The sequence below is a fragment of the Esox lucius genome, chromosome 23, assembly GCF_011004845.1.
Source record: "Esox lucius isolate fEsoLuc1 chromosome 23, fEsoLuc1.pri, whole genome shotgun sequence".
Lineage (NCBI taxonomy): Eukaryota > Metazoa > Chordata > Actinopteri > Esociformes > Esocidae > Esox > Esox lucius.
The window spans coordinates 18,433,854-18,648,779 of record NC_047591.1 but is presented as its reverse complement, the minus strand read 5'-3'; the positions used below and the strand labels follow the sequence as shown (position 1 = coordinate 18,648,779).

At 47.4% G+C, this 214,926-nt stretch overlaps 3 protein-coding genes across 11 annotated transcripts; 1 reads left to right on the top strand and 2 right to left on the bottom strand.

Annotated features, from left to right (window-relative positions):
• Nucleotides 1-696: 696 nt before the first annotated feature.
• Nucleotides 697-7,966, bottom strand: LOC105020319 (zinc finger protein 2 homolog). Its single transcript, XM_010887254.5, has 7 exons — nucleotides 7,777-7,966; nucleotides 7,203-7,405; nucleotides 6,873-6,965; nucleotides 4,239-4,334; nucleotides 3,623-3,733; nucleotides 2,837-2,960; nucleotides 697-2,689 (listed from the first exon to the last, which is right to left on the bottom strand). The coding sequence occupies exons 1-7, from the start codon at nucleotides 7,817-7,819 to the stop codon at nucleotides 1,233-1,235; spliced, it is 2,127 nt and encodes a 708-aa protein (XP_010885556.1). The 5' UTR covers nucleotides 7,820-7,966; the 3' UTR covers nucleotides 697-1,232.
• A 160-nt stretch (nucleotides 7,967-8,126) lies between these two features.
• nav3 (neuron navigator 3) lies at nucleotides 8,127-150,281 on the bottom strand. 9 transcript variants are annotated; one of them, XM_013140172.3, is made up of 43 exons: nucleotides 149,763-150,281; nucleotides 111,963-112,080; nucleotides 111,170-111,222; nucleotides 101,845-101,917; nucleotides 98,223-98,397; nucleotides 88,329-88,400; nucleotides 83,944-84,086; nucleotides 75,890-76,952; nucleotides 72,321-72,436; nucleotides 63,754-63,862; nucleotides 57,937-58,338; nucleotides 56,109-56,228; nucleotides 38,565-38,691; nucleotides 37,839-38,130; nucleotides 36,570-37,269; nucleotides 35,198-35,638; nucleotides 34,648-34,689; nucleotides 32,574-32,731; nucleotides 32,198-32,386; nucleotides 31,672-31,724; nucleotides 30,514-30,534; nucleotides 29,920-29,943; nucleotides 28,990-29,013; nucleotides 28,676-28,753; nucleotides 25,222-25,305; nucleotides 23,321-23,432; nucleotides 22,983-23,104; nucleotides 22,763-22,783; nucleotides 21,521-21,544; nucleotides 20,797-20,969; nucleotides 19,369-19,534; nucleotides 18,094-18,277; nucleotides 17,149-17,246; nucleotides 16,921-17,016; nucleotides 16,519-16,687; nucleotides 15,977-16,212; nucleotides 15,654-15,808; nucleotides 15,173-15,244; nucleotides 14,413-14,609; nucleotides 13,965-14,083; nucleotides 13,630-13,833; nucleotides 8,989-12,663; nucleotides 8,127-8,583 (listed from the first exon to the last, which is right to left on the bottom strand). In XM_013140172.3, the coding sequence occupies exons 1-42, from the start codon at nucleotides 150,018-150,020 to the stop codon at nucleotides 12,544-12,546; spliced, it is 7,203 nt and encodes a 2,400-aa protein (XP_012995626.2). In that variant the 5' UTR covers nucleotides 150,021-150,281; the 3' UTR covers nucleotides 8,127-8,583; nucleotides 8,989-12,543. The 9 variants fall into 9 exon arrangements, with proteins under 9 accessions (XP_012995626.2, XP_012995628.2, XP_012995633.2 ...); XM_013140174.3 differs by having other exon boundaries at nucleotides 19,381-19,534; XM_013140179.3 differs by having other exon boundaries at nucleotides 58,108-58,338.
• On the top strand, nucleotides 92,926-93,798 carry LOC105020421 (chymotrypsin B-like). Its single transcript, XM_010887435.4, has one exon. It carries the CDS (start codon nucleotides 92,926-92,928, stop codon nucleotides 93,712-93,714), a length of 789 nt encoding a protein of 262 aa, XP_010885737.1. The 3' UTR covers nucleotides 93,715-93,798.
• Nucleotides 150,282-214,926: the final 64,645 nt, after the last annotated feature.

Below are 214,926 nucleotides of genomic sequence, written 5' to 3'. Positions count from 1 at the left end.
GGGTGTTAGTCCGCAATCTTTCAGTCAATGGACATTTTGAGGGATAACATTGGTCCGAATACGGGATAATTTCCTGGAGTCCAAGTCGTTTACAGTAGATATATGGTGGCATGTAACTTCTCATAACCTTTGTTTTAGCAATTAGCTAAATAAAATCAAGTTATAAAGAGTTTATTGCTATCAGTATTCATACTTAATTATTGACAACTTCAGTAGGAAACGTGGTTAAAGTTTTTTTATTGTCACCTCCAGAGGTAGCGTCCAGGCTATAGCCTGTTGCTTGCGTAAAGTCCATGCCTCCCCAAATCAGCCACTGACTGTAGAATGGTTTCAATCGCCAGGGTCGAAACCTCCGCTGGATTCTTCTGCATTTTCATTGTCTATGAATTATTAACTCATGCTTCCTGGCTTAACGGACCCTGTCTCTGAGTCAGTGGATCTACATTTGTAGCTCAGCTTTGAAACCCCGTTTAACAGCAGATGCTGGGAATACCTATTTGGGAAATTCTGGTTGACTGGACAAAGAATACATTCATATGTGATGGTGAAAACATGAAACTTCTCAAATCAGTACTTTGTCATTAGATGGACATTCTGCTACTTCATGACTTTAGCAGGGGGCCTGAGTTCTAAGAAAATGAATGTCCATGGTGTTACATTACCTGAATACCAAGTCAAGATAAAAAGTAAGGAAAATAATGTATAAGCTTATTTTATTCCAATGTTGTGAACTAGGTATGTTAAACATTTTATTCCCTCTAAACAGGGTGATATTTTAAGGGATGTTCAGTCACAGCATCCATAGCTCCGTCTATGGTATTGGGAATCGTTGCATCCATTATTTTTGTCTAGTAAGAGGGTTGTTACAAGGCTGTTTCTCCAAATAAAATACATTGATATTAGCTGGGATTCATTCAAACCCGCCACAGCAAAGTTTATGCGGTGTCTTCAATGTACAATGTGTCATTACATGCCCACACACTTCTAATCCTGAAAAGTGACAAAGCTGTGAGAAGGTCTGACCCAGTTATTATAGGGTTATACATTTAAAAAAAAAATCCATTTAGGACATTTGTTTTAAGTTAATCATGAGTTAATTTTACCACCTGTTTTATTGGATTAATCCTAAATAATTTCCATCATAAATGTAGCCCATAAACATGACAAAAATAAATTAATGTACTGTACATGACAATATTTCAAATAGCTAATTACAAGGCATCTGTCCTTTATTACACACTCTTCCCTATGTGTGTGCGCAAGTGCCTTTTGAGCCGCGTCGATGTGGAGAAGCACTTTTTGCACAGCAAACAGGAGTACGGGCGCTCTCCGGTGTGTGTCCGGAGATGCATGGTCAGGTCTGACGAACACCTAAATCTCCGTTCACACGATGAGCAGGGGTACGGTCTCTCCCCGGTGTGTATCCGTCTGTGGAGGAGTAGCTCGCCAGAGGTAAGGAAGGTCTTCCCACACTGAGCGCACTGGTGTGGCCTCTCCCCTGTGTGCATCAGGTTGTGTCTTACGATTGAAGTAGACTTGGCAAACGTCTTCCCACAGTGCGTGCACGAGAACGGCCGCTCCCCTGTGTGGGTGTTCAGGTGTTCACTCTGGGCACGTCTGGTTTTGAAGCTCTTCGGACACAGATGGCAGGAGTACGGCCTAAAATCACTGTGGCTCCGCTGATGTCTGACCAGCTCCCCATGCGTAAGGAAGGCCTTGTGACAAACAGCGCAGAGGTACGGTCTCTCTCCCGTGTGTATTCTCTCGTGCCTGGTCAGGCCGGCCAGCTGAGTGAAGCTCTTCTCGCAGAAGGAGCACTGGAAAGGCCTCTGCCCGTTGTGAATCAGCTTGTGCCTGTTCAGTATCTGTAACTGTGTGAAGCTTTTGCCACACTCCAGACAGGGATACGGCCGCTCCTTGGTGTGGACCTGCCGGTGTTTGTTCAGCAGCCACACGTGAGTGAAGCCCTTGCCGCACTCGGCACAGGGGAAAGGCCTCTCGCCGGTGTGCTTCATCTGGTGCCTCCTCAGGTCCGACGGGCGGCCGTAGACCTTCTCGCACTGGGAGCACTTGTACTGGCGCTTCACCGCGTGTGTCTGCCGGTGCTTCAGTCGCTCCAGTATGGTGTAAAAGCAAGCCCCACATTTCTGGCACCTGTACTGCCCGTTCGCCTCGCCGCTTGGCTCCTCTGGCTGCGCCGCCGACTGCGAATCGGCGCCCCGGCCACAAGGCGTCCTCGTGAAGTGCAGCGTCAGTAGGCCCAGCTGGGTGAACCCCTTGCCACACTGTGGGCAGCGGTAGGGCCGTTCCCCGGTGTGTATCCGCTCATGCCTTGTCAGATCCCAGGAGTTTTTGAAACCCTTGTCGCACTCCTTGCAGGTGTACGGACGCTCGCCCGTGTGTATGCGCTGGTGCCTGGTCACGTCCGACGAGCGCGTGAAGGTCTTTCCGCACTCGTGGCACGAGTGCGCCCCGGGTTCTGGACTGGGGTGAATCGGGAAAGGCTTAGGGAATTCAGGACGGGGGAACTTCTTCCGCGGTGGGGCTTGCTTCTCTTCAGCTTTCTGAAGCTTGCAGTACTCCTCCGGGTGATTTCGTTCTATGTGCTCGAGGAGGTAGGACTCCTGCATGTGAAAGAACGGGCACTGGGAGCAGGCGAAGACCTGGGAAGACATCTCAATGGTGTGACCTGAAGGGAGACAACATGAGATGCAATGGTGACAAATAGTGAGACTGGGCCGGCAAAAACCCTTAGTGGTTGTTTTTGTAGTGCATGTGTACCTTAACCTCCACAGGTCTATGTCACAGAGAAAGACATTCGATTTTTTGCGCTTACTCTGAGTGCCCAAATTCTCAAGACATTTGTGGTGTTGCAGCAGGGATTTCAAGTCCTCTGGTTGAGAGAGGGCCTGCAAACACTCATCCAGGACAGAGGGAGCAGAGCTGAGCCATGACACTGTCTACATGGGAAGAGACAGAAATCAGTGAGGGACAAGGAACAGGAATGTTTTTTTTTTCCTATGCTAAAATGTTGCAGAAAACATCCCACTCTGCACCATATTAAAACACTAGGCCAATTTCGCGAAAAAGCATAGACCCCTCTGACTAGCAACTCCATTAGCAGAATGGCAGCATATATTGGGTTATCTTACCCTAGAAGATATAGCTTCAGCCTCCTTTAACTGAATCAGTGTAATATTGCCATCTTGGTGAGCGGTTGGTATTATTTTCTCAGTACACACAATACAAAGACTGGGGATGACTTTAACGCCACTGCAGGTGACCTAGAGGGGTGTGTTGGTATTGATGGCCAAACGAGGCTTCTTTAAAGTTATTTTAGCAGCATGACATTATGCTGGCACCACTCTGATTTTCTTTTTCAAAATAAAAGCATAATTGACATTTATATTGCAATCTAGTTTTAACAAGAACAATATTTGTTACAAACATTAAACATAACATGTACAGACTAGATCAATATTGATATTGCCTTATATCAATTCATATTGCCTTATACATTTCAATGACGGCTTTTATTTTGAAAAAAAAAATCTGAGTTAGTGCTGCTAGCACATGTTCCTGCTGCCAGAAGACCGGTAATGAAGCCTCATTTGGCCATCACCTGTCCGAGGTCTGGTACTGGCAATAGCTTCTCCAGTTTAGAGAGGAACTCCCACACCAGTAGTTGCATATCTGTGTCATAGGTGTCCCCATATTCAGCCGGAAACACCACCTGCAAGTGAGACAGATGGAGATGTACAGTCATGGCCATAATGTAAGTGTTGGCACCGTTGCACTCAAATAATGCACCATTAATTAAAAAAATCTATTTATGGTTAATTAAAAAAAAATCTGTTGGTACGCATTTGTCTGGTTCTAATATTATGCCTAGAGTGTTAATAGTTTTGTCAATGCCATTTCTGTTCATTTTCTGATTCAAAATGATATTAGATTATGGATCAAAAACAAAGGTTCTGTAATTTTAACAATGAAATAAACAATTGTACTTTGTCTCTAAAGATAAGTTGTACTTCACCAATGTCAGTTATTTGAAGGAAGTGCAGGTGCACAAATGTTCTCTTATATATCACTCTAGGCTTAGTTCTGCATTTCCACCAATAACGCAAAAAAGACTGAGGGAAGGGTAACTGATTTCAGGAAAGCACCCATTGTATTTGTTAACTTAACAGAAGCAAGTAGCTAGAGAGCTACAAGAGAAGACTGACACACACACACACCCTGAAGAAATGTTCTCTCTCCGCTGGGTCTTTCAGCAAAGTCTGGATGAGCTCCAGAAAAATGGCCTCCTCTGCATCCACCTCAGCATCTCCACTCTGAAATAAAACAGCACTCCGTGAGGAAGGAAGTCACAGAATTAGGATTTGAATAGTATATCTATGGGAACAGTGACCCATAGTGACACAAACCTAAAAAGAAGAGGGAGCAACACATCTTTTTGACTCAGAAAGATGCATTTTTTTGCAGGGAGCAACACATCTTTTTGCTCAGAAAGATGCATTTTACACAGATATTCTTTTACACAAAATAGTGTAAAAGTATCAATGACAACCTCTCTTTCATTAAACCTTTATTAAGCTAGGTAAGTCAACTGAGAACAAATTATAATGTTCAACGCCAACCTCGCCAAAGGTATTATACTGCGGTATTATAAGTGGACATCCCACAGAAACACACAAATATTAGAAATGAAATCGTCTAACCAAATAAACAAGTAGACTATACATATCCAGTACAACTACACACTCACCTAAAGGATTATTAGGAACACCATACTAATACTGTGTTTGACCCCCTTTCGCCTTCAGAACTGCCTTAATTCTACGTGGCATTGATTCAACAAGGTGCTGAAAGCATTCTTTAGAAATGTTGGCACATATTGATAGGACAGCATCTTGCAGTTGATGGAGATTTGTGGGATGCACATCCAGGGCACGAAGCTCCCGTTCCACCACATCCCAAAGATGTTCTATTGGGTTGAGATCTGGTGACTGTGGGGGCCATTTCAGTACAGTGAACTCATTGTCATGTTCAAGAAACCAATTTGAAATGATTTGAGCTTTGTGACATGGTGCATTATCCTGCTGGAAGTAGCCATCAGAGGATGGGTACATGGTGGTCATAAAGGGATGGACATGGTCAGACACAATGCTCAGGTAGGCCGTGGCATTTAAACAATGCCCAATTGGCACTAAGGGGCCTAAAGTGTGCCAAGAAAACATCCCCCACACCATTACACCACCACCACCACCAGCCTGCACAGTGGTAACAAGGCATGATGGATCCATGTTCTCATTCTGTTTACGCCAAATTCTGACTCTACCATCGGAATGTCTCAAACAGAAACCGAGACTCATCAGACCAGGCAACATTCTTCCAGTCTTCAACTGTCCAATTTTGGTGAGCTCGTGCAAATTGTAGCCTCTTTTTCCTATTTGTAGATGAGTGGTACCCGGTGGGGTCTTCTGCTGTTGTAGCCCATCCGCCTCAAGGTTGTGCGTGTTGTGGCTTCACAAATGCTTTGCTGCATACCTCGGTTGTAACGAGTGGTTATTTCAGTCAAAGTTGCTCTTCTATCAGCTTGAATCAGTTGGCCCATTCTCCTCTGACCTCTAGTATCAACAAGGCATTTTCACCCACAGGACTGCCGCATACTGGATGTTTTTCCCTTTTCACACCATTCTTTGTAAACCCTAGAAATGGTTGTGTGTGAAAATCCTAGTAACTGAGCAGATTGTGAAATACTCAGACCGGCCCATCTGGGACCAACAACTATGCCACGCTCAAAATTGCTTAAATCACCTTTCTTTCCCATTCTGACATTCAGTTTGGAGTTCAGGAGATTGTCTTGACCAGGACCACACCCCTAAATGCATTGAAGCAACTGCCATGTGATTGGTTGATTAGATAATTGCATTAGTGAGAAATTGAACAGGTGTTCCTAATAATCCTTTAGGTGAGTGTAGAGTGAGACACATGCATTTAATCAAAAGCAGCTTTTGTCATGTATCTTTGAAGGACTGAGTGTGACGAAGGGGATCAAGGTGTACAGTATTTTGTAATATGTTCCAAGGCTGTTTCTCCAAATAAAATGCATTGATATTGGCTGGGATTCATTCAAACCCACCACAGCAAAGTTCATGCAGTGTCTTCAATGTACAGTGTGTCATTCCATGCCCACACACTTCTAATCCTGACCAGTGACAACAGCTGTGAGAAGGGCTGACCCAGTTATTATATTGGGTTGTATTTAACCAAAAGCAGCTTTTGTCATTTACCTTTAAAGGACTGAGTGTGACGAAGCGGGTCAAGGTTCATGGTATTTTGTAATATCTTCCGGTCAGTGACGCCAGTGAACTCATGAGTGTCGGCCACAGAGCTACAACACAGTAAGTTACTACCTGAGTAGCAGATGTTCAAGAGAGAGCGCTACCGTGGGGGGCGGGGGGCTTGAATCTGACTTGTGTATGTATCCAGGGCCAGTTAACCAGAGTGGAAAGGTCACAGTGATGGGTGTCGGAGGAGGCAGAGGGGCAGTGGTGGATTACATCTCATTTATTGAGGAGCTTCTTAGTGGAAAACGTTTAGATCATGTCAGTGTCCTAGTTACATATTTTCCTACTGAAATAAAACATTTGATGTAAAATGTAATTTCTCTAAAATGTAACCCATTATTAGGGCCAGGGGCCCATATGTAGAAAAAAAACCTCAAGGTCGTAGTGTAGCTCTAGGATCATTTTAGCCTTTTATATTAAAATGAATAACATTTCATGGGCAAAGTGGAGCTGATTCTAGATCAGCACTAAGAAGTTTGACTTCTTAACAGCGATCCTCCACTAGGTTTTGTCACTTACCCCTGTGTGTCCAGGTGGGTGAATTCTGTCCAGGTGGGGTTGGACAATCTGGATATCAGCTGTCTGGTCAGCGGCACACAATTCCAGTATCACCTGAAAATAACAGCATAAGAACACAAAACTGGACCCATCAAACCATAACTATAGATAAAACACCAGTACAGAAACAAACCATAATAAATTCGGACCACCGGCAGCAGCTTTATGAACGCAGAACAAAGATACAATTAGCTCAAAGCCCATTGTCGATGAAAGGGGTTACCTGTCAACAGCCACCTTAACATAGATTACAATGAGTTTCTGCAACAGGTCGTTGCAAGTGTTACTAACCCTCGTCCGAAGCCTCAAAAGGAGCGTGGCCCTCTGTTTCTCATTCAGCAGATCTGGAACAGTAGCTGTAACAAGGGTGACAAACTCCTCCAACTTCTCATAATCCAAGACATCTCTTCGTTGCGCTACTTGCCACATGGCCGCAGAGACCAGCCTCAGCGGTGGAATCAACAAGCGCAAAGAAGATAACGGGAGAAAGACATCTATGGGCAAACATAGGTCAGTGAGTTTTAGAGGAGAGGGGGCAGCCAACCTAATGTTAAGTGATTTTTTTGTGAGTAATGCTTAACTAGGAGGCATAACGTGACATTGCATTGCCGCAGAATCTAACTACCAGTAATATGTAGATTAAACGAGAATCAGTAGCTAGACGGCCCAACAATTAATTCGATATACCCACCCACTAGCCAGTCTACAGAACGAGACAGCATAAATAGCTCCAAGGTGAGCTAGCTAGCTGCTGACGTTAACGGTTAAATAACGTTACATACAGTCAGCAGCAAGCTAACATTAGGTAGCTAATACATTACTGTACAGCGAACTTATCCTAACTAGGCGCTCATTTAAAACAAACCTGCATTCTCCAAAGGTTTTGTCATGACACAGGTTTCCATCATAAAACAAAAATGACTATTAACTTATAATATAACTTCCCTTTTCTCTCATCTTCCGGGAAAGTTTTCTTCCTCTGTATCGGTTCCTTCAGTGGGAAAGAGCGCTACAGTGCCACCTATCGCCAACAGATGATAGGTGGGCTCTCAGATGTAACCATTTACACTTCATGAACAATAAAATTAGACACTTTGAATTGACCATAATATGTTAATGTATAATATATCTGTATGGGATGCCAATTGCGATTACATATAATTAACCAGTATTCACAATTCAGAATGTCACATGAACAATGACAAATTAATAACATTTGAGCTTTGATTTACAGATGTTTATTTTCAACTTGTAGTGTACACCAACTTACAGACAAGACAAAATCCAACACATTAAGGTAAATTCTGAATGTGTAAATTAGAGATTAGATTCAAATTGAGGACACCACAAATCCAAAATTGGAGATTCAGTTGAATATTTGTTCAAGAGACATTGAATACAGTATCAATCATGGTGTTTATATTGTTCAGTTAAGATGTCTTCTGTCATGTCTCTTACATCCCACCACACCCACGTTTTAGATAGAACACAGCACACTTATTACACCAGAGTAATCATCGTCACATTAACATGCAGATCTTTAATTAAAACACCCATCTGTTTTTCAATGTAATCTAGGCGAGTGAACTCTTGTTAAATATGAATCGTTGCAGCATTTCAGCCAACAGAGCACCCATGTCTTGGCTGAAGGGACAGGACGTAAGTCAAAATCCTGCAAGGGTGATGTTCCAAAATTAATGACCAAGAACATTCCACGTTCAGTCACACACGCTCTTGCCCTAATTTCAGCAAACAGGATACCTGCTGTATATAGACTAAGATACCGTACTATAGATTAATTACTGTATCCTTCATGGATTTACGGCAATGTAGAAAACGAAATACTTGTTGATTAATTCAGACCAAGTTTGATGTAACAAGAATTGGTCTAGTGTTTAAGATTCATAGGCATTTTTATAATGCAATCTAGTCATCTGTAACACCGGCCATGACAACCCAATTACCAATTTTCTCTGCATGACAAAAAAACAACCGTAAATCAAGAATACTTCCCCTTTAATACAACTACGACTGTTTAGCATAATGTTACGATTTTTGCAATAGTACAAGAACTTACCATTTTAGTTAGGGTACAATTAAATACATGACGAGGAAAAATGCGATGTCAAACACCACAAACAGCCAAAAGTCAAACCAGTATGAGTGTTTTGGTAATGATACCAACGCGCCCTTCTTCTCCAAGCTCTCCTCCGAACCCATTTTCAGGAAGTGCGGTGGGACAGAAAAACCTTTGGAAAAATAGTTTTCAGTACTCTCTGGTGTCTTTGTCCACACCAGAAATACCAATGATAGAAATAGGATTAGTTATAAACAATCAATCACAAAATATTTTAGCCAAGGAGTTAGCTGTCCTAGAGGGATAAGAGTGGTAAAACAGCACTTCCTTATGCTGACGGTTTGTGACGTACCACGAAAAATTGTGTTAGTGCCATCTACAGTTCTGGAGTGTGAACTCGTTACATTTTGTTAGCATTTACCCACTTGTTTCTTTAATTTAAAATAGAGCTTATTTAAGATTTTTTTATAGAATTGTTACACTTTATCTGACAGGAAAGCATAAAGAGTAGAGAGTTATTGCTGGATTGCTGGACCCACAATGCAGCAGTCCATGTGAACTGGAGAAAGTCACTAAGACCACTGGGACCGCCCTGAATCACCCACTATTGTTTGGTAAAATGTGTATACATTCTCAGCATCATTCTGGTTCTGTGGGACAGCCCTGGTACCAATGTTTAAAACCTCTGCATCTTTGTCTAAACCGTAGTCAACTTTAACCTACAGACCAATAATGGAGTGTTCCAGATACTTCAATAAGCCTCTCCACACTGATAGTTAATGTCAAATGTAAGAATTAGTGTCAAACGCTAAGTCAACTTTGCCCTGTTGGTCAGGTCAGTGACTGTGTAAATAGTTTTATGTCTTGAGTAATGTGTGGGCTTCTACATTTGTTTTAGATATTTCACATTTCTGTATTAAAAGAAGATATGTGGAAGTAGATTGTGATTTGACCTTTCAACCCATTAGATAAAACAATGAACACTGACACAAGGGAGAACAGGACGCACATTATGTTAGCTCGAGTGACACCAAATACCATTTATTAGGGCTTTACAAAGACTACAAAATCCCTCCAGATGATTTAAATCGCGGTCTCTGTCTATTTACACGATATGTTACATACAAATGTACAAAATATAAAACATTTAAGGACAAATGTTTCACCAAAAAGAAACTCTGCTCTCAAAGTAGTAAATGCTATGTTTTCAACTAAGATGTAATTGCAATAAAGGGGAAATCTGTCAGTGATTAGTATCACAACGCCATACATGTATATTGTTTTGGGTGTGAAGTCTTTTGGTTAACTAGGCAACTGATTATGTACCAGGGGAGCAGGGAGAAGTGTGCATGATCATGAATGGATTTCCGAGTGGAGCTGTTTTACCGAAAGTGTGTGTGTGTGCGCAAAGGTGTGTTACGCACTATGTTAAGAAACAGATTTATGGCACATAGACCAACAACAATGCATGCAAAAAAATTTAAATAAGTAGGTAGTGGATCTGTTATAGCCATGTGAATACAACATGAGACTCTGGGATTGTCCTGAGGTTGTGACAACATTGTCTGCAGAAAATGGTCTCTGAACGATTTAACTGACCAGTAGCACCTGTCATGAGTAATTGGAAAAAGCAGGAAAAACAGGCGAACAGTACCTCAGATTAGGGTCAATAAAAAAAAAATGATTCTAGCTTAGGTTGAATTTAAGTTTGTTCAGAAAAATAACTACGGAATACTTTGTGAAGTGATTTTTTTGTCTGTTGATGGGATATGATGACTGAACAAAATACAGGGAAGGGACTAAATTATCTGATTTGTTTTTCTTGATGAATGTAATGGTTTGCTCCCCAATTCAGTGATTTAGTTGACAATAATATAGAGTTAAAAAAAAAAAAGTATTATACTGTACATTGTATGCCTTCTGCATAGGCAAGACAACCAATCAACACAAGACATACGTACATCTGTTTCGGACAGCTTGTTGGTTTTTGCATTTCTCTTTTGTATTTTTTTTTCTTTTCTTCAGTTGCAACGTACAATAATTCTCAGCGAGTTAAGCTTAATGTAACATCAACAGGGCAGAATGCATCTCTGATTCACTGTGCAATACTTTATTATTTACATCCCCCACCCTCCCCCCAACCCCAAACTGTGCAAAACCAACCCACTCATTAATGGAGGAAGGACAATCAAAATCCAAAATGGCTTCTGTCCCTATCACACGCTGTAATGTAAAAGTAAAAGTCTGCTTTAAATGCCCCCCCCCCCCCCTTAGAAAGCTTAAAACATGCTCCTTAGGCTATAAAATCAAAAGGGTCGAGTTGTGCTCATGACTGTTCAAGTGAACCCAGCTCAACTGGGTAAAAGCAACAACAACAAAAAAATGACCACCCCTTTGAACTTTCATACAAAAAAAAAAAGGTTTGTCAGTTCCGCCTGTGAATACAGTACGACAACCATTATGCTTGTACAATATCACTATCAGAAGTGAAAGTGGATGGATTTGGGCAACGTACATTTTGAGTACTTTTGAGCGATGTCGGTCTGAAAGCAATTTTATAACTCTGCCTTGCCATATCAAGATTAAAGAAGCAGCTGAGATGTTATGTGGACAGCTCCTTCAGAACGGTTATGTGTCAGGGAAGCAGTTGATCCCGTCAATTTCCTATCCAGTCAGGATTGTCACCAGGGAGCCGGAGACCGAAGTAACACACCCACTGTTCCATAGAGCTCTGCGCATTTAAGGCAGTGAGAGAAGCACCCTTGTCAGGCCTGTTCCGTTCTTTACCTGGCCCTTGTATTTCAGTAGCCGTCACTTACTTTAGCACCACTCAGTTGGTACAGTGCCGTGGATTTGCTAAGGAGAGGTGCGAACGGCTGGTCTGCTTATGTGAAAAGCCTAGAACGAGTGGTCTCCACTATGTTTGAGAATTTGTACTGACTGGTTGCAGTGCTCACGGCAGTAAATCAAACCAAACGGTCACATTGGCACTTTTCCATTGTTTCACAGTAGCGGTTAGTTGGATGACACACACTGCTCTTTTTGTGCTTGTTGGCAAGCGGGTGACAAGGGTCTTGGCGAAGCCTGTAAACCAGAGACAGGTTTAACCCCGGGACCAGCACCATATGGTTTGACTGAGGTCAGAATTTGGCCGGCGGACTGTGTGCCTTTTTTTTTTTTTTGGATCAGCACCTTGGTAAACAAAACCAGAATTTGGCCCTTGTAAACATCTGTAGTTAGTACAACAACCTTAAATTAAGAAAAATAAAATTCCAGTTTTGTGGTGTAGAACTACAAACATAAATGGCTCTTCACTGTATGCAGCCTACATTTCAGTGGAAATGGAGCGCCACTTCCAGTGGAAGAAGCGTAGGACTGTGTCTCACCCACCAAACCCCCGAAATCAACACCCATCACCCATCTCGCCTTGTCCTGCGGGCTGCCTGGACGCGATCCAGCCGCCACATCCCTCGCCGACGCCGCGCTAAAAAGTGCTCTTGTCCGCCCCTCCGGTCGGAGGTCTCTCGCTCCGATTCTCGTCCCTGAGCTCCTCGTCTAGAGCGCAGACTCGAGCGAGGAGTCCAGCTGGTCGTCGTGGTGACTGGTGCTGTCGCTGTCACAGCTCTGCGCGCTGGAGTAGTTGGCTGCTTCCTGCAGCCTCATCAGCATGTTCATCTGTGTAACGCCGCAAACACACAACCAACAGCGACAGTCTGGTTAACCGAAAATTGCCAGTGGAAAAATAATGGCGCATTAGACAGGAGAATGCCACCAGAGGCCGTCACCAGGACATTTCGTCGGCTCTATCCCTGAGACGGACACCAGGGGGCCTGAGAGAGTCAGAGGGATTTCAAAAGCTCACATTGACTTCCCATATAAGATTCGGTTTGAGACTAAAAGAGTAAAACAGCCAATGCTCTTGGCCCATGTGGACCAGTCCTACCCATATGAAAAGCAGTTGACACATTTTCTGTGTAATGGTACTACCGGGTCGGTAGGGAGCAGAACGGACACGGATGAGCAGCTCGGTGCAGGCCTTCACCTGTTTATTAGCCAGTAACGTGTCGAGGATTAAGTGGCAGGCAGAGAAAGCCCGCTCCTATGCCACTCCTTGGGAATCGCCTGCTGCACGGTTATTGCCGATAAAGTGGAATTAAAAGGTAGTCAACCAAGCAAAGAGCTGTTGAGTTCTCAGAGGTAAATGGGTTGCGCGTCTTCATCTTACAAGGTCTTTTGCCGTCACATTTGCCCTTGGCATCCTTGGAAACTAGCCTACACCTTTACTCGATAATATCCTCTTTTTATACCTAAACAATATACAGGCAGATCAACCAACTACGTCTTATTAAGCTTGTGTTAAGGAAACAGTGATGAGTAGTGAAGTACTTTTTTATGTTACTTTATATTCAAATGTTTCTAACATTAACTATGAAAATAGTTATTAGGGTTCAATCTTCATTGACAGAGTGTGCTGGATCCAACCCATTTCTCAAACAGTTTTAGACCCCTAAAGGGAGCTCTGTCCTAAGACTGTACCTGAAAAGTGGGTTGCGGACAGCCACATTATAATTTAATGTTGCTCCAGAACGTCACTGAAGGGAAGTTAATACATTTCTCGGCTTTGTTTAAGTTTCTCCTTACCAGCGGGTCTCCTTCTGTGTCGCTCTGGGACACTTGTTTGGAGGAGGCGCCCTCCTTGCAGGAGGTGTAGCCGTCGTAGCCCACGTCCTCGGGCCGCAGCTGGAGCAGGGACTGGCCTTCGTGCTGCAAAAATGCTGAGCTCCAGGGGTAGGTGTCGTTCACCCACTTGGACGGGTCCTCCCACGCCGCCCTCTTGCCGTACAGCTGTAACGGAGGCCGCAAAACACGAAATGACCGGGGCGAAGGGAGTAATCAGCGAATTTGATGATGATGGGGGGGCGGGGAGGGCAACGTCCAACCTGCACGGTTCCGCTTTGTCCTTTGTCAGTACCCACCTGAAGGCCTTCTCTGACGGCTTCCAGCAGGTAGGGAACCAGGGAGTAGTTCCACAGGTCAGTGAACCACACCCGTGATCCTTCAGCATCCATTGGGCAGGACAGGAAGAGCCGTGGACCTGTGGACAGGACACCACATATTTACTTACAGTAGAATTACATTTAGTGCCCTTTGACGTGGCCAGTTTGGGCAAAGCGATAACATCCTGTGATGAGTGGTTGTGAGCCCATGGTGATCCTACCTTAATCAATAATGTTACAAGGGACAATTAGTCACCTGGGTTTTTATGTTGTGATTGTATGCAACCTCTATGTGCTTCAAATATTTTTTAGACATGACCCTCTTGAAAAAGAGAGCGGTGTAATAAAAATATACCGCAAATAAGCGGTATATAGGCACCCTCTATTAGACTGGGCCTATATAGAGTGAGCGTGTGCAACATCTAACCAATGGTGACGTCCGAGGAGCTGTGGGCCTCCAGGAAGCCATTGAGGTGCTGCCACGTCTTGGGGATCCAGTCAATGATCTTGAAAAGGTCATTGCTGCGCATGTTCCTGTCGATCTCCGTCTCGATCAGCTTCCTGCGGAGAAAGCGTCCCAGGAAGCCCTTGACTGGCTCCGTGTGATTGGCACACAGCACCCATCTGGAGACAGGAGAGGTGGGTAACAAGAGACAACGTGTAAGACGTCCCAACGCACACAAATGTAGGCTACACGACTACTGTAGATGTAATACAATTATTTGAAATGGTTTATTGTTTAACCTATCAAAATAAATAATTATACCTAGATCCAATTGTTTCAGATCTGTGTGTGTTCTGAGGGGGTCATGGGTCTATTTGGAACGCAGCAATTTCATACAGTTTTGGCCCAACGATAGTTATGATGTTCTGGGCCATCCTCAAATTTAACTTTAAGAAACACAGTAAATAATGCGATTCAAGAGCATCTCTATTCCCGTTTTTTTTTTTTTTCCCCCACAATGTTCTAATTGGTACTATTTTAATATTAATGCATTTAAAAAAAAATATGGTCACCATATCTGCGACATATTTTTTTTTTTACTTTATTTTTTTAAACACATTTTTCTTGCTTGAATAAGCTGTTCTTCTGTCATTAATATTAAACTATAACATATTATATGTTCAGAACAAAAGAGAAAATGAACAATGAATCATAGTTTGAGTGTTGGCGAGGTGACACATACCTGAAATTGTGGTGAAGCTCAAGGTTGGGAGAGGAAGACACTCCCTGATTCATGGTTCCAATAACATATGGGCTAAACAAAATACATTTGCCAATCAATAATATGGTAAAGAACAGGGGATATTTGTCAGTTTGCACACACGGTTCAATTGAGATGCGGCTTCCGCTTTCAACTCGAACCCTCCGAGCTGGAGAGATGCGAGTTCACCGCCCGGGTAGCAATAACATCTAACTGCTCAGGGATTGTACATCAGAATTTGATTTGCATTACCGTGTACTGATTACAGCTCGAAAATTGTTGTTGGTACAGAATCAGTGTTCACCTCCAAATCCCATTATAGCCTACTGAATTATAACTGCCGCATTTGAATAAGACAATTACAGTCACAATCATTACCACCATTACTGTCATCATCATTACCGTCATTATCATCATCATCCCACAGCTGAACCCGTCACCCGTGCCTTTTGATGACACTCACCATTTGTGGTACTTGCAGTTGAGGAATCCATTGAAGATGTCACTGAGCGAGCCAATGTGGTGGAGGTTGTCAAGTATGACCACGGTCGGCAACTCCGTCTCGCTCTCCTCTGAGCTGCATTGCTCCGCCAGGCTGGAGAGGTACTGACGCAGGTCCTGCGCAGAAACAACACGCAGCTGAAACACGTGGCCATTGTTCGGTAACCGAGCGCCACGTTGCGCACGACGACCACCGTCCTTTACTGACATCCCTTGGTCTATCTATTGACGAGGTATGTGAAGCGCCAACTGTCCAAAAAAAAAAAATCCTATTAGTCCCTTTACCTTGCTGGATTTCTGGTCCACGTTGAAGCTAGCTACATTGCGCTCCGTGACCTCTCGACCAGACTTGGCGATGATGAACTCCGCGAGCTTGCTAGCCAGGAAGGACTTCCCGGTTCCACTTGGGCCCGACAGGATAATGCGCCGGTGCTCCATAAGCAAGTTGAGGTACCTCTGAATGATGGGCTTGGGGATGAGGGTGTCAAATACCACGCCGTCTATGCTGTTCTCCTTCACACCTGCACAACGTCAGACGTAGCGGTCTGATAAGACCAGGAGCTGATAGAGGAAAACATGGTAATAGCGGCCTATGGATCGGATCATTCCGTTCTAAAACAAGGCTTTTATTCACACTGCGTTAGGAAATGGCAAATAAAATACGAACAATTCAAGTCATCATGACGGACATCTTCACTGCTTATATTTGCTTAACATGCTGGGAAAGGTTGATGTCCGAGGTGGGTGAATGTATCGACCAATGAGGATTAAACTTTTAAACGCGTACAGTAACGCGAAACACAAAAGGCGTGGCACCAGTACGGGACCTTTGAGGTTGACATTGATGACGTTGCTGTCCCCCACCAGGTAGCCGCAGGGCAGCAGCTCAGGCACTTCGGAGGCATGGGTCCGGATCACGTCACCCATCCTGTAGCAAACTATGCTGTCCGAGCTGAGGCCCAGACTGGTCAGCGGGTCCACCCGGAACACGTACTCCTGGAGACAGCCGGGCGGGATTTTACCAGAAAAAGTGTCATGCATTCAACGGGACGCATCCTGGTAAACGTTTCTAATGTTCACACAGGCCTTTACGGCAACATTCATGACTTTATAATGTGTATGATGAGAAATCCTATTCGTAAATGTGGTGATAGACGTGTCATTTGGCCTGTGGGCTTCCTTTATGCGATGTCCTGGTTAGTGGAGGTGGTGGGGCGGGGGCGGGTTACCTTGAATAATCGTCGGATTACTCCATCAAGCACATCCCATTTTGTTTTGCCGCTCACGCCGATGGAACCAATGAGGTACTCCTGGCCTTGCATACCCTGAGAGTACGACGGGGGATTTAGTGAAACGCAGGGCGACAGAGACATTAGCAAACGAGAGACACAGTTTGCTGCACCGAAGCATCAGGTGATTAGAACGATGTGATATCTTTAGGTATTTTCGTGACTTACCTTGGTCTTATTTGAGCCGTTGTTCACCGTGACCACAATGCGAACACTGCGTCCCTCTTTGCGTAAATTGCCCTCATAGCCGTCATCTAGGAGAATATCTGTGGGCGCACACAACTACATACGTCAATGAAGGAAAACAACTCGAAAATAGTGCTGCAATAAAAACCCACATGTTTTTTACAACACAGAGGCTACAGTAAATATAGAGTGGCATTGCAAAGTATTAACGCCCTCTGCCTGTTTGCAAGACGTGGTTGTCAGGTGGAAGAAGTTATTAGAACCAAACTATTTTCCCATATTTCTCTTTATTTACATTGAGTCTTGGGCACGAAGGAGGTATTATTTTGTATCCAACCGGCTTGCTGGAACACAGGCTCTGTGCAGGGGTGATAACAGCTGTATGACACTCATCATCCCACGCACCCCCCTAAACCCCCCCCCCCACCCCAACTAATTTCCTCATCAATTAAACCTCTGCAAATCTTAGTGTGTACGGTGCTTTCTACTTTAATCATAGGAGAGGCAAAGAGACCAAACGAAGACTGAACGACACTCCTCCACGAGAGAAGGCTGGACTTGGAGAAGTGTTGTGATACCCCTCGAAATTAACAGACGCAACCCCCACAACGCTGTCCTTCTCTTCAAGGAGTTCCATTCTGATGTCCGATCGAGGGCAGCGAACGTGTGACTTCAGCTTGAGGATGTGTTCATTGACAAATGTCCCGCATGGACCTTCATCCAATAGGATTTGTCCTTGAAAGAGAATTCTGACTTCCTTAAAACGGGATGAAAGAGACGGAAATAGAAATGGGAGGCGGATGCTAATGACCTAAAATGTGTCAAAGCTCTTGCGTGGTGAGCCTCTCCCGGTTGGAAGCAAACCCATGTCTGACACACTGAAGTGCAACTGTCCAGGAATAGTGCAGCACGAACACGCAGGCTCACCTGACATGATGGTGTCTGTGATGTTCAGGTTGTTGAGGGACAGGCCTAAAGACTGGCGCGAGGAGGACGAGGAAGTGCTGGAGGCCTCCGAAGGCGGGCGGCCCGCATTGGCGGGCGTGGCGGCCGGAGTTGTGCTCCCAGTCTTCAGCCGGTCGTTCTCCGCTTTCAGCAGCTCGATCTCGTTCTGCCCGATGAGAGAGAACAACAAACGTCAGGGGGGGGATGTACTTGGGATGTCACCGTAACCCGGCGGATCGTTTCTCAAAGCACAGAAATATAATTTGTTGAACAGTTAATGTTTGTTATGGAGGACCGAAGTGCCTGTCTAGCAAAGATGTTTCCAGAGTTCTACCTCATTGTGTAGGGCGAGGCCACCTGTTGAGAGGGGAAGGCCTCACGACAAAGGAGAGATTCAAAAACTCATCCCTACCAGATGTAAAATGGGTAAAAAGCGATTGAGAGAATTTAGCGATTTCCTTTTACTCAGACGGCCATAGTTACCGTGCCGGATTAGTATTAACCTCATTATTGCCTGAAAGAGTTCCTTTAATCTTACCAGAGCTCTTTGTGCCTGGGTGTTCACAAATCTAAACCCCAGATAAAAGGCTTGCATAGATTATCTCAACTGAGGAGAGAGCACTCACGTCTCCAGTTGTTGCCGTTTTGTCATGGGAATTGACATTAAGGGCCGAGCCAATATCCCCCTGGTCTCTGTCAAACGTGTCAGTATTGGTTAATAAGTAACAACTGTTAAGACAACTCTGCCTTTGACTGTGGTTCAGTCCCATATTAAGTAGGCCTTTTCTTGCTGGCTGTGTTGTCAAGAGCTACGCCCAAAGAGTGACTGGGTGAATGGCACGGCCATCCACCACCCCAATAAGTGGGCCGGTAACTTGGCGGTTTGGTGGCTTCTGAAACCCCTGGTGAGAGCGGGAGACGTGGGGTCTCCCCATGACCCCACGGTGACCCCTGGCACGGCACGAAAGAACCAGAACAATCCCCAAAGGCTGTGTGCAGTGTGCAGTGTGCAGTGTGCAGTGTGCAGTGTGCAGTGTGCAGTGTCACGGCTCAGTGGCCACTGGGGGGGGGGGGAAAGCCCCCCCTGGGTTTGACCCAATAAACTCTCTTGAAATATGCTCTCATTCAGTAATTTTAGGTTAGGGTTAAATTCTTATGAAAACATGCATAGAGCAAAAGCATTAGGTATATGTCAGCTTTAACAGTCACATCAGTGGTCCCCCACGGTTTGGGTTGTGCATTCGTTTGGCTGGCTACCTGGTTCCTCACCTGCATGCGGTTCATGGCCTCTCGGATCTGGTCCAAGTGGTGGGCGGAGCTAAGAGCCTCCAGGCGGATGTCTGTCAGCTTCAGCTCTTTCTCCCTCAGCTCGTTCTTCAGCTGAAGGATGATCTCCGCCTCCGCCTCTGTGCACTCGCACAACCTGCGGGGGGGGGGGGGGGGGGGGGGGGGGGGTCGCACAGGGGTCACAGGACTATAAATACTACACGCAGGGATAGAGCAAGAAGGGGAGTGCAGGCACAGGAAGCTTCCACAGAATGAGCCGAGGGACCTCTCGGCCAGAGGGAAACAACTCGCCTGCACAGGCAAACCAAAACAGATCCATTCCACTCCGTTGAAAAACATTTGGGCTTAAATACTTCGAAACACACACACACACACACACACAAACAGTTGGTAAGAGGTCCCAATGGGATCAGAAAGGAGCTTTGTAGATAAGTGAATCCTCCATTTCGGGAATTTTCCAGTTGGCACACCGAACCGAGACCCAGATGGCGTCTGTCTGCGGTCTCACTGCCGCGGCTACTATGGAAATCACTCCTTTCTATCAAACCCAGGCACTAGACGTCAGGATACCGTTTGAAAACGGGGAAATTGACTTCGGGGAGCACCATTTTCCAGCGGCTGCAGAACAGCCTGTCACGTGTCCCCACAAGGAACGGGGGGAGGGGGGGGAGAACCAACCAGCCGGCTGGCCCACACACAGCAGATGTGAATGAGACCACCACGCTTATGTCCCTGTCTGGAAGATGCATGGCTGGCTGAGGACATTAGCAAGACGCTTCTGCACATGGCCAATTTTCTGGCAGCAAGCAGTAAGCCCATAAATATGACGTGATTCCTTTGAGTTCTACTTGCGCGCTGAGTCCCTTTTATATATTTGCGTGTGTGCAGTTCACTTTCTCGTTTACTGCTTATTTGTGTCGTGGGACGATTAGGGGCGTTCATAAAGAAAAATAATGTGTCCCAAATCACGCCCTCCTCACAATGCTTTAAGTAGTGCACAACGTTTGACCAGAGGCTGCTTCGCAAAAACCAAGGGCATTATATATTGACTAGGGGGCGATTTGGGACACACACGGAGAGGAAAAGCAAGCTGAGGTTTGATGGTATTAAGAGGAGATGCATGATGAAAGCAGTCCACAACCCACCAGCATGCCACACAGTGCCTGTTACCGAGATCTGTGTTTGTAGACCACGTGGCCAGCTAGTCTTTTCTTTGGTATCCAAATGGGGGAGGATGTGCTATCGCAAAAGCACTTGCTACTGTTAACAGAAAGGCAGAGAGGACAGCTGAAACGTCTAAGGGAAGATAAAAAAAAATAAAAAGTGCGCCAAGAAATGAGTGACGGTGATGTGCGTTTAACATGTAGACTTAGATGTGGTTTGCTCGGATATACTCACTCGGTTGTGGAGCCTGAGGACAGTAGCGTGGGGATGCTGCCCTGCCTGTTGGCGTGTTGTAGCTTGGGGGAGGAAGGCAGCGACGAGTCCGTCATCTCTTCGATGTCGTCGTGGGGGGATTGAGGCTTGTTGCTCTTCTTCTTACTGAACGCCTGCTTGAATGAGCTCCGCAACTGCAGGAGAAACGCCAGAAGGTCAACACAGCAGATCTCTCTAATTTACAGTACACACACACTGTGTCGTTTCGGGGCCAGGTCAGTGCTGTTCTTAGGCAACAGTCACCATCTGAGAGAGGGAAAGCAATGCAACTCAGTCAAGGGGCGAGAGAGGGATCCAATCAAGGGCGAGAGAGGGATCCAATCAAGGGCGAGAGAGGGATCCAATCAAAGGCGAGAGAGGGATCCAATCAAGGGCGAGAGAGGGATCCAATCAAAGGCGAGAGAGGGATCCAATCAAGGGCGACTGCATGGAAAAGGAATGAGGGATGCAGGGAATGAGCCAGACTTTTTAAGGTCCTGGAACTAGGAACAAACAGGCAGTCAAAATGGAGGATGGGATGGGGGGGGGGGGGGGGGGGGGGGGGCAGTTTCCATGCCGAGTGGTTGTGGGGAGGGGGCGCGGAGGGGGGCGCTGAGGAACTGAGGAGGAAAGGGCTAAAGGAAGACGGGGGGACAGAGGGTAGGGGAAGTCACCACAGAACACGCACGGTAAAAGTTCAACTGACCTGTGCTGGGATGGAATCGGCCACCTAAAGACAGAACACACTCACTGTTACCTCTCAGACACGCAGCCTTCACTTCTGCACTGGAGTCAGGGCCACTGCTGTCTTTGAACGCACAACCTGTGACTGGTTTTTCATTCACCTTCAAATTAACCACGCAGCTGTTAATACCTAAAGAATATAATTTATAAACGCATCGGGAGCTTTGTCAAACTGTCGTTCTCCCGAGAGCCTCACGCGGATTTAACTGCAAATGTCACCAGCGTTTTTTTTTGGCAGTTGTACTAAGACCTAAGATGCCTCACACGTTCGATCAGCAGCCTTTTCTGTGGGCCTGGACCACTTCCCCGCTATGTCAAGTGACATTTAGACGGGAGCCACAATGGAGGGGGCAGTAGGAGACATTTTGTGTCATGTACAATTTGAAGAACGGCTCTAGGGAGGGGAATCTCCGCTCTGTGTGTGTCAATGACCCAACCCTATGCGCTTTGAGAGGCACCCTTCAGCCCCATCACATGCTCTTTCGTAACCTCTGAGCCACACACTCCGAGTCCATCAGGCCACAGGGTTACTGAGGAAGAATTTACATGGAAATGAATCATTAAGAGACGCGTATGAAATGAGGTGATTTGTATTTATGAGCGCGGTTTGAGCCCTGCTTCAGCTCAGTGCCTGGGAAAGATTGGACGAGAGAATTCAGCAGTTGTATAAATGCGGGTCATACTGCATGCATGCTTCATTGTGGTCCCGCAAAACTCTAATTCCCAGAAAGCATTGAGGTCAGACTGTATACTCTTAACTTGTTCTGTGCTGATGGCCATTACATGAATGTTCGAGCCTTTTTAAATCAATAAAACATAATGACAAACAGTAGCCCAGAACAGCAGGAAACTGGCACACAGTATTACCATTGACTACTGGCAGGGTCAGATTTTGTTCGGGGGGGGGGGGGGGGGGGGGGGACTGTAAACTAAAGGAGAGGGGAAGAAAGGATTGTATTATTATGGACTGTATGCTTTATCCAGGGGTAACTATGGAAACTACCCCGGACAGCACTGACATATGCTCAGATGAGTGTCCATCCCTTTTCCTTTCCTCATACCCAGTATTACCAACCATTTTGAACAGGTCACTGAGTAAAGACGAAACATGTGGTTTCTAATGCCAAAAACAAATGCCCCTAATTGCATGTATTTCTCTCAGTCATTCACGCAGACAGACATGCGGGAGGGTATACATATTCACCTTGTTTCCTCTCTCCTTCCCCTGCCAGAGGGTTAGGGTGAGGTAGAGCGTGAGAAAAGGGGGTGAAATCACAAGTCACAGTTACGACAATGCATGAGTGCTCAGTAGGAAGGGGGGGTTCAGAGGTCAGAGTGAAGTGCAACCGCCCCGAAGCGACTACGTAAGCCGAGGAGACCCCCCCCCCCCCCCCCCCGTGTCCCGCTGGATCCGTTCCCCTTACCCAGCTTTTCTTTTTCTTCTTCTTGTCTTCTATGTCCTTGGCGCTGCCCAGGGACGAGTGACTGGCGGCGCTGTTGATGCTGGACACGCTCTCCGACGAGTGCTGCCGCCGAATCCGCAGGTCTGTAGACACAAGCACAATGCGCCGTTCAAATCCTCCGTCTGACCCCCCCGCCCCAAGCCACCCCCCCGCCCAAGCCCTCACTCCCCCGAAGTGGGCGAGAAAAGTCTAAAGTGGCACGCTAGGTTAGATGCAGGTAGATGAGGGGGAGGGGGGGGGGGCATGAGGAGCGGTGGTTGCCCACGCTAACGCTAGCGTCATGGGTTCTCCTCCGCTACCTTTGTGCAGGTGGTCGGGGCCGTTCAGGGCCACTTGGATGGCCGTCTGGGCATCCGTGTTCTGGGCCTTCAGCGCCTCGATGGTCTCTCTCAGCTCGGCGAGCTCAGACTCCTGTCGGAGGAGAAGCGGCGTGGTGAAAACACAAATCAGCACAACGGCCACCGACAACACAAACTTGCGCAACTGAAGACAGCGGCATGAAGTGCCCAGATTATAGACACAGGACACAGAGGCTAGACATTACAAACATGCTTCAGGAGACGATAAGGTGGATCTTGAATGTACTGTAACTTTTTCAACATTGAGCCCAGTGAAAGAGAACAGGCTTGTTTGCTTTGCCTGTAAATCATTGCATTAAACTGACCTTGATTATGAATACCCTCTCCTAGTTCTCGTTTAAAAACTAAATGGCAGTTGGAGGTACACAGTCAAATATTCTTCCCTAAAACGCATACAGATAGAGATAAGCCATAAGCAGGTTCAAGAAGACAAGGTCTGACATTTGTGCTTCACTTTTTGCCTCTCCTGCTTAAGATAAACACTGGCAAATCTCTACTCTATTAGGGCTGGTTTACATTAAGAGAAAATAAAAACACTAGATAGAGTTGTTTGCATAATCATTACCATAGCGTTTGAATTTAAACCGATATGTTCGAGGCATACCACACAGGATTTTGGCCGTCAATCTTCTTCGAGGTTTCTCGGGAAAATATAGCGTAACGTAAACAAGCCCTTAAATATATCTGATCAGATGAAATCTCCTAGTCATCTAAATCCACTGTGGGCTTGTGATGAGGCTTCGGAGTTAATTAAAAGTTGGGAGGGCGCAGGCAGCTTGCTCAACAAAGACATCCCTCAAGAATCTCTCTTGTCTAATTTATTGAGGATTAGGGCTGCCACAAGCCCTATGACATTATGAGTAAGGTTTACAAGTGGACCATTCACATTTCATTATAAGGGCGGCTTTTCATTTACAACACATGCACTATTCTTTTACAAACCTTGGTTTCCAAAGGCCACCTTACCTGAAGCCCCAGCAATGTGTCCTTGCCAAGATCTCTAAGTATCTGGTATTTTCAAGATATACTCTTGGAAATGTAGCTTAAACCAAAGGTATTCAAACTCGGGGTCCCAACCCCAAGGAGGGTGGTTAAATTGATAAAAAAATATTTTCAGAAAATGTAATGTGTATATGCATAGGACTGTAACCATCTTGTTGAGAAAGGTGTCTTATTATCAAGATGTCTTATTTTATTTAAAGATTAACTTGAACATAGAATAGATACTCTTACAGAAACATAATCAGATTAGGGTAACACATTTTAAAAAGCTGCTGTCTGCCCAGCAATTAAAATTGGCACTTCAATTAATGGCAACCAGATGTGCATATAGGAAAAAACATTTGTTATGGCTATGTTAGGTACATTTCCTAGGAGGGATATTTGACAAGTCTACTTGGTGGGAATTTCACGAGTAAAAATGTATGTAGGCAACAGCTGATTCAGTTAGCTAGCCAGTAGCACATGTTTTCAGAAACAAAAGCCAAATGGTCAGATTTGTCATTACAGTCTGTGTTCTTGCTGTTATAAGCTCAGGTCACTCAACCAGGAAGTCTGGAATCCTTATGCGCTGGAAAAAAACACTCTTTGGCATTCTACCTCGATTATGCTCACAAGCACCCGAGCAGCCACAAGGAGTTGCTAAAGCACAATGAAGCATGGCAACGATATTCAATTACCAACAGTGCCGAGACGGTGCTGGCCAACTGAAGTGTCAGCGGGACGCCAATCCACAACGGCAGCAGACATTTCAGAGACAGTGAAATGCAAAAGCCCGATACAAACGTTCATATGTACATACCTGGAAGCTGTTACCCACAACACCATGAAAAGACACATACCTTTTGCTCAGCTGTCATGGTAAGGCTGGTCAGACGACAGGTCATGTTCCCCAGGCTCTTCTCAAAGGCTGCCACCAGGTGAGCCTGCCAACACAGAAAACACATTCAACACAGACCAACACAGATGGCATAAAACACAAGTTCAGTCCAGAGTGGAAAATCTATTGTTATTCCTACGTAAATATGAAGTATAGTAGTTGGCGCATCCAGAGGGTATAGGCAATTTGATATCCCTTTGTGCTTTACAGGTTGCCACTGTTTTCTAATGTTTCATCACTTTCATCGGGGACTAAGCTCTGACAGAAAATTGAGTCATTCCTGTCGAGCCACCAGCTCTTGCCTGGCGGTACCATCTCCGTTATTTTTCAATATCAGAAAATGTCCCGACCTCCTATTTGCAGCCTGCACTTGATCACTGCAGTGCCGCCCCTGCTACAGTACATGCTACAGCTAATCATTCCCCCGCTGGTCCACAGTGATAGCTTTGAAGTGGGTTTTGAACTGTAAGTAAACATGAAGACACTCCCAGGAGACACAATGTGCCGAACTTGTAAGAACAAGAGCCCGCAGGGGCTGCCATGCCTTCTGGAAGACTCTGCAGCGCCGTGGATGCGGGAGCTACAGTATTACGCCGGCTCTTTCCAAAGCCTTTATTTTCACTGCGGATCAAACTGCAGACAGCGGCCACGGTTCACCCCGCAGACTGTGGTTACAATCCCTTTCCAAAACCAGCGGGTGTTGAGAACCCGGGACAAAAGACAGCCCGTGAATCCAGGCGTCACGAGCACATGGTCAGGGAAGGCTTAGCGTCTCTTTAATGGCGTGTGCCAAATATTTAACAGCATTACACCCTCCGCTTTACGCCAAGCGTGTTGGAAGCGACGCGCTGTGAAAATGCGGCTGCAACATGAGGGACAGCGCATTTCTGTGGGACTTAAATCCTCACCTGAAAATACAGGACTACAACGCGCGTGTGAATGAAAGAGAAACGTGTGGGGGGGGGGGCTTGATGCGCCACCTTGATCCGCCCGCCGCCTATCGCGTTGCGGCCCGGACACCTGCCAGGACCGGTGAGTGACGCGCAGCGTTGGACTTGCTCCCAACCGGGGCTGCGGATCAGCAACACACCAGTCACCACAAAACCACACCAAAATGCCATACCGGCCTGCACCTCCCCCCCGCGGCTGAATTCCAAACAACCTTTGGAAAATGTCAGTCACAAGATCCCCCCTCCCCTCCCCCCCACGAATCATCCTTCACCATCCTGTGACGTGGTGCCCACCTGTCCGCCGGGCGGGAAGCGCTGCGCTGCCACCCAAGTGTCCCTCGGCCGGGACGCCTGTGCGATGCGGGGCCCCCGGCAGTCCTTACTCCGGCGACCCCCGCGCCGAGGCCTCGGATGTGAGCCGGGATAGCGGTTGAGGGTCGGCCAGACCAGTGAGCCGGCCAGAGAACTGCCATGGACGCTACCGGGGCCCGGCGTCGGCGGCATCCCGGGAGCCCTCTCTGTTCTACCCATCCACAATCGCTCACCAACACGCACACGCGCGAACAGGCTGACACACAACTGCACAATTTCTTTAGTCCCGGTCTGCACAAACGGCTAGATATACTAATTGCCAAATTGCTAAGAGGGAGGTGAAGTAGCGGTACAGGGGAGGGGTTTGTTGAGAGAGGAGGGTGATGCAGATGGGAGAGAGAGAAAGAGAATTAAGGTGGTTGGGTGGGTAGAGTGCAGAGGTATCAACCCACCTCTTAAACCCACTTTAATGACATTCAATGAAAGGAATGTAATCCTTTCCGGAGGAAAGAAAAAAATACAACTTCAAAAGTGCAATGCCAAGCCAAGTTTGGCGCTACTTGTTCAGTTTTTTAATCCTTTTTCCCAGGACGCTAGTTTTGCTAACACTGCTTTGTTCTGATCAAAGAGAACCCAAACAAACATCGATCAACGCATACTGAAAGTCACAGAGCTTATCTGACTTTGCGTGAATGTACACCTACTTCTGTGTTCCTGAGGTGGCGGCCATTACAGCTGAAGGTCAGGTCAGACATTACCGTATTCAGTGCCAAGCTGAAGGTGACACAATGACCTGTCCTACATTAAAGACATTCCCTCAAAAGATTAAAATATCTCACAGAGAGCGTACTAAACAAACGTCTCACACACAGAACATGACCTCAATTAGCAGACTCCGCAGCTTAAGGCTTCATCTCATTGTCCAATGACAAAAACAGGGCCCAGTTTTAAATGGCATTCAAATGTATTCAGCCATTCAAGAGAACTGGCCTGCAAAACATATTCACCCGCTAAAGATAACTCTGTCAGAGAAATCAGCCTACAGCGCCTAACCTTGAGAGGAACACACTGGCTTAATGAAGGCGGGTGAGAATTTCTGGAGCACTGGAGGGGTGGAGTTGACACATCGCGTCCCTGTGCTCAGTACCGACAATGGACTGTGGATACCAGACACCATTCAGTACCAGATTGCATTTCTGCCTTCACACCCTCTAATGGTCCCCAGCAAAGGTGTTAACCAACCGCGCGCGCACACAAACAGAAAGACACAACCACCATACAACTTATTTCAGTATTCCACTGGAATTAAATTCCAGAGCACACTGATTCTTATGTACAAAAATCTCATATCTAAAAAAATTTTAAACAAAAAGTTAGCCCCAATTTCATATACGAAACCCTGAAACTTTTCTAAAAAGCCTCTCCCGTCCGTCTGAGTCACACAGCGAACAAAGAAGCCACTTGGATCTCCAGCGTTTCTCCACAGTGTGGTGCTTTTGTGCCTGGAGACGTAGAACTCAGCGATCAAAGCCAGAGACCCTGGTAAAGGCCCTGTCAACCTCACACTTAATCAGGCGCTCCATGCAGAGGCAGAAGGCAGCCTCCTTTTCTCCAGAGACCTGACAGGCTCTCTGTCATTCTGTACCATGCACTCTAACGTGCTTGTGAGCTCTCTCCTTCCCTTCTCTTCAGCTATCTGTTTTGTAGAATCTGCATTTGCTACACACCTAACTGAACAGAACTAAAATGCCCCCCCCCCCCACACACACACACACACACACACACTCGACAAGCTCTCTACCTTTCTAAATCTCTGTAGTGTTGAATAAGCATCTATCTGTACTAGGCCGCTCCAATGTGTGAGGCCCTATCGCAGGACAATTCCTGGCAAACAAGCTGCTTCTTCATTTGTGAAAAACCAATAAGCAAATAAACCTAGACCTCAACCAATTTCGTCAGAGGCAGACAGACGCACACAGAGAAGCTTAAGACGCTGAAATCGGCGAGAGAAAGGGAATTAGTGAGCGTCTAGCCCAGATTTACATCCAACGGATTGGCAAAGGCGCCGTTTCCTCTGAACCTCGGTGAAGGACTGGGACGCAAGTGAACAAAGACCCGACCGCGCGCGTTCGTTGGCGTAAGAAAGGAACTCACATTGGCGGACAGCTGAGACGTTAGGGTCGCAACCTTTTCCTGGGAGGCGTCCAGCTCTCGTCGTAGCTTCCTGATTTGCTGTTAGGGTGGCAAAAATAAGAAAACACTTCACCACGATCACATTTCATAAGGCTGGACTGATAAATAAATACAGCAACTGAACAAGTCTCTCCCTCTATACAATTTGCTGACAAACATCTGGTTGATCAGGTGCAGAGTAAACATCCATTTGAAGACAAATGTATCCGTCTCATTGCCACAGTATAAAATAAACAACGTGGGGAATGTAAGTGTGAATGTAAATGGGAGATTACCGTTGTATTTTGGCCTGTTTGACCCTTGATTGAAAAGAGAAGAATACAATTAACTCTATGTTGCATGCTGACTCCAAACAGCAGACAATGGGAGAGAGTGGTTATGGTGAGACCTCAGCATGTTTCCTCATGGTTAGCAGTTTAAAACCATTAGGAGTTGAGCCATATGGCGATCTCCCACACATTAACTACAACACAGTCTTGGACAAATCGCTCAGTGGTTAGGAGGACAAGTGCTCGAGCACAGGAACACAATAAACCTGACAAGCATAATTCAATAAGAAATTACAATTAAAAGGCTGACACATGCTCACAAGTAATGACACAATATACCTGTCAGCTAAAAGGCAAGTTGTAATGTAATGTTAAAACATAAAAACAAAAGAATCGAAATGACAGAAAGCCTTGCGATAACTGAACAGCGTGTGGTCTGTAAAGAAATGGAAAGACAGAAGGTCCAAACAGAACAATAAGACACCGTACTATCGTGTCTCTGCATCGGGGGACTCTAATTGTGTGCCAAAGATAAAGTTTAGGTGCTGTTGGGTTAAGTTAAGGTGCCTTAGCTGTCCATGACAAGCAATGCAACAGGGTCAAACAGATCCTTCCAGGACACCAAGTCCAAAGTAATACACACAGTATAGGTGTTGTATTAAGGTTTTGTGCTCAGGTTGGCCACTAAGTTACCAACCGGATTGTGACCTAAATGGATGAATACTGCATATCATTGCGTGTGCTTTGATTGTTGTCTTTCATTAAGGAGCTCCAACTGACAGACGGGTGGACAGATGGACAGGCAGACAGACATGGAAAGCAGACAGGCGAACAAACAGCCAGCCAGCCAAGTGGACAGGCGAACAAACAGCCAGCCAGCCAAGTGGACAGGCGAACAGAGTAATTTTGTACCTCACAAAGCAAAAAATGGCTTACCTCAGAATGGGCCTTTTCCTCTGTCTGTTTGGGAGAAAAAGACACTTGTTAAGACGCGCTGGAATGAACCAGACCCTTTGAACAATGATTCACTTCTGACAGCTTATTGATACTATGTCCAGATGAAGCCTCAGCCTTCCACGGAATAAACAGAGCTCCTTCCCCTAACCTCCCTTTCTCATCAATGGCTGGACCGTACTCTGAGGAGTTGTGTGTGAGGGTGAGTAAGCCTTCTGAAGGACAATGACGCCGCATGAACCAAAAGGCCACAGGGTGAAATCGCAAAGGCTCGGTCTGGTTGCATCCCATTCGTTGGTTGACTCCGGTTAGACATTTAGGCACATTTAAACAATGTTTTACTTGGCCTGCTAGGGCAATATGTAGTTTATGTGGCGGGGATAACAAACTCGTAATACTCTGTGAACTATATATATATAGGTAACATTGCGCACGTTGGTGTTTCTTTTCTTTTTCCTCACACCGACCAAAAACCTGTGACCATCTGCCACATTGAACAATCGTCAGACCATGTGGTGCGAATACAAACACATTTGTCTGTGGGTGTGGAGAGATCCTAGCTGACAGCATCTTTACCTTGGCCAGAAAGGAAAGCACCTGGAAGTAAGAAAACGTGGGTTCAAGCAGTAGCAAATGGTAACCATGGCCAGTCAACACTTTGCCTTGAAACAGGGGGCCAAACCTTTGTGTAAGCCAAGGATTCTCATTGGTTATCATCTATGGCCTCTCGATAAAACAAAACAAAAAACTAAAAGAAAATCATCAATCTTTGCTAGTTTGAATTGATGAATAGCATTATAAAAACTTTGGGAATATGTGTAATGGTATTATAATCAGATTTTACTAAGAGTTTCAGGATTAGAGTTTATTAGAGTTGTGTATATTAGAGTTGTGTATATTAAGGCAGATTGCAGCAAAATGCTCCAAATGTTCCAATGAAAAATGAAAGTGTTCATCAGAATATTTCCTGGTGTCACAACATTCTGAGGCTACAGAATAAGACCCAGATGTTGTGTCATAACGGATGAGATGGAAACAAAACTGATGAACAGATAATGCCACAGATGAGAAGAAATGATATTTATGGCAAACAGAAAAGTACAGGATAAAATTCAAATCATAACTGAACAAAATCTAAAATGATAGCAACATACAGTATGGTAACAGTAATAATTAAACATGATTAAAATATAAACACACACACACACGTCACCATGGCATGCTGTCTTTCTGCCCTAGAAGGAAACCATTCTAAACAGATCTCTCTAATCCCAAAAATGATAAACTTTCTACAATTTTCTGCTGGGGAGGAAAGAAGTACACCAAAGAAATCAATCCTCCAAAATGTTTCAGTCTTCTCAATAAGATTGACTACTGGAGTATTGCCTATCGCAAAAAAAAACAACAACACCTTCAAACAGCTCAAATTTGTCCTAAATTACCTTTGGAGCACAGTCAAATATGGACACTGAAATTCCTTCCTCTCTCCTATATACAAGATGCAGGTTGTGAAATTGATTCAGTCTGCTATAAACAGGATTGCAGAGAGGTGAAATAGAGAACTCTCCATTATGTTCTGCAGTCCACCACTGACCTAGATATAATGTTGTCCCTTAAAATCCTTCGGGCTAACGTCACCAATCAACCGGGACCAAACACACACACACAAACTACCCATGGCTGCCATCATTTCCTAAACGTCTGTGTGTTTTGGGAGAATGTAACGCCACATACCGCGGAATACAGAGAGGAGGTGCTGGAGACTAGCGACAGTGAGGACCCATGGACTGGAGAGAGAGGGAGAGAGAGAGATAGGAAACATTAATCAGAGACGGTTTCATTCAGAGAGATTAAAGATAGGAAACATTAATCAGGGACGCTTTCATTCAGAGAGATTAAAGATAGGAAACATTAATCAGGGACGCTTTCATTCAGAGAGACTGGACAATTTGCACACACGTCTGTCTGGGTGGCATTGGCAGGAAGCGGTCCTTATATTAAAGATGCATTCTGGGATTTGGGCAATGACAACTTCTTTTTTGAACCTCTCGTCTTTGGTTTGGATGCGTAACATTGTGTTTATACGTGCGCAATCATAACGAGCAGAATCAGTGCTACAGCTCATTTAAAAAAGACACTGGCAGGGTTTGACTGCGAGTTGTTTTCCGATGACACGGGCGCACTTCGGTACAAACACCGCCTCTTTCACAACCAGTGAGCCAATCGAGCGAGCCACGCCGGACCGGGGGCCTGGGCCTACCTTCGTCGGTGCTGTCCCTGAAGGAGCCGGAGCGGCTCATGCCTCGGGGCCGGTCCTCCAGGGACGTGGCACTGCCCCCCAGGTGGCCTTCCCCATACAGGTCGTAGGTGTCCTGGGCGGGGATGCTGTTGGAACGGCTCATGCTGCTGGAGCCGGGCAGGTTGTATGGCGACAGGTTGGTTGGGCTCACTGGAGGGAGAAAACGTGCGTTCAGGTTAACATGAACAACAACCCGTATACAATCAACTCCCCCCGCACGCGCACGGACACACAACATTCCCCACTTCTTGATGTCATCAAACCGCTGGCCGATTCCTGGCCAGCTGCCGTGACAGGTTTTTAGTGGAGCGACAAAGCTCTGTGGCGGTTTGCTTACGCAGGTTGGAGTAGTGGTACTGGCCAGTGGTGGGGCATACAACCCCAGGGGGGGACAGGGGCGACTGGCTGCCCGTGTCCTGTAGTCCCCCAGTGGAGTGAGACCGCAGCCACTCCTTCCCCTCCTCGTGGGTCGCCTGTCTGGACGATGGAGGGTACCTGGAGAGGAGGAGGCACAGGTAGCTGTGTCAGCGTGGGCACGTGCTGAACAACGCGTCTACACTGTCCACATGCGATAGAAGGACCCGTTTCTATCGGCAAATACACACACACAAACTCATGCAGTCAGGTACACACAGTGCTGGGTCTGGACTGGAATAGGCATCCGTTATCTGTAGGTCTTGGTTGCCGGAACACTATATTTTTTTGGGCCAATATTATAAAGAAGCTGCTAGAACTCGAGCAGAGTCAAACGTGAGGCGGTCCGGAAGGTTCCGGTGCAAGTCAACGTTAGGCGCGCGCGCATTCAGACAGAGCCATCCATCCGCTATCCATCCACCTATGGCGAGAAGGCATGCACGCACACGTCCATCAAAGTCCAAAACGGTTTGAAGACACAGAGACTTTGCTCTGAATGCTTTCCTCGTCCCTGGCGGTTTCTAGCGCTGGGCGGTGTAGCCAAAGTGCTTGATAAGCAGTCTGTTTAATCCTAGAAATAAAATAATTGAGTTCATTCTCGTCCTTTCAACACTGACTGTCTGAAAAGCTGAAACCAGACCTCCGTTTGGCCCCACGCATTCTGATTCCCTGACTCTGCGGTCTGTCAGGATAAGGTACGCCGATTTACATCTAACACCGGGAGCTGGAACTTAATTTACGCGTCATGGGCAGTTGTCTGCATGTTCAACAAAAATGGAAACGGCTATTTTACATGTAACTGTCCGTTGACTTAAAATTTCATTTTAAGAGAAAGAACGCTTCAACCAGAGACTGAGTATGTGTTAATGTGCACATAAAAACAGAGCATCGGACGCATAAATTATATGGCCATTATTTTTCGCCATTCTCTGTTTTAAAAAGATAATTTGTTGCTTTAAAATCCCCTGAGCTCAAAACAAAGACAGGGACAAGAAATGCAAACCACGTCTGAACTGCTGACCGGCTTCTGAGATCAATTGAAACTTCTAAACGGGAAATGACTCAAATCCACCTGCTGTGAAAGAAAACTTTTAAATATAAATATTTCCTTTCAACTGTAAATTTCTGTGGTGAATTTAAAAGGTCGAAGAACTCCTACTCAACAAAGAGATTCACTCTCTGTTCCAGTCTTACAAAGAGATTGGGAGTCTGGCTTTTTGCCGACAGAGTAATTGGGTAGAAAAAGCCATTTGTTTCATGGCAGTGTGTACAGTGATGGATAAAAGATAGGAACTGGGTCCCAAATTACCCCATATTCCATTGCACTGTACTTTTGAGCAGAGCCCTACATACTCTGCAGGAATGTAGGGCACCACATGGACAACAGGAAGGCATTTGGGATGCAGGCAGGGTATCTTTCTAGTTTTGAGGAGATAGATGTGATTTCAGTCATTAGATAGGACAGGAGTAATGGAAACCTGATTCAAAATGGCTATCCGGCCTTGCCCTGCAGTTCGTGACAATGAGGTGGAAAAGGAACGTAGCTCAGCAGTAGCTACTCAAGAGTTCACACAGGACACTTGTCAATTCACACACCTATAATATCTGAAATATTGTTGAGTCCTAAGAGACTATTTGCAGACAGAAAAAAGCAAGCATACTTGCTAACTATCAAGAGTAAAAAGAGAGAATGCAGGGTTGTGATTTTGTTTTTAGCAAAAGATTGAATGTTGAATAAACTGTCCTGTGTTATTCAGCCATAAACATTAACACAGTAAGGGATAATATATATATATATATATTTTTTTTTTTTTTTTCACACATACCGGAGATATTGACGCAGCTAACACTGAGATAAATGTCACACAAAATGCGACACAGATTATCTAAACTGATGTGTGACTGGTCACAAATGTGATTCTGTCAGTTAAAAAATACATTTGTGTAAGTGAAATGTGAGACTGACAAAACAAACAAAAAATGTGCGTGATGAGTACCTTAGTCCCTTTTTGGGGAGTGTATTTCTGTCAAGAGGCATGCTGTTAAAACACAGAAAACAAGGACATTAGGATGACTTCAAACACATTGATCACACATTTTCTAAGCTGAGAGGACAATCCCTACAACGGGTAAAAGTAAGGTCACCCAAGATACACGACTGAAAGAAAAACTCAATTATCAGGGCACACTTTGAAAAAACGCCAAACCCGGGTTAGTTCCATACTCTCCCTGTACACAACAATCTGTGAGCATCGTCATGACAACAGTGAACCTACACTGAAACGATAAGGTGAGTATTACAGACGTGAAATCAAGCGGGCGTGAGCCCGAGGTGGCTGGTGCCACGGGAGACAGGGCAGGGAGACCAGACTCATCACAGTGGACGGAGCATGGCGACCCCCCCCCCCCCCCCCCTCCCACGAGGTCCCCTTCGATCCGGTCCAGACCACGTCTCCTCCCGTCAGCCGACCCCCCCCCCCCCCCCCCCCCCCCCCCCCCCCCCCCCCCCCCCCCCCCCCCCCCCCCCCCCCCCGCAACGGCACTCACCCCTCGGAGAGCGTGGACTTGACACTGCCGGTGCGTGTGACTTTGGGGCCGTGGTGGTGCCCGAGCGGCAGGTCGATGGACTCGGAGCTGGTGTGAAGGCTGGTCAGGCTCTGGCAGCTCAGTGTGTCCTTGCTACCGGAGCACGCCGAGGAGCTGCTGAGGTTGGCGGGCCAGGGCCGGGCGCCGGAGGGCAACGAGAGGCCGGACGCCGGGCTGGAGGCCAGCGATTCCGTGCCCAGGTCGGGGGCCTTACCGTACAGCGGGCTGCTGCCACCGCTCTGCCCACCGGCGCTGCCCAGGCTCCCTGTGCCAGAGGAAGGGGAGTCCAGGCTGGCTTGGCGAGCCAACGTGCCGTGAGGGCTGCCCAGCGCTGATGGGCACTTGCCCGAGTCGGGCGTGCCCGGGGTACTGGCCTTGCTGCTAGCCTTGGTGCCAAACAACCTGGTACAGAGAGACGGCTCCAGTCACTCCCAAACATGATAGTCATAGATGCAGATAATGTAATCACAGACACCGACAGCATGGTTGCAGACACCGATAATATAATCACAGACACAGACAGTATGGTCACAGACATGGTATAATGTTTTTCAGATGCACCGCTATTTGCATTCCATGCATGTAATGTGCCAATCTGTGTGGACACGGAACCACGGACTCCATCATAACACACATGTTGTGCACAGTCCTTTCCTGTGTGCACCCGGCGCCTCGACAGGTCAGGTGGTGGCGAGTCCGGACGCGCATTGTGAGCACACCTAACTAATTAGACAGCGGTTTGCACACAGAATAGCTTTCTCCCTGTCGGCTCTAATCAAGTCAAGTGGATCAGTTTAGCCTGAGCTGAATAGAAAATCATCTGCTTTTGTCTCCATCCAGAGAAATGACGTCAGTGTCTGTAATGATTCCTATGTAACAGCAGGGGGCAACCCAGTCTTTTCTTCTTCAGCTTTGAAGCCCATCGAACAACCTCCGAAACAGGATATGATCGAGGAGCTGTCAAATGTCCATTTTCTGGGTCTTATTACCTAAAAGGTAATGTGGTACTGGCCTTGATGAGATTTTGGAATGATAATACTGTGCAGCTTCAAAATAAGTTGAAACGCTGCCTCCAGGTCTGTCAAGACCAATGAGGAAGAAAGGATCTATCTGTCAGAAGGATCCTTGAGCTGAGAAACTATATTGGGCCTCGCAAACAACACTTCATTATTCTGTCGTGGCCTGGAGCACGCAGTCATAACAGCAGCAGGTGAAACAACAAAACTACCCACCTCTACCTTAACAGTGGATGGAAAAATGGCAGCAGCTCTTGCCGGGCTTTCTCAAGTGTTCGTGCGTTCGCGTGGAAAACGAGAGGGAGCGTTTCACTGACCTGCGGAAGGTGGGCGAGGCGATGTCCGGGTACTTGGACCCCGGCTGTCTGAGGCCCGACTGGCACGTGGAAGTGGGACTGGACTTGGGCGAGGTGGATAAGCCCGCGGGGTCCTGGTCGGACACGGCCACCTTCTCCTTGTCCGTCTGGTTGACGGTGATGGGGCTGGAGCGGCCCGAGCCCACCTTCCCGCCATCCCTCCGCTTGGCGCCCGTGGCGGCGGCCCCTCCAGCGGACGACTTGCCGCTGACGCTGGAGTCGATGCTGCTGGAGCTGGAGCGGTGCCCGCCGCGCCCCACCACACCCCCGCCAGAGGACTTGGCCGGCCGGGGCAAGGAGCGGTACTGGAGGGGCACCTTGGAGTCCCCGCAGCCCAGCAGCACCGCGTCGTCCTGCGGCTGGGAGCCGTCCAGGCTGGTTTTGCGGGCCCCGCCGATCCCAGTCCCTTTGCCGATACCTGAGGACTTGGGCACCTTCCCCAGGGTGGCGGAGCCGCTGGACGTGATGAGGGCCCCAGAGGGGCTGGACATTTTCTTGAAGCCAAACGAGCCGGTGGCTGGGGGGCGTGCGATGCCGGAAGGTGGTTTCTTGCCCTCGTCACCACTGCTCTTGCCAGCATCAGAGGGAGAGCGCTGGATGCCTGTGGAGGTCTTGGACGGGGCTTTGCCCTTTTCCGAGGCCTTGGCATCATCCGTTTTACCTGTCGATACAAAGGCACGACGTCAACATGTTGGCAAACACCTTGGCCTCCGCAAGCTGGGCTATTGAATAATTTAAATAATGGCACTCATCTTAGTCATCACCTGTGGGGCCAGAGGGTAGCAGGGCCAAATGACTGTGTACATTTGGCCAACATTTTACACTTTTTAGATAGTTCAGGGAATAATGACCAAGCCAAACAACAATAAGACGTGCTGAGCTAATCAAATTATTGAGCTAACCAAATTATTTGGCCAAAAGTATAACAGAAAATGAAATTAAATACATGGCTAATACATGAATGAAAGCTGCATAGAGTGAATTACAACCAGGCAGTTTGATTGAACGCATGGCCATTCTGAGAAAAAGTCTTAGTAATATCTAAAACACCATATATCCTCAGATGTGGATAAAAACTTTACAGGATCACACTTCTTTCAAGTAATCACAGATCGGTGCTTGTGTCGAGAAGTAGGAAGGATGCAATTTTGAAGAACTGAAACAATGATGTGGTGGGAAAAAACAACACAGGCAAAGTCCGAAGTAGACATGAAATCTAAAGTTTCGTACCAGGGGTTTTGAGGGTGGCGCTGGCTCCTTTCGTCCGGGGGGGGGTGATGCCCACCTGGGGGGTCATGCCTCTCCTCCAGGAGCCAGTCTGGGACATCGGCAGGCCTGTCTTTTGTCCGGGTTCCTCGCCGTACTGCCCCGCTGGTGAAGATGAAGAGGAGGAGGAAGGCTTGTACTTTGAGCCGGCCTCCATGCTGACATCCAGTTCCTCGTCCACCTTCTTCAGGTCCTCAGCTCCAGCCCAACTGCTGCTCACCTCATGTTCTGTATGCTTCTGTGTATCTGCCTGGGTCTGTTCGACACACACACACACACACACACACACACACACACACACACAGTGTGTAAGCAACCCACCTGACAGATGGCGAAGACTCCCTCACTAGCCACACCAAGGCTCTCTTTAGAGCTCAATCTGTCGGTGCACAGATATTTTCTATTTTTACCGTGCTGTCTGACAACCACACAAGTGGCTTGGAGGTGTGGCTTTGGCAAGGAATGTATGGATAAACTTCATTTGTATTAATTTAAAGCACTTCCATAACCCTTTTCTGGGACATGGCTACCTTAATAACTGACCCTCCAGGGGGTATAGGGTACCTGGGTCTCTAAATAACTGACCCTCCAGGGGGTATAGGGTACCTGGGTCTCTAAATAACTGACCCTCCAGGGGGTATAGGGTACCTGGGTCTCTAAATAACTGACCCTCCAGGGGGTATAGGGTACCTGTGCTCCTTTGTTTTTGCGTGGTGAGGAACTGGCGGTGGTGTAGGAAGGCGTATTCAGGTCATCTGTGCTGATGTTGTCTAAAGTGTCACTGACACCACTGCTGACTGAACTGCTGTCATCCCAGCTACGAGAGAGAGAGAGAGAGGGGGGGGGGGGGGGTGTCAGAAATGAGGTGTGGATGCCAAAACCGCGTCCATTTTCCTCCACCACATAAATCTTTTTTACCATTCCGCCACGCAAAAACCACTGTCCGGTCCTCTGTCAGTCCCACCCCCAGGTAATAGTCTTCTGCAACATTCATCTCCACAGGAGGTAACAGAAAGGGGTTTACAGACCAATATCTCAAACAATCCCAACATGGAGTGAAACTGCAGCCTTCCCCTATTACTGCAGATGTATTACGCACATTTTCAGAAATTACAATTCAGAAGAAAGGAAACTCCATCCCATTTTCTAGATTTAAACCTGAAATGTGCACACAAGTGCTCTACCTGGGCCCATTTTTATCAGCGAATGAAACCCTTGAGATTATCTGGAAACAAACCAGCGGTTTTCCTTTTCACCTCCTTTTACCAGCGTGGACATGATCATTTATCTTCTAATTAGTACATTGAGCTGCGGTGGCTCTCTTTAAATCTTCATTAGAGTAAACTTGACCTCTGGGTATTTGGTTTTTTGGGGGGTAGAATCTTGGGATCATTTTTCAATACTACTCTGACCACAGGCTCTTTTAGAATCTGTAGGTGTAAGACTTCAAAACTGATCTCTAATGTATAGGGCCACTGTTGGTAAGAAGTCCTATCATAATGTCAGGATGTTGAAGAAGATTTTATCGTTTGCCTTTGTCCTCATGTAATCAGAGGCAAAATATCCACAGGAGAGTTTCAAGCTGTAAACTCAACTTTCACGTATGCCATGGGGTCCAATACAAAGCAGGACCAATTTAGTCAGCTCACTTTGATGAAAATACTATATACAGTATTTTCTGGTTTATTAACAGAATTCATGTGTGTTTTGGAGTCTTTAATCAATTAGACTATGCACATTTCAAGATGAACTTTCTAGTAAAGTTATATTAGCACCTTTTGGTTAGCTGGGTAACTCCTCTATCCTGGTTTGTAGTATACCACACTGGTAAATATGGTATAAAGCCAGATGTACTATATATGGTTAAGGCCAGTACTAGGTGAGAGGAGATTAAACAGACGGGTGCCTAAAGAAAGATGGGTGATAACCACTTTGCTGTGGACATTGCGGTGGAAGCCAAAGGAAAATCAGAATGGACAAGGGATAAAGTACATTTATGCAGAAATACCATTTTGTTCAACATTCTGGCTTGTTGAGTCCCTCGCATATTTTCTCAGTCGACGTTTCGGACTGATTAGCTGCGGCGTAACCATGGTAACACCAAAGTTTAGGCGACCGTGTGTGACCGTGGCCTTAGCAGTGAGCGGGATTATAACATCACGTCAATTATTTCACGAGTTCGCTAAAACCAGGGCCTGACCGCTATCCTTTAAAATAGTACACAACAGCCACATAGACCAACCGGTGACCCTGTCTGCAAACACGCTGGGCAATTACCACAACTAATAAATCACCAAATAACACACAGGATTTCTCTTTTGTCTGTGTCTCGTGAACGCAGGCACCCAAACACAGACACAAACAGACACGATTACTGGTTGCTATGCCAATGCGTGTTTGTACATCTCCAGACATAATTAACACCGGGAATCCAAACACCTCCCTAAGCTTAAAACGGAGTCCCAGAGGAGAGCGCTGTCAATTTCAACCATAATAACGGCAGCCACACAGACATGCAGTGGTCAATACAGAGAGATTAAAGGATATAACCTGCTCCAGGGTTCTGGTGCATTCCAGTCGTCACGTAATCACGTGTGACTGAGCCAATGCTTGTCCACAGCCATACATTGGAGGGGACATTATTTCAGAAATGACTGGCAATGCCTCAAAACAAGAGAGAGTCAGTTCACGTTGCAAGCTAATTCAATTTTAAGCAACGAGCGATCATCAACTCTCCCCCGACACATTGTGTCATCCAAGGCAAACACGAAACCCGAAAGACAGCCCTCAAAATGAGACAAGACGAGCCATGTGAAAAAGGCCACAACATGAGATGGGAGAGACGTGTGGGCTCCGCTCTGACAGATAGAACAGCATGGACGAGTGTTGCCTTAAACTAGGCCTGTATTGATTTTTCAAACCTATGTTATGTTTTCCAAGGGGATGGAGCACTATTCATACCAGTGTTGTATAATACCAAGCGTTTTTAAATAGTGCTCACAGTTGGTTATACATCAAACAACATTATCCCCTTTGCTAAGAGAGTCTTGTCTCAAAAACAGACATGGATATTGCTAACAGCGTTTGAAAGGGCACATGTTTTTAATGCTGTTAGAACCATTTTCCATTGAAGCACATTTTTTGGCTGTGCAAATGTAATCCATGACATTACATGAGAACTCTCAGTTTGTCAATCTTTTTGGAGTACAGGCACCTGACTATCTTTATTTGATAATTCATTAAAATGTAACTATCAATACCCCATCCGCCGTGAAGAATCTCCGGGTTTAACTTCGTGTCATTGTCCAGAGATGTTCAGACACCTATTTTCAGAAGAGATGGAATGAGATCCCATTTCACGATAGGCTATGCTTCATTTGTCATAGGCTATGAAATGTTTTATTTTGCCATTCACTGTGAAAGCCTGTGCGTACACTTGCATCAAATCAATCTGAGTGGTTACTTCATCTGAGCAGCTACTCTGACATCAAACATGAAGCTGTCAGTTCCGCCCAAGAGCTGCAATGCCCTGATCTCAAGCCAATGTCAAATGGTGCTTGAAAGTGAACGGGCTATGCATGTTTCCACCAATAGTCTACTACTGACAGACAGAAATCCATAGCCTCAGAAGAGCTGATGGGATTCCTGCCATCATTTTCTCTTATCTGCACTCAACTGGCTCTTGTTGACACTGTGACTTGTGTCTGGATGATTTCCTGTCAAGCTTTAGCCTCTCTAAGTACTCGTGGTGGCGAACAGTGACTTCTCTCCCAGAATGCAACGGGAAATGGTGAACCACTGTCGATGGCACTGAGGATCAAGGGCGCACACTGGGCTAGAGCACGGGTTTCCATGGTGACAGCAGCTCTTGTCAGGTCACCGTATGTTATTACTGAGACATGCCCCTATGAAGGTAAAATAACCTGCACCTCATCCTGTCCTGCTCATGACAACTCTAAAACCCGAGGGAAATGTGATGTCACGTCCCATTCGTAAACCTCTCCAGACCAGACATCCTTGGACGTCAGTAGGCACAAACTGATGTTCCATAGTCACAAAATCTCTTTTGGCAGTTTGGGTTAGATATTAGGTTAACAGTATGGTTCAGATTAGGTTTAAGGTTCAGGTTATATTCTTAAAATAAAGTTTTAAGAATATAAACTGTACAAACAGGAGTGGTTCATCATTGCAAACATAGAAGACAGTGGCGAACCCTTATTGTTCTTTGAATTTTATTTTTACTGGGGGCAATTTAATCAGACTGGTGCACTACAGAGGACTAGCCTGGTGACATTGGTCATCCCAGGGTCAGGGGAATTGGCACCAAAGGCAGTGTTTTGGGAAGTGGTGAGAGCCCTGTCCCTGGGTGACTCAAATCTACCTGATGATCAATACATTTGGATGACTGCAGAGGCAACCGCGGCAGAATACTAAGAGAGCTCCTTAGATTTCAGCAAACTGTTATTTACAAAAAAAATATATTGTTTTATTTGTTTGGTATATTTTCAGGCCGTTTTCAACACAGATTTTGAAAAATACATTAGAAAAACACTGAGAATTTCAGGATGAAAATATGATACTGCTGTACAGTGTAAAGATCGCCTTAGTCATCAACAGAAGGGAAGTGTTAAATAGGCAGCTGGTCTTTTAAGATTGTTGATAAGGCCTCATTCCTGATATGCAAAGGAAATTGGTTCTTTTATCTGATATTCACTAAGCAATATTATTCTCAATTCCCCTCCAAATTGCATTCCACCCCTTTGATAACACCATTGGTGGCCCTATCTACAGTATTTTGGAAGATTGAGTATAGAGTGGGGAGCCTCCTGTTAAAAAGGGATTGCTTTTATATACCGTATCCAAATTTCAGTCAAAATTATCACAAATTGATAAGGATCATTTTCAAGGAAATTATATGAACATCATGTGAGATAGACTAGCACGGCCATCTGCTAGTCATGAATGATTTTCTATCCACGTGATACTGTTCAGATATTGAAACAGCTACTTCTTCATTTACAGCCCATGCTCTTATTGGTAATAACTAGAAATAAAACCGATGGCTGCTATTAAAACCTTCATATTCTTCTGAGGTAAATACATCTCTCACTCTCAGCAGTAAAGCAACGGGTACAATGCTCTCTTCCCTCCTGCGGTGGTCTTCTAAGCACAATGCTGACAATCCTCCCGTAACAGAAAGATAATAATTAGTCTACAAAGCGCTGGAATATAATCCTGCTATTTTCCACCCCGATGTTGTCACGTTGAAAACTTGTTGATTATCAGAGACTCGGGGCTAATCTGTATCGGCATTCTTTTCTGTGGTGGTAAGCTTCTACAATTGCTTTAATGAAATTACCCACTCTAATGTAATTCAGGAAGATTGTTCTTGGCCAGAAGCATTGGAGTACTTTACAACAAGACCAAAGGAAAATCGAGCACGAGATTAAGAGGAATTCCCTGATATTATGAGGAGAACTCTTAGAACAAAGGTTACTTAAAAGGGGTAGGATTAAAGTGTCATTACATGGTAAAGATTCACAGGGGACAACAGGGAATTAATTGCTTGTTTGCGTCGACCAACAAACAGACCAACCCTTCCCCAAACCGTGCACAGGAGATAAACATCATCATCAAATATACAAAAACACAGGTGCTGGCGATGTGCTACTTAAATGCGGTTAAACGCCTCCTCCTTCTCAGCTGACGCCGGCTGAATACCAGTCCGGTAGAACCGCAGCAGAACGGCCGCAGGTACTTGGAGGGCTGTCCTGACACCATGCCTGCATCGGCTGAATAGTTTTCCGCATCCCAGGGCACCGTCCCCTGACTGAATCATCTATGATTGCTCTGACAGGCCTCGGATACCTCAGAACTGTGCATGAGACGCCCCCACTAGGGGCCTGGTTGTAACTAGGGGCCTGGTTGTAACTAGGGGCCGCAGAAAGATTCCAACAGCTGCGATACAGCATACATACACCAGGTAGGCAGAGCCGGCGAAACATGCTATTATAATAAACCATGAGCCACATACGCGTAATAACGTGGGACATGTTGCCGGCTGCTGAGCCACGATCGACCACGGAAGAAAATCGGAAAATGAGCTTTAGGAGCGTCACAGTCCACACGGAAGACGCAGAAGTGTTTTATTTCTCATCTTTGATGCATATTAGATGAACCGGGTTTAATGGCAGCACTAGTGTCTAGAGTGGCTGCTTGGGTTTTCAGACTAGGCACGTTGGCACGTACGTTCGTGCCATAGAGCGCAATGAAATGGCTCCTCCCAACCATGCAAACAGACACCATGCAATATTTAAAACTGTGTGTGTTGCGCCGCAAAGAGGAAAGAAGTCCCATGCGATTTCCATGCCATTTACGGCACGTGAAATGGATGACGGTAAGGACTTGGTTACACACAGGAGCGGAACAGAGGAAAGGAGGAATCCATGTATTTTCAGAGTGTTCTGTGGTGCCGTGGTGGCACTGGCATAGATTTGCAAAACTCTGGCCCCAGACTCCCACGCATCACCCAGACTCACAATAACCACCCGATGGAATGCCACAATGGAGTATTCCCTCCGCATTTCTCAACCCAAGGACAAGTTGATGTCAGTTTCGTCCATTTGGACTAGACGGCGCTTTCATTTCGATTCTTTTGTAAAGAGTCCTCCCCAGTACATCAGAGGAAAAGTACTACAAGACAGCATCACTTAGCATTTATCAACAGAAAGACAAGCTAATGTCAAGTTCTCCCATACAGTTCTTTTATTACCGGTCTTTTGCAAAGAACTGTGTGCTGAGCAGCCACAGAGTCCTGATGAGAGGGGGAGCATGCATGGAGGGTTTAATGCAAAATTTATCCTGATCCAAAAGTGACTTAAAATGTACAATTCAAGAACCTCACAGTTTCCTCAGACAAATCACGGGAATGTTCGAAAATAACACCAAAGAGTGAAGTCGTTCCTTTCAAGGTGACACCTTCTCACTTGACACTATGAAAAACATTAATGAAAAATCTTTGACATGCACTCCACCAAATGAAAAAAAGAAGAGGAAAACTTTGAAAACGGTTTGTGGTAAAGTGGAGTGTGACAGGGGCATGCCATGAAGGGGCTGCTCTGAAAGAAACTGTCAAGTGATCCAGCCTCGTTTGTCCATCCTATAATCCCAGCCTAATGCCACTGAGCCTAGAGGCTTTAGCAATTACACATTATAAAAAAAACTTGCCCGTGCTCTCCTAATCAATGTTCCCCCATCTCTTAGCCAACAAGCTACTCAAGCTAAGCCCCCCTTGACTCAGAGAGAAGTCTACAAAGCCAAACTGTAAACTGTCCCATCATTCCCTGCTGATCTGGGAGTGCACACCCAAGAAACTGCAATCAAATGTGTGCGTGTGAGAGAAGAGGGGGGCTGTAATGTGTTTGAGCCAGCGAAGTTTCACTCACCTCTCTGAGCTGTATGGATCATGGCTGTCTCTTTCCTGCTGTTAGGAAACGTTTGTCCTCCTGGTTCTATGTGGCTCTCCTTCCCTGCCTGGGTACCGCGCCCTAACTACACGCAGGAGCCCAGCCCACCTGCACTGCCTGTCTGCGTAGCTAGCTGTGACACGACTGCACTCCAAGAGAGAGAGAGAGAGAGAGAGAGAGAGAGAGAGAGAGAGAGGAGGGACGGCTACCTCACCACTCAACACAACCCCTCCTCTCCTTCCTCACCTCCTCTTACCCTCCCTCCTGTCACGACCGGCCTGCCACCCACTCGATCATCAAGAGGCATCCCCAGATATCACAGCCCGGGTCAGACCGCAAGGGGTTAATAGCAGCGGGATGGAGAGAGACAGGGGGATCCAACTAGAGGCATCGGGATGAAAGGCAACAACACCTCCTCGTTACCACAAAATGTGTGATGTTAGTGTATAAAGTCTTGAGTGGAACCAAGTTCCTGCATAATGTGCAATCCAGGCAGGCTTTCATCTTTACATATAATTCATAAGGCTTGTTGGGTAACCATGGAGTGGGATGGGGGTTTTGCCCCATAGGAGTCGTTAACAAAATTTGTTTTAGGGGGACGTGTGATTGACACTGTTTCGATACATTGCGATTTTAAGCAATTCTGGGCCTTAAAAAGAGGGCTATCTTTTTGATACCCACATTCGACCAACATGACACTTGTCACTCTCAGTGGAATCCAATTCAACAGTGCCTCAAACTCATTTAAATAGAATGACTTGCCTTGAGGAAATAGACATTGTCACTGATTCTCGGTCTGGCTTAGTTGCTGCTGCAATGCAGAGAGCTTTGGCCAGCCAGCCGTGCCAGTTGGTGGCCAACCAGATAGGCGAACACATGTTTGGACATGTCACAGAGACTATTCGGTGTTCGGCAGCCTCTGGTCAGAAGATTACAAACTGGAACAGTCAGAGAATGCAGAAAACCACTCTGCATTTCCTGCCGAAACAAGACAACAGATAATGTATCGCTTGCTCTCACATTCAAAAAGCCATTGAGCCGCTACTTTCGTCTAACCCCAAGGCTTGGCAACCAGCCTGGCACACACAGAGCAGCTGGCATCGTCTGGTTGGCTGGGGGTGGATGAGGGTGGCGTGTCGGTCACCCACTTATTTACCCCAGCTGTCTGTGGCACACTGGTCGACCCCACCGCTGCCAAGTTCCCATCCTTCATAACACTGCTCAGCAGACTCCACAGGAAGCCCCCAGTCCCACAGCCCCGCATCTGGCCCACAGGAGTGGCACCCTGGGTCAGCCCAACCTGGACCCACTGTTTCTCTGGAAAGATTTGTACCAAATTCTTCCCCAGCAGATCCGGGAGGTGCGTGCCTGTGTCCGTATTACACCAGTCGAATCCAATTCTCCAAAGTATCAACAAAGTGAACTGATTAAAATAAAATGAATAATTTCATTAATTCCCAATAAACCTTAATAGCCATGGCCACCCAGGAAATAGGGCTACAAGGACTGGGTGGGTTCTGCACTTGGGAGTTTTACTTCCAACATGACAGATGTGTCCTAAAGCCTAATGTTTTTGATTAGCTGATTCAGAGGGGTTTTAGAAAGTGGCTGAATGCTATGAGAGCAGAATTCGCCTGGGATTAATGCTTGTCCCCCACTGTAAACCTAATCGTAACACAATCTGTACGCAGTCAAACAATCGCGAGGAAATGTCTCCCGTTCAGGGCACATTTGACTTCAGTGCATCTTTCACTAAAGCAAAACTGCTTACAATGTGGCGGTAACTGGGGATCAACAGTGTATTTCCACAGACCAGTCTGGCGTCAATGCATTTCCTTCGTCTTGGCTACAGATGTGTTAACGGTGAATGAGGTGGACGGCGGCACCGCATGACATCATACAATTTATCCAGAGTCACCTTCAGTCTTCATATATGGTCATTCTTCTGTAGCATCTGGCAATATCTTGTTAATGGAATTCCCGGCGTGTGTTCTTTGATCAGAACCACAGGGGCCGATTGTTGATTAATAAAACTTTTATGGCTGTTATTTTGCAGTGACATGCATCGTTTATTATGGGTTTACTTTATGACTCACGACGGAGCCCGGGCAGAGCAACGTCCAATTGAATTAGCAATAATGTGACCTTCATTAATTCTTATGGGAAAGTTGTCATCAACACTTGAGTCGGATCGTCAATACAATCATCGTCCGGTAATTTCCAGGATGGTCGTGTAATCCGACACCAGCAACTTCATATTGCGCAGAACTGCAAAGAGAAAAAGCGGTCCACAACAAGCCTGTTTCATCAACCAATCATGCTTTCCAATGGCTAACTTTAAATCCCACAGGGATATACGTTGCAGTAGTTTTAACAGTTTCTAGCTTTAGAAACTCCAGTGACCGTTGTTTAATGAGCAACAACAGAATTTATTTGTTGTGATGAATCTATATTTGGCCATCCATGGTCGTGTGCATGAGTCCATTCTATGGATGTGACAGTCCAGTTATGGACACCAGCCCTACATGGATGTGACAGTCCAGGAATGGACACCAGCCCTACATGGATGTGACAGTCCAGGAATGGACACCAGCCCTACATGGATGTGACAGTCCAGGAATGGACACCAGCCCTACATGGATGTGACAGTCCAGGAATGGACACCAGCCCTACATGGATGTTACAGTCCAGGAATGGACACCGGCCCTACATGGATGTGACAGTCCAGAAATGGACACCAGCCCTACAAGGTTAATGTTTATGGCTGCAAACACAGGTAGCTCCCGGGGATGATGTTTGTGACTGCGGCCATATTGTTTATCATGACTCTGTATTGATCGGAGTCACAGAGTAGCTGCCTTCCATTCAATATCCAGCCCTTCTGAATGATGTGCCGTCACAGCCCTATTCTCTGTGGATGTATCATTTGTCCCAAAACGACGACCATCTCTGATACACTGGGTCAGCCATGTTGAAAAACAGGTTTTTGCCTCCCACAGTTGTCCGTAGGATGTTATGTATTGCTTCTAAATGGCTGTAAGGTGAAGTTGCCCCTGAATGGGGAAAGGAAGCTGATCATGGAAGCATTTTACTCCCATGCCAATTTTCCATAATCCATAACCAAAGACAGCAGATAAAAAGCATATCTTCCTGGACATCAGGCTCTGCTCTTCACAGGACTGCATGATGGATGTCGGCTGTCAGTGATTCGGAAATTCACAGGGATTTTTGAAAGATGAGACATTGAGGATGATAAATACTGTGATAACGTAATACAAGCAAGCCAAGTCCAATACACTTCAAATATCCATATATAATAAAAGTCAGTAACGATGTTTACAAAGACCATAATTGATCTCAAGTTACATTTAGGTTCTGAACAGAATGAGCATCTTTCATTTATCGCGAAGAAAAGGAGCAGATGAACATGCTCCTGAATGCACTCATGACAATTTTTTTAACACAAATGACCATGTCATTCTGTTGAGAAAGCCTAACACTGTAGGGTTGTGGGGGGGTGCATGGTTGTGATCCAAACAAAACGACAACAAATGTGCCACCTGTAAATATCTACACAGCTAGAGAAGCTAGAGTGTCACACTACAGTTCAAAACTCATCTTTCACAAGGTTGTCAAGAGGTCTGTGACCTCTTCACAACGTTGGTCACAACCCTCAAAACACAACCCTCAAAACACCCTTGGTCAAGTAAAAAAATAATAATATGTCCTATGTGGCTCCTACTACACCTTTTCCAGGAATATTCTAAATGTTGCTAAAGTTATATGTTGCTGAAAGTTTCCAGATGTACAATGTACAATGCACCAGACATCAACTGTTTAATGTCTGGAGTCCAACAGGGACAGCCCTATCTTTTTCGGGGCCCAATGGTTGGGGGCTCCCTAGTTGTTGGTCAAACATTCTAAACATTTGCCTATGCAGCGTAGAGAGAATGTTGCTCGTTCAAAGCACATTATACAAGGTTTTGCCATGGGCCGAAATAGAACACATTTGTAACACATTTAATGCAATCTTTCACATTTTGCCATAGGGAGGAGCAAAACAAAAATGTTATAAAAATGTTGCACATTTTGGCATGAGGCAAAACATTTAGAATAACATTTTAAAATACATGTCCCCAAAAAATATTTTTCCACTGGGCGGAAATAAATACTTTTTGCCCAATATGGTATTTGAACATGATTATGTTCAAATAGCTGGCTAATGTCAGCTAAAGAAGTGATATATAAGAAAATCTGCCACATTTCGACCTTGCCTGCGTTGCTGGGCAAACGCTTAAGACTACACCCCAACTACTGTTATAACTACTGGGTCAAACTGTTCCCTTTAAATGACAAAACGTACCATGACAAAGATCTTATTTTCATATTCTATCTGCAAGAAACAAACATTTGCAAGTGTGTAAATGAAATAAGATGCATGGAGTCTCGTCATTGTTGACATCTAGCCCACCAAAATGTCAAACAAACAAACAACGGGTCGACTCCTGGAGGGGGAGCCCCCCCCCCCAAAGGCTGGCACATGGGGCAACATTTGACACATCAAACAGTTTGGGCGGCTTCTCTTGCTTTTATGAGATTTATGGGCCTGGCAGGGGGTCTCGGAGGAGAGTGTGTGTTGGTGATTCCACTACGTTAGGGGGAAGACTACTATCTGACAGACAGTCACAGAAAGAAGATGGGGAATAAAGGCGTATTTAGAAACTCTATCCCAGTCTGATCAGATGCAGTCATGGTACTGTTTTGCATTGCTCAGGAGTTACAAAAATACAGATTTCCCGCCCACAGGGGGTTTGAGTAAAAAAAAAATATATATATATTTTATTTATACAGGTTTATTTATATTTTGGAAGCCATGCCCGCCTAATCAATGTTCCCCCATCTCCTCCAGCGTCTCCAAACTTCAAAAATAATGCATAAGACTATTGTTGCACATTCTGCCAGCGAGAAATTCTTTATGTGGCCCCTCTAAACAGTTTGACGTTAAAATGATCCTGACACCCTGAGTGTAAGTAATGGTAGCTGTGGATGCTGCTGAACACACCTCCGTTAGAAAACGCATATGTTCTCATGCATGACTGGAAATCCTGTATGTTCTTCACTGAAAACATGTATGAATAAGTCTTGAATCTAACCCCAACCTTACATAAGCCCTCTGAGTCATTCCTATCCCGTTTGAACCCAACGCCCCCAAAAAGACAACACACACACACACACACACAAGCCTGTGCATGCACACTCGGTCATAGGGGTTCACACGTCCGGAAAGCAGACGACCGTGTCCGGCGTCTCAGCCCACAACCCCTTTCACCCCAGGCTCCGATCCAAGGATTCCAGCCAGGGGCAGGTGGACGGACGACCCCCAGGGCACGGGACCCCTCTCGGAGAAAGCCACCCATCTGCCGCACCCGCCGAGCGCCAGGCGTGGGTGAGCGCACTGCTGATCCTCTGGGGTGTGTTTGACTGAGCTACCCGTCAGGTTTTGTCAACAGCCCACGACGGCAAACGGTGGTGGGCAGAGGCACCCTTGACCTACCACATTGGCAGGGTCAGAAACAAATCCTTGACTTTCTGATTGGGTCAGATGCCAGCTGTAGAGTGACACACTATGACACACAGCACACTGTGCACTGATATCCTAAACTAATAAATCCTCGCCACATAAGATACTCTCACCAGGACTCGCAGTAAGAGAAAGTAGGTCCTTAGAGCGTTGAATCTGATGAATTATTAAGGCCTTAAAACGTTTGGTCAACAGGGACATGACAGGCCCATCCACCCGGGGAAGAAATTGGAAATATTACTGATTAATGATGAGCAGTTTGCCGGAAGAAAGGCAGAGAAACTTGAATCATGGCCAGGCGCATACGAAACTACAGAAGAAACTGAGCTTCAAAATGAAACAGTTTCCCTTTGAGCCATAGTAAACAAATAGATAATTAGGGTGTGCAACGGGAAAACAATCCATTTTTCACTTCTAACACACACACACACACACAGAGCAGGATTTCCATGTGTAGAATGCAAAAACTTGAATGCAAATGTTCTGATACAGCAGGAAGTTTTGGGAAAAGACAAGGGACATAGCAGTATTTTAATGCAGGAGCATAAAGTCCAACAAATAAACAACTTTAGATTGTAAGCAAGGACACTTCTCATTGAAGCGGTGTCCTTTAGTGCCCATGGACGGCACCAACAGCACAACACTAATATAACTTGCTTTGTCAATGACTCCGTGGAAAGCCAACCCTAAAATTCCCATACTGCTTACTTCAGCACGGCAGAGCCAGGAAGTGTTAACTGAACAACTCCCTCCAGTCTCCTTTGAGTGACAGCACGGATCACTGTCTGCTCTTTAACAACACCAACAAACACACACACACACACGCAACACACACGCCTATCCCCAAAAGCTTTCTTTTCAAACTGAAAACCATAGAGCCTACTGCCATCACCAGTTCGGCCCGGTCCTGCCTGGTTCCCTGGGTCGGCAGTGGAGGGAGACAGTCTCAGATAGGGAGACGCTAAAAGCAGAGCCCTTTACTTATTCATGCCTCTGCTGAGAAAGGGGAGGCTGTCCGTGTCAAAACATACCCCTGTGCGCCTAAGAGTCCCTGGCTGACAGTAGCGCAACGAGCACTCATTTATGTTGCATGATTCTGGATATTTTTAGAGATGGGCTTTTAGCCCGGACCAGAATTCACTATTGTGCAATAACGAGGCAGGCTAAGAAATCCAGGAAATGTGAACGGAGGAGGTCAAGTTAGTTGATATGGGACGACCAGAGACCCCAGTGTTTGGCTGGTTATTGTGTTATATCATGTACAGACTGGCGATGCCGTGTTCCGTCAGCTGGCCGGGAACCTATTCGGGACAGCGGAACGTCAGATTAGAAGCACCAGAACCAATTCTGCACCCGTGGTTCCATCTAAGGTTCCACTGAAAATGCTGAAGGCCAACATGCGCCACCTTTTCAGAATTGTTGTCTTCTTAGGGAGTAACAAAGGCTAGGGGGGAATTAATTCTCTGTGGCTCGGAGATTGACGTTTGTCTTTCACGTGAATCCCCTAGCGATGAACCGGAGGTTCCTTTTCGGCGGCCGTCTCATTGGACGACTTAGGGCATGAACACAGATCGCTTTTCATAAACTGAAGGTCTGAAGTGAGGCAGTGAAAGACTTCTCAATACTGCAGAAACAGCAGAATGAGGCTTAACCGGCAACACATTAATGGGCATCTTTGTCTTCCAAAGCCACGGTTTGCACGGCAGTAACATGGGAGACATCATTATTTCAGATCGGTTCTCCTCTTTCCATCGTTATTGTCTAAGGGGCTCTTTTTTGAAGACGAGAATGTTATCGTAATGAGGTGGGCCAAAGTAACATGTATGTTTAGGATGACAGCAGATAAATATGTATTAATTCTTACGATTGTAATCCATACAGGTTCCAAATGTTGTTTTACTTTTGCTCTATGGGAAATATTGTCATCTTATAATACTTTGTCAAAACTAATAGATATATATGTTAGTTATATTTACGCATTTGTTCCCAGATTCACAGAGACTGCATTCACATTGGTAAGCGCTGCAAAATGTCGGTTTCAGATCCAAAATTGTGAACGACGAAAGCAGATGCTCTCTGAGGCAGCATCGCTGAAAGATATCGCCAACAGCATTGAATAGATTCAAACGCATCCGCTCTGACTGCGCAGCCTACTGTAAAAAACACCACAAAAACACCACAGCACTAAAAGCAAACCCACACCAGATGGTCCCTTCCTTCAAATCTCACCGTTCATTTCCAAATTAGACGACTTTGGCTTCCATAGTCTGCGCTCCGAACGCAACTTTAAGAGGCTCCCAGGGGACTCTTTGGGTAGCGGACATAACCATGAAAGGTAACGAGCCCCAGTGGGGCTCTTTATGCAAAAAGCTTTACAGTACCTTCTTCAGTTCTTTCTCGATCTGCTTCTCTGCCAGTCTCTGCTTCTCTGCCAGTCATGCCTTTACTCAGCTGGGTGAAGGCATGTGTACCTTCTCAATCAAGGCTTGTAATTGGTGGGGAAGATGAGGTACCTTGTGAAGGGACTTACTTAGGATAGAATAGTGCTAGTCAGTATCCCTGTACCCATCTTATGCACATTGCTGGACAAAAAAAGGCCTTTTAAAGCAGATTCTCTACTAAAATGTATAATTTATCCTGCACTGTGCTTAGTCAGTCCAATTAGTTTAATAACCAAGTCCAACAGAGTAAAATAAGACTTTAAATGTATAGATAGGTTTCTGATGTTAAATTCTAAACCACTGGTGTATACAAACAAACCTTTGATTTTGCTTTCGAATTATCAATTTCACAGAGTAAACTGCCTGTCTTGCTGCACTTTGGAGCCTGCACGTTCAGTTGGGTCGTTGGCTGGTGAATGTGTTCTCCTCCCTGCATGTAGATATTGGCGGGTACTTCCTGATTCAATGAACACTGCGATAAAAACCTCAACTGCATGGTGAGTTATACATTGGCGTGAACTGATTGGCTAGAGTTGATATGGTGACCATGACGACAGCAGGGACAGGTTAACACCCCAACTCACACCATAAGGGCAATGGGATCTTTAGTGACCAAAGGTCGGCGCCCTACACAAGGTTCTCACTGCCCTGGGCCATTTGGGTTGGCATCAGATATAGTGCAAAAGGGGATGTTGATCGAACGGGAGACATCTTGGGTCAAAGTCAAACTGGGGCATAAAGAAATAGGGAGTTATGCCAGTTAGAGGGCAAGAGAGAGAGGAAAGTGCACCAAAGCCTTGCTCAGTGTGCAGACAGCTTAGTGAGAGGTTTCCAAATGACTTTCCTTTCAGTAGCCGGTCATATGTCAGTGGTACTGAGAGGCGTTGGGCTCTACTATTACAGACTGACATGCACTGGATGAATTCAAAATGGCACCCTATATTCTACACAGTGCAAAACATCTGACCTGAACCATGGTCCAAATCAGTGCATTACATAGTGAATAGAGAGCAATTTGGGACGCAGCTTCTGACAGGTGGAAAGCATAGAGTGCTGGGATTTAGCCTCCCTCCTTTGGGCAAATATAATCCTTCCATAGGAGATGACTCCAGAAAGATCCGTATCTGGGCTGCTTCCCAAGTCTATGGGATCAGAGACTACATTTCCCCTTTGTCCTTGAGGTGCCAAACTACGCTTTTCCAGCAAAGTCACGCCGCCATCTGAAAGTTTGGTATGGATTAATCGAGGACAGCGTACAAGAGTGTGACTGTCAAGTAGGACTGGATTCAAGTAGAATTTGAAAGATGTCAGATACTCTAACTGTTGGCACGTCCACCACATTTAGTGTTTAGGGACTATTCTACCGGTTCATTGAGTCAAGTGCAACGAAACCATGTCTGGAAGCGGTGTGGGTGGGATAGTGGGATAGTCCAGTGGAGTCCAGGGGAAAACGGCAAAGTAAATTGTGTCATCTGGACATCTGATGCTTTGGATTCGCTTGGATCAAACAGCCAGTTCATGTCCAGATCAGAACTGACCATCAGACAGGAAGACACCGAATCAAGGCGACTAGCGTGGGGCTCACACCACGCCCTCCATCCGTCGCAGATCTGACGTGACTCACCCTTCAGACTGCCAAGGGGGAATCTCGCACCCTCAAACAAATGTTTGATAATCAGGTTCAGAAGCACAAAGGAAGACCCAGCCACCAAAAGCATAAAGAAATGATTACATTTATATTACTGAAATGAATCATACACTCAAACCAAAGATTTCATTAGAAGTTCGAAAAAGGTTCTACCTCAAAATCTGTGGATTCCCGACGGTCTGATAATTGAATGAGTCACGGAGTACCCAGCAGAGCACTAAATCCAATTTAAATCCATTTCTCCAACTTCCCGCAGAGCAGAAAGGACCGGCACATTCACACAAAGTTCTGTCAAAATGCCTACGTACATCCATGCCACCTCATCTCAGCCATCGCTTATTTTCCGGGCTTTTCTGATCGCCCGTCATCCAAATCAGAGCTTGACGGAAATAAAATCAGTGACACATTTCTCTTTCACCTCATTTGCGGCAACTTCTGTCTCTTTGTCAGGGCCACTAGAGTGTGTGTCACTTCAGGCCAAGGGCATTCTCTTACAACACACACCTATTGGTTATTCAGAGCGACATCCTGTTAACTGAGACGCGACTTACATCCAGTGCATTCAACCACATCTCACAGGAAACAAAAGTAAAACCATCCCGGTAAAAAGAAACCATCAAAGAAATCAGTTCCCTCTATCAGAGAGAATTGTATCCACAAAGGACTGCAAGGCTGGGTTTGTCTCCAGTCCAAGCAATGACAACTCCAACAAGCAATAAAAGGTTTTCACATCAGTTGATACATGGCCTACAGCGCAGGTGTTCCGTGGAGGGGCGAGTTCCGTGGAGGGCCGAGTGTCTGCTGGTTTTCACTCTCACCTTGTACTTGATTGGTTAATTAGGTCGCTAATTGGTTAGTTTCTACCCCCACCTGGTTGTTTAGGTCTGAAATGTGAACAAATTTATAGGAAAAACAAAGAACCTGCAGACACATGGCCCTCTGTGGAACCAGTTTGACACCCTTGGACAGGGTTGGAGAACCAGGTGTGATCTCAGCTGATCTAGGATCGGCTCCCCTTCCCGAAGACCAACTTTACCAGGACTGGGGGAAATTGGCCCCTAAAGAACCCAGAAAAACAGGATGACCCCAGGCCCTTACCTGTCTGCGTCCCCATGCAGCTCTTTGACCCCTCTCTGGGTGACCTCCCGTGATGCGGTCGGGTCAGGGGCGCGGGCAGCATTCCGCGAGTATAAGTGAAGGCCGCCATCTGTAAGATACCTGCGAAAAGAAGAAACAAGATCACTGAGCTGTGGATGCGAGTGTTCAGGGTCGGTGAGAGTGTGCGTTGTGGGAGTGTGTGCGCGCGTCTGGGGAATGTATGTGCGTGTCCGGGATGTGTGCGCGCGGCTGGGGAGTGTGTGCACATTAGCAGCGTTGTAATCAGATATGGATGAAAGGACTTGAAGTACATTAAATTAAAGCTAATTAGGATCATAACTGAGCGAATTACTTTTTTTTTTTTTATCCCAAGGTGCAGTAAACATTTAACACTCAGAGCTCTGCCACGGCACCTACTCAATCACAGTCACTATCTTTGGTTCCTGTGGTGTTTAGTAAACAAATATTCCCTTGCATGTTGCCAACATGACAAAATACACTCTGTGGCCAATTTATTAGGTACACTCCAGATTCATGGAAATGGATGTTTCATCCAGACTGTGAAGCCACATGACTGTGGCTGGCTATGTAAAGCAGGCAGACAGGCCGTGAGGAATTCAGTACTTCAGAGACCTCCTGGGCTTTTCCAACACAACACAGTCGAGGGTTTACAGAGAGTTGTGCGCAAAAAAAAATGTATAAACACAAGCACTGGCAATCCTATGGGGGAATGAAATGCTAGTTGATGTCAGAGGTGTGAAGTGAATGGGAAGAATCGCACGAGATCACGGGCAGACAGCCAAACAGGTGCAGTGCAAGAATAACCATTATATCATACGGGTTTTGGTTAGTAGAGCATAATGCAGGGATTTGATTTTAGGAGTTTATGGTGATGCCAGTTTGCTGCTGCTCTTCTTGGTGTCCACACAGAACATTAAACATGACAAGATATAGGGCGTTGGTAGACGAGTGCAGTTCAAAAGACGGAGCTTACTAAATAGAGCGACATTTTGGACGCAGGTCAGACGTGGGTGTCGAGAAAATGCAATTTAAAAGCTCTCTGTTACACGGAGGAAGGCGAGCGTTTATCAATGTTGACATAGCAAGGTCAACAGCTTCCACACACAACCCGTGATGTATTATAGATGGGGGCTATTCTTTCTCATTGAGCGATGTGTCAGCCAAGGCGCAACGGAGAAATCAAATGGAATGTATAGCAAATTCCTCCCTTCACAGCACAATGAATGTGCGAAGGCTTCAAATACATCACCCATCATTAGTACTCCACTCCTGCATTTGCAGGAATTGTGAAGGCCTTACACGACAATACAAGTGATTGGTTTGTCACTAACAAGGCTAACCGTCCCGAATGTGTGGGTCTGTGTGTTCATGGTGTTATGAGTAGGACATGGGAAAGTACGTAACCCAGACTAGCTCGCTAACGGAATTGTGAGGAATTGAGCAGATGCTTGATTAAGCTCTGGCCCATCCGTGCTAAGACACACAGAACGCATCAGAACAAAGAGCTCCACCCTCTCTGGTTGTCTGAATTATGAATCAAGAAACGTCCACGAGACAGCAGCAGCAGCAGCATTTAGTGTGTTTAAATAACTTGTCCGTGAGAGTTTAGGAGATGTGAAATGCACACCTCAGTCTGAGGGGGAACAGCCAGCGTTCCTGTCTAGGAAGACGCTTCACAGGGACAGTCACATGGGCAGGAAGGAAGCGCCACTACTTGTCAAGCAGAGTCGTGTCTATCACATTAGGCAGAAAACAACGCTAACTCTAACCATAAATCTATTCTATTCTATCTAGGGCGTAGTCTTACCCGCTGGTGATGTCATCTGTCCTGACGTTTTTCCCCAGGATGTCTCCGTCGCTCATGTACCCCGCCACATCCATCTCCAGCACCCCCTCCGGCCCACCTCCCTTCTCCCCCTGCCCGGCCCCTCTTGACCCCGCTGTTGCCGCTCGCCTGAGCGGGGCGCTGTACACAAACCTGGAGTCCGAGTGGCCGTACCGCCCCGCGGCGCCGGCGGCGCCGGACCCCGCCCGGGGTGCCGTGACTGTGGCGTAGGTACTGGGCAAGGAAGGGGCGTCGCCGGCTTGCAGACGGGGGCTTGGGGCCGACTGGCCGAGGCGCCAGGAGGTCATGGGGGAGGAGCGACTGGCGAGGCACCGTCCGTTGACCTCGGTGGTCACTGTGCTGTCAAAGGTCGTCTCCAAGGTGCTGGATGGAGAGGAGAGTTGGAAAGATACAAAAAAAAGAGAGCCAGAGAGACGGAGACGAGGGGATTTTAGTGAACGCTCCACTCGGCCACTGAGAAGACTTTTGAGCAGAGGGATCAATACCCTCAGCAACACTGGTGTGCTATTCAGCAAAGATCACCAAGGTGTGTTCTGGGGTGAAATGCAAACACTGGTAATTACGCAACGCTGGATTCGTTAGAACATCCGCACCTACAACGAAGTGCTGCGTGCAATAATATACACTGCGCAAAAGAATTAAGGGAACCCGTAATCATCACATCATAACACCAAGTCAATTAAACTCCAGGGACGTCAGTCTGCCCAGTTAGGATGCATAAGCAATTGTAAATCAATGTCCGGTCATGCTAGATTTCTTTGAGCAGTGTAGTATTATTTTACACTTAAAGATGAAATTCACCATCAAGGTGGACACAAGGTGGAATTTCAAAACCCAACCCATCTAAACTGGAGAGGTTCAGAGGGCGGCCACATTTGGCCCGTGGCGAGCAATTAGGGTTAACTAAAATTGTCTTGCTCTGGTAGTAAAAGTCGCTCGTCCGACGCATTGATGACCAAGTCATGACTAGCTCAGTTGGGGCAAGACTTGCTGATCGCAATGCCGGGGTCCTGGCTTTGATTCCTAACGGCGGCCAGTACAGAACGCATGCAGCCGCAAGTCTAAGTTGCCGGGGACAACGGGCATTGTTGTATGGAGGACCAGCTGCTTAGGAAGGAATATTGGCAGTGTGGGTGCACCGAAGCAGTGTCTGTAAAATGGATGACGCTCTTCACGTTGTGTGCCATAAACACAAATCTGGGCATACTGTTTATGGATAGCCACAAAAAAAATACACACACACACACACACACACACACACACACACACAAACACACAGTGCCCTGCTAGAGCTCTCTCTAGTGGAAAGACAGCTTCATAACACGTACGTCAATTAAGTCAATGGTGGATAATAACAGGACTCGCAAGCAAAGACAAATAAAATATTTAGAAGCACAACTTTTCAAAGAAAATCTGAAGATGTTGTTGAGCAACACTGCTAGTTGGCCAGTAATGTAATGAGAGCAGTCACTTTGGGTCACTATCACCCCGATCAACACACAAAAACACACACGCGGGCACACACGCGCACACACACACACACACACACTCATATTCATCTGGCCCCTATAGACTACAGAACACTATAAGATAAAGAAACATTAAATTACCCTTCACAGCAGTGTCTCTATGACAACATGCAATCTGTTACTGTGATCTGCAGACAGAAAGTGGTAAAATAAACGTGTGTGAGTGAGAGTGTGTGTGTGTGTGTGTGTGTGTGTGTGTGTGGAGGTGGAAGCTGTGACTCAGCAGGAAAGGACAGCAGGTGTTCTTGCCTCCCCTGTCAGACACAGATGACTGGACACTTTCTTCCCCGTGGACCCCTCTACTGCAGGGTACACACAGGGCCGATCTGGGCGGCACCCCAAATGGCACACTATTCCTTACACAGTGTGCTACTTTGACTCATAGGGCTCATAGGGAAAAGGGCTGCCATTTGTGACGCCGGCACAGGGCTGATATGAACTCGAGTGCTTAGCAACCATAGGAAGGATTGGCTGCGTGTAACCAAGGGCTCGGTGAGTGACAGGCGCAGCTTCAGTATTAACGTGGAAACTGTATGAGCAATACTGAATGTTAACCGGGGGTTTTGGTTGTCCACACGGCTCACGGCAGGCTCTCCCAATGCCAAATTAGAGAACCCGAATGGGTTGCCAGATCCACATCAGGTACTATCCGCAGTGTTTGTGAAGCTGCGCCATTGGCTCACCGGCGAGCAAGTGTGGGCGATTATTCCGGTGCCAGCTCTTGGCAGGCAGGGCGTGGAAGCCCCGTGGTCAGAAGGTCACCACTGCCCCCCTTGGCACATGTCGGTACCGCAGCTTCAAAAATTAGGTGTGGAACGACGGCATACGGCACCATAGGTCATGTGACCTGACAGTGTTCAAATTCTGACCGCGGCCCCACTTTGAGGGACACTTCCGCACTTCAATCTAATGTTTCTCTGATCTCCCCAAGGGATTGCAATCAGAGTCCTCTGTCCCCGTAGGTACGCACATTATTTTAAAGCTATTGTTTCAAAAATAAGACTTTTTTTTGGAGACACATGTATGCTGATAGAAGTCAATGATACCGCCTGCCAATTCTTTTAAAGATAGAAAATAATAATTGAAAGGGTTTCAATGCACAGAGTCATCCAGTACTACAAAATATTCAGACAATGCATGCCTCACTACCTCCAGGCGTGGTCGGGAAAATATGCTCACAATCACATCACCATGTGTCTTCTAAACGTTCACGTCGGTCATAATGCGAGCACTGGGCACAGACAAAACGCTGACAAATCAAGACTTACAACACGTTGAACAGGGCGCAGGTATAAAGAGGGCTCCGGTCCCAATCAACGTAACGAGGTCACATTATATGACAAGTGAATTAATCTTGCAGGTTGTGTAATCATAGAGGGCCATATAATTAAGAGGTTCGAGAGCAGGAGAGTCATAGGTGAGTCACCCTCAGATATAATATGTTAGCTGTCCAAATTGACGTAGCGTATCCATGGCGATGTGAGGAAGAGAGCTCAGGGCGCAAGCATTTATCTACTGTGCATTTATCTCGAACGTCAGTCCACATACAGTAGCAGCGCGCCGTTCTCGAAAATTCCCATGGATCTAATACCCACACCCCATCCTGTCTCCTGGCAACCTGCAGCCTCTGGGAAGGTGGAAGGCTGCAATACCTTCTCATCACAGGGACTAACTCACAGTATGGGAGCGGCCCTCTTCCTCTACAAACCCACAAATCAATACCCAGGATGAAATGAGGAGGAAACAGCACAGCAAGAAGCTGTGTGTGTGTGTGTGTGTGTGTGTGTGTGAGTGCGCGCGCATGTGCTGGTGGGTTGGGGGTGGGCGTTTATGTGGAGGGGAGAAACAACCTTGATGTGCGTGTCCACATTTACAGAGGACATTGTTTCTCCACTGTTGACCCAGAGCCTGATGGTTAAGTTAACACGGAGGGCGGCTAGTGAACGATCGGGCCTGTTGAAAGAACGCCCTGCGCCGGAAAACGGATCGGGGACTTTCAGCAGGTTCAGTCAAGCGACCAGGCGGGGGGGGAGGTGTCACAGATCGACTGGCATCCCCACTGACGGCGTGAACGTAATGAGTTTAACCTGAGCCTGCGTCCCGAACGGCGCCCCTACCCTCGTGAAACGGGGCGACGCGACCGACCAGAACCCTAGCGCGCCGCGAGGGGAACTGCCGGGGCACACCCTAGGCCACGTCTACGAGAAGTCAAACACCTCCCTCAGCGAGGTGGATCCGCCAGGCAGACATCCCGACAGCGTACAGATGTGAATGCTTTACTTCACCTACAGCGGTGCGCGGTTGCCACCTGGTCGAAAGATTCGGGGCGGCAAATGCCATTACATGGTTAAAGCCATTTGTAGGCGCCCCACGGGCCGGCTACACTCTGTGAACGTAGCAGGGGATTTCGTAGCGTTTCCTCTTTGTTTGAATTACCACACCGTATTTCCATTGGTGGATTATTCTTTTGATTTTTTTCGTCGATCAATAAGCGTTTTCACGCCGCCTGGGTGAAAGCGGCGCGGACACGGATTATCTGTGGTGGTATGACACTTGACCTCTGGGTCAGCACTAGGGAACGACACTGCAGACGGTGTCATTCAGGACGGCGTCGGGAAGAGCAAACGCAGACCCTGATGGGATCCACGGCCACAGAAAGCAACCAGTGCATCGGTTTTAGCAGCGTGACCATTTCAGCCCGTGTACTGTTCTTGACTGGTGATCAGGGAAAGACGGACGATGTCCTTGCTATCGGTGGGACCAGATAGCCGTGGAGTGGGCACAGTGGAAATGAGAGGAGAAGACCCCCACAGACACACTGCATTTTACCATGATGCACCGTGGACCTGTTTTTGATTAATTACAATGAGGGTGCAAACATAATTACGTCTTCACGGCAATTAGTGTGCGTGAAAGACGAGTAATGGGCCGCCCGTTCTCTAGGTACTGGCCCTGTTGCTATTCCTGCCTGATGCCCCGACTCCATTCACACATCCCCTACAGCAGGCCGGCAAGAGACATTTCTACACGGCTATTGGCGAGAGTTTGACGACGCCTCATGTTCCATGCTGGGTGTCCTCCCCTCCTATTCTCTGCGAGTGTCTGGATGGGACAGCGGCGGTCCTCCCGGGCGGTCCTCCCGGGCGGTCCCAGGGGAGTCTGCTGTGCTGGAGAAACAATGGCACTCTATTGATCTGCGGCGGCGCTCTGCTTTTGGGGAGAGGGGGCAGCGAGGGGAAGAAACACGCGCTGCCATCTGTCATGGCCGTCCGCATCCTTGCCACTATTTTCCAAGCAAACGGGGAGGGTGGGTTGGGGGGGATCTCTAAATGATAGACTGTAGAGGAGGAAGACACAGCCCACAGCCTTGACAAGGACCGATAATTAGAATTTAAGTCGGTGCAGCTCAGCCAGGCTACACGCTTTCAAGCGTCCCTTCAGTGCCGACGGGCGGCTGTTGTGGTAGGGTCCACGTCACAGGCCTTGTGTTACAGTTTCGTCCCAACCGGCCTTAAAAAACATTATTTACAAAATAAAATGTTGCCTACTATAATAGTTGAGGACCTTATACCATTATATTAATACATTAGTTGAGTACCTGACAATTCTATTGATGTCAACTTTAGACAGAGTGGCCTCAGGGTGTTCTATCGGCCTAGCCACTCCCCTCAGACGCCTCAGGGTGTTCTATCGGCCTAGCCACTCCCCTCAGACGCCTCAGGGTGTTCTATCGGCCTAGCCACTCCCCTCAGACGCCTCAGGGTGTTCTATCGGCCTAGTCACTCCCCTCAGACGCCTCAGGGTGTTCTATCGGCCTAGTCACTCCCCTCAGACGCCTCAGGGTGTTCTATCGGCCTAGTCACTCCCCTCAGACGCCTCAGGGTGTTCTATCGGCCTAGCCACTCCCATCAGACGCCTCAGGGTGTTCTATTGGACTAGCCACTCCCCTCAGATGCCTCAGGGGGTTCTATTGGCCTAGCCACTCCCCTCAGACATATTGCAGCAGCAAGGCTTAAAATCCTTTCAGACATGCAAATATTATATAATAATCTTTCACCACAGTATCTACATATAACAAAACACCTGAAAATATATCTTGAAGATGTTTAAACTGAGGCACTACAGAGAATGGAAAACATAAATGTCATCCTAACCGCATGAGTGGCATTTTCTATAATGTCAATGTGACATCATGACACCACCAGCCCTTCACTGATACATTTGGGGGTTCTCCAATACCCTTTCTCACCTGTGGCTGATCTGTGTCCCTCGTAGACTGGACATGGTCTCCTCCAGGTTCTGCCGCAGGTCTGCGATGTTCTTCACCGTCCGCATGCGTCTCGTTTCGGGGTCTTCCCCTATAACAGACAAAGGTGTTTCTGTGAATAGCGCGGGGTAGAAGTATCCTGTGAGCACGGTTCTATGGCCAAACAAGGCTTCATTAGCGTTATTTTAGCAGCAGGATATTATGCTGGCAGCACTCAGATTTTCTTTATCACAATAAAAGCCATTATTGGAATTTATAAGGCAATATAGTTAATCTAGTCTGTAAAAAAGAACAGACACGAACAATATTGGAACGGACATAAAACATAAAACGTACAGACTAGATTGCTAACTATATTGCCTTATATTTTTCAATTATGGCTTTTATTTTGAAAAAGAAATTCTCAGTTAGTGCCACTAGCATAATATCCTGCTGCTAGAAGGACGGTAATGAAGCATTGTACCGCCCTCACTTGGTTCTAGCAACTGCCTAACATCCCCCAAAACAGATTTACAGACCAGTGCGGGAGGGAACTAAGTGAGACCGGAGATTCTGGGTTACACCAGATTATGAGACTGGTGGAGATTCACGGGACATGATTTTTCATGGTCATCGGACAGATCCAAACCTACAGACGCGCTGCCATTGCACTGCCTTCTCCATCTGTAGGATAAAACCTACATTTTGCCTCAACAACGAACTGTCAGATAGGATTTGAATCTTTGTCAAAACCCTCTGAATGCATCTACTCTCTGTCCTGGATCTTCCCCCGATTCCTGTTCAGCTTTCACCAACTGATGCTATTCAATGTACCGCACCAATATTACATAACATTAAACAGGGAGGTACTTTTGAGGTATTACGACCCATTCTAAACAGACACACTTTGGGAGATACCAATAATACTATCTACATTTTACTCAAAGAACGGGGGCTCATTTTAGATGCTCCTTAAAAAGGCGGGGTGTCAGCTGATTTGGGAACAGAGGTGGCAGAGGGGTGCCAGAGCAAAGAGCTTGGGCGTGGTTCGAGGGTTTCTGGTAGAGCACTACTGAATCACTGCAGTAATTACTGGGTGTTGTTGTTGACCCACCTAGCTATCTTTAGTATGAATGAACTAACAGCAAGTTGTTTTGGATAAGCGAGTCTCCCAAATGAATATGGCTATGTGAATTTAACAGTGGTCCTTACGTGTTGTGATATTTATTGCATTTCTACTTCATTCTCACTGTAGTAACCTGTTCTCTGGCATCTGTCAGTCTGGCTATGAGGCTTGCCTTTCCTGTGTTACTATTCGTTTCTTCTACATTGCCCTACGCTTTTCCTGCCTGGTACCTGATTGGTTTGTGTGTGTGTGTGTCTGTGTGTGTCTGTGTGTGCCTGTGAATGCGTGTCTTAATCCTATCCAACAAGGTCTGAGTCAGCAGCTCACAAAATATCAAACCTATGTGGCCGAGCTGCTCTCTCCCACGGTCCTTGGAGGCGGATTTGTGACTTTGCTGATGCACCGACCGAACGGCGGAACACAGAGTTCGCACAGGTTCTGCAACGGACCCGGTCTTCGGAGCCAATAATGGTTTGCAGCTGCGGGGTAGATCCCGGACTTCCTCCGGTCAGTCATCATCGACCGACATGGTCCAACTGCTGCAGGAAGCCACCGGGCAGCCTTGGGGAGCATCCACCCGAGCTCGTGTCAAGCTTAACAGCCCCCGAGACAACCATCACCACCCAATCTGCCTGTCTAGGCCAATTAAGTTCCGGCTGGGCCCCAGCCATCATCGCCTATGTCAGTGGACACCATTAGCTGGCAATTAAAATGAGGTGTGAAAAGACCCAAAATGGATGCCAGCCACCGCAGTTTCCAGTTGCAAAACAATATACTGTTTCCTCGAAGGAGCTTCATGGACTGAGCCAGCACTCGCCTTTAAATTGAGAATGATAGTGTTTCAGGGTCACTGATGAAGTTTCCATGAATGCCGGAACCATGCCAGCGCAGGCCAAGTGTGATGGATGTGTGTAGGCTTAGAAAATGACTGCAATAATCGAAATCTGCAGGCTGGTAACGTGTTCCTCTTGTCATTCTTATCTGTACTTTTCCCAGGTGACAATTTGATCAATTCATAGGCTTGAAAGGAACAAAATAACAACACAAGCCAACATTTACTAGTTGAAATGACACGCGTTAGTTTACATTGAAAGGTTTTATAAATTATTATGGTTTCCCAAGTTTTGGTTGCTACAGAGACCACCCCGTTGTTTGTCCTATTTATGCAGACATTTAAAACTAAAAGAACGAACGACTGGGTGGTGTCTATAGAAACCAAAACACAAAACAGCATATATGAATTAATAAAACAAGTGTACATAAATGAAAACATGTAATTTAATGTAGCAGATGTGTGCTGACGTTGTTGTTTTCGTACTGCGGTATAAGCAGGATAAACACCCCAGTTTTGTACATTACCTTGGAAATATGAACCCTACAGAACGGAGATGTTCATAAAGAGATCGAAATCCTAACCTTTTGAGAACAAAAATACTCATGAGTGAAATATTTGAAATAACTGTCCGTTACGTCACAACAACACCCCCTACAGACCGAAGGTTTTCCAAGTGTTGTGAGTACCCAGCCACATGCCGCAGCACAAAGACACAGTAGAGTCGATAAGTCACCAATCTTCCAGGCTGACCTGATTTTGGCAACAACTGTTGAGTGGCTCCTCACACTATGTTAACACATCTTGGTTTCTGTCAAGAAGAGTGTCACATTCGCGGGCACACACACACACACACACACACAAACACACACAAACACACACAGTCTATTTCACCCAAACCCCAGGGGCCACAGACATGTGTCTGGCTCAATAACTCAATAGGTGTCTGATGTAGAGTGGCAATTACACAGCATCTGACTTCCTGTCTGAGTCAGGCCTCTCATGGAGGCTGTTAAGATCTGAGGAGGGACCAAGCCCACCATCGCTTAGCCCCGAGCAATGGAGGGGCCAATCAATGCCCCTCTACGGCGTCTATGGCCCCAGACTATAAAACAAACAGTAAGAAGCTGGACGGGGGGGGGGGGCTTTACAGACCTTTAATTTGACTGATATGTCACACCCGTAGCTGAAAGGATCGCTGGAGAGACGGCAAGAGAGAAAGAATGAAAGCAAAAGGCACAAAGGGAGAGAGAGAGACACAAGTGACACAGAGGGAACTATAAATCCTCCCCAGACCACATCTAAAACCCCTCACCACGTACCATCCATCATCTCCACTGGGGCGGCAAGGGAAGAGACGGCCAAAACATCTTTGCGTGGGACAGCTGTGCAACCCCCCTGCCTGCTTCACACCATCCTCACTGAGATCCCATCAAGGTCCCGTTACAAAGTGACACAAGCGGAGCTGGGGGAAAGCGGGACCCGTGGGCCGTGTCCCAAGTGGCACCCTACTCCCTGCACTACCTTAGGGGCTGTGGGCGCTGGTCTAAGGTCGCGTACTACACGGGATAACGCCGTGTGTGGTTTCAGGCCACGTTGGGCTAACACAGCGGGTTAGCCACTGGGGAAGGGGTTTCATCAGGCTGGCCGGTGAAATCACTGCTCCTCCCCGCGGAATCAAACACAGAGGTTGACGACGTGACACACGGACGGCAAACACGGACGTCTCGGCGTGTTTTCTGGCAGGGGAGACATTTCCCGGAAAAGCGCCACTTGACGGCGGGGAATGCAGGCGCGGCCAGATGCATTGCAATTCAAGTGCCTTGTTGAGCTGAAACAATCGTGCTCTGATGCGGCGACAGCATCATAAAGCAATCCCCAATGCCGGCCCTCCCCTCCTCAAACACGCGCGCGCGCACACACACACACACACACACACACACACACACACACACACACACACACACACACACACACAGCCCCAACACCACACTGAGCCACAGGTTCAGCCTCTGCCTTCTATCTTTCTCTACCTAGTCAATAATGCATGTTCGCTTTGACTTGAGCCCTGCTGCTCTCTTGAAAAGAGCTCCACACGCCCTAATGAGACCAGCTTACACCCCCCCCTCCCCACTCCCCCACCAAAAAAAAAAAACAAGGCTCGCAAAAAAATACATTAAAAAAAAAGAGGGGCTCGGCGAGCTCGAATCATTGAAGCCCACCTCGACGCGTCACCCAGCGTTAGGTGGCACGGGTCAACTCTCCGCAGCCCGGCGGTGACAGCACTGCAGATCCAGACACCTGGGCGCGAGGCAGAACTCGGCCCGGGTCCGGGGAGGTACTGGTGCTCACAGCTAATGTCCCCACGCTGCAGGGCTTGTTAACAGGCGGCACCACGGAGAACCCGGCTCGTTAAAGCAATTCAACGCATCGCTCCCAGAGGCTGAACCTTAAGCTGTTCTGCTGTGTAACGCCGGCTGAGCACTTGTATAAACGGCAACTTGGTGTGGAAACGCGCTTCAGGGCACACAGTAAACACCGGACTAGATTGCACGGGCAGGAAAAGCATGGATCGTCTGTGTTTCATTCACTGCCAGGGAGGGAGCTGATGGGATCATTCTGGCAGCCCTGCTGGAATCTGGGGCTGGGCTTTTTCAAGGCATTATGACTATTACTGGCAATGAACAAAGTAATACCACAACAGCAAAACGGGCTCAGAACACAGCCTTGAATACAGATCGAGACGCCCCCCCCCCCTGTACGACCTGGCTATGTCGTGTGGCACCTACGGCAGGTGTTTGTGAGCGCGCCGCGCGACTGTGTCGGCGTGTGTAACACGGTGTGTGTGTGTGCGACTTAAGGCTTGCGTGTGATTTAAGGTGTGTGTCTCTGCGAAGTGTACGAGACTTAAGGTGTGTGTCAGTTTGGTGTGTGTGCGTGCACGCACGCGCACGCGCGCGCGAGAGAGAGAGAGAGAGAGACTTACTCCGGGTCTGTGTGTGTAGCACCTGCTCCAAGTCACCCAGCATGGTGAGGATAACCTCCTTGTCCAGGTGGGCCGTGCCCTCGCGAGCGCCCCCCTCCGCCTCCTCCTCTGCCCAGTAGCCCCTGTCCCTCCCCCTGCCACCATGGCCTCCGGCCCCGCTGCCCACTTCCTCGTCGGAACGCCCGCTGCTCTCCTCCTCCTCATCTGTGCCGTCCCCTCGAGGCTTCCCGAGGGGCCCCGATGGCGTGTCCCGCGGTGGCCGCTGCTGCCCGCCAACCGATGCCCTCCCGACCGCTGTGCACCTCCACGGGACGGGGATCAGGGAGTGCTCTGACTGGGAGAGCACCTTGGTCAGGGAGAGGGACAGGGAGCGTGCCCTGGTGCCCCTCACGCCCGCACTGTCCCTGGTCGGCTCCTTCCTGGGGCTGCATCCGCGCGCCGGCGAAGACGACAACGCCGACGAGGATTTGGAGGGGGGGGGCGGGTCGTCCAGCTCAAAGGAGTACACCCGCTGCTCCCCCTCGCTGAGCAGGGTCAGGTTGGTGAGGGAGCGCTGCTTCCGGAGGTTCAGGTTGTCCGGGAGGTGCGGTGGGGGCCGGCGGGTGGGGGAGCCGCCCTGGTACACGGAGAACTCGGCTCCTCTCTTCATGATCACCTCCTATCCACCTCCTCTCCCCTGTCCCCTTGCTCTCCGGCTGCTCCGGTTCACATCCTGGCAACGGTTACCGATGAGCGAAGGAGGGACGCAGAGATGGGCGCGGGAGGGACGGGTGAGGACTTGTCTATTGGAGGAGAAGGGCTGGACGGGGAGGTGATGAGCCTCAGCTGGCCCTGTGTCCGGCGGTCGCTACGCTTCCAGGCTTCATCTCAGGGACACAGAGGGTGCCACACAGACGGCCGGCAGATACTCCCCGGCCCCAGGCTCACGCGCGGCACGGTCCATCCTCCTGCCACCGCATGCCCTCGGCCGTCAACAGGAGCCGCAAAAACACGCCGGCGACATAAAAAGGGACACTTCCTCACCCTCCTCTCCTCCTCTTCTCCCTCACACTCCAAAGCAGCGAAGAGGTAAGGGGTGCGGATGAACGCGATGTTATTTCTCTCATTTACTCACGCGAGCGCGCGCCCTTTCACATCCTCTTCCTGCTCCCCGCCGCTGAACTCCACCAACTCTCTCTCTCTCTCTCCTTTTCTCTCTCTCTCCTTTTCTCTCTCTCTCTTTACCTTGCCCTATTAGGAGCAGAGGGGAGCCTTTTCATTCCGGTCCCCCCATCGTTAATTACCACCACAGCGTCAGCTCCTCTCTGTCTCTCCTCTCCTCACTCCGGAGAATGCACTGAGAGCAACAACCAGCGCTCAATCTCTCCGCTCGAGGTCCGTCGGTTCCTTTTAGCATTCAGCCTGCAATTCCATCCTACCTCTCTCTCTCGCTCTCCCTCCCTCTCACTCTCTCCCCTACCCTCCCTCTCCTATGTTTCTTCCTCCTCTTTCTCCCACTGTTTCTCTTGTCTTGCCAGTTTTCCTCCCCTGCAGTAGGGCAGCCTTTGCTGTGACTACTACCGACCAACGGAGCGTTTTCAGTGCCCACATCTAGGCACACCGGTTCTGGAAACGCCTCCCTACAAGTCATAGGTTACCTTTGGGGAGTGTGTGTGTGTGTGTGCGCGCGTGTGTGTGTTTGCGGGTACGCATAAGTGAAAGACAGCCAAAAGATGAAATTGCGTGTCGCCTGCTGCCACTCCCTCTCTCATTCCTCTCAGTTTTTCTTGATAAAACAATCCGGTGTGATTAGGAGAGATTTGGACAGCACACCTTTTGAGTTCCTGATAGCTGCACAGGCCGCACCCCCTAAAGGACAGGGTTAATGAGGTAAAGAGTAAAGCACTGGCTCATCGCGGCAAAACTACCAACAGCTTCAGCACTGTCAAAGGCACACACAAGGAGACCACTGTGACCTGTCTACCGTGTCACCCAGTTGTCTACCTTGTCACCCCACTGTGACCTGTCTACCGTGTCACCCAGTCATCTACCGTGTCACCCAGTCGTCTACCGTGTCACCCAGTCGTCTACCGTGTCACCCAGTCGTCTACCGTGTCACCCAGTCGTCTACTGTGTCACCCCACTGTGACCTGTCTACCGTGTCACCCAGTCGTCTACCGTGTCACCCAGTCGTCTACCGTGTCACCCAGTCGTCTACCGTGTCACCCAGTCGTCTACCGTGTCACCCAGTCGTCTACCGTGTCACCCAGTTGTCTACCGTGTCACCCCACTGTGACCTGTCTACCGTGTCACCCAGTCGTCTACCGTGTCACCCAGTCGTCTACCGTGTCACCCAGTCGTCTACTGTGTCACCCCACTGTGACCGGTCTACCGTGTCACCCAGTCGTCTACTGTGTCACCCCACTGTGACCTGTCTACTGTGTCACCCAGTTGTGCACTAAGTCACGTTTGCCTTTTAAATGTATTTAAAAAATAATAATAATAATTGGTAAATGTTCTGAATCCAATTTGGTTTGGTTAAGATCCCTGCCACTGACAGAGATGGACTTCTGCATCACAATCAGTCTGAAATATTGGACAAATTAAAAGCAAATCAGCAAACACCAATTATTACATTCGGGCCTGTAATTGTCTGATACTGATTGCTGGCTGATAAATAGATGCATCCCTACAATCATTCTCACACAGAACTGGACAACATTTATTCCTCAGTTACCTTTACTGTGCAACAAAAACCTCCTATCGCAGTGTTTCTCTTTGAGTAGAAACATTTAAGATTGAAACATCAAGAACAAATCAAAGCATTAAGTTAAATTGAGTCCGACTAACCGAAACGTTTCATGACCACGATGTGTGTTATAGATTTGGGAGTGCAAAAACAACATTCTAGACCGTTTATTCTGGGCGTGGCTTCACAGAGGCATTCACTTGAAGGATTAAAGCAACGGGGTACTTCCTCTGTCGAGGTGCATGTTTTGAAACATCTATATTTTGAGTCATTAGAGTTTTCTTTGGAATTTCGGTCTCTCCATCCAAACGACAAAAAAAAACCCACAGACATTCAGCACATTCCCGGTTATAACAACAACAATTGCAGGGCAAGATTTCCATTTTCAAGTGTTTCAACGGACTATGGTTTTTCCCGGCTTGGAACATTCTGCATAAATGAATACACATTTTGTCCAAGCGGTATTACAGCAACCCGTGGAAGATTTCCTCAGTATTTAAATAAGTCAGCGTATTAAAAACACCAACACCGGCAGTAGCCCTGCCCAACACCCAGACAAAACAGGCTGCTTCTCCATCTCTGCCTCCCGCAGCCCCAGGCAACCGTCTCTCCTGATGAGCCGTCACATTGACTCCCGGCTGGTGCATGACGCCACGCGTCAGGTAGTAACCAATGGTAACGCCAAGCGGCCATGTAAACAAAGGACCACAGATGCTCCCCGTGTCCACCTGTCATTCCTGACCTTTTTCCCCGTGGCCATGTGAGGCTGTGATCAGGGGACCCCCCCTCTTGCTACTTCTAACACACACACACACACACACACCTAGCTAACTCACAAACGTAGGCGGAGTGTATGTGCAGTGTACAGGGACCCGGCATGTGAGTGGGCGTGTCCTACCGGAGATCTCCTCCAGGCACTGCTTGGCGGTCTTGCTGTAGACCAGGTCACCCTTGCTGGGGCTGAGGCAGCGGTCCGCGGGCGCCACCATGGTGCAGTCGTTCTCCGAGTACGTCCTGAGGGAAGATCACAAGCCAGGGTTATCTAGGGGCCACGTGGACACATTCAACAGATGGGAAAGGACCTTTTAGATGGAGAGTGTCTTTGCACGTGGATGTCGGGTGGACTGGCTACGTTCTGTATCCAGGCCCTCTGGTCTGAGTCCATAACCCCCATGCCTTATTGCTTTAATCAAATCATACTAAAGGCATACTAAAGCAATGAGACAAGGGGGTGAGGCCGAAATATCATGGCTAAGACCTGTTCTTAGACGCAATGCATTGTGGATTGCCTGGGGTATACAGGCAATATACCACAAACACCAGGGTTGCCGTATTGCGATTTAAACTCCTTATCAATGCAATTACAGCAGCTGTGACGTCATAGCCATGGTATACGTTCTGATATACCATGGCTATCAGCCAATCAGCATACATGATTCAAAGCAACCAGTTTATAACATGCAGCAAACCATACAATATAGTGCAATACATCTACTCTTAATTGCAGATCTACATAAGCCCCGATTCAAAAGCAATGCACTACAAAGGGCGCAGAAGGTCATTTGGAATTGAGGATGTTCGTTAGACCTCGGCATGAGACGTGTGGAACACAGGGTAGTAGTCCTGATGGCTAGATATCAGTCCTGCACCCAAGCACCTACAGTATAACGAAGTGTTTCCCTAGCCAAGCGCTTCCCTAACCACCTGCACAGTCAGAGATAACCTGCCATCCAAGGCGTTGAGATATGCAGAATCAGCCAGGGGTTCAGCACTGTGAAATGTGGTTTCCAACATTCGCCTCACACAAACTAGTTCCAGCTCCGTGGAATCCCAGTGAGGGACAGAGAAATGCGGAAATGTGGCTGCCAACTGACAGCCTGCAATAAATTGAAGAATGAGTAAGTAAATAGTTCATTTGACACTTGGGGAAGAAACGCCGCTGGCAGCTGTTTCGTTTTAAATGCGCAGGTCACTGTCAAAATAAAATTAACACCAACATAACTTCTTACAGCAACTGCCAAATTCATATTCTAAATACTTGGACCCAAATAATGTTATTGACATAAACTTAAATACATTTAAATAAAAAACAGACAAAAAACAAATGTTTTATTCTACTGACTGCAAAATTGTGGTTTAAATATAATTAATGAGAAGTTTAAAATTTTGAATTATAATTTTTTGTTGAAATCTGGAATGTTACTTAAATATGGGATTGGGTCATCACAAGCCGCCAAAAGAGTATCAATGATGCCTTGAAAAGTATCTGGAACTCTGTTGGTGGGATGCAAACTAACATTTCGGAAGGAATTCCATAGTTTTATATTGGGTTGAGATCTGACTACTGGCGGGTGTGGTTCATCATGAAACATCAGAAAGGTTGGCAGTCTTTATCATCACAGAATGTGCCCCCAACATTCACCCCTGTTGCAAAGTCACTGAAAAACAGAATTTTCTTCTAGCTATGGTAAGCAAAATAAAGGCCACCTGAGCCAGCTCAGCACTTTTATACATGAACCTAAGCATGATGGGATGTTAATTCCCCACCTGTGTGGAATTGCCTGCCATCAGAATACTTTGTCTTGTTCGGTAACACGGGTGTTTCTTTTTCGACAGTATGTTATAAGGGAGGAATGAAAAGCTCCTGTCGTTAAATCCTGTGAGAAATTTACGGAGAACAAACCAAAGCCATTCTGGGGTCGATCCGGGTCACAGAAAGAGGACATAATAGTGTTAACGTCACACGGCAGCAACACACAATCACCTCCCCAGCTGCTGGAAACGAGAGGGGGGGGGGTGGTACTGTAATCAAAAGAGAACTGTGTTCTCTGCTCTGCTGTGGCACAGGGGAGGGGAGACACCTAATTGGCCCTGAAATGATGGTAAATTGCGGCACAGAGGGAGGCCTTTTCCCTGAGTGTGAGGCTGTTGACAGTTCCGCTTCTTCAGGCTGGTCGGGGGGGGCACGGAGGACATGGACACTAGTAAAGTCAGAGCCAGGATTTGAACAACGGCGGAGGTAGGTGACATCAAATTATCCTATCAGCCGGAACTGTCAATTTGAAGGCTCCAAATTCTGGTTCCTTAGATAATGGTAAAGCAGCCGAACTGCGCTGAGCTTGATTAGAATATGACATGAATACAAAGTAAGGGAAGGAGTTTGGATAAAAGCCCTTTCTGAATGACATGAATCTGCAGTGTATTTTGTGTCGTCGTCGTGCTACGATTTAATGCAAACTGAATGAAGGTCTGAGAACATCATTCACCGACAGGCATCCATCATCTGCATCCGCCATCCAACAACGATAATCAGAGATTCCCATCGAGGGGCGGGATGATTGGGTTTATTGGACGGATTAGGAAGACTAATACTCAACGGTGCAACAGCAGCTGAGCGGCAGAGCGAAGGCGTGCCGTGCTGGAGCTCTATCTGGGAACGCCGGCCGGGGAAGGCTAGAGCGAAAGGTTCCCTCGGAAGATGATTATGGGTCGTTAATGGGATCTCTGCTCCTTCTCTTCCGTCCGTCTCCCGTGCTTCAGGCCCCCCCCCCCCCCACCACCATCTCAGCTCGTCCCCTGGAGGACAAAAGCTCTCCCACAACGCCTGTCGCCATTCTTCGCCGTTCCCTTCAACACCACTATAAGACTGGGACCGATGGGGAGGAGGCGTTAGCGCGCCGCCGACGACACACGCAGGCTCTGTCATCACAAAGCCACTCACTGGCAGCCTCCGTACAGGCAACATAATTGAAAGGCGGGAAACGAGCTTTGATTGTTACAGACGTCTAATTATCGTTGTTTTTTTGACAGGCGAAAAAGGCGCAGCGATTCTACCGCTTACGCGCACATCGAGATGGAGCGTGACAAGGAGGGGGTCCGTCGTGAGGGTGTGCCTCCTTCTACGAAGACACCTGCTCCGCGAAGGCAGCACATTCAGCGGGGGCGGGGGGTTGGGGCTCCTGGACGAGGCCGGCAGCGTCCCAAATGACTCCCTAATAAGTGCACTTTACGGCATGGGGCTCGGCTTCACAGGGATCAAATGGCAAACGAGACACATTTCCTGAATATAAATACCCGTGACAGACAGGTCAGGCATCACAGGTGGAACGGAAGGCCTTCGGGGGAATGCGGGACTAGAAACTAGGAGACGGGGGGGGGGGGGGGGTGAGTGAGATGAGCTGTCATTGTGACAGCCTGTCGAGGTGGAGGAGCCCAAGCTAGTTGGACAGGGGAACTGTGATATGAATATGTATTTGTCGATTTAACATCGACATCCTACAGTAGTGCGGGAGAGAAGGCTGGCTGGTAGATCAGGATTCTTGGCTTGATCGGCTGGAACTAGTGACCTGAAGCAGCTAGCTAATACAAAAAAAATGCTAACGCGAATGAGGGCACCGATAATAAAGACCTTGGACAGACCACGCCACACACACATACAATCCTCACACATACACACACACACCTCACCTGTACATGAAAGGTGCGACGGTGGCCGTGTTGGGGTGGTTGTGCTGCTGCTGCTGGGGTAGCTGCACCGCCCCGTTCCCCCCCAGGGCCCCCGGCGGCTGGGACAGGGCCGAGGTGCTGGTGGACGACACCATGCTGCTCCGGCGTGCCTCCGGGGCCCCCAGGGAGCGCTGCTGCATGTAGTAGCCCCCCTGGCCCCCTTTGACCATCTTGGCTTTGTCCCCCTCCCTGCCTCCGCCGCCGCCCCCCTGGGGGGCTTGGGTCTGGGCCTGGCTGGCCACCGGCTTCCCAGTGGCCGATGGGGCCTTGAGCCCAGGCTTGGGGATGCCAGTGGAGGCGGGAGGGACGGCGCCGTCCTTCTTGCCCGTGGTCGGCTTGCCTCCCTTGGGGATGAGGCTGGCGATTTTGGAGGTCTTCTTGGACGGATCCATCGCGGGTTCCCGTTGTTCCTCTTTGGGCGGGGTGGTGGCCTTGGCGCCTTTGCCCCGGCTCTTATCCTCCTTTTCTTTTGGCTGGGGCAGGGACTTATTGCTTCCTCCAGAGGGGGACGAGCCCTTCGCGGGACCCTTGTTGGTCGCAGCCAGGGAGGGCGGCGACGTCGTCTTGGCTAGCTGCTTGGCGCTGCTCGCGCTGCACGCGGATGCCGTGGTCATCGTCACGGTTACCGCCTCCTCACTGCACTCCGACATGTCGTCCTCCTCCTGCAGGGCCATCTCGGCCACCGACGGCGAGGACCGCGAGGCGGAGCGAGGGTTGATCATCCGGAACTTGTCGAGCATCGATCTCTGCGGGGTGCCGCCGCCAGCGCCCGAGCACGACTTGGACACCTCTGTCATGGGAGGGCGTGGACGGTCGGAAGCAGGCGGCGGAGTCGGCGAGGACGAGGCGGAGACTGAGAGCATGGAGGAGGTGGCACTGTGCTTCATGTTCATGGACTTGCTGCGCCAGGACTTGCTAGCTGTGGGAGAGGGGATGGCAGAGGCCAGCTGCTGCCCGCTGAGGCTGGTTGGCACAGGGGCACCGCCGTTCACGTTGCCAGGCAGAGGGATGCCCTTCACCGACTCTGCACCGGAGATGGAAACAGACACACAAGTTAAATCAAGAGCGGCAAAGTTGATCTCAAGAACACCAAGTTAATCAATATACTGTGCAGCATCTGAAGACGCCGTCTCGTACGGCGATATATTTAGTAATGCGGCAGCCGCTCTAATGTGTATTCACTCTACAGAAGTCAGTGAATACACATCCATTCTATTTTCGTACTATATCTAATATAGCCACAGTATCGGAATGCCGTCTTACCCTGAGTGCCAAAGTTGACGTGCCGGTGATACAGAAAACTTTTTACGAGGAACATTGTTTACTGTATTCATCATCATTTGAGTCACGTACAGCCACTGACAATTTGATTGAGGAACTCTTATCAGTGCAGCAGAAAGGTGGGAAGTCGGCCTGTGCTTAGAGTAGCCAATCACGAGGGAGTCTTTCAGTTTATTACACTGATGTCTCAAAGACATTTGCATGACAGTGAAGCCCCCCCCACGGGAAGTCCACGGTACAAGAAATCCTGATTGAGGTGGGAACCTGCTGTAAATCATGCGAGGCCGGAAATCAAGTCAAACCAATCAGATGTCTCTCTCCAGCGCAGCTCCAACTTGATTGGTGTAGTAGGTGCAAGAGTCTGTTGTAAGTCCGGGGGAATTGTTGATTGAAAGAAAATATGTTGATGTATGCTGATTATGTGCACACTTCTGAACAAACACAATTCAGTTTCTCCTCTGGGTTTCTATCGGATGCCTGCGCTCATTCCAATCCCAGTGTACTGAAGGGTCCTCTGCATTATGTGTCCTAAGCGGTCAGAACACAGTGATGAACACCACAAGTAACAGCGACGGGCATGTGGGGGAGGGCTCAGGAAATGTAAAATCCCATGAACATCTTGCCAGCGGTACACTGCAAATTTGTCTGAAAGCAGAGAATTCTCCAGACATCTGAGGGAGGCGGGACATTGAATGGATTTTCGAGGTACGGCTGTGGAAGACTAGCTAAGAATTTAAATATGTTGAATCGCCCTATTTACACTCTATTAAATGTTGGCAAGCAAAGGTAAAGACAGAGGGAAGAGAAAGACAGAGAAAATGACAGAGGGGAGAAGAGAGGAAGAGATAAAAAGAGAGAGGGAGAGCAATCGACTAGCTAGTCCCAATCTCTGCAGAGGTAGAATGCAAAGCTAAGGAGCATGGCTGACAATGTGTGTTGTTATGACTAAAGAGCTCTGCAGTGCATCCAATATCTCACGCGCACGCACGCGAACACACACTCACCCGTGCGCGAGCGCAAACACGCACGCGAACACACGCGAACGCACACACACACGCGAACGCACACACACACGCGAACGCACACACACACGCGAACGCACACACGCGAACGCACACACACACACGCGAACGCACACACACACGCGCGAACGCACACACACACGCGCGAACACACACACACGCGCGAACACACACACACGCGCGAACACACACACACGCGCGAACACACACACACGCGCGAACACACACACACGCGCGCGAACACACACACACACGCGAACACACACACACACGCGAACACACACACACACGCGAACACACACACACGCGAACACACACACACGCGAACACACACACACGCGAACACACACACACGCGAACACACACACACGCGAACACACACAACTCTTCTCTCTTGTTTAGCTGCAGGGGGCTTGTTTGGGAGGGATGCTGGTCGTAGAGGGTGGATGGGAACCAAAAGGATACAGAGAAGATAGGCAGTGCCCTGTACACATCTTTCCCCTGCAGTCCACTGCTAACAGATACCCCTGTGCTGCTTGCCGCGCTCAAGCAGAAAATTGATTCTGTGAACCCTCATACTGTTGCCGTTTCCCCTGGTAACAGTGGGAAGCCAGGTGCCAATTCACCTCCTGGGCTAACCACCATGCCTCCTCTGAACTGTCCAACAGGAAAAAATATATAACTTCTCAACCTCATTCTACAAGCGTGGTGCTGGAATAAATCTACTGTATGCAATCACTTATATATATTCATTCGGTATGATCTCCAGCAGAATTCAACATGGCATGAAATGACAGGCTACAGCAAATGTCCAGTTTAACTCTCATGAACGGTGTGCAACGATGCTGTCTGCTTCAGAATTGTTTTGTAATATTAGAAAAGTTATAGCAGTTACGCAATGGTCCTGAACGAAGATTAAAATAAAAATATTAGAGATGTCTACTAGCTACATGCAGGTTAATGTACTGTAAATGTCAACTAGCATTTATTCTAGCAATGTATTACATTATTCTGGTGCGTAAGGACTGTTTTTTTTAAACATTATCTTCATTACCTGGGCCTAGATGCATTGCGTCAACATTGATTGCTCATGCAACACAATAATACATATTTCAATTACACAGGTGAAACATAAAAAAATAAAGTTTTGGATTATTGTGAAAATGTGAATTTGTATTTAATCATGCGCTCATTTCTGTGCATCTGCTTCTTTTCAGCCGTAAGCATGAAAATACGCTTCTTCCAACCAAACAGTGAGCCGCCACACTGTGGCTCGCGCTTCACGCACACAACGCTTTGACGCTGTCGGTTTAGTTCCGCCGCTACATCGTCTTTGAGCGAGCAAGCGCACGCATACACGCGCAAACACCGACACACGATGACACCGACACAGGCCAGTGTGTCTCTGCTACGTCGGCCGAGCGTGTCCTGCAACACAGCCACCCGTAAGGTGCCGGATAGAAAACGATAGCCGCGTTACCCTGAACGGCCACACTGACCTTCTGAGAGGACCCTCATTTCCCCCCAACGGGTGTTCAGATCATCATCAATCCCCCAGCTGGTGGCTTCTCCAGGGTGCTTCCACTGATGCAGTCACACCGTGTTGCTCTGTTCGCGCTGCCACAGGCCAGAGTATAGCAATAGAAAACGCATCGCAACCTTAAGGAGTATGTGTTGATGGATGTGGCGGTACGGTGTGGGGACATGCACAGACTCACACACACACACACACACACACTGCTTCTCGCCACCTCCCAATATGCTAGAGAACTTCAAGGAACTGCTGTATTTTCCAGACTGTATGGGGTCTCCCGTCACAGTCCATCTCTGCTAAAACAGAAGCATGACGGTGTAGCGGATCTGGGTATCTTTCCTTCTTGCAATACTGGGATGCTCAAACGGGACAATGCTCCTCCATCCCAGGACCGTGGGGTTCTGCTACGGTGCTTCGGTCAAAAGAAGAAGCGCAACCGGCGGACAACGCGAGAGCAACTTGGGAGCCAGCCCAGACTCGAGGCTCTGTAACACGCGATTCCCCTTAACCATGCAGGATTAGACTGAGGCGCAGGGAGGAAAGGGGGCCTAAACTGCGGCCACACGAGGCCCAGTAGCACGCAACCAGCTTATGTTCAGGGCGATGGCCTTCAGAACCTTTTACGAGACCAGTCGGTCTGTCGCAGGGATGGACGGAGTGGCTCACGTCGAGCCATCTCTCTAAAGACCGGTCTGTGTGTGTTCGAGAGAGAGAGAGAGCGAGAGCGAGATGGTGTGTGCGTGGGCTGTAATGTCTCAGTCAACACTGGGCTTAATGCTCTTTACGCCCAGAATCTCCCTCTGCCGACACCAGGATTTAACCCCCACATCTAAGACACTCTGTCTCACTTGTGATAGGCTGCCAGCGCTCTCCGTGGCACCGTGAAAACGGACGTGAGACTTCTGCCACAGAAATGCCACGCCTGATTAGATTTCTTTGTCCGAGCCTCGGCGACACCGTGATAAGATTGCGAATGAGGGGCCTAAGAGCTCGGGATTCAGCACGCGTGCCCGACGAATTAACCCCCGGTCTTTAAAGATAGCACGGGCCTGGAGAATGCCATTGCGTAGCAAGCAGCGGCGGCTGCCGGAACCAGCAGCCCAACGGGGGGTGGGGGGGGGGGGGGGGGGGGGGGGGGGGTGTAGCGTTACCACGGCAACGCACTCCTCACAGCCACTCGCTTCGTTGGCCGAGAGGGAAATGTCACTTCTGCTGTCTGGGTGGTGGACCCTGGAGAGACGGACGTTCAGGGCTCAAGTACCTTGGAGAGTGGTTGGGGTTGGGGTTACACGTCCGGTGTAACCTAACCCTAACCCTAACCCTAACCCTAACCCTAACCCTAACCCTAACCACAAACATCTAACATACATGAGAGATTCAAACATTGCCTCATACACACGCGCGCACACGCACGCGCCGGCACACACACACACACTTGTATGGCTATCCTCATGAGGAAAATAGAAATTGCACGGTCCCTTGCCCTAATCTTAACACTTAACCTAACCATAACACTAACCCTTGCCCTAACCTTAACCTTATATCCTAACCCTAATCTAACCTTAACCTAAAAAAATAATTACATTTATGCCTAAACTTTACCTGGATGTAATGACTAACCTTAACCCTAAACTTAACCAACAACGCCCGGATCTTAAAGAAACTCCAATTTGTTTAAGTTTGACCCTAAACCTAAACCCAGAGCCGGAAATTTACTTTTGCCTCATGGGGGGCAAAAGTAAATTTTTCTGGTTTTACTGTACTCATTAGGACATTAGGTCACCATGAGTATAGTTAGACCTAAAACACACACACACACACACACACAGTGAGGCAAGCAATATAATAATCACTATGTTCATCCCACTATCTGTGTGCCTTCCGGCATATTCTCCTCAGCTCTCTCCCATCTGATAGGCCGATGCTTCCCAAACCTCAGCCTGTACCCAACGCTGAGCCCTTCCTTCCCTACATGTCCAGGTCAAAAGTAGTCCACTATAAAGGGAACCGGGTGCCATTTGGGATGCTCAGGTGCCACCCCCAGGCTCACGCCAGCCTGCAGCTCCTCCTGTCTTTCACATTATCTTCTCATACTGTCTCCTCAGTCATCACCAGACTGCCGGTCTACTGCCAAAGGTTGGGCTGCATTGTTGAACTTTCCCTGACATTTACTTGGAATTGTTTGATCAGTCCCCCCCCACAAACCCCCCCCCCCCACCCCAAGGGATCAGTGGCCGCAACTTCTCTGCAGCGGTTGAAGCCTTGGGCTGGGCTCAAACTGTCACTCCCAAAGACAGAACTCACCCGTTAGGCAACTACTGAACGAGCAGTGATGGCCTTGTTCTGCCTGATTTAAATAGAACCATTTTGATCTGAACAATTGATGTACAAACCCCCCCCCCCCACCACCACCACCATATTGCAAATCACACACACCAAGGTTGAAGATAGACATTGTGCAATAATGAGTACAGTACGAGATGTGTAAGGGCCTGGCTGGTTGATCTGATGCCTCAGGGTAACACTGCCTTAGTGACCGGAGTGACGACCTCTTCACCACGTCCACAGTCCAGAGAGACAGACAAACGGAACAATGACCACGAAATAGGTTACCACCCCCCCCCCCCCCGCCTGGGAAACATTAGCTAAGTCTTAGGTCGTAAAGGGTGTGAGTAACATTTGGAACTGTGACATGGCAGCACTGAGGGAACAGAAAAGCCTTCACTCTCTTCCTGGACAGAGGGATTCATCAACGGGCCGCCTGCCAGCGCTGGTGTTCAGTCTGGCAGCAGTCGTCCCTCCTCTCTGATGCTCCCAAACGGCACACTATCCTCTATGTCATGCCCTGCGTTCGAGCAAAGCGTTTCAGGCCCTGATAAGTAGTGCACGGCAAAGGGCGTGATTTGGGAGGCATGCACTGTGAAAACAGGTCTGGGCCGACTGGGGGGGGGGGGCGGGGGAGGGCTCGGTGAAGGCACTGGGCTGAGTCCACCGGGCCGACCGCGGACAAATAAACCCAGGGTGAGTGACCCGAGGACGGTCACGGTCGGTAGACTGTTGTTCTAAGATGGATGGAGAGAGGCAGACGCGGAATGAAAGAGGCATGGGGCGAGAGATGGTATGGAGTGGGAAGAAATGTGGGGAAAAGAGGCAGAAAAAGTACGGTGGAAAATAAAGTAGAACCGTGAGCTGCGACGCGGCCTTTTAACGCCTCCACCCACCTTCTCCCCCAGACTCTGATTAATGTCCTCTGACTGATATATGTCCTCCTGGCTGGTTTTATCTACTCCACTGCCCACCATAAGTCTGTGTAAGTGACAGCTGGATGAAGGGGGCTGTGAATGCGTTCGGAACGGCACTCGGAACCAACTATCCAATATCTACGAACATGATGCAAGCTTTTAGCTACAAGGTTGGGAGTTGTTGAGAAAAGAAGAGCCTCGTTGTACCTGCGTTCCAAATGGCAACCTGTTCCCTAAATAGGGAGCTACTTTTTGTCCATCTCCACAAGGGCCTAGTCAAAAGCACTGTTTCTATATAGGGCATATGATACCATTTGGAAGACACGCAAGACATTTCATCGATTTCCTTTTGGATGAAAAGTAATAATGCAATAATAAAGTCTGGACAGTGTCAGGACACTGTTGTGGACCAGTGACAAAATATCTCATTACAGCCGGTTATTATGCTTGGCAGACCGTGGCGTGATTCAGCCCCCAGAGCCAGAGATCCGCAGCCCAGACACAGCCCCTCACCGTGCCGTGAAAAGCATCGGCTTGCCTTAGTCCTAATGGCATACATTAGTACTGTAGTGGAGTTAATTGCTGAGATGATTCAGCAGCAGACTGGTTAACTTCAAGTGTGCTAGTGTGTGAAATACTCCTGCTCACAAACACTTCGGCAACTATGCCGCGGCCATTGTCTTTATCGGTGGCGCCACCTAGTGCATTTTGTTCAGAACTGCTCAACAGTGGCTAGTGACCGACGCTTCCTGAAGGAAGCAGAATTAGAAGCACAAGAGAATACACTGAGACTAAAAATCCCAAAGGTCGTTTCCTTTTTTAACATTTTCCCCGGTGTTTTATATCCCCGAACCACCTTTTATGGTACATGAGTTGCCGGGCCGGCGTTGAGCGGTTCGGTAACTCTCGCCTCACTTCGGAATCACCTTATCTCACCTCTGTCGTTGCCACTTGCATACTGAAGAGGCTTGCTCTTGTCAATGCTGTTAAAGCTCTGGCTCCTCCTGTTGAGATTGGAGGCCCCCTGGGTCTTCGGGGTCCCACCGCCTGCAGCGGACACCCTGGATGGCCCTGGCAACCTGTGGACGGAAACGGGGAGGAGGAGAAGGTGTGAACACGAGGGGCGATGAGCGGAAAGGTCTAGAAGGGAAATAGTTAAATAGTGTGACAGTGTTGAGCTGAAATAGACCACATGGATTCTCCCGTGCGCGCGCACACAGAGCTGGACTATGTGTTTGTCAGATGTGGATGTTTACCTCAGGTGCCACAGCTGGCAGCATGGGGGCGGGGGGGGGGGGGGACTACATCAGTCTATTAGAGAGTCGTTAAAGAGGGCTAAAGGATCTAACAGTCCACTACACCGGCAGAGCAAGGCTGCAGCACGGCTCTCTGATTGGTTAAACACTGGGATTAACCGATCGGCAGGGTTCAAAGACAACACGCGGAATGGACCCAACGCCCTTGAGTCAAGCTGGACGTGGCAGTGCATCTGGCAAGTAGCTTTGCCTTAATTAATTAATACATGGTCATAGGGATGGATTTGGGGAATATCTGACCCGGTTTTCCTGGAAATTATGTAGTATACTCATTTGTTTCAAACTCTAAAAATGGACTCGTAATAACTGTAATGAGGGACTAAAATCTAGAAGACCTCAGCTTTTGCCCCAGAAAAACATGATAACTAGATAAAAAATGTGCAGTCATATGACCGATTGAATTAAGTCTCTTTGAAGTTCACATAGCTTTAATGGCTGGTCTGTAAAAAACACAAAACCTTAATTCATGTCCAAAAGCACACAGACAATGTCTAATAGAAATATTAGAGAAAGAGCGACAGACATCGGCCTGTATTACCTACCCAGTGTTTCTGTTTGAGCTCAAGCAAGGCACACTTCCCCACTTGGATCTCATCAAATAAACGACCCCACAATCCAGTCCACATTATTAATACCTTGGCCTTCTAGCAGACGTTCCTAAACGCTTGGCAATTAACAGGTATTATGGGACTTCAGCTAAGCAGTATAACCCAGCCCTGGATGTACAGACACAACAACAGGGCAAAAAGCTCACACAGAGAAACAACTCTAAGGAAGCAGAAGGGACTAGATGTCAATGTGAAAAACAGAATCCATTAGTGACTATCCTGGGTTCATTCCAAACGGCACGCCATAAAAGCTGAGGTGTCATCTGAGACCCAGTCTTTCAATCTCCGAATGTAAAAATCCTCTGGAGGGGACAGCCCTTTGTCGTGTAGCAAACGTCACTGTGTGTCAGACTACACTACCAACGTCCTCATGCGGCCACAGAGTCAGTGACATTTCCTGTCGGTGAAATGACACGGGGAACTAAGTTCAGAACGCCAGAGTGAAAAGACGCCTCGCAAAAGCGGGGGCGATCCACACGTCATGTGTTGAGATCATACGAGCGAGGGTGAACGCCAGCTCTTTTCCGTTGCGGAGTTCTGTGTGAGTCACTTAAATGGAGTCTCCGAACCTTCCACACGTCGCCGCACAATGTCTCAGGGGCGGTGACTGATACGGGTTTAACGGTTCACAAGGGGACACTTCAGACTATCGGTCTGGCAGAACGGTGTCGAATGTCTGGAAGCTCTTCCTATTGGTTAGCAATACCCCGTCATCCACCACTCAATACATATCGGATCACATCCTGCCGCCAATACATCACTATCAGGAATTACAGCACTAACGAAGCTGTAATCACTGATGGCAGAGACGGCACTAACTGAGATGCATTTGATGTCACTCCTGACTGTGTCCTAAGTGCCCAGCTTGGCCCACATGGCCCCTGGTCAACACTAGTGTACTAAGGAAAATAGGGCACCGCTGGGGAAGCTCGGCTGTCTCCAGCACTCAGTGGTATTTTTAGGATTGGAAACCGGGAGAGGGGTGACCAGACACATTAATCACCCTGTCAGTCAGGAAGAAGACAAAAATGTCCCACACCTACCTATTTATCCACCCATTCACTCACACCCATGGATGACAATGTCTTCTCTGCAAGGAGTCTGGATCTGAGTACCTCCGCGAAGACAAGATGGCAAAAACGACAGAACCGCCGGCTGTCCCAAAATACCGACGGGCCAGAGCCAGAACACGTGTCATTGATTCTGAGACTCGGACTGGTCAATACAATCCAATCACTGACGAGTTTGATGGACAACACGACGGAAATAAGCAGAGCAAGATATCAGTTGTCAGGCAAATCAATTACGCCCATTCATTAGTGCTGGTATAAGCTGTAGTTTCGTTCAGGATGACCTAGGTCAGTTGGTTTACGGGCAGTTGAGATTTGAAAGCTCCAGAGCGGTCGAGAAGAGCCTCAGTTGCACACTTGATGTAACGTGAGACAAAAAAACTTTATCGTTCAAGAAAGCCACACTGGCAACTTGTATGCCCCGCAATGTGTTCAGTGGTTTGAGATCCATTCAATGCCTTGTGGGGCAAACACTGGAGACTACTTTCTTTAAGGCACAATAATATTCTTTAGGTATAAAATGACCAAGGTAGCAACTAAATAAGAGCCTTTACTGTAACCAAACAGAGGAGCTTTAACAAAGTTGTGAGGCTAACATTGGGCTCCGACCCACGTTTATTGAATTTCCAAATAAATAATGTCGTTGAAATGAAAACACTCTCGGGGGGGTTGTGCCTAAAGTACCTGACAATAAAACAACTGTTCATGCCAAATGACTGCATGTAGTAAATCAAAGGCAGACTTTATGGCCACAAACTAAAATAAAGGGATTGGTGTCTTCATCACATTCTACAGTTCATTTCTAGTCTGACCTCTGCCACTGAGAAATATTCTAATAAAACCTGTACTCTTAATCAACACTGTAGTTCGTCTCAAATTATGGGAGCAAATAGCATGGGCGCAAGATTTTATTTTCGCCTATCAATCTGGGTCCGAAAAATGTGATTACGTCACAGGAGTGGGATGACTTACAAAGGCATGAGTGTTCTCTGGGTCGAGTGCGGTTTTGTCTGCAATTTTACGACCGCTGTTGGCGTCGAACCGTATCACTCGAGCCTGCCCAGGAAAGCCCAGAGTGGCCTGACCCCTTCCCCCAAAACAGTTCTGAATGTCACCCACTCACACAGAGACTGTACCAGCCTACTGTAGTCTCTATCTGGCAACAGCGGCAAGCAGGCCAGGGTAAGAAACCCAATCAGTCCCGACGCGTTGGGCCCAATGCGACCGCCCCGGTTTCATTATCCAAGCTAATGAGGGAGATAGGAAGCCAACATGGAGATAAATGGCCGGTCAACACACTGGGTCAGAAGGAAATAATTACTCTGCCAAACTACTTTTGCAATGAAATCTTCGCTTTCTCATCCAGTCAAGAGATTTCCTTTGGGGTGCGGATGATTTAGGGTATTCTTTTAATCTGAGGTATTCTATTCATTTTAATTCGCGGCTAGAAGTTGGTGGACAGGTGTGTGTTATTTATCTGAATCACGACTGTAGATATGGACACACTTCTCTAGTTACAAGAAATGCCGACACACCTCTGAGTGCAGGGAGGGAGGCATCTCCTGTGGAGTATTTCCCTGGACTGTGCTCCAACATTTCATTGCTTGCTCTCAGAGGTTCAGTCTGGGTATCCATATAAGAGCTTTGTGATGACTGCTAATGTAAAAAAGGGCTTCATGCATTATACTGTGCATACAGTATTTGATTGATTGATCTAAACGGCTATCCCAGCTGAGCGATTTGTCAGTGTTGTAAGGGAATACCACCCATAGGGCTGTCAATGCTGTCCAGCGCATACTTCACATCGCTCGGCAGGGGGTTTGCGTGAAGTAATTTGCCAGCTCGCTGGTTCCCACCAGCCACGCCACTATGGAGAGACAAATGCTATGGGAGCCAGACAACTGCAGGGCCAGCGGCCTAGTTGGGTAGAAGGGCAGAGAGCTGGCTGGAAGCGACCACAGCAGTACACTATTGCCATTGGCACCTAATCCGCCAGGATTGAGTTACGTGGCTCACACGTCTCTGCCTGAATCCATGACGTCGGCTGTTACCAGGTCCGCTTACCAACGCTAGTACTTCCTCGGAGAATAGCCAATGTTTATAACTGCATTAATAAATACGCTCAGACACAATACCAAACCAACGTACAAATGCTATCGCTACGGGAATCTATTGTCAAGTAAGTTCCCAACCTGAGAAGTTCAAAATGGGTTCAGTCACTGCGTGTGAGAGTTTTTCCCCCCAGTAGATTAAATCAATAATGTACATGTGTAGATTTACTGTTAACACCAACAGTAAGGAGTTTAGCAAAGAGATGGTTGATTTACCTTGTGTTTTTCTTCGGTGACGCAGCTCCTAAACCACTGTGACCTGGGGGACTTGCATATCGCGCAGTGAGACTGTGGAAAGAGAGGAGAGAGACACAGACTCAGAGAAGGAATGAGGCTAACAACTTGTTGGCTCATAAACTGTAGCATCTCTGTGATATCCCTTTAATGCAATAAGGAGCCCGTGGACAGCACTGAGCAAGAGAGAGAGAGAGAAAGTGACTAACTGGCACGAGACCTACTGAAGTGAAGGTAAATTACTTCATGTACCACACTTCTCGTGACGGCCCACACGTTTCATTGGCACGTGTGTCTGGAACATGCAATGGCTTTTATTTATTGTATTCTAATTTAACTGTAAAGTCACGGTTTCCCCTTGTAACACTCCCCTGTAGATATACACTGTGCTCTCTCACTGAATCTCGATGGATCAACCTAATTCCTTTTTTGAACCTCTAGGGATTTTACACTGATTAAAACGCAAAATAAAGGCTTGAGGGAAATGTCCTAAAATCACTTCGTTTGGTGTGACCTCGGAAAGAAAAACACATTCTCAACGAGGGGTGCCGAAGAAATCCAGAAACACTGAGGGCGTGCATAGGAAATCTCTCCAGACAAAGTCAGATATAACAACAGGACACTCATTCTTAGTCACGCTGAGAAAATTACCAGCAAGGCTGGTGGTTGCTGCCTCATCTGGCCACTCTCCGGTTCACGTTCAACAGGAAATAGTTGGGGAACACGCAACAGATACAAAGAAAACAAAAAGGGTGTTTTATGAACGAAAGGACAGCTTTAATCACAGTGCACTGACGGAGAATAACAGTGTAAGCCAGGTGGTTTGGGCGAGTGACTCGGAAAGCATGTGGTCTTCATCAACCACTATACACTGTACACAGAAACTCTTAAGGATTGTGAACACAGTGGAGATGCAACATGTTGGCCTTTTTTACAACTGGAACACATTTTTACATTGGTTTACATTGTTTCGGAGCAACCTGATAGACAGAACATTGCGTGTCCAGTTTGATGGCATGATATGTGCTATATGAATTCTCCAGCAGGGGGTGCCCCAGAGCCCTGGCCATGAAACTGCAGTTATTCACAACAGTATCTAAAACAATAATGATGGTGAAAATGTGTTAGAGTTTACATTTTAATGTTGATGACACTGTAATTTATTGTTGCGCTGCTGCACTGAAAATGGCCTTTGAAGAACTGTAATCTGTCTAATATCGTCTGGGACAGCTCTGTCAACCGAAGTTATTTAAAATGCTCATGTGACAAAGATTTTCAGAAAATCAAAAGCAGAACTGCAGTATCTTCCATGTACATAAATTATACAGGACAAGAAAATAAAGAGGGTGTACTGTTCATGTACAAGCACATTACTTTTTTAAAAAAAAGGCTGTCCTGTATGTTCTAATTTTTTTGGCCTTCCTTAGGTAAACGTACAGTATCCAACAAGTGAGTACACCCCTCACATTTTTGGCAAATATTTGATTATATCTTTTCATGTGACAACACTGAAGAAATGACACTTTGCTCCAATGTAAAGTAGTGTGTACAGCTTGTATAACAGTGTAAATTTGCTGTCCCCTCAAAATAACACAACACACAGCCATTAATGTCTAAACCGCTAAAAGTGAGTACACCCCTAAGTGAACATTTCCAAATTGGGCCCAATTAGCCATTTTCCCTCCCCGGTGTCATGTGACTCGTTAGTGTTACAAGGTCTCAGGTGTGAATGGGGAGCGGGTGTGTTAAATTTGGTGTTATCGCTCTCACACTCAAACTGGTCACTGAAAGTTCAACATGGCAAAGAACTCTGAGGATCTGAAAAAAATAATTGTTGCTCTACATAAAGATGGGCTATAAGAAGATTGCCAAGGACCTGAAACTGAGCTGCAGCACGGTGGCCAAGACCATACAGCGTTTTAACAGGGCAGGTTCCACTCAGAACAGGCCTCGCCATGGTCGACCAAAGACGTTAAGTGCATATGCTCAGCGTCATATCCGGAGGTTGTCTTTGGGAAATAGACGTATGAGTGCTGCCAGCATTCTTGCAGAGGTTGAAGGGATGGGGGGAGTCAGCCTGTCAGTGCTCAGACCATATGCCGCAGACAAATTGGTCTGTATGGCTGTCGTCCCAGAAGGAAGCCTCTTCTAAAGATGATGCACAAGAAAGCCTGCAAACAGTTTGCTGAAGACAAGCAGACTAAGGACATGGATTACTGGAACCATGTCCTATGGTCTGATGAGACCCAGATAAACGTATTTGGTTCAGATGGTGTATTTGGTTCAAGCGTGTGTTGCGGCAAACAGGTGAGGAGTACAAAGACAAGTGTGTCTTGCCTACAGTCAAGCATGGTGGTGGGAGTGTCATGGTCTGGGGCTGCATGAGTGCTGCCGGCACTGGGGAGCTACAGTTCATTGAGGGAACCATGAATGCCAACAAGTACTGTGACATACTGAAGCAGAGCATGATCTTTGGAGACTTGGCCACAAGGCAGTATTCCAACATGATAACGACCCCAAACACACCTCCAAGACGACCACTGCCTTGATAAAGAAGCTGAGGGTATACCCCAGACCTAAACCATTCTTGCTATAATATGGACTACTACAGCACCAACATAATGGTGGTCTTCTGTATACTAACCCTACCTTGTCAGTCTGTACAAGCACCCTTACACGTGAAGCCGGTGGAGAGAAGGCAAAGTGTGTGCAAAGCTGTCATTAAGGCAAAGGGTGGCAACTCTGAAGAAACTGCAGTACAACATGAAATTTATTTTGAGCTGTTAAACACTTTAGTTGCTACATGATTCCATTTACGTTATTTCATCGTTTATTTCTTCACTATTATTCTATTTTATTTGGAAAATACCATTGAATAAGTAGGTGTATAAAAACTTTGGACAGGTACTGTATGGTATTCTAACCATCGGTCAAAAGATAGGATTTGATTGGACATCCTATATCAAGTTAAATTAAAACGCTACGGTTTACATTATTTTTAAACACATACAACAGATGTTTTGTGTTGACTGATTAGTGTGCAAATTTCAGTTGTATAAAGTCAAGTAAAACGAGGACAACTAAGTCAAAAGTACTCAAGAGTTGTTATCTCAAGTTCTGAATTCCAGGTGTTTTTTTTCCCAGTGATGCGTGTCAAGGCCAAGTATAACAGCATATAATAACAGGTTATCTAACTTCCACAGTGCTTTTTATTACACAAATATTCACCAAGTGCTTGAAAAATCAAAACAAAACAAAACAGCTAAGATTGAATATGTCTGGTCTGTAATTCTCTGTCAAAGCGAGGGTATTCAGTTTTTGAAGCCTCCTGCAGATAGAACGACAATGAAGAGGGATCTACACTGTCCGAGCAGAGTGAGGATGTGTGTGTGTGGTCAACGAGGCAGATCAGCGATTCCTCCAGAGAGAGGCAGACAGGCAGCAAAGTTCAGCGTTCATTAAACGGGGTCTCACCGTTGTCTGACTGTGACTTCCCCGATGCCCTTTCAGCTCTTCACTAAAGATAATCAAGTCAGGCATATCGATGCCTTGGGAGAACTCCTGAGCGACGTAATTGTCACTTCATAGTGTAATTTAAAGTAGTCAATGCAGTCCTCCTCACAAGGTCATGAAACTGAATTAAAAATGCATGTAGTCAATACACATTTGACAATTGTGAACTTAAAAAAAAAGGTACAAATATTGTTTAAAAAAATATTTATATACAGGTGCTCTCCGCTTAAGCTGCCTCGTGGCTCCATGGCAACCTAAGAACTCAGTACATACAGTGCCACCAGAAAGTCTACACCCTAGGACAATATCTTGACATTTTGTAGTGTCAGCGCTTCAGTTTCATTCCTATAAACTGGAATCTGAATAATCTAAGCTGAAATACTTGAATTGCTTAATTGATAGAGAAAGTGGGACATTAGCAACATACAGCAATGAGCAGTGCATGCACTTCAATACCCTGAATCAAGCCAAAGGTGCGGCAGTATATGGCCACACCCTAGGCAACCCATCAGCCTTTCCCAGCAAACAACCCGGCGTGCAACACCGCATGTAACTGACAGTTTGAAAAATGGGACAACTGTACATGCCTCAGTGAAACCTGGGCACTGTACCTGACCATTACATACTGGACGCAATGTCAAAAGGCTGAGTGGGAACGGGGCTGCTACCTCTGTGAGGGTAAGAGACAACAAATATACAAGAAATGTAAAGGTCATGCATGTGGACACCCTGTTCTGCCCCCCCCCCCACCCCTCCTGTACATTGACTGGGAACTGTCCGGATGCTGGGGTCTGATAAGCAGCTGTTTTGGGGCTGGTGTAGAGGTCTGGTGTAGTGGTCTCTCTTTCCAACTGTCCTGTCATTAAAAATATAAAAAAACATTGTACAGCGCCTAGTCAGGACCCACCAGTATAATAATCACCCCGAGGTTAATATTCCACCATGTCCTTTCAGGACTGGTCAAGGTTTAGGAAGTGGATACACCCCGGGCTGGGATTGGTTAAAAGCAGATGTATGCTTCTGGGATAAATAGTCTCCCCGTCCTCTAGACCGCCACATCGTCATGATGGCTTTTCTCTGGTTCCTGTCCTGCCTGTCCTTGGTCAGCGCTGCCTACGGCTGCGGCAGGCCCGCCATCAAGCCGGTGGTGTCCGGCCACGGCCGCGTCATCAACGGCGAGGAGGCCGTGCCGCACTCCTGGCCCTGGCAGGTCTCCCTGCAGCAGAACGGGGGGCATTTCTGTGGCGGGTCTCTGCTCAGCGAGTACTGGGTGGTGACCGCCGCTCACTGCAATGTCAAGACGTCCCACAGCGTGGTGGTCGGGGAGCACGACCTCCGGGCCAACGCCGAAGCCGTCCAGGTCCTGAAGCCGGCCAAGGTGTTCACCCACTCCATGTGGAACCCGAGTACCGTCAAGAACGACATCAAGCTGATCAAGCTGGCCACGCCCGCCACCCTCAGCGCCAAGGTTTCGCCCGTGTGCCTGGCCTCGTACGAGGACAACTTCGCCGCCGGCGCGACCTGCGTGACGTCCGGCTGGGGCATGAGCCGCTATGAGCCCGCCAGCTACCCCGACAGGCTGCAGCAGGGCGCCGTGCCCCTGCTGTCCCACGCCGAGTGCAAGGCGTACTGGGGCAACAGCGTCCTGGACATGAACATCTGCGCGGGGGCTAACGGCGTGTCCTCGTGCATGGGCGACTCCGGCGGACCGCTGGTCTGCCAGAAGGAGGGCGCGTGGAGCCTGGTCGGCGTCGTGTCCTGGGGCAGCAGCGGCTGCTCCACCTCCGTCCCGGCTGTGTACACCCGCGTGGCCGAGGTCCGCGTCTGGCTGGACATGACCATGATGCTCAACTGAGAGGGCGGTGTTTTGCACTGCGCCGTTCTGTGTGCACGTCGGTGGTACAGTGCGTGTACTGTCTAATGTTCAGTGTCAACGCGCCGATGCAAGAGTCTTGGCATCAGACGCCTTAACTCGCACGCACAAAATGTTCCTGTGTAGTTATTAGTGTCAACGGAATATTTAGTTATTTGCACCGTAATGGATTTTAAAACCTGATGTGATACCCTAACCTGAATGAACTATAATCCTCCTATCATTTTACCATTGTTAGGCAGTAATTTGTAGAAGAGATATGGGGAACTGTGCAGTTTTTCAACATGTCATGGCCAAATCTTCTGGAATCCCCCTTCTGTGGTATCTTCTTCATTGATTGTTAGCTAGAGGTCCAGTGTCTGGCTTAAAACATGTTATTTGGGTCTATGGTGCAAGACAAGGAGGTCTCCGATACCCAGTAAATCACACATACTGCAGCTGTAATTCCCATGGCGTTCCCACTAACTCAACCAACAACTCCAAAGTGGAGTCAGGAAAGTTAGCCTCCCAGCAAAGCCCCCATCATCAAACACACACACACACACGCACAGAGCTGAGTCAACACCAGACGTGGCTTTCTACGAACTTCAGCTAACTTTAGCCGCCTCCAGCAAAAATCAACAGTGCCATTTATATACTAAGGGCCTATGCACAATATCCATGCCCAATAATAGTATGTTTTGCAATGTGATCAGATGTACAGTACAAGTCAAAGGTTTGGACACACCTACCCATTCACTTCAATTGGTAAGTTTGTCCAAACGTTTGACAGGTACTGTACATTTGTTGTGTCACTATTCACTATGTATGGTACAACACCACTGCATGAACCTTTTCAAGCATTAGAGTCATCGGCCTGAACTAGACAGTACATTCAATAAACAAACTTAAAACGTGAAACACTGCTCGTTTAGTCACTCATTTAATCCATTGTAATGTCCTACTGTCAGACGTTTGGACACACTCTCCAACAAATCAAATATCAGGGAGCACAGAGCTGTAGCCTAATCAATGCACGGTTGACCCAATGGGGGCATGATGAGGATAATTTGGTCTATCGGAGCGATCCAGGCCAAATTACCACCAACTTCATAAACTGTGACTGTTTACTCTCTCACCCTAGTAAATGAACAAGGCTTTGAATTTATTTTAAAGAAGTGCAGAGTCATTGTTGACCACTAAGCAATATCCAGGAAATCGACGTTCTACGATGGCTCCTTGTCTACTAAACGCCAATGAATTAAGGAATTGAAACGCCAAGGGACATGACCTTTTCTACAGACTGGTTTAGACTTCCATTACCAAAATGAGACGAAATGCTTCCATTTCATCGCCTTCTAAAACTTCACGTGATTATGACATTGCCTCTGTAGTAATTTAATAAGATCCACGCCGAAGACAGCCACAGCATCGTGATTTATGGAGGCAATCATTCCCCGAGAATGTTGCCGCAATGCGGGCGCAACTCAAACTGCTCAAACGTTTTGCTCTTTTCACGTGCGGTAAGCCTTTTGCATTTTCCTCCCCGAGTGTTGAGTTTCAGCTGGGCCCGATTGTGAATAGGAATTTGCTGGAAGATGGATGGCGTTTAAAGTTAGAGAGGGTCACAAGGCTAGATCACTAACTAAGGACTGGTGTAACTGACAGAAAGAGCTATGGCCACACTAGCCTGCAGGACATTGAAAGACTTTTGCAGTGCATGTGTTTTACTGCAAGTCCATGTGACTGGGAGCTGTGCCGCATATTTGTCACTGGAAACCCATGCAGCCCCTATGAAGTCTACCGGAACATGAAAGACACAGTATATTCCCACCCTCAACCGTTTATCCACACCACAAATTTGGTCATTTTTTTTCATGTGGAAAAAAAAAAAACCCAGAACACATGAGGACAAGATGCACTGCATATACAATGTGTCAGGTCAGCTTCTACGAAACATCCGTCACAGACATGAAAGACTAATGGGAGAGGGATTGCTCTCCTGTTAGATATGAGCCGTGTTCATCTATTAACTTGGTCTCAACGGTGCCCCAATTCTGAGGTCAACCAGTTTTCGTTTTAAGTCACCTTGCGGATGCTCATATACAGATCGACATACAGGAGCAGTTAGAGTGAGGGGCAGCGCACCCCCCCCCCCCCCAAAACCCCCACACCCACCCACCCACATTGTGGTCTCTTTGATTTTAACTCCAACCTAACCTCAGGGACTGCTGACAGCAAATATGAAGATGTCCACCCACACAGTGACGCGCGCACACAGTTATAACTCACGCTGTTTTAACAGGGCTTTAATGAGGGAGTGCGAATTCCACCTCTTCCTCAATTGTACCTCTCAGACCCCAATGAAGACATACATGCTTAGTGCCATTACACAATGACAGCGCCATTAAATCCCTAACCGCGTCCATGCCGGCTCTTCGAACAATGTATTTATTTATATAGCTTATGTAGACTAAACTGTCGGACCGAAAGGCTCACGACGTCTCAGCAACAACAAATCACATAAGCAGCGACTGAAAATTAACCTTCACAAAAGAACCCCCGAAAAACCAGCCCGATCGTAAAACAAAGCAATGCAAGAGAGACAAGTGTTCAAATGTAAAGCACAGGAATTTTACCAGTTCATGGTGACATCGACACGGTCTCCAAATCCAATGACACAGTAACTTTATGACTCTTCGCTTTGAGCCGGTGGGGGGGGGGGGCGAAACGACAGAACGGAGAGCCGGCCAAACAGAAAGCCGACAGGACAGGCAGACAGACAGACACGGGGCTCAGTACTGTACCTAGAGAGGTCAGGCTTGGCTTTCCCATAGGGCAGACGGCTCCTGCTCTCCCGGGACTTCGCGGTGGGCAGGCGCGAGCGCGAGACAACGGGGTCAACTTGTTCACCACGGGACATGGCGAGCTAAGTGGGAGGAGACGCTGGCTCCTAACTCCTAACGTCCTAGTCCTAAAGGCTCCTGGGTGTCGCGGGCAACAAATAGGGGAGTTTCCCCCTAACACAGACAGGCAGGGACACTAACACACGCGCACAGCCCACGGCTATGGTTGCAGCACCAGGCTTTCTATAGCCAGCACCTGCCGCCGACACCATGTTGGGCTTCACTGTCTTGGAGAAAGAGGGGAGAGGAGTGTGTGAGCGTGAAAAATATAATCATTATTACTTGTCACAGGCTTCATTAACAACCAGTCTAGATGAATTCAGATTGAAGTAAAACACACACACACACATTTCCGGGCCACTTCCTTTAGCGGTGAAGGGTCACAGAAAACGGCCTTCACTGGGGGGCGCTGACCACGGAGGGGAGAGCGACATAACGGTGCCTGACAGACCTGAAGGAGGCTGCTGTTGTCCCCATACATTTAGCGAGCCCCCCCCCCCCGGCTCCAGGCTAATCGTGTCTCTCCGTCACACCCCCCCCCCCCCCCCCCCGGCCCACTCATGCCGTGTGACATCACCGGCGCTCGGCATTATGGCCCGGGCCGTCCAGTAGCGGAGGCGGTGGCGTGCCTGGAATGCAGGCCGCGGCCTTGTGTCCACGCCGAGACCCCCGGGGGTCTCAGGCCTGCACCTGTTGCCTCGTTGCTGCTTCTGACGGGGAGGAGTAGACCCAGAGAGCCCCCCCCACCCCGCCCCACCCCCCACCCCGAGTGGGAGGAATGGAGAGCAGCTGTGCACCGCTCCCCCCAGCCACCACCAGCCGAAAACGCCTAGACTTACTCACATAACTTCTCAAAATCAACAAGGACAGTAACCCATGGACTCCTCAGAAAACATCCAGTAAAACCCATCCAGCAGCAGGCCGGAGCAGGGCCCGGCCAGGAAGCGTAACGCGAGCTAGTCAGGGCAATGCCACTCGTGTGGTATTGTAGGCCCCGCTTTAGATGCTTCTCTCAGGCTGGGCTGTCTATTTACATCCCGGGGGTTGGGTTTCTTTATGTTTTTAATTGCTTGGTGGGCAGTAACAGGGTCCACTTTGGTCTACTTCTGCAACATGTTGAAATGTTCCTCTGCCAGCTGCAATGTTGTTGCTGTTTTTTTATTTTTTAAATAGAGTGACAGTATATAGAACGGAGCCCTTTGAACATGACATGGTGTATTTTAATGACACACCAAATCCAAATGATGCCAAGATGAAATGTGTTCACATTCCCAGAAATAACACACCGATATAGTAGCTGAAAATGTGACACACAATACTAACAATACTCAAACTAAGTCTGGAAATTGTACACAGTGTATTTACTAAGTTCTACGACGGTGTGCATTGAGATGGCTCTGAAGACAATCCAATCATTACCCATTAGCGAGGAGATAGCCGAAATGAGCCAATATCAGCATCTGTGGAAAACTGAACCGACCCTGAGAAACTGTGAGGAAAACTATTGGTTGTCTAACAGATGTTGTTTGTGTTTTTCAAACCACTGCCCAGGTCCCTTACGCATTTAATAAATAAATAAAATAAAAACTGAAAAACTGAGCCTACCTGGACTGCATCTCTTGCTGCGTTTTGAGGGGGCTCGCTGGCGCCGCCCCAGTGGTCTGATGGGTTAGCTCCACCAGGGACTGGTAGTACTGCTGCTGGTGTTGCTGTTGCTGCTTGTAGCGCGACAGAATGAAGAAGAGCCCCAGGACAGTCTTCAGATTCCCATTCCGGATCTCTGACGGGTAGGGAGGAGAACAGAGCGCATCGCGTCAGGAGAGTGGCTTCAATTCCAAACCCGGGCCACCAGAGCAAGTCACTCGGGCAGTACAAAAACAGAGTGCCTGCTATCTGAATTAATAAATGAGCTTCCTGTGTGGCCGTGCGTTTGGCCGTGAGAACAGCGATCTGACACCCAGAGAAGCATAGGGGACGTGTGAGCTGAAATGAAACTAAGAACTTTGGACTGCATTATTCAGTGTTGTTTTGACCCCAAAATGAGGAAGTGAGCCAGAAAAAGGCGTTATTTACAGCGTGACAGTACTGACTGGAACAAAAATGTAATTAGACAGTCTTGTTCAACGGTCTCTTACTCCGGTAACTGCAGGTCACTGCCCATGTTTGGACGGTGACTATTCTCACCCGGGACTTGCCTAAGTTGCCTAAGTGTCTTAGGCCTCAAGTGACCGCCATGCACGAGCCCAATCTAAACACGGTCTTGGTGTTTTTAAAAACCACTTCAACGCAGAAAAACAAAGTTAGGGTGGGATCATAAACTGTGACATGATTAATCTGTTGCGACGGAAGGAAAATGGATCCCTGTCCCGGGCACCAGTCGCCAGAGCGCTTAAGCATCCACTTGTGAAATGGCTTTTCATATCAAAACCTTTCTATTGGCTGACTCAGAAAAGGCCACTTGAAAGATTGCAACAGCTGACACAGCAGTTAACGTGAGGGGGCTCAACTCCCCGGTCCAGTCATCCTTGGCTTGTTGTTTGCCGATTTGCAAGAAAAAAACTGAAAGATTCATCTTGATGTTTTCAATTTCAAAACTTCAGGCAGCAGTAAATATTTTGTTACATTGCAAGAGTCCAGGCAAGCCATTTTAACCTGAAAAGCAAACATTGCCCACACGCAACCAGCAAAGCAATTGTTCACTAGCCTCGAAATTAGAGATTTGTAAAGAACACAAAAGCAAATCAAAACACAGGCTCGGCCTAAGAGTTAACCAGTCAAAACATTAAGGGCTTCTTTCTCTGTGAGAGATTAAGCCTAATAGCTCACAAAAACGCATGCTGAACAGAGAATCTCCTCAGAAAGTGTTCACTGTTTCGGAAACCATCCTGAAGAGTATCAGATGGAATATATTGACCACGTGACTGAAAATACAGACATCTGATATTTGATATTAATGCAACCAACTGTTCCCTTGGCCTGCAGACGGCCGTGGAACCAATTCATAAAACTGTTATCGCAACAGGGTTCCCGTTTGGAGAACAACAAAACAGCTGCAATTCTGACAGTGATGGAGGAAAATGGATATAGATATAGGCTAAAGCGCGAGGTCCACCATGACAATATGGTTTCCTCTCACGTCAGCCTGCACTTTATCAGAGGTCTGGCCCAACTATTTCTAATCACCCTGCCTGCAGAGGCTCTTTTCCTCAGAGCTATCCATTCTTATAACCAATAGTTATGGTAAGATTCACTGGGCACCATACAGGAGCACATCTTATGCCAAGTTTCAAAGCTGCGTGGGCTAAGTGCTCTCCGCTCTTCAGTGCCGGTTCTTCTTGGCCCACAGTCAGAATAAATGGGCTTCGCTTTGTGAGACTTTTAAGTGGTTAACTGTGTTTCAGGGAACCTTTTCTCTTTTTTTGGGGGCTGCTTTTATGGGCCACAAAAGAACTTTAAAGGAGACGGGGGGAGGGTTCCGCCAGACCTGAATGACACAGGAAAAGTAGTGAGGGGAAATTTGACAGCTGAACTACCAGTCACCTCATTTAATCTTTTCTGGATTTAATCCTCAGACCGGGCCCAATTTAGCCTCGGCCTCCTTCAGTAATATTAACCCTAATGACCAAGACCGAGGAACGTTGATTAGAGAAAGAGGATGCTTTAATATATATTTGCCTTTTAAAGATATACTAACCTGAGATTTCTACATCTAGTATTTCAAAAAGCACTTCCTCTTCCAGCTTTTCTGTTCCCCAACCACCTGAGAAACCACTTCCATAACTAGTCCTGACCTTTGCCTCCCATCTACAGCCACGTGATGAAGATGAACCCGACACTACTGGTTGTACAGACAAGGGGTGGGCACCGTGGCAACCGATGGTGAGTACTGCAGGTGCCCTGGCCGACCTGACAAGCAGAGGTGTGGCTAACCTGGCAATGACAAAACCGGCCTCTTCAAACAGGCATCCGTGACAACGGATGTCGAGGTGGAAGTGTCGGCTGGGGTCGCAGTCCCCACACCGGACCTTCCAGCCCAGCGCAAAAACCTGGGCCCTGATGTACAGCTGGTTCTCCCTCACCTTACCGACCCCTCCCTGACCCCGCACTTAATGACCTGCCAGGGACGACCCCAGCTGATATGAACTGCCAGAAGGACAACTGATGGGGTCAAACTTTTAGATGGCTTAGTTTGGTCTAGAGGAAATATAACTCAACAGGCGGGTCTTGTTGAATAACAATGCAACACTGTCTTTTCTTTTACTGGATGTTTCTTTTTTTTTTTGGGGGGGGGGGGGGCTGTTTTCTTGCATTAAATTGAAAATAACAGGTCCAGTCCAAATTCATTAGGCTGTATATGTCTTTACTTGCTATGAAGTTACATTGGGGTGTGTTTCTGAGACTTTGGAGCATGACAAACAAGATCATTACATCTGGCACATCTGAGGACAAGATCGCCCAAAAGCAGCTTTCTGGGGGGGGGGAACTATTTCTGGGGGGGTATTAATAAAACAAGATTGTTTTCTTGGAAAAATCCTATACCATACAGACACATCAAACAACCCAGTTCTTTTCAAACTTCATGCCTCGTAAAAACTAACCACAAACGTATGGAGACCTTGAAATCCCACAGCTAATTCAATTAAGGGATAGTCCTCACCAGCTCAAAATGGCACGCCTGGCCTGCTTCACACGTACATGCCCACTGGGGCAGAGATCCTGGCCCAGGAAGGAAGCGACACAAAGTGCATAGAAACCAGGCTGCACAGCTGAGTAACCAAATCAACTGTAAATTTAGGTACCCGTTAAAATTCCAGGCTGGCAAAGTCCCTTTGCTGATCCTAGAGGGTCAGAATTCATAGTTGCTTGTCAGGCTGTTGTCTATTTTGGCTGTTGCAAGGGGTCAAGGGTGTCCTCACCTCCCCAGACTTTAAAGTCAAACTCAGAGGCCTGGTGCAGCAAACGCTGGTCTTCAATTGCAGTTGGACTTGTACAGGCACATTAACACCCAAATCAGTGGGCCAGCATTTCTATTTAACGGCAGCTTGTAAGAAATGTGGAGGAGAGAATCTTTAATTGAGCTATTCAGAAACTATGTGTACCGTGATCAATTACATTGACCGTTCCTGTTGGAGCTCTATGCCTCCCATTGTATGTTTCCCTCAAGCCACACGGGCCAAAAGCAATCGGTATACATTTAACTCCATGAATGAATAGGTGTCAGCCTTACCTTCTGAGGAGAGCCCTTGTACATTCACTCCTCTGGCTTCCAGGAAACTGAGGCAGGCGTCCACATTCTCGGTCTGAGGACAAAAGAATACGAGGAGATCAACAAGCAGCCGGTGGAGAAATGCACGACGGATGTGGTGGCCTGTTGTTGTGCGGCTACTTGACATTCAGATTGCCTAATGCCTCAGCGGGACGGTTAGGGGCTAATCAACCCAGTGGCCATAAAGCAGCCATTGTCCGTTAATGGCAGAGCCCCCTCGACCCATAAATGACCCCGGGAGTCAGCCTGGCCGTTGGGCATAGTGACCACAGTGTCTCCCACCTACACAGACCGCAGCCCCAGTCACGGTTGGTATGCTTACAGTATAGAGGCAAGCAGCCCACTTGAGGCCAATTACCACACGATGCACGCCTGGCTGGAAGCCCTGAAAATCAACAATGACACTCCGCCCTCAGCCCCTGGCACCCAGAGGGCCTTCATGGGAAGGACACCGCAGGGCAACGGGTTACGCTGGGCCATGCAGCACCTGGGTGTGCGGCGAAGGCGTGCAGGGCCGGCCAGGGGGGGCACCAAGCACCGGCGGAGTTTAATGGATTCTTTCTGCGCGTTTCAGTGGGTCTGGATCCTCAGTGGAAACACACTTCCGGAGAAACGGAGAAGGAATCTCTGTGGATCCGTCGTGTGGACAAGCGCACGCTGTCGACTAAAAGGCAGATGTTTCGAGCGCATCGATTAGGATCACTAAGTTTCTCTGACGACGCCTGTCGGCACCTTTTTCAGTTGCCCGGCGACCCTTGCAAACACAGACACAAATCTCGGTCACGCTTACCGTTGTCATTCCACGGTGCTGGCACTTTCTATAGCACGGTAACATTACACGGACGGCGCTTAGCCTGGCACTGACCCATTATTTATGTATTTTTTTTTTTAGAGGGAAAGGATGTGGATTTACAGCCCGTTGTTGCAGGCGAATGGGTCTCGTCTGACTTCGACATACTGTACCCATTCCCGGCTCTAGCCCAGCCCAGCGGCAGCCAGACCTGCAACGAGGAGGGAGGCCCGGGAGGAGTGATGGCTGTTTACACTGCCTGTATCAACCGGGGCTGGAGCCAGAACGAGGGGATCACAGCCTCTCCAGCCGCCTCCGCAACACAAGAAACACAAGTGGACAGAAAAAAAAGAAGCAGGAATATCCGAGCCGTTCACATGTGGTTAGTCCCACACGTGTGTACCCAGACACCCCCAACGGCACAACTCTTTGATTAAACCCTTCTCTTGTAAAAGTGTGTACAGCACATTCATCGCAGCGGAGTGACATGTGCTGAGCACCGTACGCGACAGTCATCATTTCCCAATTAAGTCGAGTCTAATTAGGTCGCTTGCTGGCCTAAATGTGCAGGCGCCTTCTTCCTATGAGAGCGGTTGTGGGAAAATAAACTGACTATATCCAGGTAATTTGAACGGGCCACAAGCATGAAGCGACCGCAGTGTAAACACTACTGAAATGTAATCAACAAGACCAGCGGGGTATCACTTCAGCCTCCTCGGACTAATGTTTCGGCAATTACACTCTCTAAACGGCTACTTTCAAAATATTTACGGCATCATATATCCACGGATATCTTCACGCAGCATCTGTGTCCCAGGCAGGGAGGGACAAACACTGGAGACCCTTAGGAAAACAGTCGGTTAATCTGTTGGGGAGGCTGAGAGCAATGCAGCGTGTCTGGTTGTACTAAAAGGAGAAAATAGAGGAGCAAAAACACATTTGAGCCTTGCTTTCGGCTGACATTTGGACATTGTCTCTGAAGAGTTTTGTGTATCAGATTAAATAGCTACCACGGTTTCAAAAAAAACGACATGAAGTCAAAAAAGTCTTTGTGATTACATTATGGTCCCGGTTGTCTTAGAAAGAATATTGTTGCTGTAGATTGTGATTCTCAATGACAGCAGAGCAAGCAGACTAAAATGAATTAAAAATGTCTTCATTGAGTCATTGGGAATGAGTCGAGCGTTGATGTTCCACTACTTTTTGGCTGACCCGTCATTTTGAGGAGCGGTCTGGCTTTGAGGGATTTTTTAATGGCTTCAACGTAAATTTATGTTTTACAGATCCACATATGAAAGTCATTAAAAGCAATTTGGAGACATTTTGATGAGGCACACATCACTGATTCAGCTTTAAAAAAAAAAAAAAATCCAATAAACACAGAACTGACAAGAACGCAAACATACATTGTCAGAAAGTGACTGCTGATTTTAGACAAGCATCGTAACTGATGTTCTTAAGTCTGCGATCATGGACGAAAATAAGCCTGTGCGGTCCGTTGCAAAATAAATTGCGGTGTTACGGCATGATGGTAACATTTGAGTCCATCACAATAATTACAAATAAATGCCAAGACAACACTGGGAAACTACCTCGCATCAGTCGCATGAAAATAAGCTGGCAGTAGGCTACAGCCACCCAGAATGCATTGTGGTTCCAGAGAGAACTCGGATGGTGCAAAGGTGGTTGATAAGTAGAGATGTAGATATGGACAAGCACTTCACAAGTCAATAAAAGCTTCAAGTGTACTGATCATTATGGCTGAATGTCAGTACGCTTAAGGATTTTTTTTGAATAAAACAAACTGCAGGTGAACTGTTTGGGTGCTAGAAATGTTTTGAGCATGAACAAATGTGCGTGGCTGGCCAACATGAGTGCCATTTAAAGTGACTGTTTGGCACTCAGATGAAAACATTGCGACCAGTCGTGTTTATTCCACACTTCAAGGTAACACATGAGAAAAGTGATTTGACAATTTGGACTAGGCCCCCAGAGATTATAAACCGACAAATGAAAAGGTAGTTTAAGCCAACGTTGTCCATGACAAAGATTAGATTGTCTAAACCCTCTTTTGAGCTGACCACAAAGACTAGTTGTTTTTGTTTTCTTCATGAGACAACTAGGTTCCTGAGAGCTATTCCGCTTGCAAGCTCTGCAAGGACTAACAGTGGATATCCTGCAGTCTTATACGACATTAATATTCTAGCTGAGCAGAGCTGGCTACAGCTTCTTTGGTCCGTTTTGGTTCTGCCCACCTGGCCCCGGATGGGCCCCAGACATCCAGTCAACATCCGGGACAAGGCCCAAAATACCACGGGTGTACACAGTGAGTGCAAAGGCTATTTGAATACTCACATGATATTGATAGTCTCACTGATATTGCGTTTTCACATTTTTCCAACAGTCCAAATGTTCAAACGTTACAAATTGTACCTTCAGTTAAAATCTTTGTACATCAAACACTATTTTGTCGATAAACAGCATGCATCAAGGTATTGGGCTATAATATTGCTCCTGTAAATTCCAAGTCTTCAAAAATGTGCTGAAGCTCTTTGGGCCTCTATTGGTATCCAGCAAGTTTTGTGTCTTAAACACAACTGTCCAATGATCAATGGGCCCACATCTCAATGACAAAATCCTAAAAGCTACATGGTTTAAACAACACCAAATACCTTGCAATGACACAAATACCACACAAATACCTTCACCACAACTTAGAAGATTGTGCATTAAACTCTGTACTGCCGCAAACTCAATGTTATGCTTACACATTCTAAATCACTGTCAAGGGCCAATGTTAGCTTTGTTATTTTACAAACCTGTTCCATTAAAGGAGAATTTTTTATTTTAGATGTTAGAGGTTTCCTCAACTGGAAGATGGATCCATGTAGTCCATGGATCAAGAGAAACATTAAACCATGGTTCAGTTTTCTATTAACAAACATTTTGTAAAATGAAACCATCGATTACTATTTCAGCTAACTTTAGCCACCGCGTCTTAAAATTAAATAGAAGAAATAGTAAAGTTTATAAACGCTGTTTATAGAAAACTAAACCTTAAAGAATGTTGGCTCACAGACCACTTTCATGGAGAGAAAAACATTAAAATCAGTTGGAAAAAGAGTGACATTCTCCTTTAAGTTACGCACACAGCAGACATGTGGCGATGATGGCCCATAAACTCCTGTGGGCGCTAAAGTCTAATGAGCAAGCCGATCATTTAGACTACAGCGACACATAAATGAGATGCTTTACTGCATGATTGTGCTTTAATCACTTTAGTCGGGCATGAGCTGGTCAGAGTGGAGGGCTTTGAAGTCCAAATCTTAACAGGCCAACCAGAGCTCCCCTTGGACCGCAACTAAGAACAGCTGAATGAAACCCAGAAGCAAAGAAGAAACTTAAACAAGACAATGTAATTCTTTGGTCATGATGGACCGCGGTATTGAGTCTGAGGGGTTTCTGGCTGGAGGATTTTCCTGTCGTTTGTAACGTCGAACGTGAATGAAATGTAGCTTTAATGCCATCACTTTCTTGCTGACTGGCCCTTCTAAAGCCAACCTGAAAGGAAGTCGTTCATGCCCGCATCTCTAATGAAACACCCACATTATCCATTAATGCTTCCCCTCATTTAGTCCACGTTAGAGGCCAGACTCACTGCCATTTCCATGAGACCGAGTATTGACCCCCCCCCCCCCCCCCCCCCCCAAAAGCAGATACTTTCCATGCATCCAAATTCAGTGACAGCTGATAAGCCATGAAGCAAAACTGTCTCTGAAATGGCAGGCAGGGAGGGATTTTGAAAGGTGCATGAGATTTCTTCCGATTATAAGAGGCTGGCTCAAATTTAATACCACTCAAGCTCCGTTTGGCGGGTGTGTGACGGCAAGTAGGGGTGTAGCCTACAAAATAGAGATTTCCCCTGGTCTCCCTTGAAAGGATCCCCTTTTCGACAGACTGGGCCAACTTGACGTAAACCTCAGAAACTTGGGAAATGCACAAGTCACTCAAATGTCCTCAAACACATTATTTTTTTGTCTTAGAGCAGTCTGTTAAATTGTTGTGCGGTCTGGATGTAAGTGGTGAAACAGAAACACAGGGATCTCTGAATTGCAAGTACACAACCCGGTTGAAATACATCAACTAGAATAGCCAGTAGCGATTTCCCCATCCATTGCACATTCGTATCATCTGTCAACCAGCAACACTCAGAGAGTGTTACCCGAGGATTGACCCCTACTCCTAAGATTTCATCATTCGCTTGACCAACAGTCAAGCAAGTGACCGCAAAACCTTCTAAGCCAAACCACAATGAGGGCACGTCCCAAATGAAACCCAATTTTCTCGTTTCTGACACGTTTTGACCACAGTGTTATTTAGTCCTTTACGTTATTTGCTCCAGGTCTAAAATGGTAGACTTCAGAATATATGATTGTGTGACTATTCTCACACTTGCCCTTCAAAATTGAAGTTGATTGAGATAGCTGTTGTGTCGAGCCCGATTAGGGCAAATTGACTGAAACATTTTTTTTTTTAAAAGGGGGCTTTTTCTAACCAAAAAAAATTTAAGAAATCAATGGAGTATTTCAGGAAGTGTCCCATATATAACACCAGGGGGAGAATGATGGAAGAAAAGAGAGAAACAGCAACAGAGTGAGCAAGAGAGTGAGACGAGAGCTATAGCGGGAGCGACGGAGACAGATGGAATCTGGCAGGAACTTCAGTTTGTGTGGGGGAGAGCAGAGATAAAGCATAGGTTAGCAATTCCCTCCCAAAACCCTTTTAACAAGTCAGCTTTTCTTCCCTTTTAATAGGACAGCCGTTGAGACCTCTTTTTTATAATGACTGATTAAATAGGTCCACGCGGGGTACAAGAGAGAACATATCCGACCTGTAGGTGTTTCCCCGTCAGTTCTAACAGCCAACACGTGCAAGGGGCCAAACCCTCCAAAAGAGCTTCCTTCCGTGGCTAGGCCTGCGTGGATGAACAATGGAAATGTATCTATGGTTTGGTTCAAATCAGTGGCAATGAGACACTAGATGGGGGTGCCCGAGGTCAAAACTCCAAAAGACCAGCCGATTTTCCTTCTTGTCTGTCCAATAGGCACTCGTCTCTACCCAGGATGCGATGCGTGTGCATTCTTTGATCAGTGGGGGCGGGGCTTTCTGTTCCATCTGACAACTAATTGTGTACACCTGTCGTCCAATCACAGACGGGACCGCCGCCCAGGTCCCGCATCATGGACCTTCATTTGTCGCAGGATTCCCAGATCCAGCGGATCCTCGCCACGCGTGGATAGGCCCGGACAGCAACGCGTGTTAACACCCCACAGATGTTCTACAGGGTGACCTCGAAAGGAACCCGCACCGGCACCCCACATTGGGTGATGAGTCTACGGGCTTTAACGCCAGGCCGGTTTAGCACGTCGTGTCAATCCGCAGGATATCATGGCTGCCCGCCCCGCCCCCGCCGATTGGCTGCTGACAGACGGGCCCCAGACGACCTGGGGCGGCTCGCGAGTCCTTAACGAAAAAACATTTGAACTCGATTCCGCCCCTCTCACGCGATTGGAGACAGAACCAGCCAGCCGACCGACCTCACCTAAAATGACTGGTGGAACATGAGCCTCTTTCTTAAGCATGACACTAGGCAGGAATCGGTAAAAAAGTGCTGCTTGGCCGACGCAAACATCGATGTCTCAGGACATAGAGTCTTTGTACAGAAAAATATTACAACTTCATTATCCCCACGGGGAAACTGTCGGGGGCTTCTTGGGTTCCTAAAAACATTGAGCATAGACCGAAAGCACATATGTAAACAAAAATGAAATGGGAGAACATTTTATGACTCACATGCACTATATACAGTGCATATACACTACACAAACCAGTTCACTGGTGCTTCTTCAGACAAACAGTAAACTGGGCTCAAGTCATGTCTGCATTTTTCTGTGGTTGAAATGCCTGTGCGATGCAGCCAACTGACAACGATGCCTCTAATGAGAACAATCAGTGTTAGAACGACATATTGTTATTCAAAGTCAGGGGGGATACAGCAGTGGCAGTAACAAAATAAGAATTAAGAGAACAGATTTTTTTGGGATGTGACAATATGCAAATGTTTGGGACTGGCACGGCCTCTGTGGTTCAATATAAAGTTTATTTTAAGGACACGCTGATTTTAAAACACTCGTGGTGGGGTGGGGAGCAATCATTTCTGCCCCCAAAATGTCAGGTCCACATACATTATTTTACTTGGGAAAAGTTCTAATACCACGGCAGTATGCAGAAGATCAGTCCAAAGCAAGCCGGAAGGATACGAGACATCCCAAAAGGGCAGTTAAAAGCGCAGGGCTCTGATGTGAGGTCTTAATTAACCATGAGTACCTGTCCACAAGGCTAAGCCGGTATTAGGAGACAAAATCTAAAGAAATCCTTGAAAATAGCTGTCCCTGTTTTGCTCAGCTGGCCTTTAATGGCCCACTCTCCCCACTGGGGCCACACAGTACATGTGGGTCAGGATGTGGTCCGCATGTGGTCTGTGGAGACTCCCAATTCCAGTTCCCAGCAAACCAAAGCGGCACGTTTGGAAATATGCAGTTGGAATTCCACGGCCTGAACACCGGGCCTTGGGAATTGCTACCATCCCTCACAGGCGAAGCGTACCTGCGTTCCGGCTGCAGTTCTCCACCCCTGGGTACAACCCAGTTGACCGGGAAGCCTTGACCCCTGCCCTCTCAGTTACTGAGAACAAACGAAGACGGGGTCAATTAGCGGTCTCTAGCGGCTGGCTGCCTGCCTGCCCCTCAGATGAGCGTTTAAACACATTCTCTCACAGCCAGATTAATTAGCCGACCTGAGTGGAGGCAGATCAATAGGAGAGAGTTTATTATGCATGCAGCTTAGTCTGGGAGGTATAGGAAGCACAGAAGACGCTGCGTCAGAAAGAAGCCTGTTCCTCTGATTACCTCAGGCAACGAGAGATGCCAGCTGAAAATGTGTTCTCCGTGTTGATCAGCTAGACAGCCATGAGCTCAAAAAAAGCCCAGTGAATAGGATTTTAAGAATGAATAATTTCTCCACTCAGGAACAGTGGGTAGCATGTAGACAAACACAATTTATTGTGAAGGAGTAAAGAATAGGTTATGTCAAACCTCTTTGCATTTCCTTTTATATTACATTCTCCCTGTTTTGTACTTTAATTCTAATTCCTACAAAGTACTAGCAGTATGTGAGGTTAATAGTTGATGCTGTTAAATACTATATAACAATAAATATAGTACGCTATTTAATTGAACTTACAGAAATTTCACACAGAAACAGCCACACAAGAATCTCTGTAGGCATGTTATTGTTTCTGTAGAAACAATAATGGTTCTATGCACACAGCTGAAGAGCCCCTTTAGGTCCTAAATAGCATATATATATATATATATTATTATTTTTTTTACAGCTTACAGTATTTGACATCAAATTATTTTGTCAATATTCCAATCTAGCTGAATGAAATGTAGAGATAATTAAGATTATTCCCCACTCATACGGTAGCAACAACAGTTTCCATCACCACACACATTTGTTTCATAAACCCAATCCCACATAATCCTGAGCAGGCACATCTACTGGCAAAGCAGCACAGCACCACTTAATTCACTAGCAAGCTCTTCAATCTGAAAACATCACCTCCAACTCTCCAACTGTTACCTTAGGTGTTCCAGAATTGCCCTTTGACATTAATCCATGCAGCTCTGAGGTTCAATTGGTTCATCTCTCCAGAGCTGCTCAGTGCAGCACGTCTCCACAAGTGTGGGTGTGCTGACGTTCCCATATACCCCGAGCAACAAGCAGACGTATTTCCTCAAAGTCAAGTTCCCCTCCCCATCAGGGGACTGGCACGGCCTCTGTGGTTCAAGCAGGTGCTGGATCAATGGGCTCTGAGTGACTGAGACAAAGACTGGAACACACACACACACACCCTCACACACCAGACTGAATCCTTTACGGACAGCGGTTGCTAGTGTCTGGACCAACATGCTTGGGGCCCTTTGGGAGAGAATCCTTAGTGACCAGTGTGACAAAGTGGCCCAGACAGAGCTTTGGTCAAACACTAAACCTGATGTCTTTTTCCTCTGAGACAGAATTAAAACCCTTCAGCATCCACTAAAAAAACATTTACAAAGCCCTGACTCTATTTACTACAGTAGTGGAGAAGATGCCAAAACAGACCACCCCGAATTAGTGTTAGATTGAAATGTAATGTTCTGGCTGGCCATAAAGGAAGGCACACCATTAACGGAGTATTTTGTAGACTCAGAGTGTGCTAGAACTCAGTTTGTATCTGAATAGTAAGGGAAGACCTAAGAAGCATGTTGTAAAATGTGCAGACTACAATTCCACACCAGACTAACATGTCAATATGATGACACCAAAATAAACCAATTCCACAAATAATGCCATCACACGTTCAAAGAAGAACCGTAAAATGTGCAAGCTCACCATTTGCGATTGGCTCCTGGGGCTGCCATTGATGTCCTCCACTTTTTCATTTGCTGGAAGAAGAAAAAAAAAATTATACAGTGAAACCTTCCCAAAAGTGACTCAACACACAGCCAAGCAGCAGTGACCGTTTTGAGCAAGAGGACATCTGGTCAGTTGGAGAACCTTCAGAACCAAACTAAGAACTTCCAGAACCAAACTAAGAACCTTCAGAACCCAACTAATTGTCCAGAGAGGCATGGATCACATTCAGCCTGTGTTTGTATCAGTGTGTGTGCGCGCGTGTGTGTAGGAATGCCCCAAGCCATGACCATGGAGCCGTGAAAGTTTGGGAAAAGAAAACTCTCCACTGATGCTAATTCATCAGCTGTTGCCTGAGCGTTACTGACATGGCATCTTGGGCCATTGTCTCTTCTGGAGAGCCGGGCTAAAGTTTCAACACAGCCCGGGAGGTGGAAAAAACAGAGGAAGAAAAATCAACACGAGCCAATACGGGCTTGGTAAAAGACACACATGGGGGACAGATGCTTTAATAGAGCATAAATAGTTTACAATCTTTGTGTAGTGTGCTGCCAGGACTGTGGACTCTCCCCTGCTAGAGTTGAAAGTGAAGATGGAGCTTTTACGTTTGGTCTGAATGTCTGTTTTATGGCTCAGTAATATGAAGGGTTTCCTCCATCTAACAAGAGAATAACTTACCTCCTAAGTGTTTGTTTCTATGTGAGTTTTTTTTATCATTGTGTGTGTGTGTGTGTGTCTGTGTTTGGGTGGGTGCATGCGTGTGTTCTCTCACCTATGATCTGGATGATTTCTGCCAGCAGAACTCCGTCAGCAATGTCTATCGTCAGGTCTTTGATGAGCCGTGGGCAGCCGGACCGGGCCAGGTAATGGTTCGCCCAGTCTGTGTAGATCTAGAACAGAGAGGAGGACAGGGGGTAAGAACGGGATCCATGACCACAGAGAAACAGAAAGAACGGAGACAGAGAGAGGCAGACCAATGGGGGCTGGCAGGATCTTCAGCTTTGTGAGAGAGAGAGAGAGAGAGAGAGAGAGAGAGAGAGAGAGAAAGAGGGAGAGGGAGGGAGGGAGAGGGAGGGAGACAGAAAGTGCTACAAGACGATCTGACTAATCTGAAGACAGGAATCATAGCACTCTGCATTTCCTATTTGAGGTATGAGTCACGTTTGGTTTAGTACCACGGTCACTGCTAACCTCGGCCACATTTAACACACACAGCCTCAGACCTCCTATGGCCCAGAAACGGTTTCCCTTTCAGTTGAAGTTAGCACACACAGAGCACCAGGGAGTAGTAACCAAACAGCCGGTTCCCAATTCATCTCTCCAACACAAACACAAATATTTCATCAAAAACAGACGCCTACAGCATGAGGATGAGTCGCTGGGTTTATGACCTCACTCCACCACATAAGGAAGTGGAACAGATCACCCTTTCAAACAGGATGGCAGATCAGTTACTGATTATCCATTTATCACTGCAACTGCTGTTTCCGTGTGTCTTTCAGTTGACTCCATACACCAGTATGTTGAACTGTTATGTACTGTATGGTTGATTAAAAACCAGCAGCTGTGGGGATTTTGTCAAGGTCCGGGGGTCAGGTCCGGGGGTCAGGTCTGTGGTCAGGTCTGTGGTCTATCAGTGCAACTCCTCCGACTCTTCAGGCAGTCCCCGAATCTCGCTGGAAACACATTCCGTGAGGATCATCCTGGAATACTATCTATCAGACTGCAGGCAGGGAACTACAGGAGGAACGAAGTGACTGCAGCGGTTTTCAATCCACCAAGGCCGCGTGCTACTCGCCGAGACACTCCAGAGAAAGGCACAGAGCCGTCTCTTCTTCCGTGACAGACTTTATTTCCACTGGTTTGTCTGTTCTATCCTCTCCTGCACGTCATCTCCGTCTCTCTGGGGGGTTGATGGGAGAAAGCCGTACCTCATGGGTTTGTAGTGGAGCCGGCAACCATACCCAAGCCTCACTCTCTTCTTGTTATCCTCGGATTAGTTTTAAAAAAGCGAGGGGCTGTTTTCTCATATCCTACAGTACATGTGTGTCTGGGTGCGTGCGTGCGTGCGTGCGCGCGCGTTCGTGAGGACTCAGCCAGCATGTGGGATGTTCAATGACACATTCCCCTCAGAAATGCAAGGGGCTCTGTGGAGGTTTTTTTTCCCTCTGTGAGTTTCAGACAACCAGCGGTCTACTTAGAATGCCATTCACTGAAACTTAGCTAAAACCCACTTCGGTATCCCCAAAGGAGCCGTTTCAAAACACGATACAGACTGATGGAGCGGTGGAAAGGTCTCTCTCGTCTCCCATATATGTAGCATAGTGCTGTGCCCTTTTCCCCCACTGGCTACTCATGAAACCACGGTCCTTACCTACCCATGTTCCCCTCTGCCTCACATCATAACCCCCAATTAATTATGTCTCTTTCAGGGAATGAGGCGTGAATCATTCAAAGACAGCTTTAAAAGGTTTTATCTGTTGTGGTTTTGTCCGCCAAATTCTCTCTGTGATGAAGGAGCCATTAAAATACCAGGGAGAGGCAAGAGGCGTCTTTTGCGCGCGCACACACACACATACATCGGAGTACAGTACATACTCTTAAAGCACACGCCAACAGGCCCGCTAGGTCCCGCCGCCTCCACTGCCTCGGGGAGGTGAGTAAACAAACAACAAAGTGGAGACGAGAGCACACCACACATTCTGACAGGCACCTGGAGTCACAGAAGCCACCGGGGAAAAAAAACTAAGATGGCCGGGGGATTGGAGAACACGCTTGGCTAATCAACACCGGCACTAATTACTGTTACAGAGCTGGTGTACGGCCTGGACCAGGGGGACAGGAAGTGGCAGATGCTCTTTCAAACAGAAACCTGTAGAGGAGTGAGGTCCTCTAAACACTCTGGTCCTTCTGCTGGACCACTCTCCCTTCCCCTCAACCCACCTTGACGAAAAAAGAAAAGAGGAATAGAAGTGCCCCAATGAGACATTCAAAGAGAGACAGAGAAAGTTTGAGGCCAGAGATGTTTCAGGGAAAGGGTAGCGCTCAGTCGGCTATTTGACCCACTGACAACCCGAAGAGACACCCGAGGAAGGAGTCTGGTACCGGGGCTGGGAGTCATTCAAACCCATCTCTATTGTGAGAGCTCAGTGGACGGATTCAATTAAATTCTGCGCAAACTATTGTTTTGAGATAGAGAGAGAGAGACTGTCTGCAACCGCATCTGTCAACCGCTTGGATAAGTTTGTTAAGGTTTTCTGTCCAGCCAAACTTGAATTCCCACCGCCCAGGAACCAAACAACATCCTTAACACTATAATTAAAATGTGCTTAGTCTCTAATGATGATTAGATAAATGGATACCACATTCACATTAGAATAAATCACAACGAGAAAATCTACAGCCACTTCATGAGCTTCAACCATGATGCACTATGGTAGCTTCCCAAATGCCTGTCCCCCTACTTTTAACCCTATAGGGCCTGGCTGAAAGAAGTGCACTAAATAAGTAGTAGGGTGCCATTTATAATGCACTCTATTCAATGTAAATGGGTCTGACAGAAGAGACAAAATGATTACAAAGCAGTCTTGAAATCAGATAATTTCATGAAGGGAAAAAGGAAGGACACTGCTTCAAGGTTAACCCCCCCCCCCCCCCCAATGCATTTGTTCCAGCACTTAAAGATACCCCACATAGATACCCAACTCCAGAAGTGGAACCAAACCAGCCGCAACGTGCTGTGAACCCACACACACACACACACAGAGAAAATACAAATCAACAAAGAAACTGCCTAATCAACTTCTGTCTTCATTCCAAACTAGGCAGTCTAACCTTCTCTATTTACAGTTGACATTTACAACCTTCTTCTCTGCTTTCCTTTTGTCTCTGTCCACTGTTGTAGCCATTCATCCACGCTTTTACAGGGGGTCTCTCAGGTCACAGTGTCATCCGTCACTGCCTCAGTTTCCCCCCCCGAGTCACCCGTTTTTATTTTCTGGCTAAAACGCCTGACTCAGAGTGCAATTATATCCAGCCAACAAACACGGCCTGTCAACGATAAGACAGCTGATCATAACGGAAACCCTGAGCTCAGCCACACTACCATCAGCGTACACAGAATGCTGATATCAGAGCAGCGCACATACGCACGCGCCCAAAGACACCCACCCACCCACACGCGCACACACATGAATACACACATGCAAGTCCAACCCCCCCCCCCGCCCGAAGCAGTTACAACAGTGATGTTAGCTACAGAGCTACAGTGAGGTAAGCTAAACAGCTGTCAATGTACCTGTTATCCAGCCATCTCTCTCAGCAGCGAGCTCCTGCACTGATAAACATTCAGTTTTCACGCCAGTGTGAGAGGGTTTTGCGGGGAGCAGATGGATTGCTTTACAGTCACATCACAATGCAGTGGCTAAAGCTGCGCAGGTACTCCCGGCAACCTGCAGTGACACCCAAATGCCTCCGGGGGGAGACAGAGACAAAGCCTGGAGCCTGGGACTGAAGCAGACCTACAGCCGACTGCAGATTGGCCAGGAGCATTAGGTAAGTCAAAGCAGTGCACTTCTATCACTAACATGGGGAAGCTGAGAAGCATGCAAACACATGCTTACACACACACACACACGTTTGAATGGCAATCCTCATGGGGACCAGAAAACAGAAATTGCATGCTCCCTGGCCCTAATCTTAACCCTTAACCTAACCCTAACCTCAATAAAGTAACATTTATGCCTAAACATTACCTAGATGTAATGCTTAACCTTAACCCTAAACTTAACCAACAATGCCTGGAACTTAAATTCTAACTCTAAAATGAATTCTAAGTTTGACCCTAAACCTGAGCCAGAAATTGACTTTTGCCTCATGGGGACCGGCAAATGATCCCCAGGAGTCCAATTTCTTCCGGTTTTACTATACTCGTTGGGACATTTGGTCCCCATGAATATAGATAGACCTAAAACACACACACACAGGCTTGAATGTGTGCCATTGGCTATCAGCCAGAGCCAAACCTGATTTAGCTGATTTCATTGTAGTCCAATGGCACCCCAGGCTTTACCAGCACAGAGGCAGACCAGACAAATGAAATACTGCAATGAGTCCATATTTTGGCAGGAGATTAGAGGGGCAGGCTGTGGGGATATGGAGATGGAGTTTGCATTTGTCTGGTGGTCCAGGGTGGGTGGGGGGTGGCTGTGTGTCTGTGTGTATTCCCATGGATCTATCGACGGCCCATAATCAGACATCTGATCCCGTCGGGACCCACCTCATTTCTGAACCTCTGGGACGGGTACCTCTGGGACTGGTACCTCTGGGACTGGTACCTCTGGGAGAAGGGACCCTGGCTCCTAGCACAGATTAACTGAAGAGGTGTAGCTGTCAGTGTGTATTTCCTTTGTGAGTGTTGGCCTCTGGTTGTCCCCTGTCCACTTACTACTGATAAACCCTCCTCCCACCTCTGCTACCCCATCTTTCTCCATTCCTCCTCACTCTCTCTCTGATTTTCACCCCTGGTCAGGTCACCGTCCTCTTGAGTCTGGACAGAGAGAGAAGGGTGAGCAGTGGTGAGGATGAGGAGGGAGGGATGACAAGAGAGAGAGAGAGAAAATTGTCTGGCTAACAGAGAACATGACAAATCTCCCCCCTCTCTTGGGGTCTCTGGGTTCTGCTGACATGATCGGTGGTGACACTGCGTGAAGGTCGCCATCTCAGCTAAGACCTGGCCCAAATGGCACACTTATGCCCTAGGCAGGGCACTATGTTTCACCAGCGCCCTACTGACCCCCATGCAGCAAGGATTGACTGATGAGACAGTGTGCTGGCCATCAATGGGCCAAAGGGACCATCCTCTCCCAGTCGGTTTGGTCAGGGGCGCTGCCCGCCCCGTTCTAATGCCAAGTCATTTCCTTTCATCATCCCCAGAGAGCGACGGGACGAGCGGCAGGGGTAACTAGGGATGAGGGGAAGCTGTAATCAGTCGCATCGCGAAGCTGAGCCTAGTGGAACGACAACGAGCTCCACGGGACAAACGAACTGCATGAACTACAGAGTGGTGAGGCCGTTTATTCAGTCAGAGCACTGTGCTGACCTTTCCTCCCAGATGGCTCAGTCTCCGTGTCCCGGGGAACAACAGAGCAAAAGGTGAGGAGTGACTGGGTGAGGGTTGATCGAGAAACGCCTGGTAATAATTCCCTTAAGACCAAAAAGAGCCAGATTGAGAAAGTGGGTTGGACGTGGCCAGGAGAGACCCTGTCCCAAATGCACGGCATCTGGAAGCCATTCCCCCTGTAAACCTGTACAGGCTACGCCAATGGGCCTGACACCTTAAAAGCCTCCTTTTTTCAGGGATACTTTCATTATCTTGTCCTCCAAGGATCTGAGTAGGGCAGGGTCCCAAACAGAACACTCTTCCCTATACAGTGCACTTCTTTTGACCAGAGTGCACACAAAGAGGGAAGGGTGCTGTTTGGAACTCAACCAAAATGCAGGACCATAGCGTAGTAAACACCTTTGTAACCATGCCAACTGTCAGTCAATGCCGTGTGTGTTCTGAGACTTTGGCAGGGCCCTGACCAGTCGGTACTGAAAAAGGAGCTGTGCAATCACATCAAGGAGCGGCAGATGGGTTGGGCTTGTGTGCCCGATTTGCTGGTGGTCATTCCTGGTCAGAGTGAAATATTCCAGGTGGTTTTAGGAGTTGATTTTCCTGTACTGTAGCACTCAGAATTGCCTGGTTAACCTGTTAAAATCCTGACTCTCTCTCCCTAGAGCAACGCCCCCCCCCACCACCCCCCTTCTGTCTCTCTGCATCTCCCCACTACTTTGTCTTTCTGCCACCCCATCATTCTGCCTCTCCCTCTCTCTCTCAGCATCTCTCTGGTTCTCCCTTCCTCTCTCAGCATTCTGTGTCTCCCTGACCCTCTCTCTAAACAATAGGCGAGGTATGAACTACGAAGCCGCCATACACACCCCTTCCTTGAGCATTCAAAACGGTCAAGCAGACACTGCATGCAGCATGTCAGATGATTTACAGTTTTAATGTGCGGTCAGAAAGTAAACTTCGATTAATATCCCCAAAGTACATATCTGGTGCGGCTAGACGTTTATTTCCTGAAAACCCCAAACGGCAGAGGATTAAATAATTGCATGTTGGGGTGCAGTTTGGACGCGTCCTGTTGTTGGACGCTCCCACGACACGTCAGCCATGGACCCCCGGAGATCCCCCAGTGCTGGTAACTGATGACAGGGAGGGACAGGGGCGGGGGGGAGGGGCGGGGGGGTTACGGGTGGACAGAAATGCCGAATTGCGGGGGCCATCCCAAATGCTCAGACAGTGCACTGCTTTTGGTAAGGCTCCAATTGAATGTAGTGCACTGAATGTGTAATATGGGGTTAATTTGGGACGCAGCCTGAGTGACAGCGTCTGACCCGCCAGCAATTAGGAATAGCTCAGTGGTGGAGTGATGACAACGTCTGCTGGCTCATCACTTTACTACAGTCAGTCAGTCTCGGTCTCTACACCGCTTCCTTTCTCCTCCTCCTAACACCAACCTCTCAGACTCCACGCAAACCAATAGATCAGGAGGAAAGGCGAAACAACCGAAAGACAGAGAGGAGAAAGACAGAAAAGGGAGAGAGAAAGCAGATAGATGGACAGGGAGAGAGAGAGAGGTAGAGTGAGAGCGAGAGAGCGCGGTAGATAGATAGATATAGATAGAGCAGAGAGAGCGAGAGAGAGAGAGAAAGAGCGAGAGAGAGAGAGAGAAAGAGCGAGAGAGAGAAAGAGAGAGAGAGAGAGAGAGAGAGAAAGAGCGAGAGAGAGAGAGAGAGAGAAAGAGCGAGAGAGAGAGAGAGAGAGAGAGAAAGAGCGAGAGAGAGAGAGAGAAAGAGCGAGAGAGAGAGAGAGAGAGCGAGAGAGAGAGAGCGAGAGCGAGAGCGAGAGCGAGAGCGAGAGCGAGAGAGCGAGAGCGAGAGAAAGAGCGAGAGAGAGAGAGAAAGAGCGAGAGAGAGCGAGAGCGAGAGAGAGCGAGAGCGAGAGAGCGAGAGCGAGAGAGAGAGAGAGAGCGAGAGAGCGAGAGCGAGAGAGAAAGAGCGAGAGAGAGCGAGAGCGAGAGAGAGCGAGAGCGAGAGAGAGAGAGAGAGCGAGAGAGAGCGAGAGCGAGAGCGAGAGCGAGAGAAAGAGCGAGAGAGAGAGAAAGAGCGAGAGAGAAAGAGCGAGAGAGAGCGAGAGAGAGCGAGAAAGAGCGAGAGAGAGCGAGAGAGAGAGCGAGAGAGAGCGAGAGAGAGCGAGAGAGAGCGAGAGAGAGCGAGAGAGAGAGCGAGAGAGAGAGCGAGAGAGAGAGCGAGAGAGAGAGCGAGAGAGAGAGCGAGAGAGAGAGAGAGCAGATAGATGGACAGGGAGAGCAGACAGACACTGGTCTGTGGAGTAAACAGTGCTGTTCTCAGCGTCTACTCTAACCGTTCCCTTGGCTTGGAGTAAATGCGGCTGCAGCCTTGACCCAGTACAGAATCCAGAAGGAACGGCTGAAGCAAAGCGGCGTCTCTTTCTCTCCCGCTGCCAATTTGCACAGCTAAATGAATAAACAAGTGCTGACCCAGGGGATGAAGCAGCTCTCAGCTAACACCCAAATACAGAGGGACACATCATGCAACTGTTTAGACTGATCTGTAGCTTTTGACAGCCTAAACATGTTATTACTATTATACATGTAACAACTACTTGCATTTCAACCACTTAGTGTATATCTGACTACTACTTACATGTTACTACTACCACACAAATTACTATTCATGTTGACATCACTACATTTAACTATTGGTGTACTACAACTTTACATGTAATTACTGCTATATATATATATATAACTATATTTATGTCACAATTACTATACGTTACTACTGTTATAGATGTTAATAAACTAACTATTACTTTACACGTTACTATTACCATATATGTTACTAATACCATACATTTTACTATTAACTCACATCACTCTTCATTTACATGTTACTATAACCACTCATTACTAATACTATAAATGTTACTATTACTTTCCATGTTTCAATTACTTTACATGCTAGTACTATTACTTCACATGTTACTATTACCATACTTGATACTAATACTATAAATGTTACTATTACCTTATGTGACTGTTACTTACTGAATATCCAATCAAAACAAATTCTCAGTGTCATAATCTCAAAAAACGACATTTAAACGACATTTAAACAAGATCTCAGTCTCACATCAGCAGTTGATGATTTTGAAGGGAAGAATGAAATGATTAAGTTGTGCTCACAGGAACATTTCCGCCAATAAAGGTCCTACAGGACGGCTAGAATCTCACCACGAATCAACCGCCTGGTTCCGTAACACAACGGTAACGCCGAGCCGAGGACACTGATTCAAAACGAAGAGGCAGCGAAGCAAAATGAAGCAAAATTCCAAGGATTTACTAACACAAAGGAGACCAATAGAAAACGCTGTTATAATATGCAGCTTCACTGACGGCGGTGAACTGACAAATGATGCAGAGTGGATGCTGTCCTTATCCCATCACAGTGACAGGGCTAATCATTGGCCTTCAGATTGCGGTGCACAACAGTTTCCCTGTTGTGAAGAGACCACTTGTCTTCTGTGGACGTACCTCTTTACAAGTGTTCCTGTCCTCCTGAGTGACACCCTGCTATTTTAGGATCCGCTCCGGAATCAGAGGTCAGTCAGGAATCAGAGGTCAGTCTGCATCCCAAATGACTCCCTATTTCCCAGTGAAGGAGCCATAAGGCTCTGGTTTGAAGCTGTGCACTGAAGGGAACATTGTAGGGTTCCAACGAGCCCCGCTTCAGGAGCACAACTAGAGGTACGTCCCTGTGCAAATCAATCAGGAAGTCATTAGTGGCCCAGACCCTGATAAACTGCCAGAGAGAGACAAGGGGGACACGTGGCCAATTGATTAGTTACATCAACCTGTTGACCAGAATATGTAAAAGAGGCCGGCAGGGATCCAGACATTTCATTACTTTTACGATTTAATGTAAGTATGGGCAAAACTAATGACCTAAGCACATCATAAAGCCATACTCTACAACACACACGTGTTTCACTGTTCTCGTCAGGACTTTTTTTGGCATCACAATTGAAAATGCAATATGTTTTTAACCCCTAACTCAAAGCTTTACCCTAATGTTAACCCGTACGATATGTTACCCTAATGTTAACCCATTATAACCCTAACTTACTATTTAACAAGATTAGTAGTAAAGGCTCACACACATAAATAACTGTAATTACTCACATACTGTAGCTAAAAGCCTGCATCAACCCCAAAATAAAACCTCCTGCATATCAACGAGTCACACTGAAGTCAAATTGTTTAGGACGAGTTAGGCCACAACCATTGACCTGTGAGGTGCTGTTGGATTTCCATGAAAGAAAAATATAAATGAGCTGTCATGATGTGTTTGGATCAGGAAGTGATTAGTCAGACTTCCTGGTTTTGTTAGAATTACTTAAATGGTTAGAAATGATCACATCAAAGCAGTGTGTCAGATCCTGGTGTTGAATCACTCTCGGTAGACAATGATCTTCAACCCGACCTGTTATTACAGAACACGTGCCCACAACCTAGGTGCGCATGCACACACACACACACACACACACACACACACACACACACACACCTCCCCCCCCCCCCCAATACAACACAACTAACAGTCAAAATGCTAAGTGAGTCATCTTTCAATTTTATGCGGGTCGATTAACCTTGTAGATTTCTTAATGGAATCCGAATGAGACTAAAATGAATGTTTACAATAGAATTAGCATTGACCGATAACTCTTTTTTTAATTAAGCTCTATGTCAAAGCATCACTTATCCAAGAACAACCGCTGTTCTATGCTCTCCACATTTGAGCTTGATACACCAGATCGCCCTAAAGTAACAAAATTAAAATGCAATCTTGGTTTGGGGAGAAAAAAATAAAAGTCCTATGACACCCAATCTTTTGTAAACACAACTGACATTATCTGGTGGAATGAAATGTATACATTAGATGATCAGGATGTTGGAGTCCGAATGACTTGTTCTGGCTTGAAGGGGCCAGGCTTCTTCTGGTGTCGTACCCAGACACGGATGTGTTTCTCTCCCTCCGGAGGGTCATCGATGCTCAAACACGTCTTTTCCACCAACTTTCAACCATGAGTAATTCTTTTTGAAAGTATGTTTTGTTCTGTGGGTGAGCTACATCCCGCCCTACCAGCCCACCGCCCACCCAGTATGTTCCGAACTTGCCCCCCGCCCACACACCCCAGTACTCCCATTCCGTCCTTCCAAAATGTCAACACCTTGGCCTGTCACAGGGGTTGTCCCTCACTGCGAAAGACGACACAACGCTGAAAGGTGGTAGTGATAGATCAGGGAGATTATCGAAATATATTTTCACGCTTCTTCGTGCCCCTCCAGCATTAGCCAAAGAAGCACAGAGGACAGCCTGGAAATCTGGTGAGTCACCACACCTCTCTACGAGCCCACAGGTTAAGGGAACAGCCGCTCGACTTCACCGGTTTAATTGGCGTTTAGCGCAACGTCTTAATGGATCGCGTCCATGCGCGGCTGAATTTCGATGACATACAAATATGAGGATAGCTGAGAGGCTGTGAAGACCTAACACAGCAAACAACATTTCAGTGGGATTGTATAATTCACAGTGTTATTAGCCAAGACGGAGTGTATCAGGTTTAACTAAACGTCACCTTTTTTTAATTGATATTTTTCGGGACACATTTGCCCTCTGATCGAATTTGGTTTATATCCGGAGCGCATTTCATCTTCTATTTGAATACAAACGAGTGGCCATCTGCTCAGCAAGATGGGACGGTCGAATTAATGACAAGGAGAGCTGAACTTTGTCAATGCAACTTAACACTCTTGAGGGAAAGGCCACCGTGCAACACTACTGCCTGCAGACAGCAGATGGCGCCGCCACCACCAAATGAACACTGCCTCAACCCCAACCGAGCAACAGAATCAATGGAATTTTTCCCCAGGACAGAAGAACTGTAGAATAACGAGAACACGGGCAGTAATGAAGAAGATGAGTCACTCGCTGCTTTGAGTCGTCTGAGAGTGAAAGCACAGGACAGACCACCTCAGAGCAAATCCGGCTGTCATTTAAATGTTGTATGTAGGCTCTATGGCGGATTATGTGGTATAATGTCCTGCTGTTCCCAGACAGAAACTAGAAAAGATGCTCTCCTGAGCCTAGCTGTGTGATGATGGCTGGCAGGGAGTACTGGGGGGGGGGGGGTCAGACATCACTTATCTTCAGCTGTCTGGGAGAGTGTCTAAGCTAGAGTTGACCCCTGTGACCTCCCCCCTCCCTTCATCTTACTCACCAAGATCATATGACAGGGGCCCGCCCACCACGCGATACACACACACACTCACACTCAGCCTTTACCCCCCCCCCCCCCAATGCTACGATGGCGGAGAAAAAGATAAACAGACCCAGGATCAGTGCCCGGGGCAACTGCACCCTTCTCAACCACCAACCACAAACGCGCTGCACTGATCAGCGAGGAGGGAGATCACTCATCCACCGAGCTGGACGACAAGCAGGTTCTGGCTGGGGGGGGGGGGTCAGGCTGAGAATCTGACAGGGTCGTCTTGGTGGAGGGGGCGGTGGCGTGTCATGGCTGGTGGCGACGGTCGTCGATCCTATGTCTTAATGATATGCATTTCATCTCCTGCCTGGTCGGTCCCGTTCTGCCAACTGACTCCACCTGTCTGCGCTGACCCCCTGGTCTTCTGAACATGCAAAATATTGTTGTTCAGAAATAAACAGCGTTTCAAAGAATTTGCCTTCAAATGAAAGACTTTGCCAGCACAGTACTCAGCCGGCACCAGCAGAGGGAACCGTAGAGACAGACAAAACAGGCTACCTGGTTTGGAGCATCTTCCCGTGTTCCTGCTAATCCTCCTCCAGGGTTAACCCACGGTCTCCTGGCCGACTGAAGCCCAAGCTCTGGGCCCACAGATAGGCCCGTCCACAACCACACCAGCGTCCCAAACCTCACCCCCCCCCCGTCCCTGCAGGGCTTCGGTCGGGGGAAAGAAGTGCACTATAAAACGGCGTGCAGTTTGGGACGCGCCCTAACAAACGTACCGCGCATCTACACTCTCACCACGGTTACGGTGCAGTAACCAGACACAGGACAGTAACGGTCCTGGTGTCCCAAGTGATTCTACACACGGTTACAACATATTTATACCGCTCATGTTTGCCAATGAAACACAAACATAAGACACAAAACTAGATCTATGGACGTGAACCCGCAAAAGAAAACATTCTCTCTGACTAACCTTCGGTCTGACTTCCAGTAAGAAGTTTGTAATCGGGGGGGGGGGCCCGCAAAGGGTTAAACCACTAAAAAAAAAGGTTGAAAGGCACTGTAGCTCAGACGACCGGCTGCATGTCTCACGTGTGGCATTTACTGTAAGAGCCCAGTGGATGTGCAAGACGTCCACCCTGAGTCTGGGAGCTGCTCTGAGTCAGCAGTGATGCGGCGTGAGTCACGACTAGGAAGGGGGGTTTGGATGTGCCGCTAACGGAGGGGCAGAGGCTCTCGCCCGTCTCCAATTCCATACCAGTGTATCAGCGCGACCCCCCTCCCATCTCTGCCCGCCCTCTTCCTCAGAAAGGTCAGAGGTCACCAGGGCCCGCACTCATTCAGGATATCCTCCCACCAGCGTTCTAAAAATAGACCCAGCTGCATATGCCAAAGGGGAGGGGGACAACAACACTGCGCCCCCCCCCCCCCCCCACCTTCCCGGCCTCCTAGTTCTGGACTTCCTGGTCAGCTTTCCTGCCTGTGTGACCCCCCACCCCCCCCCATCTGCTACGATACCCCAGTTAGGTGCCCCTCTGGCAGGAACACAGATACTCAAGACACGGGGGCCCCTGCAGCCTTCCGATGTTACACCTCACAGCTACACTAACCACGTGAGCCAGGGAGGAAGAAAAAAGACAGAAAAAGAGTGAAATGGAGTACAGGGGGACTAGGGGGGAAAAGAGCACAACAACCAAACAGAGGAGTGAGGCGACTATAACAAGCACCTGCTAATCTAGAAGCTTCTCAGAAAGGAAAGAGGAAAAAGGGAATCTTTTTTGTGTTTTGGTGTTTTTTCATGGCAATTATTATTTTTTGACTTTAGTAACGGCTTCCATGGTTTTAAACAGAAACCCTTTCCAATGAGTCAGGTGCGTTCTACTGATCTCATTGTTTGGCAGTGACTCAACTGCTCCGGGACATTTTGACTCAGTCGCCTGTAAATCCAGAACCTGGGGTGCTGCAACATCAATGATCTCTCTGTGAGAGGAAACCGTCTTTGTAGACCGAGTGTGTGCTGTGAAGACAGTGTCAAGAATATGAAACAAGAGAGAGAGAGGAGAAAAAAAAAACAAAAAAAACACTGCCACTTTTTTCATTTCCCCTTCAGCATTTGTTTGGCAGGTCGGGGGAATCGAGAGAGTGAAGGCTTTTCTTAAGATCTGCCTTTATCGGGTTCTTAAATCTCAGGAGCCTTCATCACAACACTTTTAAAAGCCCTCTTTAGGAGAGTGTCAACAGCTCCAGGTGCTTTCCCCCTTGTTTGCATGGGCCAACCTTAATTACCTACTTTCTTCCAGGGGAGAAAAGACAACGTACCCAGGGAAAAAGGAAAAGACGGATCAGGTAACAAGACCGGTCCAATGGACTAATGCTATTACTTATGGCCTGGTCATAATGAACGTCGTCACAAGGCTTAAACTGTGGGAGTTCACAGGAACACTCAAATAACTGCAGGGTATGTCTGCCTTGATTGACAGCCTTGTAATCCACCCTCCTCCCCATCGGCTGAAGGGGGCAGGGGCAGGGATAGGCGTTCTCGTTTGCTCTCCTCCCCGCTGAGGAGGAGAAACGGAGTGATAGAGAGTTATGTGTCTGAGAGGGGCGATTGGAGACACTAGACGTGTTCTACTGTTTGCCCTGTGTCTAGACCCACGGTCAACTCAACCCGCCAATGAACAGGCAGGGACGGACGCCAGTCCTCTGCTGAAGAAAGGGTGCAGTGTGCGCTGGAATCAGAGCACTGGGTGCACGGGCCTACGTTTCCACACGGCTCCACTGACCCCTGCCGCACCCGGGCCTGCCGTCTGAGGGAGGTTTTGACCCTGTGCGGATGAAGCCAAGGGTGTTTGGACACGGTAAAATAAAACAACTCGCTGACTTGTTTTGAAGTTCCATTAAGTCAGCGATTAGGAGTGGTGACCCGCGCGGAATGCGCTCGCATACAAACTCTTAATTCATTTTTTTTGGGGGGGGGGGGGGGGGGGGGGGGCGTGGCATAAATACATAAAATAAACAAGCACTAGGGGTATTTTCTCAAGGTTTTACGGGCACCGTTTGATGTGCGCACAAACGCACATTAAAAGACGTCCAGTGTATTCTTACGCTGATTATTTAGCAGTAGTCGGCTAGACTTCATTAGTGCCGGGTCTGATCAAAGACAAATCTCCCAGGCTGGCTGGTTTCTGGTAAGCCCAGGAAGAACCATGACCGCATGGCCTCATCCCCAGGCTTCAGTCAGTTTCGCCCAAACCTCCCCTCTTTGGTTTATTCCAGTATGCAGGTCCTTGATGCCCCTGCCTAGTGTCCAGTTAAGAACGCAGGCTTTCAGACCTGCCGACTGGGAACACAGCCTCACCGGTCGCTATTACTCTTGAAACTCCACAAGACGCAATGCCGCGTCGACAGAGACCAACCTGAGCAACCACTTAACTCTTACTGTGGATCGATCGTCTGCCCAGCCAGAGAAAGAGCATTCCTCGAGCACGCAAACCTACAAGCAATTCAAAAAAATGGAACCTGTAGTAATGGCCCTATGGGACAGGATTGCTACAGGAAGGAGCGGTGTGCTGTAATGACAATAAAGGCAGGGCAAGGCCAGACGATGTCAGACACCCTGGTTGACGGACTGGAGCGCAGTGTGCTGCTTTCACAGGACCCAGCGGAGCAGAGAGACCAGAAGAAAGGGAGAGAGAATCAGAGGGAGGGACTGAGACAGAGAGGGGAGGGGGACAGGAAGACAGAGGGAGACTGGGGCAGAAACAGAACTTGGGATACGTGAACAGTGAATATGTAATCCAAGAAATCGCCCAGTTCATCACACACGCGGACCGGTCGCTTGCAGCCATGAGACAATGCACATTCACGCCCGGCTCTGAAAATGCCCTCCGAACGTCCACCTACCACACCGCCACGCCCACCAGGGACCTCTTCCAGCTGGTGCAGCCGCACGGAAACAAACGAACGGAGCGCACGAACCACATAGGTGATAAAGGAATCTCATCGGAGACGACTTTCCAGACACAGCGGGTCACCGCATAAATCGTACCGCACGATATCGCCATAGAAACAAGGCCCCTTAAAACGGAAGAAGCGGTGACAGTTAGAGGACGGTTCAGTCGTCCCCTGCGGGGGAAACGGGCGGAGAGCTCTGGGGCAGAGCCCCGCCCCCCGCCGTCTTCATAACAAAACATAGAGGAGAATTCAGCGGCCCACTGACAGCCAGGCAGCATCGAGGCACACACGTTCCACTTGGCCCTGCCGTCTGTCGGTCTCTCCCTCCTCTGGCGGGTTACACATCATCCAGGCGTGGTGGTGTGTTGAACGACTGACCACCCACCGAGCCAACACGGATGGGTCGAAAGGTGCATACTGTCCGGGGGGGGGGGGGCTACCCTCATATTCACATTAGGACGAGAGACCGAAGAAAAGGTAAAAAGGCCAGAAAGAAAGGAGGAAGAAATGGGGAAAAAAAGAAAATGAAATATAAAGGAAAGAAAAGAAAAAGGCAAGAAAGGTAGAAGGAAGAGGAAAGAAAGAAAAATGAAAGCTGGAAAAAAAAGTGTTTTGCACTGAAAACATCCTCCACAAGTCCCTCCGGCCAGAGTCATGAGACAGGGACTAAGGGACGGCGTTCACAGCCAGGGGAAATGACTGACTGAAGCTTACATCCCAAATGACACCAGACAACAAGCACTACTTTAAACCAGTACCTATAGGGCTGCAGGCAAAAGTAGTGTACTACAAAGAATATAGGGTGCATATTTATCAAAGGCCCCTTAGCGGGATGGTGCTGGACTGCGCCTCTTTCTCTGCCTGCTCCTCTTCTGCCTCCTCCTCTCCCTCCCTGTTCTCCCTCCTCCTCATCAGCAGGATGGTAGCCTGGGTCTCTCCCTCTTCTCCCCCATCTCAATCCATTCCTCCTCCTACTTCTGCTCCTCCTCCTCCTCATCCCCCCTCCCCATCCGTCCTCCCTCACCCCCCACTCAATACCCCTCTTCCAACTCCATCCTTATTCTCTCCCTCCCTCCCTCTCCTATTCCTCATTTGGATCCTCCAGCTCCCTCTCCCCTTCATTCCGTCCCTCTCGCTCCTCCTCGTCTTTCCCCAAGACGAGTGATCTCAAAGCCAGGCCTTCCAGCGGGGAGAGAAGAGGGCAGCCGGGTCCGTCTGGGAGTCATGATGAGAGAATCAGGTGCTGCGTCGTCGGTGACGTAATGTGAGGAGCAGGGTTCACCCCGGGGCTCCAAACAGCACCGAGCAGCTGATAGGGTGCTGCCTCAACGCCCGCCGTCTGGGTCCCAGCAGGGGAGACCTGCTCCCTGGAACGTCCACCCCTTCTGACTGGAGCCCAACGAGGCCTGGTTGAAAAAGGAGGGCACTACAGAGGGGGACAGGGTGCCATTTGGGAAGCAGGCCTGCGTCTGCCTGGGAGAAATAGATTTTCCAGGACCTGGGTTTTCAAGGGCGTGTAGAGGGGGCACGTAGCGGGGAGAGGGACGATCTGGGAGTGTGTGTTTCTGATTTAGCATCTGAGTATGTGGCACGCGGAGCCAGCGTCTTACGGTCTAGAATGAGACACATCATCCCTTTTTCTTTCGATTGCTACTGCTAACTCACACTCACCCTTAAGCTCCCTTATCACGGCAGACCCCCCCCCCCCCCCCACCCCAGCGCCCCCCCGGGACAGAGCCCCCTGCTGATGGTACGTGAGGGGCACTGAATGGCCCACAGTCCCGCTGGCGGACTCGGTTAACACTCTCCTGACGATGGGGGCACTTTGAATCTCCAATCAGTCGGGCTGTGTCTGCGTTGGCGTTCCAAACGGCACACTCACCCCATTCCCCACGAAGCGCCCCGTCGGCTCTTCAGAGGCAGCGGCCCGCGTAGAGAAAGAGGGAGCCCGCGCGGACCTCGGCCTGAATGCTCCCAGTGTGTCTCTGCGGTTTCGCTGGTGTGGGCTGAAATGGGCCCGGGTTCAGCTGCGACCGGTGGCTTCCCACTCAGCAGTTAATCCTAACAGCTATGGTGTGTGTGCCAGTCACTTGCAATTTGCAAAAGGAGTCATCACGCCACGACAGGCAAGCGAGTAGAAGGGAAAAACCCATTCGCAACGACAGGCTGTTACAGCCAGGGGGGGGGGGGGTGGGGTGAGGCATGCGGGAGGGCCAGTGAGGACACGGATGCGTACGCAGGTTAATGGAATAAAAACCAATATGGTATGTAGGAGTATTGCATTGATATACAGAATGTGTTGATTCCCCCGACCGTCCTGTCTACGTCTTTATTTCAGCAGTGTCTTTACAACATATCAGTCCATAGTCGACGTTGTCCAATCAAATCTCTCCATTCCCTAAGTCTCCTCTGTGCCATTTGTCGTAATGTGAGGCCATCACTACGCCCGCCCCCTCTAAAATAATCTCTACACCCCCCCTTAATAACCCCCCCCCCCACCAGTAATGGGCCAGCGGATTTCAAGGCTTTGTTTAAACACACGTACTTTAGTCGTTCCAAAATCATTCATCAGACACACATTGGAGTAGCTTTGAAGGGGTTCAAAAAACACAGTTTAAGAGCATGATGATTTTCGTAGAAGAGCCACCAACCACTAATTATCTCCAAACCCAAAAAGGTTCCACCATCGTAAAGCCTACGCAAAGCCCGTGCAGACATTTTTCTCTCAGAAAACGAGACTAAATCACCAAATGACGACCATTGACAGGGCCCTTCGTTAAACTCCCTTGCTGGCCCAAGTTATGAGTCATTATGCCTGAAAAAAAAAATGCAATCGCAGGGAATGCTTTGTAAATGATACAGTCCTCTTGAATGAAGGTTTTAAATCTATATAGCCCTGAAATCTTAAACCCACTCCACTGGTTTTTGTGGTGCCTGTCAGTAATTCCTCCCCCAATGGGAAGAAAGTGATATTTTGCTGCCGGGGGGTGGGGGGCTGGGTATGGCCCTGTCACCACAAACCTCATCTTACCCTGTTAATGCAGAGGATTTTCCAAAAGACAGAGATTAGGGGGAAGATAGGAAAGAAAGAGAGGAGAGGGAGAGAGACGGAGAGAGTGAAGGAGAGAGGAAGAAGAGAAAGAGGTGGCGAATGAAACGAGAGAGTAGATAAAGGTGAAAGATTGAGAGAAAGGAGACGGCAAAAGGAGTGAAGCAGAAAGAGGACAGAGATATGGAGAAAGACAGAAAGAGATAAGGAGAGATATATAGGAGAGAGATTAGACGGAGAGATGAGAGAGACATGGGAGATAAGATGACAGTGAGAGAAAACACCCACACTGATCTATATCAGTGTCTCTCTCTCTATATATATCTATTTCTACAGCTACAGCAAAGGACATGGAGCTGCACTCCTGAGCAGTCCCAGAAGAACAGAGGGCTAAGCTACAGCACGACTCTTACCCTGTCCTTTTTGGGGTGGCGGCCCCGGCTCCACTTGAAGAGTAACCTGATATTAGGCGGTATTCTATAGCATGACAAGCCAATGGGCAACACCTGTAGTATAGTCTTCTACTTTGAGTGCCCTTTTGCACCTGTAAATATGCCTGACATGTGAGCATTAACGCACAAATACACAAACACACAACCCATGTGAAACTGAATCCCTGACCGGGATTTGGAGTTGTCCATATTCCAGCAGATCGGCCCTCAAAAGGACAGCTTATGACACGGTCTCCAATAACGCTCAATCGAAGTTAACATGTAAACCCGTTAAGTTCAGGGTTAGTGCAAGGGAAGGGGTTAAAGTTAGGGCCTAGGCACGAGCACTTGTCCTCTCGCAAGCTCCACCCACTCCACTGAGTCTACCAATACCATCCATATCTCCCTTGCCAATGCTTTCCAGAGGGTTCGCGTACACGCACGCTGACAGACAGCTCTGCAGTAGGACCCCCGGCTAAGCAAACCTTCTCAAACTCAGCGCACCACCATTAGTCAGCAGAAAAAACCCAACAAGGCGTCCGTGTTGGGACAGGAACTGCACTCACTGCCCTAAATGGTGCTGGCTACCGTACGCAGTCGAATAGTTTACGGCCGCGACTACTATAAACAGAAACCCCATTGAAGGCCAGACATGCCCCAGCAATGTCATAACTCCACGTCCTACTGTTTGTATAACCGTCGGCCGCGTTGGGCCTCGTTGAGATCCAAATCCCGTTTTCTAGAGAGTAGTTAAAAAGCTAAATCGACCCAGGCAAATCGACTTTGACGCCTTTCGCAGATGCAGTCACGCTGGGGCGGTAGATGAGCGGATGACACGGCGTTTACTAAAGGGGGACGTTAATACAAATTTGAAAGAAATGTAATGCTGCCACCAAGGCCGTGGTTGGCTGGATGACAAAAACAACCCATTTTAAAGGTGATCCATGCTTTGGTTTTGTATACAATATGTCATTTTGTAATACAGATGACCTGCCCTTTTTCACAAGCTTGATGGGAAGTGGTTGGGCCCAGCACTGTTAACATCTTACTGCTAGAGGTGGTTCCTTCCCACACCCACTGAGCGACCTCACAGGGGTCAAATAAATAATGACCCGCCCCTTCAGCAAACACACCAGGCATGTGACCTTGAAAAAGCCTACCCTCTACTGTAAATACTCTTCTGTCTGCAGGAATCATTTGACCATGAGTCTCTTGAACAGGAGGCTGGTGAACGGCCCTTTTGCATGTTAACCTTTCTACGCACACACAAAAGGATCTCCGAAGGAGGCCGTTCAGGCACTGGCAGATGCATGTGACATGTCTGCCCAGATTTTAGATCTACACCACAATATGGTGGGTGTCACTTGGTTACAAAGAAACTCAGCATTACCTTGAGTTACAGAGGAATCAAGTCCACTTCCTGATCAGATGATTCAGCTACACTCAGTATAAGGAGAGAAACAGTTTTCAACACCTCTGAAAAATATACACTCACATACACACATCCCAGTCTTAGTCACTCAACCAGGGTGACTAAGAGTCTTTTCCACTCTGCTTGGGAAATCCAGGAAGGGTCTGGAAAGGGTGAAGGTAACCCCAACTTCAACAATCTGAACCAGAGTCAGGACATCAACCAAGGCCATCATCCGCTATGGCCAGTACTCTTAAACGATAACAACATGGCTTCTCGCTGCCACCCTGACAAGACAGTACATTTCAAGGTGTGAGACGAGTGGTGTTGTCTTCAGGAGGCCTTTTTAATTTACACAACCTCGGGAGTAATGTAGGGAGGATACAGGGACCACCCGCCACTCTCTAAACCCAACGAAGGGCATACCACAGCCCCGGCAGACTGTATTTAAAAGCGACATAACTGGGACCAGAAAAAGCACTTCAAAGTCCTTAAACACGCCAAACCCAATCACTTTATGGGGCGGTTGTGGAAAAAGGGATGAAATCTGAGTTGTAGTGTATATATTGACATGGCTGTGGAATATGCCTAATGTGTTTTACTGGTGCTTGTGAAAAGGGCCCTTTGCAACAAGTTATATTCAGGCTCCCAAGCAAAGTAGTCAATCCACCAGCTGCTATGGGTGTTTGTGACGAGAGAATATGGTTGTCTGGGGAATTCAGAGCATGTGTCAGCGTAAGAACGGAAGCTGACAATTCCGCCCGCAAACAAACAACCACATACGGCCTGGTAAACACAATTAGGGAGCAATGAAAGATTGATGACGCTATCTGTAATTACCAAACGGGAATAGGCTCAAGCTCAGGAACGACAGGAGATTGATCATTTCCCTCAGCACAGAACCAGTAACAAACACGAAGACGGCGAGGCATTTCTGGCAAAGTAATTCCTTCAAACGGAACGGTGATTCATGATAAAGTGCAGCTTGATTTCGCTGCAGTACAACAGAAATGGACCAGGAACCTATCCACATGGCAAAGGGGTGCTGAACTTTCTCCAGTCCCACTCCTATCTCTCATCAGTCACCTTGCCTCCCACGCAGCTCCAACAGACGGCCTCACCACTCGGCAGCCTTTTGTTTTATTGGGGGCCTTGTTATCTCCTAACAACCAGTCAGAGCTAATTGAATACAGAGCCTGGAGGAGATAGGAATCTGTTTAGTGTGTCAGTGGATTAGCAGGGCCTAGATACTGTCGCCACGGTAACTGAGGAGCATGAAGAGGAGGAGCAGAAGCAGTTGCTTCCTGGTGACTCCTCTGGCGGACCCGTGCGCATCATCAGTCAACGAATGCAAAATGACTGAATAAACGCATCATCGCTCAATAAAGACGTCCTTGACGTAACACCTCCCTCCCACCAACCAACGGCCTGAAGCGGAATCCACCAAGCGAGGTGTGGGGATTGGGTAATTTAGTTTTTTTTCCCCATTTAGTTTCATCCGTATGTGTCCCTTTTCCACACGAGGTATCCACCAGCACCAGCCTCTGAACTGGCAGCACCAGAACGCCAAATGCCCAGAGAGCCCAGACGCAGCTCTGGTGCGGATTCGTGTTGCTCGCCGAGCCGGAGCCCTTGAGCTGTGGTCAGGCAGCACAGCCGCCCTGGAGGCTGAAGGCTTCCCAGCCTGGGTGTGTCGTGACCTGGTCGGAGCAACACAACCGCATGGCAATTCAGAGGTTGGGAGCTGGAACTGGGGTTCAGAACACATTTTCGTCCATCTGAACCACTGGGAAATGGGAGCTACACCGCCAAAACTCTCATCCTCTGACTCTAATCACGGTCGATCCTCTCTCATCCCAGACTTTCTGTTCACATGACCTTGGCCGGCTCCCACTGTTAGTTTCTGAAACACACTATTCCCTCTCTTCCTCGGTCTCTACCTCCTCCTCTTGCCAGTCTTTGGATATGGTGAAAGTGGGGCTCCATGTTCTGGGAAACTGCAACCCTGAAAAGCCCCTCAGAGAACAGACAAGGCTTTAGAGATTTGCACTCCTTATTGCTGAGGAATGGTAGTATTATGCAAGCTAGGTCATATAAAACAATGTAAACAAACCCTAAATACATGTTATTCGTGTTTCCCATACAGAAATTGCTACTTTACAGAACCTTGATTATTTTTATTTCAGAGCCAACGCTAATTTGCTTGAGGGCGCCGGCATTAAAATTGGCATAATAACACAAGCTGCAAGGTCAGAGACTGGACAGAACATTTTGATTTATGATGGCTTACAATGTCTGGGCATGGCAGTAACTGGATCTCCAGTTAGACAGAACTGGGTTGGTAACCATGCTAACATAACCAATAGGCTAGGCAACTAGATTCCAGGCCCGGTAGACCAATGGATGTGGGGATCGGGACATTATTAAATAAATTAAATTAAAAAGTTTGTGAGGCCAAAGAAATATCACACTGGCCAAGGTTTCGCTCCACCCAACAAGCACAATGAGAAAGCAACATCGTCGGCTTGAGACCTTTCCAACAGGTACTGGGCCAGACACAAACAGCAGGTTGTGGTTGAAGCACACCATGCTTCTATGGTCATGGTATTCTGTGATCCCCTGGGGGGGGGATTGTCTCAATCTGCTACCGTCCAAGATATCAGCGGTGCCCCGAGACAGAGAGAGACAGAGAGAGAGATAAACGTGGCTGTCTCGAGGATGTGTTTGTGTGCCTCCCAAACAGCTGACTTATTCCCAATGTGGTCCACTACTTTCAACCAGGGCTGATACGGGCTCAGTGCAAAATGGATGTATGGAATAGGGTGTTTGTGATGTTTCCCTAGTCTTTCATGGTGAGGATGAGACCAGACTTCAAACACACAGGAATAACATCACTGAGGCTTGAGTGACAGGAGTAGATGGAGTGTATTGTACCAGGGCAAGGGGGGGGGGGGGGGCAGCTCCCACAGCATCCCTACTTCCTGCTGCTGTACGCACGCACACATGCACCTCTGTTTTCCCAGCATGTCTTCACTGTTTCACCAAGCGGTATGTCACGTTTGTTTTTCGTTCAGCAAAGGATCAGCACAAACATGACTAAAAAGGTCCTCTAAGGTTTGCATGAGACTCCAGATAACGGTGTCATCTACACGGCTTCACAGGCCTCACACTTAATGAGCGACGTGATGTGGTTAAGCCTTCTTCAACCGAATAGGCTGTTTTGAACTCCGAATGTCAGTATTGCATGTTAGACACTGGTCTTGCTCCAGGCTAATGGCAGTTACAAGGATAACCTACTGCACCACGTCCATTTTAGATCTGAGTGATAAATGTCATTGAGGCTAATCGCCCTTGATCAACTCGGTTTAGGCAAAATTGCTGAAAAGTCTTGAAAATGCAGAGGACAGGCCATTCTGACGATGTGCTGAGGAAGTTATATTTAGGTTTTAATTTAACATTTTCTGGAACAAAACATTTAACCTCAACATCTGAGGTGTTATGCCCGTTAAACAGCCGCGAACACCGTGGTACAGAGAGTTCCAAAAATGAGGGGAAAATTGACTTAATTGTACAATTTATTTTCCTCGTTGGGAATTTTAACCCGTGACGGTTAGCATAGCCAGGCTGGCAGCACGGCTTTTGTTTAAACAGCAGTCCTACGGCTTTGGTGACCCTATCTTGACCTTGGAGAGGGAAGAGACGGGGACAGAGATCGTTATTTATTTATTTTTCTCGCAGGTTCACAATAAAGGCAGTATTAAAAAAAGGAATGTTGTTTAAATGCTCACGGCTTCACTGTGAAGTGAAACAATAAAGGTTGTAAGTCATGAAAATCTCGTTGCTTGCCAGGTTTTTCAATAGAAGCTGGTGGTTAATTAACCACAATGCTCTGTCTCCTAATTTCTGAGCTTGGACTAAGCGTCAGTATTGCGTGCCTTGCTCCATTTTTCCTCTTTCAACCCACCCTTGTACAAGGGCCCACTCCTTCATGGTCTGATTCTTAATAAAAGACTATAGAAGGATTGGACTCCGGACAGGTCCAATGAGTAATTCGGCTTGGCCCGTTCCAAATCTGATTTACCCATTTGACCCCAGCGGAGGAGGGCTTTCTGAGCTCAATGGAAAAAATTTAGATTTGTCATCTGATAACCCCCTAATAAGGTAGACATGATTGTAGATAACTTAAATATCCAGGTTAAGGGTAATGCCATCAATCAGGATTTTAACTTGTCGGCACAAACCGCCGTTATGGTCCGTTGAAAACACTAACCACTGAGGCCATCGCTATCCAATAGGGAGTGTGGGGTGTAGCCCTGTTCTGTGTTTCCTCTGGGGCTAATGACATGCCGGGAAGTGTGTACCGTAATTTGGCCAGTCAGCAAGAGGCGAACTCAAACATACTATCAAGTCGAGGTCGTTGTGATGGTCGGCCGGCGTTCCAAGTGCCCGGTGCGTCGATCATCTGGCCGATCCAAAAGCTCACGATACAGAGGCGCAGACAGACTCCCTGGGAACGCCACCGCCTCGGCCGCTGTGCCCTGTTCTTATTTACAAGGTCGGCCTGCAGGGGCTATCCAAACAGGACATGCACGCGTCGGCCAATGAGGATGCGCTTGCCAAGTCCAACAAGCTCAGGTTTTTGCAGATCCACAAAAAACGTCTCTGCCCTCGTGTTGCTATCACTTCCTTAAACAAGCCAACACTGACCTTTGTGTTGCCTTTTCCTCCTGAATCAAGTTCTGTCCAGAGACCAACATAAGCAGAAAGGCCAACTGGATATCCCCAATCAACATACTATACAGTGCTGCACTGATGATCCATACAGTCTAGACTAAAGAATAAATGTTTCCTGTGAAAATAGTCCTATATCCAGCCAGCCCTGACACAGTCCTATATCCAGCCAGCCCTGACACAGTCCTATATCCAGCCAGCCCTGACACAGTCCTATATCCAGCCAGCCCTGACACAGTCCTATATCCAGCCAGCCCTGACACAGTCCTATATCCAGCCAGCCCTGACACAGTCCTATATCCAGCCAGCCCTGACACAGTCCTATATCCAGCCAGCCCTGACACAGTCCTATATCCAGCCAGCCCTGACACAGTCCTATATCCAGCCAGCCCTGACACAGTCCTATATCCAGCCAGCCCTGACACAGTCCTATATCCAGCCAGCCCTGACACAGTCCTATATCCACCCAGCCCTGACACAGTCCTATATCCACCCAGCCCTGACACAGTCCTATCTGATGCACTCCTGGAGAGTAACAGCTGTGTAAATATAGAGACTGGGGCCCTGTGCATCAGCTTAAACACAGTCTAAGTGGTCACTACAGGGTGTCAACCTCAAGGATCAACATTGTAAAGAAAGAAGTGTGTTTAAGTACCTGTGCTGGGTGAGACATTTCTGTCTTAATGGGAGAAAACTGATTTATTTGTAAGCGAAATGTGCCAGTAAAAAAACAAACCAAATTGCATAGTGTTATAGCATTCCATACCTTACTATGTTACATAGGAAATAAGAATTGCTTCCTAACTCAATATTAAAAAATATATACAAACCACAGATTCTGGAACCTCCCCCCCAGCAGGTTTTTAAGTTAGCCACAGAGAGGTCCGATCCACCCGGCCCGGATATCATCCAGGCCGTGTACGCCCTGAAATGAGGACATGAACCCAGCACCATCAGATCCACCCGGCATCCCAGTGGTCAGGGCCAGACCACTGTCCGGAAACCGCTCTATCCCGGGGCTGCTTGCATGCATAACATCTGTCCACAAGAAATGCATGCATTGCATCTTCTAACGAGGCATATGGGCCGTGTGTGCGCGCGTGTTTTCCATTTAGGATCTCTGCTTTGGTGAGAATTAGACCTGAGGGTGTCATAAGGTCAAAACTGAAACTTGCAAGGTAATGTCTGGTTCCAGATAGCATCTGCAGTGTTTATAGGACAAGATACTTAGAGGCACCCAGTGGTTGACCCGAGTGTCAACTAATCCCCCGGGTTTCTGCCCTGTTAGAATTCAGGACACAGGGACCACCTGTGAGTTTTACAGCCCGACAAGTATTTGGGAATTCATACGTTTCTAAAGCCTCAGTCCGTGCCGCTTGGAAGAGATCAAATGGAAAACACCCGGTACTATGCTCTGTTTGAATAGGGTAATGTTTGAATAGAGTAATGTTTGAATAGGGTAATGTGTGATTTTACCCTGTGCTTTTAGCCATCAGGAACATCCCTGCCACTGTGTGAGAGTTGTGAAACCCATGGCCGGAGGAATACATACAGCAGGGAGGTAACGGTTATAGTACCAGAACCAGGCCTCCATGCAACTGACCTGCTGGACCTTTTGCCTTTGACCTCATCAGATCTGAGAAAGTCATCGTTGACCAGATTTGCACTGGAATCCTAAAAGAGTTTCACTGAAAACACGAAGCCACCGCTGGCTTCGGTTTTCAGCGAGGACAGACAGACGAGCCGCTAAAAGCACTTTGGCTAACCAGGACTCGTGTTGACGTGTGCCAACCTGACGCGAGTGGGGCATAACACCGCATGTCAGTGACCATCAACAAATATGCCTTTTTAATTATATCCCTCGAGCCTCGCAGTATGATATTGCAGTTTGAGCCACCACCAGAGGCTCGTGTTGAAACAACCACAGATGTAATCCCGGCATTAGACATCCAAATAACTTCACCGAGCCTTTGTAATATTCTATACCGCACTGTGTGAATCACACGAACATAAGCAGTCTGCCATTTTTACAACAAAAAAAAAATATTTTGCCAAGTTTGGCTAACACTCGAGCCCAGTAGCATTAGGGAAAGCCTCCGCGTAGAGGTCAGACATGCATTGCAGCTGAGTGAGAGCATCGAGACAGCAGTGGAAAATGACCCCCACGCTTTGCTTCTCGACGTGCTGACGTCACACGTGGATATTTGTTGGTGCAGCTTTGTGACGGCCCGACTGGGAGACCCGAAGGGAAAATCAATCACGCGCGTTAGACTGATTAAAAGCAGATCAGTGTCAATCTATTATTTCTGTTTTTCGTTTCTCCCTCATCGTGCTTTTTTAACCTCCTCCAGTCCTGTCATGAGATTAGACTAACCTACCCTGAGTTAAACCTGAAGGCTTCAAGCAGCCGACAGACAGATGAAGCTCGGATGCTCCAGTGAGTTGAACAGGAGATTATATTAAACCACCTGCTGCATTAAACAGCAGACAGAGCCACCCAGCTAATCGATCATGCTTTCATCTAGCTAAAGACTTTAATCACGTTAAGATTTCTCTGTTTCTCTGTATTATTCCTTCGCTTGTGAGCAGATGAAAGACTGAGTGCGTGCGATGCATGGTCCACTGTTGAGCCAAATGCTGAAATGTCAAACTTCTGGCAAGCGTGGCTCACCTTTAATCAGCTCCTAGCCAATTTATCCCTGACAGCCCCTCTCTTCCAGTCTCTCTTCGGGGCGGCCTCTGGGCCCTGCAGAAAGCTTGTTGGCTTTTCCTGGCCAACGTGTCCGTCCGAAAAGCCGTGGACGGCGGTGTCCTCGGCGACGTGTCAATGGGTTTACACACTCAGCAACCTGTTGGGTCGGCCATCAACATCCCCAATTTGTATTGCATAAACTACTGTAAAAACCAGGTCTTTTCACAGTCGGTCGTAAACCCAGTTAGCAAGACAGTGTTGGTCATGCCATGCCGTGAAGAAAAAAAGAATAATACCTGCTGCTTGCCAAGTGGGAAACAGGAACCATCCCAAAATGGGGTGAAGTGGATATGTATAAAAGAGTAAACAACTGCGCCATTAAACTGTAACAGCCCGGCTTTTGGAGCCAAGTGCTACTTCAGAGTAAAAACCTGAGGGAAAATGTGCTTGTACACCCACACATAAGGCGCAGATCACAACCACGCACGCTCACTGGAAGAGAGTGTGTAAAAACTCCTCTTCCATCCCACCGGGGGCTTTTATAAGCTAACCAGCCTTGTAGTATTTTTCCTTGCTACACTCTAATATGGGAACACCTGTGAGAAATGCTTGCTGAAGTTCCTCTCTCTTGCACATATCGGTTATTCTCGTGAGGCGTAAACCGTCTAACTTGCTTCAAACACTCTTCGATCTCCCAAAGCTGGAATAAAAAAAATGTACAAAAAAAAATCTGACCTGGAATAAGAAACCCTCCGACCTGGAATAAGTAATCCTCACCAGGAATAGGAAACTCACACCTGGAATTAGTCTCGAGGTCAAGTGTTGAATCTGATGTTAAAACTTTACAACAATAGACATACAGTACACTTCCACATGCTGAGGACTAATATCTGGATAAGCAGTCAGTCTTTGGAAATTCTCTCTCTCTCGCTCTCTCTCACACCTCCCCCCTTTTATCTCCCCCTCTTCTTCCATACTCTCTGTAACTCTCTTTCCCTGTTCTCCCGTTCCTCATCCCCCCTTACTTTTCCTAGGAGGGACTTTGGACAGCTAAAGTTTTGAACGTGTGACTTCCTTCTGTTTACTGTACCACTGCTGGGATGACCAGATGTCAGTCATCAGCAGGAGCCTCGTTATTCAGTGGGATAGAGGACACTGGTTTTTACCCAAAGGGTAATAAAGCGTGGGATTGGCAGTTTGAGGGAAAAGTCGGACCCCCTGCTCTTTCAGCACATCTGCCGAGCAGCACGCTGGTCCAGAGAACCCAAACATCCTGTGTTACAGCACCGTCAGCAGACACGCTGACCCTTTGGCCCGGTCAGCACAGTTTCCAGAGGCATCTTACGAGGACTGCAGCCGGTGGACAGTGCCTCAGGTGGGAATGGCAGTATTGGGTTTCTGGTCTCTAAAGCTTGGTGGCGTTTATGAAGTGACAGCTTCTCCAAAGCAAGAGAGCATTCTCAAAGTATTTCCACAACGGCCAGGACGGGCAATGCGACTACATGGCTATTGGATTCTAGGCAAAAGCACTATGAGACATTTCTCAACAAACACAATCCAATCCAACCGATATTTCAGTTTAAATTGCTATAAAGTGGGACGACCATGCAGTAACTATCCGCGTTGGTTTTTCCCACGCACTGCAGGCCCCCGCCCCCCCCCCACCCCCTGCCCCAAGGAGTCGGGCCTATTGTGTAACACATATTTCCCTTCCAAGCCTGCATCAGAGGATCCAGCGCCCTAGATGCCTTAACTCAAGAGCCCCCCCTCCCCCCCCCCGAAGACTAATGTCCCCTGTCAAGCACATGGATATCAATATCAGGGAGCACCTACGCGCCGACCAGGAAGAGGGGCGATGTTTAACAGCCCACTCCAAGGCCCCCTTCCAGAATATCCCTGCTTCTGTGCACTTTTCTTTGGGTAGGAGTCCGTGGGCTTGCATGGGGATCAAAGGGGTGTGAGGGGTGTGTGTGTGTGTGGGTGAGGTGGGGCCCATTCATACAAGCAAAACAATGTGGTTTTAATTAAATCGGCCTGACTCAAGATTACCAAAATACGAAGCTGCTTCAACTGTCATCCCATTCTCACCATCACCCACCATCACCCACCCTCCACCTTAATGCCCTCTTCATTATCACCCCCCTGGTCCATCACCCACCAACACCCACCCTCCACCCTAATGCCCCCTTCATCACCACCCCACTGGTCCGTCACCCACCAACAACCACCCTCAGCATCCTCTTCATCACCCCCATCCCCCTGGTCCATTCCCTTCCAACAAGCCCCAACCACCTCCACCTCCTTCAGCTGTTCCCCTAGAGGAGGAAAGGTCTTCCATCCACATCTTCTCTGACTGAACAGAGTGGTGGTTCACTCCAGGCCTAGTCAGCACAATGCCCACTGCCCGATTGGTGCAGATTTACTTCACCGCACTCCTCCCCTGCTGCAGGGAAAAGGTGGGAAGCATCTTTCCAAAGCCAACTGTCTCCTTTGTTCGTCTACGCAGGCGGTAAACCTCTGTAAATCACTTTAAGGTGTCTCTCCTTGCGTCAACAGACTCGCTGCTCGGCAGAACACAAAAACCCTCTGTCTCCTGCTCTCTGAGTCTGAACAGATAAATATGAAGAACAATCAACAAGTGATAGAAGGTCGGCAGGGAGAAGACTGTTTTGGTACCAGACATAAGACACGCAATAGAATTGGGTCCAATAGTCGTTGGCAAGCAACCACTCTCACAAAAAGACTGTGGACACAAGGAGTCTCTTGTATCCCTGTGATAACACACATAATGAGTCCCACCTTCCAAAATGGCAGCTACTCCATCAAGCTCATTAACAGATTATGAATATTTGTTTGGCCATTTTGTTAGCTTTAAGAAACCCACACTTCACCCCAAGGGTTAATGACGGCCCAAAAGGCCAGTATGAACCAAGCGTGAAGGCAAGGACTTAAAACAAAAACACAACGGGCAATCTCCAGGCAGTCCATATTAATGACTAAGTTAACACACTTCATGGGCAAAATGACCAATATTTCAAGGCTGGGTGACGCTGGTCAAGACTGGATTTCATTTGTTAAGCACCCCATAAAAACACAAGTTACAGTAACCAGTATCCTGATCACATCAGACAACATTCTTCCCATGAATCTCCGTAAAACCAGGGCATGTATGGGCTCGTTTACATTGTGAGACAGAGAATAAAAAGTTATATAGACGTATCTGGTTTCCATAGGGTTGGAATTTACGCCGACGTGTTCGAGATGTACCATGACTGTGGCCATTAATTGAGGGAGAATCTAAAAAAGCGTGCCCACCGCACAGAAACTTGACACATGGCCGACAGAATGGTGCTTCGTACTTGCTAAATTATCGGGCTAATTCTTCACGACAAAATAATCCAGTGTCTCGAGCGGTCCGCAATATGTTTGAGAAAATGTAGGGGACCGTAAACAAGGCCTTAGTCTCTGTGCAGCACAAATAGCACCCTGGTGTCAACATAGTGCACTACCATTGACCAGGGCTCTGACCAAAAGCTAGTGCACTAAATAGTGATTAGGGCGCCATTTGAGAGGCAGACACTATACAAGTGTAACAGTCCAGAGCAGTTCACTCTACAAGTGTAACAGTCCGGGGCAGTTCACTCTACAAGTGTAACAGTCCGGGGCAGTTCACTCTACAAGTGTAACAGTCCGGGGCAGTTCACTCTACAAGTGTAACAGTCCGGGGCAGTTCACTCTACAAGTGTAACAGTCCGGGGCAGTTCACTCTAGCAAAGTCCTCTCTGACCCATAGTTACCTCCAGTCTGCTACCAGCTCTATTACCCAGGAGTCCCAGGGGCAGGAAATCCCATAATTGTGTTTGCTAGTTGGGGAGCGTTGCCGTGTGTAAGGCCTGAATCACTGCTCCGCCTGAGTAGCGCAGATCACTCCTAGCTCCTGCCACCCTGCTCCACCGTTTCCTCACTCAGCCCCCACCCCCTTCCTCCTGGTCCACATTAGCGCTGCGCAGGGCCTGTCGGCTAGCCGTCCTACCGTAGGCCCAGCTGATTGCTAACGAGGCCGGTGTTGTGGTTTCACAGATGTTCCTCCCCAGTGTGAAGCCCAGACTCGGCAGGGAAACGGAGGCGAGACGGGGGGGGGGAGTGAAGGGGGGGGGGGGGGTGACCTCTGTGTACTGCAGAGGTAATCAGTGACGCTCTCAGAACCAGGTGCGGGACCCGCTCACCCTGTCTCGGGGGGGGGGGGGGGAAGAAGGAGAAAAGGGTGGGGAGAGAGAGAGATAGAGAGAAGGAGGGAGCCAAGCAAAAGTTGAAGGGAAATACAGCAAGATTCCAGGAGAGAGGAAATGGAGGTCTGGGAAAGAGTGGTAGTGACTAAGAGGAGGAATGCCCAGAATTAGACTGCACCCCAAATTCCATCCTATGTGCTATCAAGTGCACTGTTTTAGGCTTAGGTTATGACAAAGGTAGAGCCCTAAATAGGGAAGAAAGATGCAATTTGGGACATGGAAGGAGCAATAGGACAGTGACAGTAGATAGAGCGGAAAATGGGGAGGGAATTTCAAGGGGGGAAAAAAGAGGACTGAGAGAGTGAGAATAACAGAGAACGAGTGGGGAACCTAAATAAAGTGTGATGAACTTAAAACGTGGGGAGAGACATCTGAAGGGAGAGTTTGAGGAAAAGGTGAAAGACAGAGTGCACGAAAAGGAGGTATATTTGTGTGTGTGTGTCCGTTAGCGTGCGCTCATGTGTACCAGGGTGTGTTTTGAACCCCTGCATATGGCTTTGGCCACTCCGCCTCTCTTTTGTTCTTTTATGACATCTTTTATGAAACAACAGACAAGTGGCAACGGAGAGTTCTGCTTCTCATCACTCAACAGCAGTACCTTTGAACTAGCAGAAGGCCCAGAGGGGTTCTGTGGATCTTCTGTGTGGACCTGCTGCCTGATGTGTGTGTGTGTGTGTGTCTGAAACCTCTCACGCATGGTCTAGTGGGTAGCGACAGCAAGCGGCCCGGCATCCAATCTCGTGCAGGACCACGTCCGTCGGCTTAGTACATAACGCAGCGGCGAAGAGAACCGAGACACGCGCCTGGGGAACAAGTTACAAGGCGCGGCGTGGCCGCTCGCATGCTTGCTCGTCACAGCCCTGATCTACTGCGGCCTCCGGGCTCTGGGTCAAATTCAAGCCCAATGTTGGGTCAGTACCATTTTCAGGGGCCAGCGCTCTGTGTCCGTTAATCACACTGTTTATCAGTACAGCATACTCTACAGCCGAACAACAAGTGAAAGAGCCTGGTACACCTTAACTCTCATCTCAACGACGACTCTCTGGAAAAACAGGATGCCTCCCAAATCCTTTGCTGTTTACCCGGCGGTCGTGTTTTTCAGTCCTATTATTCTTCCTGTTTTAACTGAACACTGACTCGGCATCCACTGCAGTTATTAAAGCCTAACCCGTACTGTAAACAACAGCCCTCTGTGTGTTCTCCCTCCAAGCTTTAAACACGGGGGTCGGCTTTAGACTCCCCACAGCACGAATATCAATAAAAACTGAGAGAGACAGACCGACAGAGAGAGAGAGACCAAAAGAGAAAGAGACAAACCGAGAGAGATTACATAAGAGAGACAATATTGCCCACAATTTCAATTTCTGATTTGATGATTGTTTTCTTTTGCTGTGTAAAATTGTCCATGTTAGTGGTTTTACTACAGCTGCCAAAACACATTTGCTTTATCAACAGACCCAACCATCCGTTCATGCCAATAACACACCTATTGAATTAAATGGAGAGGGACAGAGGGACTAGAGAGAGAGAGACCGAGAAACCAGAGCAAACAGAACAAGGACTGTAGTGTTTAGCTCTCTATGAAGACAGGGTCAGTTAGCCAATGTCCGACCCATGGCCTTGTCTCTCCACTCATCAACATTTGTTGTGAAACAGGTTGTGGTGCCTCTTCTGCCGGGGTGAGACCTCAGCGGCAGAACATGGCAAAACACGGGTTCAGAGGTTCTCCCTGTTATTCCAGTTGACACGCGTTATGTAGCCGAGCGCTGCTCCGGGCAGACACATCAGCGCCTCCCCAGGCAGACACATCAGCGCCTCCCCAGGCTTCTCCTCGCCTTCTGGATAAGGAGCCAGGGCAGCCAGACCCAGACCACACATGGCTGGGACAGGCACGGGCACCCACCTGCCTCGCCCTCCCCACCTCCCCCTGCCTTCCATGGGGAGAGCTGGCAGGGACCCCAGTGCCTGAGCTACCGAGGAGAGGAGCAGTGTTTACATTCCCCACACTCACGCCAACGCCAGTGAGACCTAACACAGATCCCGAGGAGCTCTCCCTCCCTCGGCCGGTCGGACCCCTGCAGGGACTTATCGGCACCAAGGCGTAGTGAGAAGTGGAGACGTGCCGTTGCACCAAACAAGGCGATGTGTGAACCCACGCTACAGTTCATCAGTTACTGCCGAATTGTTTGGCCCGCCAGACGGGAGCCAAACTATGGGATGTGTGAAAGAGGATCAACAGGACATTTCTGCAAGGCACGGTGTAGCTTGTCAGTTGGCTCCTCTTCCAGCAAACAAAAACTGATACTGCATAATCAAAAGTGGCAACATCCCGGGGAGATAAGATTACATGGCTGGGGACAGTTGCCAAACAGAAACACAGCCTGACCTGTAATGGACAACCCTGATACACAACGACTACACTACAACACACTGTGGCTACACTACAACACACTGTGGCTACACTACAACACACTGTGGCTACACTACAACACACTGTGGCTACACTACAACACACTGTGGCTACACTACAACACACTGTGGCTACACAGTAACTACATTGCGACTGGCAGAGAAGGACCTGAGCACAGACAGATGGCCTGGGACACATCTAATCTCCAACTGCTGCCTGGAAAATAATTAACCTTGGTGACAAGGATACAGTGTGTGTCCAGGATGACTGGTGTGCTAAACGAGCCATGAAGGGGCCCTGTTAGAATTCCTTCAAACCGCACCCTTACTTTATCCCTTCCTTCAATTGGTCACCAATTACAGATGCTCATGCTTTCACACGTCCGGCCATTTTTCAAATCGGGGATGCTTTGTTTTGGGAATTGGAACGGACAGAAGCCACAGGCTGACTAAAACGAGAACCACACCAGATCTGGTCTCAGACATCAGGGGCAGGGCGTCGGCTTGGAGCGGCAGCTGGAAGGGCCAATACACCGGCACCCCATGGATCAATTTATTCTCGAGGGGAACTTTCATCAAAATGTCCCATTGCTCCTACCGGCCTCCAACGGAGATGGGCGCGGGAGGACGGAGCGTCGGCGGTGTCATTAAGTCGGCTACAGTAGGGACGGTGTGCCATTGCATCTTCCCCTAGTCATTCATTCTAGCACATCAAATGTGAATCTAGGTCTAACCTAAAACTCCTTCATGCTTTAGCCCCACAAAAAGGCTACGAGCCTCAAAAGAAGCGTTTCCCTCTCAGCAGAGCCAAGGCAGCGAAAACCTCATTCATTTCTGCTCCCTCTTCGTTCTGAAGGTATCTCGACAAGTACTACAGAATGCGTGCGCGCACGCGTGCACACCCTGGATCTTATCTCAATCACAGGGAGGAGAATCTCTTGACAGCCCAGGCTTGGATGGATTAACTCAGATCCCAGCGAAGAATGTAGGTGTTACGTAAGACCACCAAAGGATGTAGGCCTTCTACGAATGCCAACACGTGTACAGTCATATAGATCAAACAAAGGCCTGTGCAAAGAACTGACACACGAACGTATGCACGCACACACGCATGCACACACACACAGACACTGCACCAACCAGACCTGCATACTATTGATGGCCAAGAGCATGCTCTAAATGCTGTATAGAAGCCTCAATAATTTGTCTTGGGAAGCACTAGACATGTTTGAAACCAGTTAACGGTAGGCATTTCTCCCGTGGACTCCCCGTTTTATTCAGAGTAACGATGAATAGTCTGCAGAATATCACTGTGCTGCAGTGTGTTGGAGTCAACAAAGTGTTTGTCGTGAGGTTCAGTTGAACTTCCTCTGCAGCTCGGTTAGAAATAGCAACACAGGCCTAGATTTCCTCAGTAAACACTAAACAAGGAGAGCGTGCAGCCTCATGTTTAACCAAGGACAAACAAGTCCACACAGGCATGCATTGTGCGCGCGCGCACACACACACACACACACACACACACTTTTTTCATCCTTCTGAATGAAACCTTTCAGCCAAGACACAGGCTGTGTGAGTCTCTGTGAAGACTAACGACACCACTTCTCTCACTACCGGCGAGGAACGATGACCCTAAAACAACCAGGTCACAGTTAGACCGACTAATTACCCACAATGCAGTCTCATCACAGACAGACAGGTCTGGGACAGTCCTAACATTTCATTTTAATATTCCCCTACAGCTTCTATACCACACTGGAGAGGGCTGTGAAAGTGCACAAATCTTCGTGAAGGTTCAGCTGTAGACACCAAAACGCAGAACTCATGCTACCCCTTTTAACAGAGCGCACAGAAACCAATGTTTTAAGGAACGCAAAGTTGCTGATTCAGCAGTGAGTTAATGATAACATTTCCCCTCGGACTGGCCCTGCAGGCGATTTTGACTCAGTCACGGACATGCTACAAAGATCCCGGAGCTGGCCCCCCCCCCCCTCTCTTTGATGTTAGCACATATTTCCTGGAGGTTATGAGAAAACTGCCCCCTGAGTAATTTCAAAACTTGAGGATGAAAAAAGAAAAGAAAGGGTCATAGAGGGCTCCCGGAAACCGCAACGATAAACAAGAACACTTGGCGGGAGAAACGAGGCAGACAGGAATGTCTGTTGGTGTTTTGACAGATCGAAGACACAAGGCGAGCGTGCACAACCAGTTATTTGGCGGGGAGATTTGAAATCCTTTCCCTGCACTTCTTCGCTTGTCCTGAGTCCAATTTCCAGTGAAACATTTTTAAAAAATCCCAAAGAAACTTGGCACAGGCTGAATTTAGTATGGGAAAGCACTTAAGGGGATCTGAGCATGTCCATCATTTGATAGCCATTCTCACCATGTCTTTTTAATACAACTGGGCCACATACTGGACTTTAACAGCTCTCAAAGTTGGGAAACACCAGCTATCCATCTGAAACGGTACCCCGCACATGGGGGTTGGGGGGGGGCCCGTTGGCCCGTTGGCTTCTAAGGGGCTTCTCAGGTAGCGCCGATGACTTTGCACAGGCTTTTCTCCCCCTCCTCTAAAGCAGCCTGCATGGTTCAATTCACAGATAGGGATCTTAATAGGCTGAGCTAAATGCGACAACACGGCCGCACACACGAATCTAAGCCATCACCTACTAGATACGCGACACTGAGGGCACTTGGAGGCAGACATTTAGCTGACAGAGCCACGGTCTGAGACAACGTCCCGGGGCAAGGCAACGGAGCGACAGAAAAGGGACAAAAAAAGTGTGCTATTTATCCACCTCAGAAACCACTACTGAATGTCGCTGTGACTTCGTAAAGTGGCTGAAGTTGGACTGTCTGAATAAAAATAAAAAATAAATAAGAAAAGGTGAAAGCAGACCACCTAATGTTATGAACAGCAGGACACCTGCTACAGCTCGCCTAACCAATCCCACATTTACTTCAAACTTTTGTCAACTAGGGCCTCACGCAAGTGGGACAGTCCTCGGAAAATACAACAATCATGTCTCTGTTAGGTAGCTCACTCAGACTTGGCCGACCGGCACAGCCACCTGTAGAGCAAATCAATTAATCTTGCAGAGACCGACAGGCAGACAGAAAAGAATCCAGAGAGCAGAGAGGGCTGAAAGGAGAAGTAGCTCCGGGGTGACAGCATGACAGCACGTCTCCCGGTCAACACTGACCTTGCAGATCCTACTCTCCTCCGTCTCCTTGCTCCGGCTAAGCTGCTGCTGTGACCTCCTCTCCTGGTACTCGGCCTTGAGTGACAGATGACAGGACGAGAGTATCGGGGACTCCGAACCCCTCAGCTCTGGGGCCCGGGCCATGTGTCCCTTGGCGGCAGCAGTCCTGCCCGGGTTAGGAATCGGGAGAGCGGTGTGTACTGGCTTGGATCCCACTGAGGGTTGTCTGAGCTTGGAGGCCACCCCTACTACCGGCATTTTCCGTCACATCCAGAGAGAGACAGTTCGAGAACGGGAAGGGATTGAGAAAAAAAAGTACACAAAAAAAAATAAAACAGCGAGGCGTCGTTTCCCTCAGTTTCCCGTACAAGAAGAGGCAAAACAAGAGCTCAGTGTCTCCTCCCGATGTCTGGCAGGGAAAAAGAGGGGAAGGAGAAAAAAAAAAAAGACAGGGTTCGCCTCTCAGAGAGAAGTCTTGAGAGGGATAGCAGCCGCAGTCATTCTGTAGCCTACAGCATGTGGGACTCACAGAAACTGAGAAGGCTTCTCCGTAACCCGTTCACTCCCACTCTCCCTCGATCTCCCGCCTCCCTCTCCACTTCCCCGCCCACCTCTACTAGTCCTCCTTCTCCCGCTCTGTCAGAGCTCCACTACAAAAACCAAACAGTTCTCAGGGGCGTGAACTCCTCTGGAAGGTAACCGCCACTCCACCAGTGATTACAGACCTGGCTAAGTGCAAGTCCCTCTTTCTCCCTCTCTCCCCTTTTTTTTCCTCCCTCAGAGGAGCATTCCTCAGCAGCACGTTACTCCCCAGCTCCAACTGTCAAAACAGGTTTCTCCATAGCCGAGCACTGATCACCAGAAATAGACACCTCACACTGACTGTCTGCGCCGGGGCCTGCTGTAGAGGTGAATAAATAGAATACGTTTGGAGGTCTATAAACAACACACAGAAAAGGGATAGTAGTTTTGCGCGACTGCCAAAATAAACAGCTGTTGAAAGAGTGTTTTCTTTTAGTATTAGCCAGGACACAATCTTCCACGCTAAAGCTTTTCGTACAATGCCTAAGACCATTTTTTTAATGGCTGAAAGAGGTTGAGAAATCTTTGCCTTTCTGTCCTTCCTACTTTCTCCCCCTCTCTCCTTCAGTGTTGTCTCCACCCGGCAAATGGATATGCCTTTGGTGAGACAGGCGGCAAACAGAAGAAGACTGACACTAGTGTTTCGGAGTTGCGGTTTGCGCATCATCTGAAAGTGCTGCAGCGGGAGACAAACTGCATCTCTGACAGCCAGGCTGACAGTTGTGGCTGAAAAAACTACCTCCTTGCTAATTCCTGTCAAACAAATAATGAGAGCGTTCAGACATATTGAAAAGGGAAAGTGGCAACTCAGTTGTTTCTGTCAAGAGAAGAGGCAAGTAGGGATATTTTCTATTTAGTCTAGTGGTAAAGTAAATTGAGTAATTGATCACTAAATGGCATATATGATCCCTCTGGCTAAATTCTTTTCTCGACCTAGCATTTCAACAGCTAGCAATGAAAAGGAAGCAACCCTGACTGTCTTTGGTGTTTGTAAACTGGACAAAATATGACATGGATTTTAACGGCTTCTAGCATGGTGTGAGACATAACAGGGAGGGAAAGTTTTATATGGAAAGCCGACATCTGGTTCGGTTTAAGGGCTGGGATGTGTAAAAGAATAGGGAGGATTACCACGTCACACCAAACCGGAACATTTTAACACAGCATCGTCCAATTAAAGGAGAGAACTGAGGAGGGGAACGGAGCTTATCCTGTAAATCGAACAAGGTCGATTAATATTTTAACCGTGTAGCAATGTAATAACAGTACATGGTGCGTTTCCCCTTTTTAAATAAAAACGGGCAAACAAAATACAGATTAAACTTTTGATGTGTCTGGTATCCCTTCAGGGGAGTATTCCCCGAACTGAAAAGAGACACAGTAAAAGAAATGACGGAGAAAGAATGCTAATTATATTACTATGGGTGTTATGTAAAATGGGTAGGCTTTTTAAAGAGACATATTAGGAAAAGTCTGTTTTTTTTTAAATGTTAAATCCAAGCATGGATTTCCACTTACATTTTTTAAAAGCCTAGTTGAACAAAAAAAACTGCAATTCTTTTAAATATTATTTTCAATGACATTATGGAACGTTCTGGATGAAACACTGTCCATTACGCTAAACACAGAGACCCTGAAATGTATATTCAAACACTGCACATTGTCGTCACAAGGTCAGCAGAAGCCATCTAAAAATACAACAACTCCACCTAAAGACGGCTCGTACAGAGTACAGAGAAACAAAAACCCACATATAGCAGACACGCAAAAACATCACAGACGTCTCGTGACATTTCCACCCACGAAGGGCTCATAATGCGCTCCCAATCACCGCCGGCCTGACTACCTCCGCTGCTGCTGCTTGAACGCCAGGCCGGCCCCATTAGAAATGAAGACGTCTGACTCAGGCGCTAACCGCTACTTAGCTCACCAGTCACTGGAGGGCAAGCCACCGTAGCAGCGCCTCCAATGGACCAGCACCTTAATACAGGCACTGGCTTGTGGAAACGACATAATTCACGGTAACATGTTTTCAATCAAGCTTGCGCTGTCATGACCAGCCTAAAACAACAGGATATTATGTGAATGAATGGCGTGACTCCACTCCGTGGAGCTCCCTCGCTTCCCAACTGCAGAGGACTTGGCCGGGCTCCAAACTCGCGAAGACGGGCCTACGGGGCAAATCCGTTGGGAACCTTGGGTCTGCCCCTGGTGTGCTTAGCCAACGGTGTTCCGACTAAATCTCAGCGATTCGAGGCACATTTCTCACCTCCCTGTTTCCAACAGTTTGCCAAGGTAATTAAAACACACCACAAAAGGTTTTGCTGAATAAAGCCTGTTTCTGCTACCTGCATTTACGGGGCCCCAGTGCAGCAATGTGCAGCTGAAGGTTTCGCCTTGAACCGCAGAGCGGAGCCCAAAGTCAACACTGTCAAACCAGTCTCCGGTTCACTTACATCTGCAGCGAGTTGAGCAGGTCAACGCTTAGCGCTTGGCTACAAGAGTCCAACCACATCTCTGAAAATAACATGGCGGCCAACTGTGTCTTGGTTGAAAACCAGAGGGGATTGGACACGAGGGAAACCCGAATGGGAGTGACAGCGACAACGAGGTAGGTTGATTTTCACCAAGGATGTTCAGTCTCTTTTACCTGCAGTGATATCCCAAAGTAACGAGAGCATCCAGACACATGGAAAAAACTATGTATTGTGCATTCTCACACACAGAGACAAACTCCCTGCTATATATATATATATATATATATATATATATATATATATATATATATATATATATATATATATATATGCCTTCCGTGCTTATGAAAACAGGAGGTAAATCCAGCTCTTATTTTAAGACATAGTAAAGACCTGACAAAGTCTATCCCTGCCTGTGCGCTCAGCCGAGCAATCTGGTGGGAACTCTGGGCCTTGCGTCTCGGATAGAGACGTTGCAGTGGCGGTGGATGGTTTTGATGATTAGGAGGGGGGGGGGTGGGGGTGGGCAGAGCAGGTGACCAGGCCCAGCGGAGGAGGTTGGAACCGACGGAGGCCCTTCTTTCCTCGCCGGCATCTTCCTCCTCACTTCCTGGGCAGAGAGCAGCAGGGTGCCATCCATGGGGTTCACAGACAGACAGCAGGTCAAGTGGGCACCTAGCTACAGTCCTAGAGCACCCAGCACCGTCTCACAAAGCTGGGACAAGAATCAAAAGACAAAACCAAACTCCAGAGTGTTTCCAGAGAGCGACAGCGTTGTGTCCCCCTATTGACTATGCTATCGATTCAGCCTACAAGCAGTACAAGGCTGTACAGAAAAGTCCCCGACAGGGAGGGGTTTCTCAGATATAGGCACCAAATAATACGCTTCTTATCAACCCGGGCCATTATTGATGGGTGTGTATTGTCCGTCCTAGGACACACCGAAGCCCCTGGTGAGAATAAAGGGCGTCCGGTCAAATGAAACACAGCCATTTGACACATTCCCGTGTCCCACATGGCACCCCACTCCCCTACATCGCACCCTGAAAACAACACAATGTCTGATCAAAAGTAGTGCACTGCAGAGGGAACAAGGTGCCATTTGGTGCCCGGCCGTGACGTCAAAGAGAGACTGGCCTTTCAGTGGGGAAACAAACATGGCCGGCTGGTGGAGATAAGAATGGAAGGAGCCCCCCCGCCCCCACCCCCCTGTCCAAACACTTCCCTGGGGAGGCAGAGAGTCACACACCGAACCCGGTCCGCCACAGGGCTTGCGGACGCAATCTCTCTCAGGTACACATCGGATAGAATGGAAAAGAAAACACTCAAAACCACGCAGTCTGTACACATAGGCAATGGAAACGTCAAACAAACTACAGGGCACAGGCATGTTCTATCATGTGATGTTAAACATTTCAACGAAAGGTCAACGTCTTAAGTGTGCTTGGTCAAAACGTTTCTCTAGATTTGCCTGGTAAAAACAGGCCATGTCCATATTTCTTCATCAGCGTATCCATAGAAGATTCAGTTCAGTAATCTACTACTGCTTTACGGACCCCGTTTTGCCACTTCACTTAAATATTCGACATGTGTGTTAGCAGATGCCCTACTGCACAACACTGTTGTAAAAAGTGATTATTTTATTATTTGTGGCCTTTCTGTCAGCTTGAATTGTTCTCCACTGAACTCTCTCATTAACAAAGTGTTTTCGCCCACAGAACTGCAGCTCACTGGATGTTTTTTGTTTATTGCACCATTCTCTGTGAACTCCAGAGACTGTAGCGTGTGAAAATGCCAGGAAGTCAGCCGTTTCTGAGATCGTGGAACCACCACATCAGGAGCTAACAGTCCTACCACGGTTGAAGTTGCTTAGATCACGTATCTTCCCCCATTCTAATGTTTGGTCAACCAAACCTCTTGAGCATGTCTGCACATTTTATACAGTATATTGAATTGCTGTCACATGTTCTGCTGTTGGTCAATTTGTGTTAGTAAGCCTAATAAAGTGGCCGGTGATTGGAGATTCAAAGGGGAATCTTCCTTTCGTCGTCTTCTACTCAAACCTAAAAGTAACTACAATTAACCAAAAGTGATCAACTTAAGTTACTGATCTTTGGCTAATCTAAAATGTATGTTACTGAATGCAATTTTTTTGTGGGGATGCAGGACTTGTACAGTAAAGGATTCTAGAATTGAACCTACCCTACCCTGTGTAAACACACACACACACACACACACACACAGCATGATTCAGGAGTCACAGATTCCATCTCCCCAGTCAACCTTTGACCTGCTCTACAGGCACCCACCCACTAAACCATGAAAAACACAGGAGTGGCAAATGAAAAGGTCCATATATTCCATATACCCCCGTGTCCGTCCCAAATTGCACCCTACTCCTATATCGCACTACTAAGGCTGTGGCCGCGCACTGGAGAATAGGGTGCCATTTAAATGCGTCAGCCAACGGTTCGATATCTGAGTCACATGCACCATCACTGAAACTCTGAAGTCATGTGCGTGTGGACAGGCCCTCTAGGCTCTGGCTGATACAACACGGTTTGAATAGTTGTCGAACAGATTGAGACAATCCTTTTCTTTTTTTTTTTTTGGGGGGGGGCGCGCAACTGAATCACATTTGAGTCTAGGGTTGAGGAGGAGGGGCGTGTAGAGCAGCGAAGGAATGCGAAACATCCCTTTTTTACTGGGGTGCCTGTTATAAACACACACATTAAGAATAACGTTCAAGAACTCCACTCGAGAGACGTTTGGAGGCCAGAGATGACCCACATGTATGAGGTGAGTCAATGTAAACAGAGTGACGGGCACTACAATGAATCAAAGCGCCGCCCGGCTCTGCAGCGCCAGGAAATCCCCAGAGTTCTGCGTTAGGACAATGCCGGGTTTTCCTGTACCGTCGCCATCACTCACCGGCCGCAAGGCCCAGAGTTCCCACTGTCCGTCACTCATCCGACAACCCAGCGAGGCTGAGCGGTACACAGACACCCGGACACAGAGATGTGCCGTACAAAATGCCCGATGCCGCTCATTGCTTGCACAGTACTGGCAGAGGAACAACCACATTGGCCATGGCATTCCTCCCTTTACGATTCGCTACGGTCTTCCACACCAGCCCACATTTTCGGCGTTTTCACTTTTCTCGGTGGTGGAAGACTTCTGAGATTCCCAGCTGGAGTTGATAAAGCTCCACTGGTGACCGGGCCGGATCCTTTCAGAACCACGAGCCGCGTCCGGGATGTACAGTAACAGCAGACGTGTCTACTGTGGCTTAAGAACAACTAAAAGGGACGAAGTGGCCGTCAACTCTGGGACTGGCCCAATCCAGGCATGAGACCGGAGATGAATGCAGGAACATGTGAACTCCACTGGTATTCCTATAGTATTCCCAAAGCCACCGATCACTTTGGCATGATCAGGATAACGGTTAATGAGAAGCTTTCATTGGACAACTGCTAAGGTTATGATCCTGTTGTGGCATGCAATCTTAGTTTCCACAAGTGGATTACTCTGGAAATCTCGGATCAACAATGCCTTTTGCACTGACAACGCATATTTACAGTGAGGAAAAACAAATGAAGCCGAGCTCTCTCTAACAGCCGAGCCCTGTGTTACAACACAGAAACACTTTCACATAGAAACTAAACAGAGCCAATATTTTCTTCAGGACAGCCGCATATACAAACGTCAACCTATGTCTCTCCCTTCTAGAGGTCAACGAGGGCCAGCCAACTGAAGAATACAAAACACAACGATGTTGGCCAAGATCGGCATCAGAGATAAAGTGCAGGGTCGCATGATAGACTGCATCCAGAGGTTTCTGCACTGACGCTGAGGCATGCATAGCACGTCCCCACAGCCTAGACAAGACATAGATTGCAAAATTGTATTTCTATGCTGAGATGACAGACATGTTTTGTTCCTACAGAAGGAACACATTTTTACCTTCAGCTTATTAACCACCTCAGTGACGCACGTTTTAAAAGACAGATTTCAAATCCAAAAGGTATTTAGGACCTAGAGATTGCCACATGTCAGGACCTAGAGATTGTCACATGCTGTGTTTTTTCCGCATTTAGCGCCAACCTGAGATTAATAAGACAATTCCGTAGTAGTTGGAAAATGAACTGCGGGTCTGGTTAAACCCAGGACAGGTATAATATGCTCAGTGTTTTGAGATGTCATACTAGGCCAGTCCAAAAGCAGTGACTGAACAAACGACTGCAACACACGTCAGACGGGTGTAAGGGGTCACGCGTGCATGACCTCTGAGCCTCACCAAGCCGACTGTGGTTGCCTTATTGCCCAATGTGACAAATACGGGATATTGGCGCACGCCGTCACGCCGCACGGCGTGTCACTGTGACACCACAGGCAAGTAAGTAGCCATTAAGGGAAAGTTTACCCGCTAAGTGTTAGACCATGACTCCACGTCATTTGGCGTCACCACACATTCCAAGGTGGCTTACCCTGGCACGGGACTCGGTTCCCAAATACCAGTGTGCCTTTTACACTGGGCTTACAGGGTAAAAGTCGCCTCCACTGCAGAGCCAGGCCAGGGCGTTCATGTCCTCCTGTAGTGACGAGTGTAGGGCTTAAAAACATGTGAATAACGGTAACAGCAGATTTAATGTGTTAGTTTCGCACAGTATGTTTCTATACAGTTTGCTATATTTGTCTTGGTTGCGGTCCACACATAGGTCCCTTGGAAAGGTCTATATAGGGTAATGTTGTCTATAGAGTTATGACATACAGTATCTCACAAAAGTGAGTACACCCCTCACATTTTGTGTATCTTTCATGTGACAACACTGAAGAAATGACACTGCAACTATGTAAAGTAGTGAGCGTATAGCTTGTATAACAGTGTAAATGTGCTGTCCCCTCAAAATAACAACACACAGCCAATGTCTAAACCACTGGCAACAAAAGTGGGTACACTTCCAAATAGGGCCCAAAGTGTCAATATTTTGTGTGGCCACCATTATTTTCCAGCACTGCTTTAACCCTTTTGGGCATGGAGTTAATCAGAGCTTCACAGGTTGGAATGACAACATAACAGTGCTGATGGATGTTAGAGACCTTGCGCCCCTGCAACTTCCATTTGAGGATGCCCCACAGATGCTCAATAGGGTTTCGGTCTGGAAACATGCTTGGCCAGTCCATCACCTTCACCCTCAGCTTCTTTAGCAAGGCAGTGGTCGTCTTGGAAGTGTGTTTGGGGTCTTTATCATGTTGGAATACTGCTCTGCTGCCCAGTCTCTGAAGGGAGGGGATCATGCTCTGCTTCAGTATGTCACAGTACACGTTGGCATTCATGGTTCCTTCAATGAACTGTAGCTCCCCAGTGCCGGTAGCACTCATGCAGCCCCAGACCATGACACTCCCACCACCATGCTTGACTGTAGGCAAGACACACTTGTCTTTGTACTTCTCATCTGGCTGCCGCCACACACGCTTGACACCATCTGAACCAAAGTTTCTTGGTCTCATCAGACCACAGAACATGGTTTCAGTAATCCATGTCCTTAGTCTGCTTGTCTTCAGCAAACTGTTTGTGGGCTTTCTTGTGCATCATCTTTAGAAGAAGCTTCCTTCTGGGACGACAGCCATGCAGACCAATTTGATGCAGTGTGCGGCGTATGGTCTGAGCACTGACAGGCTGACCCCCCCACCCCTTCAACCTCTGCAAGAATGCTGGCAGCACTCATACGTCTATTTCCCAAAGACAACCTCTGGATATGAAACTGAGCATGTGCACTCAACTTCTTTGGTCAACCATGGCGAGGCCTGTTCTGAGTGGCACCTGTCCTGTTAAAACGCTGTATGGTCTTGGCCACCGTGCTGCAGATCAGTTTCAGGGTCTTGGTAATCTTCTTATAGCCTAGGCCGTCTTTACATAGAGCAAAAACTAACTTTTTCAGATCCTCAGAGTTCTTTGCCATGAGGTGCAATGTTGTACTTCCAGTGACCAGTATGAGGGAGTGTGAGAGCGATAACACCAAATGTAACACACCTGCTCCCCATTTACACCTGAGACCTAACACTAACGAGTCACATGACACCGGGGAGGGAAAAAGGCTATTTGGGTCCAATTTGGACATTTTCACTTAGGGGTGTACTCACTTTTGTTGCCAGCGGTTTAGACATTAATGGCTGTGTGTTGAGTTATTTTGAGGGGACAGCAAATTTACACTGTTATACAAGCTATACACTCAGTACTTTACATTGTAGCAAAGTGTCATTTCTTCAGTGTTGTCACATGAAAAGATAATAAAATATTTGCAAAAATGTGAGGGGTGTATAGTATATCCAATGTCATTGGGGTCCAAACTAATCCAAACAGGCAAAACACAAGCTGCAGAACAACCGTTAGTTGAGATGCTATTCCACAGACTAAACGACACCCTCCCCCCATTACTTTCTACTGTGCAGTCCACATAGCCTTTAGACTCCATCTGCACGTTGTAAATCCCCACCACTCCTCTCATGCCCGCTGTCCACACATCGGATAAACCCCCATTGGTGTCTTCGCTGGGGCGCATTTGATTCCCCCTCATTAGAAGCGGGGTGTAACAGCTCTCGTGCCTCACCCTGAGCGAGCTCTGCGGCCTCTAGCCTTGCCCATAAAGCTGCTGCGTGTGGAAACAACATCGCGAACTAACTGGCCAGGCGTAGATGAGACACCCTGCCTCATCAGAGCCGGCCCCCTGCCCGAGCCGACACTCATCGTATACCATCTCATTACGCTTTAATGTGGACTAGCGCGTAACTCCTAAAAAGACGGCTTCCACAATCCGGCCTAAAATGTACAACAAGGGGTCGGCAACCAGCAACTCCAGAGCCACATTCGGCTCTTTAATCACAAAACCCCCACCACCCCACCCGACTCTCTGGCTTTTTATGCATGTCAGAAACTTTGTTTGCCAATTCCAAAACAGTAGTGAAACATGAAAATAAATGCAATCCATAAAATGACTGTTGTCAACATTTAATTAGGAAATGCAGCCTAGCTCAAAACCTAGAGTTGAAAATAGGCTATGGAAACCATTGAAAAAGACACATCTAGGCAGTTTATTGTTAAAACAGGACAGGCTTAGGACCATGCAGACATGTCTGACTCACACAGTACACACTGCTCTTCTCATGTTAATTTGCCTGATGTCTTTGGCTCACTTTCTCCCAGTCCAAACTAGCCAAAAATGGCAGTCGGGAGCTAGCTATATTTGAGTATTTTAGTAATCACTCTTATCCGGAGCAGCTTACAGCAGGGATGCATACATTTTTAAACTGGCCCACAGTTGGAAAATCTTTCTATTTGCTCCCAGATACGCAGTGTTCTATATATCATGGGATAACATTAACCTAGAGCCAAAGAAAAGGTGAGTTGATAGTCTTGTATTTCCAAAATATCTTTAAACTATTCTGTTTGCTATATAGTGCCTGATAAATGGGGTGATGACAGACTCCAGTGGTATATATGATGTAGGTGCTAATAAATAGATTCTGGAAAAAGTAAAGAAAGAATTCATATGGGTAGGCTTCTATGAAATTGTATATTTGTTGGCTCCTCAAACCTGGACGAGGCTGGCCAATTATTTCCCATCCAAGAGGTCTTGGATTAACCTGCGAGCAGAATTCAAACCCAGATCCCTCAATGATGCAGCTAACTGCAAGGCAGTGACTTTACAGCTGTTACACATCAAAGATCCAGTTGTCCTTCTGAGCTGAGCTGCAGGACATAAAGGGAAGTGCTCAGGGATGTCATGTTTAAACAGCAACCAAAACGGATCAAGCACCTTGTTTTGAGACACCGAAAGGAATATACTATTTGGCCGAAAGGTAAAACTAAGCAGAAAATCCAGCAAAGGATTACTTAGTACCTCTGTCCTAATTTTGGAATGGTATGGGGATGCTAGAAATTGCCAAAGATTGGGGAGTGTTTCAGATAAGAAGAAACAGGACGCAGGATAAAGACACAATTCTAGATGGAAACCTGCTTCGGTCAGCTCTACACCAGACACAGGGACAGACAATTTTCCTATTAGTAGGACAATAACCTACAACGCACTGGAGTTATTTACCAAGCATACAGCAGAAGGGGCCCAGTTCAAGTTTTGACCTCAAAACTGTGTTTCAGAAATATACTGAAATATACAGAAATAAACACTGTTGAGACACAACCCTTAACACCAGAACAGATCCTGAATTATATATCTATTCAGCTCTGGAAGAAATTAAGACTCCACTGCACCTTTTTCTTTCCTTATCAAAAAAATTGAAAAGGAAAGTTTTGAGTGAGGAAAGGAAAGAAAAAGGCGCAGTGGTGTCTTAATTTTTCCCAGAGCTGTATAATATTTATATAATATATACACTGTATATTTCCAAATTTTTCTTGAGTATGCATTTCACTGTTGGTCAACTCATATCAACACATGACAATTAAGATTTTATTTGCTTGTATATGAGCTATATCTTCCATAACAGAGAGAGAATTATTAATCTAATTGGTTCACGTTATGCACACTCGTTGACAAGCCTGGAGCTGCAGGATTTGCAGGAAGCTGTGTGAGGTCCGTACTGGCTTCAGGGTGACTCAGGAACGGGAAGGAAGGGGAGCCGGTGGACCAAGTTCATCTTGTGTGACACAAATGTTATTTCCTGTTTACTGAAAGCAAGCTGGGGCAGCTGCAGCACAGATGCAGAAAAGGGGTTAAAGCCAGCGCATCTTCCCCAAGCATACCCTACCTGACAGAAACAGACACAGAGACAGACACAGAGACAGACACAGAGACAGACACAGAGACAGACACAGAGACAGACACAGAGACAGAGACAGAGACAGACCAGGCAGGTGCATTTTTTTCAAAAAAAATGCATACTGCCCACAACACCTCAAGGGAATCACTAGACTCATTGTAACAGGTAAAGTTTGAGGACAAAATCTTATGTAATTAATGCAATATTTACCATCTGCAATGTTGAAAAAAAAAAGTGATGTTGAGCACAGATAATGGATTTGGACCATTGCGGTTTTTCAATCATGTGATAAATAATCAGGGTCAGAGAGAAATAACACAGCCGGCACTACATTGGGAGCCGGCACTACATTGGGAGCCGGCACTACATTGGGAGCCGGCACTACATTGGGAGCCGGCACTACATTGGGAGCCGGCACTACATTGGGAGCCGGCACTACATTGGGAGCCTGCACTACATTGGGAGCCTGCAAACAGACAGCTTTCTAGAAATCCTTTATGGAGCCATAGCAAGGCCTTAAAATGTTGCTTCAAGAATATGGATGATTTTAAAAAGGCTTTATTCTATCCTGCCAGCACTCTGAATGTGGAAATCAGCGAGATCTGAACACAGGCCTGCGGTGAAGACATTTAGGGAGTGTCAGCAATGCTGTCAATATATTATGTGCACAATGTGTGTGTGTGTGTGTATATATGTTTGTATTTTCTTGTACGTTTGCAATGCAACAGGGCCCAAAGTGAATCCTATCAATCGTCTGAGTGATTTAAGGCCCTGGGAAAAGTAGAGTGGAGCGCAACTTGGCAAAATCTAGCATCGTCACAGAGCCAAAAAGCTTTTATGGGCTAATACAGACCTGGCACAGAGAACACACGGGACGCAGTCATCGGCTAGCACCCAGCCTTTAGCGCAATGTCACCCATAGACCAAAAACACGCTGCAACATCGGAGCCGGTCCCAATCTGTTGACGATCACCTGGGAGTATGATACGATTAGCACATTCAATTGAGTTTAAATGAGGATTCGGAGAGAAAGCTCTTTCAATTTCTATGCAGACGGGGGAAGCACATCTAAATGGACAGAAAGTTGAGGTTTCTGACTTTTACAGCCAACAATATCCGATCTCCCCACTCCCCACTGGCTGTCAGCTGGGGTATAACAGTTTTAGCAGAGATCACCATTTGCACTGAAAATATGTTGGTTTAACTTTTAAGGAATTAGGACCTAGGTGTCGTGATTGTTAGTGTTAAATACCCCCATTTCCTTCTTCTCTGCTGCTGGCGAGCAACTTACTGCATTTGGCTAAAAAATTGAAAAAGTTGCTGCTTTTTGACCGGTGTCCAAAGCAGTGTTAAGATTGGCCAGATAAGGCATCTAACCTCAGTCAACACTTCAGTAATCAATGGAACTTTTGTCAAATCCAAACCTTGATTCATACAATTTTTTTCCCTCCTCAGTATGAATGCTCTGTTCAAGAAGGGACACATCCTCTAATACAAGTAGAAACTTCTCACATACTAACAATATTATTATAATAATAGTCATTTCTCAGAAGGTGGAAACAGGTATCATCATAAAACGTAATTCCATATGACAGAACAGATTTCGGGAGCTTTAATTCAGTCAATACAGGACATGACTGAGTGTTAGACTTTTTCTCCCTCTGGTCCAGCGAAGCGCCATTAAGAAACAGCACTCGCGGTGGAGTGCTGAGAGCCCATCGCATGCGTCCCATTTCTCTTCATTAAACCCTCCTGACGAAAACCAAATGGGTCTGGGTGGGGGCCAGTGGGCAGTCTACCCGCACCGTGCCCAATTAAGGTCCTCTCCGCGCAGGGCCCAACACTTCTGCCAAACCCTAAACAGCAGTCGGGGGTTAATCTGGCCGGCGCGGCGTGGCACAGTGCGCCCGCCGTATGAATGAACCGGCACTTCATCATCCGCGGGTGGGCACCGGCGTTCAGGCACAGGGCTATAAAAGGAGCTGTCTGAGACGCGCGCCGCACGCTATGTTTTCACTGGTGCTCCGCGTGCCTGCAAGTCCAACAAGCGGAGGCCCGGAGCCGGACAGACTTCACACTTGCCCGGGGGGGGGGGGGGGTTGACGATACACACAGAGGGCGCCCTGTTCAACTCTGACTGTTTGGGTTTGTGCCCAAATACAGTGGTAGAACCTGCCCGGTCACCTGCTCGTGTTGTACTAGCGCAGCGCAACCTGCCGGCGCACAGAGAACGATGAAACCCTCCCTGCCCGACAAAGACAAAGCTCCTCTTTCTCCATGGGAGTGGCAGCGCCACACCCATCTGAGATTCCAGACTGCTTGGCAATCGGTACCCGTTCAGCGCTACAACGCTGCTTAACGTGCGTTCTGCTGTTTGCTGCAGCACAGACGTGTGCATCACCTCGGCATGAATGAGCCGGTCGGGGTGTGCAACCTGTGGAGCACTTTGTGGCAATGCATAAAATGACTATCTGCAGGGGCCAGACCGGAGTGATTGACAGACATAAGGGCGTGGTCATCTATCCAATCGCACAGGGCCTTTTGTGGTCAAAAGATATGCCAAGTCATTCCTAATTCACTTCGCTGGCTTCATCCAAAGCTGTATGCCTTTGGAGTGTTATTTAGTTTTGAAGCAACTCTGACTTCTCTGGAATGGAATGCCCAAAATCTGATTCTCATGCCTAGTTTCACTCATACACTGGCTCCGGAGATAAATGCTTGGAGCAAATAGAGGGCCAACACAGTCAGCTTCTGGCCTGACAGAGCCACTCACAGTAGTCTCGCACTAATGTTAATTTCCTCACAAAAATCGGCAACAGAAATAATGGAAAAACGTTTTCAAGGGCAATTAAGAACTGTGTAACGGACAGCAGTTTTCGGTGCGCGAGGCTGTTCAGTTCATCGGTGGGGAGGACGCACCAGACCGGACGACGGCGGTGACGACGACGACACAGCCTACAATCAGCCGGTCAGCTGGGGGCAGAGCAAACGTTGAGCACCAGGGGGGCCGACAAACAGACAGGCTCAACATCCATACACGTCGCACAGGCAACTCGGTTGCTCCCCAGCAGCTAACCAGTCACATCAGCAGTCTACTTAACATGGTCAAAGGTCCAGTGTGTGTGTGTGTATGCTTTTTTTAGTCCTTCAATCGGATTTGTTACAGACAGCTAGGATAGTAAAGTTCAATAAGTGTTGCAGGGAGATATAGGTGGCTTTTTTATAACACTACCTTTTTTTTTTTATTAAGGTTGATGTCATTGCAGAGTGACTCATCTTCAGTGCTTCATTGTGTGAACAGTTTAATGTGATCCAGACTGGCCAGTGAAGAGAAGCCAGTCCCCACTCTGGAGTGCCATTTTCCAGCCAAACAAATGGCGTCATGGCACCCATCACAGAAAGCAGCCCAGCACACACAGAGCTTTGAGTGGGGTGGGGTGGGGGGGGGGGGTAGATGGGACTCTACCTGGGGCCAAGCACCTGCCCTTTGCCCTCCCTGGTGCTAAGGGCCCATTTGGGTGATGGTTTAATTATTACTATTGTTATTTTTCTGAGCTGCACCCACTCTTCCTGTTTTTCTGAATCATTAGGTTCCCTCCATTCCGCCCAGTTTGTGGACATAGCACCTGCCGATCTGCCGGGATAAGAGCTCATGCAGGCCTGCCTGTTTCCAGAGAGGCCTGTTTCCAGAGAGGGTCGAACTTCACCAATATCTGTCCACAATAAGCAGAAAACAGCCTACTTTTGGGACAATGACTACCTTGGTTAGTCTGAGGCCTACAAATGCACAGATTTCAGCTGTTTTCCAGTCTGCCCCAGGAACTTACTAGCTTGCTTATACCAATGTGAGGTGAGCCAGTGCCATGGTTCCATGGGTTTTGAGCAGCTATCCTGTGAATGTTCATCTGGCCAGTGACTGCCTTGTTGCTAGAAATGTTGACATAAGTGAATTAATTAATCCACTAAGGCTGCACTTAACCAAGGATTAACCTTGAGCAACAGTCTAGATGGATAAGCAGGAAGATGGAACCGAAAGATATGGCGTCAGCACGCCGAGAACAGAATACTCTCAGGTCGTTGAAAATTACATGTTTCAGTGATGAGTTGAAACCAGGTCTCTCACCAGTCTCAGTGGGGGTAAGGATGGAAGCCTTTGATTGGCTGGGCCCCCTGAATCCAATAAGATCACACCCCCCCAAACCCTGTGAGAAGTGCTTAGATCGCTGGGCTGTGAAATTACCACAAACACTCTTCTCCCTCTATCATAGGCCAGGAATGTTCATTTCAAAACAAACCCCCTAGATTCTGCAGGGGAGAGATTGCTGTATTACAATTTTGTATTCTCAGCACAGAGACAGAGAACAAATATATAAATAAACCAAAAGGGGAAGAAATTCTGAAAACACAACAAAGTCCCACTGATCTCCAGAGAAGAAGTTGGACCAAAAAAGGATTTGCTGGCAGAGGTCAGACAATTTCAAGTTTTGCAAATGCTTCACAGATGGGCCGCTCCACAGCGAGGCAAGAAATCACAGCAGACACACACACACAAAAAAAAAAAAATCTGAATAAATATATAAATAAGCAAAATAATACGGTTCACTCTGCAACCTCAGGAAATAAATGGAGGATGACAGAAGGTTTAAATTGAGACACCAGACGTAATTAGATCCGCATAATGATTTTTTCCCTTGTCTCTTTCTCGTCGAGACCCAAGACATATTCTCCGCACGCCCACTTAAACACAAGGTCGGCATAGTGCTGTTTGGCTGGGTCCATGCAGTGGGATGGTTGGGAAAAAGCCCCCTTCTCTTCCTGTTGCTAATACCCACTGGAGCCGCCGCGAAGAGCCGCTGAGGAACAGGCCCGAGCACACAGTGCACACTCCACTGGCAAAGCGTCAGCGATGCGCCGCTGAATGTTTGCACAAATGGGGCTGCGCCTATTAATTATGGTAATAGCATGCACTTAAAGGCTGACGCATGGGCAAACTGTCGCGGTTGGCTGGTGTGGAGTATGGACTAAGGTCGGGGCTCAGAACGCCGATTCAGGGAATCTGCTGTCATGGTAAAAAGAAAACGGCGGCAGGCGTTTAACCCCCCCCCCCCCCTCCCCCCGTAATGTGTTGTACTTGGTTGGCTCCGAGAAGCATTGTAGGCAAAGCACCTTGAATAACAGGATTTGGTTGTTCTTGACTTTGTTAATCTTGGGGTGGGAATTTGGCATACAGCTGCGATACAGCTTTATGAACGCTGAGAGTCCTTCTTCCCCAACTTACTTATGGACTGAATCACTATCCGTTAAACATCCAGAGTTATCTGCTGACAGTTGCCCAGTCAATTTGTACAGGCAGATAGGAAAAGAGATTCAGCAATCCTATCTTTGGCGCTATATCCGTACAAATGTCACTATCTTACCCCAGTGGGGTTATGTACACAGCTGGGTATCAGTTAACACCAAGTTCAAAGTTCCTCCATCTGTTTCACTCTCAGAGTTTAAACTGGCCACCAGTTCAGCCCCCCTGACAGCCAGGCTGCTGCTCTCACACTACATTTAGGATGGAATAAATACAGTAACTTTCCCAAAATTCCCAGTGGTTTTCAGATATCCCAGTCAGAGAAGTCCTGTATTTCCTGCTTATTCCCTCGTGATCCTGTGCATTTTCCAATTAAGGGAATCTGACAAAGTTTCAAACGGTTACCAGAATTTTGGAACTCCAGCAATGTTGGAATGGTCTGAAAGCAGAGGCGTTAGCATGCTGTCTCCTAGGGCCGGTCCTGCCTGGTCTACACAGAACCACGAGTTCTGAAAGAAACCGGCTTTGTCACAGAGCAGGAGACATGCTACAGCACTTCATACAGCAACAGCAACTTTCCAACAGGACCCCCAAAGGAGTGTCCACAAGTGGCACTAAGCCTCTGTCTCTCACTGCTCGCCCTCCCTTTCCCTTTCACCTCTCAGCCTCTCTCACAGTATTTCTAGCTCTGCCTCCCTCCCTCCAGTTCCACCTCCCTCCCTCCAGCTCCGCCTCCCACCCTCCCTCCCTCAAGCTCCGCCTCCCACCCTCCCTCCCTCAAGCTCCGCCTCCCTCCCTCCCTCCCTCAAGCTCCGCCTCCCTCCCTCCCTCCCTCAAGCTCCGCCTCCCTCCCTCCCTCCCTCAAACCCCGCCTCCCTCCCTCCCTCAAACCCCGCCTCCCTCCCTCAAGCTCCGCCTCCCTCCCTCAAGCTCCGCCTCCCTCCCTCAAGCTCCGCCTGTTTCACCTGGTTTGTCTTAGTTCAGTAAGTCTACACTTGTCTTTTGTTCTCCCTGTCTGCATGGCAACTAGAGAGAAGAGGACGTCAGAGCGAGTGCAAAAGGAAGAATAAAATGGCATAGACAGAAGAGAAAGACAAGAACTAGTCAGACTAGACCACCCTTTGGAGACGAGTTGCCCGAGTCTTTGGTAGACATCAGGGTTGTCTTTCGGCCTATGGTACAACAAGATGTTTGGGTCCAGTTTGGGGATGGTGTCACCTGATGTGCGAAGGCGAATTGTGCTGAGAAGAGAACACTCCGTTCCCCTGAGTTCTATCACACAAGACAGGGAACAGACACTCTGCAGCAGAGCAAGTCTCATTACAGAGGGAATGGAACAAAATGACGCAGCGACGATGACAAGGCAACGGAATAAAAACAAATATAACAGGCCTCGTCACTGGAAACGTGATGCCTAAAAAGGTCAAAAATAAATGACTATGCCTGGTATCGCGGGGGTTTCAAGTGATCATGCAAGGCCAAAAGAAAATCTAGGCCATGGTAGTACGAATAAATATATTTTTTAAATCTCTTGTTTTTTTTATGTCATAAGCAGCTTTCCTAGATGTCCCTGAATGGATTGATAAAGGGACAGGCCACAAAAAGCAGTGTATTTACTGGCATTAGTCGAGACAAAAGGGACGGGCTACGGAGGGGATCAATCACGATCACCCGGTCAAACACTCGTCACGGAAACGCAGGGTTTAGACCCACGGGAAGCTTGACTGCAGGCTAAACTGATCGGTGGTCCTTAAATCAAAGTTTTGTCCCCCTTCTTGTTTTCCCCTCTCTTAAGAGAGCAGACGGGATCTCTCCAGTGTGCCTGACTGTGCGAACAGAAAGTGAATTACAATGAAAGCGGGCACTCTGCTGTATGTGGTCCTTGGCTGAAGCCATGCGGAGAGAAAGTCAACAGGGTTTTATTGCTTTGGTACATTCCAACCAGCAATAAGAGACTACAAAAGCGAATAATCAATCAAATGCTTTTCGTACCTTTAGTCAGTCACTATTGGTGGTTGATATAAGAGCTGGCCTATTACCTGAGATGCAGCCACATCCTAAACATATATCTCACTCAGCCACAACCCATTCACCTGCTAGTCATCCTAAAGATAAGTATACATGTATATCACCTAGTCATAACTTGTTCACCCGCCAAGAGCCCCAAACAGCACACTATAAAACTAAATGTATTACTTCTGACCAAGGCCACTGGGGCCGAATAGAGAAAGGGCACAATTTGGGAAGCGGCCTAAGATTTGGGATTGCGAGGGATTAAACAGAAAGGAGGAACCGGTGCTGGTAAAATCCATTCAGCTCCAAAACATTTAACGTCTTTGATATACATCGCACAGTCCCTCAAAAGGGCGAACAGACGCAGGAAAAGTCTTCTCAAACAACGTGGCTGGCAGGAACCGCGGATGCAACTCCTCCTTGCTCGGCGTACACAGAATGACCACGGGGCAGTGGCCTAGCTATTCATCCTCTAAGTGGATTTTAATGAGGGCCTTGTGAACTGGTATGTGATTCTGATTATGGCCCCGGGACGCCGGCCTGTGTTTTTCTGTCAGGTCTTCGCCTACAACGGCCGCTGGTGCCAGTAAATAGTGTTTACTCAGTCGAATATCATAGCATGAGGAAGTCCAACATCGTCCACCTCTACCATGAATAGTTGCTCTCTTGGGCTCCTTTAAACATTTGCGCACGAAAGGAGGGATGCATACACACGCACACAAGCACAGTCAGAAACAGGTTAGCTGTAGTGTGGTGGGAAAACCTCGCAGTTTTTCATCCAATTCCTTTACTTTTGTATTAACACAATGCGGCAGTCCCCAAAACAACCCATTACATAACACTGCCTCCCTGTCGATCGCTCCCTCTCTCTGTCGATCGCTCCTTCTCTCTGTCGATCGCTCCCTCTCCATGTCTCTCTTTCTCCCTGCAGGTCCATCTCTTGCTCTCTCTTTCGGTTCGGCCTTACAGGAAGCCTGACCCCACAGGACCTCATCCCACGGCCTCCTGGGAAGGCTCATCTCGGACACGGCGAGGCCAAGGGGAGTGGACGGATATAGAGAATACCACAAGTGAGATTCCACCAGTCGGCAGGGCTAGACTACTGTTGAGACCGATAGGGGCGATTGAGAAAGATAGGACTGGCTCAGACAACTGTAATGCACAAGAGTGGAGGTCGTGTTTGAAATGTGCGGTTTCGTGTAAGCCGCCGTGGTCTACATATCCGCTGAGTAAGAGCCTCACAAGTTGCGTTATACTCAACAAAACGACGACGGAAAGAGAGGGGTCGACTGCGAGGTGAAAGAAAATAGGTTGCTTTCCAAACAACTGAACGAGCAGCATAGGTCTGTGCGGGACTTCACAGAGGACACCAGACAATAGACATGCATTGTGCAGTTCAAAAGAGGTTTCTAATGTGGTAAAAACTATTATTCACAAACGGTCTACAGATGCAGCGGATCAACAATCCCCTGTTTTCATTATAAAACACATAATTTAAACCTTGTCGTTGGGACTTTATAAATGATTTGGACAGATTTCCGGATTGCGCCATTAGATTAATGCAGTTCTTGTGCATACTTAGATACTGACCATTACTCGTGTGTGATTAAAGGGGGAAGGGCCAGAGTGTTTTTGGGGGCAGGGCCAGATCCGGAGAGCTGTAACGGTTGTTAGAAAGTTAGGTAATAAAAGATGGCTGGGAATGTCATCTGGATCAAACTGTTGTTTTATCAGGTCATTGCTTGATGGATTTAATTGTTTGGGACATTTAAATACTCTTTTGTTAACAAATAAAAAAAGTATCTTTTGTAGTCCAGGGTTTCCTAAAAAAATAACACCGCAATATAAGGCTAAATATGAGGACTGAGCAATCTGATGAATTACACTAATTTCGCACTTTAAGGGGTATCTGGGACTGACACTAATAAAAGTTGGGTGACAAAACAAAACTCAATTTCCACCACAATTCCTTTTAGGTCACCAACTTGCAAATCCAATAACAGTGATCTCATCACATTCATTTACATTTTTTGGAAAAACATAGAAACAAACACGGATTTACCCAGTATGTGCATTGAATACCCTCGTCCTACTGTATGGCCTTAAACGACTGAGTTCTGTCCCACTGAAATGATTAAGGGATGGGTGGGAGAGAGAGGACAGGACCTGGCTGGAATCTGAAGAAGCAACGTCATGTGGGACAAAACCAGCACCACATGCAAACGGAGCATAACAGCGTCAACACAGATTAGCTCTGAGTAAGTCTGTCAGATAAGCCCACAAGCAGTCGGCGTGGCTCAGAGAGAGAGCGATGGCCTCCCCCGTCAGACAAACTCTCATTCACCGCCAGGTGCACTACGCCAGGGAGGGACTCAGACGAGAAGCCCTGACTGGACAACAGGAAAAGACCAGCGGAGGGAGCTGGCCAACAGTCTCCCTAACAAAGTCGACACCTAAACAAAGGCATTGGTGAAACACCTGCTTGCAATCTATTAACTCGCTGAGATAGCAGCGCTGAGGTGGGGGAGGAAACGACCCATCTATTATCCACAAATGGATCTGCACTATTAGCATATCAGCCAAGAAGGACCTGGGTCTTTTTTTTTTTTGGGGGGGGGGGGGGGGTGGGGGCTTGTACACATCCATATCGGTGTCACGGGCCAATTCACTTAATGACTGGTGTTCCAAATGGCACCCTATTTCTCACACAGTGGAGCACATTGGTTTGGCGCCCACAACATAACTTATCAATAGTGAGCTAACACAGAGTTCGTAGAAGAGTGAGGGAGCGAGGGAGGGAGGAGAGAAGGGGAGGGAGGAGAGAGAGGGAGGGAGGGAGGGAGGGTGCCCTTGGTCTGTAAAGTAAACTGGAAACATTAGTTCTAGGTGATTTGGGTAATTACTTTAAGAGCTTTAGAAGGTTTCTGGCCACTGAAAATATTTCAGGGCCCACTCTGATTCCCCCATTTGCCGAGTGGTGAATATAGATGCCAATCTACTGAATGAACTTACGATACGCCGCTACTATTTAAAGTAAAAGTTAACATTAATATTGCGTTAATGCATGACAGGTAGATTGCCATGCTTTTTCTTCCCCCTTCACCACACTGAACCTTTCACGGTCTGTATGAACCGTTTCAGATCAAAACACAACACCGCACATTGCTGAGAATGGCACCTACAGCCAGCATAATTTAAGTCAACCAATAAAATGACTTCAAGACTATGATTTTGGCTCGATAAACTACAATGTGTGGTTAAAACAATATGCTAGATATCATTGTTCTTCAAGTACTGAGGCGTGCAGACACCTCCCAGGGCTGTGTCGTTGGAGACCCTGTAGTCTTTCACCTTGGTCAATGACTTGACTAGCGAAAGTTTTTTGTGTGCTGAAGCTAGACTGAATTCAGGGTACGCCAGGACAGGGATGGCCAATCTGGGCTCCTTAGTGAAAAAACGCCCAGGGAACTGACTTGCATTTGGGGTTTTGCCAGAGCTCACAAATCCTCAAACAAAAAGAAAAACGCAAGGCTGCCATTTTTTAAGGATAAGTGAACGCTGACTCGATTGACATGACAGGTGTGTTGCGGTGGTCTGTCACTACATTTATGATAGTGATACAGGATGGGGCCACACATTAATACAATCAGGCTCTTTTTTCCAATATATCTCTTACCGCCCCTGGTAGTCAAGGTCCCTGGTATGGTTCTCCCCCCTTTTCCTTCCTCATTCTCCCTCTTAGGTGTTTCCCTCCAGTTGCTTCAGGACACACAACAACTGAGAGCAGGTCTATGGTACAATATTTAAAACCCAGGTCAAAAGCTTTATCTGGGCTTCACTGAGATGGCCTGACGCAACGCCCTGTACAATTGGAGAAGTGCAAACCCTGCTTACCTTGAACTCGGGGGGAAAAAATATATATTCGAAAGACTTCCAATACATTCCGAAGACACGTTTTAAAAGCCATCCGACAGTAGCGTGGTTAGACCACAGACTAAGACGTCATACCAGGTTGGAGGGAAATGGTTTTGTCTTGGGTGGCTCATTAATGATCCATGCCACATTGAAGGCATTCCTGCAGTAAAAATGTTTGATTTCGATTTTGCCCAATTATCTGTTATTACACTGGCAGGCCGGGACTCAGACCGACCTTACAGACGGGGGCTGTTTCCCAACACACGCCGCTAGCAGACACAGGCAAGGAAGTAATAATTCAACAGCCGTACCGCTGTCTGACTCTGAATGCTGTCAGAGCAACACAAAACCCTCTGCAGCCCACCCAGATTGGATTCCTCCTCTATACTATTATACCACCTCCACAAACCCAAGAAACAGACTATATAAAAGATGTATCAATGATACAGCTGAGAATTATCTACACACTACACGGAAGCCATCCTACACACCTTGGCAGAGCTTGTGACTTCTCCATCCCATATACACACATGCACATACATACACATATACACACACACACACACACCAACACACACTATCATTAAACATGTGCTGGCTTGAGCAGGGGGACCTTGTGTTCGCTGCAGGATTTTAATACATGACGGCGTAGTGTGTTACTAATGGTTTTCTTTGAGACTGTGGTCTCAGCACTCTTCAGGTCATTGACCAGGTCCTGCCGTGTAGTTCTGGGCTGATCCCTCACCTTCCTCATGATCATTGATGCCCCACGAGGTGAGATCTTGCATGGAGCCCCAGACCAAGGGAGATTGACCGTCATCTTGAATTTCTTCAATTTTCCAATAATTGCACCAACAGTTGTTGCCTTCTCACCAAGCTGCTTGCCTATTGTCCTGTAGCCCATCCCAGCCTTGTGCAGGTCTACCATTTTATCCCTGATGTCCGTACACAGCTCTCTGGTCTGTGCCATTGTGGAGAGGTTGGAGTCTGTTTGATTGAGTGTGTGGACAGGTGTTTTTCTAAGTATTTGATCACCTACCAACCATTAAGAATTCCGGCTCTCACAGACCTGTTAGTTTTTCTTTAAGAAGCCCTCCTATACACACACATACATACACACACATATACATATGAAAGTTTTGAGTGAGGAACAGAAGTGTTCAATTTGCAGTGGTCTCTTAATTTGAACCCTTCTGTTCCTCACTCAAAACCTTCCTTCTCAACTTTTTTGGAAAGAAAAGAGATTGGTGCGGTGGTCTCCATTTATTCCAGCGCTGTATAGATTGCCGCTGAACAAACTGAATGTGGTGGCGTCTCTCCCCACAGCCAATGGAGGCTCCACAGACGTGTGCACCAGTTGCTGTACAGCACATGGGGAAAGCCTTCTGCAGACTAAACAGCAGAGACAGTCCGAGACAGAGGCCACGGGGAAAAAAAAAATACACAAATTAATCGATGCTACTGATTGGCGCTCTGCAATGAAAACACGTTGGTGGGTAAAATGCACTTAAACACACATCATTATACACACGGCAGCAGCAAGCCACTGGCTGCCGTTCATGATTCTCCACAGCAGCCGACACTAGGCATGACCTCAAACAATGTCTGTGCGTAGAGTTGGTGAAACTAGAGGGAGACCTGGAATGGCTTCCTCTGATTGGTGTTTTGTTATGTTTGGAAGATAGGAAACGGTAGAGCATTTTGAGCAGGATCATTAAGTAATTATCATACAATAGCAATGTCAAGCTCCGCGTCAACTCGACCAGTGCCCTGTGCTGTGCAATCCAAACAAAAATCTAATCTCCAAGCTCCAACACGTACATAACAAAGACACACATACATTACATAATGCATCCAACCATAAACCCTTCGTTCTCAAAGGATTAAGGTCTTTGGGGCAATTGTACTGTATGAATAATGAAAAAAACAGGCAAGAGAGCTGGGGATGTGGAAATCTTATACAGATCAAAGCAGCCGCACACTATAGAAAACACAAATCCCCTCTTCTGCGGGGAGGCAATCAAGCGTCCAAGAAGCTATCAAAGAGAAGCCATTGTGGAACTCTCGAGAGAAAACCCTCGGTCATTTTGTACAACCCATTCTCATCCCAATCTCTCCACAGCCATTCACTGATTCATCCGTTCATTGATTCATTCATTAAATCAACCACTCGACAACTCCCGCCCTACTTCTAAATGATGGTTGCAGATTGGCAGAGTGTCACCTCTGAGGCCACCGGCTACAACCCTTACCTGCTTGGCTGACGGGTCCCCCTGGGAGGGCATGTCAGGGCTGCCCGTCGGGGTCACAGGGCCACTGCGGCTGCCCGCTGCGAAGAGCCCCCGCACTGACGCCAGCCACTTCATGGGGGAGCCTCGGCTTCAGCTGCGTCCCGAGAAAAGGGTCCAGAAGTTGGGCACGGCACTCAGAGTTATCCTACAAAACTACGACGGTCTGGAGACCTCCACAGTTGTCGTCTGACTTCTCCTAATGCGGGGCTCCTGTCCTGTCCTTGTAGCGTCTCAAGAGTATCACATCACAAGGGGGGGGCTGAGCTGGGAGGGCCTGGACTCGCCCCCGCCACACTCACTGAACCGACCTCAACACTCCACCAGCCCCAGTGACATTCAATCGGCTCACCCTCTCCCAAAACCATCTGTCACTTTCCTCCTCCTCCTCCGCCCCCCACAAAACTCCTCGCTCTCACCTCACTGTTCTCCCCCCACAAGCCCCGCCCTTCGCCACTGGGCCCATTACTTACAGTGGTCTACCCTTCAGATAGGTTGCCAGCATTAGCGGAGCATGGCGTGTGTCATGTGCAGTCTGTCTGACCGTAGCCTTATGTCCTACACTGTGGGCAGGGTGCCTGGATAGGGCGTTGGGGGGCGGTTGTGGTGGGTTTGAGGCTTTGGGGTGGTGGGTGGTGGGTGCGGGGGGGGGGGGGGGGGGGGGGGGGGGGTGAGACTTCAGGGAACCGGATCTGAAGTTCCAGCCCGGTGGGTCAGACCAAGGTCATCGTGGTAGCCGAAACAATTCGACACAACCCAAACACAAGCAGCTGTTCGGCCGCCGAGACGGTCAGGGAGCGGCGTGACAGGCGCCACTGCCACGTGGGCATTCTGTCCATTAGTCAGGCACTGGAGTCTCCACTGGAGTCTCCACTGTATACTCCTCGGCGCCGGTATTACCCATGGCAGTGTGGGGTTAAGGCTTTGCTACATCCAGTGGACAGGGGAACCGTGCTTGTCCATCTGTGTGTGTGTGTGTGTGTGTGTGTGTCTGTACCTTGCCCATATTCAGAGTTGTCGGGGGTGGCAGGCAAGCAGGCTCGTATCCATGGACACACACCTCCCTGTGGTGCAGAGCCTCAGTATCATTAAAAGCTGTCACAGAGAATCACATTATGGCTGCCCAAACCCGGCATGCCTTCACAGAGAGGGGGACAGAGAGAGGGAGGGATCCGGTATCACCTGGCCAGCCATGTTCTCTGCCACCACTTAATTAGAGCTCTTAGCGTTTCCCTCGGTGCAATCTAGGATCGGCTCCTGTTTCCCAACCCTAATCTTGTCCATTACTGGGGGGAAATGCAAAACTGACCCTGGATCAGCGTTTAGCCTCAACTCACCAATACTCAAAAAAATAAACACACTAAGCGCCAATTAAAAAAAAAACAAATACAGTATATAATGAACATACTAAATTATTTTGTTAATGAATCATGAATATGAAAATAAACATGCAAAATAAAATCGGGAAATGTCTAACCACTACGCACGCACAACGTCCTGAGGAGTTGTAGAACACGGGCAAATAACGTCAACCGTTCATCAGTGAAACCTTGGTAATATACAACAGCGTATAGCCATTAACATTCAGCAATTGCGGAAACACGCGGTCGTGAACTATTCAGAATAAGTGATTCTGATTCAGAATTCTCTGTGACAAGCTGAGTTTGCTCAACGAAGTCCGCCAACAACCCCAATCTCTTGGCCCATGATGGTCGAACGATCAATAAGCAATGGCCTCAAGTCATTGACGCTACCGCGTATGCTAGAGCCCACTTCCAATCACTCTCCTCATTCCATCAATAAAGGATAACCCCCCTTCCCAATCTGGGGGGGGGGGGGGGGACTCTGTGTACATTGGAGGTTAAGCTGCGGTAGCTCTCTGACGTCTCAATGAGGCCAAACCAAGTTCACAAACCTGGGTCACTATAATGAGCCTGATAAAAACCACCCACTTCCTGAATGTGTGTCCATATTCCTGGCAACGGGCAGCCTAGTTCCCCCAGACTGAAGACACCTGCAGCTGCTCTCACACCAGGCCTTCTGTGCAGCCAATCCCCCCTAGCAGTGTCAGTGTGGTGGTCAAGACAGGGCCCACAGTTTAGCTTTCATACCAAATGGCACACTATTCCCTAGCTGGTGCACTCCATTTGACCAGGGACCAGACTGAGTAGAGAACACTAGGAGTAGAGTATGTCCAGCATTAATTAATTCTGAAAATCCTGTGAATACACAGTAAGAGCAATGTGTGGCAATTGTGGAGACAATACATAGGATACCAAAAACAAGATTCGTTTTTTGGGGTGACGGGAATTGATATGTTGTGAAGGAATATTTCAATGAGAAATAACAAGTGGGGGGCAACTTGCCAGAGGAATGAATGACTGGTGACTCACCTGAAAGAGAGTGTCTGTGTTTGTGTGTGTGTGTGTGTGTGTGTGTGTGTGTGTGTGTGTGTGTCTGTGTTTGTGTGTGTGTGTGCGCGTGCCAAAATCTAAATATATTTGTCACATTCTTCACTAACCCTCAGTGTAGATGTGTAATGAAATGCTAGGACTCTTCCAAAAAATGATGAGTTATAGGTGAGGGAGAGGTAAAAAATAATAATAATACAAACCCGATTCCAAAAAAGTTGGGACACTGTACAAATCGTGAATAAAAAAGGAATGGAATAATTTACAAATCACAAACTTATATTTAATTCACAATAGAACATAGATAACATATCGAATGTTGAAAGTGAGACATTTTGTAATGTCATGCAAATATTGGCACATTTTGGATTTCATGAGAGCTACACATTCCAAAAAAGTTGGGACAGGTAGCAATAAGAGGCCGGAAAAGTTAAAATGTACAGATAAGGAACAGCTGGAGGACCAATTTGCAACTTATTATGTCAATTGGCAACATGATTGGGTATAAAAAGAGCCTCTCAGAGTGGCAGTGTCTCTCAGAAGTCAAGATGGGCAGAGGATCACCAATTCCCCCATTGCTGCGGCGAAAAATTGTGGAGCAATATCAGAAAGGAGTTTCTCAGAGAAAAATTGAAAAGAGTTTGAAGTTATCATCATCTACAATGCATAATATCATCCAAAGATTCAGAGAATCTGGAACAATCTCTGTCAAGGCCGGAAAAACATACTGGATGCCCGTGATCTTCGGGCCCTCAGACGGCACTGCTTCACATACAGGAATGATACTGTAATGGAAATCACAACATGGGCTCAGGAATACTTCCAGAAAACATTTGTCGGTGAACACAATCCACTGTGCCATTCACCATTGCCGGCTAAAACTCTGTAGGTCAAAAAAGAAGCCATATCTAAACAGGATCCAGAAGCACAGGCGTTTTCTCTGGGCCAAGGTTCATTTAAAATGGACTGTGGCAAAGTGGAAAAGTGTTCTGTGGTCAGACGAATAAAAATGTGAAGTTCATTTTGGATAACTGGGACGCCATGTCATCCGGACTAAAGAGGACAAGTACAACCCAAGTTGTTATCAGCGCTCAGTTCAGAAGCCTGCATCTCTGATGGTATGGGGTTGCATGAGTGCGTGTGGCATGGGCAGCCTACACATCTGGAAAGGCACCATCAATGCTGACAGTTATATCCAAGTTCTATAACAACCGACGTCGTCTCTTTCAGGGAAGACCTTGCATTTACCAACATGACAATGCCAGACCACATACTGCATCAATTACAATGTCATGGCTGCATAGAAGAAGAATCCAGGTACTGAAATGGCCAGCCTGCAGTCCAGATCTTTCACCTATTGAAAACATTTGGCGCATCATAAAGAGGAAGGTGCGACAAAGAAGACCTAAGACAGTTGAGCAACTAGAAGCCTGTATTAGACAAGAATGGGACAACATTCCTATTCATAAACTTGAGCAACTTGTCTCCTCAGTCCCCAGACGTTTGTAGTCTGTTATAAAAAGAAGAGGGGATGCCACACAGTGGTAAACATGGCCTTGTCCCAACTTTTTGAGATGTGTTGATGCCATGAAATTTAAAATCAACTTATTTTTCCCTTAAAGTGATAAATTTTCTCAGTTTAAACATTTGATATGTCATCTATGTTGTATTCTGAATAAAATATTGAAATTTAAAAAACTTCCACATCATTGCAAATTCTGTTTTTATTCACAATTTTGGAACCAACATTTTTGGAATCGGGTTTGTAAATAAGAAACAGCAGCACGAGAGGTACTGTATACAAACATGACTATGAATACCAATAGCAAGGACTAAAAAGAACAATGATACAGACATCAATAGCACTGCAATGTAGCAGGGGCACCAGTACCGAATCGATTCACGGGGATCGATCCACGGTGTGTGTTTGTGTGTGTGTGTGTGTGTGTGTGTGTGTGTCTCTCTCTCTACAGGACAGCCAGGTGCTTCCCCTTGAAGAGGCATCTACACTGGGAAGAAGCGTCTTATCTCCCACCGTGAAACGTTTGTTGCAGCAAACACTGAATCACACCAAAACAAGTCACAAAGGAAGAGAATTTCTCATTTAATGTGTTTAACGCGTTTCCCTTTCATGTTCTGACAGGTACAGTGTGCCTAATGAACGCCGTTTTGCTACATTGTAAGCAGGCCAAGTCGTTCAACATTCATGGGAAGGAGGCAATTAAAGGTTATATGATGCAAAACCAAGCAATAGCGCGTCTTAAACATGTCGGCAGAAAGTGTGACTTGTGACGCAAATGCAATCGGAAATAACTGCGGCCAACAAAATGAAGAATTGGAGCTGAGCATGTCGCATGTTGCTATTGAAGCCATGATAAGTCTCCCTGGTGAAATTAAAACAGATCACTTGGCTGCATTGGAATCCCATGTTGAGGAGAACCAATTAATACTGTTGGTCTCACTCTGTGGTGATTTTAAATAGCCTATTGTCCGTGATTGATCTAAGACATTACTTCACGTATGAACAGGTTAATCGTTCCTGAACAAAAGAGAAGGAATGGGAGTAATGCTTGTGTGCAACAAAAACCTGTAGAGCCACAGTTACGAACCCTGTGGCTCTAGCAGTCTAGGGTGGATGGTACACACACTCGTAACATGAAACTCACGCAAATTAGTATAGTGTAAAGGCACAGTGAGAACAAACGACAGACAACCAAAGCTACCGTAAAACAAAACGTTTATTATAAACCAAGCGTGCCGCACAAGCCCTGAAAAGTGAAGCCAAAACGTCTCGATCGCCCCCTGGTGAGTGGTCCCAGTATAGGTCATAAACCCCGCCCTCCCCATGTTATTCAATGGGACGCGAGACCAACTAAACAATTAAATTACCCTTCAAATATCTTTTTTCCAAAGCTGGTTTCTGTCATTTACTGTAGTTTGTATCACGCTAATGTAAATTCAAGAGTTTGATTTTAAAATAAGTTGGTTTTTAGTTAGTTATTTAATGCTCTAAAAACGGCTATCTGAGCCGAGGAGCCACTGAATCTTCGGAGGACTGAGGATATTGGAACTTTACATTTAATCTCTAAATTTCTATAATTGATATAATTTCACACGGACATAATGGGTTGTTCTGCAGTACATTGTGCTAACTGATCTGGCATTTCCAATCGATCTTTGAATTTTTTTCGGTAAGTTAAATTTATAAGCTATTTAATTAGTAAATAAATGTAATGGGCTAGCTAACGTTAGCTAAAAGACAACAAGCCTCGTTAATAGCCATGTTAATAGCTAGCAGGTGATCGTTAGCTAGAAGTTACCAATTATTTTTGTATTAGGCCTATTCTAAATTAAGGTTAAACATGATGTAAGTTAGGCTATAACATATCGTCTAGGTTTAACAAGCAAAGGTTGTACTGTACTTGGACTTGCGATTGATTACGGTATGCGCATTCTGCGAGGGAGAGTGAGGGCGGGGCACAGGGGTGGGGCCGTTGATTTCGCGGCTTTACGGCTTTACTTCCTGCTCGCTACTGCGCATAACTACTGCGCAGAACTGGTCCCAAGATCGCTATCTGCGCAGACGCAAGTCCAAGATGTCAGCGCCGTATCGGGACACTGGCAGCTTCAGTTTTCACCAATGGAAAAGAGCAAAGGGGCGTTGTCAATTTTTTTTACAGTCTATGTTATAAACACACAGTAAAGGGGTTAGGGAAAAGGGGCTGAGCTGGACCCAAGAAATGAAATATACCCCATGTGGGGTAAAGCAAGAGTCTCTCTGGGAGAACCAACTGGCTGGGTTTTTAAACCAGGGATGTGTGATGCGATTGGGTAATGGTAAAAAGAACAGGTGATGCAATTAGGAGGGGTGTCCACTGATTGGTCCACCTCAGCAGTCAGGCGATGCACTCATGACTGCCAGGTGGGAAACATCAACGAGCAAAATCAGGAACATAAAGGACAAGGCAGAAGGGGAAAAACACAAACGCACATACTTGCCTGTGTAAAAACCACCAGAGAGAAATGCAGTTTCCCCACGTTTCACTGAAACACCGGAGTTTCACGACCTTGATGATCCTGTCCCTCCAGGCTATCGCCCTCATCCTGTCCCTCCAGGTCACCAGTGACTCAGTAACTTCATCTCTCTTACATGCACCCTGGACAGCCCCCTTTTCCCTATCTGTGGGGCAACAACGGGAACTACAGACCATGACCACAACGTTACCACCTAAAACACACCAGCATTAGGCCCCAAACCTCCAAACTGGCGCGGTCACAAGAACCCCAACCAGACCGGATCCTGTGTTTCTCAGTAGCCACCGAAAAGGAGGGGGGGCATCAAGACTGTTTCAGGCTCCGGTTTTGGACGTCCTCCACGTTTTCCCTGCTTTTCAGCACTCACTTCACGTTGCATGTTTGACAGGGATGTGTGCTTTCATCTTCATCCAAGTGGCTAGGGAGAAAATCAAGAGGGCCGTAAACGTCCCCTCACAAGAGAGGCATTAAAATAAATTCACCAGCGTTTCCCCCTAATCCAAGTACGAAGACGGGTCTCCACCCGGATCCACGCTCTCTACACAAGCCTCAAGAGTTGCAACTTGCCACCTTCACAAAAAGGATTAGTTTAGGAGAGCGAATGCTGTCGCAGGGGCCTGTGAACAGGCCACATGCAGGTGCGTGTCTGGGAAATGACTTGAGCTGCCAGTCACAGGCTGCGATTGAGGCTGATGCAGGATGAGTGTGTAATAATCTAATTCACTACACGACAGTCGCATTAGGGATACAGTGATGTCATGACTCACGAGGAACACAAAACAGAAGAGAGAGAGTTCATTAATTCAACACAATGCCCCACCGGAAAGAGCGCAACCCCCCCCCCGCCCCCCCCGCCCCCTCGTGAAGGTCCTGACTTGCCATTTTGCCATACGGAGCGGACATGGAACAGGAAAGAGAGAAGAGGATGAGGAAAGAGAGAAACAGATAAACAGAGCAACGGAGAGAGATGTCAATACTCCCAGAGAAAGACAGATGCGGAAACATGCGTAGCGTGAATGAGGAAGACCGACAGAGAGAGGGAGGGAGACCGACAGAGAGGGAGGGAGACAAGAGAGAGAGAGAGAGAGAAAGGAAAAGTCCCCCACCCAGACGATTACTATTAGTGTATTAGTGTTCAAGAGGAAATGATGATGCTCAAGTCCCACTGCTGGAAAACCTAAACAGCAGAGAGCTGGAGAGAGCTGTGGCACCTCCCAGGAGGCACATAGGGTACAGAGAGGTTGAGTCAACTTAAGCTGCTCTGCCTTCTCCTTGTGAGGTCTCCTCTTTCGTTCCATTCTACAACAGAACAATAGGAACAGTTAAATAGACCAGACGTGGTGCAACAACATGTCTCTCTGAAGAGGAGCACAAGTAACAAATGGGCTGAAATGATATTAAAACGGATGCCCTGTGGTTCCTTTTCCAGCTTATCCATAATGGTAATTTGGAAGGCTGCTGGAAAAGAGGTCCTTTTCCAAAATAGAGGGCAGCAGAGCCACTCCATCCTGACGCGTCACGGTAAACAGGCCCCTGTTTAATTAGAGCCGAAAGTCAGCGATGTAGAGCCCTTCAGCTCCACTGCAGGACAGGTTCTTTGTAAGGCCATGCAGATGGGCTTAATCGATCAACATGTTTCATGCGCCGAGAAAACATTAATATGACTCGTTTTTTGTTACGTGTTTTGTAAAAATAAAAAAAGTGACCTATTTAAGGGCACCTCCTTCAGCTTCATGGGAGAGCCCGGGGGTTGCACAAGGCAACGCTTGGCTTGAGTTTCCTCCGTCCCTTTATCGTCTGCCAGCGGATCTGGAGGCCAAGATGAACGATGCACGAGTTTGACTGCTGCTTTTGGATCCTCACACAGATGTAAACAATTACCCAGTAAAAGGCACATGACATCGGGGAATCAGGGAAGATGAACAGAACCAGGGCTTCAGTGTTCCTATTAACGGACCTCTCTCTCATCCGCTTTCTTAATAACTGGGCGGAAACCTGGGTCCAGCAGACCACCTTGGACTTTCCTGCCCAGAGGTTCTGGAAACACCTTAAAATAAGTCACGGCAGGCCCTCCAACAAAAACAAAAGGGAAACAAACAACAGCTTAACAACAGGAGTGTGTCAATCAAAGGGTGAGGACATTTAGCAACATGTTCCAAATGAGAACTTCGCAGATCAAATTCCCAGACCCAATAAGTCAGAGTTTGCGTCAAACATGCGGCTTCATCACCAAGTTCCCCAGAAACAACTTCAGCCTTATCCTATTGCGGACCCGTAACATTCCGCAGTAGGTCACTGGCCTTAAAGCATGGTGAGAAAGAATCTATAACTCAAAAGGCCTTGCAACATAACCCGCTGTGAGATTACAAAATAAATGTGGAACAACCCCTCACACCAGTAATAAGTCAATTTTGTTCCACAAATCGTGTTTTCACCATTGTTTTGCAATGTTTATTTTTTTTTTTAAGAGCAGCAGTTAACTGAGCTAAAAACAAGCCTTTGTGAAGCTCCCTCTGTTCATCACTTAAATAAGCCACCTAGTTTCGCTGGGGAGGTGGAAAGTTTCAGACCAAAATACATAGGCGTACAACACAAGCCCTTTTATATCTACAAAAACAAACAGGAGTTGAAGGTAAAAAAAAAAAGTGCTGTTGGCATAACAGCAGGGGAGGCCGGCAGTGATATTTCACCCAGCTGCATGCGCTGTGTATTGGGGCACAGGACAGAGGAGTCGGTGAAGGGCAGGTGTTATCAGCCCAGCTCATCAAAGAGCCATCTCCCATCTGGGTGTGTGCTGCCTGGCAGGAGATCTGAAAGGTTAGGGAGGTGGAAAAACTGAAATATTTGCACGCACGCACACACGCACGCACCTCTGTAGGGAAATTTCACAGAGTGAATAGAAATAGAGGTGACTCCAAAACCGCCATGATCCAGTATGTACTCCAATATGTTTGAGCTGAACTTTAACAAAAGCTATTCTTTGGTAAAACTGATGATCTTAACACTGCAACATAAAAATACCTTAGCCCCACGACAAATGAAGGACCTTAGCCCCACGACAAATGAAGGACCTTAGCCCCACGACAAATGAAGGACCTTAGCCCCACGACAAATGAAGGACCTTAGCCCCACGACAAATGAAGGACCTTCGCCCCACGACAAATGAAGGACCTTCGCCCCACGACAAATGAAGGACCTTCGCCCCACGACAAATGAAGGACCTTCGCCCCACGACAAATGAAGGACCTTCGCCCCACGACAAATGAAGGACCTTCGCCCCACGACAAATGAAGGACCTTCGCCCCACGACAAATGAAGGACCTTCGCCCCACGACAAATGAAGGACCTTCGCCCCACGACAAATGAAGGACCTTCGCCCCACGACAAATGAAGGACCTTAGCACAACACAGTCCCGACAAAATAGTGTGGGCACACTGAACAAGTACAATGTTGTTAACCCACAAAAAGCTAAGAACATTGCCATGGAGAAACGCTTGAATCTAACTGAAACATTTACTGTATGGCTAGTCTTCAGTTCACTCTTAATTGTCTTTTTCCAAAGAGCCATAACAAGAGGAAAAGCCACATGGCTGTAACATACATAGTAATTAAATTAATTGAGTCTTACTCTGATAATTCAATTAAATCCACATATCGTGTCCACCCACCCTCGACTCTCACATTTCACATCCCTGGCAGGTGATTCGTGGTGACAAACCATGTCTCTGTGAAGGGATTTGCGAAAAGCAAACATGCACGCTTGAGCACAAAAAATACATGTAAAAACATGAACAGCCACACACCACTACATACACCCCATGTGTTTCTGTGCATTTTCCCAGGCAGCGACAAAGCAATTTCATATTAAAGTGGTGGGGGGTGATACCAAATAACTGACTTCATTTTAAAGTGGTGGGGAAAGATACAAACCGATGTGATTTCAAAGGGATGGGTGTCATGCAAACAAGAGCACAGTTAAGCCCAAAATCATGACGGCTCTCACTAGCCCGTCGTTTGAGGAACGGACCCATAGCTTTAGAAAAGACTCCCAAACTCAAGAGAAAATAAGGATACTAAATATACAGTACTGACCGACAATTGACTCTACTTCAAAAATATAATATGTAGAAGTCCATCCAACAAAATCCGTAAAAAGCTCCCCCCTCTGTGTCCCCATGAGATGAAAAACAATTGCTTCATCACTCTCTTAATGAGAGGGAATGGCTCGCTCTAACATTTTGTTGGGGCAGAGACAGACAGCTGCCAATGCAAAATAAGGAACAAAAGTGGAATGGTCAATTGTTGCATCTGTTGTGGCTTTGGTAAGAGCAGCAAGACAGCCTCAAAGCAAACTATGACCTTTATAGAAACCATCAAAAGACTGCAGTCAGTGCTGAGTAAAAAAAAAAAAAAAAACTGCCAAAAAATGATGGGTAAACAAAAAGGTCTGACTGCACAGATCTGGTTTTGGCTGGGGATGTATGTACTCACAGGCATTGAGGGGACACCACATGGCCTAATCTTCCAGAATATTTCTCCAGAATCAATCAGTCCCAGAAGGAAATGGGGGAAACTCCCAGTGCCTGGGGTTTAGGAGTAAATGTTCTGATCCAGATGGTGATTAGCCAATCCAGTTTTAACACATCAAACAGGAGCGTGTGTGTTTCTTGACATCTGTAGGTTTTGATCTATCTGAACATGATATTTTAGGATTGATGACAAGGACACCATTACATTTCTATTTGCACCAACCTCAGGATCCTAAATCCTATTGATTACAACCTGAAGCCCTGTACAGAAAAATACTATTTTAATTATCAGCAATTAATCAGTCATTAATCTTTGCCTCGCTCTCACTCTCTGCCTCTCTAACTCCCACTGCCTCTCACACACTCTCTCACTAATGCCCTCTGCGTCTACCTCACTCCCTCTGCGCCTACCTCACTAATGCCCTCTGCGCCTACCTCACTCCCTCTGCGCCTACCTCACTCCCTCTGCGCCTACCTCACTCTCTACCTGTCTCTTTGGTTTAACAATCTCTGCCTGACACGCTGCTTCTGTCTCACCGCCTCATTCTCTCTCCCTCCTATATCGCACCCTCTTTCTCTTGTACAACGAATCTGTTCTTAATTTACTTCCATAAAGGTTTGAATGTAATCAATGTTTACTAAGGCATTCTTACAACTAAATCTAGTTTGTATACATGGCATAGCACAGATAGTAAACCCACACCAAAGTAAACACCCAGTACCGCAGCTTTGGCAAGCCACTGTCACAAGCTCGGCATAAAGCCTGGATGAAGGCACCGCTGAGCCCAGTGGCAGCCTGCTTTCATCGCACACTGCATTAGTGCGAACAACAACCCTGCAGCAATCCCCATTCCCAGCACAGAGTTCTCTGCAGCCCCCTATCCTACCCTATAAAAGGATAACGCAGCCCAATCCCTCCTGAACCTCAAGCTAACGCAAAGCTAAATCACGCCAGGCTAACCCACGCCAGGCAATACCAGGCTGCGCAGCATCACCCTACTCAGCGTCACCCTACGCAACATCCCGCTAGGCTACAATGGGCTAGAAGGCACTACGTCAGGCTGCACCACTCCAGGCTAAACCATGCTATACTATAGTAGTACTCTCTTCCCATCACGTGAGCTGGCTCAGTGTCTGGTACAGGGCCGGGAAACAATGGCAGGTGGCAAACAGTGACTCGTCCACCAACAATACAGACACCAGGGCATTACTGAAACCTTGAGGAGTCTGGTTTCTCCAGCCACCACCAGCAACATTCAAACTTCCAGGCAGAAACCTCGCTTGAAGACATTAGATACACCATCACATCATCTTCCCCTCACTCACTCATCCACCCACACAGCCACCCACTTACTCAACTTCATCCATCTGTCCGGGGATGTGTGTTAGCACGTGTCGGGGCGTGGGTGTTTTTTACTGTTCTGGGAAATGTATTCATATGACATGAGTGTAATGGGGAATGGGCTAATGAACGGGGGAACTCTTGAAGACAGACAGACAGGATTGAAAGATGGAAAGCTTTACAGATGCTCATGTTTACTACTTCCTGGAGTCCTCTTTAACAGCATCAGAAGCAAAGCCACAGGATGTACTACTTTAACCCCGGATAGACGACAGTGATAGCCATCTTCCAGGGCTTTTTTAAGAACCAAATGGAAGCTGACAGACTGAAACAGGGAGGGACCTATAGGTACCCAAAATGTGTTAATCATAACCACTTGTTTTAACTTAAAAAAAAAAAAAAGGTTCTGGTGTGCTATATTGTGTGGACTAAAATCCCCCCAGCAAATCATCCGAGGATCACAGCAACCCCCCAGTTAGTATCTCTTATGTAATTCTGTTTCACAGTTCAGATCCCAACATACCTAGCAGCTCTCAATCAATAGCAGCACCAGTTTTATCAGTTAGATTTATCAAGAGACATGAAGAAGCAGCTTAATCTGGGGTCAGGACCCAGCTCATGTAACAGCCCTGTCTGGACCCTTTCTGTGACCTATACCAGGCATAGACATAAATGGGTCAGGTTTTGGGTAAGAGGTTAGGATTTTGGAGTTGGGTTAGGGGATAAGGTCAGGGGTTAAAGGGTAATAATGTTCGGGGTCCAAGTAAGTATAGCAATAATGTTTGTGTGTGTGCGCCACAGATTTCTTTCAGAATATGGATTATCATTATAATCTGACCAGATTGTGGCTAGAAAGTGGCAGGGGTCCCTGGCAGCAGAGGGCCAGGATTGCACCGGAGTCTCTTTGATGTCCTCTGAAACAACAGCTGTAAACAGCAGATTCAGGATGGAGCTCAACAACACAATCTAATCCACACAAGCACTGATTTGATTCTTCCCATCATCTCATTGATATTCAAAACTGGATATTACTCTAGAAAACGTCGGGTTGCCTTCTCATTCTTCATCACTGATTTGCAGTGGATCAGTGGTTCGAAACACAGCCACGTCTGGAGGGTTTTCAGCATTGATAGTCTACAGTATATGCCGGGAGAAGGGCGGAAAAACCTGTACGCAGCCTTCGTTCAGGATGAGAACAACGCTCTCTCCTCAGCTCCCTGACTGGAAAGGAGGTTCGTAATGAAAGCACAATGTGAGTACAACAAACAGCAGCCGAAACGTGAAAGGTCTAACTACAGCTAGCGCTGGTGCTGTGCTAAAGAAACACGCCATTGTACAGACAGACTTTACCTCCTTTGTCTCTTGCTAATGACTCCAAACCCACCGGACGCTGAATAATTCAATGAGCTGCCGTACCAACTGGGCCCAAGGCAAATATTAAAACTCCTGGACGGTCACTGCCAAAGACAAAAGCGCTTCATACGGGCGAGCCCTAAATGGCACTCTCTCTCCTATCTACGGTGGCACAGTACTTTTAACCTGACCCCTTAGGGCTCCATAGGGATCTGGTCCAAAGTAGTGCACTACACTATCCAGGGTGTTATTTGGGACACGGACATTCAGCTATTGCTCCTGGATCCAAATGCACAGACGCCAGCTGTGCTGGGGGAGGTCTGCTCTCAACATGGGGAGCCGTGATTGGTTTTGGGGGAGGGGGGGGGGGGACCACCATCACGCAGGGCGACATTCTCTACATTTCCACTTCTTGACCACAGAAATGCCGCAGCGTGGAGTCAGAGGGAGAGCACTGGTCCGACTCCCCCCTGGTTTGGAGGTATTCATCCATCACTCCTAATGTTCTGAAGGGTCAATCTCACCTTTCCCTCTCTGTTCCTCACCCCTCCGCTTTTTCTCTCCCTCTCTGTCAGGAGTCCCATCCCACCCTTTCACGTCTCTCCCCACCATCCCACCCTTTAACTCCCTTTCTCCTCCCGTCTTTATGAATTTTTCATGATGTCTACGTTCTGAACATATAATAAAGCGATGTACAGTGCAACAAAGTACAGATTAAGAGTACAGTAGAGACACTCAGAGTACAGCATATTACAATTACATTGACGTCCTCAGGAAGACCCCAGATCTGGCACGATGGTCCACTGCACACATTTTACATACCTTTTCCCTTCTAGGAATCAAATCCCTGGAAAACCAACCTCATAGTATGCAATAACCGCCCCTGTGACAAGTTTAAACACCATGTTGGATTAAGATTAAGACCATGGTCTCGTTCCTGTAATTGAAAATATCATTTTAAGATGCACTGTTGCTGAGGAATACAGACGTGAAGGCGGGTGGTTTAGCAACGCAAAAGCTCCTTCAAGATAGGCCATGTGGTTCCCCCGTGTCTAAACACAACACACTAGCATAGCAAACAAACAGACCTTGTGGTCTGACGTCCGGAGGACTGGTGTTTACAGTCACTTGGCCACCGCTCCTTGGCGACACCTGGAGACTAGCTATCACTGAGCGCCAAGCCTGAGCCACCAGACGACGTTTACAGTCGGGTCCCTTCCCTCCGTGTGTGTGGTCAGCCTCCCACTCAAACAGCCAAATGGCACCCTATGCCCTACCATAATGCACTGGGGCAGCCTACGCCATCAGCAGCGCACTAGTTCCCTTTATAGTGAAGAGGGTTGCATTTGGTACGCAGGCTTTACATCCGGCCCTAAAAGCCGCTGGCTGTCATTGCCCTCTGCCACTGACTGCTTTGAATAGATCTGCTGTTTGGACGGATATGCACCGGTCTTAATAATGGCCCGTAAAAACATCAACAGGATGCTCTTCTGAAAGCCCACGGTCAGACTGCTGGACTGCGCTAGACAACGGGACGCAAGTGGCACAGGACCAGCTTCTACTCCGGTAACACAAAACGGGCTTTGAGGCACCCTATTAGCCCCGACAGTGTGCTATATTTCTGTCTGGGGGCTGTGGGTTATGTTTGGGACACGACTTGTAAATACATCCCCTAGGGACGACCTGCAATATGATCCGATCTGAAGATCTGGGAAGCAGGACAGAACAGGCAGATGAAACAGCATCTGGAGAAAGGGGGAAAGGGAGAGCCACTGGAATCCATTCTCACACGTCATGGATTATAACCTCCCAAAGCCACTGGAATCCATTCTCACACTTCACATGGATTATAACCACCCAAAGCCACTGGAATCCATTCTCACACGTCACATGGATCATAACCGCCCAAAGCCACTGGAATCCATTCTCACACTTCACATGGATCATAACCGCCCAAAGCCACTGGAATCCATTCTCACACTTCACATGGATCATAACCGCCCAAAGCCACTGGAATCCATTCTCACACTTCACATGGATCATAACCGCCCAAAGCCACTGGAATCCATTCTCACACGTCAAATGGATCATAACCGCCCAAAGCCACTGGAATCCATTCTCACACGTCACATGGATCATAACCGCCCAAAGCCACTGGAATCCATTCTCACATGTCACATGTATGACAACTGCCCAAAGCCACTGGAATCCATTCTCACACGTCAAATGGATCATAACCGCCCAAAGCCACTGGAATCCATTCTCACACGTCACATGGATCATAACCGCCCAAAGCCACTGGAATCCATTCTCACATGTCACATGTATGACAACTGCCCAAAGCCACTGGAATCCACTGGTTCTTTTTCAAGCCATCCATAGTACTGCCTCTCTGCCATACAAATTAGAGCATGTTCACTTTAGGGTTATGCACCCACACTTGCCTTTAGACAAGACGTGGCTCTTTTGTTGGACTAAGCCAATGGCAGCCAACATATGGGGAATCATTTGGCTGTTGAGCCGAGAATGGATCTCTTTCACAGGCTCTTCATGGTTGGCTTGAGGACACGAGGCATAGACTTATAATATAACCCCTGGCGATTCAATACATGAACTCAGATTTACTGCACGACAATCATTAAAGGCTGACGTCACGCACAATTGATTCGCTTAAGCCACTAATGGTGATGTCGCTACTGTGTGAAGTGTGTGAATCAAACATAGGATTTAAAGGATATGCAAGATAAACAAAGGCACAGAAGTTGACACAAACAATACAATGTAGGAGACAATCACGAAGTAGGAGAAGCTGGTTGTGGTCTACTTAGTTCATCTACCATTGCTGTAACAGAACATAATTAGTCCCATTAGTGGGATGTCTTGCATGCTCCTCAGTCTCTTGTTAGTTGTTATGCTTACAGATCATAGCTAGGATTCTGGCTATTACAGTTCAATTGACTGCCGCTCCAGACCTCATATTTCTCACACACACGCAGACAGACACACACAAGGATTGAGTGAGAAATGTCTGGGCACGTATCAACAGCTGCATGCCACAGAGGAACACAGACTTATAAAAACAGAAATAGACAGAGCCGGTCGTACTCTGCTGTTGTGCGTTCAGGACGAGAGGTCGAAGACAGGCCTGCTGAGAACCAAGCCAGGTAGACCAACACAGCCTGAGTAACAATGGCTTCACCACTTCCCGGAAATATACCCAGAAATATCCGAACACACATGCAAAACCTGTCGGCACACACACATAGTACACCCCCAACACACGAACACACACTCTTGTTAGCACAAATGCTGGTACTAAAACACCCAAATATGCACGCACGTGAGGGCAAACACACAAAACTGGGTGTGTGCACTCAGACCAGTGACCTGACGTTAAGCTACAGGGTCATGTCATTCATACAAGGGCTTCTGGTCAGAAGTACCTCACCGGGAAAAGAGCGGCATTTGGAACACAGGTCAGAGGTCAGTCTTCTGAGAGAGGTAGGGAGGGATACAGGAGTAGCCTGGTTTTGTAATCTCTGAATGTGTGTGACATTGAATAGTCTCCCTCGGTCTCGGTCTCAGCCAAGAGTGGTAAGTCTGGATAATTTCATTCACCAAAAAATATACATGAATAAAGAAATCTCCCGAAGCAGAGCTGCAGAGCCAACGACCTTGTGGGAACACCAAACCCAACGTGATTAGCGTAACCGGCTGAGAACAGTGGATGCAAACCATCTTCCCATTCACAGACTAGTGTCAGGGCTCGGTTTTCTCTTCCAGTGAAATCAACCAAGGCAAGACCGTTACACCCCCCCCCCCTTAGTCACATAGACAAATCAGAAGCTCTATTAACTTCTGATTTCTTTATTATTTTATTAAAGACATGAAAGCCAGTGAGTACTGGGCTGTAGGGTTCATATGCAGAACCGCAGCACTACAGACAGTTGCACATTCGCCAACAGCTCTGCCTAGTCTGCAGAGAGATGTTATTTTACTCAACAAAATTAGCTTTTGATTTGAACTTCGTTTAGCTGGGTGTTTGCCATTGGGAGTAGCACTGACTTAAAACGGACCCTGTGCGTACGCTGGCCAGAGGACCACTTAATCCCACCCTGCCGCCGTCACTGGCTGAGCCGCAGAAAGGAGGCGGTGCATGCCGAAGCCTAGGCCAGCGATTGGGCACGCATGTAGTTCCCCTGCATCTGGTCACCCATGAGCCAATTCTCACTCCCAGCACCTCCCTCTCGTGGCCGCACCAGACCGGAAGCCCACAGCGCTCGACGCGGACGGCGTGCCACGACGGCGGCGACACGGCAAAGTGCACATTGCATTGGGGTCATGGGCTTTGAGGACGTGAAATGAGGACTGGGAAACCTTTTTTTCCTATCGGTTCCTTGAAATCAAACAATCATCAAGTTATGAAATTAAAGACTATGAAGTAAAAAATTCAGCTTTTTCTTAAGAGCAATATTGGTTTAATCGTTTCCAAATGACACCACTTAGTATGCGGCCCCCATATTTCAGGGTACCAAAAGAACTGGGGCAAAATTAAGTACAGATTTGGTTGAGTGTTGTCTACATGCAATGACTGCTCCCCATGGCCTCCACCAGACACTGGGTATCTTCTCTGGATATGGCCTGCCAGGCCTCTACTGCTACAGTCCTCAATTGGTTTGTTCGGGGCGCATTTCTTTTTGCCTAAAATCTCATCTCAAAGGGATTAATCCTGAATGACACCAGGAACCTTGAAGTCATATTCTACCCTAACAAACATCTGCAACGTCAAGAATGTGTCGTTTTTCTGTTTCGCTTTTGATTCAGGCCCTGTGCACGGCCCGGAAACATCTATTGTAGACACAACTAACATAACGCGCTGCTGACAGGAATCCGCCAGGTTACTCGGAATGTAGCTACCACACGTTACCAACCGTGCTATTCAATCTCCACTGACTTCCTGGTCAAGACAGGAAATTTTCATTCTGCTGCTAACATACGAGGCTGTCCGATGTAACGCACAAACACGCTACTGTAACACCTACTCCCAAGCGCACACATGGACATCAGCCTCAGACAGGCCGATCAGCCCAGCCACACGTAAAATGGGGGACAAAGATTCTCAGAAGGCCCTCGTTAGCTTTCCGCGTGTCAAAAAGGAAGGTTGAACTTTTTAAAGCAAGGGAAATCCATTAGATAAATTGGCACATTATTTATTTGCTATTATTTTTAATACCATTACCAAATCATCACCGTCATCAATAACTGCCAGTATCTTTTGGCGAAGCTCAATACTGTGACAGTAATAATCCAAGTTCACAACGCAATTAACATAAATTTGATGAAAAAATAAAGAACATGCCGTGTGTATAACTGGTTCCACATACAGACAGACCGGGAACATTATAGTGGAGGGATTATAAAAGGAATTCCCGAGAGTCAAAGAACATTCGGATGTGGACCACTGCTCCGTGAACAACCGCATGTGTTCAGCCTTGTTAATCTGATGGAAAGGTACTGACCCGTGACAGAAATGAATGGTGTGTGCTTTCATCCTGGAGTGTCAACACGTGCAGGGGGTTTATCTGTCCTATTCTCCATTACGGCACACCACAACAAACCCAGGCCAAGATCAATCCCATCAGCATTAGCAAACAAGGTTTATCTGTTAGTCTTGGCGGCACGGCATAGCTCGCTAGATCTGATCAGAGATCAGTCTCTATCAGAGTTAATACAGAAGTTTTTCTCTCAACCTCATTAATTCCAATGGAATTAATTAACTACGATGGCATGAGCAGGGAATGCATAACGAATGATTAATTCCATTTAATCAACATAAATAAGCATGTCTGATTGGCCGGCCCTCGTTGTTAGCATTTGTTTACTATTCAGACAGAGCTCATAAATTACACATGGAGAGGTTTATTGATGGCTGTATTGTCTCCTCAAAGTTTTGATTGTTATCTCCTTGTTTTATTGACAGTTGTGTTACCTCCTTGGTTCATTGGTGGTTGTGTTACCTCCTTGTTTTATTGATGGTTGTGTTACCTCCTTGGTCCACTCATGGTTGGGTTATTTCCTGGGATTACTCATGTTGTTTTATCTCCTTGGTCCACTCAGGGTTGTGTTAACTCCTGGATTTACTTACGGTAGTGTTATCTCTGGGAATTACTCATGTAGTGTTAATAACAGGGATTGCTCATGTTGTTTTATCTCCTGGGTTTATACATGGTTGTGTTATCTCCTGGGTCCTGGGTAACATGTCTGTTATCTTGGTGCTTCAAATAAGTGCAGCTTTAAGAAAGCAGTGTTATCCAATGTAAATTTGATGAAGGACAGTAGACAATTGGTCTCTAGTTTACATGCCCCCACCACCCCCACCACCCACAAACACACAAATGAACAACTCACAAAAGCCACACTAACTTTGTGACTGAGGTAACTGAATCGCCTCACGCCAATTGGAGTGATTCACTACAATAAAAGAAAAAAAAAAAACACAAACAAATCACACAACACCAGACATTATCTCTATTAGTCACCAAGGCTGTTTACATGCTACCGAACTGTAGAAGGGCGCCCAGAGCATCCGCAGCTAATGGTACGGTTGAGTGGCCTAATTCTATGTGTTTACTGGGACAATGACGGCTTTGGAATGCTTCTCAAACAGAACCCTATCCCCTGGAGTGCTATGGGCCCTGGTCAAAACTACGGCACGACAGGGAATCTCAGGACGCATACTTGGTTTTTCTGAAGTCTAAAAGATAATAATTAACCATGTCCGCAAAAAAAAGAAAAGGGGAAACGCGTCCGGGGCCTCTATTCCAGGACGCAGTGATTGATCGTGTCCATGCCTGGCATGTTTTTGCGCCGATGAGATTTACAACAACGTAATTGATGGGCGAACTCAGAGTGCAACCAGACAGTATTTCCTTGAACCACAGGCATGAGGTTCAGCATACAAAGTTGCTGGATGAGGCTTCTCCTGGGAAACAAAAAAAAAAATCTGAAGATGATTTGTGAGGTGAACTCCGGGTCCCCGATTTGGAAAGTCAAAGACAGTATTGAGGCAGTTGGAGTCAGGTAAGTCAGTATTGAGACAGTTGGAGTCAGGTAAGTCAGTATTGAGGCAGTTGGAGTCAGGTAAGTCAGTATTGAGGCAGTTGGAGTCAGGTAAGTCAGTATTGAGACAGTTGTAGTTAGGAAAGTCAGGAATGTCAGTCAGGTAAGTCAAAGTCCAGAGAGTCAGAGTTAGAAGAGTGCACCTAACAGAGGACAATGCCTCTACAGACAGGGAATGAACAAAGAGTCATTCATAAATTCAGCCTTCTTCCATGCATTGAGAGGGGATGAGCTCATATAGTCAGGTTGACGAGAGTCAGTAAAGCTAGGGGAGCAGTGACAGCATTGTGAAAGGTGTCAAGGAATTACGAGATTGATAGAAGAAAAATAAAATAAAAAAATAGGGCCATGTTTGCCTTTTGGGCCCCACCGATGCTTTCCAAAAACAGACGTGTACAAACAGGAAATTGCCCTCAGGACTTATGTGTTCCTATTGAGTAAAGCCACTCAGGTAAAAACCAAATTCTAATGGAAAAAAATGAGTGGAAGATGACATAGCACAGATAACACCTCTAAATGGATGTAGTGTTACTGTAAATGCTGTATCCACACAAAGGTCAATGTGTTAATGGAAATCCAGCTCAGCATTCCCAGAAGACTAGCTGATAGAACTAAATGAATAGGGTCTTTTGATTATATTCCGGGAATACCCGTCTAGGAAAGGGATTTTGAGAAGGGTAGGCTTCTGGTGCTTGGGAGAGTGGTGCTGAAGTTTATCCCTGACAGTGGTTTCCGCTCCGGTGGGACTCGTCTCTTGGATGTTTCGGGAGTTGTTGGAGCAAGACATAGCTTTGGTCTTACTCACCAGGGCCGACTGTAACCCTGGAGCCCATTAAGATGAAGCAACGGAGCGGTTTTCCCGACCTTCACATTACCTGGCCCCATGCAGTACATTTTAGAAGCTTGGTGAGTGTCGTTGCCTAGACGGACTGAGTGAATGCCCAACATGGAACCCTAGTCCCTAGCCTATTAGTGACACATCCTGACACAACACAGTCAAAAGATGGTTTTAGAGGCGGCTTTATCACATGCCCCATGAGTAGACAACTGAATGAGACTTCTCATACTGACTCACCAATTTCGATGGCGTAAACCACGATTTCACTCGCGACCGAACCGAGAGCCAGCTAACAACCGATTTAAAAAAAAAGTGAGGGATGAAAAAGACAAGCAGGGAGAGCAAAAAGCAGTGTGAATGATTGCTTGTGTGTGTTGTCTGTGTAAAAGAATGAGAGAAAATTTTGTGTGTAAGGAATAGAAACATACATAAAATGTAAATTAGGTGTGTGTGTGTGTCTGCATGCGCCAAGTCTGTTTTTGGTTGAAGCAGTTGCGGGTGTTTCCCAGAGCCTTAGAGGAGGCCCCTTGATGGGATTTGGCTGTGTTCCACCGGCTGGAACCTGGGCGACCCCAGCTTGACACGGACCAGAGACAGGGGGTGCATGGGGAACACAGCCCAGTCAGAAGGGAAAGGGCCAGGGAGGGTTAGCTACTGTCAGCCAGCGCACCAGTATCTGCCCCTCCGAAAACGGAGGCAAACCCCGACCTGTTCTCTCTGCGGTTCGGCTACACGCGCATGCACCACACCTACCAATGCACATGGCGGATTATACCAGAGGTGGCCCTAAAGCCCCAGCCCTGGCAGGGTAAACCACCCAATGACGAGGCAGGACTGTAGCTTTAAAGCACTAACTGAAAGCGGAAGCAGCGGGATTAACAGGAGCTGATTCGTACCTCTGTGGTACATTCTTTGGGCTCAGCCGCGGCTCAAAAATCATCCAGGGTGTATTGCGTTGTGGTGGACGGAGACGGAGTGTTTCTATGGCAGAGGGGGAACTCTTAACGAGGTGCAAGAGTGATCAACTCTCCCGACCAATGACAGTGGCCCGCCCTGACCTCATCTGAAAGCCACCCAAGAAAAACCACAGAGCCCTTGCGCAGAAACGGAGCAGAACCAAGCTGTCTAAACCCATACTGCCCTGAAATGTTGCTAAGTCCCTTATGTCACAGAGCCTTATATACACACCGATTCAACCATAACATTATGACCACTGACAGGTGAAGTGAATAACACTGATAATCTTGTTGTCATGGCATGGTCAGTGGGTGGGATTTACTAGGCAGCAAGTGAACATTCTGCCCTCAAAGTTGATGTGTTAGAAGCAGGAAAAATGTAAGTGTAAGGATCTGAGCGACTTTGACGAGGGCCAAATTGTGATGGCTAGACTACTGGGGCAGAGTATCTCCAAAACTGCAGCCCTTGTAGGGCGTTCACGGTCTGCAGTAGTCAGTACCCATCAAAAGTGGTCCAAGGAAAAGCGGTGAACCATTGACAGGGTCATGGGCGGCCAAGGCTCACTGATGCACCTGGGGAGCCTTTGGGGCTCTGATAATCAATACTTGGAATCAGAGGTAAGGAAGCTCATGAAAATCTAACTAGAGACCAATCAGAAACGCTGTAACCACGGCCTCTTATATCAGACACACTAACTACGGTCTCGTATATCAGACACACTGTAACCAGTCTAAGCTTAAAGTGTAACCAAAGTATAATGGTTAATGGTTAGCATTGCGTAAGGGAGGCTAATCCTATATCAGTATCAAGAGGAATCTTCAACACGGATCCTTGAGAAAAAAAGCCATTGCATGCCTCCTCTGCCTGTGAACTTCAGCCTCTGCTTCCTGAAGAGCACGCACAATTGACCCTGGTATATTCACAGAGGAGCGAGCGGAGTTGTTTGCCAATGATTGCACTTGTTAAACGGTCTTTGGCCATTAGGAACTTTTGTAGCGGTTGGCACAACTGAGATCAATGCCTAGTGACATACCTGTTGAATCTGACAACCGTGTGTGTGTGTGTTGGTGTAATATGACAACTCAACATGTAGCCTCTCTTTACAGAAAAGGTCCTGATCCGTGTGTGCGCGTGTGTGTTTAGGACCTGCATCACCATTCATGACTACGTGTGATTGCATAACACGCCAACAGATGGCACTGCTACGTCTGCAAAGTGGTTGTAATAAGGCGAGCAGAGTGGAGTAGAATGGCCCCCCTACAGAGACCCGAGTAGAATGGGACCCCTACAGAGACTCGAGTAGAATGGGGCCCCTACAGAGACTCGAGTAGAATGGGACCCCTACAGAGACTCGAGTAGAATGGGACCCCTACAGAGACTCGAGTAGAATGGGACCCCTACAGAGACTCGAGTAGAATGGCCCCCCTACAGAGACTCGAGTAGAATGGCCCCCCAACAGAGACTCGAGTAGAATGGCCCCCCAACAGAGACTCGAGTAGAATGGGACCCCTACAGAGACTCGAGTAGAATGGGACCCCTACAGAGACTCGAGTAGAATGGGACCCCTACAGAGACTCGAGTAGAATGGGACCCCTACAGAGACTCGAGTAGAATGGCCCCCCAACAGAGACTCGAGTAGAATGGCCCCCCAACAGAGACTCGAGTAGAATGGCCCCCCAACAGAGACTCAGTTCTGATGTACTTCAGAGAAAACAACACTGACAGCGCCAAGCTCATAATGCGGTACCGTCTTTCAGGGTGGAAAGCACAAAAGTACCGTCTTTCAGGTCTCACACAGTACAGACTGGGTTTTCATTTTTTTTTTACAGTTTGTTTGATTGTGTGTGTGTGTGTGTGTGTGCGCGTGTGTGCAGAAGCAATTGGCCGACAGGGTGAATGGAACACCAGGCTGGCTTCGCATGCCCTTCAGGTTTCCCAGTTGTCTACGGTCCTGATCGACTGACCCACTTCTGTCTGAGGGACGAATCAATCTGGGTCCCCGTGGTGCCCATCTGAGCCCGACAGAGACGTGCCGGCAGCACCGCTTGAGACGATACAATTCGCAGCGGCACAGTTTGTCAGAAGCTGTCCAGAGATCCGGGGGACGCCAGAGAGGAAAAACGGGGAGGAGAGATGGAGAGGGAGGTGCAAAGAAGGAGGTAGGAAGGAGGAGGGCAGACTATGCCGCAGGTAAAGGTCAGCTGCCGTCTAAGCATTTGTCACGGTAAGCTGGGGTACGGCGACCTGGATTCTGACTTTATAGAGGAGACGCTTTGTATATAAATGGGCTCCTGCGAGGCACCTCCAAGTTGGGAGGCGCTGTGAGACCCAACGAGGAATAACGTGACAGACAAAACCCCGCCTTCTGAGGTAGACAGGAAAGAGAGCCCACTGACAGACAAGAGGTACTTCCTGATTCCAGACTACACGTCCAGCCCAGTGCGGCTCACATAAGACCTTCGGAGATCGTTTGTGTAGGCATGGTAACGGTCGGGGAGAGGGGGAGTTTCGGGAAAACGAATCTGGAATTCAGCAGCTGAGGTGCATGTTCGGTGCATGCATTTCCAATACAAAGGGAAACGCCCAATCACAGGCCACTGATGTGACATCTGGGCTCCGAATCCTGGGTGAGGGAAACGGCCATGTTCGTGCCTCCTATTAGAACCCCACCCCCCCACCCCCCGCTTCAACCCATTAGGACCCTGTTATTATCCACAGAGCAAGACAAATTGCTGGCCTCTCAACATGAGGCTGATCTGTGCATGTCACTGGCCCTGGGGACATGCTGGAGAAGACGGCGGACGGGGGAACTGACACCATCAACAGCTCCCCGGAGACCTGATGCTCATAGATCAGCCACGAAACACCTCCAGGCTGGCCGGCACAACTCTCCTCCTGACACCAATACAATGCACACGAGAGCGAGTGAGAGAAAATACTTTTTGTCCTAATTTCATCTAAAATACCCTCCCCCAAACACATACTACCACAATACACAAGCAATTACATCCTGCGCTTGACTTGGGATAAAATAGGTGCAGGAACTGATAAATTGCACATTAGACTATGTTCATCAAAATGTCTGGGTAAATAAGGCTTGCCTAAGAAAGGAACCGGAACGCTGTTGGCCTAAAATTAGAAATACCGGAATGCCGTTCAGGACCATTCCGGCCCAAGTCAGGCACTGACAGCATCCATTCCCAATATGCAAACAGACAAAGACAGACAAAAAGAGAGACAGGCAGACATGAAGAGCAAAATCGAGAGACACAGGCTGACTTTAGGGCTATTCTGGGATAAGAAAGGAAGGGGTTAAAAGTTTAAGCCTTTTGTGTGATTGGCCCACAGGTGTTAACCGCTATAATTGAACTGTCTGAGCATGACTCATGTCGGTAATAAGAGTTTTAATAGGTGGACACAGGGGAGTCAAACTGAGGGTCGTCCACATATTAACGACCTTCGGTTAGACACAAAGAGCAGTACGGATGTGCGGGGACACACACACACACACACACACACACACACACACACTTGTATGTACAACCAAAAGGCTATGCTGTCAAAGGCATACATTTGTGCTCACATGGTTTTTCACTGGGCATGGTCAAGGGGTTAACTAACCCAGAACACCATACCTTTCCCTGTCTGAGTCCCCAGGATAGCCGTGGCAGAGCCGTGGCAGAGCCACAACGAACCTGACCACTCCCTCCGCAGTCTGTCATTCCCCGGGCCGAACCCTGCATGCCATTCGCCCACAAGCTATAGATTTTCCTATGGAGTTTTAATCACAAGCCGGAGACAGAAGGGATGTAATGAAGTGCTTTCCCACCGCTGCTGAGAGCTGGGCTAGGTCCCAAAACGGCACCCGTTAGTGCAGGAGAGAAGGGCACCAGGGCACCATTCAGGACGCTTGGCAGCGCCGGCGTAGGTACACTGCTTCCTTCCACCGCCACCATTAAAACCCATTAGAAAGACGGAGGCCGCAGAGAGGCAAGCTAACGGCGCATGCCGCCGAGGCCTTGCGGACCGTCTGAAAGGAGGCCCTATTCCACCGCGACAGCCTGGTTGTTTGGCAGAATGGAGGCAAATTAACGCTGTGGTCTCCACCGAAGACTCCGCCGGGTTCGTAAACTCGGTTCGTAACAAGCAGACTATTGTATTAACGCTATAATTTGACGTGCTTGCTGTTCACCCACCTCTTGGCCTTGCTTTCGGGTTTTCTTGTTATTCCAGTCGTACAATTACAAGTACGACATAACAGAACTGCACTTAAGTTGTCAGTTTACGAGGAGTTCACAGCTCCGAATGAAACACTCAACAAAATTGTGAAAATTGTAATTTGACGAAAATACAGTACAGTAAATCGCCTGCAAGGAAACCAGATGAAATACAGTACATATAATTTATAGCAGGGGCCCTTGCGATGGAAAACCTCAAATAGCTCTCCAATTAAGCTATTTTCTCTGGTTTTTCAGGCTGGTGATTATTTGGGGAGAGGAGGTGCGGAGAGGTTTGGCCAGCGGGGCCACACTCCCCACAACAGGCTCACGACTGCACCCCCGGATTCCATCTCTCTACTCATTCCCCGTGCCAGTCAAGGTATCGCGTTACCGCAGCGCCAATCTTGGAAGAGCTGCCTCCCTTCCTGTCTTCCCCCTTTTACGGTGTATTCCGAGCCTCCACACTCATCTGCGCGTCTGTGGGAACAGGGTAGGCCGTCGGCCTTGTGCCTGTATCTGGCTCCACCCGGCGCCCGTAGCGTTCCCACTCTCTTACTCGCGCTTCGATCGCCCGCTTCCGTTCCCCTGGAAAGAGCGCCGCGGTGGGGAAGCGACAGACTGTCGCCCCGTGTGAAGCCTGGCCCGTCATCTGGTGGGGGCGCACTGCAATCTGGGTCGGAGGGACGCATCTCGAGCGAGGAACGCCCCGCTGGGAGCCGCAGATGGGCCGCCGTTCAGCTGGTACGCACAAATTAATAAATCCTGTGATTCACAAACATTTGGAAAATGCCTTTAATTCATAGGACAAAGCCCTGAGGATCTGCATGCGCCATAACAGGAGTGTAATTATGCCTTAACAAGGCCAGGACATTCATTAAACGGCTGTTGTATTGTCGGTGGTATGCTAAGGCGGTGCAATTATGACGCAATGGTATTGAACAAATTATGGCAACAGGAACGTGTCACCGATCTGCACGACACGCCTCCACGGGGGCGGAGATTATTTACACCTCAACCGACACGCCGGTATCCAAGCAATCAGAGTTCAGACATGGCGCTAGCAGTAGAGGGGTGCGTAGACCTATTGCCAAGCCCGCAGGTGAGCCTTTTCTCCTTTTCAAAGAACAACTGATGAAAGAAAGGAGAGAAACGGAGGAGCGAGGCATCTGGGGGAGGAGTGCCGAGGTTTAAGGGATGGAGCAAGGCCAAGGAGATTTCAAAATAGCCACCGATGGGAGGAAGTGCTGCGTTTAGAATATAGAGTTCTATCCAGAGCCAGAGCCTGGTGATTTACCTTGGCTCGCACTGCGTCGCCCCTCCCCCCACTCCAATAACTGCCTGGTAATGGTGATATAACACAGAGAGAGACCTACACTTAATAAATGTGTTGCTGGGAAAGACAGCGCTAGGAAATATTAGGTCTGACCTTGTCCTCAGGCAGCTCCAGACAAAGCAAATAATAAGCCCTGCCAAGCAGCCATTCCAGTCTGGCCTATGTGGGGGCGATCTTCCCTTTCTATGAGGAGCGTTCAAGGCAAAATCAGAAATACTGATAGGCGAGGCTCCAACCGGAATCTTAGATAACAGCACTTATATGAAGCGAATGATACGCCCCTTGAATTCCAAAGACCAGGAGGTTGAATCTGTATGTATGTGTACTGAAACAGTACTTGCAAGGGGTGCTGGGTCCAGGCTTACTGAATGGATGCAAGCCGTGGCGCAGGGCGCAAATATGTAGAGCTGGAATTATACTAGAGCGTCTTCACCGAGACCTCAGCGGTCAGATGTGTGCATTGACAGCGCCATCTGTCAGGGAAGAGCGGCTACAACCAGACATTGGCCTAGCTGGCGGAGAGAGACTGCACGGAACTCAATGTAGTGAGGATTTAGATCCAGGAGGAAGTGCTTTCTGGTAATATAGCACGCCGTGCCATATTAAATGATGATCTACCCCCCTCACTTGTACAGAGGACATAAAGAACCATAATAGATCTTGCCTCAAGGAGGTCTTCAAAGGGTCCAATGTCTCAACTCTAAACTTAAAGCTGATGTGACATACCCTGATGACAAGTGATCAAATTACCACAGCGGCATTCCAACTCACCGTGGGATCCAACTCACTCAGCATGGAACACTTTACCCCAAGAAACCCACGAAGCACGTGGGGGGTGAAAAAAAACAACAGGGTGAAATAGAGTTACATTCCCGGGGAGCTCATTCCTGCCACGTGGGAAAATAAAGGACTGATGGTTTTACCTGGCTGTTCCCAGGAAGAAGGGCCGGGATGTAGCATGGCAGGAAACTGGATTTATCTCCCTCTTCTTTCTCCAGAGCTATTAAAAGGGTAAAATAATATTTTCATATTGTTTTATTAAACACCATGTGGGCTTATTTATGACAGGCGTCCCCAGACAGCCATGCCTATAGTGCTAGTCGTTTGCACAACCCATAGCCAGAGTGAAAAGGCCTATTGAAGCTCCACTGGGTGGAAAAGGGAGGAAATATGGACCCATCAACGAGTGCCCCCCCCCGCCCAACACAAAAAGTATATGACAGACTGTGTGTGTGTGTGTGATCTCAAAAACAGATTTATTGCAAATGGATATAAAGCAACGCGGTCTCACTGCTGCCATTTCAACTGCTTGGCTGTAGGTCTATTTTACTTTACACGGTTACCAATGGTACTCAGGGCTTTTCTGAGCATAACTGTGGATGCCCGCGTATGCCGCCGCGAAATTCTTGTATCGCAAATGTGTCGCGAGCACTCCCAACATCTTACAGCAAGGCGTTTCAGGAAAACACGTCGCCATCCAGGATTTGGTCATTTCACATCATTTCAATTAGAAACCGAGGGAAGATTTTAAGATTTAAGCTTGCTTACAGCGACATCCGTGTCTAACAGGCTTCCGTTCCTTTCAGAAACTGCCAATCGCGGTTCAAGCTTGGCTCCTTCAAATGTGTGTCAGGCGTATAAACAGAGCTACACACTAGACAGTGCAGCCCATTTGATCTGCATCAAATCACCCAGCAACAAGAAAGCAGAAACGCTGCACACATTTGCCTGCAGCAAGTGTTGTGGACGTTACGTATCGCATATCCGATAAAAGCCGGACCAGTTAGCGCACGGCTCGGCCATTACTCGTTAGAAAGTTCAAGCGGAATAAAGGATACGGTGGGAGGAACGCCGAAAGGAGCTGAGTCTGCAACAGAGGGAGGGGGAGAGGATGAGGCAGTCCCATCAGTCTCTGGCGGGGAAGGATCTTTGCCAGGGTGAATTGGTTTGTGAATCATTCATAAGAAATTAGTGTGACGGCAATTAGGGCTCCCTGAATCATTCATAGGATGCCTTGCAGGGCAGGCTTCCTGTCGCCGCAGCCAGTTTTAAACAGATTAGGTTGGCCTGCGCTTGTGCACGTGCGCTCGCATGTGTGTGTATGGACGTTTGCGCGCTGGCGAGTGAGTGCGTGCTCTGGACCCAACCGTATGGCTTCAAATCGAGCAAAATGACCAAATGTCTGCCGTGAAAACACATCAAACATGTGCATACAGGACAGACTCAGGCAATTACCGGTCTTTCACACATGGACGCTTGCAGATGGGCGCACGTGCGCGCACGCACACACTAAAGTAACAAGCAAATTGTCGTCCCTTTCCAATATCTCCCTAATCCCATGGTTTTTCAGTGCAGTTACTGCCAGGGAATCTGGGATAATGATCACAAAGGGATCTTCAAGACGACGTCCACCCCAGACAGCTGTAGACATCGGAGATGCGGGTGGGTCATTGGGGCGAAACCGAATGTTGAGTGTTCCAGTCACCTTGAGAGCAATATACCTGTCATGACCTCTCATATTTTCAAAGAATGCAACAGAACCGAAACGCTCATGCCAACAGAATGACTCCGGGGCCATCCAACAGCACCCTCATTATAGAAATGCATGGTCTTGGCCTTCGGGCTTGCAGGAAGACGAGCCAAAGAAACGCCTCGCCACGGAGGGGAGACATGACAGGATATGGTGTATTCCCCCGCCTCGCCCGAGGGGCAACACCTGTCGCACACACAAACATACACACACAATCACACGCATGATTGTAACGTGCTTATTCTAGGACTCTGTGGACAAACATGTACTCCCATTCAAACCCTAAAGTTAATCCTAACCTTAACCCCCAGCCCAAAAAAACCCTAATCTTAACACCTTAAGATTTTAACCTGACCAGGAACAACTATCCCTAAACCAAACCCTACTGTACACAATCATTCACTTACCTAAACCCTGTGACTAAAATAGACTTTCCTACAGAGGAGGACCAGCCAGATGTCCTCACTGTCCAGGAATTCCTCACAAGAATAGTAAAACAGGCGCGCGTTTGTGTGTCCGTCCTTCAGGTACTGTAACAGGTGAACATCCACAAGACACGGTACCCTGACAGAAAAACCCAACCGTCCACACACACAGACAATGACAAGCAGGGCCACGTTGCCATAGATGGGCCATAGCAGACCGTCCCGCCATTTCCCCAGCTCGGCGGTCACATGACAGTATATGCAGTCTATTACGATATAGGATTGTCGTGCCTTAATGCTGGAGTGGCCTCTAAAACCACACACTGCTGAACTGCATGACTCTTACTGAACATGCACGTACACCCACCAACACAGACACGCACAGAAACACAAGCGCACGCAATTCGCGTACGTAGACGCGCACAGAAAAACAAAGAGAAAGAATGCTTAACCTTTATAGCGCCTCTACTTGCTCTCTCGCTAATGAACTGCATGGGGAAGGTGAAAAGGCTTTAAAAAGTCATCACAAAAAAAAAAAAAAAGATTTATAGGAGGTTGTGTCAGAGGGCGGAATATCCTGGGATAATGTAGTTAAACGTGGGGAGGATTAGGTTCAGTGGTAGAGATGGCAACGGGTTCCTGGGATTTACACCCATTGATTTTCCTGCGGTTCAAACCCAGGTCAGTCTGACACTGACAGCAGCAGTACCTGGAGAATCCAATAACTGTAGCCGATTGCCATCAAGAGGCCCCTTACTGGAAACATTCCAGCTTCATTTACTGTTAAGTGTGAAGTTTTGGTAGACAGACACTGGCAAATTATGAAAATGAAATAATGTGATATTGAGATGAAACTATGAGTTAACTATTGAACTGTATGTAAACAACTGTTGATCATGAAATAAGTGTCACGCCCTGATGTGTTCCACCGGTTGTCATGTCTGCCCCAGTGTCCCTCTGCCCCTCGGCTCCAGTTACCAACCTCTGCCTGCTCACCAACCAATGAGCCGGTCTGCCCCGGAGTACCTCGGCCCTTCTTCACTGTTGCCAAACTTCACATACCCACCGACTACGAGTCTGCTTTTCCCCGCTCCTGTGAATCAACGGATTATTCAGAACCTATTCCTCCTCCGTGTCCACATTTGGGTCCACGGTTCTGCCTGGTGTCACTTACCAAACCTCATCATTACACAAATTAAAATGTCCAGGGGAGAAATCCTGTTTCCTAAGTAACATGCATGAATTACATTCACACAGAAGACACTGTTTTTACATGCTTTGGTGAAATTAAACTTTTGCTAAGTTTCCCAACAGGCAAAAGTTGAAAAAGGATGACAAAGCCACCCATCTGGTGTTTGAGTGAAGGCCAACCTCATCACACCGTCTTGTCAACTCCCTGCCTCACACTTGAGAATATCACCATGTTCCCAAAACAGGCGTTTATATCCATAACTAAAATGTGCCCTTTTCGCTCAGCTCCTTCCAACAAGATCGCACAAATCCACTGCAGCATCATGGGTTTGTAGACAAAATGATATTACCATTCAGAGTGGTAAATGTTAAAGTTTTGAGGTAGGCTAACAGCAACTCCCATCTAACTTCCCAGTCATAGCCAACTTCATAGCCATCGTGATCGACGGCGCTCCTACAGGCATAAGAAAAGCAAAATAAACGCACTACTAACTTCTTCGTATTCCCTGATTACTTATGGTCGGTTTCCTGTTGCATCTGGTCAGCAGGATGGCCGGACACAGGTAATCAGCAACCACAACTTTCCCTGCATCTGGAGCTTTTGATTTAGGATAAACAAACACAAAAATAGAAATGCTCAGAGGCCCGCAAGTTGATTTGAGCTCCACAACATGGCCCGCAAACAGGAAGACCAGTACCGTGCTAAGAGTGTATGCTTTAAATAATAATACCAGATTGGGCCTGATATTGGCACGCCACAGCTCAGCGGAGGAATCCTTGACCTTGAAGACACAATTTTATAACTTCCATCCCTACCTTTCCTCAAACGCGGCCGGAGTTCAGTTGCGAGATCCATACTCTGATGTAGGAAAAAGGTAATAGCCCCTATATATCAACCGCTATCATTTCACCACAGCCCTGAAGGAACTTGACCCCTTCCAGACTGCACGCAGGGAGCCCATCAGACCCTTTCAGACTGCAAGGTCACTTGGCTTACCCACAACCTTCTCAGAGAGGCAGTGTCAGGAGGAACAGGTGCCATCAACACACCTGTCACTCAAAAGTCCAGGCTGAGGACCTGTGTACCGGCTGCATGCCTAGGCAGTTACGTAATACAAAATGACATTCACACTGTTGTCCAGCTTCCGTATCCATGGAGATGCATGCCAAAAACAGCATTTGTCCTCTGACATATTCTCAAAAGACACCAGAAGTGTGAAAATGGATCGGGTGGTGAGGTGTGATTACAGGTGAGGGACGTATCAACGTAGCATCCCTCAAAGTAGCACCCGTGGGCTAAGGAAATGCATTAGTAACCACAGGTGAAAGTGGAGGTAAAATACTGCCTGGGTGTGGGATGAGACATTGCCCTGAGAGATGTGGACACCCTCTCTCTCTCTATTCATCTCTGGTGTAAGCAAGCAAACATGAAGCTCGCCCGGCCAGAGAGACCAATGCGCCGCTCCAGAAAAACAGAACAACTAAGAAAAGGTCAGACGTGACAGAGGCAGGGGAGCTCAATAGATCGCACAGAGATCCCAACTGATGGCCTTTACAGAAACACACGGTACACCTCATCGAAAGGCGACAATGTGTTGAAACACTATTCAGATTGTGTGACACATGACGACAAACGACAGCACGATTAGATGCTGCTAACCACCTCATATTACCCACCGAAAATGAAGTCCTGTTTAAATTATATCTAAGAAGACAAGCTTAGACAACATATGTTTAGACGTGTTATGCCATTTAAAAATAAATAAAGCTCCCCTCTCTTGAAACGGTTTAGCATGCCACGTAGAGCTGCGTGGTGTTGGTGATTGCTTTCAAGCAGATTTATTTTTCAAAAGCATTTCCATTTTTACCTGTCTTGTTCAATCACCTCGTACATTGGTTCCTTCAGAACAAAACAACTGTGAAAGCGTGAATGGTTATTAAACAAGAACTGAATCCATTCAGGACAAACTGAATATCATGAGCTCTGCAAAATTTTACAAAGATGGAGCACAAAAAGAATATTAGCCGGCGTCGTTCAGTGCACATGATCCTGTCACAATCGTGTGCTTTAGCGGACTAACATAAAAAAAAGGATTAGATTACATTGTTGTGCTGCACTTGACAACTACCTACAGACCATGCGTATACCAGCCTCCGCACATTCATTAACACGCTCAACCTACCAGCTCCTGAGTAGTCAGACATCCATCCCTTCCCTATCAGCGACTGCAGCTAATTCCCCTTTTCGGGCATGCTTGGCCGGCAGCCCACGGGCCCGGCCCCTTATCACGCCAGACGACTCGGCATGGGTTGTGCCTGCTAATTAAATCCGGGTGAGCATGGTACGTGACTGCGTAACGACGGGGCCGGGTCTGCACTCACTCTCCGCGGCAGCCGTGAAACAACGAGGCACCAGATGCACGGCAAGAACAGCGTCCACTGATAAGACGCCCAGGCGCCACAGCCAAACCCCAGAGACTTGGCCAGGGGACGGCAATTGGAAAGAACAAAAGCCAAATCACATTTTGTAAGATAAAAAGAGACCAGCTCAGGTGATGTCCTCGCTGGGTGCTTTGCTCGTATTGAGACCTTGACATCTAATGCGTTCTGAGCATACATTTCCCTACCTGTCAATCTGAGGGGTCTTTCTGAAGGAAAACAGTCTGCCTCCCTGTCCTCCCGTCAACACTATTCTCTCTCTAGGACATACTCAGATTTTTCAAGAGAACCATTCAACGTACAAAACAATCACCCGGCTCCAGGTATGAGGGACATAAGCATAGGGCCACCGACCGCTAGGGGCCCCACCCCCTGGGGGCCCCCCAACCAATAGGTGAGAGGGGTCCACAAATACAATTGTACATAGGGCTCCCAAAAGGCTAGAGACAGCACTGATCGCACTGTTGACATTCACATGTCAGTTGTACTAGTTAATGAGCTACAATTCATCACGGGTTAAGAAAAAGTATCAGATAATTGAATGTCGAAACTTTTTGTTCTATCTGCTGAGTTAGGCCGACTGCAATTAATTTGCTCCAGTCGGATGACAATAGAATCTCCAGCAAAAGAATAAGACATTTCCCAATTAATTATTTGTGCATCTTTTAATCACATGCCTATTAGCAAGTCATTAATGACAAAGGGGCTTATGAGTCTTAAAACACTGTTGCTTTGGGGATTGCCAAGAAACACAATGAAGATAAATCCAACAATTCTTTCTTTAGATCTGAAACATGTAACCTAGTAGGCCAAGTTCTAATTTCTCAACATTTTGATTCCTCAACAAATTTCTCTTCATTTGGATAACAGTAGCCAACTTGTCAGTTATTGTAATTAGCATGTGTTCCTATATTGTATCATATGAGGAAAAACCTCACCCCATTATCTCTTAATTGCGCATTATGTTCATAAGCCACACATATATTTGCATTTCCATATCCATACATTGAGTTTTACTTTAGAAAGAAGTGACCAAATCTATTAAGCTGGTCTATAGAGCCCACTAAATCATTAACATACACAATCACGACTCCAGCAGATCCGGCAGCTCCCACAGATGTCTCATGGAAAAGGAGGAGCCTGCCACAGGACGGCCCTGAAGGGGTGAGTAACTGTGAAATGCCAGAGGACACCTGCTGACACTGGGCATCGAACCAGACAGTGGCCCTTAAAGGCTGTGATCAACAAATTAACATACTTCAGACGACCTCCACTACACACCGCTCGGATCCCCGGGGTATTGCCAGCTAGAACAGTGACAAGGACTTGCTGTAGTTAAACTGTCGCCCGGCTAGGCATTGATCGAAATGTGGCGAGGTGTGCGCCAGTACGCAAGAAAAAGCCTCAGAAGTCGTATTAAACAGATGATGTCATGTTGCCTCAGTCGATGAGTCAACGAGTGACTCGACAGTAGCGTGCGAGTGCACGCGGACATTTGCCTGCCGCGACGTTGCGTGTGTTCGCTCGTGTTGGTTTTCAGTTCCACCGCGGCGAACCTCGTGAGTCACTGTGCCTGCAGTTCCAGCTGGCAGACAACCGTGCGTTTGAATATTCCTTTTATCCTCCTTCCACCACCCAAATGGGAGCGGACCACCTGTCGCCGGGTGCCACCGACAGTGAATGGAGAAGAGATGAGCCGTCCAGATACACGCCCCTCCTTCCCTCCACCATCCCCGTGGCGACAGGAGAAGAGACATGCAGATATTTAATCCGTGTTTAGTCACGCTGCAAATTAATTGCGGAGGGGAGGGGATGAAAAATAGAAAAATTCAATTTACATCATTATCGCAGTTTAAGTAATTTTGCGTCTTTAGTGTGGGATTGATAATGTTCCTTCGGGGGAGGTTTGTGGAAGAACCTCACAAACAGTGAACTATTAGAAAAGAAATGACAGTTCTCAACAAAAACAAAACATTGGAAGGCTCACGACTAAAGGAAAAAATATAGGACATACAGCTTATGATTTTCATGGATTTTCTTATGTATAACAACAAGGGAATTGAGGAGTCCCAGAAACTTCCTTATTATGTGAAAGGAAATGGGAACTACATGGCAAATTGGCAACTCATCAAACATGAAAAAGAAAAAAAAACACTAGGAGAGGTCAGAAGGAGTTCAACTCCATAACCATGTCAGCCTGCTCCAGAAAACCCATGTAGCTCAGTGTATTTGGTCTTCCTCTAGCATGTTCTTGACCATGATATGATGGGATAAAGTCTGATGTTCTCTCAACAAGCGTGGAACTACCAACTAAAAAAAGGTTCAAACACTTTTGGTTCCCTAAAATGGGTAAGTATGCCGAAAGTGTGATGGATCCTAAATGTCTCACCTGATATGGATAAAATTACTCTTAAATCTCCTTATAATCGTATAATTTTAAATCCAAAGTGCTCGATTACAGAGCCAAAATAAGACAATTGTTATTGTCCAAATACCTTTGAACATCACTGTACTGTGTATGTCAACAGTCATTCCTCCAAAGGATCATTCTCTGGATGAAACTGTGTGAAAATTCAGATGGTGTGGTTTTATTTAGTCTGGGTCACATGAAGAATCACTCATATGGAATGAGCCAATCGAACAATTATGGGGGATTTAAGTCGGCGCCCTGAGGCAGCTTTTTTAACCACAATCAACAAAACACCAAACTATATAATTTATTGTGCAAGAATGTTGTCGCATAGAGTTCCAGAGACTTCTAGATTAAAGTATGCTAAGGCGCATTGAAGCAGTGCTGTTTGTTCGGGATGACCTAACGCCTTACTAACAAAAAACCTTTACCACAAGGGCTCAGTGTGAAAATGTATACACTCTGAACTTTGATCTGGATAAAAACGTCGGCTAAAGGACTGTTTCCTGTATTTGGGCAGATCCATTACCTCATGGGGCTCTCAGCGTAATGACAATGTGGTTGTTACAGGTAAAATAATTTAAATCTCTTATTTTGAATTATACTAGGAGGTCAATATTTGAGATCTTGAGGAGCATTGAAAAAAGAAAAAGATTAAAATGTTTTCTTATAATTTGTAAGAGAACAAAAAGACACTGTTTTTAAAAAGTGATTTCAACAAGTAACCTAAATATATGTTTGAGTACGTTTGCTAACGGTCTCATGAAATCTACTGTATGTTGACATAGCTGTACAAAGTATTAATGGACCAGCAAATGAAATATTTCAGAAAAAAAATCTAATTATCAACCTACACCTGCCAAGGGAACAGTAATACCTGAAAAATCTAAACCAGAACCTCAGACAGAACTGCTCGTTCTAGCGGTCTGATACTGTATATCAAATTGATGATGTTGTAATTCTGTTAAAGTAATAACGTGTTGCCACCTCTTTCCATCTTGAATACTCATTTCGAACTATACCGCCAGTGAATGGAAGCCATCCAGACTGATTCCATTAAATATTTCATAAAAGAAAGGAACCATTTCCTCAATATCTTTTTGAGTTTATTCCACCTATAGAAAATTCCCTGTCATTCCTCCTGAGTTTCTATTCCAGACCCGAAGCTTCTCTCTGGTATTTGCATGCAGTCGAGGTTCTCTGCTACGCCACTGGGTTGGATTCATTGTGAAATGACACAGGACTGCAGCTGTTTCCCATAGCACTACAGCTCCATATAAACTATCGTTTCCATTTAAAAGATCAATACCTCCCTTTAAAAACCAGTTTATAATGGAAAACATACTAGCCAGTGCACCTTTTATTTTCCTGTCATTCACTTCGCCAAAAAGGAGTCATTGTGGAGATCAGGAGTCATTAGCAAAAATGGAACAAATGGAAACAGCTTTCTCAAACCACCAAGAATGAGAGAGATGCATGTTACAGAGGCTAATGTGTCACCGTGCCACTCATTTCCTTGTTGTTTTTCTCCAAAGTAGTTTTCAGAACAGGATATTAGGAATTAATTAGGATCCCCCATTAGCCATTTTAAAAGCAGCAGCTACCTTTCCTGACATCCACACAAAATAAATTCAACATGACAGTATACAGAACATTCATAGACAACAGCAGTTCGAGGACAGAACATAGAAATGTTTACTTACCGGTAGCTGATTAGTTCAATACTTTTTTTGGTTACTATATGATTCAATAATTGTTATTTCATTGTGTTCACTACTATTCTATAATGTGGAAAATAGTAAAACTTAAGTAAAACCCTGGAACTTCTGACTAGTGCTGTTTGTTACTTTATCAATTTGTACCACATTCAATGCTTTGGTTTTAGAATGACACCTGGCGCTACAATTCCGTTTCCTCAGCTAATGAAGAACCAGTAAGCTACTACTCTGGTGACCTCTGAACTCATTCATGCAAGTACTATTATTAAACTCTTCCGGTCTGTGTCAACAGGCAGAATTCTGGATTGGTTTACTTCAAAAGCTCATTTTCGAGAAATGAGCAATTACCAAAACACAGCCAGATGTTGGAAGTGTCGGAGGTACAGTTCTCGCTTGATTGGAGCAAAGTGCTTGATAGCCAACTGGCAGAGAGCTTTAAAGGGAGCTAATGAAATATGCTCTTGGAGAAAGCATGGTTTGGTGATAGAGGATAAGGTTACTGTTTACGGATCAAAGGGTCTTAAAAAGGAGTCTGGTATAGGACCTAAAATTCCACCCCAGAAAAATTCTGTATGAAATAAAAAATGGATGCAATGTAAAAGGAAATTCAAACATTCTTGCTTCCAATTCAATTTATATGTCACAACAATTAAGATACAGAAAATATCATTGATACGCTGGCATGGAATCGCACTGAGCACTAAGAGATTCTCCAGAGTTACATTGATATATGCTCATGCACCCCAATTACAGAAAACACATCACACAAAATATTTTAAGAACTATGCTACACGTGTTCGATACTGCTTGTGTGTACGTGTTTTTTTCAAGCATTTTAGCAAGATGGAACACCGTGCTACAGTAACAGCGACCATGATAGAGACCAGTATCTGTGAGGGAGAAATTAGAAAAATCATATCCATTTAACACCAACTGAGCCCTTCAGTGCATTCCCCTCAGGATT

Coding starts and splice junctions, on each gene's coding strand:
- LOC105020319 (XM_010887254.5), bottom strand. CDS start 7,819: ATGATGGAAACCTGTGTCATGACAAAACCTTTGGAGAATGCAG. Junction 6,966..7,202: donor TTTTGAGGCTTCGGACGAGG/GTTAGTAACACT, acceptor TGTTATTTTCAG/GTGATACTGGAATTGTGTGC. Junction 4,335..6,872: donor ACCCACCTGGACACACAGGG/GTAAGTGACAAA, acceptor GTTTTATTTCAG/AGTGGAGATGCTGAGGTGGA.
- LOC105020421 (XM_010887435.4), top strand. CDS start 92,926: ATGGCTTTTCTCTGGTTCCTGTCCTGCCTGTCCTTGGTCAGCGCTGCC.
- nav3 (XM_013140172.3), bottom strand. CDS start 150,020: ATGCCGGTAGTAGGGGTGGCCTCCAAGCTCAGACAACCCTCAGTGGGA. Junction 15,245..15,653: donor AACTGCAAGTACCACAAATG/GTGAGTGTCATC, acceptor TATTTTGTTTAG/CCCATATGTTATTGGAACCA. Junction 14,610..15,172: donor GAGCTTCACCACAATTTCAG/GTATGTGTCACC, acceptor TCCTGTCTCCAG/ATGGGTGCTGTGTGCCAATC.